Source organism: Anas acuta, chromosome 12, assembly GCF_963932015.1.
Source record: "Anas acuta chromosome 12, bAnaAcu1.1, whole genome shotgun sequence".
In the NCBI taxonomy this organism is placed as follows: domain Eukaryota; kingdom Metazoa; phylum Chordata; class Aves; order Anseriformes; family Anatidae; genus Anas; species Anas acuta.
In genome coordinates, this window is record NC_088990.1 from 5,971,381 (window position 1) to 6,259,738 (window position 288,358).

A 288,358-nucleotide genomic window follows, 5' to 3' on the forward strand; every position below is an offset into this window, starting at 1 on the left:
TGTACTCTATCAACATTGGAAAAGTAAATTAGAAATTAAACAATAAAATTTACCTGCAGATTTACATTGTTATAGAAAAGATGAAAAGTCAGCCTCAGTTTCCCCCTAGGCAGCAGAATGAGGTTGGGTTAAAACACCTGAAAAAGTTTTCCTTTATGGCCGCATATCAAAAATTGAAAGATCAGCAAAATGTCATTCCCTAATGTTTTCCAATACCATTAAATTCTTGCCTGAAGCCACAGATTCTGATAAACTCCTAGAGGAAATATCAGCACCTCATATCCCAGGGAGGTGGTACTATTTCCTTTAACCTTTCTCTTAATATTTTATACCTTTGGAGATTCGGTTTCCACACCATTTCTCCCCTTTCTTCTGAGCAGTTCTCAATCGAAGGTACCTAGCCTGATGATCAGTGGGGCAGGCTGGATGACTTTCTCTCCCAGAAAGAGACTTCACCGAAAACATGGTACTTTGGCAGCAAACACCAGAGTCCAAGTCAGCTGCCAAGGTATCAAGCAAAAAGGGTGGCACAGTAGGTAGAAGAAACTCTGCTCCTCAGTGAGGCTCCAGCTGGGTGAAAGCACAGGTTATTTGTAAAACAGGATAAATTACCAGAGAAAATGCTGAAGGTATAAACTGTTTTAAAGGTTTTAAAATCCAGCCCTTCTCCTGACTCAAGACACCACTAAGAAGTAACTTAGGAATTTGTGGTTTTGAACATGGTTGTGCTTCAGCACAGACCCTGAACCAGCCATGCTGGGCTCCAAAGTGAAAGTACAATTAAACTGAATTAACTCCCAGTTGCATCAGGGTCCCAGCTAGGTGCTGACCTACCCCAAATCCCATGTAAATCAACAGGATCTGGAAGCACTCAGAGCCATTTCTGATCAAATGCTTGGTGTCCAAGTGTGTAACTCCCTAGAGAAGGGTCTGGAGATGGAAAGCAGATCAGAACAACCAAAAGTGCCACGAGCCTCTGCAGCCGCGGATACCATTGTCAAGGCATCCTTTGTGCTACAGGCACATGGCATTTATATGAGGGAGAGATAAAAGAAGGAATTTAAAACAAAGGTTTCATTGCAGATTTCTGGTTTCTCACTGCTTTATTATTTGCTCTTTGCACATGTCAGATAAGTAGACTTGCGAATAGCCTTAATTAGAAATGCAGATTACACAGGGCTAGAACACACTGGACACTGTTTCTCTCCATCAGTCCTGCTGGGAATACACACAGCCGATTTGCTAAGAAACAAAATGAAAGTCAAAGTTAGCTTCATTTTTAGGCTATACAGAGCATGCAGTTGCTGTGTCCAGTTCATAAATCCAGCAGCTGTGAATAATTCCTCATTCTTAAAAAACTCCATGGAAGAAAAGAACTGCTGCATTTCCAGCAGAAAGGCCTGCTAAGAGAGACATGCAGCTTCTGGTAGTTGTTTTATCTGCTGAAATAAGAAAAGCTCAGATACAATTGGTGATGAATTGCAACCAGAACACCAGTGTGCCATCTCAGAGTGGACAACAGGCTTGAAAACATGAATGCATTAACAAAGAGGCTGTAGAAATGGTGTATCTAAAACCAAAGGTTGCTTAGAATGACTGGCTGTGGATGCTGATTTGGGGGTATTTCTCTATTTGATAAATATGTATTAATTGTTGTATTCAAAGAAACATATCCTTAAAGGCAAAAACAAATAGCAAACAGCCAGTTTCAAATAAGATATTAAGCATTTCAAACTGAATAGAATTGTATATGTGCATCCAAAAAGACTGCAAAGGTGGTTGTGAAAATCAAGCCCATTTTCAGAGGCTGATGTTTATACTGGAATCCTCCTCTTTGCTGGTAGTATTTTAGGGGTCCATAAGTGGAAAGGAAAGATCAGCAATCTGCTCAGAAGGATGATTCCAGCACTGACCTGAATGTCTACAGCTCGATCCCCAGACACTGGCTACTTGGATAAACTCACGATACCAGGTTTCATCTAATTTGCGCTTGGGTCTATATAATTTTGCAATCACAAATCAGAGAACTCTTAAATTTTTAGATATAGAGGACTAAATTTCAGACCTAAACCTAGTCAACAACAGTTTGCAAGCACTTCAACTTATACAACATCTGTAAGCAGACCTGGCAAGTTCAGAGAAGATAAGAAGGGCTTTAGTGAATTATTTTAGAAAAAGCAAAAGTACTAACTTTTCAAAGTAGAAAGGAGAGCTGCTCAAGAGAGCTCAGTGGGTCATAACACTCTTCATGCTCCAAAACACATCTCTTTCCATAAGGTTTGGAAGGAGATTTCTGGCTTTGACACTTTCCTCATTTATTTACTTACTACATTTTTGTCCGGGAAAGTCTGTTGAGAGGATGCATATGCTAGAAACGGGCATGAAAAGGAAACGGAGCAGGAGAAGAGAATGCAATGAGCACTGTAGATGCACAGACATGTTATTGAAATTCTGACCTTTCTGACAGCTCCTGGCTTCCCGTCGGCATTGTGTCAGGACCATGACTATCACGTTTCAGGCTGTGCATTGCCTGCAGCAGACTGTAGCAATTTCTTTATAATCACTGGATTTTATTTTTTTTTTATTTATTTTTTACATTGCATCATGATGATGACACCTTGACAGTGATTTTTCAGGGAATTGCAGGAAGAGAATGAAAACTTAAACTGGGTGAACTGGGATCACCTCAGTTTGGGTTAAGTGCAACCGGGCTCATTTGCAACAGCTATGGTTAAGTCCAAAATCCACTAACTATTGAACTGTTCCTCTCTGCTAATGCAAAAATTAAAGGGTTAAACTATGCTTCCCTTTAAGTCAATGATAAAACTCTCTTTGGCAGCAGTGGGAGTAAAATGCCATTAAACATTTCTAATAGGGCTTCTAAGAAAAGGTTTGGGTGGGAAGGATAATTGTTAAGATTTTTTTTTCTGTGATAACTTTGGTTCCCTTATTATCAGAACTATTGCCTTGTTACAAAATATTTTCCCAAGGCTTGTAATGAAACATAGCTGGAAATTTAAATAAAATGTACAAAATGTTATTAGAAGTTTAAACTGTTTGCCACTTTCTATTTTGGAAATGGAAAAAGTCTTGGAGTTTCAGAGCAACATTTACATTTCTATTTGTGGCATAGTACTTACTATCAGGTTATGAACTGATTTACTTCTCAGACATAACTGACTGGACATCTACAAAGCTAACAGTAAAAGAAAAAAAAGGAAAAAAACAAACAGAAGCATTGCTGACAAAACATTAAGCTATATACCTGATATAAAGTTGTGTCCTATAATTATAAAAACTGAAAAAATATTCTGGTGGCATGTACTGGTATGTCACTGCTGTGTTACTAGGAGCTCTTTAAAAGAAACTTCTTACTGAGTAGTAAGATAGGAGATTTCTTCATGATGTTTGTTCTCCATTAAATTTCACAAATTGTTAGACCCAGGTAGGAGTTTTAAATAATGTTTTACAGATATTTAAATAGAATTGTGTTGCTTCACTGGATGCTTATTTTATTTATTTATTTATTTATTTTTGGTAGGTCTAATGTTACAGAGAATTAATTTTATATTAAGTTTATGCGAAGTAAGGAAATTTATTGGAACAGACAATAAGTGAGCATAAGTGCAGACATAAGTGAACCTCAGCATCAGAACCATGACTTCAAAAACATGCTTACCCAGCTCAAGAAGCTGAAAATTTCCGTAGGTGAGTCCACTGGAGATGATGTGATGTGCAGGTGGGACCAGCTATGACCTTCTGCAGAAGGTCGTCATCTTGGAGCCCAGTGCCACAACCTTTGTGCAGGCTGCTAGAGGTCGCTGTGTGGCATCATGCAGAATTTTCAAATGTTCAACAATTTTTCCAAGCTTTACGAACAGAAAACATAAAAGATAAACTAAATTATTTATCATTAGAACTAACCATTTCTATGGACCATGTGAGCAAATCTTCAGCATTCTGTCTCTCTTGACAGTAACACAACCTTTCCCCAAGCTGATGCTCAGCAATTCTATTGTCCTTCCATCTGTGAGCATCCAGTCCCCTCTCCTTTCATGGACCTGTTCATATCTCTGGGGTCTATCTCCGCTGCCATCCTCTGCTCCCAATGTGACCTTGCAAATGAGCACCTAACTACTACTATGTGTGTTACTAGTAATACCTAACTCCTGGGTGTATACTAGTTCTTTAAATGTCACATCATTTTAGACAATCTGTCTCTAACACTTTATTTTCTTCTATTCTGTGATTTTGGTGGTTCAATAGTTCAGGAGAAAACTCGCAGTAAATCTGAAGTTGTATTATTAACTTAATGATCTAAGTAAATATTTCTTTTGAGCTAGACAAACAAACATTTTTCCCCAGGTCTCATCTGCAAAGCAGGAAAGAGTGAGTTTATAATAATGAAGCATTTCTATTTTAGTGGTGTTTTTGTCACTTTTCCAAAACTCCAACCCCTAATATAAGGCACATGGCTATGGACAGCCAAAGGTATTAAAATTTTACTTCTAAAAGATGTCATTAAACTTCAAAGCCACTCAAACAGGCAAGCTTTCTCTATTTTTCAGTTTAATCTTTTAACTCTAGAATTAAGAAGCCAAACTTACATAGATTTGGTCCCTAAACATTAGGACCCCAGCAGGTGTCCAGTTCTCTTTCCAGAAAGGTGGCCTCACTTGGGCAAGTGTGTGTTGAAGCATAATTCCAAACTCATAATTCAAATATCTATGGACTAGCGCTTTGCTGTAAACTGTAGAGGCAAATGAACTTGAAAATTTCATGTTCCTTTATGTTCCCCACCATCACCACCACCACCCCCCGAAAAAGGATAATTAATTAATTAATATATTAATAATATCAGGCTCTGGTGTGGATCAGAAAATATCTTTCTAACCCTTTCACACAAGGCCAGGTATGAATGTATCATGGACTTGACACAAGAAGCACTGGGTTATGACCTGCCTAGGTAGGAAGCTTGAATATTTCCCACTTGCAAAACTAGGGCAGAAAAATGGTTTGGATCTATTTTGGCAGCACCTCAGGACTCTGCCTTCCCAAAGTTTTCACCTGCTTGGAAAGGAGAGGTAAAGCAAGGACCTCGATGCTGTGGGGTCCAGCAAACTGGTGACCATTTCAATGCAATCAGTTTGGTGGCAGTGCGTGTGGGGGGGGAAACCATTGCAGCCCTCCCAAACCAAGTCACCTCCTTTCTCAAGTCCGAACCCTTTGATGCCCCAGCTCCAAAGGACAGAAGCTCTTTTCTCAGCGGTATCACTTGAGACAAAGTTTTGTCCCATGAGCTCAGTCGCAGGATTTCCAGATGCAGACTCCCACTAGGGGCTCAGCTGCTCTTTGCACCGGTGTTTTACCTTATGGAGGGTGGAAAGCTTGCTAGTGGAGAGTTTGTTTTGGACCCACAATACAGGGCCAGTGGCAATCAGCACCCACCAGAAGATCGTTGTTCCAACAATGGAAAACAGAAGGGGGGAAGAGAGACTCAGAGCACCGAAGCCAAAACACACATTGCAGGCATTTCTGCTACAGAGGGAAATGCAGGGTAAGCCAAGTCAACAGTCTGCAAGTCCAAAAACTCACACTTGGGCAAGCAGCAGCCTTCAGCAGACCCCAATAGAGCAAATACTTGCTTCCCTGGCAAAGCAACCAGGTCAGGGAAATCTTGAGGATTTTAACAAGTTGCTCCAAATAGCCCTGAATATTATCTCATTCTCCGGTGTGCTCTATTCCTACAGCGTATTCCTAGAGGATTAAAACAGAACAGGTGTTTTGTTGTTTTGTTTTGCATTTTAGTTTTTTCCTTTTTAGTCTTCTAGGCAAAAAGCATGAGCTGGGGTGGGCAGACAGAAACCCCTTCTCAAACACCGAGGACAGGTTTGTACATGTGCTTTAGTGTAGCATGCCCTGGATTTTATACCACGCCCCCTTCTTTGCTTTTGTGATCACTCCTCTTTCTTCACTGCCTTTGTCCCCCATGCTCTCCCCAAGCCCAATGTGATATCCCAGCTTCAGACAAATCTGAGCTAAAGCATTCGAGCACACCATTTTGGATGCAAACCTGAGCTGGGGAATTTTGCACATGCTGCATGCATTCAGCTTGTACAAACAGCAGTAGATATTTCTGTCCCTTCTACCCAAGCGCACACACGCTCCTGCTGCTCCCAATCCTACAGGCTTTCCCCAAAAGCTATCTAAAGATTATTGTAAATGCAACACTGCATTATGCCTCCTAAAAAATAAAAATAAAATAAAATAGTCAAACCCTGGCGTATCTCCAGAGAGGAAAGCGTCAGATCTCAGCTAGTAAATAAGATGTTACTGTGAAGCTTGTAAAGCCAACGTTATTTCTCCTTTGTAAAGGCTCTACCTGCATAACATGAAAGGGGCTCAGTGACAGACACATTAAAACACCATTAAACTGTGAAATAGAACACAGTGTGAAAATAGATTTAACCTTCACAGCATATTGATCTCTACCCCGCGCCGTGCCTAAGTTCTTGGACAACTGTTTTATAATAGGTTTTACTTATTTTCCTGTTGCTATTCTGACTTCCTCAGAGGAGGGTGTTATTTCTAAAAGCTCCTGACAGCTAAGGGAAAAGTGGGCTTGTTTCTTAGTCATCGCTCAGCGCTCGAGCGGCGCTGCTGCCAGCTGCTCCATAAACAGAAATCAGTTTTGTGCGAGTGAAGGATGGGTCTGGGCAGCAGTGATTGTGGTGGGATGGGAGGAGGAGGAAGGGGAAGCGGAAAGGGAAGAGGAGACGGGCTGTTTGCAAGGACTCTGCTGAACAAAACCACGCAGGATGCAGACAACCAGGCTGAACCCAAAATGCCTTTTGAAAGGGACAGCGCCAAGATTTATTTAAGCGTGCAGGGACACGGACAGTGTTTGGGCAGATAGGTAAAATAATTGTGTGCACATCTGCATATTCAGACAGGAAATCCTTTTGGTGAGGTGACAGCAAAGGATCACACTGCTGCCAGCCAGCTCTGATACTTTCACTGCGAGACCATGACTCCTTGCAGCCGTGACTTATGCCACAGGACCTCTGAACCCCCGTAACCTCTTCCCTGACCGCTCATCCATCTTCCAAAGCCTTATGCTAAGAGTTCAAACCCTTCCAAACAGCCAGGTATTTTTCTTTTTTACATCACTTCAACAACAACCACCAAAAAAAAAAGTTCTACCTACCTCCACACTGGGATTTCCTTTCTGACCACCCCAAAATAAACCCAGGCAGAACACAGGACAGATAAGGTCCAGCCACGTCCTGTAGCCATGAAATAAGATTTTGCAACACCCATGGATGAACGAGATAAATTTTGGGGGATGGGTGGGGTTCTTTTTACAGAAACCTCCCTGATACCTTCCCCACTACAGTCTTCTGGTAGATCCTGGGCTGGTTGGAGGCCTGTAGACATACATGAAGGGGAGGCTAAGCCTTTCCTTCAGATATTGTCTTATGCACTGCATGGAAACTAAACCTCTACACCTAATTCCTAGAAGGAATTAAATTCCTAGAAGGAATTTAACTTTTCCCTGAGCCTTATAGAGAGGAAAAACTCTCTCCCCAGCAGAGCTGAAGAATGTTTCCATTTTTAATGATGCTGGATGAGAAGAAGATGGCATTGGCAAGGATGACAACCTCCACCTTCCCTATACCTCATTCATGGGCAGCACCACTCTGCTTTTAGAAACTTCTGTCTCACTATACAACATCCTACACAGATGGTCCACAGTCTCCATTCACACACCCAGTCAATACTACATAATTTCAAACCTGTACTTCTAGTTTAGCCTGCTACCAGACAAACACTATAATTCATTTTACATCATTTATCTTCTTTTTAAGAACCCTATAAAATAATCCATTACAACCCATCAGGACTTTTACCTGCTCTTACCTCTACAGAAAATGATGGGACTCAAGGGGCTTCCTTGGGGTCGGTGCACACCACTTTCAGCAGAAATCCAGCATGGAGCTTGCTGCTAATCCTGGACTTCCCTGAGGATAGGAGAGGTCAGCAGGCATGGACAAGCAGCAGAAGGTCTTCAAGCTGCATCAATACCCCATGGAAGATGATGAAACCAGTTTGGCACATAAACAGGAGAAAATTTAAAGACAAGGCTAAGGAAAGCAGATAGATGAGGATAGGAAAGCAGGAACCAAAGTAATCCAGTGTACTTGGCTGTTACTATTTTAGATGATGTACACAGTTTAGGCAACAAAACTAGATTTTTTAATATTTGCTTTGCAGGCAAACCATGCACAAGGAGCAGGTATTTTAAGTTGTAAAGGGTAGACAGAACACATTACATTCCAAAACACATCAATCTTCCAAGGTAAAGCTGGTTTCAAATTTGGGGCTCTCTCCATTTCCCAGACACTAAGGATATAAGAATAACACAAAGTTACAGAACTTCCCAATTTTAATACAATTTTGAAGAAAATTACATCATTGCCATCCTTAAGTCAGTTCCAGCACCCTGGAAATCCACAGACTCAAATCTGATCTTTCTCCACAATTCTCACTGGGCTACAACTACCCCTTGACACATACACAGAAGAAAAAAAAAATCAGAATTCATTTTTCTTCCAAAATCAGCTCCCAAATGTCTCAGCACAGTTATTTATCTATCTACACCAAATATATTTCTGTACAAACTCCCAAAAGACATTAAAAGAGCCAGTTCTACCCCAGAAAATAAGCTCCAGAACCATCTGAAAATGGGAGATCTCTGTGCTAGTCCTTTTTCTGCCAGCCATGCTCTGTGACCTTGTGCAAATACTTCCTCAGTAAACGGCCCAAGTCACTCTGCTTGCCCCCTTGTCTTGTCTGATCAAAATGCCAAATCTTCAGGAGAGGGCCTGAAGGTTGCAGATTGCATTTGGTTAAAGTCCACCACTTAATGAACCCATTTAATTGTAATCTCAGGTGCAAAGCCTGAGATGCAAATATCACATTCAGAAATGTATTTTGAAGCAATAGTCACACATGACTATGGAAAGATGATGATAATAGTGAGTGCTTACAGCAAATGGTATTGCCCCAATTGATATCATATCACATATTCAAAAGGTCTGAACAGAAGCATCTGGGCATCATGGTGGAGTTAAAAACAAGCCCATCGAAAATGGATAAACAATTAAAAATGTATTGAAAGAAGAAAGAAAAAGAGAAATCATTCCTAATTAATTCCAGTGCCCTGTACAACCCCAGACTATTTGTAATCCTACAGGGAACATCTTTATTGATCTGGGGGACGCTGCAGCAGACTTCTGATGCTTATCTCAGCATAAAAATAGGCTCTTGTGATGAGCAGTGATTTAATTACATGACAATCACCGCTAACAATGCATGGCGAATACCAAAAATATGCAGAGCAAGAGTGGCAGTGATAAATGCAAGGGAATGGCATTGACTTTCAGTAAAGTCGTCTAATGCCAGAGACAGAGGGAGACTTTTTTCCCCCCTCTTCTTCTTCTAAGGTAGTGGCTGCTGTGCTCTGCAGAGCCCACCACAGGCAGACAGAAGGTGGAGGGAGAAATCAGCCAGCCATGATTAAACTAAAATTTAGCACACAAGTCCATGAAACTAAGTCCTTTTTTTTTTTTTTCTTTTTTCTTTTTTCCTCCTCTGTAGGAACATATGTTCTTTCCACTGCTCAACTCCACCTGGAAATGAAGACAAGATATTTTACTCTACTTTGGGAGGTGGCCGTACTGAGCAAGTCAGCACTAAATGGTTTTGCTGTGCACAGACTTAGGCCTCAGAAGCAGTTGCCCTACAAGACAGGGAACAAAGGTCAGATCCCATCTTCCACATACAAATGCTAGAACAGAGGCAGCAGGAAGGGTTTGCTCAAAAAATAAAACTAATGCATTTTGCTTTGCTTCTTTTCAGATGATCTCCTTAAAGTATCCACAGCAGAAAAAAAGGGGTAGCATCACTAAGACAAAACTCTTTTTATTCACTTGCTGCTGCTGAGAATGCAACTGTAGTACTTACCAGTTAATGTTGAAGTCACCATAGCAATACTGGGGAGCAGACTTTGGACTGAACGCGTTTTGATCCAGCATTATTTTATCTTCATAACCCTTTTGGACTAAAGGGAAATCTAGGCCAACAGTGCATTTTAAAGTATAAGTCCCAAATCTTTAGGTTTTATCATCGCCAGCTCGTACATGACTGTTAAACATTATTTAAAATTCTTCTCGGTGATAGAAGCAACTTACCACAAATGCAGAGATCAAGAGCAGAGCATTTCATTTTTGCCTTCTAGAAATCTGATCGCAACAATCTGGTGTAGATGAGAAATCCCTAACTAAGGTGTCACCAGTGCACAGGTAACCCGCTCATTCCCATCCATCTACCCATTATTTCACTGAAGCCCACTACTTCATTGAAGACCTATCTTTTCCATGGGCTGAAGGCCACTTTGTAAATGTGCCAGCTGAGCAGAGGGCTTCAGATAGTCATTCCAGCAGTCAGTGATCAATGATGTGAAGGACAACTTGTTCACCATCTAATCTGAACATGTTCCACCCTGGAAGACCCAGAATCAGACGTATGTACATGTAATCTAGGAGCTTCCTACCTCTTTGTATAAAGATGTCCTTGAGATCTTAGAAGGCTTGTTGTGCTAGGAAATCAGCTTAAATGAAGTTTAAACCAGCATATCTTCCAGCTTTTACTTTTTTTCATCTATAAGAGGCATATCGTCTTGTTCAGCCAAGAGGGAAATTGCAGGTGTTCAGTCCAACACACAGGAACTGATTGGCAACGTTCCTCCACGTAAAATTTAACAAGAATCACCAGCCCTCAGGTTAGAGCCACGCTGAGAACTTGAACTTGTGCCCGCCCAGGTGCTGCTGCTGTTGCAGACACTGAGACCTGAACACCACCTCCTGCTTCCCTGTGCTCAATTTCATGATTCATGTCAGAAGAGCACATTATTTATTCAAACAAAATAACCTTCTACAGTCTTCTGAAATGCTGCTCTGTTTTAAGTCAAAGAAATACAGAGAAAAGTAGATTAAAAACTGTATAAACTTGAGTGGCTAGGTATTTTCACTCTATCATTGTTTCTACATGCTTGTGAATATTCACACTAAGCTAAACGTCTTATCTTTGCATATACTTTCAAAGTATGTAATTGATGTTGCTGCTGATGGTCTTCCCCACTGATAATTGCCTGGCAGACATTTTGTCCAGAAATGCTGGAATTTCACCTGGCTTAACTTACCCCAATTTGAGAATGATTAAAACACTCCGTCTTCAGTACAGCAGATTAACAATCATTTGCAGTATCTCAGCTTCCTTCTGAGTTGGTAACTTTAAGGATGCTAAACAGCAGATATTCTTATCATGTCCCTGTGTGATTTGAAGGGGTAGATGCACCAGGGCACTGACACATGTAGCTTTACAGATAAAACACAAGTACAGTATTAAGTCAGAAGAGGATTCACTTCTAACACACGCCATAGTCTCTAAAGTCAAAGCTAACATTTCCCAAGTAGCCTATCAGTTTAGTTTAAAGGACGGAGAATCTAAAGGTTAAGGTTTGATTAGTGTGTATTTTGTCACTTTTTTCTTAACATGTCAGAACAACCAAATTCCTTCCTGGTGTGAAGCTACTGGTCTGACGGGAAAATAACTCCTGTTCTACTTGCGGCAACGCCTGCAGGATCAGCCCCTCCAATAAATAAATAAATAAATAAAAATGCAGCCCTATGCAGAGTACAGGAAATTAAATGGCAACTCTGTTTTCTAGTGGGACAACCCAGTTCTGGGAAGCAGAAAAGGTGCTTGTGACATTTCCATCGACTGCTTTATTCAGTTGTTGCTTGCTTTCCATGATGTGTGTTTCAGTGACTGGGTTTTCCTGACTGATCCATAAGGGAGCTGGGTCCTCATTCCTGTTCATGATTAGTCAAGGAACCAACCTTCAGCAACAGCTTATGTTTGAGCAAACACGAGTACATATCGCATCTTCACATATATGTTAAATCCAGTTATTTACACACTATATGGGTAGTAGACACATTTAGTCATATTCTATCAATGAATTTCTGTGATTCCATAATCTACAGTCAGCCAAGAGACCCACAAATTTTCTAAATGCCTTCTGGTCTTAGAGACATTAGAATGCAAATGTACATATTGTTGCACAGAAATGAGTACCTCAAATAAAAAAAAAAAAAAAGAGTTCATAACTTCCATGCTATACACTGAACAGATTAACAATGTAAAAAATAGCAATTTCCATACGTAAACGGACACACAGACACGTATCAGTTGATATTCTTGCTTCAAGAATCAAATGAAAATTCTGAATAAAGAGCTTGATTACTGGGGTGTACAGCAAATCCACATAACCCTCCTTTCCCTTAGGCAGGGGCTAGGAAATCCTGCCAAAGAGTTTAAAGCAGGTGGACTACTACCCCTTTACCTCATTCTCCTACAGCCACACAGCCTCCATTTCAAGTGACCTCCAATGTTAGCTCTAACACTGCACTGTCAAGTGATGTACTTGCTTACCTAGTCAAATACTTATTATAGCGCAGTAAGCATTTTGTAAGGAATGGGAAACATATATCCTAATCCAGATAAATTAAAAGCATCAGCTTAACCTCAAAATTTTATTGCATTTCAAACAGCATTTATCAAAACAAAGAGCTCATTACAACATACGTAACTACTGGACCATCCAAAACCCTTCATTTGGTGTGTCTCCAGCATAAGCATTCATACAAATTATTCTGAAACACACATATCTACATTAAAAAACAACAAAAAAATAAAAGGACTTCACCCTGTCTTCTGAACAGAAATCAGTTCAATGTGGAAAAATCAATAGAAAAAAATAACACTTAAAATATCAGTCTTAACTTCTGAATAAATAAACAACATTTCCGCAGTTGAATGTTTTCACTCAAATCAATGATCAGATCTCACATGCCTGCTTAAATATGTCTGACTTTGGTACTTACAAAATAACAAAGACTACAGGATGATAAACTGGATGATAGTCTAAAGCGAGACAATGAGGCATTGTTTATACAGAAGACTGAGAAACTGGTTTAACCAAAGGGATCCGTGGACATCTATTGTATGTACAAGAAGGAGATTTACTGGAGATTTTATAATTTCTACAAGGCTCTTTCCAACTGACTTCATTAACTTGAAGTAAATCAAATCATGCAGAGATCTGGCTCAGCCAGAGAGACATGCCGGGAAAGAAATAAAATGAAGAAGAACAGATGCAAGATAAGCTTTTGAATCTTTGGCATTTTTCATAAACATTTTCAAGGTTTTAAAATCTGTATATTCACCCAGTTTTCCCCACACACTCACCTATAAATACATTATACATGTACACTTCTTTATATACAACTATGTACATGCATGGGTACACAAGCACAAGCGCACACAAAGAGGCGTTTTTGTAGCATTTTAAATTGGGATAATCTTTTCCCTATCTTTTCACATGCAGCTGCACACAGCTTTACATGATCAAAACATGTTCTTTATCAAAGGGACGCACCGATCTCTTCTCCTTGAGAGCCAATGATAGGACGAGCAGGAACGGCAAAAATCTGCACCAGGGATAGTTCAGACTGGATATTAGAAAAATTTTCTTTACCATGAGGTTAGTCAAACACTGGAACAGGCTTCCTAGAGAAGTGTTTGATGTCCCATGCCTGTCAGTGAGGACTCGTTACTTTGAAAAATAAACTTTTTTAAAACTCACTGAATCTGGTTAATAATCCAGTGGAAGATAATCTGGTGTTAGTTCTCCTCCAGATTCATGCAACAGGCCCACAAGATTGCATTATTGAACAGCATGACTCCATTTGGATCACCAATCCATAAACAAGGCTTTACCCGTTTTACCTTTAATTAGGTAAAGACTTCCAAAGTCTTACTTTGTTAAAATGTAACCTGTCTCCCAGGATTCCCTATTTCTTTGTACTATGAACCACGCCAGTGGATGCTGGTGTAAACACCTTCCTGGGAACCAAGCTCCAGCTCTCGTGCTACCAATGACTCGTGGAGGCAAGTCAATCCCACCATGTCCTACAGCACCTGAAGACCAAGGGCTACATTCTCAATAAAACTGAGCAGGTTTACACATCATTCCGCATCAGTGTCCTCAGTCAAACAATATGAATAATGCTGATTATGTCATTTCTATAAAGCAAAAACACAAGAGCTAAAAGATCAGTAAGCAATAAATCATTCTCCCCGGAAGAGAAAACTCTGTCCTTTTTCCTGTCTCTTCATTGTTCATTTCCCATAGAGTTTCACTTTCTGATCCATTCCTTGTGAATTACCAGGAAGGACTCAAATGAGAATCAGTGGTGGAACAAAGCCTGCCCACTATTGCACAACCACGTCTTCGGGCACCATGCACTTTTTCTGCACAAGCACTTGCTTCTTTAAGGCTATAAAAGTGTTTTTCTCTTGTATCTGTAGTGTTGACCCCTCTGGATTTAGACAGAAAAACAAGAGCTATGCTGAAAATATCTGATGAGATGGAATTATAAAAGGCAAGTCAACAGAGTCTTTTCAGGTCAGTGAGTTAGGATTTTCTGAGGTCTTTTAATCCTTTCACAGCAGAAGGTTATCATGCATCCATTGCCAGCAATGGATCTCCGATGAATCCAGTGTCCAAACAGTTAAGCTTAGGGTTGACTTCTCTTCTTGGAGGAAAAAAAAAATAGAAAAGGAAAAAAAAAAAAAAAAAGGAAAATCCCACAAGTGCCGAATGAAATATTGAGATACTACTGGAGCTCTTCACTCTTTCTGCTAATTATGATAAAAAACTTTTTAAAAATGTACACTGCTTGAACAGAAGATGGGTATCAAAGGCTTGTTAATTCAGAGCTTAAACCTTTCTAGGCACAGTGATTTAACTCAGAAAAGAATAGCTTTCATATCTTAATGTAAATCTGTTGGATATGTTAAAAACTGGTTCAGAGCATCTCCTCACATCAGCTCAGCTGATCTGCAACACTAAGCAGAATTATTTCTTTCTGCATAAAACAGGGAGTGCTACCACATCCAGCTTTGCCTCTGCAATCAAAGACAAAAAAAAAAAAAAAAAAAAATGGAACGCAGTGGCAATATTCCCTCCCATACTCTTCCCCATCCTATGAACTAATTCATACGTTCCATCCTGCACTTTTGGGGCTACATCTCAGTGCCTAAAAGGCAGCCCATAAAGACAACTCAAGATAGGTGTTTATCAAAAGCCATGTCTTCCATGAAAAAAAAGTCTGTGCAGTGATTATAGTGTTGTTCCAAACCAAGAGGAGGAGAAGGGAGGAAGCGCGTGAGCACATGTGGGGGGTACGGAGGGAGATGCCGCATTCCAAAATCTCACTGCATCCTATAGCGCACTTCGTTTCTTCCTAATGGGACTGGAGCTGCTGTATGGTTTCAATTCAGCATGCTGCACCTGTAAAAACAAATAGACATGACGTTTGCAGTTAGGTAACTTTAGCTCACTACAGTGTGTGTTAATGGCTCCCCAAGGACAAACCAAGGGAAACTAAGGAAGGTTCAAAAGTAATGAATCATTTTCTAAACACAGGAACATGGGGGATTAATTGCAGGAAGGATTTGAGAAGTCATGCATCATTTCTTGAAACGAAAATATTAAAAGCAGATTTTTCTAATGAGATACATGGGGTTCTACCTGATTTCAGCAACATAGGATCGATCTTTGGGTTTGTTTTGGTTTGGGAGTTGTTTTTCTTCTTCTGAAATTAACCTATAAGTTTAATAAACTTCTCTCAGGAGTTACAACTCAAATGGATCCCAATATGCAGTAAAATGACAATCGTCAAAATGTACACAGGCCTTGGGATGCTGGAATATTTAATCATTTCAAAAAGGAAAATATTTTCTCAAAGTAACCTGGACAAAGCTGTCTCCAGCTTTCAAAACAATTTCATTTACAATGTAATACTTAAAACATGTGTGATAAACTGATGAGGATCAGGTAATCCCAACAGCAAATTGTCTGTTGTGCTACAGAAAAGTATTCCCACTGGAACCACGGGAACCTTTTGCTGAACATGCCATCTTTTCCACTCCTCCTCTGTCTTTTGTCCAGCACATGTGGGTTGTAAATGGCTAACATACAGAGGTATTTTCCAACTCATTGCAGTACCGCAGTGAAATGATGATGCATCAACAGCACACAGGAGGAAACAGACAGAAGGGATTTGGAGCTGCCATGGATGACTTTTCGCTGGAGGAGTGAGTGGCTGTCACACAGGCTCGCTATTTTTAGCACTAGTGGAAAACTCCTCAGAGGTCTGTCCCATCGTAGGAACTTTTATCAGTCCTCCCTCATAGCAAGTGGTTATCATTTTCTTCAGAGAGCTCAAAGGTTTCCAAAATGATAGAAACCACTCAAGGAAATGTTATAAATGTAAATGTTAAATAAAGCATAAATAGAAAAGCAGCTTATCTTTAAACATAAACATTAAAAGGGCATATGCAAACCATCACTGTAAATCCAGTGCACTCTACAAGAGCAATGACCAAAAAAAATAAAAATACACTCAAGCTTAATGTCTCTGTGATTATTCCTGTTTAGCTTTTTTCCTCCCACCAGTCTACAGAGAGATTTCTCTCAAGTTATTAGTGCTGCCATCAACCAATCTGGTGGCCTCTTGAGATAAATGTCACCACAAGCCTTTCCAACCCTGTTTCTACCAGATGCCTCAACACTGCATGGAGGCAATTATTTTTCAGTCTCCAGCAGAGTAAAATCACTACAGGCGAGATTGTGATCCCCTTATTCACAGTAAGCAGCACCTCACTGTGAAAGTACCACGATTCACAGAGAAAGGTACAATGTCAGTGGGATCCAGGGCATCAGGATCATGGCCTGAGGACACAGATTCCAGTTGATTAAAACAAAAGAAAGAATCCTTTATATCGTGTGCTTCATTACCCAGCAAGACTATTTTCCTTCCTCCAAGAGAAATAAACAGATCTTGACATTCTAAAGGACTTATTGTTCAAATAATTTCCAGGAAGATAGGCAAGATTACTGAAGACAGTGTTGTTGTTTCAAAGAAATATGAAAAGAGACGACTGAAAATGAGGGAGGACAGATTCTGGCTAGATTAAAAGTTATAATTCCATAATGGTAGAAGATTGATCTCATCAACCACAGAGTATTTTATACACATCTCAAGGCTTTCTCTAATGAAACAGATGAGCTGAGCATTGTCCAAGGACAGCCTGGAGTTCAAGGTGGGTGGGGAGGAAGAATTCTGAGGGACGGCTGATGTGAAAAAGCGTAGCAAGCACAAAGTCATGGAAATAATGCTCCCCACACTCCATTTTGAGGAAAGGAAGAATTCAGCAAAGCCTTTTGGATGGTTATCTCTATCAAAGAGACTATTTTTCTCTTCCCTCCGTACAAATATCGGAGCAGAAAGGTGACAGAAACCATAGTTCAGTAACCACGCTGGGTGATTTTTCAGATCATTTTTAAGTAGGTCTTTTCAGGATAATTTTTCTGCAATCATGCTTCTGACAAAGGATTTTGGCTCCCCTCTCTTTTAACATCCCCCTCACCCCCCACCCTTTGTGGATTTTCCCAATTCCTTATCTCACTTATTCAAAAGTGCAGTGGCATTGTATTCCCCAAGCAGAGCACCCAGCCGCTCTCAGTACTGCTTGCTGCCTCTGTTGGTGCTGGCCATTCATTACGTACCTTTTGAACATCAGATGGTACCCTGGAGAGGAAATCTAGTAGCTCATTATTATCGATGGCATAGGGATTTCTAAGCTTCTTAGTAAATTTATTTATGCCTAGAAAAAGAAAAAAAGCAAACAAAATAATGCAACTCCATTCTATTCCTTCCCTTCTAAACTGTTCAGGCAAGGTGAAAAAGGAAAGAAAAATTCACAAGTAAAAATTAGTGTGAAAACAGTGCCTCAGACTTCAAGCCATGCACACGTTGCCTGTCATGTGGAATCATTCACAAATGCTTTCTGGAGAAAATAAGGGGCATTATTTAAAAATACATTTCTCTATTTTGGAGGTGATCCATTGTCAATACTAGAGAAAAAAAAATAAAAATAAAAAAGATTGAAGCATGCATTTATTCCAGAGGATAACATGGGGAGAGTACACCAATTTGCAACTGAGACTACTGTTAAATCTGTTGTCCTACATGAGCAAAGACATTCCCTTCTGCTGATACCCAGGGAGCTAGAAGGTTCTGAAAAGAATTGGACAGGATAAGTTTTCTTTTCTTCTACTTCTAAAAATAAAAGTTTCCTTTGTCACCATGTCTCAGAGCTTATCCTCTCTTTTCAGAACCAAATTTGACAAGCTGACCATATTCTGATGCTGTGACATACTGTGAAAACTTATCACGAGATTTATTTCATTTTAATCTTAAGGTGAATAATTTGGCTTTTTAACTGCAACAGCACTCCCAGTGTTCTCCATGGGGTTGGATATACTTCAGCTGTCAGAGGAGATCACCAGTCTGTAAAGAAGATCCACAGGAGTGTAATGTTCATTTTATTGTGGAGCTCATAAGGTTTTCCCTCTCCTCTCTATGAGGAAAGGGAGGGATGAGCTGCCTCCGGCCAGCATCACCTCCATTGCATGGACCAGGATGAAAAAATGATAAACCTGATCACCCTTCCCAGCACTCCCCCTGCACCAGTGCACACTTTTAACACCCTGCTGCCACCACTTCCCCACTGAGAGACTGCAGCTAGTAATGTGGCTACCTAAAGGTGCAGTAGAAGAACAAAGTATCATGAAACAGAATAAAACAACTAGCCCGCTTTAAAGAAAGAACACACACACGCAAAAAATCATACATCTGTTGCCTCTGAAAATCACAATAGAGCACTCAATCTTATCACACTCCTATCCAAAATCCCATACTAGTTTCCTTGAAAGTAGTTTAAAACGTGATGGCTGCTCCAGCCTTCTCCTCTCTCTGACATATACCTGCTTCACATCTGAGATTCAGCTTTTAAGCCATATGCTTGTAGCAAAATGCCAACACAATTTTCTGTGTACCTGATTTTTAAAAAACAGAAAATACCATAAGGTCTTTTGAGGCCTTGCCACAGGGTAGTTGTTTAACACGTATCATATTTGAAGGCCCTGTCAGTCTAGATGATGTTGAATGGATGTAGAGTTCTCATGTACTCACCATGTCCTCCATACCAGAACAAATATATTTTGCTACTGAACTTTTTTACTCCAAGCAATTTTTCTCCTTTCCTTTTGCTCTTTTTGTTTGATTTAATCCTTTACTTAATCCCCTGCTCTCCCCCGCTCCAGTAGCTTTTCACACTGGCACCTTCTCATTCCCTTTTTCTGCATCCAGGAGAACCAAGACTGCAGCACATGGCTGAGTCCAGGAAGGTGATGGGAGCTCCCTACAGCCCAGCACTGTGCCAGGGCAGAGCTCCGTGGTTCAGTGAGGATTACCTGCACTGTTTCTGCTGTATGACCTCAAGTCTGAGATAAAACATATCACCATAAATGAGACAGAAGGCCATTTGGAGATAAGGAAGGATTTCAGCAGCTGAAATACCATCTTCTTTGTGAAAGACCACCTTACCCTTCTTCAGAATGCTGCTAGGCAATTTTTCATATTTAAAAGCTCCTCTTTTACATCATCCCCAGAAAGTGATGAATTTTCATACAATTCCTTCCTGTCCCCTGCTCCAGATTGATGTTCAGTGCCTCCTGCTGGACCACGGGCACACTGCTCCTCCTGACTGAAGGGGAATTAAGAACCAAAAGGCTGCATGGTCAAGCCTCCATGGTGAAGCTCTTTAAATACACCTTGCCCACTCCCTACCATTTCCTGTATGTGTGCTCCAGCACCAGGAAGCTAATTACTTCCCTGCATAATAGTAATAGCTATATTGCAAATAGCTTATCTACACTAACATGTCTCTTGTGGTGCTGCTGGAAAATTATAAAGAACCCTAAGAAAAGCTTAAAGCTTGCTTGATGTCATTCTGTAGATATATACTGCATTTATTGCATGCATGAGACACAGTGGAGTACTTACCCCAGATTAAAATAATGTACCTCAGTGGTATAAAGTACAAAATAACCGTTGCTGCTGCAAGGACCAAGCAGGCCAGAACAGAAAGGAAAGGCACTGTCCAGTTGAACGTGCTGTAAAGAACAACAATAATCTTACTCAATGTTTCTGCTCTGTACTCTGTTACCCAACAATAAATTAATGATAGTATTTCAGTGCTCGGCATATTCAAATACACTGTACATTGCAGACCCTTCGGAAGGTGGATAAGCTGAGTCCTGCATCTGGGTGCTGTAATAGATTAAAGGTGGTATCTGAGAGGCAGGTATCATGATAAGGAGAGAGGATAGTCTCTGGAGGGCTCAGTGAAGTTGTTAGCCATGTAGCGAGTTGTTTTTCATTTCTTCTTATACATGTTGCACTTGTTACACATCTCTGCTCACCGGTCAGCTCTCCATTATTCATGAGCAGATTATCTGATTTGGAGACAAGGCCATGCCACAGGTGCAAGCTATCTGAGCTGGCTCTGCTGGGCACAGTGGTGATGACATGAGATGTGTGTCGATGCACGACTTGAGTGTGGCAGGTAGTCAGAATCAACCTCACTAATAATTTGAATGGTTTAATTACAACTGACAGTAAACCTTAAAAGAGCAGAGAGTTTGCTTAGCATTGGGAAATAGTGTTCTATATAAATATATCTTAATAGTTATATATTTGCTTCCATTTCCTCATATCTTCATCAATTCCTTACTACACTGTCCAAAGGAGGCTGTCTTAGATTGGTGGTAGTGTGTTAGCATCAGCCAAAGCCTTTACACACCACCATTTCTCCCAACGGGAGCACTTTCCAAAGGCTCAGCCACCATGATCATTCAGACTTCTGAAGCACAAAACAAGATTTCTTTTCACCCAGACCATTCATATATAAGCTCACGACATACTCAGGGTGAGCAGCCATTGCTAATGCCTCTTAGAAGTTATTTTGTCAACTTGTTCCCTTGCAATATGCATCTCCATGGTACCACCAAACATTGAGATACCTGGACTACATGAATGCCAATTAGTTTGTAGGTGGATTTACAGATCTGGGCATCTGTTTCACGCAATCTGCCTGCTAACTTCACATCATGATGACGGGGAGTAGGAAGAAGAGAGAATGAATGTGGACCACTCGTCAGGCTATAAAATAATATGAACTTCCCTTGACAGATAAAATTAATAGGACGGGAAAAAGAATTACTTTTAAGCTTCAATAGATGTATTAAATATTAAGTAAAGATAGGTGGGAGAGGACCCATCATTATCAATCAACGTAGCTTAAGTTAAAAAAAAAAAAAGCAAAACAGCTCAATTCAGTTAAACTATTAAAACTCCCTATGATTGCATAACTAGAGTGACAGACGGAAACTGTAGCACAATTCAGTCTGTCACTTACAGAAAACTTTGGTGGCAATTTTTTAATGGTACATTACTGTTGAGTTACAATGGAATTCTTCTGAAATTACATCGGGCCTCCACATTAATACCCAATGTGTTCTCTAAGACCATTGTTACCAAAATGAATACAAGAATTAATAGTGCTTAAACACTCTGAGTCTTCCTGCCATGCAGCTGGATAGAACAGTGCCCTGTTCATAGACTGGAATACATCTCTGGGCCACTTCCACCCCAGCTGGGGTGCACGGAGTCGAATCACACCACATGGGTTTGCTGTATTTTTAGTCTGAACCCAGCTCCTCATTAAAGTGTCGTTCAATCACAAACCATCACTTTGTGTTCAAAACAGAAAACAATGTGGGTCAATTAAGTGCCAATAAAGATTGGGTTATAAAAGTTTGTGTGTGTTTGTATGCAGAGGTTTTTTTTTTCTTTCTTTCTTTTTTTTCTTTTTTGGCTCTTCACCCTCTTTCCCTTGCAGGGTCAGGAATACCCTATGTGCCTCCCATGGTGACAAGACCCAGAAAACTGCCTTTGGGCTTCCTCATGGCATCAGCAGGAAGTAGGGAGTAGACAAAGTGGTAGAAAAGAATATCGATGTACTAGAAAAGGAAATCAGTGACTAGTAACCCCTGTAACCAGGGCTGGGATGGCGTGGGAAAGGCAACGCCAACCATCAATGCCTACCTACTTTCTTTGGGGGAAATGCAAAGAAAACCTGATACTTTTGAGCCCACACCTTCAAGAAGTATTCTCCTATCATGACTCTGTACCTTATCACAGACAGACAAGATCAAACATCTGGGCAAATGGGTGAAGGTGAGAGCTACACCAGCACAGCACATGGTTTCTTCTCTTTATGTTTTGGAAATGTTTTTGGAGTAACAGACACCCTAAGAAGAAGAAATGTTAGTACTGGCCAGGTTCTCCTGCTCTACCTTAGTCATTTTTGGATCAAGAAATTCCCCCCACCTCAACTGTCCTCTCTCTTCTTCATTGCAAATCATAGTTAAGCAAGTAAAATCCATCACTTACTTTTTAATCCTCTCTCCAAATGATGCAATTTCTTCTAGGATGCTTTGAACAGCTATGATGACCTTTTGAACCATTTGGATTCTTTCAATTAATCCTTTTTTTTCAGATTCCTTTTTAAAAAAGAAAAAAAAAATAGTCAGTATTTGCTAATTTGCTAACATGATCACAAATATGTGGGGAAAGTAAGAGATTCCCAATATCATCGATGTATCCATGAACCCGATCGTGAAGGAGAGAAAACCTACCCTGGATTTGTTACATACAATGAACATAGAGGCATACAGTTCCTCAGTACATGTGCTGAGGTTTCTTCATCTTCTAATACAAATCAAGTGCACGATTTCAAACCAGGCTTTCAAAGAAGAACCCAGTTGCACGTCAAACCAGAAGAGGTGCTGAGCACCCCTGAGTCCAGCCGACCTCTAGGGGGAGTGCTGGGTGCTGACTGGGTGCTTAGTGCTCCTCAAGAAAAGGGATATTCTTATGCAGAACTTTTGAATATCACTTTTCTGAGCTTTGTAGACTCCCAACAGCCATGCTGTTTTCTGTATATAAATTAACAGAAAGATACTGATACAACTTTCTTTTTTTTTCTTTTTCTTTTTTTTTTTTTTGAACATTCTGTATACACAGACATTCTTTTACTGGAAAAAGAAAAGAATCAAAGGAAAAAAATTACATTTTCCTTTTACAGCAACCATCTCACAACTTCATTTCTTACTGCTTATTTTAGGCAACAACATTACAGGACATTACTACACATGTGCAGAAATAAAAAGGAAGCACAGAATGAATTAAAAATCAAAATGACTTAAATCAGCCTTGGAAATCAGTATACAATTATCAGCATTCAGCATTTCTTTGCCAGCAATCTAACACACATACAGGCATGCAAATTGGTGTGGTTGCAGATATTCTAGCAAGAAATCAGCAAAACATTCACTTATTACAAAATGCAGAGCCCTGGACACTGATTTTACATCACTTTTAGACTCTACAAAACCAGCTCAATTTAGAAGAAAAGAAAAAAAGAGAGAGAAAGAAAATTTAAGTTGTGTTTTAACCCCTCAGTGTCCAGGGAGGGGAGATGCTGGTACAATGCAAGTCACACCCATGTTCTCCATGGTCCCCATTGGGCAGGCCAGAGGAAGGGGTGGGTGAGAGTAAAAAGGACCAGAGATGTTCAGATCAACACTGGCTGAAATTTTGCCTTTGCATTGTGAGCCCATGATATTTTGCTGTGCAGGAGAGAGGATCAGAGGCTAGTTACAGTTGCAACAGGCCACAGAGGTGAAGCCTCATAGCTACAGACTTTTTTGCATTACCATGCTGTGAGAGGGTCTGCATACATCTGAGACAGGGCACGGCACTATATCTATGTGTGCTAAAATAACATATGAACCATCCTTGGATGCTAAGAGCCAGACATGACAGCATGGCCCCTGTAACCCTTAAAAGCAAAGGTTTGAATTACTTACTCCACATTTATCTTCACAGTAATTTTTGAGCTTAAAAAGCCAGCCAAAACCACCATGGAGTTATCAAGCTCCAGACATTTGAATATTTGCCTTTAGGTTGTGAGTGCGTGCACAATGAATAGAAGCAAGATTTTTAAATAATCACACATTCGGGTGTGAAAATGAGTATTTTTACATTAATAAAACAACCAACAAAAATGAAACCCTTCGGGTGTGAAATAACCCCAGAACAAAATAAATAAATAAATAGTTAGTTTACGTGAAAATAGCACCAAAAAGTCATTTTCACACAACTCCAGTTATAACCTTGTTAGGCTTAAATGTAAATGACACATTAGGATTATTTTTAACTATTCCTTCACTAGAATGGTGCAACAGTCGCTTAGTCATAGTTGGCTTTTATGCAGCAAACTTGCAAGTAGAAGTTTAGAACAGTTCATGGAGAAGCAGCCAGTGGGAATTTCATTCTATCCAAATTCAGACAGAGGGGTAAAGGAACCATTTCAGACAGTGATATTCCAGGGCAAGCCTACTCTTGCTACCCGGAGCTACAAGGAAGATCATCTAACAACTCTATCTGCATCATGCTGACTTCATTTACACGTCTTTGACTGGATGGAAACATCGTGATAATGCACTTTAATCAATACAACATAACTTCTGCTGCAGCCACCAAGCTGACTAAACAACAAAAAAAAAAAAAACACCATTTCACAGGATACAATGACAATTGTATGCGTATCTTTACCTAGCATGTACAATAAAATTACTTTTTTTTTCTTCAAATTATAATAGAAAATATGCCTAACCAAGGAAAAGGCAGTCTAGGACTAGACAGTCTTATAACTGAAATCAGAGTAATTGGGCAATAAAATGGGCTACCACTGCCCATGCACTAAGCATAGCACTGTCTGTGCAAAACGATTTCAAAACTAGTCAATGTCTTTTCTTTGTTATTTTTGTTTTGTTCTGGAAGCCTGCAGTCTAAACACATCCACATGACGATTAGGTCACCAGTCAAGCAGTAGAGAAGCAGAGAAATGAAGTACGATTAATGGGATTTTCCAAATTATTTAGGTTTTTGGGTTTTTGAGTGCTGCATATGCTTTCTGAAGTCAGTACCTCACACAACACTGTCAGAAGCAGTAAGAGTGTTCATAGTCCACAAAAAAGATAGTCATTGCTCCATTTATTAGCAAATGGGCAACTGCCACGCAGAAGTCTATTTTTGAGCATTACCATACTTGTGGAAGATGTAAAAAATAATCGTAAATTCATCTTCCACTAAAAACACTTTTCCTATCTGTGCAAGGTCCCCCTCAACCCAGACAATTTTTCTCCATCCTCCTGAGAAATCATTCTTTCTTGATTTCATTTGGACTCAAAATATTATGCTGCTTAAAAACAGGGTTTGGATACCCATGGTTCAAAACCACAGCTCAGTATATTTTCCTTGAATTAAAAATAAAATATCCTGCGTGTTTCTGGCATTTTTTTCTACAGCCAGTCATGAAACTTCCTTTCCTTCAAGGCCTTTTTCTTCTTTATTTCTTAGCTGATTACAGCACTGTGGGTGGACCAAAACTAGCCTGGAGCCTCTGGGAAAGAATTAACTCCATCAAAATGAACTTACAACTGAGAATTAATTATATAATCAGTGTGCTACTTCAAATCTTCCTTGCATATCCTGATTTAAGAAACCTTCATTTCTACATTAATTGCCTGAACAAAAACACAAAAGGGGTCTTACAAAAGATTAAGCTTGTCAGGAGAAGAAGGAAAAAAAAAAAAAAAAGCCAAAAAGCAGCAAATTCAGAAATTAAGTCTTTTGTGTCCACTTAATGCACATCAGCTTGAACTTTTACATGAAGACACAAAATTGCTCTGCAAAAACTGCTTCTAGATTTTTCTTTCTGAAATACGTAACAGTTAACAAACAAAACATGTAAATGCACACAAAGAGTTACTACAGTTCTGTGATCTTTTTTCCCTTTCCAACAATGCTGTCCTGCTCCCAGATGTTGCAAAGACAGTTGCAAAGAAAAGTCTCACATGAGTGCAAAATTGATGCACATCCAGTGATGGAGACTTTGAAAGCGTGTGATACGTGGCCAGGAGGGGACACCTCCAGCAATTCACGAATGGTGAGCTACAGACCACGAGACCTACAGAGGAAGAGACTGTATTTTATTAAATTACCAATTATTTGCTCTGCCCTGCAACAGAGACCAAATAATGCTAGTTATTGAATCTACTCTGGGGTGAAGTATTCAGTACTGAATTAAAAACATGGATGGTGGAGCTCTACTACTTCTTGTGAACATTTGTTTCCGTGATTAATAGCTGTCATCTATACAAAAGCTAAAAGCTGTTCCCTATTTTTTTAATTCATCCTCCAGATTTTCATTTTTTTTTTTTTTTATTCTGGATATATCCAGAACAGTAAGCAACAAATGCAAGAGGAAAAAAAAATTAAAATTGTCCTAAGTGCATTTTTGATGTATACTGCAAATATCATATGCACATAACTAACATTTCAGGTTTGAAGTTACGAAGTTACTTAAAACTTCTAAATACTTCACTTGGATTTCATATAAAACACTCTCACAAAAAGAAATCTAGCATGCAATTTTCAAACAAGTGGTATTCATCAGCAAATTTTTGGCATGCCAAGGGAAACTCAATATATAAAGTTGAAAAACACTGGGGGCAAGGACAAGGAATAAGGGGAGGAGAAAGAACAAACAAGGATACAGGGATTATTGTGAAAGGAGGAAGAAGGACATGGACAAACAAATCAGGATTGAAAATTTAGAATATTTTCAGGAATAGGAAGAATTACTCTGCCTAGCTTGGGCTGGCCTAGCTTTCGGGATTAGCTTTTTTACAGTAGCTATTCCACTATGTCACCACTGCTAAAAGCACATTAGGGCAATGTTTTGCCAGGATTTATCCCTTGTACTGCATATGAACTCCTCAGTGTGTTACCAAGGAACAAGACTGACAGAAAGGGGAAAACAAAAAAAACTCAGGCGTGCATGCTTTTTTGCTCCACTATTCCTCTGGGTTTTGAAAACCATGCTGTAGTTATTTAGAGAAAAGGAGACCTAACTGAAATTGGATTTCACTTGCAACTTGCTCTGTGCTCGACTGCAGAACTCCAAACTTGCCGCTGTCTGGCAAAACCCATGCCAAACAACATCTTAAGGCCAAAATACTTGTAGATGAAGAACTTCTGAAACCAGAAAGATTTTATTGGCTATAAACAGCAGACCACTGTCCTCTATTGTCTGCAGGGAACCGTTCACTAACAGCTTCAGTCTAGCAGCAGAACGAAGCTCTTGTGGGAGGTGGCAGCCATGGAGTGACAGACAGTCTCTTGGTAGCTAAAATGAATTCCAGGCAGAGCTTTGAAAATAGACACCACAGCAACCTTGAACTGGATCCTGCCTTCGGTGGGAGCCAAGGGTGGCTGAAACAATCCCAGCAATCTGCCTTGCTGAGTCACTGTCTTGCCCTGTGTTGTGATGTCTGCTGCATGTCAAGGAGGGCTTCTCGGCTCCTACAGGGGGACGGGCACACAGAGAGGATGGCTGCCAAACTCTGAGCGATTGCCTCGTGCAGTCCCAAAACTGTGCATCACAGGATCGTTTTGTTTATTAACACCATACTGCAAATGTGCCTGCCTGGCTGTGGAAATTTAGCGAATCTGAGTGTACTTGAAATAATTACCAAATAGAGGAAATGCAACACATACAGGTCAATTTATGCTCTCAGTTAAAAAGGTGTGAAATCTGGAATAATTCCACCAGAGCTAATAGAATTACTTCAGACTGATATGAAGGAGAGCACCATCAGCCTTAAAAGGACATATTTCAAACTCAGGGCACATCATCCTACAGCTAAGTCTGGGGGGCCACTGGCAAAACAGCCAAAGACAACCATCTCATGCCTTATTAACAAATGCTCATGGAAAACATAGCGCCACACTTCCTTTGCTCACGTTAAACAAATTTCATATATGTGCAAAGGACCAGAGAGTCTCCTAAGCCAAACAGAGTTTAAGATTCTGTGGAGAGGCTTAAATCATGGCTCTGTTGCTTTCCCACAAGACAGACGTGAAATACAGAGGGTTTAAGATGCATTTTCTGTACTCGTACACATTTGCATAGAGATATAAACCCAGAGTCTGGCGATACAAGTCTTAAAGCAATATCAACAGTCACAACAGAATAAAACACCATTTATGTGCACAATGACTAAAGAAAAAACTCATCAGTCACCTTTTATCTAAAAAAAAAAAGAAAGGAAAGAAGAGGAAAAGAAAGAAAAGAGAGGAAAGGAAAACAACTTTAAGAAAAAAGAAAAAAAAGAAGTGCTTTCTCCTGGAAATACACGAGACATAAGAACAATCGCACAGTGGTTAGACAAACTACTGGATCATCATCTATAATCTAGGTAATGATCTTTAGCAATTTGGGGTACAAGAGGAAGATAGACCTATTCATACATCTGCCAATTCAAAAGAAATTTTAAAAACATTTTAACTAGTCAGAATTTTTAAGGGACAAGAACTCCCTAAAGCTTATGAGCTCAGTCCGGAAGCCTGATTGGTGCTATTTAATATTCCTCCAGAGATTTAGAGAAGTTAGAGTGTTAGTTTACCTACCTGCAGGGAAAGCAGAAGAATTTTACACTCCCTAGGGCTGCTAAGGTTTATATATGAGGAGAGCTATGCAACAGTGCCTAGGATATATGGAAATCTCCCTGCCCCCCTCCCTGCCCTGAATTTCTCTATCTTATCACTCCTATACCTATGGATGGTTTGACTGATGGTGGGCCATGATGATGAGACAAGGATATGCCGAGGTATAGGGTGCCTACAGATCACAAACAATGCCACAATGTAAAAGAGAAATAACAGACCATATTTCTCCCAGTTTCTGGTACCTGCACTCTGGCGTAACCAGAAGTTGATTAGGTTAATAAGAAGCTTGGAGAAAGCTCACAGAAGTCATAATTATGTCTTAAGTGATATCTGGAAACTTTAGCTGAGATAGCTGCAAGACAGGACAATTGTGTGTGCTTAGAAGTACATCCTCCAGCATACCTCATGCAAGCTGCAGAATCTGTCCCATAGTATTTGTTATAGCTGATGGAGAAGCCTGACTTATTCATGGTCTGTACAATGCCTTGTTAGGAAGCAGTAAGAGAAGAACCACAAAGATTCCACTGAACAGAAATCAGCAACTTAAGAGAGTCCACACCTACACAAAAACACACCTTGTTTTGTTTTTTAATGATGCCATCTTGGCCACAATTTTGTGAAGAAGGTGGGTCAGCCTTGTTAGTCTGAACGTAACCTTTGTATGATGGGGTATTTTCAAGCCTTTACCATCATTTTTCTTCAGTTATCTCAATGGGAGATGTTGAAATATTATATTGCAATTGTGGTATTGAAGAGAAAAGAAAAAAAAATAATGAAATTATTTATACTTTCAGGGAAGAAAACAATGAGATGATATTGTCTTGTATGACCTTTCCTAAGTATGGGGATATAGCATCTTACACAATAGACTCTTGGTTCATGTTTCAATTACTGACCTTTACTGTGGAGAAAATTAATGCAATTTTCATCGTAATCCACCCGTACAAATAAGATCCATACGGAAGGTTTCCACATGCTGAATCTAACACAAATGGAAAATGTCAGCTGTTTGCTACTGGATGAATTTGACTTTAATTTGTTCAGCTGGAGTCTCTTTGAACTGTGCTGATAAAAGTTGGTACATTTTTTGTACCTATTTTTGACAGAGAATTTCGTATATTAAAAAGACTGAGTTTTTCTTCTTTGGGGACCCCACACGCCAAAAGAATAGCCATGAGGTACTAAAAATTTCTTGTAAGTTGCCAGCTGACTTGGCTTGAAGTCACAGTGTCATCTAATCCTTCCCTATTACACCCCATTAGCCAAGCATGGCTCTTTTGGCTCATCACTGGATGGAGACCCTCCAAAACAAAAAAAGGAAGTGCTGTTGATTTATTTTTGTCTCTGATTTTCTTTTAAGTCGGTTACCAAATCTGGAAATAGTAGTAACTGTTCCACCACACTATCACCTCCTATTTCAGAGGAAATGCAAACTTTTATCCAGACAACTTAAGATCACAAGAAGACTCCAAAACTCTTTACAGTCGGGTGCTATGCTACACTCATTCAACAAGGTGACCATCTGCTCTTGAAACTTTACAGTTGTTGTCAAAAAAAAAAAAACAACAACCAAAAAAAGTAAAATAAATAGAAATGCTCTACAATCAGATGACTCATGATTTAAGCTGCAAGCAACTTGTCTATACCTTTCTACTGGCGGGCAAAAGATATTTCAGTGATGTAATTTTAAAACAATCCTTATTCAGACAGTCTGACAGACCCCAGAGCTGACAGGACACAGCCTGAACTCTACATCCAAGATGGCACAAATCCGAGAAGGCATTCATCTATCCAGCAGTTTATGCCAAAGGGACACATCTCTCTTATCTTTTACAGTCCTCCATGATGGTATTCGGAAAGGACAGAGAGGGAACGAATGGAGGAGTAGGCAATTAAGCCTTGTCATTTAAGACAGATAGTTTAGGTGGAGGGAGTTAATCTGCTCTTGGGTTTTTTGAACTAAGCATCTGTGTATTTATAATTTGTAAACAGTTCGTCTCTTAGAGGGTGTGTTACAATTCCCAGAAGCATGGTCTGTTATGTCTAACTTGCAGCAGAACCCAGAAAGGCTATGTGTGCGACTATTTTCGTACAACACGATGATAGGAAACAGAAACAGTGACCTTGTATACTACAACCCAACTAACAGATTTCAACTTTAGGAGTTCTTGTATTAGGGAGGAAAAAAATACACAGACTTCTTTTTAAAGTATAGTTGTCTGTTTAAACGTTGACATTGCAATGAGATAATGTCATAAAATTACATTTTTCTTACACTCCCTAGAGAGCATTGGCCACCCTCAGACTTGGAAAAGTCACTTAGAGTAACCTAATGTACTTAAAGATGCAAGTCAGAGTGCACACATGGTCTAGCAGCGGTGCAAAGGGAACGTACCCAAGACAGCATGAAGACATTAAGGCAGTGCTACAAAGCGCATGACATGGGATACACATAATGGCTGGCAATTCTCTAATAATTCTATGTCTGAACCTCATAGACACGTAACGCTAGTACACAACAAATACAAGTTATGAATTATATGAATTATTGCTGTCATATTGGGATATAAAATATTATCTTGATCAGAAAGCCTGATGGAGGTGTCCACTGTGAGTTGCTTTAATTAATTCTTTCAGCTCTCCATTTCTAAGGGCCTTTACTGCATGAAAGGGGCAATGTTGATTACAGCAAAACGGCTGAGCCAAATCATTGACAGCTCAACATTGACTCTCAGGATTTTTCCCAGACTACAACACTTGGTCAAAATAAACTAAAAAAAGAAAATGATAGTGGAGTTGTTTAGCAGGGGGCAAAAATGCAAAGTGATTAGATCCACACTTAAGTGTCCCAAATGAATTTATAGAGAGAACCAAAGTCACAAAAGTAATAGCCAGGGTAAATCTGACCTAGAATATTTTGGTTTACAGCAATTAGTCTGTTGCACATCACAGGCAGAGGACTGTGTATGTATTTAATACATTTTCACATGTTTTTCCACCTCAGCACTTGAAAGTAAAAATTCTGGAAAACTAAAAAAGAAAAATGTAAATAGGATTGGTTCCAGAGGATAAAGATACACATTTAAGCATCACACAGAAAATACAGGCTCAATATATACTGACATCTAACATTGAGTACCCACAAAATAGAAATTATCAAGTTTTAGAGGGATAACATTCCTCTGAAAATAATTCAACTTTCATTTACCAACTTCTGCTTAATTTCAGATATTGATCCATTTAGTTGACCAATTTTACAATGCAAAGAATTAAATATAAATAAGAGAATTTAAATCATTATTGTGCATTGCAAGAAATCTGTAATTTAACTGGCTTGTCTAAACTTCAGTTTATAACTTTGATGGGTTTCTGGTTGTTCATCAAAATATAACAACCGCAGAAGAGCAGGTTAAATTTAAATAACTATTTCCATCAATTAGTCTGCTGAGCTTCAATTCAAGCATCTTTGACTGAGAGTTAAGGTGCACTTGCTAACTGTGGTATTGATTTCCTTCTCAATGATCAACAATTTCACTTTAACACTCTTAAAACAGAATATTCAAGAAGATTTTATTAACTTAGTATGCAATTTGAAAGTTTCACATTGCCTTGTGAACATTTTCTTCCTAACAGCTAATGTTTCTTTGCATGCTGTTGCTCGTTAAATAATTCCTCACCTTTTAGCTCTGAAGTATTTATAGATTATCAGATCCTCCTTCACTTACTTACGTTTTTTCAAGCTGTATACATTAAATTCTCTTAATCTTTCTTCATATGTCATGCCCTCTAATCCTTTTATCATTTGTCACTGTGGTTTGATAAGGTTGAAAAAAATCCAATGAATTTTTCATAGTGAGAAGAATGAGTAAGTATGCTCTAATAAAACGAGGAACAGGCCTCGCCAATTCCTATTCTTTCTACATTTCAGCCAACAAACTAAAACCATTTTTTCCCAGGCTTTAACAGAAATATTGAGAAAACTCTAAGCTGTCCTCCAGAAATCACAGCAATTCTGGCCTACGAGAATGGAAATACTAAATAATTTGCGGTAAGCCATCAGTGCAGACTGCATATCCAACATTCGCAATGGAAGCGATGAGGGATTTTATGTATTTACCTTGTCCACCCATAAACATACGGACACATACGTGAACATGTGTTTTATGATTTCAAGCACACAGCAGATTCAAATGCTCAGACTGAAATGAAATTCACAGGTCTCATACAGCTAATGCCATTATTGAATGTTATACAAACCAACCAACCTTCTCAATCTTTAAAGTTTGCTCAGCAGCAAACTGGTAACAATTATTTTCCCAGTTAATACAGACAATGAATGGAGATCTCAAGGAGATAGGGTGATGGGTTTGTGCTCTCCCACTTTCCTTCTGATTCTAGCTAACATACCATCATGAAATATGCTTACCTTATCATCCTCATCGTCATCTTCATCCAAGCCCATAAGATCCTGCAAAAGCAGATGCCCACATTAGAAAACATTACACTTAATTCTCAGTGGCAGGCAACATTCAAAAAGCTCATGATACTCCCACAACGTTTCATTACACAGTTTTCTCCCACTTCTATTACAAGTCATTAACAAACCCACCACTTTCACCTTTCAGAAATAATGTTTTGTATTCAAGGACTTTTTTTGTGATGGCTTGAACAAAGCATGCAATGCCCTATACAAATTTTAAGTCTACATAAAGCATTAGTGGTTGTGTCCAGTAGTTTGAAGGCAACAGGCTTTCAAATTCATTGTCAACTTTAACTATCTGTAAACAGCTTTGTTCTTAGTCTGACAAATGAACCAGTCGGCATGTCAAGGCTGAGGACTCCATACTCAACTTGTTCCATCCTCGCTGCTACAATGACTGCTCCCTCTCTTTAGGGCCATTACTGAAGCATTAGCTGGTAGAAAATACATTAGTATAAACATAATCAATCTCATGAATCACATTTAGATTTCTATGCCGCATTATTTTCTCCCTTTAACTTCTGTGCTGACAGGTAGAGGAGAAAACAAAAGACTTGGCTATGGTTTGAAATTAGGAGCACTTGGCTTTCAATTCAGGTATTTTATAAGCTGAGCCTCCAGGTTCTTCTTAGTTATTTAATAGGTGTATTTGAATCAGTGTATTACAAGTTTAAATACAGATAACTATAAAAGAATGTGAAGAATCAGAATAAAAGATGTTTGGGATTTGGTTTTAATTCTTTTCCAGAAAAAGAGTTTCATCTAGTACACACAAGGTACCGAGAACTCAGATATCCAGACTTACTCCTTGGCTCTCTCCAATACCCAGAGTAGTTGAATTAACAGTGATCATGGTTTACATTTCTATAGAAGCTCCCATCTGTAAATCATAAAGCATTTTTACCAATATTCATGACTTTAGCCTCCTGGCAATTGGATCATGCCTACAAGGTTAATACTGTTATCCCCATTTTATAGCACAGAAATCAGGGAGAGAATATGATGTCCTCTTTTCCAAAAACTCTTGTTCTCTTTCTTCTATATACATAAAACGTGCATGCTGGCACACAGAAAACAAAAGTAGTGCCAAGATCTGAAGAAGCAAAAAATAAATAAATGAATGTGCAAAAAACATTGGTATTTTGAAGAAAACCTCTTGTCATCTGCAGGACAGATGTGACTAGAAGTAGCACCTGATTGTCTATTTTTGACCTACAGATGGTTAGAATCACAGGCACACATAAAAAAGAAATCAGGTAATATTAAAGGCACTTTGACTACTTGTTCCATATGATCCCAATCCTACAAAGCACTTAGGCAGATGTGTAATTTTGCTTATGCAAAATACACCCCTGAATTCCACAGTATCTCATTCCTTGCAGGATGTGTGTGACAGAAAAAGGGCAAACCTGCTGGACCTTTCTTCGGTACTGCTACAATTAACTTGCATTTTCAGACACAAGCTTTTTGTAGCATCCATCCCAATGATATGCTCCTCAATCTTGCTGACTTATGTGAGACAACTCACTTGAATATGCAACAAATTCACCATAGGAAGAATAGTAGGTGCTGAGAGGTAGTGTTTGTGTATTTTTTCCTGGGTAACCTAGCATTATTTTATATTGCCTTTTGTATAAAAAATAAAAAATAAAAAATAAAATAAAATAAAATAAAATAAAACAAAACAAAATAAAACAAAATAAAATAAAATAAAACAAAATAAAACAAAATAAAACAAAATAAAACAAAATAAAACAAAATAAAACAAAATAAAAGATTGGCTGGGATTCTCCCACATGGGAAGTTCTCATTTTCTTGATGAAATAAAGTAGTCACTGGAGATACACAATATCTTTCTGTGTTATTCTGGACTTAGACGGAATTGAAGAAAAGCACTTCTTTTACCATTTATCTTCAAATCAAGTCTACATCCTGGTCCCTATATGGAACACACTTGCCCTGTGTTCCAACAATCTTTCCATATGGGGACTGATCAAAACTGAACTAGAAGCAACTTTTGTTGCTAATGCAATAGCAATTGACCTTTTTTAATCCTAGGATAGTATTCGTCTATTTAAAATCCGTGCAATCAATTTGTGTAAAGGTAGGCTTCAGGGGTACAAATGTCAATCATATTTTTTATCAGAAATTAGAATATTTAGTTCAGCTTATATTTCATTCTTGTACTTGTTACACATTCTAAAATGGAACATTATGGAAATCCCTGAATTTATCCTCTACTTTAACTATAATTACTAGTGTTATGCAAGTAAAGACAGTGGGCAAAAACAGTCTCATATCTCAACAGCTGTAATTTGCAGCATGTAAATATATTGTGTGTGTTATAATCTTTTTTCCTTTTTTTTTTTTCTTTCTTTTTTTTTCCTCCTAGTTCAAGTTAAAGAACTGAAGGTTAACTTTAAAAAAAAAAAAAAAAAACATTTAAAACCGGGGGGACAGGTGGGAGGAGTAAGTTTTTCTTCTTGAAGTCTCAGATAATCCAACAAGGTTTAAAAAACAACTAACTTCACTTTCAGCCTGTATTGACTTTCCTCTTCTGTGAATCATGAATCATCAGCGTGATGCAAAGTGTAAGAGCAGTGGGGGCATGGATCTGGGGGTCTTGTCATTTTGTAAGTCTTTCTTAATTCAACTTGGTTACAAAATCACTGCAAACCTTTTTAAGTGAAATCCCCCTCCTCCTACATACTCTTGTCTTCTTCCCCCTACTACACTGAATGGTTTATTGCCTGAATTGAATCAGAAAAATTGAGAGGGTGGAGGTTTCTTTTCAGTAACTTTGAAATAAAAATGTTTAGCTACACAACTAGCTTGATACCATTAAAATGCATGACAACTTGCTCAAGGGCAAATTCAAGCTGGGTCTGCCAGAAACATTACTGCAATTTTACTTGCCTGGGCATCTTGGGTGTTGTTGACCTTCCCTGTTCTGACGAGGGAGAAGTTGTATGCAAAGAGCACAAGCAGAGCCAGGGGCACCATGTACAGTTCCACGCTCCACACGGTGACCACAAATACCTGGGAGAAATAAAGCAATAGAAGGGAGCATACAAGTATGTAAGTAAAAAGACATACAAGACGGCCTTTCAGTCATTATCCTGATGTGCATTCATCCTTGAATCTCTCTTAACCTCATTCATATTCTCATTTTGGCAAAGAAAATCTGCTTGCAAAGTGTACTCTCTTTCTATTCTGTTTGAATCCATTAGGCTGCTATTTGTTAGCTTCTCCCTCCCTGTTTTTGGTGAAGGCCATAACGTAAGTTTGGTCCAAAGGCATTATTCACTCCTTCCTGGGACTTCCTCAAGCCTGAACAGTCTTTGTCATTAATGCTAGAGCATAATAGACCTGCTGCACTTCATCAAACCCTAATTGCCAGCCTGTCTTTCACAGGCTAGAGGAGTTTCTTCTTCTTGTGTAACAGGAGCCATCCACCTCTCCAGTTGCTCAATGAGGGATGCTTAGCAAATTCATTTTCACAATTAATCCGCCTGTGTTCTTGGCATAGCAACACAGAGGAAAGACCATCACATTCCAGGAGGCAAGGCTCTAGGTTGCATGTGATGCATTATTTTGGGAAGGGATCCAGCAATCCTATTCTCCATTCCCATACATTTGCCATTTTCCAGCAAAGCATATTCTGATTTCAATGGTTTCGTGGGGTCTCATTACCTAGAAAGGGTATGAGTTTGTATCTTCAGAGTGGTATCTGACAAAATCCACTGATTGCAATAGCAGAAACAAAATTTTGAAGTTCTGTTCTGCAATTTGGATCAGCAAAACATGTAACCAATATGATGGGGAATTGAAAAAGCACTTAGTATTTTTCAAAAATATGATACCAAGCCAAACTGCAATTCCATCTTACAAGTACCATTGATACCTGAATAGACTCCATACTTGGAGTGGTTGGAAAAACAAAGTTAATAAACTATATCCAGAACAGCCATAAAATGCATGTTGTGATCCCATTTCCTTTTCTACTCTTACGTAGTGTTTTCAGAAGAGCGACCTAATGCCTGTAGTAACTTTAAGCTATTTTAAACAATCTCCTTTAAAAACTAGACACAAATACACTTATCATATTTTTCTTTCCCCAAAGGAATATCTAAAATGATCAGAAAAAAAAAAAAATCAGAATAATACAGGTAAGTGAAAATAAGTCAGATCCTTCAGTTAATGCATCTCAAACTGCAATTCTGAGAAGAAAACTCCATGTGATTAGAAAGTTAAATCTCTATTTCCATTAATCCTTGGTCTGTCAGACACTATATATGAAGGCAAGTCTGGCTTTTTTAGAATGGGATATTTATGGCAACATATATTGTGTTATGGACCAAAAAGTCTAGCCACAGTGTACCAAAACACTACTTCCCACTGCATTCAGTGGGGTGAGAATTCATACACCTAAAAAACAACAGCTGTTGTAACTTTTAAACAGAAAGGCTTGCCTGACATCAGACAATTGGCCAGTTAATATCTACCAGGGCCAAACATAAACCAAGAAACAATGACTGTATACGTAGCCCTGCCCAAATAGCAGTAGCATTTTCTAGAGCAAACCTGATTTTATGTTAGCTGTTGCTATGCAAGGAATTAGACTGTCATCTTGTTCAAGGCATTTGTAGGCCAGTAAAACAATCTTTGAGATATATGTGTTCATAAAATGGGCTGACATCCAAAAAACATATCCCCATACTATTGATTTGCAGCTTAGGAACTTAGAAGAGGATTAGGTTTTGATTTCTTTTTGATCATGCTTTTCAACATACTAAAATATTAGAAGTGATAATGATTCCAACAGTCAAATTTCATACATAAGCAAGGCAACCAAAACACAAGAACGCTGGCAAGAAGGCATGATACTTGATCTCTCTTACAGGAGGCATCAAAAATTGTGGTATCTCAAGCTAAAAAGAAAAAGTTCCATAAATAAAAAGTTTTAACCCAAACAAATTCTTCTGAAGCTATTCCAACTCTCTTGAATGAATGAATCTTTGTTTGCTTTGTAAGATAAAGTGAAGGTGATACCAGCTCCCATCCCACCTCAAGCACCATTCTAAAGAATGAGGATATGTTATTGCAAATATATATGCATATAACAATCTAGGGTATATATATAAATAGCTAAAAATAGATGCATACACAGATACACACCTGATTCTTATGCAAACTCCTTTATATAAATTCACATTGCTAGGTATGAATTCAAAAAATTGATTTCAGCCTGTTGGAGAAGGTTGCATGTACATAATGTCCCTGGGTTTTATGTGAACTCAGTCTCATCTTAACGCAGCAAAAAGACTCCACTGGCAGTCAGCTATGCAAAGTCCTACAGAAGTCAATGAAGCTCTTGAAGAACCTCTCTTCATTCATTCAGTTGCAGGACTTGAACCAATTTTAGTGCATCTGTCATCATCCTATATGAACATCGCTCCGCTCAGTTGCAAGTATAATACAACCTTGTAATCACAGGTCATTTAGGCAAGATACAAAATCAAGACCTTGGTGATTTTAGATCCAACAGTATATTTTGTGTATTATTAAGTTTCAGACCTTAAATAAAACTTAAAATCTAATTACAAAATCCCAGTGTAGTCTCAACTGATAGCTGAGGCATCCTGTCGCTTCCTTTCTAATGCTGACTGGTTAATCAGCTGCTGAGTTATAGCTCAGACAGCGACACTTTGATAGAGCTCCCACATCTACTTAAGAAGAGTTGCTTTACTGCTACCATCGCAGCAGAGAAGCTTTCATTACTGTGACACAACACAGATACAAGACAAATTGATTTAGCTATTCAGAAATTATTTAGCCTCCGAGGTATGGGAAATGATTGCTGTGAACATACAGTACATCATAAAAGTTCAGAGGGTGTTTATAAACTGAATAGAAATATTTCTGCATTCTAACAGTCTTTTCACTAGCTCTACAGCATCAGCCATCAAAGCAGTTCCCATATAAGCCCATGACCTATTTTTTTTCAGCTCTCATGCAGCACCCGGGCACCAACAACAAAACCAAAAGGCCTGTGGTATAGACACCTACTCCCCAAATGGGCTTTCTGTTATGCATGTTTTTGTTTTCTCCCCAGTGATACCTTATGTTTGGGAGAAGCTCCTGCATTATCCTCCTCAAATTATTTTCTAATGACATCTTTTATCAAAACTTGAGAATGGTTCCACTGCTAACATATATATATATATATGTACATAGACATATATTATATATATATATATATATATACACACAATACCTACTGCAAGCTTCAGTATATTCCCAATTTCTTGTAGTCACTAGTCTGTCTTTTGCCTAATACAGAGGCTGGTAAAGGAAATCACTAACAGGTTCAGATCACTTGCTCAAGATCACAGTAGCCAGGGACAGAATCCAAGAGCACCCCAATTTCAAACGATCTGTTTTTTAACAAACCATACTTTATTTTTTCATGTTTCACTTCATCGTTAGACCAAATTCTGTCAGACATAATCCATTACATCATTGACACCTTTTCTGCTGGGCTTCATACTGTGCATGAGAAAAGTTAAAAGGACAGTAACCAGTTTCTAAAATAAAAGTCAAGCAAGTGAAAACTAGCTTTCTGCATTACATCTCTTAATGCAATTTGAGAGTATAAAAGCACATTATATAACTGAGCAATTTAATTCACAGCATTACAAAACAATGATCAAAATAGAAGCAGAAATGGGATAGACATATCTGGAGGAAGAAAAAGAGCTATTGAAACTAATATTTAGACTATAGTTCTACCTAGAAGAGAACAGCAACAACACTTGGAGAAAGGACCACTTGATTTCAGCTGATTAATGTGTTGCTATTTCAAAGGACCTAATAACTACAAGTTAAAGCTCTGGAGGTTTGGAAGCCGTTTCATCTGAAAATCATTGAAGAGGGGTCCAACTGTTCCTGTCAAGAAACATGGAGTTTGAACAACCATGAGAGTGGCCCTTTTGACAGCAGTACAAAAGATGAGAGAAGGCAGTCTCAACTGAAAGTAAAAACAAACCCTTAGAAACACGTTTCAAATCTGTTTTTTCTGCCCCTCTGGTTCTAATTTAGGATCTGACTATTAAGAACAGATTTTAGACGGGTGTCCACTAAAGTATGCCCATAAAACATTTGTCACCAGCAAACCCACAGTCATGGGATAGAACAGTTTTAAGATGTTTAGAAGCCTAGCATTAGATGGGACTTTCTGGGCAATTTTTCTGCACAGTAATTTTCCCAAATGACTTAGGATTTATTAAAAAAAAAAAAAAAGCTTTTATTGGCCTGGTAAGTCTTTCTGGAGAAGTAAAAGATGCTATGTGCTATGTTGTATAACAGAATAACTCTTGGAAAACAACAGTGATGGGGAAGAGAGGGATACATTCCATCAGATGGAAAAAATAAAAGTGAAAAGAGATTAAATACATGCATGGAACCTATGGTAAAAGGTTATTTTCTCAGCCAACATAGGCTCCAATGCTAATGAAATGCCTCATCAGTGGAGCTGTGAAAAATATTATTTGAAACTTCAGGTTTCAAAACCACACACAATTTGACTGAAGTCTAAATGACTAACAGCTTTGTCAAAAGTTTCCTTGCAATTTATAAACACGGTCTACACAACTCATGAAGTCAGGAGAAAAAAAACAAGCTAATACTACTCCAAGTTATCTGTTTTGAACTAACCCAAAACACTGATTTTGATTTGATGCTCCCCTCCATTTGCAGGGGAGAGGAACTACATGTTTCTAACTTATCTTGAGGTTATGTAGTCTCAAGTTACCATGTACACAAAAATTGACTGTTTAAAAAGAAAAGAAGTTTCTGCAGCTCAGTATTCAGGAACAAACTCTCTAGCATTTTTTTTTATTCTTTTTGAAGCCTTCCGTCCTTCTGCCCCAAACAAAATACAGGACGTTAGCCAATAGTGTAAGACACTGGCTCTCCAAAAGGGCATTTAAATCCCTTGGAGGCAATAAGCTTGTTGACAACAAATTATTTTTGACAGATATTTATTCCTGTCCTTAGAAAGGGAGAGTAAAAGAGTCAGAGGAATAATGGACACACCCACTTAAAACAGGAAACTCATGCGTGTGTATGTACCTGCTTACACAGAAGCATCGCCTTCAGATAACAGGCAATATAGATGCACTAACATGGTGCTGCGATCAGGCTAACAGAAACCAGAGTATATCATGTGGACCCATGTGAACACAGTAGCCATCTTTGCAGTTCTGGGATGGCTTGTGCATTTGATGAGGAAGATATATTTAAAATAAATAAATAAATAAATAAAGCCTGCAACAGAGGCTGCAAACAATTAGTTTAAAATAGCTCCACTACAAGGCAGAGCAAATAAAAGTTGAGACAGTTATAAAGAATGCATTTTCCAGTAACGTCCCCCTTCCAAATAATTTCTTCTTATAGTAAACCTTCTTCCAAAGAGATGCACTTCAGCATTCCTCCTTCCCATATCCATGGGATGCTTCATCACTGTGCCATGCTCAGCTGAGAGCTACCTAAACTCCAGGCACTAAGCTGGAGCTCAAGGAGGGGTCAGCGATGAGCAAAGTCACTCCCTCATTGCAATGCAGTAACCAAGAATGTGGCAGGAAGAGAAATTATACTTAAACAGACCAGCACTGTCAGAAGAAACCTGGATTCAGTCTGCTTTGTGCATCCAGGAAGAGAACACAGAACATCTCAAGAACGGTACGGTGTGTACGTTGTATTGAGTGGGGATGACCAAAATTAAAAATGACCTGAGGGAATGGAAGGTCTTAAATATTTATGCCATGCTATGAATTATCCCTGCATTCTTCCATACATCCATCCCATCTGTGTACAACCTGCTAATTTCATGGATATAAGACAGGAAAAAGTTTAACTCTTCTACATAAGTGCTCTGTTGCAAGGGCAAACACTACTGGAATTTAAAAAGAAAGAGGAAAAAAAAAATCCACCTAAACACTCCAAATCCAAAACAGAACACCAAGCTGTGCCTCAGCGTAGCTCAGTCTGGGCATTAGATGTACGTCATGGAATAGAACTGAGGATTAGGAATAAGGGGGTTGTTTACATAGCACAATTTGCTACCATGTGGATCTCACTCTATTTTGCATATATCACCTTAGGTAACAAAAACTGCATGGTCACGTATGCCCATCTCAGTAGTCTGTGTAAATCAAGCCAAGCAAGACAGCTACAAAGCCTTGTCCTGCTGCCACAGCCACACATCCCAGCTCTACTTGTCCCAGCTGCAGCATTCTGAGAAAGTGGCAGTGGATGAGGTTATCAGGGGAGAGAAACAGGAGGTGTCTGATCTGTGCTTGACAATTTATGTTACATGTGGTGATGCAAGAAAGAAAATGAGCAATGACTTCGAAGTAAGGAGGCAGAATTGGAACTACACTCACCAGGGTCACAATTTTAATGGCAGTTTGAACATTAAAAAAAATAATACTCCTTACTCATAACAAAATAAGACATGAAAACCAACAAACCAGAAAAAAAAATCCCTTAAGAACACACAAGAAATCTCATACTGTTTAAGTCAGTATGTGTTAGGGCCTTTTTTATCACTGTCTGGTTTAGACTCTTCAGGGGGATCTCATTTTCTTTGCTGCTGCAAGGAAGTAGAAACTCATTTGTGTTTTAAATGAAAGCTGTGATTCATGTGCAATCACAGGACTCTAAGAAATGGAGCTGTAAGAAAAGCATGTTATTCTGCAAAAAGTCGCAGTGAAATCAGAAGAGTTGACAATATTACGATCTGTTCTCCACCATCCTCTTGGGATGCTGCTTTTGGCAACTCAATCAAGGAAGGCTGTGGTGCTACATTTAAGGGTACCGGACTGCAAACACTTACAGAACGTCCACACTTGGATACTGGATTACATTACAGAACAAGAACTAAACAAGAAACAAAACCCCTACCCCCCCCCCCACCCCACTCCCCCCCCCAAAAAAAAAGTGGGTTTTCCTTTATTTTGATTATTTTCGTTACATTAATGAGATTAGCCAGCCCAGGAAATTAAAAACAAGATCCTTAGAGATTTTTCTTTAATGAGGGGTCAGGGAAGAGCTGCCTGGTTCAAGTTTATTTCAATGAATGCATCACACCTCTTAAGTTTATATGTAAATTAAAATTTATATATTGCATTGTAGATATTTGAAGACTACCTGTCAAATGTTACCACAAACAATATTCAACACAAAAAGTTTTATCTGGAATAGGGTATCAACTTTTTCCTTTAGGACATACATATTTAAACCTCAAAGAAGAGCAGCCCACCACAAGTCTATTAGGATGCCTCCATACAGTTTTCTTGTGGCTGCACTTCCTTTTTTATCCCTAACCTCAAAATAAGTTAATCAAAACAAAAACAACTACAACACCAGTAGTTTTGGGGTTCTATATTTATATATGCACAACGGTTTTACAATAAAAGACTTCACATCTTTTCAGACTGCAAACACTGAAGAAATAGCTGTTTGCTAGCATGCTGACTGGTCTAATTTTTCCCTTATGTTTTTATCTAATGTATTTTACATTTCCTGAGCCAAGTAAAATACAGTTAAAGACCCTCAAGCAATAAAGCTTAAAAATTAAGGGAAGAAAAATTGCAACAGTTTTCTATCTTTCGGGGTAATCCACTGGGAGTGGGTCAGGGGAATAAATCTGCATGTTATTTCTAAAGGGGTAACTATAACAGACAAAGGCAATGGAGGAAGATCTTACAACAAAGGGGAGGAAGGCATTCCAAACAAAAATATGTTGTTTTATATTGTAGCTAAATTAAATGGTCATTTTTATCTCTAGTGTTTTGGTTATGTTTATCAGTAGGGCCATAGTTTCAGAATTGCTCTCATACAGAAGAAGCTATGATCTATTTTCAGGGAAGACAGGCACTATGCAAGTTAAAAGCCTGATCCTATAGTAAATAATTCTTCCAGTAAGTGTCAGAAAAAATATCTGTGCTATTTAAAAGGAGGAAAAAATGTAGGTTAATTTTATTTATTCTGGATAAGGTGAACACCTTAAAAGGGTCATGAAAAAAATTATCATTAGCTAAGCTGATAAATGTCCACTTAGTTTGGAGACATATTTGTTAACATTGTGAGAAACACTAGCAGTAAGGGTCAGATGATGATGTAACTATACAGCAAATGGAAAGAGTATTTGGTGGAAGTGTTCTTTAACTTTGGACAATCAACATTGGGTTACAATTGGTAGCAAATGGGACATTTAAGCAATATGCTTAAATTACTTTAATGACTTTCCTCCTTCATGTTCATGGATATGAATGAGTAAAGCAAAAAAGACTCTTAATAAAGCAAGCATATTTAATTAGACTTAATTCAGAATACAGTGGCAGGAGAATCACACATTTGTTCCCTGGCAATCTCCAGATATGGCACGGAAAAAAAAAAATTAGGTTGCAGTAAACCCACATATAGAGGTACTTGTACTCAGAAATGTTTCATAACTGTCTGGCATGCGTTTCTCCAAAGCCTCCAGTCTTAGCAATGCTTCCAGACTGAAACAGAGCAGAAGGAGCAAAGCATTGGTTTGGGTTTCTTTGTTGTGTTTTTTACTTGTTTGTTTTTGTTTGGTTTTGGGGGGTGTTAAGTAGTTACCAAAAATATTCAAAAAAATTAAAAATCCCACTAAGCCCATAGTAGAAAAACAGAAATCTAAAAACATCTATGAAGCAATGCAGCAAGATGGCATCCTTTCAGGCAAAGGATTTCAGACAATTCTTGTGTGCATACAGGGTTCCCCACCACAGCCTCCATCAGCCACCCCATGCCAGAGCCCAGAAGTACCCTTCATCTACCCGAAACCAATTCTCCACAGTCAAAAGTAGAGCAAAAATCATAATCGAATCCCAGTCTTCCCCATATCTCACAAGCACACGATGAATGCTCAGAACAGTCAGAGTGATTCAATGCACTTAAATAATTTTAGCAGGTTCATAATCCGCTGAGAGACAAAATTGCTGCATTACAGAACAAATGCATGAAGATGACTGCCATACTCACTGTACTATATCCTAAATATGTTGCTATTGTAAGTTAGCAACAACAGCAAAGATCCAAAAAAAAAATTATCCTAAGTATTGACAACATCACCATGTAATAGAGATTTTCCACTAACAGACCTATAGCATCTTGCTTTCCAAAACACAGAACAATAAAAGAAAAAAAAGTTGCAAGACTCTTGCAATTTCAGGCAGCTGTTCAGGTAAAACTAAAGCCAGAAGATTGTTTATTTTAATAAAGCTATTATATGTGCAGCTTCAAATTAGGAATGGCAGGAGACCAGGGGATGCCTAAACCATCACCACCTGTTTGCCCTGAAAATCAATTAAAGTCACACTATCACAGCAATCCCTTCTTAGCTAATAAAAGTTATACAGCTTCAACGTGTGACTTTAGGTGCTTTGTGGGAATGTGCCTGAAATCTAAAGCCTTAGTCTTGTGTTACTTTGATAGTAAACACAGCTATGAACTAACCACTGTAAAACCTGCCTTTTTGGGGTTAGAGAAGGTGTTAAGGGAAAAGAGATTCTCAACTGTTGTTTTGATGCAGTGGATTGAACTAATATTCAGTAAATTCTAACAATCCAGCCAAGAACATTATATAGAGTTTTAAATAAGAGAAAACTCAAGTCCTTTATGACACATGCCTGTTCAACATATTCTGTGCTGCAGAACAGATCCAACTTTACAAGTTGAAAGCAAGGGCAGTAGAGACATCCCAAGTGTTTTAGTAATTAAACGAATATGCATAATGAACCATATGCCCAAAGGGCCTGTTCTTCATGTGGGCCAGATTTTTGTTTGAATTTTTAATTTTTATATACAGATGAAACATTTCATGTAATATAGCAACAGTGCAAAGGAACATGCTATGCAGAAAAGGAAGGAGGAACTACCCATGTGAGAACGATCAGAATACACTTGATGAATTCTGCTCCTCAATTTCCGATTCAGAGCCAAGAGGGCTTTTTTTAAAAAAAAAAAATAAAATCATTTTCTCCTTTGAACAGCTGTATTAGTCATCTGCTCAGAGTCTAGAAAAGATGCATTAAAAATATATATTTATATAGGTCATATTTATACATTTTTGTGTGTGAAATGGATTATATATATCAACATATTTAGATGCTATAAGACAAGAAAACCACTGACACTGTCAAATTCTAAAGCCTCCAATCCACGAAAAAGAAAGAGGAAAAAAAAAACACCCTACTGGGTGGTTTTCTGTTTGGCAGGTCCTGTGGTGTTATGTGAGCTGCGGTAAAATGGGACGCGCTCACATCTGTCTGTGAAACAGGAATGGACATTTTTTAAAAGATGGGTCAAATTCCCCTCTTGTTACAACAGTGTTACCCTACTGTGAACATCAGGATACCATGGCCCTGTTGCAGAAATATTAAATGCTCCAAGTTCTCTCAGTGTTGAACCATGTTTCTCCTTCCCTAGTAACATTCACCCTTTTCCATCCCTAACTCTTAAAGTGGTTCTCTAAGCAAGAGAACATAAACCACTGCAATAGATCAGTCCTTTAACCAGCAACAAAACTACCTGGTGCTTCCAGCTAATTTTCAAATAACTAGATTGCAGAATAATAAGAACTATAAACTGCCTCTTTTAAGTAGCTTTGATCCATCAGACAAATTTCTATTTTGCTTTGTAAAACCAGTACTGGGGTCTTGTCAGTGTGGACATGCTGGTTAAGGGGCAGAAAAGCTTTTCTGCAGGAACTTTACTGCTTTACTTGTTATTTATTTATTTTATATGTGACTTGGGCTCTCCAGACCGAGGGAAATCAGAACCCTTCTTAGATTTTGTTTGGGAAAGGAAAAGTTTTGGATAAATAGCAATGAGTGGCTCACAGTAGCTCAGATTGTAGCGCTGTACATCATTTAAACAAGCAACATTACAGTGGCAGTTCCATGCACCGACTTGGTAACATAGAGATAGAGTGAGGAAGCATCGACCATGCTGTAAGAAACACAGCCAGCCTGATCTGCTTTGGAATTAAAAGAGTGGCTTTTCAACAAACTCAGCAAGTTAAACTTTTCATGGGACTTAGGAAGTTCCCACCACCAAATGAAAAAGAATAGCCTGTAAAATCAATCCTGACCCTAATGTTAAAAGTATTCAAAAGCTGAAATAACAAAGTTGTAAATTATTTGCATTTGTTGGTCTCAGTCCTAATTCAGGGTTTAAGCTTTTGATACTGCTTGGTTTATGTGATCTAGTGGTCTCCGTGGAAAGACAGATAAACTTCAACGGCTGTCAGAAGACAAAAATTGACATGGAGCATCACCTTTCCCGACTGTTTAAATCCTTTAAGGAAGTGTTGGAGCAATTAGAGAGGGAGTCTAATCTTTGCAGAGTGCATTAACACTCTCCGACCTCCCAGACAATAGATCAGACCTCAGACACATAATGCTTCCCTAAGGCTTTTTAACCAGAGCATTTGATCTCATAGTCACTCCGTATGTGCTACTATAGGTATCGGTGTATAAGACAGTGTGTGTTAGGCACTAACAGACCACTAACTGTACCAGTATTCATACAAATTTTAAAATAGCAGGAAAGACATTGCAGTGCATGCTGTTACAGAGCTATGACTTCCCAGGAAAAGAAAAGAAAATGAAAAAAAAAAATAAAACCCAGAGTAGCTCTGCAAAATGTCTTCATTTTTAATAATCTCATATTTCCTTTCTGTCAACACTGTTTACTTCCCAGTTTTGGAATATAAATCTATTTTTAAAAGGCATAGATTAGTTTGTTATTCATAGAAACATTATCTGATAATAATTTCAAAATACTTTATTTCTTAACCCCTATGGAGGGACGTGAGGGAAAGGGAATTAGGAAGACAGGTCTAGTTTATTAAGGAAATTGAAATACATCATTGCAAATAATTTTCCCAAATGTGCACAAGAAAGTATCTGGGGGAGTTTTCTTAACTGCTAGAATAAGTCACCATCTAATTCCTGATGGACATGTTCTCTGAAAAAAAAATGCTAATATTACTGTATCAATTATATATTTCTCATTTAATATTCTAAACATTGTAAGAAAAGTTGCTCAGTGTATTTTTTTAATGGAATTAGACTTCCTAGCCATTATGCTCTGACAGAGGCCATGTCTAAACACTCACATGGACAATTCATAATGGGATTTTAAGACCAGCTAGCTGGATTCCCACCCACTGCTAAATAACGAGCACTGCAGTCTCACTAAGCATTCCCCCCTACCCCCACATGATATATTTGGGGTACAATGCTAGCTAACACCACTTTATATTAATCTACTAATATTTTGCTTTAGCTGCAGGATTTTGTTTTACTTTTCTAGAAATACAAAAAGTGGCTTTCGTGAAGTACTTGCTTTGCAAATATTTGTTGCTGCTCTTTAAATGTGTATCTCAAATTTGTCAAACCAAGTGCATCAAAAATGACAAAAAGGTCACATATACCTAGTATATTTAAAAACAAACGAGCCTTCAAAGTCAAAGTGTAATGCAGTTATTTCTAATCTGAACAAACAATAGACTGCATCTAATGAAAGTTGACAATTGGCTCTGATACAAAGCTGTGCAGCTCCTCTATTCCATTAAAAGATGAAAGCTGAAGGAAAGTACAGAAGACAGCAACTTCTCTCAAAAAGCAAGTAGAAAGTTCTGAATCTCAACTAGCAGAGCACATGAAGGCTGCTTTGTTATTTTTATATATGTATTTTTTGTGGACACTTCTGCTCACATATCACACTCATCTCTCATTAAACGTGCTAGCTTTCCGTGGGTAAAGTTAAGGCTCAAATAAATCAACAAATTAGACAAGTACAAAACACTACATGTCTTACATATTTATTAACACTTCTCAAAATCACAGTGCTGGCTTTTAAACAAAAAAGCACCTGAAACCAAGCTAAACTTGAATAAAATGTAGGTTGACAATTAAGACTAATATATTTAATTTTAATGAAGCGGTGGAGAAAGAGATCAAATCTCAGGGATGCTACCGGTGCCAGTGTAATCCTTTACTGTGGCAGCAGCCAAATTTATTAACAATCAATAGAACAGACTTTTTAAATCAGATTTCTGGGATTTTTCAGTTAGACCAGTGCTCCAGCTTTATTCCCCAGTGAACGCTAAAAAATAGAAGAATTATTCTGTTGTGGGGTACTTTTATTACTACTGCTATCCTTAAACAACCTTATGTCCAACACTCAAGAACTTCCCAGATGCTTAAGACTAACCTCTGAGTCAAATCAATTATTAGTTGCTAGTGCAGGAAAGTAAAACAAAGAACAGGCTTCTTTAAAAAATAAAAATAAAAAATAAAAATAAGTCTTTGCTCTGTAGTTTCTATACTAATCCTCTTTTATTTCAGATCTTGCAAAGGATCCAACTCTTTCTCATTTAAAAGAAAGAAAAAAAAAAAGTAGTAGAATGCTTTAAGAGAAACCCCTCAAGGTGCATCTGTCTCCATCATAAAAGCCAAAATGTTGTGTTACCTTCAAATATGAAATTTCTTCCAGTTGTCAACATTTCTGCAACTAGTGTTAGATTAGCGCTGAGAGAACTGGTGAATTAAATTAAAAATAAAATAGTTCAAGCAAGAAAAAGAAAACCTGCCAGAAAAATCTGACAAAAGCATGAATGTCAGAGCTGGCTCATTCATGAGAGGCCATCGCCACCTACAGGATTTTTCTTCCTCTTCTGAAAACCTGCTAGTCGTATTCAAGCAGGATTTACTCCACAGAGGATAGAAATTTTTAACCAATGTTAAATAATATAGGTTTCCTGAAGTAAATGGACTTGCAGTGACTCAAACCACCTACAGATATGTCACTACTTATTCCATCACTTCAAAAGAATACGAATTGCCTATTTCCAGAGAATGCACTGTTTTAATTTAACGTCTTATAAATAAAGGATTTGTCTTTTTTTGAAGAAAAAGATGAAGAAAAACCATAAAGTATTGATAGGGATGCTCCACTGATAACAGAGGAGATAATTGTCAATGCCTAAAGTCTTTCTGTAAAACTGAGTGTTTTAAAATGCTTTCTAAGAGATGCCAGCTCAAAGTAATGTGAATGAAACAAAACCAAGCAGATCTGGACTGAAGGAAAATCAGTACACCTAGGTTCTTGGAGGGGGCGGCACATTAAGAAAGAAAAAGAATTTTTACATCTAATGAAGATTTCACTTCCTAATAGGACTTCCTACTTTTTTTTTCTCCTACAATTTTCTGACAAGAAACAAGAACAATACATGCTTGGACTGAACTGGATACTTTTTCCTTGTGCAGTTTTCATAGTGCACATCCCTACCAAACTCTGGGAATTTTAAACAAAACCATCTGAAATTGTTATCTCCAGTAGCAGTGAGCAAGTAGTTTCTCTGTCTCTCTCAGTCCTGTTTAATGTGACTCTTGCACAGATATAGTCCTCAGTAAACTTGAAATACTAATTTCACTTTCATTTAAATAAAGTGAGCTTTCAGGAAAGGCAACAGACAAATTGGGAAAATAAGTGATGGGATCCTGATATGCAATATCATCTCTTTAGGACCAAATAAATTGGCAAATGATAACAAATTCCTGTTTTTTGTTAACCTATTAATTACTTGATAGGAATTAAACATTACTGCTTTCTCACAAATTTGGAAGTTCCTCTAAAGAATTTAAAACAGAAAAAAAAAAAGCCAATTTTTAGGCATTGTGTATTTTAGACTTTGGCAGCTCTTTTGCAGCAAATTCCTAACATTGGGTTGGAGATTTGTAAGACAGCAATAAGAATCAGGACAGAAAAAAAAAAAAAAACTTTGGACATGAAAGTTTTGCAAATCTATTGGGAATAACAGAGCCCATGACACCTTTGTGGATAGCAAATCTGATCTTTATAAAATAGTGTTTTCATTTTTTTTTTTTTTTTTAAGACCAAAAAAAAAAAAAGAAGAGTAAAAGGCTAATCTCTACCTAGCCTCCTAAGCAGGAGAACACAATGTATCTGCTAACGTGAAGTTGAAAACCGGAGTTCAGCAATGCTGAATATACAAATAAAACTAATAACAAGCAAGAGTACAATTTTACCCTGCCAGACAAAGCAAAATAAATACAAGACATACAAAAATACATACTAAACGTACAAAACAATATAAGAGCAACAAAAATCTAACAAAACTTCCAAAGACACACAAAAAAAAAACTTTAAAAGACACAAGACGTTATATATTAAAAAAGAAAAGGCTTCATAAATCAAACAGCTAAAGTACAATACAATATAGCAAACTCCAGCCAGACCACAAAGAGGGTTCTCTCTTCATAAACATCAGATCAGGCTGCTAAAATTATTACCAAAGCTCTCTTGTAACTGTCACCTGTGGTGGGTATAATTACAGGCTACTGCTGCAAGCACGCCCACGTCATATGGCAATAAAAGGACCTACAGCTTGCCAAGACCAGGCAGACAATGGAGAACATACACCACCTGACGAGAGCCCAAAAAGATCAGCCAGGGAGACTAATAAAAATGACAGCTTAGAAACAAATGACAAAGCTTCAGCCACAAAAAAGGCAATATCAAATTAGCTGGAAACGCAAGCGCTGAGCAGAGTTCTCCAACAGGTCACAACTCGAGCAGAAAGCCAGTCAGAATTGTTTTCAGATGCATTTAGTTCAGGTTTTAGCTATAAAGGGCCATTTTTACTTTTTTTTTTTTTTCCTAAAACAAAAATGTTTGCTCATTTGGGGTTGGCTTTGTGAGCTGCCATTAGCCAAACAGATTAAAACTATATATGTATATACACGCTTTTATATACATACACTATATATATGTGTGTATATATATATACACTTCTAACCCAGGTCTAGACAGATAGCTAGATATTTATATGTTAATACAGGCACCTTCTATGTGCCTCTTAAGGATATATCTGTACGCCCCATAACAAAGCTGAATTTCTTACTCATTTCATTAATTCTTTATTGAATGCCTTCATACAGTCTGCACTCCCACTGACCAACCATACAAACGCTCTTCTTCTGGCAGAATTGGGCTTTTACCTGAACACCCTGTAACGTCTAGCACATGCAACTGACATATTCAAAGATTTTATTCATCAAGTAAAAACAATGCAATGCAATTACAAAAAGAGTGAGAGACAGGGGCTTGGGGGTCTCATTACCCAGGCTGAGTGAATTGCTCCTATGTGATGCATGCACAGCACACAAGGCATTGCTATCGAAGCTCCTCAACCCCAAAAGCAAGGGACTCACTTTACAGCATGCCTTGTTAAGCAGGCCCAGAGGAAAAAAAACTATTATTCCTCAGATGCAAAACTGTTGTTGTTTTTGTTTTGTTCTGGAACGTTTCACTGGTAAAAAAGCAAATCCTTGAACTCCTGAGCTAGAAACATTAAGACCACCTAGCCTTTTTAGAGTGCAAAAAGGATCTGGGTATCAGTCACTGCTATGCTCTATCTCACTCTGGCTCCAATGCTTCAAACTTTGTTTTTTTCAGCCTTGTTTATAGTGTTGTCAAGCTTCTAAGTGGTTATTTCCCTATTAACTTTGTCCTTGTTTGTTCTTGCATTTTTTAAAGAGCTGGAAATAACATGTGTTTACTTTGCTGTGTGTCTCTCAGCATCATCAATATTACTGTTGCTATTCCAGGAATTTTAACTGCTGCAGCAAAGCAAAGCCCAGAATCTCAAGCTTAAATCATATTCCCCTCAACCACAAAAGAATAATACTGGAAATGTAAAATTGCCGGGAGAAGGGCAAAACCATCTCCTTTAATTGCCCAGAGAAGCCTGTTTCTCATCCAAGCAGTTACTTGCATGTGTCAGGTAACGTGCTCAGAACGGCTTTGCATGCACAATGTTGAATTTTCACAGGCAGTGGCATGAGCAACGTGGAGGAAGCAGGATGTAAACGTTTCCTCTGTCATTAGAAAAATGCTTTTACAGGGATATAATAGCTTGAAATAAAAACATACCTCTGATCCAGCCTTTTCACAGGAGTTCAAGACAATAATTTTTAAAGATGTGACTTTGCCAGGGATTTACAGAGGCAAAGAGCAGAGGAAATGTTAGGGACTCTGAAGAATTAGTTACTAGGCCAAATTCTCAAAACACTGCCTCTGACTGCTCTTCCAGTGCTAGCTCTAGTCTTAAATATGTTTTTTTTTATTATTATTTTTTCATCAGAGTGCTATTTCTCAGCTTTCCTATTTAAAAAGGGACTGCATTCATCTCTTTTCCGATTGCTTCTTTAAAACTGCAGCAAAGCATAAGCTACAAATGGGCTGAGAAAAGCCCTCAGCAAAAGCTCTACAGTAAAGCGGAAGTGAGGACCATCTCTTTTGCATTAATACTTTTTTTTTTTTTTTAAGCTTTTTCTTTTTCCAAGTTCCCTATTCAGTGTTTGAAGAATACTCATTCTTCTCTCTTTAGGATTACATCTATTCATTTTATTTAGCTTTTTAATGTGGAGGCATTTTAATCTACCATTACTTTAATGCTGTTCCCAACTAGTTTGGGAACAATGATTTATATTTCATCTTCAGCTATGAGGATAAAAAAAGGAGAAATAAAGACTATACCCTTCTCATCAGTTACACATGTAGTAATGGTGGGGCGGTTTGTGCTTTGTATCAGAGAACTGCTTCTTCAAAATTCACAGGGCAAATAAGAAGAAATACAGGAGCTCATGTGAAAGAGCATCTTCCTCCCTCTCCCTGTAGGAGAAATGTTACCATCTACTGGTAATTCAGAAGTAAAGTGTCACTGAAACTTATCTTCTATCCCTCTGTTTGGTTGGCCAGAGGTCCAAGAGATGATTGGCGACTTGGTATCTATCCTAAATTGTTCAGATTTCATTGTTTTCATTTCTCCATAGATTGCACATGTTCCCTGTAAAACTTTTGCCCCAAACACTTCCTTTTATTGATCTAAAACTCCCTTCCCACCAAAAAATAAATAAATAAATAAATAAAAGATTAAATAAATAAATAAAAGATTAAATAAATAAAATACCACTGTGTTTCAAAACAACATGAGTTAAACTGGATGTTTTACCAGCATTTTTTTTTGTCATGGCCAGTGTTGAATTACATTCAGTACAAACAGGGCTGGAACATTTTGCTTTGCTTAGAAAAGTCTAGGCAAAACATGAAGATGGTTGTCCACATGCAGAATGGAAGACTTATTCCATGTTAACTCCAGAAGGCTTAGATTTTGAGTTAAACATCTTTCCAGGGGGGGACGACACAACGACATTTCCCTCTTACTGATGTGTAATTAGTGATTTTAGAGGACATTGTCAACAAGGTAATGGCCTTTTGTCTTTAAATCGTCAGTATTAATATAGCCCAGCTCAACAGGGATTAAAAATTATTCACGTCTAGTGAAATAGTTGGTGTCTCCTCTATGAGATGAGTTCAGCTGGGCTCAGATCCAGCTCTCATATCACAAGCTTAAGTGGCTGCATATTAAATCTTGTAATAAGGAGAGATGCCCAGAAGTTCATGGGCTGCACAGTTCATGGGCTCAACTCTCTCTCCCTGCTATCCTAGATTAGGGCTGAAGCAAACCGGCAAAGAGCAGCTTCACCCACTTCACCCCATGACTCCTCACAACTTCCAGTTCCCATGTTCCAAGAGCCCAGCAACAAAAAAAGGGGGCATTCTCCAGCTCTTTCAGGATTTACAAAAAGCTTTGGAGCTCTGAACCAGAGAAGGGTGCCAAAATCCCACCTCTGCAGCAAGGAGCTCAAAAGCTTAAGTTTGGGTTTGCTGCTGTATCCACAACTCCCAGCAGCTCTGCTGAGTATCCAGAAACCCCAGGGCTTTCCTGCTCTTCCATCAGCTGGCTTTTTGGGAAGCCCAAACAGCTCCAAAATAATCCCACACTTGTTTTCCCTGCTGCCCAGTATTCAATAACTACAGGCATTTTGATCAGAAACTCCACATTTTGACTACATTAAGTTGTGTCATCATGTTTTCCTCCTGGTACTAATCCATCTTAAAAGAATTATCAGCCCCCCTGCAACATCACTGCAAAATAAAATAAATACTGCCCATGCTGCATTCGTTGTCTGGCTGCCAGCTAGGATAGAGCCTGAAAAACTGCTCCCACCTGTACCCACCCTGGCAGCAGCCTTGCTTTGCAGAGACCTGAACCTGATGCAGGGGGACACGCTGCCAGTAAAAATGAGGGATGCTGGCGTGGGTTTGTGTGCAGGGACCCTGAAGCACACCAGCAGCGAGCGCTGCCAGTCACGCTGGAGGTGCGATGGTGGCTGGTTTCCCATCATTTGCCTGATCCTGTCAATGTCTTGTGGCTATCATGCAAACTTTACAAAAAAATACGATAGTAAGAATTCCAGTCGATATATTCTTTTAATTTGCACCAGATTATAGATTTTTTTTAATGCAATTACTGTAATTTCATTAAATGACATAATTACCATTAATGCAGAGGAAAACTGTCAATAGAAGGTGTAATTATGTTGTATAAAATCACAAGCACAATGTGCAATGATGCATAATTCCTCATGAAAATCATTCTGTGACTAAAATTAACTTTTAAAATATTTTTAAAATACATATTGTGCAGTAGGAACGATTCAGTTCTTATTATGGATTTAACTTCCACAACTGATTTGGTGAGAGAGGGAGCAGGGGAGGCAGGGAGAGCATGCATGTGGAAGGGAGAAGTAGAAATTCAGCTTAAAAGCACACTAGAAAGGTAATATAAGTTTTCATATGCACGAGGGGGAAAAACAAACAGCTTATTATCAGATACACAAGACAACTTGTAAGCAGACGTTCCCTTAGGCACATTTCACCACGCAGCTTTCTGGACACCATTAACATAACGTGGAAGCAATGTCTCAATGAAGAAAGGTGTGACAAAAGGAAGGAGTGATGAGGATGAGGCTAAAACCACAATATTTGCTCTGGAAACTGGGAGCAAATTGTTCAGGGTAGGATATGGAAATTGTCAGGCACACAAGAACATCTATAAAGAGATATATTATGGGATGCTTTTGAGGATGTTCAAAATAAAGCCCTTTTCAAGGGGTATGTTCGTAGACTAGAAGGAGAAGAGTACATGGACAAAGACTTAAGATCTCTCCCAGGATAACACTATAAGCAACAATTCCCACACATGCTAATATTCTCAGGTACACACAATGTCTATCAGTGTATTGTGTTTTGTTTTGTTTTCTATTATTATTATTATTTTTGTACCAGAGCAACGATAAAGTCTACAAGATAAATAATCCAGGAAGCCTACATGTGACTTTCCTCTGACCCACCACGTTTACCCTAGCACTTGTGTAACACAACTCACACTAATTCCTTTGTGCACAGGGCAAGCCTCACTGAAAGTGAATTTTAGCTTTTTTCCTCACATCACTCAACCCTATTTCCAACACCTAAAACCTCTAAACCTGAAAATGCCGATGAAAAGTATGATTTCATTTCTATACCAGAGGAAAAAAACAACACATACTCAAGTTCTTTGACTGCCTGCTCTCACAAACTAAAAAAAGCTTGGGATGATGCATCTTGTAAGAAAAACATGGTGACAGCATTTTTCTCATTCACTTGTGTCCTGCCTGCACTGTCCTGTTTCCTCTGTCCTTTTTCTCTTGCGCACCCAGAAGTAGCAGCAAATGTCCTTGTCACACTTGCAAGCTGTCAGCACTAATGGGGAGGGAGGTACACTGTAATAAAGACTAAAACAGGAAGGTGTAAGAGTCTGCGTCCTTGCCTATTGCAATGCTCTGATGATCTCTTAAAAATATTTTCTTCCATCTGGTGGTGTTTTTAGTTTGATAGCTTAAGAAAATAAGGTTCACATGCGTGAGGAGCTTTGTGCATTTTCCCTGCCTCTAGTTTTGAATGTCAGATACAAGTGGGATGTTAGCAAGGACAAATATTGGACAAGTTAAGCTTTTTCAAAGCCAGGTACTGAAGACATATAGATGTTATTTTCTGGGGAAAGATGATTTTAAAACAATACTATTTTATACACCTTTTATTTAAACTGTTAAGAGTGGAGTACAAGTGCAGGGCAGGGCAGTACAGATGCTGCACCTATCACGCTGTGTACATATTTTCACAATTATGAACACACATACTGGAAATAGTGAGAGATAGAGAATTAGCACTTCATTATAAATGCCTGAGTGGAATTATTTCCATGTGGGAAAAATCAAATACACTTCACTTTTGGTTCGTAGAAGAAATCTGCTCTTTTATTCTTAGTCATGTATTTTTATTCCTGTCCCACTACTGACTTTCTGTAGCAAACCGGGAGCATTATGTTACCCAGTAAAGATGTTAACATCTGTAATTTGTAACCTTCTGTCTTTTTGTTCATCTTAGTTTTCACCTGGAAACAATTCCTTTTTCTACGGACTCACTTGCCCACCTTTTTTTTTTTTTTATGCCTCTCTACCACTTACAAACTTTTCCCAAGTTTAGAAAACTGAACTTCAGAGCTATAACTTCACAAGTATTTTGTTTCCTAATTGAGCAAATCTTTTAAGCACGTGCTTAGATTCCTGCTTAATGGTGATGGCAGGATGTTGGCGCTGGGATTTTACTTCCCTGCCTCTTTCCAGCACAGTGTGCACAACCGTACAATTCCCTTGCGCACAACCATACAGCTCCCTTGAACAGCCACATACCTGCTTTAGTGAGGTACCAGGGACTCCGCTCTCCTACATGCCATACAAAGAGGATTTGAGAGCTGCCAATATTGCAAACAAATATGCATGCATAGCAACTCCATGTGTTTCAAGAAAAACATCATCTTAAAGGCCTAAAGGGCAAGGTGAAGTTGATTTAGGTTTTCTTCCTCTTAGCACTTTCAGTATGCATCCTACAGTGTATCAGTTAGCATCTTTAGTGTGCATCCTACAGCGTATCAGTTAGCATCTCTGTTCTTCAGTAGAGAAAACACTTCAAGGTACTAGTCAGCAGCTCTTGAACCATTAATGCTAGATATGATCTAAATAAGCTTTGAACAAAAGCAGGAAAAAAATACACAGAAAAGACCCTCTCATCCTACCTACTCTTACGTGCACATCATCCCTCTAATCTGCAGGGTGAAAGACAGCTTCTCCATCTTTGCTCTGATTTTCTTTCAATCACTTTACTTATCTGTAGCAAATACACTGTGAAGTGTTTTCCTCAAAAGAGCCTTTAAGTGATTTATAATTCACAGACAGTAAAAGGAGGAGAAATCTTGAAGATGTGGCTGCTATTTTGCTTAATCAACACTAAAAAACAAACAAACAAACAAACCAAAAAACACCTTTCTTTTTGCATACTGGACCACCACAAAATGATTTTGCAACCTTTAATGGCATGCCAAACATTTCAAGCATGAAGAAAATGTCACACCGCGGAATAAAAACCAGGCAAAACCTTTTTGTGCTTGAGTGGATTATGAAAAAACTGCAAATGGGGTATTTACTACCAAGAGGAAAAAGGAGAAGACTGAAAAGTGGGACAGGCAGGTGAAGAACTTGGGTTTTTGTTTGCAGAGGGGAGATCACACTGACCAGGCTTTCCTTTTTTTTTTTTTCCTTGCTTTTAAAGGGGAAAAAAAAAAAAAAGTAATGTATTGTGATGGTCAGGGGAATAAATTTGTAACTGGTGACGTCAGCAGAGCTTCTGTGCCACAAGGACATGTAGCGTACTCTGGGGTGGCAGCATGCAAAGCAGACACTGATAACCTGTAGCTAAATACCTCCCCATTGCAAGGGAAGACAGATGGGAAAGCAACCATTAGCTCGGTGCATCATGCAAATCAAAGATATCTCCCTGCAGTTGGTATCCACCCTCTTTGCTACAACCTCCCTCCTTTCCTAACATCCAATTTCCAAGCTCTAAAAAGGTCCAGAACAGTCACATGTTCAAACCTTCACAGGGTGGTGTCACCAAGCACACTGACTCAGGTGTCCTGAGCACAGGTCAGCAAAAGCCTCTGAACCAAGCCAAAAAAAAAAAAAAAAAGACTATTTCTGAAGGTCTAATTTCCATGTCCAGCAGGCCAAACACTGGCCTGGCTGCCATTGAAATCTGTACACCCTGCAGCCATGTAGCTACAAAATACCAATAACAGTAAACGATAAATGGCTTTACGCTGGTGGAAAGGAAGGCACGGTAACACTCGATATCTTATATCACTTAGCCTCATGCAATAAAAGAAGAAATCCACTTACCACAAATGCTATCATGCTCTTTACTGTGGACTCCCAGAGAAAGCAGCTCTGAAGGAATTGTATTGTATTCCATATTGCCATAGTGATTTTTTTCACACGATCAACATTTCTCGATAAGATCTGATAAATATTGAGTGGGAGGAGGGGAGGAGAAGAGGTGTTTAATCAAACACTCTAATATCCTACAATTGCTTCAGAAACAGGGATAATTTAAGCTACAAATGCATGCCAGGGCACATATTACAAATAAAGCTTCTATTTCAGAGACACTCTCCAGCTCCTGTCTGCTTTCTGATTACACCCATACCTTCCAGATTTTCCTTATCCCTCAGGAAAAAAAAAAAAAAAAAAAAAAAAAAAACCACCTCTTGACGCCAAAACTAAATAGAACAGTAACAGAAACCTATCTTTGCTCCCTTTCAATTTTCATAGTACAGCAGTGTCTGAGGAGAAGGGCTCAAAATAATTTAATCCAAACACAGAACCTCTTCTCTATGTGTTTTGGATTAGTCCATAGAAATAAATGTGAATTTTAGCCTTATTATCGATCACCTTTATTTTAAAAAGAATAATAGCTATCATTCTGGAATCCTATGGATATTTTAACTAGCTAACTTAGACCTAAATTCTCGTTTCCAAAGAAAGGAATACAGCTTATGTTTTACTTTAGGTGCTGTGAACTGTGCAACATCTACAACAATCATTTTCCCTATTCTGAAGCACAAAGCAAAACTACTGATGCAAACTAGATCAGAAAGCAATTCTGCGTTAACACAAACAAGCCTTTAAACATACGCAGAAATACACAGAATTTACATGTGTTGTGTTTTATGCTTAAATAGGTTTTGTTCTTGCAACCATACTACAGCAACTCAAAACTTTCCAAAACAAACAAGAGCTTAGCCCAGAGACAATCTTTACCTTCTTAGAAAATTTGCAGTTCTCTTCAGTGAAACGCTTTTCTCGGGGCTTGAATGTTCTAATACTTGCTTTTACCTTAAAAAAAAAATCATACTTTTTAATTCATTATTTCGGGATCTTTCTCTTTTCATCCTGTGCATGATTTATGAGGAGCTGCCAGGTATACACAGTGACACCCTCTGCAACCCTGGCACATATCTGTTGACCTGAAGAGCAGTGACAACACAAACAGTACCCCCAAACTTGTGATGCCCCTTGATCCAGGGGCCCACTCCATCATGCACATGCAATCCTTAATTCACAGGAGTCTGCAAGAGTTAAACTGGGCAAGGCTGAACTCACTTCAGGGGCATTCAGAAGCGCAGTGAAAGAAACCAAGGGGACATCTTACAGAGGAATTGAAATAAATATTTTAAATCCTACACATTCACTGTAGGTGTAAGAACCTTGAACTTCTCTGCCCGACACTTGGCAGCAGCCCTGCTCCCCAGATTTTGGTTGACCAACCTCACCGCACCACAGGGCCAGCAAAAGCAGAGCAGCAGTACAGCCCACAATGGCCTTAATAAATAGGATTCTATTCAGTAAAGGCTGGAGGGCAAAAGCAATTGAGACTGACTCAGCCACCTAAAAAACTAAGTGCAGCATGTATATGCCTCATTAATTTTCCTGTCAACACCCTGGGAAGAGAACATTGTGGGTCAGCTTTTTGGGGAGGAAGTAGGTGTTAAAAGTAACATATAATAATCTAAACATTAAGCCCTTTTTTGGCTGCTGCAAATGAAGCCCTGGTGCACGGTAATTGACACCTCCTTCCTAAGATGCCTGTGGTCACTCTAAGTCCTAACGCGCCTCTGAATTGTCCTATCCACCTAGATGGGCTGTCACAGTATGATGTGCCAATACCTCCTCACCCATGGTATGAAACAGGCCTCCGTGACCCCAATGCAGTTAGGACGGAACTTTACTTGCTTGGCTACTGGTTTTAAAGGATCAATTACCCCCCTCCCATACATTTCCCCCCCATTCCTTACACAAATGATAAGCAAAGAGAAAATATTTTAACTTACAGGATTAAATAGGACATCCAGCTCCAAGTAAATTACTCCTTTTGAAGCACGTTCCAAGTCTTTATTCTTCAGCGTGTAACAACTTTGTTTACCGTTTCTGATCTATAGTTTGGGGGGAGAAAAAGCATCAATATTTTCCCATCTGTAATTCACAATTTTAAAAGACACTACTAAAAAAAAAAAAACACTCAGGCACAAAAATCCTCCCCAAACCCTGATAATATACTCAGAGTCTGAAATACAAAATGACCATTGGATTAGAGACCTATAAAATTGCAGATTAAATCTCTTATGGTCCAACTTTAATTTACAGACCTTGTACTTTATAGTAGAGCAGCGCACGCAATAACCAGTTTGAAAATTCTGCCCTGGAAGCCAGTGAGTTGATGGGAAGTAATCAGCCTCCGTTATTACAGGTTGAAAATGGAATTTTTCTTCCAAAGTTCAGAAAGAGACACAACAACTTGCCTACCTACTGCACGCTCCAGTACATGAACCCACTTCTTAATGCTTAGTTTATTGCAAGGTTGTCAAATTATTACCCAGGAAATGAATATAATCCAAAGAAATTAATCAGCTTAAGTGGAGTGAATGTTTATGTAACAAATGTTCAAAATGAACAAATTCATGTAAAAGACTTCTCCCCCCACCCCACTCCTGAATTTCAATACAATTTCTATGCTCTAATCTGCCGGTTGGCCCTATCACATTAAATGTCTATAAAAACAACAACACCACCAAAAAAACTCCCTAACCATTTTGTAAACTATTTGGCTCAAATCAAAAGCATTCTCTCTTCAAAAAGTGATGGCAGAAATGTATTTATTATACACAGTAGGATATGTATTGATTAAACATTTGGCTTTTTAGGAAGCAGACCAGTTAATTCTAAACAGCAGTAACATAAAAAACTGCAGCTTACCAAAAAGCTACATTCAGGGACTGTAATGATCAAAGATTAAAGATAACGGAGGAAATTTGGGGGCATGAAATTGCAACCATATTTAAAACGGCTATTGCTGCTCTGGCATTTAGAAGAGGTACTCATATAAACCATGGCAGAAATGAGTAAGGGAAAAAAAAAAAAAGCTATAATGGGAACCAAGTGATTTCACATGACAAGGGAAAGGTCACTTTCCTTCCCTATGTTGCTCCACCCTTTCTGTACCAATTAGCTAGTCAAAGCATAGATGGCTTTCCTGGCTAACAGTTGAAAGGGAAGAGGGCTCTCATAAAGACCAAGTTTGCATCCTCAGAGGTGTCCAAACAGGAACTCCAGCTTTTACTGTGTTCTCATCCAAATCTTTGCTTAACTGGATGCTGGGAGTTACCCAGCCATTTGCAAGGTCTATTTAATAATAGCAATAATAACAGGCATTGTATTAAACTGATCGTGAATCTCCTCTGCTTTCACTGCAAGAGAACACAAAGGGTTGGAGGCAAAGGATGCTGCCAAGAAAGTAGCAGGCAAAAAATTATTCAGATAACCTGCAGTCTCAAAGCAGCAAATCTGCTGAAGTGCCTAGCCCCATTTTTAGGATAGACTGACATCAGAGGGTTCTCGGACTAACTACCACATAAAATAGTCTGCCTGTCAGAAAGGATTCTAGTTTTCTACTTCTTCAACAATTCCCCCTACCAAATCCATCCCTACCCCAAGCAAGTGCAAAAATAGTTTTAAAAGAAAAAAAAAAAATGTTTCTAAATTGAAGACTTCATTTAATTTTCCAAACTGAAAATTGCCGTGAGTTATACCCAGCAGTGTTTCTGCAGAGATGCAAGAGTCCAGGCACATATCATAACATCATAATTCTGGATTCTCCACACTTACGAATTTGGTGACTGAATTTCTGCGTATTTTGGTTACAAACATTTCTCACAGGGTTTCATCCTTGTGATGAATTCCTTTGGTGGTAAGAACGTGTTTTAATCTGAATATATTTTTTACCTACATCTTTCAAGAGCACAGCCAACCAGGAAAGACATCTTAGCGATGCTGTCACTACTGAGAAGGTCTAGCAACACAGCATTCGGCATTCAAAAAAATGTTTCTCAATTTGGATATTTTTAATTTGCCCAACTGGACCTGAATCAAACATTTGGGGGTGCCTATAGATGTGTTCATACAGTAACTTTCAAATCAGCAACAAAATTTCCATCTCCAAATTTCCATTTGAAAATGGGCGTTTGCTTGGAAGTTTTTTTAAAATGGTGTTGTTATTGTTGCTGTTATTTTTAAATTGGACAGGGCAGAAAATATAGCAGTGCAGATCCACTTTTGCAGTCAGCTCCATTTGGCATCCTTATTTCAAAATGTTTGACTTGTCTAGTAAAAGATATGCAATTATAACTCAGTCTAAGACTAAACATTCATACAGATCTAGCTTTTGACCTTCAGGATTAAAAAAAAAAAAAAAAAAGCACGAGAAAACATCTCTTTGTTTCTTTCTCATGGCATTTCTCCACTGCATTTTCATTTGGACAAAAAGAAAAGACCTTGAAAAATTGAAACAAAAGTCTCTCTCAGAGTTTTGGCAACGTGCTAAACCAGTGTGGTTCAGCAAGGTGTAGGGCAATACTAACATCCAAGACTGCATGGAGATTAGATCAGTGGCATGTCTCAACTGTGCCCAGAAGAAAATATCCAAAATAGCTTTTCATATACTACATTTTCATTGTATTCTGTTCTTAGTCCAGAGTTCAGATTCTGTTCAACATTTTCCTCTATCTCAAAAGGCAGACAGTCATATTAATTTCATTTTGGATCCATTTCTTTCTCCTCTCTGGGTACTTTTCCCCTGTCTCTGCTATTTGCAAAGACTGCTTAAATGTTCTCTCCAACTGTAGAAAAGGTGAGCAAATGTTGCAGCTTGGGCTAGGGTCCTAGAACGAACCTAAATTCAGAAAGATCAAATTTCTTCTATCACCCAAACATCTTTCACTACATAACTGATCTCACTCAAACTTCACCCAACGAATAGTCCTGATAGTTGTGTCTAAAATAAGTTACCTTTTTACTGTTAATATTTACCTATACTTATCTAAAAAGATAAACTATGGAATGCAAAAGAATATTAAAATTAAAAGTGAAAATACCTACAGGTTAGAACCTTGAAGAAACATTATCAATATAATTCCTTTATTAATGATTGTATATACAAATTCATGGAATACTGATGACTGCATTCTATGAAAGCTTATTAATAGCACACAACATACCGGGGCTCAATCAACAACCAAGACTGTCCATAACCACTTGATTAACATGAGGACACCAGCACCCACCCCACATGCTTCATTGTGCAAGGTTGCTATCAGAAAAAGTCACCATTTTTATCCCATGGGAATTTTTGATATTTGGGGCATTCCCATATTCTGAAGCAACTCAGAAAGACAAAATATCAATCTTTTAACAGAGCAATTCACACTTCCTTCTGTACTACAGTCTATACAGAACCATGTGAAGGAAATCATCAGCTGGAAGAAAAGCTAAATTCTTTGTGCACTTCAGACAGAGGCAACCTCTGGCAGTGCTTCAACTTGCCTTGCCTTCCTTCCAGCTGGAAGGAAACGTTCAGGTGCATGAGACTGCAGCACAGTCAAGGCCCAAAGTGCACCGGGTTCCTTTCAAGTGAATGAATATATTTGCTAAACTCTTCCCACAGATGTCCCCAGTAAAACAAATGTGACTAAACACAGTATTGATGTAGCCAGCCAATGCTAAATCTATTAAGCAACAACCTTCTGACCGCTTGGGAATTTTAATGAAATAGCGAAAGCTGAGATTGATATGACACAAAACACTGAGAAGACAGGACCCTTACGCAGCAAAGGGTGTTTTTTCATTGCTCTTGTCTCAAAGAAATATGGTTTAGTGGCTTTTTTTTTTACATTGATTTTAAGAAAACTTCACTCTGTATCCAGCTTTGATGCAGATTCAGTGTCATATATTGATGACCTGACAGAACAATGCTGGGTTAAACCTCTGTACATCAACACCCATGACGTGCGGAAAGGGTAATGGCTACTCTCCAAGGGTAATTCATCTGAAGCATTTGGGACCCCTGATATTCCTGCTTGAGCTCATTGCTGATGCACAATGTCATACCATTCACCCTGAATAACATAAAGCTGTCTTGTAATAGACACACACCTACTCTTATCAAAGGACATATTTCCCCAAGAAAAGATGAAAGCAAAGCACATATTTGATCCACCTGGACAAGAAGAAAGAGTTTTTTGTTTCTCCTCAGGCTTGTAATGTATGTTGATTAGATTTTTATACGAAAAATCTATTCATTCATCCCAAACTCTTTGCCCCAAACACTTCACTTTTAATAACCTTCTGTAGGATCCAAAGTAAAATGGAAATGTGGAATCTTGGCATAGGGTTGATGTCCAAAGACTAAATGTGTACAGAGCTGATTATTTGAAAGCAGACAGTCACGGGCTTTCAGGCAGCATGAAGAGATGTTGAAAGCCCCAGGAGCACAAGCCACTGAGGCCAGGATCTCAAGTGGTACTCAAAAAAAGACATTCCCCTGTCAATACAATTTTCAATGAGAAATACATGGTCAAAGCAGAATATTTCATTCCAGAAACATGGTGTCCTTTTCTCTGGAAGAGGTGTTTCTTTTCTTTTTGTTTGTGTTTTTTTTTTTTGTTTGTTTGTTTTTGTTTTTTTACCAGCATTCTAAAATTTCTGGTTCATGAGAGGGGTAAAAATCAGAACAGACAACCCCCTCCATAACTACCTGTGTGATAGAAGTGCAGCATTTTCACTGTTCTCTCAAACTCTAAAGCTTTCTCCTGCAAAAGGCCATACACTTATGGTCAAGTGCTAAGTAATCACAATTGGCAGCTGCCTGTTCTCTGAGTCCAGGCCATGTTTTAGATAATTTAGCTTGCAAAAGTCGTGCTAGTTGTTTTCACTGTATCATCGGCTGCCAACCTTGCTTGGCACTTGAAAACATTTCAGAGACCTCTTCCTGTTTTCTGAAAAAAAGGGTTACGGCTGAAGTCTAATCTGAGCTGATAATTCAGCAGATAAAAACATTCCAGTCTGCAATACAACTCTTCACTCAAAGGTCTACATAAAGATATTTGATATACCCTGCTTTCAAAATTATTGAAGCACATAAGCTTCCATGCCTCCACTAACTTGCAGCCTTCTAGGAGATAGGTGTCTCCTGAAGTAAAACAAAAAAGATGGAACCTTAAAAAGGGAAAACATGGTTGCTTTCAGTAAAATCTAGAGCACAAATGAACACAGAGATGGAAAGGACTTATCTGATAATTAGTTCAAGTCCCCTAAAACCTACAAGATCTCTAAACCTACTAAACCCCTTTCGTGAAGCAATGAAGTTTTTGCCTTTCTTCCCCATTTCCCAGTATCATCCTCATTTCTAACACAGAGGGCTGATCTGTTCAGTGGTGTATGCAGTCTTCCCTCTCATCACCCATTTTCTGAGAAAGCAACCTCTCTTGCCCAAAACTTAGGCAAGCCTGACTCTACAGGTCTCCTTTGGCAATACAGTGCTCCATTTTGTTGAAATGAGGTCTCTTATACATGCTTTAGAGGAGTATAGTAGTTTGACAAAGAAAGGCAGAAGAAAAAAATGCAACAGGTTGATTAACATGGAAAAGTAAGATGCAGTCCCTGGATTTGTAATTCATCTTCCTGAAATAGCAAAAGGCAAATCACTACTTCACTCTCTCTCTATCCCCCACCTACCTGCAAATAGAGAAAATTACAAATTCTGTGTAATGCTATCAAAATCAATGTGTCTGCAGCATATATTAGTAGAGCTGTATGAGAAGCAAAGCAAATAATGCAGTCATCCAATATTGTTTCATCATGCCAGTTAAAAGAATGTTAAGTTTTATTCATCACCTGACACTTTAAAGTTTTTCTTGTGTTGCCTAGTCTTTTTACATTTATTACTTGTTGCATACCATAAACCTACATCACAGTCAAGGGTGAATGGAAAGCATGAACCTAATATCACCATCCAAGAATTTTTGTGCATTAATATTATCTATGTCTTAATGTTAAAGTAATGATGAAAGTGTGTGCATGTTTGCAAAATGCCAGTGCAAGACTTCTGGACACATTTAAAGCAAAGTTCTCCATCAAATTAAACTCTTCATATCCCTTCAACATATAATCTACTCAAGGCTATTTTTTATTAAGAAAATGTAGTCATCCATGAACAATTCCTGAAGTAAACTTACTTCATGTGCTGACAGCTTACAACTCAAACTGATGCATTTTTTAGCTATATCAGGAGGACGGGGGAAAATGAACTTCTATTTTCAAAAGAGAATTTAGCCAAATATTTCACCTGACTACCAAAGAGGAATTAAACCTGTATGATTTGTGAGGCTTCTTTGAGTCTTTAACTATTGTTCTCTTTCAGTATATTTATCTAAATGGCTCAAAAGGATACATTCAAATTTATAGTGAAAATCACAACATACATTGAAATACCCATTTCAAGAAAAAGTGCTTAGAAAATTGCAATTCTCTGTCTGAGCAGAGTAAGTTAATAGGTGCAAAATGTTTTTAATCAGAAGCAGAGATATTTACACTAGATTTGACTGAAATAGAAGGCAGAGAAGTTTGGATGGGAAGGAAGAAAATCAGTTGGCAAGGGAAAGCATAAACAATTTTTATTTTTTTTTTGTCTCAAACTTTGGACAAAAAACCTATGCTGAATAGAGTTTGGACATTACCACACACATGCACTCCCCTCCTCTGCCTTGTTACATGCTTCCTAAGGGATACTTGACAAATGCCTATAAAATCAACAGAAAATCCAAATCTAACATCTTCTCACTGTGAGCCCACACAGCCTGCTGCCGATCATGCAGACCATTTGGCAAGCACTGGATCTGCAGGAGAGCAGCTGCTCCAGCCACTCTCTTCCAGTAACATCAGAGATATGAGGACTTTGGGAAAAATTAACAAAGTGATCAAAAATGGAATAAAAGATGTTAAGAGTTTTCCTCCCTGTAAACATCAAATCATCCTTCATGCCAAACTGACTTTAATATTGTTCTAAAACTGGAGATATTGACAACTGAAGCCACTAAAATAGATAAACAGTCTAAAATATCCCCAGCCTCAAAAAAAAAAAAAAAAAACAAAAAAAAGAAAACACACAGTACAAGGCACGGAGAGGAGTACTGCAGAGCACATGGCAGCTTAAACGCAGGTATGTTCACATCAAATGCACACATGTACCACACTGAACTGGCTTCTCCCCCATTGGAGACTCAGGCTGTTTTATAAAGTCCTAAAACAGAGGTTTTATTTTATTTTTAATTATTATTTTTTTTTTTTTTTTAAATTTACAGATTTACAGTGACTCCAGTCAGGCCACCATGCAGGTGTACTGGTGGGGTTAGCAGCTCTGCCTGGGACTGCTTTTCAAGTGCGGCACTGAGGCAACAAAATCTCAGTATTTATCCCACAGCCTCTCCTGCAGTTTACACATATCTTATCCCCAAATCCCAGGGTGCCCACATTCTGGACTCCAGAACAGCTCGGAAAGAGCACATGGTGGATGAAAATAAACACACTTTCCTGAGGAGATTCAGAAGCCACACTGCTTTTAACTTGCATGCACAAGATATATACATATTTAAACAAAATAATAACAAAACTGGAGCACATTACCTTATTTCTTTACCACTATAAAGCATTCTTTAATGTGGTATCATATTCTCTAAAATGGTTTAAGAGCTTTCTGGGCAGTTCATTATTTGTTTGGAAACACCAAATATTTGTAGTTCAACTTCCCTTCTCTGATCTTGATTGGCCTTACCTAAGCTGTGCCCATTTATTTCTCAGCTGACCCTGAGGGGCTTATATGGTCCACTTTGATTTAACGGGACTTTGCTTTCTCTCTAGAAATCTCCCATTTCTCCAGACACTGCAAGGATGGACCCCACTAACCTGTTACCACAATACAGCCTTTGCTGCAGCCGCCCACCTTTAAGACTCAAAAACTCTTGTCTTAAATATGAGATGTATACCAGCCTTTCTGCAGAGGTGAATATGCTTTCACAGGGATGCTTCTAAACAATACTGCAATTTTGTGCTCTATAATTTCAATCAGGATTCACCGGCAGCCTATTCAAGAGAGCTATTACCCACAGCATCACACTGTGCATTACCAAAAGGTTCACACTACTACATGCATCACTCACATCATGTTATACATTGCAAGCGTGAATGTTCGTACAGGGCTCGACACAGTACTCGCTGCATAAATACCTGTCACACCGCCTCCTCCCCATTGCGAACCATCTACAAAACGCTGATTCCTCAAAACTCAAGGGAAACCCCATGCTTGAGGTTAAACATGTGCTTACACAACAACTGGAATGATATGAACACAAGGGTCCCGTGAGGCCTTTCACCCCACCTAATTGATTTAACAAAAGCCAGAGTCTAGAAAGTTATTCCCAAACTTTACTGCAAAATTTACCAGAATCTTCTGTGATACTGCAAATACACACACAGACTTGTTTACATCCTCTTGATCTGGTTTACTTACTCTATTATTACCAGCCTTGTTCCAAATTAAATCAGTCTTACCGAACACAAAGCTGCTTTTCCCCATTTTTCTATTAATGTCTTTTAATGACCCTTTCATGTTCCCTTCTCTTTAGCCTGGCCTTTTTTGGCCATTTCTGAAAAAGCTTTAACTCTCCTTAATCTCCAGAGCAACCACTTTCCCCTGAGCTTGCTTTGTTTCCAGTTTTGATTTTATACTCCCATGGTAGCGTTCACTCTTCACATATTTGTTTACAGAACAAAAGCCACCAGTCTTTAAAAGCACTGTGGAGTAGAAAACACCCCTTTTAGGTAATTTTATTCAGCTGTGCCAATAACAACAGCTATCTCTAGTCAATCCTACTGTGATGTGCAATTACTTTCTTGGAGCAAAAAGAAGCAAGACAGAACAAAGGCATGCATAAAACGTTACCTTCGGAAGATGATGTGGAAACATACAGAACAACTCAATTATGTTTTCAGACCTATACAGCATATAGCACTGATGAAGTACAGACACTTCAGCAATTTTCTTTCCAATCAACCGAATTTCTACTAAAATGGGTTGGCAATGATTGTTACGTTAGGAAGGACTATAAACACTGCCAACTAAGGCACATATAGATCACAAAACCTGTTTATCCCCAAATCTGTGTTGCTTTGTACAGAGGGGAAAAGAAATGCAAGTTGCTCCCAATGTTTGAGTGATATACGTGGCAAAAGTAACTTACAGACAGCAAAGGGATGGCAACTTTTCCAAGAAAATCAGGGGGTTTATCTCCATCTTCATCAAATACTGTCACTTCCAGAACATCATGAATATCTTTAATAGGGCTGTAATGAAAAGCACAGACGAAAAATGATATTCGATATACATGCACAGTCTTCTCCACAAAGATCTGAGAACACTGTTTTACTAATTAAGTTTGTATTACCTTGGAGTATAAAACTAGCATTTAATTAAATTCCAAAAAATTGAATCAAATGATGGGTATTCCCCAAGCTTTCCCCTTGTGTCGTAGTCACATAACTAGGTGAAGAAAATAACAACTACCAGTGACATTTTCTGTGCACTGATGTAGATTTTAAGAGTGTAGAATTCCGCTCTCAAACAGAAAAAACTGGTCACCAAGATTATCCAGGGCTGAATTCAAAACTAGGCTTCAGGACAGTAAGTATACAAGAAAAATAATTCATGAAACAAACCTTATATAATTTCATTTGACTTGAGCTATTATTTTCCTCTTAACATACTAGCAAAACCAATTACTTAAAAAAATCTAACAACCTTAATTAAAGGCCAAACGTACAATATTTGTGTTCCATTCAGTGCAAACGCTTGACCAACGTGGCGGCAGGCACTCAATCCTGACTATTTATCAGATTGTTAATAAATCAGAGCCTCATTTGAGAAAAGTTATATGCATGCCTGAAAAATCCTGGGTAACCAGAGATGACTTATGAGATGCATTCATTATCTCTTTTCCTTTTCCCATGTGCTAGAATTAAAGAAAAAGGCACTTGGTATATAGTGCGTCTGTTATTTAACAGAGTGCAACCACTCTATCCAGAAGGCTATTTCAGAGCAGTTTTGCTCCTGGGCCCTCCGCTTGTGACACCATGTTGTGGGTTCTCGTGAAGCACAGTCAGGACCTAAAAGCCACCTGGTTGTCCCTCCAGCTAGCAGCCACAGCATGGTCTTCAACGTGACCTGCTGGTAGCAGCCAAACTACCATGATATGTGCTATTTACGAGACACTGTCATTAAATTACATCAAAAACCCCTTCCTTCAGCAACTGTCCATATTCCTCTACAAGCCATTACAATTTTCCACACAATATAGCTACCAGTGATATAAAATATTTCTTAAGATGTGCCATATAGGTAAGCGTGTTGCAGAAAATCTGAATACAGTGGGAAGGGCTCTCTGGTAGTACTGAATGCTCAAGCTGAAATGGATTCAGAACAATCCACTCTGCTCCAAAAGAAATCTAGATCATCAACAGCTTTTAAGGTGTTTGATCTCAATTAAAGAAAAGTCAAAAATCTGAACAGAGTTGTGAGCGCCTGACTGGCTCTGTGGATTTAGTGCTTAGAGTAGCTGTGCAACATCAGTAAGAAAGTTAGTGAAAGTCCACAGCTGACATTTCTGGGACCCTCAGGAAATACAGAAACAAAATGTTTCTTAAAAAAATTATTTTGGATTCTTAATAGGTTTATTTTATTGGCTGAACATCCAAAAAGTCTCATCTGTTGGCACAACCTCAGAATAAACAATGATGAGTGGAAGCTTCTTGAGAACAGACAGAGAAAGAAAAGGACTCCAAGAGACATGCATTCAGCTGCATGCATGAATTAAACAGAAATCCAGCAAAGTACTTCTATCAAAGGGATCAGATACTTTTTATTGCGTTCACATTCAGCTAAGTGTTTTGGAATGTTGTTTTTGCAAGAAGTCTGTGATTCTCAAACTGTTCTTCCAACGGACAGGTGTAAATGTCATAAATGTTCAACTGCTAGCCCTCACATTTGCCTTCTTTTCCACAGACTACTATAATCTTGGAGACATTTATCCCACTCAGCTATTCACAAAAATCTTTGTCAGCATAAGAGAAGACAAATTTCACTGCCAATAACTGTCACTTTTTGTTACTAATGAAGTCACCCTAAAAATGCACCCTTTAATTACCTTTAAAATCTAAGCTTCTTATTTGGGTTAAGCAATCTTTGACTAGTTTAAATTCATAAGATATAACAGGAACAACGTGAGCTCTAATTTTCTGCTTGCTTACAAATTAAATGAGGTATTTTACCATGGTTCAATGAAACATTTTATTTTAAATTATGGAAAATGTAGGCGTGAGTATCTGGTCTCCACTTTCTGTTATATTATCTCTTAGATCCAGATATGACTCCATTATGTCTAGTCATGATTCTTCCTATAAATATCACAGTAATTCTTCTTTTAATGACTTCTATTAATAAACTCCATGCAAGAACTAGTAAAAGGCAAATGCTTTAATTGAGTTATATTTGATATTTCTCCAACATCCTCTTCTGACTATGAAAAAATGACATATCTTAAACTTGACCTTTGTATTTTTCCAAAGTCAATAGCTTTTGTAGATAAACTGCTAACTGTTTGGCATTTCAGCATGTTTTCAAAACCAATCTACTTACAATGTGAAAACTTTGTTCCACTCTGGGTTGAGGTTCTTGTAAACAGTGTGTGTTTGAAGACTGTCATTTCCCAGCTCCAATACACAGAAAGGATCACTTTTACCTAAGGAAAGATCACAGTGAAATTAAAAATAAATAAATAAATAAATAAATAAATAAATAAATAAATAAATAATGGACCAGTTACTGTAGTTAGCATGCATACTCTTTCTTTGCAGTACAGCTGTGGAAGTGACTGACCAAATAAGAATAAGACCCATTACTACGATTGGAAACTGTCTCCCACTGTTGGAATGACTTGCTAAACAATATCACCAATGCATCTTCAGTCCTGGAAACAGTAACACTTACCTTATAATTCATTCAGGTGACTTCACTTGAATACTTGAAATATGAAGCTTACAGTGAATAATCTCTAAATCTTTATAGCAAGAAAAATCTGCTCTAGTTGATAACTACTCAGACAACATTATGAAAGCAGCACTGTCATCCTCACCCAGGTAAGTGCCAGGGCTTCAGTTACAGTTGTTTAATCCTCTGCTTAGAGTTTACGGTCTTCTCCAGTTGAACAGAGGATTAAGTACCCACACCATGAAAAAGAAGCACGGCATTGTGTCTGTATCAGCAGCATTTCGCAAGTCAGTTCAACATGAGCAAGTTCTTGAAGCTATGCATACCCTACACAGCATCACAGCTTAAATGAAACCCATCTACTGAAGAACCAACTGGAGAATTCAGGTGTGAACCAGGTAAAGAACTTAAAACAAACAAAAAAACAAAATCAAAACAAACTAGCTCTCAAAAGGAGAATGCTAGCATGGATGGAACCTGTTGTGATGAAGACATGTTTGCTAATTCGTTTTGGTTTTTTTTGATAACTCATTACATGAATTTCTAGCCTTCACAACTTAACACAGCTCAGCAGTTTCCAGCATGAACAGAGTTCCTTTTATCAGTGTGTCTGGCTCAACATCTGACTTAATCTCAACTTCAGTGTTCATGCATAACTCAGACACAGACACTCCAGCCTGACTTTCATGCGTGCAACTAAGTATGCCAGCAATGCAGGGATTTCGACAGCAGACAAAAAACAATATTTAAGCAAAAGCTTTTGTTTTCTTCATCTTTATTTTTGGTATTATTAATGCAGACATTTTAAGGTTCTTATAATAAGAAGAAGTTTATAGAATAAAATGGAATCTTTTCAGTATGTAAACAGTGGATATTAACTAGTCAATATTGGTAAACTTTAAAAACCATGTATATTACTAGAATCTATTTGTCTTCTCCCTTTCAGCTTACATGCCCATTCCCCAATAAGCAGCCCTTCAGAGAAACTGCTTGAAATGCAAACTGGTATATGCCAAAAACAATCCCACTGTATAATTTGGTATTCTGAATGCTATTTTTTGGTCAGTGAGCAAATGCAGTGTTTGAGAAGAACTCTCATGCGTACACAGCAAACATCCAACAAAGCAGAAAAAGTCATTTTCATGTCAACAAAACTATTATCTAGGAATATAAAAGTATGGAAGGCTCAGCCTGGGCTAGCTGTGGCTGAAGAGCTTCTACATATCTGCTATATCTCTGCACGGAATATCACCTAAAATTTACATCAAATGTTAAAGTATGGATTTTCAGAATCACTGTTCAGAATCAAAGCAGAAACTATGATTTTTTCTGATAACTATTATAACAGTAGGATAAGAACTTGCAATTAAAATCTGTAGTGCCAATATGTATTAACTGACAACAGAAACCCTAATCGCACCAAAGTCTAATATTTATTATGGGAGTAAATAACAAGCTATAAAGGTGGAATAACACTTCTCGTGAGATGACTGGTCTGCAGTTTACGTACCCTAGACCTGTGACCGCTGTGGGACAGGACAAGGAGGGAACTCCACCTGCTCAGATGGCTCTCCTGTTAACCCTTGGAAATCTTCACACCCCTTGTCATCTCCACAATTATTCCTTTATCAGATTTTTAGCTGGACTTTGAATTTACTTTTATCAATAACAATAAATCTGAGCAGTCTCCCTGGCAATGCAGGAAATATGGCACTGCTCTAGGAGGGCTCTATTATGGAAACCCGTAATTGCTGCACTAATCATTTATGAATGGCTCAGAACAGATAATTAATCTTTATGTCTCTCATTTCACGATCAGAAATTATGCTATTTTTACCTAAAATGGCTGCATCCTTTTGCAATTTGGTGGGTCTATTACAGCATAATACTAGGATATTTTCAGCACTGCCATTGAAAAACAATTTGTCATTTGCTTCATGAATCAGGCTCAAAGCCTGGGTTATTTTGAATATAATGACAGACTGAGTAACCTTTTACTTAAGCAGAATTTCATTCTCTGCTATGCACAAGGAATGTATGTCACATACTCCATATGAAAAGTCTTCGAATTGCAGAATCAGGAACCTGTGTGTGTCTTCCAATGTTCATTATCCACCCACATGCTCCTGTCGAAGTACTGAGGGAAAGGGGGCCAAATCCATCAACTGCATTGACTGCAACTGCATTAGCATCAGTCAAGTTTTCCAATCGCCCAGGCTCTGTTCTTTCCATCAACAGTGTCTGGATTGAAAATGCACCTATTTCTAGATGTCCCTAGCCTTGTCATTTGACAAAAGTTCTGCTTTGCTGTGATACAACATCTGCACAAACCACCTTTACTTATTGGCAGGGTTTTTTTGTTTTCAAATCAAGTTCTTCAGTTTTTAAAAATACTAGTATCTGCAGTAACCTTTTCTTCACATACAGGGCTAAGCAGTGAATTGAAACTGAAATAGTATCATGGTTAATAGTATCTTTGGTCCTTATTCTAGGAACAATGTTCTCCTATTTTGCATTTTCTCTCTAGCATCTTCCCTGCCTTTTTCAACAAGTTATCTTAAAAAAAAAAAAAAGAAAAAAAAAAGACTATGTCAGCAAATACACAACACACAATGTTGTGTCTGTGAATTATACGCTGCTGCAAAATACAGAGGGGAATTAAAAGGTCTCCAGAATCCTGGAGAAGATGATAAAAATAATAATATCAGGCAGTTGCTGCAGAGAAATAACAATTCTCTATCTCTTCCCCAGAGAAACAATATAAAATTGTATTTTTAAATGGTGTTAGTGTCCATTGCTGTCAGGACTAGGCACAATGTGAGGTAAAGCACAGTGGAAGATCTACCCTTTTCACAGAGTAAAAGCTGTGAAGATCATTCCAAATTGAAGCTTCAAACAAGCTCTAGGAGAAACCATCACACTCTTCCCCATTAATAGGGATCTCTCTGTATTCCCCCCAGCCCCCCAGGTGACAGCCTGCAGTGCCACCCAAACCCACACAGTCAGCATTGCGTCAGATGCCCCCAAAATCCTTCCCCTTATTCACAAACTCACAAGACACCCAACAAAACGTGAGGATGGTCCTGTGCAGGCATCATCACTTTACATAGTCACTTAGTTTACATATTGTCATTTGAAACTACAGAAGTGACCAATGCAACTTTGGCATTTCCCATAGCACAGTTATCATGGATAAAACCACAAAAAAAGTTCATGCTCACGCAAGCACTTTTTCTAGAGCTGGACTTGACAACCTGTATCAAGCTTTCCTTTTCCTGCTGCAAGGACTAAATGTGTTTTTGTTTCATTTGACACCATATTATTCCTACTGCAGTATACACAAGCTGGTGACATGCTGTGCCCACCAGCCACCGAGTCTCCTTGAACAAACAGTAGAAAACAGATGGCAGTATTCGATATACACCTCCTTAGGTGTAAATACAGGCAGCCTGAAACTTGCTGCGCTTCTGCAATGAGGCTTACAGGAAGTAAATCAAATCTCACAGCACCTACAGAGGAACATTTACTTCTGTTCCAACTATCTCATTTTGTATTTCAGAAAGTAGGCACACAGATGAGCCACTGTGTAATACAAATTTGATCAAGACATCCTAAGTTACTGGCCATGTCAATCAGATCCAAAGGGGAACCAGAACACCAACCAGTGGACCTTTCCCACATATTTGGGGAGTTAAAGTCAAAATCATTTGGTATCCCAGTTTCTTGGGGTTTCACATTGCAGAGAAGTGATCAGAAAATTTACTTTTCTACATTCAACTTACAGTACTGTACAAAGTGTAAATAACACTTAGGACATATTATTGCATCATATGCTGAAAAACAGAAATGGAATACCTGCAAAATCTGCTGCCAACAGGTCAACTGCCTTTAACACTTTAACTTGTAAGAAGCCAACATCCTTTATGTCCCGAAAGGAGTTCTTTATACACTGTTAAGAGGAAAGAATTTAGTTTAGGATGTGTATTTTTAATTCAGTAAGAAAAAAATTGATGAACTACTGAGAAACTTATATTTTTGTATTTATTGATATTTCTACATCATTTCTCACTGCAGAGCAACCATGTGTATCATGACAACCTAAGACAGCATCTCCTAAGGAGATTCATAGTTCACTTAAATTACACGTTAATTTTATAATGGAGATGGGAATGAGCCCTGCTTATTTATGGAAGTATTATGGAATTGGATTCGATGATCCTTATGGGTCCCTTCCAACACGGGAAATTCTATGATTCCATGATTCTATTATCTGTACATAAAATAAAAATAATAAAAAAATAGACATAGATCTGAAGAACTAGTAGAGGTTGAGAAGGTAGCACGCTCAATCAGGAGTTCTCAAACGTATTATCAACTTGTTTAAATTCATCATGCTCTTCTCTCTTCATGATATTCAGTCTCTCATTCCCCATGATAATCTCTTAATACAATTCAAGTTTTTACAATTCAAGTTTTCAAAGGAAAGCTTTAGTTTAAAACTCAACAAATACAAGCAGACAAATTGCTTGTCTATCTGCCCTGCCAATCTCCTTGTCATCCTAAACATAACTACTCCATGTAACAGTTTTCTCTGGTAGGAGACATTATTATGACTGGAAAATTCCCCCCCCCCCCCTCTTTTTTTGGCTGCAGTTTTAACTACTTTCAAGTATAAAGGGAAAAAAAAAAAAAGACAAAAAAATGGAAACTCACGTAACGCTGTGAAATCTGTTTTCTTTCACTGGGGTCTTCCAAAGGGCAGACACAGAGATCAGAGATGGACACTCCCGTGCATGGGGCAACAGCAATCAGCATTAGCAGGGACCCCGGATGTTTTTCCAGAGGCAGCTCTAAGCAATTGGTCTGCTTTATTGGCAGGGCAGTAATATCAACTTTGCACCTAGAACAACATTCCCAAAGGTTAATGAGTAAGAAAAGATAGGAAAAAATAAATTTAAATTAAAGATATAAAAAACATTTGATATTGATTTCAGTAGCAAGCAGGCATTAAAATCTTTGTGGTGCTAAGCAGCATTTTAAATATTGATGTGTGTATATAAAATTTGAATTGCTTGTTCAAGATCAAGAGAACTCAAGAAAAATAAAACTCGAAATTAGACATGGGAAACAAATCGGCCAGCTTCCATTGCATTTACTGTCAGTTTTGCTTTCTGGTTCATCTGGTGGTAAACCTGAGGTAAAAGGTTTGGGCTGCAAGCTGTACAGTAGGAAAACTTAACTCTGGCCTGCCTCACTTCCCCTCTAAAATACCCTAGTGCTTTGTGATGAATTCAAAATGCAATTTTATTTCACCTGGGGGAAAAGAAAAGGGGCAAACACAAAACTTAAAACATTAGCCTAAAATAGATTAGTTTCTTTAAAGTCACATACTCCATTTTATGCTACATTATACTGTATGCCCCAATCTCTTTTACAAGCCTTACTAGAGCTACGTATTCAGTGTACTGTTATATTTCCCAAAGGGAAGGATGGTCTTAAAAGTCTTCCCCCACCCCTAGCACACAGCATGCATCATTAGCCTGATACTTAAAAAAAAAAAAAAAAAAAAAATACATTTATGAAGAGACAATAATAAAAGATAAGGATGGGCTAAAGGAGACATCAGCAGACAACCAGTTATATGTGAAGAGAGCAGTTAAATGCCACAAAGTCTAATCACTTTGCTCGGCTAAATGCCTTCTATTTAGAAGTCCAGTAAATGGAGTGGAACTTTTTTGAACCTCTGTGGGGCTTGGCTTTTAAGAACGAGCTGAACAAAAGTTACAGATGAAAAGAAAAAAAAAGAAGGAAGGAGAAGCTTTGTTGCCACAGTGCAAACGGAGTCACATTTCTCAAAGGGACAGCAAGCGGATGATGGAGAGAGAGAGTTTTCGCTCCGCTTAATGCCTGCCGACAAGTTTTTATTTAAACTAAACTTGTTAAGGTGTTGTCTTAATAGGCTAAAATTCCACAGGGTTCCCCCAGGTGGGTTTCTTCTGGGTAAATGGTGCATGTAGTGTTCCTGATTGATCCCATTCCAGTAGTAGAGCTGGAGCAGTTTATACCCATCTGCTATAAATTGCATGCTTTCCGCTTCTTAACAGCCTATTTTCTGTGAATGCTAAGGGGGGTGAAAAAAAAAAATCCCCAAACATTTCAGCCTTAAAACCCAACAAGCTATGTTATGAAGCAAAAGTCATTGCTCTGATGAGTTTGTAAGTCATCCGGGAGCTCTGTGTATTAAAACCCAGTTCTTTGTGTAAGCTGCTTCTGACCAGAATCAACAGGGATGGCTTTGCCTAAAATATGCTCCTGCTCTCTTCGCTGTGCTAAGCGTACAACAGGTTGGAAGTTTACCCTTATTAACTGCTTTCAAGTGCTTTGAAAGAGAAACAAACCAGGGAGAGTACCAACACTGCTCAGCACGTAGGCTGCCTCTCAACACGGTTTCCAAGAATGAGAGGTTGCATTTAAAGCTCATTGCTATGCCTAGACACTTCAGAAAGATATGACAAGAAAAGAACCATCAGAAGACAACAAACAAAAAAGGCAAGCATTTAAGAAAGACCTTATCACTTTCACAACACAGGTCAGCATCACCTTGGCTGCATTAACACTGTTGCTCCTCCGACTGCAGCAGTTTTACTGATACTTGAAGTATCAGTGCAAAAGGGGGAATGCATCATTATCTCATTTTTTTATTTTTATTTTTTACAGATGAAGACACGGAATCAAGGAGAGGGGAAAACTCAGGGTCACCCAGCTGGTCTGTGGTTCAGCTGGCAACACTGGCCACATCTCCCACATCGGCATTTCATACGCCACCCACTCAACAAAGCGTAGAACTGGGAAAAGCTGCATTTGCTTTTTATGTTAAGAACTTTCCATGGGGGAAAGAGAGAGGAAAAGACAGCTCTTTTAAACAACAGTGCATTTCTCACCATAAGATAACCTCAGAAATTTCCCGTATCTCAAAGGCAAAGTTAAATATGATTCTAGTTTGTTTTGGCAAATTGGAATTGTTTCACTTATTCAAAGAATTTCATTAGCCAAAGGTCAAAGAAAAGATTGAGTATAAGGGTGTGGAGGTAGGAGGGATGCACATGTGGAGGGGAAAGCAGCAGGAGATGGAGTATAAGCATTTCTTCCTCAAATCATGTCTGATTTCCGAGCAAACTAACTTCCTTAAAACATCTGTGTTCACTCAAGGTATGTCTCCGTATTTTCTTTTGAGGAACTGAAAAGAAAATCCACATTTGCACTTGCAAATGGCTTAAGAAAAAAGAATCTGTTTCATGTAGGTTAAACAAGGTAATTGATCACACTGTAAAGGATGCATCTTGGTAAAAAAAAAAAATTAGATATTCAATTTGCTATATAAATTCATCACTTTACACACAAGCACTTCTACACTACTAAACAGAGTCTAATGATTTCAAAACTATTTCCCTCATCCTCCTGAAAGATAAACTCTTCCTTTCCCTTTTTCTCAGCTTTATATCTGAAAGACTATGTTTCAGATAACTTTTTCCACAGGAAAACGGCAAGAAATTATGATGATGGGCACAGAATAAAACTAATGGAGACTATCCTTATTTTTTGCTCAGAAGCAGCTTGATCTAAATCCAAGGGGACAAACTATCAGATTATTTGCACCTGAGGTGATGCAAATGATCTCCTGAGTTAAATTCTGAACATAGCAATCCCATCTCAGGATAGGATAGCTCTGCTTGTTGACAACTTTCCCTGAATTACATATTAGATTCAATAATCTTTCAGACACAGCCATATGCATGATCTACAGGGGATACAGGTCTGTAAGCTAAGAGCACGTTGTGAAAACAAATGTACCACCTTTCTTACCACGATTAATTAAATGCTTTCCTCCCTTTTCTTGATCAATATAGAGGTCTAAGCCTCTATTATTGACCTCTAGTCCTGTAGAGGATTACACCACCACTTTAGTTTTCATTTATGATTGTTCTTTAGACTTTCTGACTTACAGCCTTCATCTTTACTGAGAAACCCATTCTCCCCCCACCCACCCCTTTCCCCCTTTTTGGAATCAATTTTGAAGAGATGCAAATTTTACTTCAGAACAGTATGTACTAAATTCAGAGTGAGCTGTTTAACTTTATCAGGGAAGAAAATGTTAAAATTTCACTAAAAGGTGCTGGGCTTAGCCACTTATCAGTAGTCGTGGAGTTACATTTTATTACCCAATCCATAGTTCATCAAATTATGATGAGCACATGTCTTTAAATATATATAAGATATCATTTACAAGTATATATCATAACACCTACACAAAACATTGCCTTTTTTTCCCTCCCGAATTCTTGGAGCCCTTCACAAAAGAGGTCAGCATTACTACCACAATAGACAGTAACTTGTGTCCAAGATTAATATTTGGAAGGGGATTTCAAATGCCACAGGTGTCAGAAAGGCAATTAATATGGTCCCATTCTGACTGATTCTAGACATAAATTTGGTGAAATTTAAATGAAAGGTTTGCGCCCAGCCACCAAAGATTTTCCTGCTTAATCCCAACTGCATGGCCTTCAGAACAGATTTTTTCCAGGTCGCAAAAACACTCTTTACCAGAGGCATACCTCAAAGATACCAGACACACTCCCACCTCATAGCTCATTGTCTTAAGGCTTACGATTTTTGTAAAAGCTCTTTCTTGATGTAAATTTGTGGAGAAAAGAACCACATTCTGTAGTATAATTTTTTTTCAAAACATATTTCTTAATGCAGAAACACTCCCTAACAACTTGGCATAAACAATTTAACTCAGCCTCGACAAATTCTGCACACGTTAACACCTTTGTTTATTAATATACATTAACATCATCTCCTGTTTATAGCTTGCCTCTTATCCCAAAGGACACAAAAAACATTCCGCAACTGTTACTAGCAGATCTGTGCAGACTAAATAGAGGGATTATTTCATCCAGCACCAAAATACAGCCACCCCTCAGTGTCAGACTGGCAGCTGAACCACTCAGTGCTGCAGTATATTAAGTAAGGAAGAAAAATTGGATCCCGTTGGAAACATAGGGAAAAAGTAGGTAGGCTGAATGTAATAATCTAGATTGCATTGCACACTGACAATGAGGGTTCATTTCATGATCGGAGAAGGGTGACATGAAATCGCACTGAATGCTTTCTCACTAATTCAGAAGTAGACAAATGCCCCAGGTGTTGGTGTTTAGTACCAAAGGTCCAATACATTTCTTATTCTATATATTCCATAGGCTTCAGGTTTTATTTCAAGAACAATATTTTACCTTGAAACCAAGTTATGCCTGGGAAAAAAAGACATGTTCCAAAGGGTTTAAAGCATCCATCCTACACAAAATCCCAGGTCTAATGGAACTAACAGGAGTCTTTATTCCACAGAAGTTCAGCAACATGGATCATCAGAAATGACTCCACCTTGTGAATCTATCTCTTCATTTTAATATTAAAATATATATGCTTTTTTATTATTTTATTTTTATTTAAAGAAGGTTTAACCAACAATGTCCTGCCTACACAACCCTGGGAGAGCATAATGAATTTTACTCTATCCATAAGTTAACCACAGAATTATTAGTTAACACACAGCAAATTTTGCCTTTTCCTTAAAAATATGTGAATATTATTTTGGGGCATACTGCTGTATGTAATGACTGAATATAACACTATGAGAAAGATTTTACTAAATCTTTCTCATAGGGAAGTTGTGCAATCCAGAAATTTCAAAACTCAACTTGGAAGTCATGGAGACAAACACGGCACCTCAATTCTGTTTTTCCTACAGAATCATTTTCCAGATTACTGCATCTGAACCACTCATAAAAACATCATTTATTGGGTATCAAAAGTTTCTGCATTGTGCAAACATGGCTGGTTATGATGCATTTCTTACTTGTATTCGCAATTGCTCTTTAAAATCTAGTAAACTTTTTTCCTGATGTGATGCTACAGTGAAGTCTGCTGTGCTTAAGGCAGCAACAGCAATATTTTCTCTCTGCTGACAGTAAAAATAACTTAAAGATAGATCTAATACACGGAGGGTTTCCCATTGCTGAAACCTTTAATAACACCACTGTTCATAGCATAAGGAGTTCGCTGATCATTTTTTGCCACCCTGAACATCACCTGCCTGAAACTAGTAGGAAAAAAGGAGGAAAAAAAATAAGGAAATTACTCCACTGTCAGGGAGACAAAACTGAGGCAAGCCACAAATGTTGCTATGTTTCTTAACTCCAAACAGAAAATATCAGAAGTAATACAAGTAACTGTGAGAATGGAAGGAACAGATTCATCTCCAGCCACTTCTCCATGTGATGAACAACAGCATTCAGCCAGAAAGCATTTCCTGCTCTGCAAAACCACAAACATTTGTAGAGCCAAAGGGCATTGTTCTTTTCAGTGAATAGTTTCAAACTATTTGAATACTTAAAGCAAGAGAGTGTTCTTATTAGTTGCTGCTATTTGGTCAACAAGTTGTGAAATACTCACCAGGTGAGAATGCAAACAACTGCAGACAGCATCCTGCTGCTAAGAATTTAGAGGTTGGGGCAGTGATCCTGCAAGTGCATAAAGCACAAACAGACCCAAGCAGGGCTCTAGTAAATTAAATGGCCCTCAGTGCTGTTGTATGTAGCCAGCAGCGCAGTTTGGGGAGATTGGTCTAGATGCCTACATTGCAAGCCAAAAGAAGGGAGGACAGCAATAGGAGGAAAGATAGAGTTACTCTAGAAAACCAAGACTGTATTTCTACTGTACAAATAGGATATAGTCAGCGGACAAGAATAATCAGGATTTAACAGTAGGAACCATATTCTATTCCCATTAAAAAATTAAAATAAAAGGTTTAACTATAAGCTGCTGATGTGACATAATATATAGAATTTGAAATTACAAGGTAATAATTCAGTGGGACAAAATCAGGTATAAATTATGAGAGAGAGATCATCTGTGAGGTCACCCCTGAGAACGATGCTTTAAAACAGCAGGAGCTTGTGCAACAGTGCAAGGCACCAGCCCCACACAGAGGTCACATTTTGTGGTTCGGGCAAGAGATTACCCAAACAAAGCAGACCTAAGTAATAGGATCCATATGCAAATAAGGCTACACCGCCAAGGTGCAGAGAAAAGGCACACCAGCTCGACTTAACAGGAGCACAAAGGTCCCTAAACCGGCACCAATCTGAAGCAGCAAAGCAGCCCTGCAGAGAGCAACAGTGGCTGGAGCAATATCACACATGTACAGATGAACACTGCCTCCTCGATGCCACCAGCTCTCCCAGAAACAACTGCCACTGTGCTCCCACAGTATTTTGGAGTTTACTGTCTGCATGTGCAAAGTCAGCTTGGGTGTCTATGCATTCAGGTCATGGCTAATCAGTTAGCCAGTAGCAGGTTTTAATAAACATACCTTTACAGACGAATACACACATGGCCAGAATAAAGAGAGAAAAATAAAATTTGATGCTGGTAATGAAAATAAATTGATCAATTTAAAATAATAAAAATCACATTGCCTTTTACATTTAACCCTCCCTCAGAGAAGAAAAAAAAAAAAAAGGAAAGAAAAACAACTTACGTTCCCAAAAGCTCCTCATGCTTTTTGTTATCCTTTCTCCAGACCTCAATGTCCAACATATCCTTCCTGTCAGAGAAGTAGTGAAAATCAAACTGTTCCCTCCACTGAGGATTTGCACTCTTACACAGTGTCTAGAAAACATGCAGTTATAATATTTACTTTTCTTAAATGGTACTTTTTTCAACAGTAAAGCACATATCAATTCTTCTACAACAAGGTCAGATATTAGGGCATCAAATACTAAAAAGGCCATTCAAACCAAAGCTCCATAGCCCACCACACAAAGCCTCATATTTCCTACAAGCTCTTTCCCCTCCTCCAATAATGATAAATATTCAAATGTGATCTCAGTGAATGGCTGGAGAAATGTTGAAATGCAAGATGGATCCATCAGTTCCACTTTCAGTGGACCACAGTCATCATTCGATATCACCCATGTTGGAAGAAATCAAGAATAAACCTTTTGAAGACAATCATCTTAAAACTGGTTTAAGTGAATTCAAGAAATCAAACAAGTACTTTTCCTGTTTGGTGTTAAGATATAGGCAAAGTAGCAACAGCTGTGAAAAATTTTAACATCCAGTGAATTCAGTATCTGTAAATTGTCCTTCTGAGTTCAGTGAGACCTTTCACATGTTCAGGTTACTCTGAGAACACAAGTATTTACCAGACTAGGACTTAAATCACTTGCAATCACTTGTATCACACTCACCATGATCAGCATGGCCACTAAGGGAATGGGCAACAGGATTAGCTGGACTATGACAGATTCACCCCACCTTGTCTGCTTTTCTTGACCATGAGATTGTACTTCATAAGTTAAACTCCAGGAAAGAACGTGAAGTACTGCCAATTTGAAATCTTACTACAGTGTTAAAGCTGCAGTCCCCAACTTTTTCTGGACTCCAGACAAAAATGCTAAGCAACTAGATCACTGCAGGCAACGTTGTCCTGGACTCCCCCTCTTAAACTATTTAATTTTTTGTGACTGCAAACATTGCAGAGTCTTGCAAATTCATGACATGGTCCATGGACCATAAGGAGAAACATAAAAAGGAATCTTTACTGGAGTAACATATATTTATTCTAAAATAACTAATCCATTTGTTATTTTTGAAAGTTGCTTTTCTGAATAAAAAACATTATATCATGACCTTGGTTTGAGGTCTTTTGTGGGGGACAGAGTACAGGTTTCAGATGAGTCTACATCTGAATGTTATGTTCCGTGAACTTGCTCTGGACGTTTTGTACAGAAGGGGTTTTGTTTGTTTCCTCCTCCTCCCTCCACACTTCCAGTTCATGACACGCAGAGCTTTTGCTTTCTCAACAGAATATTTTTTATTATTATTTTTTTAAACTATAGCTTCTCTCCTTATTAGACTTCGAAGATGAAATGCAGAGCTTCGGAAACACCACGCAATGGGCTTCCTTCCCCCCCCCCCCCTTTTTTTTTTTAAAAAAGGTAACATTTTTCAAGAAAAACACTTTAAAAAATGCACTAGAAGCCACTTCAGGTCTGCTTTCCCAGCATACCTAACATTGCAAACCTGACTTCTGTATTGGCAAAGAACAAAAAACACGTGTGATGCATGTTGCCTTGTTTCATTTCATATTAACATCAAACATCCATCAATATGAGTATGTTAAATGCACAAAAACAGATACGCACACAATTCCCAACTTCCTATTTCTATATTGCCATGTATAACATTAGTAAAATGTTAGTGTCCCTGGCATGGTCTCCTGGTTTTGATCTCACAAAAAAGATTCAAGAATAGTTCCAAACTTAAGGAAATCCTTAGTACTTACCTTACTCTTATATCTTTGATCTCCCAGTTTCAGGAGAATAAAAACCTCTGCCAAGCCCCCACCGGGGATGTTCTTCCCTTCCAAGAGTGTGATGGTGACCAACCCATTCCACAACTGGTTCTTCCGCAAAGAGTCAGAGAGTCGCATACTCCTCATGAAACTCGACTGAAAAGCAAATCAGGGACACAAAATATTTACATACAAACCAATTTTTATGCACACATAAATAGTGTGATATGAAAAAGTGATATGAAATCATCAGAACTGAGAGAGGTATAACCATTCCCTAGTAGTAAAGAACTGAGGGCACAAAAATGCTAAGAATTTTCTGCCCGTTCCATGCTATACTTGGCCCTGTGAAGGGGCTGCATTCAGCATCAGAGCCATATCAGCACATTGGCTTAAACCAGCAGAGAAGTCAACCTCACCTGAGCTGTCTGAACTTCGATGAGAGCAGAGCTTGAGCATTTTGAGCAAACTCTTACCTTGGCTCAGGGCAAGACACAGGAGAGTGCTAGGGAGGAGAGGGAAGAAACAAAAGGGGGAAGAGGGGAGAAACAAAAGTAAACTTAAACGTCTCCAGCTACATCCACAAAACTTGGACCTGTCCTTTCCTGTGAGACAGCCCAGATGTACAAAAGTCTATAGCCAGGTGAAAAACTGAAGTCACGTCTTCCACCACTCAACTGTCTGTCCTCTGCATTAGCTCTTTCCCTGCAGACCTCTGGAGCTGCCACTTCCAGAAACTGAGCTCACGAATCAAAAGTCCTGATGCTTGCTGAAAAAACTGACACGACTGGGATCTTTATCAGGAGTTATGGTTAACTGGTAGCCACATTTGTTACCTTCATGATTTCCTCCAACACAGGATGGCTGTGCTAACAGTTTGCTAACTGGCAATATTTTATTGGACAGAGGATGATTAAATAGGCCTTTATTTGGGGGGAGTAAGAGCTGGAAACATTAAAACTCAAGGCTATACTTTTCTTCTCGCAGTAAAAACCCTGCCATATTTTACTCTTGTGAAGCAACTTTTAACTCGCCACACTTCAGAGCTTCAATCATGTCATATACAGGTGGGAGCAAGACGGAGGAGAAGATTTCACAAGTCACTTTAAAACAGGACGTGTTAGCTTTAAAAGCAAGTAAGAAATGTTGTTGCTAAATAAAATGATTGCAAAAGCACCTGATGTCTGAAGATTACTTTTTATGGATCAATTACCCAGCAACAAAATTCTTAAATCATGGGTGGTGAACTCACAAATTTTTTACTCGCTTTTTACTGGTTAAAATACCCAACTCTTTGAATCCCACAAGCATATTAATATACTTCTATTTAAACACCCCGTTTGGCTTTCCTGGCACACTGGAGAAAAATTCCTACCTTTAAAAAGAAAATGAGATTTTGATTCATAAATCCAGCTGCAATGTAATTTTTTTTTTTTTTTAAAGTTCGTCTTTTAGGCCAAAAAGCTAAAGCATGACTGTTCCCATGGACATACTTCAAAGTCCCGGCAGATATATTCCTCCCTAAACACTGCAACTATTTCAAAATCCTTTTTATAAAAAAGGGAGTAATGTCCACATGGGATCAAAGGGCATTCTGCAGTCTGGCAATCGCCTTAGAAAAATGGCAGTGCTTCCATGAAATATGCCCTAAAATAATTTTGCAGCTTGGTATGTCCTAATTTCGAATTGGATGTTTATCTTGGAAAGGCTTCTATCTAACTTGTCCATAAAACAGCTCCACTTAGCTCTATGAGCCCTGTGAAAATGGAATCCAAAGCTGGCTATTAAAGGGGCCTGGAGATTGCTTCCATATGGCATAACAGCATGGGAGTGGAGGGCTAAGGCCTACAGCAGGCGCTGCTTGGCTTGAGCTCCCGATCTATCCATGGACACTCGTTGCATTACACCGTAACATCTGGATTATTGCTTGTAATGTCCCTGGGAAATATCCACTTCCCATCAAAGCCTTTATCTATCTCAGTTGTACTTTGAACATTTTAGTATTTAACATAGTCATGTTTGATGTGATGTACTTGCTGCTTTAGGACCAAGGATTTTCCCTCCCCCCGCCCTTCCTCAGAGGAGGAAGAGGTATTTGATGTTAGTTCACAAAAAAACAGACAAAGTTTATAATCTGTGTTACAATTTCTTTTAAAAACAAAACATCCAGTTCTCTTCAAAGCTTCCAGGCTGAACACAAAAGAGAGTTCTTATCACTCGGTTTTCAAATCAAGTTTGGATTCCTTTCATTTTATACCAAGTCCAGTATTGTAAGGAGTCACGCAGTGGTGGTGGTGTCTTCCTATACAAATTTTGTCCGATACATAACCCTACCCTATTAGCCAAAAACTTGACAGTTCAAAGGAGTGTTGAGAGGTACCCAAACCATTCCCGGGAAACATCAGCACCTGCAGCTCGGTATTACTAGAGCACATTGCAATGCATCAACTCTGACCTCCCAAAACAGGTGGCCCGGAGCAAACAGCTTTGTGCACACACACACACACCTCTTCTGGATGGCTGCACATCTGCAAAAGCACTCTGTGCTGGGGTGCTGAGTCCATCTCAGAAGAGGAGCGTGTTGGCCTCCAGCTATGTTAACAGGACCTGGCTACTCCATGGATAATATCTAGCATCGCTTTAGAGCATCACAACGGGTAAAGGAGCCAAAATGTTTTCAACTGGTTTAGGGCATGGTGTTCATCTATACCACCTCCGCACAGGCTCAATGATGCAGCCTGCTCCCAACCTTCCCCAGCCCAGCTCTCCCACCTCCTCAACCCTCTCTCTAAATGGAGCAGCATGAAGCCCCAGGAAAGCTGTTTCACTTGAGTCCCTGCAAGACAGCCCATCAGATTAAGAATGCTTTGGATTTCCTCAATGTGCCCAGGTCATTCATGCTCAGCAAGTCTGACACATCTCCTGCGCCTCATATTGTCTACGTGCACACCAAAGACCTGATCTGTGTGTGCTCTGCAGCCACCTCCCCAGCATTCCCACATATTTTGCAGGCTATTCCTCTGACCACCCTGATGGAAACCCCAGCCAAACAGGCACTGTCTCAGTTTCCACTCAGTTTCTGGAAGGAAATATGTCTGGGGAAACCCAGATGTGTGGTAGGCCCATGGACCTGGACCCTCAATGAGTCAACTTTAGTGTTGCCTGGGGAAGGCTTTACTACAGAAAATGCCTCCCAGGTGAAAAGAAATTAATAGCACGTTATTTATTTCAGAAGTCTCAACTCCTCTCTGATATCCTGCACCTACTTATTTCAAACAGATTTACACAGAGTTAATTGATTAAACTTCACTGCCTCCCTCTGAGTTTGCAAAACTATTAGAGAGCAGAGCACACAGTAGTGCAGTCATTAGTCTGACAAAGTCAGTCCGTGGTAAAACAAGCACTAAAAAAATTCCTAAATTCCTCCAGCCATCACTATACTAATCTGCCTTTACACCAGAAAAGTCAAAACCCCTCTCTATGCCAGAGAGAAAAGGAAGATGTTACCGCTTAATCAGCAATAATTTTAAAATATTTTTATCTATTCAGCTCTTCCCTTCCCCTGTTACCACCCAAGCTACAGACTGCTCTGTGCTTGGGTACTTCAGCTTCTCCCGTCTCTGAACCCTAGCTCTTTCCAGCTGTGCTCCCAAACTAGATGCCAGGTCCCTCAGGCCTCTCTTGCTGTATTTTTCTGCAAACCCTCTGCAGTCAGCCAGCTCACACTCTGGCTGCATCCCAGATAAAGGTGCCTTGCAGAGGTACAGAAAAGTTGGCTGAAGCTCGGATCAGGCTATAGGGCTGGAAATTAGGAAACACATGCTTCATGATGGAAGTTGGCATATGTCCTGAGCACAAGACATTGGACAAGTTTACTTATTCCCCACCACCATCCATCACTTCTGAAATTAAGCTTCTGGCCCTGAGACCAGAATTTGAGGGGTTGTTTCCAGACAGAGCTCTGACTTCAGGGCTCTGCGTGCACTGAAGAATTTTCACACATGCATCTGGTGTGGGTGTTACTCTGCAAATAACCAGCAATACCATAAAGGTCATCCTTATGAGCAGTTCAATGCTGTAAAATGGATAACAACTTGAACAAAAAGCATCCCTCGCACAAGCCAGACAGAAAGAAAATAGTGAGCACAAGAATATACAGAAAGCTTTATTCTGAAAAACAACTAAATGCTTTGAAAGTTTAAGAGATCATGTTTACTGCAGATTTATGGATAGCAAAACATCAGGTAAGAAGTGAAATATCTTTTCTGAAGCAAAAGAATAGTGCTTTCATGAAGCAGGACCCTGTCACAAGAGGAATAGAAGTTTTTTTTTTGTTTTGTTTCCTCTGCATAATACTTAGAAAGGACATTTCCCTGGAAAATAGCACACATCTCTGAAGCGAAAAAAAAAAAATCGGTGCTGACAATATAATTTTCAGAATCTAGTTTCTGGTTTCAGAAATGAATATAAAAGCTTCTCACATGAATTTTCCATTTTCCACTACTTTCTGGTTTTGGTTTAAAGAAGAAAGCTGGACAAAAATGAGCAGGTGGGCCATATTCCACCTTCACAGAGACAAATACAAGAGATGAGCAAGAACGTTTGAGCTTTGGAGGAGAAAGAACCGGCTCATTGACCCAGCTTCACAAAATCCTTTAGGAGCTCAAGTCTCCCTGATAGCACCATTTGGATATAATCTCCCTCTGTAGGCACCCTGTGAATGCCCTCTGGTGCATCAGTACTGCTTTCAAATCTGTCTCTTTTCCTGATGCACACATACATGCCCCAAGTTCAAACTTGTTTTTGAAGCAATAAAGAGATGCAGAAAAATTGTACATTTAAATGACACAGTGAGGTGGCCAAGTGTGAAGTGAGCCCATCTCTCACATCTTTCATTTAAAAGGATGAGACAGGACATCAGAAAGCCTGCTGCAATCCCTGTGAAGAGGTCAAACACAGAAACTGGGCCACGTAATTTGCCGTTTGAGAAAACAACAACACGCAAATATGAAGACTCTTTGGACCTCTCCTCATTAGGCAGGGAAACCATTTTGCAGAGGCAGTCTCCCCCTGGGAAAGAGGAGAGGGCAGCGAGAAAGGCAAGTGAACCAACACGAGATTGCCGCCACGATGCGTGACCCCGTGGCAACCGAGTCCCTACGCTCTGCGAAACGCTCCAAGCACACCGCTGCCCACGGGGTATTGTGGGAGAAAGCCAAATACAAAGAGGCAGGCAAAAATGAAACAGAACAGCCCACGCAGAAAAAGGAGAGTGAGGGATTTTCCCCTGTGAGGAGATGCCAAAGAGCACTTGGGTCCGGTCAGCCTTTCAGCCAATTTATTCAATCAGCTTAGGCTATCAAGGTGGCAATTGTGTCGCTTTTGTTTCAGGACTGAACTGCTACAGGTCAATCCACCCCAAGCAAACCTGCTTATTTGCTTCATAGATGTTCAACACTTAAAGGTTACTCAGCTGTACAAATGCTGGAAATAGCATGACGGGCACTCAGGGCGAGATTCAAGCCACCCGGGACAAACAAGGCTACTGAGCATCAGGACACTGGGTTCCAGCAGATATAGTTACCAACTCCTTCTGTGCCCCAGATAGCTCCAGAAAAAAAAATATTAAAAAAAAAAAAAATAGAAAAGAGGGGAGAGCTGGCAAATACACAGATATCAGCTCACATATTAATACTACTTAACAGTATCCTCCTCCCTTTTCTCATGGAGAGCGGCATTACAAAGAAGAAAGCTGTGCTCTTGGAGACAGCTCCTGCAGAGGACAATGCGGCTCTCAGCTCCCATGAAAAATGAGGGCTCTGGATGTGCTGCCCATGTCTTGGGATACAGCCCAAATGTGAGATGATTCCCTTCTAGCAGCAACGAAAGATATATACTGTGTAATCAACAGATAGCTAAATCATCCCGTTTAACAGCTCAAACCAAAATGATTTAAAAGACAATATTCGGCGGCTGAAATTCTTCCTGCATAATATTTGTAACGACTGAGACAGACATAGCTAGACTGGATATCTTGTACTGCTGCTGTTCTCATTGTTGTCTTAAACAAAGCTTTTCCTTCAAAAAGCAAAGGAGCTTGGAGAAAACACGTGAAAAGTACATGGTATCCACCACAGCCCATGTGAATCCCTTCAGCAATCTGACATATGGTTGCATCAGGCATTAATACCAGCAGAGGTACTAACCATTTGAGGAGAATTTCAGAATCCAGAAAAAATCCTGTGACTAACATGACAGGACTCATTTAGGATACTGATATTCCAAATCTGCCAACCGCAGATAACATGGTCAAATTAGAGTATAACAGATTTCTTTTACAGAGGTAAGAAAGAAAAAAAAAAATGTAAAAAACAAGTTTATTTTGTCCATCCTTAGAGTAAGTCATTTCCCCTATATTTTTTTTAGGAAAAAAAAAAAAAAAGCTAAATATTATAATATAGGTCAGCTACAGTTCAGTGGAAAAAGAAAAATATCAGGGAAACCATTCCTAATAGAATATTTTTATTTATTTAAACCTAAAGCTAAAGAGAGGAAATTTAGATCTGTCTCAGTTCAGCTGCTCAAATGGAAAGTATATGGCCTTTTTTTCCTGCAACAACCAACCACTGTCAGCTCAGGAGCCAAAAAGGATATGAGTTTGTGCATCTATTACAAAGCTCTTCCCATTTCCCCTGCCTCCCTTATTCCTATATCTTTATCTCGTCCAGCAACATTGTTTTCTACCCCATCATACTCTCTGGCCATTCTTCCATAACCTCTTGTGCCTTCCCTAGACACCTATATTCCCCATGCACACAATTTTTCTTTCTAGCCTTTATGTTCTGCCACAAACTGCTAGTACTGCTTCCACAGACCAGAGTTTCCTAACTAAAGATGGTTATTGATGTACAGTACTAGTGTTTTAGTGCAGTAGCAGAATCAATAAACTAGGAAATACTGCTTTGTCAGATTTTTCCGGCGCATGCTGGGAAATACTTTTACTGCCTTTGGATGGTCACAGTGCTTTTCTTTAGAGATCACACTGGAGCATGAACTGTGTCTTCCCTGGGAAGAACTGAAGCTCTCCTACCCTCTAGTGACTGTAACAGAATAGAGCACAGGGTTGCAGCTCTGTTTGTCTCTTTCCCCCCCCCCCCTCCCTCCTCTTTTAAACAATACTTTAATTTCTCCTAATTCAGTACCGTGCCTTAGCATCTCAATTTTATTTAAAGATGCGAAGGCACAAACCAGAGTCTTGAGAACTGAGAGACCTGCCAATATGGCTTATAGCTAAAAGTCTAAAAACTGCATATATAAAAATTTATTTAAAATGCAATGAGATATAGTGTACAGCTGAAAAAAAAAAAAATCAAATGACAGCAACTAAGACAGAAGTTTGGCTATTCTGGACAAAAAGGACCAGAGTTTAAAAACCTGGCTCCCTTTTCTGGAACCCAAAGCCAACCAGCATCAAGAGACAGCTGTGTGTGCTTGCGTGAGAAAGAGGGGGATCAAGCTACACTGATTGAGTGAGGGCATAGTAATTTCCAGAGCTTTAGTTAAAAACTAAAGCACTGAGCTCTTCAATTATTCCATCACTTTCTGTCATACTGCATTCAGGGATGTCTGGCGGCTCTTTGCAAGCGCAGCGGTAAAGGGTCTGTGTTATCTCCCTGGAACCAGGGCTCGCCAAGCAGCCAGCCAGCTCCAAGAGCTGTTCTTTGCACTTCTTCTATTTACAAAAATATACTTGCTGGCAGAATACCTGCGAGGGTTGGCTCCTCTACTTACCACACCAGAGTTATGAGGAATAAAACAAGAGGAGGTTAATTATTTAATTTATTTAGGCACAAACCATAGTTATATAGGGAAAATATCAAGATGCATATGTGTTCTCATAAGAGCCAAATTTTGCTTTTCAGAAAGTTAGACTGTATGGCTCTCAAGCTGGGTACTAGGCCTTGCAGTTTCTATATCATTGTTATTTACTCAATAGCAAATTAAAGCTTTACAGAACAAATAAAAAGCCACAGTCTGTTTCCCAAACAAGTTTAAAAACTAATGCAAAAATGGGACAATGCAATAATATAAAAGTAATGGCAGTCTGCAGGGCTACTACAGAAGACCAAGGAAAGCAAATTCTGTAGATATGTAGCAACACAAATCCTTGAAATCATGTTACATTGCTCATAATGAAAACTGCCTACTCGTTCTCCATCCCAAGAACAAAAGGGATTTCAAAACCCACAGGAACAACTAGAAAAAATGCTGTCTCACAAATTTCTCCAGTGGCAAGAGACAGCCTAAACAATTCAACTAAGAATCAGAAGACCCATTGTCAACACCAATATCTACCTATCCATAAAGCAATTTACAGTTTTTGTTATTGCTGAATTTATACGGATGTTTTCTTAGTACAGACTGTGTCTTTCTACAACTCTTTACTGAATGAGGTCTCACTCTTGATCAATGATAGATGCTACCACAGGACATATGATAAGAAAGCAGTGGCAATTTCTCAACACATTCAAAAATCAAAAATCTAAAGATAATCACATGTCCTGCACTTAGGTAGAATCTACACTTAAATTTTTTATACTTTTGCAGCTTTTTTCAGAGGAGGACACAAAGACTTGGGAGTGGACTTTTTGAAGAGAAAAAATTATGAATTACCTTGGACGAAGATCGTTTCTTCCGATTTGACCATCTCTGTTCAGGAGTCCCCACCATTGTAACAAAGAGAACCCACAAAGGGAAAAGCAGAGGAGGAATAAAATGGGGAAAGTTGTTTAGCAAAATAATTCAAACATTAGCTTATAAAATGAGTTAGAAAAGCTTAGAAGGGAGTTGGATCTACTACTGCATTCATTTACCTCCCTCCCTCATGGCACATAATCAACAAACTTAAAGTACCTGCATTGCACCAAAAATAATAGGAAGTAAAAAAAAAAAAAAAAAAAAAAGAAGAATTAGAGGGACCCAGAACCATTAGGAAGAAACATGGATTATAGTTCTGGTGCCATCTGGTTCTACAGTAAGCTAGTTTAAAAAAATCATCTTGCTGTTAAGTGCTAATATGGACAGAGACATTTCACTATTCTGATTCCACTGGAAATGGCTGAGCAATTTGCATTTAAAATACAAGGGCTTAAAACATCATCTTTAAAAAAATTACAGTGTGCACCAACTCTTCTATCAACTGCATTCTGAATGTTAAGCAAGCACCCAAGAGTAACAAAAGCCACTACTTTAAACCCATTTATTTTCTGTCTCATTGGTTAAGTCCACTTTAGCCCATGCCTTCCTAAAAATCCCAGAAGAATTCCTGAGGTTCTTTTGGCTAACATAAAGATACCATCTTTGCTTCACCCCTTCCTGCAATCTGATAGCATTTGCCAACAGCATTGTCCTGTAAAAGTTAGCTGGTGAATTCATATCCAAGATTGAAGCCATCTCATAACATAGTTATATAACAACTGTGTTTTGATGTCTTTAAGTTTTTTAATAATCACAGACTAAGGTAGAAGTAACTTTACAATTATCTTTAAATTAATGCAGTGGATAATTTTACAGTTTCCAGAAAAGACAATTTGAAAAATAAATACTGAACAGCAGACATCCCATGTTAACTTTACCACCTTTAAACATTTACATTTCTAGAAATAAACCTATTCAGACAAATTCCATACCTATAATTCAATAATGTGTTGTAAACAGCAACTTTCACAGTAGACTATACAGAAGACTGCAGAAAGATTTTCTCTTTACATATTTATGTCACATATTTAAAATTGGTCTGGCTTGAAAAACAGATCTAAGAAAATGCCTACTCTTGGCTTTTCCCCATGCCTTGCAAAGCTGCTGCATGGACAGTAGCAGGGTGGGCTGACCAGGCTTGCTCCACACTGTGTAGAACACTAGTAGCAATCTTAGAAAATTATAACAAAAACAAATAAACAAAACTAACAAAAACAACACATGCACAACTTAATTTAAAAACTATCAGCCTCATGTCGTTCAGAGTCTCCAACCAAGTGTTGTTGTTTGTTTTTTTTTTGGTGTTTCTAGCATCACTAAAAGTTGCACCGTGTTTCTGCATCAGGAGTGAAGTTCAGCTGAACTCAGTAGCAAAATTCAGGTTTTTAAAAGAAATCTCTTCCTCAGCCAGTGTGCTTCTCTGCAGGACTGTTAGAGTTTAAATCTTAACATTAAATCCCTGTTTTAAGATTTCACAAAAATGTATGTTTCATCAGCATGATAAAAAAAATAAGAATCACATTCAAATTATTGGGTTCTTTGTAGGTTGTAAAATCTAAGTGTCTGGGTGAAAATCAGAAAACAGTATGCCCTGAAATGGCAATTAAAGCAGGTACAGTTCACACATTCACTTTAGCAACTTGCCTATTGCAGTGGAAGTTAACATGTACACGATACATGGAAAGCATTGCCACAGAGCACTTTGCAACTACAAGACAAAAGCATTCAGCTACAGATGTCTAAGCACCTTTTACCCAGTTAAATATGTGTTTTTAAGAGAAAAAAAAAAAAAAAAAGCTATGATCTATCTCGATTTCAGTATAGAGTCTCTGAAGATGAAAATAAAGGTGGCATTTCCCAGTAAATCAGATTATTCCAGCTCTTTTTTTTTTCACCTCAACACATTTCAGCTATAAATTTGATTTCCTAAGCCACTTACATTATTTCTCTTGAAGTCTCCTTGCTTTACTGCTAGACTCAAGTTTAATACAATCACTCCCATGTCATCTTCTAAACTGTTGGGATCTTCCAATTTTAAAACCTGTTCAGTAGTTCTGCAAGAAAAAAAAAAAAAAAAAGAGAGAAAAAGCATTTGTTGACTTCAGTTAACTCGAGTTCATTACTAAAGGTCACACTGAGCTGTGCAAATTTCAGCCTCTTGTCTGAAATTCCCAACACTGAGTTTAAATATTAAAGGGAGAAGTCTGGAGGGTTTCCCCCTTAGTTCTGATAAAATACACAACCTTTTAAATAACACAGCCTATCATGTTATTATGTTATTATCTGCATTTCTCCAGATGTGGATACATGCTGAATTAAGTTACTGCTGCCTCTACTTCACGGGGAAGAAGAATGACAGGGAAACTCATCCAAGTGAATTTTCTAGCATTAATGGCTGGGATTTGACTCACAAGATCTGTATTCTGCTTTACTGCCACGTGCATTTCGTCTCCCTCCGTGACTCAGTTCCCTCACTGAAAAGAGGCTGGTATTTACCTGGTGGCACTGTCTCACAGACAAATTCATTAATGTTTCTGGAAACTCGGATACAACAGCCGTGGGAGCTATAATATATCCGCACAGGGAGAACTCATTTTCCCCCCCAAAAAAAGTCACACAGTGAGTGAGTATAAAAGAGAGAAATAAAACTTGAATTCCTGGCTTCCAGCTCCACATTCAGACCAAGCAGCAGTAGACAAAAGGCGAAGGGTTTGCCTCTGCACTAAATCAGGGCCAGATGCCGCTGCAGCAGGGATGAATGGGGGGGTGTTGGAAATGGGGGAGCTCACAGGCAGCAAGGCAAACCATTCCCCTGTTGAATTATCTGCAGAAAAAACACACCCCACTCTACATGGGGCTAATAGGGGGTCTCAACTTTCTTCTCTTCTTCTGCCATAAATCCACCTCTGTAGATAATTCTAGTGCAGCTTTCCATAAACAATACTGTATATACAAACACTTGTCCTTATTACTAGATACAAAAAGAAAAGTGTGCCTTCTTCTGAGCTGGGCTCCATCCAGTTTGGGTTGGATTCCGTACATAATGCCGGATAAAAGCATGCCTATGTGGGATTTATCTTAAGCTATTTCTCATGTTTTAAATGTGCTCCCCACCCTTCAATCAGAATAAGTTTTCATGAATAGATGAATTCCAAGCTATAGCAAAAGCATTTCATTACTTTGTTATGCTTCTCAATTAAGCTGCAATAACATTTAACTAAATAAACATATTACCTATTGAGTTCAAGTTCAGTGAGTGCTACGAATGCCGAACCCATGAAGTCAGAAGATGTTAAGTCTCGATCATACACCTGGTGGCAAAATAAAATATTTATAATTTTCACATCATAAGCCAGTTTTAGCCTGGATGATAAAAGAACAGATATTTTAAGGCCTTTATGATCAAAGCTTAAATATAATTCAGGGATAATTTTCCATCTCCCTGCTTTAATTTGTATTTTTAACTAAATATTTAAACAGTGTTTTGAAAGTGTCTTCTTAATATTATGTAAACAGAGACGTGTGCTGCTACAGATTGTGCCTGTTCCTTTATGCTCTCTGCAACAGAATGATGAAATGCTGCACAAAATCAGGTACTTCTTGCTACAGATGTTTTAGCAATTAGTGCTCACAACTGGTAGCTTGCAGTTCTGGTAACTGTAACGTTACTCATAATGAGAAAAGGCTTTGCTACTTGTCACGGCTGCATCCCAGGTAATAATTCTGTTCAACCCTGCCAAATTACACTCCTAAAACGTGCTTATGAAACCACTATTGATTTCACTAAGCTCGCACAAGCACAGTAAGTTAGAGCAGAATTTAGCTCTATAGTCTTAAACATATCCAGGCAAGGAATTTTATTTCAACTTGGGTTTTCATAGAATGAAAGCAAAACATGCAAGTAAAATCTGGAAAAGACATATGTGCATTTTAATTTGAAATTGCTCAAACTCTTCAACTGGATCGTGTTTTATGTTATCCTACTACAGTGGATAAAAAATCATTATGGTTTTAAAGTAGAAAACAATTGCTTAAAAGAGTACTTACCTATCTTTCAAAAATTTAAAACCCAAACTTACCTTGATCCAGAGTTTTTGATCAAGGGTCTGTACAGGCAGCACTACAGTCTCATCCCAAACTGGGTTTAGGTTCTTGTAGACTACCTTACTTTTGTATAGAGTTTTCCCATTTAATTTAAATTTCACATATGGGTCACTTGTACCTGTGATAATTAATAAGAAATAGATTAGCACTGCCCCCATGTAAACCCATAATCGTAAAATGTATATTAATAAAACCATAAACAACAATAAATTAAAATGAGTTTTTAATATACATGTGTATGCATAATTGCCTATATAAAAATTTCTAATTCAATTGAACATAACCAAAAGGCTGTTTGAGAGTGGGCAACAAAATCTTCAGTTTGCTTGATCTATGCTGTGTTACTCTTAAAGAACGTTAATTATTCTTTAGTAACTTAGTTAACATTTTAATTTGGGTACAAAACAAACAAGGATGAAGAAATATTTACAGGGCAACTAGCAGAAGAGTGAAAGAGAAAATGTGATCCTGTGACTACAAACATATGAATAGACCAACACTAAAAAGCATTGTAACTTTGGATAGGAGCTCCAAGGAAATCAGCAACAATAGCTAAAATGCTCATCAGGATTTCATCACTGGTGTCATTTGCCAATTTGCTTAAATCTGAATTGGAAGCTTCACTGAAAAAATACTGGCATTGTTCACCAGCTTAGGATAAAACCATACACAGAGCAGACTTCGCAAAGAAAACAAATAACATTCAGGTAACATTTAAAAATCCAAACAGCACATTTTGCCATGGCAATAGCATTCAATATTTTTATGGAACAGATGCCCACAGACAGACCATGGGGCTCAAGCCACTCTGCAGCAATAGACAGACTTGCAGCTGTCAAAGGAAAACAGAAGAGGGAATCAACTTTTTATTATTATTATTATACCAATGGCATCTGCACTAACACCAATCACTGCGTAAGATACAAAAAAAAAAAAAAAAGGAGGGAATGAGGTACACGAAGCATTTAACTAGATAGTTGATTTAGACTTCACAGAAGTCTCAGACTGCCACTAACTGAAAAAGTAAAATTGAGGTCTAGCAGCACATACAATTAACTGATCCCAGGTGCTTCTTATCTGTCACATTCAGTATTGCCGGTACTGTACCTTACATTCAAAATTCCACTTCCCTGTTAACAGTTCAATTTCATTAGAAGAATCACAGCTAACACAACAGACACATCCAGACCAGGCACTGCATGCTTTCAACACGGCCATCACTGCAAGCAGCACATTTTAAGGTGCTTATGGCAGAAGAAAAACTCCTCCACCAGACTTCACGAGTTCAGAAATTAACTGATTGTGTCCCCCCACAGGTACCCATGGAGCTACTGGTGACAAATGGGCAGCAGTTCGGAATGACCCAGTGCAAGACTAATACTCAGTCTTGTCGGTAATTTGGTGAAACAGTGAAAACACAAAAACTCCACATTCAAATATTCAAGGCTCTGATTAGTGCTATGTAAAGAAAAACTTGAGAAAAAATAGCTATGTGTTAGCATCTATTTGGAATTGAATAGTACTGTGAAGAATTATGTGCCTGGGACATATGGAGTTATTTTTAAGAATTGCAGAAAGTTTTATTCTACTTTCTTTTCAGAAGTGTTTCATTCACAGAAGGAAAATATTGATTGGATTTCAATTACTAACTACATCTGATCCTTTTTTAAATAGTTATTGCCAAAATCAACCTCTTTATTAATGTGAAAAATGATGCAAACTTTAAAGAAATTTCTTTCCCGTCTTCTCTTAAAGATGAAAACAATAAATCCAAGGAAGTCAGAGATCGGTTTCTTAATGTTTTTTTAATGGGTTAGGACTAGACCTTTCAGCAGAATACTTATCCAAACTATGATTACGCTTTTGCATAAAACACACCGCTTGAAAACAGCACTTTTTACACAATGAATGGGAACAGAAAGGTAAGACATATCCCCACGATAGAGGCAGTAGCCCTCAGAGGATGCAGAAGCTGAGAAATGACAGCATTGAGATCTTTGATGTTCTTCCAGCTCCAAAGATCCCAGCTCCCTTCTCCTTTAAAAAGGAAAGAGGACTGACTATTATTTACAGGACAAGCAGGAGCAAACTGAATGTTCAAAAATAACAACAGCAATAATAATGTCCAGAATCTATTCTGTGCATGAAATGGTAACCAGCCCATATATGGAAAGCAGGTGTAGGAACTAAAAAATGAAGACGGTGCTGGAGGCAGGCAGTCTGTGGCCATAACAGACTGTGTTTTGGCACAGAAAACCCATAAGCAAGGACAAAACCTGAAAAGATAGAGAGAGAAAGAGGAGATGGCGAAAGCAAACAACCAACAAGTTCACTATTTGCAAGTACAAAACTCTGAGCCCTTTCTCTGAGGATGGGAAGCAAGAGGACCATATCTAAGTAAGCATCCCAATCGCATTATTGCCCTGAAAGCTATCCAGGTTGTTAATAAAGGGAAAAATAAGAAGAGGGGGAAAGGCTCCCTAGCACTGTTTGCGTGAATCAGGCTTTAGCAATTTTCCTTTTTTTTTTTTTTTTTTTATAAATACATACAGATATATATATATATATATAAAGCAAAATAATATATATGTCTATATAACAGTGGGGAAAAAGCTATAATAAAAAGAGGCCTTTAATTAAATAAGATTGCCACTGTGGGATCAGGCCTTCATGCTTGTCAGCTTACTCTCAAAATAAACATCTCAAAGCCAGGCCTCAGTGGTGTCACTTACTCGGGCAAGGCACGCCGGGTAATCCCTCGCGATCTTGACAGCTACATAATGTTCAAACTCCTTCACGGGTGAACGGCGGCACTCGCGCGAAAGAAAATATTAATGCCGGGAATTAATAGAAAAAGGGATGATGGTTTACAAAAGCCAAACAAGGAAGAAGTGTCAAGTTAGTACCACGTTAATTGTTAGGGAAAATAATTGCGAGCGGGCGCGGGTTGCGGCGGTGCTCGGCTGTCGGGCTGTCAGAGGGGTAACATCTCAACTAGGCAGGCAGGGGAACGGGGCCGGCGGCACGGGAGTGCAGCTCCGACATCCTACAAATGATGGGCTGACACCTCCGCACTGGCAGACAGATGGACTTTAACCTCTGAGGCGGCAGCTGGGAGCAAACCAGGGCTCAGCAGCGTTTGCTCAGGTGGACCCGGGTGGTAAGGAGAGAAAAAGCGAGCTGGGCGATGGGGCTGGATAGAGAAGGGACACAGCACTGAAGCCCCTTTTCAGGATTTCAAGGGTTCTCCCACACTGCATTGATAAAGCTCCTGTACCTCCTGGTGTTGCTGCACCCATCTCTTAGATGCCCCAGATTGCTTTCAGGTGATCAGAGTAGGTTAAAAGGAGACAGGGAATGAGAAATAAGGCAGGTGGACCAGCCACACCTGGCAGGATGAACAGCACAGATTGCAAATTATTATGAACAGTATTTGAGTTCAAGGCTTAAAGCTATTAGATGGTTTAAATGCTATTTATTAGGGACAATCTACAGTGTAACCAAAACAGAATAGCTTTTCCAAAGTGACTAGAGATTTTAGATATTAATTAGTCTGAAAGAGGACGTGTTTCATTTTCTTTTAGACACAACAGGTGCTTGAGAATTTTCTGAAGCCAGACCGTTAGGAAAAAACTTCAGCAGCACCCTCCTAGCAAAAGCAACCAAGTCAACAACTTGTAAGCACTTGCACCCAGGGGTGCGCTGCAATGTAGGTTATGAACCTGCCCATCTCAACCACCTCAGCTGCAGTAACACGTCAGGGGGGTAACATGAGAACAATCCTGCTTGGAAGCAGTTAACAATTTAGACCCAGACAAACATTCTTCTGGTGCATAAAGCAAGGTGAGATGTTTTGAGGTGAACTCAAATATTATGCAATGACAAGAAGGTTGTTAAACAGTTAACTATATATGCATGTGTTAGATGATCTGCTTTTTAATCTAAAATCCAGTAAGAGTAAAAAAAAAAAAAAAAAAGGATGATTTCTAAAAAATCAATCAGTTAATCAGTTTTCTCATTGGAGAAACATGCGTCTCAACTGTGATACTCCCCTGAGTTAATTTCCATAATATCTATTTTGCCTCTTTTTTTCTCCCACTAACACTTACAAGCTATGAGTGCAGGCAGACCAAGCCTCAGCTAAAATCTGAGCAAGCTTCAGTGACCAAAAGTTGCTGAGACACAGCATCAGGACAGGGCTTAGTAGCCCAACTGTTAATGGTGTTTTTAAATGGATACTGCTGCCCTCTAGCAGCAACCAAGAGATGTACCACTTCAGCCGTGTTTAATAATACTACACACTTGCTTCGTAATTACAAGAAAAACACCAGACCCGATATGATTTCAAACCACACTCCATTTTATAGGAGTAAACTTACTGGAAATACAGCATATGAAACAAGTCTTGTTACATAAATAAAAAAATTACCACCTAGTCGCCTTAAAATCCTGAAAGCTCAAAGCAAGAGCAGTATGAAACATAACCTAGACCATCTTAAGTTTCAGTTAAAATCCCGTATTTGAATCTGAAAAAGGAAATGAAGGATTTATTTTATATGCACATAAAGAATGTATTTCTTAAAATCTTCCTAGAAATAGAATTACTGGAGTTATTTACAATAAGAAGTAAAAGACATTTTATAATGGAACACACACTTTTCTTCTTAAGTGGAAAACCACTATCCTTGCAGAGATCAAGGCTTAAAGAGGAAACCAGAAAAAAAGTAATCTGATGGCAGGAAATCCAGGTAATTTTGGAAAGTTTTGTGCACAGCAAGATTACGCGACCAGATGGAAATGAAACATTTCTTGGAAACAAGCATCACCAATAGGCTCCTAGGGAAAATAAACCAAAAAAACTTGACCAAAGACATATGAGGAACACACGCAAACCCTCAGCTGAGGAGAAAAAAATAAGGAAAAGTACCAGACATTTCAGAAATGGTGACTGAAATTAAACCAACAAAACAAACAAGATCCTAACAAAACGACATTTGGGACACAATGACAGCAAGAATAGATAGCTTATGACAAAGAGCAGATCAAACATGGAGCACAGGAGGGTGCAAGGACACAGCAGAAGCCACTTTTACATTACTAGTGAGCACCAAGGGCCTTTGGCATAAGTAGTTGCATCTTCTTGTATTTGTATTCTATGGCTTTTTAAAACCTCCTTGTAGGAGCCCCAAGACCCAGCGTGAGCTGTCAGGGAAGGCAGCTGCCCCTGAGAGTCAGCTTTCATGACAGAGAGATTGAACCATTTAAGAAATCTGTTATCTAAATTAGATACCTACCAAATAAAAGACCTGGTCTCTGGGCCCTACCTATTCTTTACCAGTGCTACCATCCTTATATTTCTTAATCTAATGTTTATGTTACCAAAGGTGAGGGGCGCATTTTGGAATCATTGCTTTTGTTCTAACTTAATCCATTTTCTTGAGGTTCCCCCCATCTTTGTGCTTTCCTTTCCCAAGGCCAGTTGAGGAGGGAGGCTTGCAAGGATTGCCGTGCAGAGGCAAAGTTTCAGCCACCTGCTGTATTCGAAGAAACTGAATATGGAGCAGAGCAACAACTGCAGCACAAGCTGTTGTACACAGAGCTATACAGAATCCAGAAAACATCAAAATAAGTACCCCAAACCATCCAAATTCTTCACATTTGTAAATTAGTCATGATTATGCCTTTCAAAAAGAAGTGTGAAAAGTTGCCTAATACATCTGAATAATTAATAAATCTGAAGAGCTAATGATCTAATTGCAGATACCCTGAAAACAGAGAAAGTCTAAATTAATCAGCATGTTTGCAGGGAGCGATTCAGCCTAATTGCTCTGAGCATTTGCTTTCCAAACAATGGATTTATTCTGTGCAAGCTGACAAACGCCCAGCCCAGCGCAAACCCTTCCTCGCCTCCGGCACTTTGCTACCACTGTGGACCCAGGCAGGAGACAGTCCGGAGATACAGTGGGTGCAGGTCTACTGCAGGTTGTTGGTGCTTGCTGTTCTGTCCCCTTTCTTTCCATTTAATTTCCCCTAGGGAGACTGCATTTTTGCACAGTTCCCAGTGGTGGTAAAAGCTGCCGATGTGGCAGAGCATCACGGCCTCTGCTGGCTTGGGGAGTCCTATAGAACCCACTGACTATCAAGTGGTTGGTATTAAAAGTGAGAGCAGCTGCTGACATGCTCTGACTGGGGGTGATGGGATGCACCCAGCCAAGAGACAGCTCCTTCTGAGCTTCTGCAACTCACCCTGCTCCTCACATGCATGTTTTCCGTGTTCTGCTGCCTGTATCATGAGAGAAAGAAATAAGAGCAAAACCCAAGTGCAGCAGCAGGAGGCGACAAGGGAAACCTGATAGGAAGAAATAGAAAAGGACAGAGACAGGGTACAAAGAACTTGTAAAAAAAAGAAAAAAGAAAAAAATCTAGGAAATGCAAGTGTATGAATATATATATATATATCAGGTTGGAGCAATACAGCCGAAGAAAAAAAAAATTAAGAACCACAAACACTCACAAGCTGACATCACATCCAAGAAATCTATTTCTCATAACCACAGTGGCTGACAGAGCAAAACATGCACTCAATACTTCAGAGGAGCAGGATTTAGAAACATGAGGAGCTTCTCACCCTTAAAGGCCCTCAGAACAGTTTGTTTTCTTATACCAGCAGTATAATATATATATATACATATATACCAGGGTTTGCCAACTGAAGGAAGGTAACACCTCCGTGCGACTGTGGCATCACACTCCTGCTCAGTGTCACTGTCACTGTTCTGGAAAGGTGATTCTTACAGGCAGCAGCAGGCACAGTCAGAGCATCTTGTGGCCATAAGGGACCAGGACATTTCAGGTTTCATTAGACTGACTCATACAAACTGACATCACTGTGTCCAAGGAAAGTGAACCAGCAAGTAGAAATGTGCTCCATCCACTCCCAGTTCAAAGCACATAGAGCTGGAAGTTGTGAGCTTCATTAAGAAGACTCAAAAATGCCAGGAAACCACAAAGAGCATAACAAAATGGCAACACTTAAAACTGGTGACTGTGAATGTTTCACATTTCCTTGAGGCCAAATAAGATACACAATTTTTCTCTCTCCTGCAGAACTACCAGTGTTCCACAGATGCACGTTTCTAAAAAACATTTCTGCTTTCTATCCATGGTATTAAAACTGCAGAGGTCAAAAACTCCTCAACAACCATGTTGTTCCGTGTTATCTAATAACAGTAATACTATACAAAGTATACAGAAAGCTAAATGTTGGGTTTGGGTTGGTACACACAGACAGAACCACAACCTTCAGTGTTTTGTTCATCAGTTATAAATACGGGAGGACCCACACACCACCTAACATTAGGCACCCAATGTACATGCAGGTGATGTGACTGCCACTTGCTAAGTGTCTGCTTTGGCAGTTTTAACGTATGAACTGTATCCCAAAAAGGACCAGAAAGAAGCAAATAAACCAGACTCCAAGCAAGCTAATGACCCATGGGTAACACCACCTCTGCCACCCTGCATCCCCAAGAGGGGGCACTGCAGTGTTGACCTGGAGAGGGATTTTTATTTTTTTTTTTTGGAGCCTCTCCCATGTCAGTAGAACAGAGATGCTGTTCTACAGCACTATGCTTCCTTGGCTTGGGTACAGAGAGACAGACAGAAAAAAAAAAAAATAGAAAAGACAAAAGGTGAAGAAAAAAAAAAGTAGTAAAAATTAGGTTAACAGATAAAGGTAAAGAGTAAGAATAATCTGGTAAAGCAAAGGAGAAATTTGAACTATACCAAAAGGAAGACGTCCCAGAAAGAGCAGTACATAGTGGGTGACAATTCAGAAGAATACCTGGAAGGCCTGGGAAAAATGAAATCACCTGCTAGGCTTGCAGTCTGGGGTTATCAGAACTACCCACCTTTACAGAGAAATGTAATGAAAGCCTGTTTAATAACTTAAGTGTATAACGAGTAAATTTAGCCATGTGGATTTGCTAAGTAGAACGAAGACGACTTTCCAGCAACAATACTGGTGGCAGAAATATTTCCCCTCTGTTAAACACCACAGATTGATAGATACATACACGCACATACGTATATAAACACACATGCAACTGAAGCTGGAAATTGCCACCAGAGGGCAGCAAGGACCCGCTGTGCTGGGCTTTTCTTCCCTTAGAGCTCTCCAGCATTCCCCAACAGCCCTCAGCCAGGGAGATTGAAAGGAACTGGCAGTAAATTAAAATTAAGGGGAAAAGTGCATGCATGAGAAATGGGTAGGGCACCACATAAGTGGTATTTTATTTTATTTTTTATTTTGAGTAAATACAGAGCTTCCCCAGAATGCAAACTGATGGTTCTGATGACTTCTTTGAGACATCTTTTTTTGGAGAAAATGCTGTTAATAGTTAATAAATAGTAAAATTTAGGAAATTTATAAAACTTATGGTAAGTCTTATTTAAACCAGCAATGCTGGTATACACTCTTCACCTAGGCTCTGTAGTTTAAATGTGATCTTTTTGTTATTTAGGGTGTAACATACTCCACAGAGACAGAAGATAGAACAGAAGATTTGAAGTTAGCGTCCATCACTGACCAGACAAGCAGTTACCACTGGTATGACGACTATGTGGATAACAGCAGCACAGTGCTACTGTATTCCTATATACGAATGTTGAGACTCTACTGCCACTGCTACCTTCCAAAGCATCTTTGCAGTTACTCACACAGGGCTAACCAGTGGATGCTTACCCCTCCAACACGCACAATAAAACACAGGACCAGGAACTCAGCATTTACCCCCTGCAGAATTCCAGAGCAGCTCATTACACAAAATAAATAAATAAATAAATAAATAAATAAATAAATAAATAAATAAATAAATAAATAAATAAATAAATAAATAAATGGGGAAGAGGGTTTGAAGCCCACTCCCATCTGTGTCAGACAGCATTGCCTTGTTAGCTCTGGGGGTTTCCTGTTCCCACAACATGAATGAGCACGACTTGGCCCCTGGCCCTAGCCACAGCCAGAATCCTAGGATATGCTGGCTGCAGGCAATATGTTCCTGTATTCAAATTATTTGGAGTAGGCTAGTACACTCCAGAGCAGCGGCTGTATCTGGTGTCACAGCGGGTGAGAGGAGGGAAGTTGCATTTGCCTGACCCACAAGCTTTCTCTGAGGTTCTCATACTGGCTTTGCTCATCTCTCCAACTTCCCACTTCTAAAAGCATGATGCAAAAACCACAGTGGCTGCAGTTCAGGCTTAAGCGTCTCACAAAGACCTTATGTAACCAGCAGGACAAAGACCTATAAGGATGCCATCAGGGTATCACCACCATGCTTTTCTGAAGGTACCACCACCACAACACAACTGTGCCTGAAGAATTATCATTTAAAAAAAAAAACTATTTTCCCACTTCACCACAAAGTCTGTGAAAAAAAGCAGGAATTTTATTGAATGATTTACCACCTCACATACTCAGTCTTCTAAATGAACAGTCATTTGCCACAGAAAGTGACAGACCCATCAAACTGATTTTTTCCCCTTATGCTGTTTCACTTTGTTACACAATGCTTCATTAAGACAAGCATTTGCTTTCTTATGCAAGAAAACACAGCCCAGAGCAAACTATGTGTTCTGTCCTCTATAGAAATACTGCTCTGCTGGAATCACTCATTTATAACATCTCTTCCATAGAAGCAGCTGGATATGTCCTGGCTTGTGCAGCTTGCTAGGATATCTGATGAACTGCTACGCTGTCAGGAAGTACATGCTTCTGTTTAAAGAGTGATGATCTTAATCTAAGTATTCATTCACTACTTCCAAAAGCTAGGAAGAAAAAGCAGCATATGCTTGGCCAAGAGTTACTGTTTGGTGAAGACATGAAAAACCAACATGGAAAAAGTTAACTGAGATAATAAAAGATGGAAATCCCCAAAACAAGCACCGCATGTGAAGGCTTATAAATCCATACAGGTCCCTCCAAATGCAAACCTTGAATGCAACACTAATTCAAGCTGAATTTCTTTAAACTATGGTTATTTTTTTTTTTTGTATGGCTTTATTCTCTTATTCTCTTCTTTTTTGATACACTTTTTTTTTTTCCTTTTGAATTCTGTCCTCTTAAGTTTTATTAAGTTGTGTTTCAAATTCATGAAAGGGGCCTTGACTTACACCCACTCTTCCCACAGTTTCCCTTTTATTAATTTTTTTACCGATAACCTAAAGCTCTCCTAGAACAGCTATTTTATTTATCACATTTCAAATTATTCCTTTAAAAAAAAAAAAAGATTAGAATCTCTGAAGATTAATGACTGCAGTTCTTGAATAGATACAGATGCTAAGTACAATAAAGGAGGGGTTTTGCAGCTGTGCAATCAGGAAGGAGCAGCAAACACAGGGCAGCTCCCTCCCCTGTGTATCTAAGGTGGATAAACCCAGGTGTTGAGTGCTCTGACCTGGACACAAGTCAATGACTTATTGCATCAGAGATAAGAAAAGATGCCGATGGCACAAAGTGCTGCCAAACTCCCGTCAGTGAAAGCAGAGTCCTGCAACCCAAAGGGAAGCAGCTGAAAGGTGTGGCTTACCACAACGATCTCTGATAACCAGGTTCCGGCCTTCTTTCAGGTGAATGGTCAGGAGGTAAGCAAAGGGGCTAGGCAAGTCATTCAAACAATCACTTCCTTCTTCTACAGCCTAAGGAGAACAAAGAAATCAGTCACCACTACGGGTCTCCCCAAGCAGACATGTGAACAGAGTAGGTGTTTTATTGGTGCTGCAGAGGTGAAGTTCACAGGCCTTTTTTCTTTGGGCAATCTTTTACAGTGCACTTGTCAGAAAAAGGAAAAGAAGATGTCTGAGACTGCTTCCTTACATAAATAACTAATCATCATTGTCAGATAAACTCACAAAACCAAGGGTAACAAAAGGAGAGCTACAACTGAAAATCAGTTATAACAGTAAACGTCATAAATGCACAGACAGGCTTTCTAAATCCTAGCATTTTTTTTTTTTTTTCTAGCTGCTTGTTCCTTGTGCATTCACATTTATCTGCTGAAATCATGAAAAATACAAATTTCATAAAATTACTGAGTGGAATATTTCTTTATACAGGTTTAGAAGACATGAAAGCATTAGTGGACAAAGCATTCTTGTTCAGAGTTGCTGCCAGGGTTACATCCCACATCACTACCATCCAGATGGCATATTTGGTGAGGGCAAAGGTAGTGAAGTTTGCCTAGAATAAGCAAATACACTTTACATGAGGACTGCATGTCAATAACTGCCAATGCCTTTTTGCACTGTTGTAAAACTGGATTGTTGTCATGTTAGTTAAACCCTACATTCATAGTAAGGTAGTTGCAGTCTCTATTTTAATTCAATTTAATTCCTGAGATACTGAGTATTTATGCTGATGCTTTCATCAGTTACCACTGCCAACAGAAATTATAGAATACTTTATAAAAGCAGGACATGCCAATCTATTTAAAATATTCAAAACTGCCTTGCATGACCACCAAAAAAAAATGCCCCAAAAATACCATGCCGGAAAAATCTATAGGAAGCTTTACACGTCTTTTTTATTTATTTATTTATTTATTTAACCTGTAAGGAGCAAATCAGCAAAGAACACAAACCTAAAATTAATTGTGCTTCCCCTAAACGGTCTGACAAAGTTTCAAAATACTTTAAAGTAATAGGACGTACCATCTGATCATCGAAAAATTGAGACGATATGGAAGAGTCTAAATCTATTCCTCCACAAGAGTCCTATCAAAAAAAATAGAAAGAGTTAGACAATAGTAATAAAGGTAACATAGTAATAGGTAATAGCAATAATATAGTAATAGATAACAGTAACACAGTAATGCACAGTGCCTTCATTGCTGAAGGTCCTTTCCAAAACTCCCCTGATGCCCAATGGTGACTCCACCTGGTGACTTATCAGTTGCAATGCTGACCCTTACTCCTGGGCAGAATTACATTTGTTGAATCTCCAAGTTTCCTCGCTACAATAGAGTTAAAATAAATAAATAAATAAATAAAAATCCAGAAGTGGTGGCAGCAGCAGCAACAACCTGAGGTTGGAGAGTGGGTGGCACTCGCACATCACTGTAATTTCTCCTTCGTTGCCCGAAAGTTAAGGCCCAAGAGAAGGTTGTGTTTTTTGTTGTTGTTGTTTTTGCAAAACCTTGTTTTGTGTTTTAATTCAGATCTCTTAAACCTTCAGTGGGGAGAGGAGGTTTCATGCTAATATTTTAGTGTAAGTTATGCCACAGTAACTCATACAAATGTACACACAATGTGTGTAATTCTACGGGGCACATTTGCAAAGTTCAGGGTTAAAAAAAAAATTAGAACCAAATGTCAAAGGAAAAAAGGAGGGAAAAAAAGGATAGTGGACCTTTACTTCCCTACATTCTGTAGTAACTGGAAAGCCCAAAAATTGTTATCAAGTCCCTAGCACATCAGAGGAAGTCAAACATTTCTTCCTAAAGACTAACTCATTCAAAAACTTGAGGCTATAGTGACGCAGTGTCTAGACTGTCTGGACACACAGAAGGGATTCATTCAGTGGCCAGGACACTGCTGCTGACGCTATTTTGACTGCCAGGACAGTCTATGATGATCACTTACACTGAAGAGGACCTATGTGCACGTGCAACTCTTTGGTCTAATGCAGGACAATCACAGCCCATTCAAATACCAAGATTTATTCTAATAACAACCTCACTCTACAGAAATGCACACAAGGTGGAATTTGATCCTCATGTGAAAATGTTATTTCGTGCAGCGTGGTAACATCCAAATCTCTTAGATGAGAGCTGCATTGTGTTGAGCACTATACAGAAAAAAAAAAAAAAGAACCAGCTCCTGCATCACAGATCATAAATCTTAGAGATATTGATATGCTGAAATAAATATAAATAAGCTTCTGTGTAATTATTCTTCCCCTCCTTTTCCCATATACATATATTACATATCAGGAAATACAGTAATCCAGCACTGCAAGTAAAATTTTACTTGCATGACAGACAAAATTTAACATTATGGTTCCCACAGTAATCGTAACTTGGCCACCTTGCAAAAACACATTAAAAGTAGAAATATTATTATCATAAAGAGCAGCAGAAGAGTTTCCTTGCACAACAGAACTGAGTTATAGCTGCTAGGGGAACCCTAACTTTGAATTTCCTGACTAGCATGCATAAAATCTCACTTGTGTGCATTAAACCTAGCATTTCTACAGTAGTCTCTGGCTTCACAGGTATGTCTTTCAGGCACCATTATTGGTACTGATAATAGTTTCTCTTGTTCTGCATGGCAAAACATGGAATCAAAGAACTGTATTGAAAAGCACAATTAGAATAATAAGAAGTACTAAACTACCCTAATATCATTTACAATAAAAAATCCATCCTCAAAGTTATGCTTTAGTATTTCTTGTTTGCTCTTTCTTTACTTGTATTATATGAATAGAAATTGAATAAAAACAGCTTGTTTTTTCATGTTATCTCCATGTAAAGTGAAGCACTATTACTCTATGTAGCTGATTGCAATGAGATCACTGAATATAGATAAAAGTCTATCCAAAAATACTGTCCTGAAATCTTGATTTTATCTAACTACAGTAATATTTCTGAACTTAATATAAGCAAACAGCACCACATTCATCAACAGGGTCATAGCTGCAAATCTGTGTACAAAAGAATAAAACATTCGCATATGCATGAATATATACAAATGAATCAAACTTTCCTCCTGGCAGGGTTTACAACCTCTACCTCCTCTTCTTATCTGTTCAAGGCCAAGAATGATTCAAAATACAAGTGCACTGAGTGTATCATCAACCAGACGGGCCTTTGCGTTGCTACTGACTCACAGCAAGGTGTTAGATGAAGAAATGGTGTTAGTGCACTTCAGTAATGACGCGTGACCACGGACAAAAAGCAACAGCAAAAAGTGACATCAACAGTGTCCTCTGCAATCTGAACAAATCAGGCAGGGGCTCAACACAACTTCAGTTACTCCTCCGCTCTTTCAATCTGCGTACCGCGACTACAGAGGACAAAAAAGTTAATCTCTTGGCAAATGGAAATGCAATGTGAGTAGTGAGAACTTCTACTGAAGATGGAATGCTCCCAGCACCAACGGCTCTGTGTTGAGCATTCAGAAAGGTGTAAAAACCACAACCCCACACTGAGCTTAGGTATGAGGCTCAGAACGTATCTCATGGTACTGGGTGACCAAAGAAAACCAGGAAATGAGTAGGTGGCATGTGACAAGCAATTCAGGGGGAAAAAAGCTCAACCTACATCTTTTCTTTTTTTAGTTTATTTTGTTCCATGGATCTGCCTGCCTTCCTTCTGATTTACCTCACTAATCAGTGAATGATGCTCACAAAAGAATGATGCAAGTAATTGTCGTGCTGTGCTCTCTGCAGCAACCCCACCTAGTATTAGAACACCAATAACATGCACAACAAGCCGTCCCTATCAGAGGGGCTCAGAATAAAGATTTCATGGCTGTTCAATGAAGTATAAGAACCAAACTTTGAAAATAATTGAGTTTAATATTCCTTATCTATTTCTACTTTCATTTGCTTCATTCTGCTGCAAGATCTTTAGAAAAATCTTTCTGCATTTAAAAGTTATTGGAGGCAGATTACAGGAATGTAGGTAAGATCTTCACACAGAGATAGGGTTTGGCATTAAAGTAAATATTAAATGATTTAGATGCACAAACACATTTTGGGAACGATATAAATGCTACAGAGAATAAGGCAGACAGATTTCTATGCATCTGGAGGAAACTTGAAATTAATCTATTCCATCGCTATACAGTTACCACTTTCTGCTGAAGTGCTTAGCTTGCCCAAAAGTCAAGCAGAATTTGGGATTAATTTTGGTGCTGCTGCAAATACAGTTGCTAAATTTTAGGTTAGAATTTGTTGGTCTACAACAGCAGAAAAGAACTGCTGATATCATTAAAACAACCTGGAAGCAAGCTCCTAAAATGATAAGTATCCAAACTACTTTATGCTGATTAACCTAAGTTGATATAAATTTTAAGTTAATGTGTTTAAAATTTAGCAACAGAAATGATGTTCACTAGCTAACACTGTGATCTGTTGCATCACAGGGGAGATAACACTGCTTTGATAAGAATGCACAGAGATGGAGAACAAGTTTTATATCATAAAAAATCATTTTCCTTATAGTAGCATTGATCATAATTTTGTTAAAGATGTTAATTCACCTGTGAAAGCCACTTCCAAAGGAGAGCTTTAAACTTAAGTGTCTGTTTTCCATTTTTACATCTTGGATGACTCAGAAAATCAGCTGCCATACCTGTTAACACTTAATTTATGGGAAAACAACCTCAAAATTTAGCTCAAAATCTAACTTTCCTAGTGAAAATTCAACTCAGAAGGAAATAGATTTCCACAAACAAAACAAATTTTGCTTAAAACGTTTCAGACAGCCACAACCTTCACCTTCACCTGCTTGTATTATAAAGCTACCATGTGACTCTATAGATTTGCCACTTTGCTCTGGCCAAGCAGGATTTACTGTTTCATGTCAAATTCAAAGCATGTTGGACTTGGATCCTCCTGTTCCTGGGACATTATGTCCAACCACAGAAGCACTGACCACAAAAGTGGTAAGAAAGAAGGGGAACAAGATGGGCAATTCAGATGAAGTATTTTGATTTTACACCTCCTCTAATTAATCACTACAAACCAAACCCAAAGGACAGCCCTGAGCACGTTGCACACACCCACTGCATTCCACCACACACTCATTTTGACTAATTCCAGGTGTTGGCAGAGTTCGCTTCACCCTTCATCTTTCACCTCTTGCCTTCAGCTGGACCTTGAGTGGGCAGTAAGTTGGTTTAGCTACAGCAGTCCTAGTAAGTTATATTAATTAAAAGGAATTCTACAAGTGCATCAGACAGCAGTATGTTTCAGAGCTCAGAAAGCTACAGCTACTTTTGACCTAAGCAAGCAATTCCAACATCTCTGAACAATATGAAGTATCATAGATTTGCCAAAAAAAAAAAAAAAATCGAAGTGTGGTTAATTTTGCAGCTCCACAATGACAGAAAGGATATCTGAATTTGGCCTCAAAAATATATATAACACATTAGGTTTATGCTATTTTTTTCCCCTTATACCTCGCATGTGGTCCCTCTTCTCCACCCCTTCATAACCCAATCTGGCCCAAGAGGGCCACTCAGCATGGCCATCACCCAAGCCCCTCACCTCCATCATCTCATCTGCCAGGTCATTGCTCAGCCGGGCTCTCTGCAGCAGCTCAAGGAGGTCGTCACTGGACGGCCGTTTCCCCTCAGGTGTGGGGCCTCCTGCAACACGTGCATCCGAGCAGACCACATCCCCCTCCATGCGTGCAGTCGACTGCCTTGGCCATGGCCAGTCCCCTCCCGCAGGCCTCACCGATGCATTTCTGCTTTTCAGAGACACCACAGGCCTGGGGAGGTTGCTGGGGGAGTCTCCTGACAGGACCTGAGTGCTCGAATACGTCGTTTCTTCTTCTGTGATAGTCTCCACCTCCAGCATGTCAGGCACTGACACACTGAGGCGTCGGTCCAGCGAGCGGACCTTGCTCACCACCATCTTGCTGGATCTCTTCTTTGTCTTCCTCGTGCTTAAGTTTTGCAGGAACGGCCTCGTTCTCTGCTTCAGGGATCCCCAGACGGATGGCTTATCCAAGTCCATTGCTGCACACGGGACCTCAGCAATGCCTCTGGTACAAAACAGCATCAGTGATTCCCGGGGTGACTAAAAGGAACGTAGGAAGAAAGCAAGTCAGTCAGGAAAACTAACAACTGCTGAAGGTTATGATTCACATTGCCTCATCTTAAAACTTTCAGTCATTTTTCTAAACAGTAAAAGCAAAGCATTAGTAAGTGCTTCCCAATACAATCTGGTAGGTAGGTTTGATTGTTTACAAGAAAAACAGCCAGAACAAGTATTTAATCCTACACTAAAATGCAATGTCTGTCCACTGCTTTATGATTGCTATGAGAACACTTTATATCACTTCTGCCAAGTTCCGATTTGAAAAAAAAAAAAAAAAAAATTATCTCGTTTGAAACTGCTTCTGAACAAAACTTACTGATGGAATTTAAATCATAATTCTAGCACACAAAAAAAATGCTGGCAAAGCTGTCACTGTGATTTCTGATGATGATTTTTCAATCTATGTACATTTTCTTTGTTCTTTCTTAGACTGTGAGGATTTTTCCATGATTTACCAGAGGACAAGCACACAAAAATCAGCTCCACAAACTAAATGAAGAAGGCAGAAGAGATCACCTATAGCATTAGAAATCCCAACTAAGACACCCCAAAATACACCCTCATGTTACCCACTATCAGCAGCAGTCACCTCTGAAGAATTAATTTCCCTCATAAAGAAGGCAGTTCAGAGAAAATGAGGACAAAAATGACAGAAGGAATCACAGATTTCGAAAACCTGGCTGGTGGAGTTTTATCTTTAAATTGATTCATGCTGAACACTTCTACAATAGTGAAGGGCATGAAGAAAAGTTCCAAAATCACCTACTGAATCTGCATTGTAAGACAATGGTTGAATGGACGCATCTGTGCACAGGAATATCCTCACAGACTGTGTTTTTTGGAGTTAGCATCTGAGCAACCATCCTTATTCTGTAAAGCAAAGACAGTCAAACCATCATCCACAGTCATTAAGAAAAAAAAAATTATGAAACTTGCAGATTTACTCTTACAGTCAACAAAGACACAGAGCTTATAGCATATACCTGTAACATTAGCAATGGATACCTGTTAACTTCTATATTTCTGCTTCCAAAACTCAGAGCGCATTTAAATGCACACAGTTGACCAAATTGCTTAGCTGACCAAAAATAACTCATCCCCTTATTACCCTATATTGATGGAAAATACCAGAGCAGACAATAGAAATACAACTGATGCATAAACCCAGATAGAGAAATCACTGTCTGCTCTCAAAGACATCTACTCTTACATTTCATTAGTTTGAATGACGTTGCCCAGGCAGTTTTCTTAACAACTTATTTAAATTTATGACTATCCCCACCACATTTGCAGTGTTCAGGCATCTACAAAAGTCTTTAACTGTATTATTGCATAACTAAAGCTACACAATCCCTCCAACCCTCATTTATATTGCAATATAAATGCTTGCTATCATAACAGTTACAGTCAATGCAAAAAATAATAAGCTATTGTGGCACTACATGCATTCAACAAAGCAATATCAAATTTTGCCCACATAGGAATGTGTGCTAGTATAGACACATCAGCTAACCACAGGATTTTCACCCCTAGCTCCTGTAGACAGACCTAATATCAAAGTGCACATGGACAACTAGAATTATTTTTTCTTCACATCACGAAGAAGCAAAAACATTTCTGAACCAAATTTACCAGGGAGAGAAGAAAGAAATGCAAACCTGAACACATTTGACCAGATATACAGGGATGCCCATGGTGAAGAAGCACCTGACGCCCTGTGCAAGCCATGCTCACCTTGGCTGATAGCCTTCACCTAGGCTCTTCGTTCTTTAAATAAAAATTTGACAAGGAAGCTGCAGGCCTTCTTGGTAGCATTGTACCTCAAGAGAAATTACTAGGGTAAACACAGTTGCACAAAACGTTATGAAATACCACTGTTGGCACTCGTTGAAACAACTGTCTCTTGCCAGTGGCCTCCACTCCGCCTGCCCAGAAGCCTTCCAAAGCAAAGCCATCATGGATAAAGGCAGGAACCAGCTCACAACATTCTCCTCCCAAGGCTGTTACTGCTTCCCATTCCTTTCCTGTTATTCTCCACCCCTCTCGTTTTGATGGCCCACTGCTGTCGTTCTTACTTTGTTTGCTTTGAGATTTTGTTTCCTAGCAGCAGGCTAGTTCCTGTAGGTTTTGTAGTTACATTCCTCCAGTTGTTTTTTCATAGAAATGCCCATTCAGCAAGGATGGTCCGAAAGCCATAGGGTATTTCTGAGCCCCACTGGCACTTGACTCATCATGAGCAGGTTTCCTCAAGCCAGACAGAATCACAGTGGAGGAAAAAAAATAAAATAAAAAAATCAGGGGAAAAGTTTCTGGGTTTTGGTTGGTCAGGACAGCAGGGATAGCTCGAGCAGCTCCTATGCTGGGTTAACAGTGGCAATATTTGCTGTGTGAAGGAGCACAAGGCTGCTTGAACTGAGGCCAGAGGAGAAGCTGTTCAATCCAGCCCTGGATTGCCGAAGGGTTTGGCCATACTCCACCTCCGAACCTATACACCCACACGCCTGCTGCAACTGTAACTTTCATTTTATAAATATTGTAATGACAAGCAAATTAATCCAAACGACTGTTGTAATACACAAAAATACAAACGTTACTGCAAGTGTTGTGATTTTATACAAAAAGGGTAAATACAGTCTGAAGGGCAAATGAACTTTGACATCTGCCAGCCAGCCTGGCACTTTTTTCACTTCCCCAGTTTATAAAGAAAAACAACACAAAACCACCCCCGTGAGCAGAAATTTATGCCCTGGAGACATCAGTGGAAGACGAGGGATGGGGACCACCACCCTGGCGCAGTGCTGGAGATACGTGTGCCAAGCTTTTGGGGGTACACCCACCCCAAAAACACACATTCACATGTTCAGATGTTACCCCGAATGAGCACACGAGCTCTTGTGAACATTAAACCACACCACTAATAAAGCCAGTCTGTTCTTTCTTACTCCATGAGTTTTCCTCCACTTTCCTTTTCCATACTGAGCAACATCAACAGAGGCACATCATTTTAAAGAGACAGAAATTCCCTGTTTCTTGTAAAAAACCTGTTCTCTGTGTCAACATGTTGCTCACGTACTCCTTATCCGCCACAGGCCAGCAGCTTTTCCTTTTCCTTCCACTGTCTCAGAAGTTTGGTGCCAAGCCTATCACCTGACATTCCCCGAGCAGACATGGTGAAAGTCATACTTTGCCAAATTGCTGGTCTGAGCGTGGCCTCTTTATTCTTTCCTTGCATCAATGGCACATTGTCCCATAGAGCTGCAAACAATATTCTGAGAAACATTTCCTGTTATCAATTTTAACTTGGTTGTTTTTAATTGAATGGCTCCTTGTTACGTAATAAGATATAAATTAAAAAAAAAAATAATCAGTCTATCTTCTTCAGCTTACTCTGTAATATGCTGCTAAAGCTCAGAGCAATCCCTATAGCTTAATCTCTTCCTTCAGAGAGACACTTTTGGATTGCACCTGTCATTTTTATTACAGCCTGTTCTTTTGCTGTGTCTCCTCCTCTTTTGGGGGCAGTAGGAGCAAGAAAGAAAAGATTCATGACAGAAAAACTGGTCACAGCTCACCATCTGACTGATGTTACTAATTTCTAGTATTTTATTCTCCCTTAAGTATCTTCTAACTACAGTCTTCAGGATTACTTTTTTTTTTTTTTAAAATAACGTTTTGGTCTCTCTCACTGTAACACACTCTACTTACTCCCTTAAGTGGTTATAATACTCAGAGTTATATGATTTTTTAGGTGTTCTAACAGGTGGCTGTGAGAGATTTCAGAAGTCATTGAAAGCCTAGAGAAATCATCCTGCAATTTCACTTCACATACTGTCTTGTCAGGAAGCCAGAAGAGACACAAGTGAGAAATACTACATGACAAAAAAATACTATAAAAGTGAACAATACCCCAAATAAGTGGGGAAACAAAACCAAATTGATTTAAATATTGGAAATTACAGAACACGTTTGTCTTTCTTCACTTTAAGTAATCATTCTCTGCACACCCAAAGTGCTTAATGCTCACTGAAGCAGCCCTGAAATGCTCCCTGCTAAAGCCTTTCAGAGGCGTCCTCACAGCCAGCAAAAAGATAAAAACACAACTGAGCACACCGCCACTGCTATTACAACCTTCATAAATCCGGTAATCACTGTGCTCAATTTACTTCTCCAGTTAAAGTGTGAATGTTGGGTCAGTCAGCGTGCCAACAATGTTCATAATCTGTAATTCAGTCAGTATGCTCTCAGCTCCAACCAAATGCTGGCCAACATTTCAATCCAGTGTAGCTGGAAAGGGTAACGTGTTAGAGGATGTTAGGAAGATATTCTTCAGTTGTATGCATCTTAACATAGGTTCCTGCTGGACAACAAACTAACAGAACTCCCTCGCTATAAAACCTCCATTGATTCTGGCTGTTCTGGTGTAAAATGCTCCCCCTAATCTCTGCCTGCACAGCAGGCACTGGCATAAAACCTACATTACACAACTTTCAAGCAAAGCTAATTACACTTTTCCTACAAATCCCAGCCATCTGCACTAGCAGCCACAAATTAAACCATTCCTCCCTGGGAGAAATAAGGAAAATATAAGGAAAAAAAAAAACTCTCTGCTGGCTAAACAACTGCATGTACAGGCTGGTTACTTCTGTAGCATTGTATAAAGTGTCCCAGGTTTTTCCTCAGCACTGCATATGGAACCTCAGTCGAGTATGAAGCTTTACAACTGAGAGCAGAATTACTTCAGAAAAATAAACCTATGCTTCCTTCTTTGCAGTAGCTTATTTCAGTCATTTATCTGGCAATGCAATACTTAGTCATAAGCATCATCAACCACAGAGATAAGAAAATATCTATACATCTCCACAAAGCCCCGCTTTGCTCAGAGCTACCAGTTTCTCCTGGAATACTCCAAATGCAGCACGAGCTACACTCATATACGATACTTAAAACATTAAAAAGAAAACTGCATACTTCACCATGGGCAGGATGTCCCTTAGGTTATCAACCCCTTCAACCACTTCCTTGGCAGGTAAAACAAATCCGAAACAAAAGGTTGACCTGTGGATGCTCCTCTGACCGTGATCACACAAGCTACCAAGGGCCAATGAATTAGAGAGCTACATCATGACACAGAACAAGTGAGACAGACTTTTCTTCCTGCATCTCTGTCCGACAGCACAGGGTAAATACCTGAGCTAAAATTTGCTACAGCACCAGAAAAAGTCTAATCTCAGTCTGACTCTGCACAGGCTAATTACCCCAGGGAAATCAGTGTTAGAATTATTTTTAGTACTAACAAGCATCAAAGGGAGCACACTGCTGAAGTGTAGCTAACGTCTTCATTGCACAGGCGGCTTGCTGCAAAAGCAGGGTCATGCCTTGGCCAGCTTCCAAATCTCACCACTGCAGCTGGGCTTAAGCTTCCCTTGCTGGGCTTCAAATAATGTGAGTCCATTGAGGCAGATTCTGCTCTTCTATTTCTACAGATTCCTTTGCAAAGCATACTGCAAGGGTAAATTTTAAAAATAAAAATGTGACTTGATGCTGTCAAACAAGTTAGTGCAAGTGTTTCATAAAAGACAATTTTGCATGCTTCAATGCTTGAATAGAACTAAGAAGTCCAAAAGAAACCTAACTTATTTTCTTGATGTAAGCTGGAAGAAATCTAGTCTTTGCTGGAGAAAGGCATAAATAATATTAAAGGTAAATGTGAATCTTACAAAAAGCTTGTTTATCCCATGCAGATAATAGAAGTATCTTGAATAACGCTCTTCTTAGCTATGTTTATTGTCGTACCTAAATCCTCCACAGGTCCCTGGGTTTTCCAGCTGTGGGTGTTTGGATTCCATGCTTGCCTTTTCATTTTTTAATTGGTTCAAACACGATGACCTCCATCTTTCACAAAAACAAGAAATGAGCACACATCTTCCTCCACTTTTCACACAAGAGAGGAACACGGGGATGCTCCAACTCCTCAGAGACTCTTTTGCACAATCTAAAGAGCTTTCTTCTCAACATTTATCAGCAGACAGTAACTACAAGAAGTAACAGAACTACCAGCTGCTACAAGCATATTAAAATAGCATCTGATAGTGAAAGTTACTGAAAAAAGAAAAAAAAAAAACTGCACCTGACTCCAGCTTGTAAAAGTATTGCTTTCGGTTTGTTTCTGTGTATTCTAAAACAGAAGAAAAAATGAGTATTCATGGAGGAAATGAAGGAGGAAGTGTTTGGGTGCATTTTTCTAAAAATATTTCGCAAGGTCCCTTCAACTCCTTCAGCTTCCTTCAAAATATTGTCACTTGTAATTGTACCCATGCAAGCCAGAGGCCCCTCTCAATCTAACTCATAGGATTGTAACGAGCTGGTATAATTGCATATGTTCTTTACAGTGCCATCACCTGACAAGTACCAGACCTTCCCAGTCACGTGAAGATCTGTCTCCTGCAGCCCTGTATCTCGGTAGGGGATATGCACATCAATCCAGACTCCGAGAAAAATCCTGGAGCAACAGATGCTGCCATCGGAAGGCACTGTGCCATGTGCAGAGACCAAGCCAGCAGGCAGGTTGTTTCTTTGCCATTGGATATATTTTCTAACTTGCCTCATTGCTCCCAACCATACCAGGTGATCCCTGGAAAGGTGGTACATGGAGCAGAGCACCTCAAAGAGCAGGTGAAGAGGGAAAGCTGATGAGCAGAAAGGTGAAAGAGTGATGGGGGATGTCAGTCGTTATTGACTAAAAGTGAGATAAGTGGCCTTATAAAATAAAGAGAAAAATAGTGGGTTTATCGGGTCTTAAGTGAGGAGCAACTCAAGATGAGGAACAAGGCAGGGAGCCACATGCTGGAGTCAGTGCCTGTCTGGAGAAGCTCCTGCAGGAATCCAGCCCTGCAGCCTCCTCACAGCTCACTCTCTCCTTCAAACCTCTCTCATAACAAAAGGTATATTTTTATAACAAGAGGTGCACAGAAATAGATCATGCCTCTTCATAACTTTCAGGGAAAACAAACCTAGGAAGGAAACTGGAGACTCATTTCCACTGGAGGCCAAGTGAGCCAGTGCCTTTTACTAGCACTGAAGTCACATTTAAAAAAAAAAAAAAAAAAAGAGGTTTTGTTTATATGCAAATTACTTGTGCATGTTCCTGCATTGCTCCCTAAATAAATACCGTAATTGTCAAATTACTCATCAAAACTCATTGGCCATAGAGGAAAAAGCTCTGCATGATTCTTTAAGGACTATTTGCCAGAGAGCCATAAAGTGAACACCTTCAATCAGAAAAAATGTCCTGACGCTAACTGGAACTGAGCAGGACAAAAGGCAGCAGTAAGGCAGCTGTTACAGTATGCCACCTTCTGTACCACAACGTGTCCCTCTTCCCAGCAGCAACACGGCACGTGCCAGGGCCAGAGCTCACGGTGAATGCCAGGTACACAGGAGAGGTCACGTTACTCTGGATCTGTACTGACCTGTATGATTAAATGTCCTTTCACATTTAACATCTCCGCATGGCTTGGGTATATCTGTAGATAAAAATTACAGAGTGTTTTTACAATGTCTTAATTCACAAAGGCAGGAAGCCAAAGGCAACTCAAGAAAATAGAGGTTTATGTGTTATAGTGCCGCTGAATGAGGAAATTCATCACTAAAAGTCCTCAATTTCTGTGAAAACCTCCAGACTCCTTACAGCGAATCATTGCATTTAGGTATCTGAAGCTGTGCATTGCCATTGGGAAAGCTGAGAGATTGGAAAAGCCCTACAGAAAAAAAAAAATCCCTAGGAAGCCTTTGGTGAAACCAAATGTTTGAGCATTTCAGTGCCATCTCTCATGCTGTCACACAACCCAAAGTGCATCCTGTGACTAGCTGACAGCACAGAGACGTGTGATGGCTGACACCATGACCACAAGTGAAACAGAGAGCCTGAGAGAAGCACAAAGAAGCCCAAATGAAGAATAAAATAAATCTTCAGCATTCAACAAAGCAGTCATCAGATCCTCCACTCAGAGGGCATTTATTCATAGCCACGATAAGTAAGCTTCTGACCTCCAGATTATAAATTTCATAAAAAAGTATTTATCCGAAGGGAGACAAAAAAAAAAAACACCTCTCATGAACACATTTTTCTAGGGCAGGATTACCGGAAGACGCAGTGTTTCCCAAATACCCAAGAAATCAGCTACAGCTATGACTGTGCAGAACACACTTATGCCCATGTTACAGTCATCGTAATTTAAGCATATAGCCAATACGTGAACATTTTAGTAGGCTTCATAGTTTGGCTCAGATATCCTAACATTTAATTACAAAAGAGATAAGAAATTAAGGAAAATACCAAGGCAAGTGCAGAAAGTTGCTAGGGAACAACTACTGAAAATAAAAATCTTTGAAATCCATGCTTTTGCATTCATTGGGTACATGGCAGTAAGGATCAGTAACGCTAGGTAGAAAAATGGCTGTTTTAGGAGAAGTTTTTAACAATCAGCAATAAGTTATGCTTTTAAAAATTACAGTAATTTAGAGGAGACTAAAACATATGTTATATTGTTAACTTTATGAAGATAAGCAGCAAAATATCTACTCCGGTTACAAACAACATAGAAAAGAGATGCAAATAAACTAATCACTAATGCCAAGAAAATTTCTCTTGCTTACACCAACCTGGCTTCTGGGTAAGAAGCAAGGCTGTTGTATGATGGAAAAGCGAACACGTGCATCAGTATACCTTTAGCCTGAGCTAAAGGAGCTCAATGCTACTTATACATAGAAGTCACTCTGGAGAATGGATTTCATCCCAGACAGACAATAACTCAGTACTTTAAACACGAAGGAGCCAAAGCATGCAACTAAAAATACATGTACAAAGTCACATTGTTCCCCTAAAGTCAGTAAAATGACAGTACACAAATGTCAGCATAAACCCAATGACCCCTTTAAACATTTTTTTTTTTAAATTATACCAACTAAATGTATGCCAGCACAGGTCTCTCTAAACACATTTCTCACAGAAGTGAAACAGCTTTGAGGTTTATCTTTCCATACACCATTTGAGTTTACAGCCTCCTGGCACAAGAAACGTAACTTGTCTCTGGGTTCTGTTACAGCCTGATTTTCCCATTAAGAAGATCAGATAAAGTTGGTAAATTTAACTCATATTTGTTCGCAAATTACACACTGACACTTCCCAAGTCTTCAAAGTCTTCACACTGGGACTTCACTTTCCTAAAGCTGAAGCTTGTAAATGGTAACATCATTCAAAAAAAAAAAAAACACACTCTGTAATCCAGTAACTATTAGAAGTTTGAATAAAAAGGTCAAAATCAAAATAGAAGAGTTTGCTGCCAACCCATGCGAGGATGAAGCAACCCATTCAGGACTTTAGCTGCAGAAGTTCAGAGAGCCTTGACACTACAGTACAGCCATTTAAAATTTTAATTTTGCAGCTCTTCTGAGGTATTTGGCTCATATGACAAACCCTCTCTGGAGTTTTGATTTTGCACATCTTTTCCATCACTGGCAGCTTTTCTGCTGCCATACATCACATACAGGCAGCTTTTCTGTAGGAATTAGGCTCACCGACATTGTACCAGCATTCTTGTCATTCAATCTGATGTCACGGGCAACTTTCTTCAGTGTTTTCTGGTTTAAACTCAGAATTTAGCAAAATATTCAGTCCTCTCTAGGGAGCCAGTAAGGGCTTCTCTGATTTTACACTGCATGCCTTGCTGGTGTCTGCCAGAGAACCAGCTGCTAGGGCCATCCCAAAATTACGGCTAAGGTAGGTATCACACAGAAGTGTTCAATATCCCAATGCCTGCCTCACTTCAGCATCCTCAGTGCAATGCAGTCCTCATTTATACCTCCCTTAAGTGCTTTTTGGGATAGAAGGATGAAGGTAACACCCCGTGCTTTGAGGAAAGCTGATATGGACCAGTGATTCATGGCAAAACTGGAGAGCATCTTTAAAAGCATTATTCATTCTCGCCGTACACCATCAAGGGAAAGGGTGATTACCTCTTCTGTTGGCACAAGACACCTAAACATCAACATAAAAAAATATTTAAAATACTATTATTCGAGAGATGGTCTATTCAGAGCCAGAGTTTGCAGGATTTCATTCCATTTCGATTAAACAAGACTGACTAAAGAACACAAATCCTAGATCCAAACAGAGAGCACCTGGCAGCCACATGCTGTATCCACGTGGTGGGCCCATGAAGACGTTCCAAATCGAACTACTCTGTATCATGAAAAAACACAAACACATTACACAGCCCTTAAAAACATCTCAGCCTCCATTCATCTGGGGTAAGTTTGTCATGGGCAGGAAGGTGATGTTTAAATTTTGCTAAACTTTAAATGTCTTCCCTTCAGCCTACCTGCAGCACCTTTGTCATGCTGCCCAACTGCTCATTTGTAAATTGTGTCACCACTGTGGGGCTTTCTTAACTCTCCTGTCACGTATACATGGCTCCAGGCAGGACGATTTTGTGCAGATCAAACTGACCAGTCCACTTGTCATCACCCTGTCCCCTTCAGATATTCTCAAACTAAATTTTAAGCGCATAAATTATGATAACTTTGCCTATAATTAACAAACAAAAAGCAGAGTTGATGAATCGTCGTTTAGTTCTGGTGAATACTAACTAAAAGGCATTTTAATTTGGCTATTATAATCATACAATTTCCTGTATTTGCTCATGGAGTAAAACAAATTAGAGCTCATAAACAAAACTTTTGCAACAGCTGTGAAAAAAAGAAAAAAAAAAAACAAAAAACTCCCAAGATGCAGTAACGCTTTTAATGGATTTAAGAGCTATTCAGATTCCCTTTATATGCATCTAGCAGATATGGGCAAGAGTCACTAATTTGACATTTGACAAGCGTCCTGAAATGGGAACTGCCCACAGTTAGCTAAATAGATTAGGAGGTTTCTGGTTCAAATTTTGCACCTAAGTAGATGAAAGCTCAATCTTCCTCAACTTTCATTACATTATTATCAAAGGCTAGATAGATTTTTTTTTGCTAGATGTTACTACAATGCATCATTTGGTAGGCGTTAGAAATCCGAATCTTTCCTGAAGTTGAAGAAAGGCTCCAATTCAAAACTCATATGTTCGCCTACCTCGTAATGAGCTTTACATCTTAAATGATAGCTTTACAAAGTTGAACATAATGCTGCCGCTTACACACAAAAAATAATCACACTCCAACCATGGAGACACTATCACAATTTCTTGATTGAATTATCAAATTTGAGTGTGGAGATTGTTTTAAAACAAAGTACAATAAATGCAAAGCAGCAAGATTTCTAAGAAATCCACTAGAATATATAACAAATCAAATATTTGTATTTTTTAAAAAGACAAAACAAAACCCTACAGTTAATTGTTTCCAAGTACAATAAACCTGGAACAAAGCCTGCTATTGAATGAACATTAATGATTTGCCATTTGCTTCTGCAGATGTTTCCCATGAGGGAAGAGGCCAGAAAACATTCTACTTGAAACCCAGGAAAGCAGTTACGTTGCTTCATTCATTTGGATATTTTAATTTGAAATTGTCAAAAACACCAGGTTCAATAGGATTTTACATTGAAGGGAAGGCGTAAGCAATAAAATTTCAAAGACCAGAGCATGATAAACCCTTCCCACTTAAAAACAAATGATCCAGGTTTATAAAAAAATTTCACAGCCATGATATGAGCTCAGAGCATCTGCTTCTGTCCTTGTTGACAGCTCCTGATCATCACCACCTCCACATCAATGACATTAGAGACAAATGGCTGCTTAAATAAGTTAGCATGGCCATCACATTTTCATTTGTCTCTATTAAGAGATTACCAAACAACCCAGATTATATATCACATCCCAGCCAAAATTTATTTCTAGATTAGCTCTAATCTGTTAGAGAGCAAAGAGGAATAAAAGCATTTACTAGTAAATATTGGAGGGAGCACAGAGATGCTTCTGTGTCTTAATTTACGGTGTTATATGGAGCTAGAGCTCTTATTTCCAAATTAGATTTTTATCTCTGATTTTAATGCAGCAAAGCTATACAATTCCAAGTATTTCCAAAAATAATGAATTCCGTACTAACCTAAAGTTTCCACTGAAGCATAATTTACTTTGCAAACAACAAATGGAGTTCGTAGGAGTGGGCAACAGGAAGAATAGTCAAGGGTACAAGTACTTCCCAGAAAGGAAGGATATAAATAAGATATTCCTTTTCTTTTTTTTTTTTTTTTTTTTTTTTTTCCCTGGCCCAGAAGGCAAACAAAGCAACAATAAAAGATTTCTAAACGTATTTTACTGGTATTTACTGGTTACTATTTTACTGGTATTTTAGCAACTTGTTCTTGTGGGAAAGTGAAAACAAACTAACCAAGGGGCATCTGTGTAAATACAAAGGAAACAACCACTCACCACAGGAGGCAGAAAAGTCATCCTCCCTGTCAATTAACTCCAATTCTCACCACACTCTAACCAAGAAGAAAGCCTTCAAGCTAACTAGTTTTAGTTAAGGACCATCAGAAAATATTACCAAGGGGCAGCCCTGTAATACAAAAGGTGGTCACACCATGCATCCCACCTACCCACGTGAGGTTCTCTCTGGCGACAGGGAGGCTGGAAACGTGCATGACCAAGCTGGAAATGTTCCAGCACGAATTCCACATGCAGCCTTGAAGACTCCCAGCTCAAGGGTCTGTTTTCCTTAGGCAGACAGCAGCTGAAGTCAATGGGAAAGCACAGGCACAACTTGTCACTATCAGCCCTGATGCTGGGCTTAGTGGAGGTGGCATAAGATTCAGAAAGAAAGGCAAAAAAATAAATAAATATAAAAGCTTACAGGTCAACATACTGAATATGTGAAGATTAAAAAAAAATAGCCTCTTTCAAGGAAAAAGAAAATTAGTATGCATTTAAGGGAAACATATCAAAAACAAAATCACAACATTCTTCTCATTTTCACAAGATAATCCAATTGTTTCTTGAGTGATAAAACAATGGAGATTTGCAGCTACCATATAGCCTTTCAAAACATCAAATCAATTCACATTCTCAACAGAATGTTATGAACAGCCAATTGATCAAAATGTAAAGAAACAGCATTAAGCACAGTACCGTCGTTTTTTCCCTAAGCTTGAAAATTGAAGTTATATCTGACATTCACTTGCCTGGAAATGTTCTGGACAAAGTAGTGGTGACCTGCGAATAACCTATCCAAATTTTTATCCCATATAGCATGCAAGTGGACTACATCGCTCCAAATATTGATTTAAACCAATAAGCTGCCTCTAATTCTGACCAAAAGCAGATGCTCAGTGAAAAGAATATAAGGTCAGCAAATTATACAGTGATTCTGCCTGCAAAATAATCTCCTGATTTCCAGGAATCTGTGGTTTAGGGGCTGCTTCAGCCAGAAATCATACCTGCATCTTTGTGACTAATAGTTCTAGCATTTTTTTTTCTCTCTATGAATTTGCTTTAAAACTTTTAAAATTCATTTAGAAGTTAAGCAACAGGAATGCCTTACGGCGATAGGTTCCATATATAAATTATGCTTGTACAAACCAGCATCTCCTTTTATTGAAAAGGAACTCAAAAGAAATCACTGAATTTTGCTCATCAGTCTCACTTAAGATCTTGGGTTATGTGAAATTATATGCAATCATTCTCTATTTATCCCATATCACTCAGATTTTGTCCACTTCTACCATATCCTCCCCAAACAGTCCTCTTAATTGAAAAGCACAGATCATCACGGTGGCTAGTTAATGATATGCCATCAGGACAGCTTAACTAGCATGCACAGTAGGCATACAAAATATGATTCTTTTCTTTTTTTTTTTTTTTTTTTTGAGGTAATTGATTTGTCTGAATTTATAATGTAGTTCAAGACAATTAAAGCCCAAAAACATTCTAGGAATGTTTCCAGAAAAGTTAATTATTTAACATCTTCTTTTCCACAACCTTTCATTAGGTCTAATCAAACAAGTAATTTTTAAGTTGAAAAAAAAAAAAAAAAAAAAAAAAAAAATTCAAGATTCAAGTGTTTTAAACTTGATTGGTTGTATGAGATTGTGTTGTAAGGACTGCAGTTTTGATAAACAGTAAAAAAAAAATGGTAATTCCCAAATACTTCTAAAAATTAGACTAGGAACTAGGAACAACATCAATGCTGAGTGGCTACATGATGAGTCAGAGCAAATAAAATTACACACGTGCAGGTATTTTCCCCAGCACTGAGAGGTGAGCTGTAATGCACATGGTGACAGCTGAGTATGCTTTGTGAAGTGGTGTCCTCAGCACTTTTGGGGCAGGACAGACAGACTTGAGCCTTCATAGGGCCTTACCACTTGCATGCTACACAAGATCCAGGGAAGATGGAGCACATCTAACAAAGCATCCATTAACAAGGTTTCTTTATTATTGCTGCCTAAATTAGACCAAAACTGCCCACGCAGCAATCACTCCACTCTGTGGCAATGCTGGTAAACCTGTAGTTACACCCAACCTAATTTCCTCAAGTGAGAAGTTGCCAAGCATTTAATAAGGCGATCAATCATTTGACCAACCACAAGACTCAGCCCAGTTTCTCTTAGCATTTTGCACGTGATCCTGCAGTCTTCGTTCAGAAGCATCATTTACATGGAATACCAAAACAAAATCTAGATTGAGACATAAATTGTCCAAAACCACAAATATCCTCTCAGCTTCTAACATTTGATTTTTATAGCATCAACAGGCATGCTGAGGTGCAGCTGTTACACTGGTACTCAATTTGAAACCAGTGTTCAAGGCATTTGTGCTTCTGACAGCCTCATAATCCTGCAAAGAACAATTTCATTTTGAAAAACAGTCTCCCGGGACCCAGGGAACATTTAACTGCTTAACTCAGGTAGGAATAGATTTGGGAAAAGCGTTCCTGTCACTCAAAAGCAGGCTTCTATCACAAGTATGCTGTCTAATAAATACAACTGGAAGCAAAATGGGAATGTGGGAAGGATGCCAACATAAATCCTCTGAATCTGAGGAAATCAGTAGCAATTTTCCACTCAAGGATGGAACCAGTGCAGAGGAAATGCAGGGCATATTTGGAGTGCTTGAGCCTCCTCTCCCAAGGTGAAACCGCTTTTTTGCCCATGACAGCAGGCCCTACCCCAGCAGCACAGAGCTGAGACCCCATATTTCCAAAAACATCCCAAAAAACAAAATTCAAAGCCCTCCCTCTGACTAAAATTAGTTCAGAGTATAGGGGCAAATAACCAACACTGATAAAACCTGAGGTTCTCCAGTCACAACAGCAGCTCGAGTTGCTACATACATCCTGTGTTACATTTCACCACAGCTAGCAAAGGCCTCAAAACAACCCTCAGCTATCAAGAAGAAATTATCTTTAGAGATGAGAGGGTGGGCAAATCGCTTTTATTTAGACTAAACCAGCCAAAGCAGAAGTACATTATTGCCTGGAAATCTTCAGGGGGGAACCAAGAGATCCCAGGACAAGGCTCATTCCCCAGACATGCTCAGGCCCAAAGCAGCTTCACCAGAGTCCCCAAGCGCTGGTGAGCTCCAGCATCCAAAATGCAGCCTCCTCAGGAGCATTTCTGGCCTGAGCAGGTATTTTGAACAACTATCTGTTCAAGTAAAAGGCATTTCATCAGCACAGCTGGAAACCAGCTGCTTACATTACTAAATGCAAAAGCCCTTGGAAAAAAAAAAAAAAGAAAGAAAAAAAAAAGCTTGCAGCGAAGTTGATCTAGTCGTGAAAGCAATTAACTCACACAACACAACAAGCATCACTTCTAGCCCTCTGAGACCATGTTGTGCTCCAGCCAAAGGGGACAATTGCAGGAAAACATATTATTTAGATGCCCACACTCTATTCAAGTGCCCACCTCCACTGGCTGTGACAGTACGCAGGTGCCCCTGTAGATGTCTTGTGTCATAATGAATACCTTAAATGCACACAAATTCAAACAGTTTGATAGCTTCTCTAAAGTAATCAAAGTTAAGCATACTTTTGACACTACTATTCCTATTAATGATGAAGTGTGCCAAAAAACATTTTAAGAAACAAAATAAAAATTTCCCTTCCGCACCATATTCTTTAAATTCTTCTTCCTACAGTTATTGCAAAGTGGAACTACACATGTCAATTCCACCCTCAGACTCCATCATATGAAAGCTTATTTGCCTGATAAGCTATTTTACAATTGGTATTGAACAACAGCAAGAAATGAAACAAATAGGATTATTACTCAAACACTCCCATTCATCCTGACAGCTAAATCTACCCACTCAATAGCATCATTCTGAGAATGAGCCAAAATCACCACAACATATTCACAAATTTTACAACTTAATAACCAAAAACATAATGCAAAAACATCCAGGTGATAATTTCTATTTTCTTAAAGCCACATTGCAGTAATTCAGCTTCCAGCACACTTTGAGTAACTCTCATATCATTAAGTGCACCAACTAGCCAGCTCCTTACTAGTTGCCATAGCTGTGCAAACATCACCGAAAAATTATTTTTTTCTCATTACAAGTACACGAACAGGTTGCTGAAGTTTTAAAAACAAACAAATGCAATAGCTTACTTCCTAAAACTCCCTTAAAAGTGCTTTTAAAACAACTTTGCTATGTCGACATACTTCTGTATTTTTTCCTTTTTGTTTTCAGTTGTCATGTTTGTTTGTTTGTTTAATTAAGTAGCTTATATCTTTAACTAAAGTCAATAGTCAACTCCATTCCAATAAACAAATATACACAGGCATGAATCAGTTCACTGAAAAGGAACTGGGAAAGAGGAATTTTGATTTCTTCAACATAACTTTCTCACAGGAAAAAAACACACAAGTCTGAACGTTTAAGTCTGAGTATCATGCACAGCAGCACTTACAGTCACGCATTGCAAAGCAAAAGCAGCGAGCAGAGTTAATCCCGAGCCTCCCAGTACAAACTTACTTCTCTTGTATACCCAGGGCAATAAGAACAACGCCTGAAAACAACGTGGCCGCCACAATAAAATAAATAAATAAATAGCAAAACCACATAAACCCCGAACTCCTACGAGCAGTTCAATTTTATTATTTTTTTTCTTTCAAAGAGAAGTCGCTCCGTGCTTAAACCAAGGCGAGAAGAAGGTGCAAAGAACCAAAGCGGCCGGGCACAAGCAGCATCTTGCAGCCTCCCTAAAGCCAAGGCAGGGGCTCGGGGGGACACCGGGGGAGCCGGGCTACCTGCCGCCGGGTTACCTGCCAGCCGGGCACGGCCATCTCTCTCCGCTCCGTCCCCCCGCGGCGGCACGTGTGGCTGTCCCAGTCCCTGTCGCCTCCCTGCCGCGCTGCCCCCGCCCCGGTGCCGGTCCCCCCGCCCCGCCGGGCGGTGCCACCACCGCCTCCGCCGCGGCCCCGGGGGGGCCCTGCCCGGAACGCGCTGGGTTTACCGCAAGCGCCCCCTTCGCAGCATCCCCGTGCCAGCCCGGAGCTCCTTCCCCTGAGCATCCTCCTCCACCCCCAGAGCTCTTCCCGCCAGCCCCACGGCAGCATCCCCCCCTCCAGCACGTTCCCCCTAGAGCATCTTTCTCGACCCCAGCGTGGATCCCGCCAGGAGCATCCCCTCCCAGACCTCCATCCTTCCCATCATCAGGCTGTGGAGCATCGTTTCCAGATGCCACCAGTCACCCACGCTGTTTCCCCCATGGGAAACGGCCTTTGTCCCAAAGGCTGAGAAACAGAGGGGAAGGGGGTGGGTGAGTGCAGGGGGCTGGTAACAGCCACCCTGGGTAAGGGTGGAGCTGGAAAGGAAATTGCGTGCATGACTACAGGCAAGGGGAAAAGAAAACCAACAGCAGCACTGCCACGTAACACATTTTCTTGGCTTCATCTTCAGGTGCCTAAGGAGGGAGCCAAGTCTCACAGCTGTGTGCTTTAGTCAAGGCAATCAAGGCAGGGATAGGTACAGCGACCTGCTCACCTGGCATGCCCACAGCTGAGGCAAGAGCCCCCATGGATTTCCCCATGAGCATGGCACAGCATGGAAAAGGCAAATGCTACCTTGCCACCTCTGAAACATCAGCTTGTTTGTGGGGGCAGTTTGTGGATCTCACCCTCCACCACAACCCCTTCTGAAAGGCTGCATGCAAGTCAAGCGTCACCACTCTTGTCTGTGGTGCTTAACCTCCATTGACTGGGGTATCACTAAGTGACCTGAAAAGCAATAAGGGAAAAAAAAAAAAAAGAAAAAAGAATAATAATAAAAAAAAGCTTTGTAATGGAATTTACTTCCCCTATCTTCTGCTCAACTGGAATTACACATTATCTGAGAGCATAGCTGACATACTGACATATCATCAAGTGAAAACCAGTGATGCAATCAAGTTATACTATTGCGAAATAGACATAGTCATACACACGTGGTAAGGGTTTGGCGTAGTGCAAAGAATTATCCCACTAACCACTGAAGGAAAACACGGGAAAGACATTGTGAATACTATTACCCTGATGCTTGCAACCAAATCTAGAGGGGAGGAATTCACATTCACCAGTCCCCCCAATCTCAAAGGTGAGGAGCAGGGAGCTACACAACAGTAGGACAGTTGCTCACCGTGCAAGATATTTATAGGACTAGGACAAAAGTCAGTATTGATAAAGCTTCATTTTTGCCCTGTGACAGTCTTTGTATTTGAGTGGCCAAATCCTCATGTTCCAGCACTACTTCAATGAGAATGTCTGTTACTACCATTGTCTTTATCTAAAGTATGCAGCTATTCCTAGAGTGTACATGGTTTTCCAAAGCTTTGCTAAATGCTGAGTAGGCCAATTTTACTGACTGTGCAATTGAAAATAAATTAAGGTGAAGTCGGCTGAGAATAAAGAAGAAAAAAAACACTTAAGCTGAAAACAGAAGAATTGTCATTAATATTTGTTATCCTTTCATCAAATCAAAAAAGCATCAGATTCAGATAAAGGAGTGAGTTTTGGAACAAGAACAATACAGTCTTTTTAAAATACTTTTGTCAATTCTATAATCCCACAAAACGCTTATCATAAAAATAATTCCATGAATGTTTTGTCAAATACTATAGCCAAGACAGCAGAACTGTAAATTCGCCCAGGGGCAATCTAATAGAAAAGACTGCTGATGTTTTGAGTAGCCAAGAAAAAACTAGTTTGCCAAAATAAAATGCAAGCATTCTTTAGATGAAACAGGAGGAAAACATACAAAAATTAAGCTCTTGTGTCCATCAAAATGAGAAAAGATCATCATGGATTAGTGATTAAAAAAAAAAATCAACTGTTACAGGACCATCCAGGTACAGACTCTTATAATGATTAGATGATAAATTCTTCTTGTACATCAAATAACTTATAACCACTACATCTATCTTGGAACACACAGCTATGGGGGCTGTTCACAATATGTAATCTCATCAGGATCATCACTACTTATGTTTGTTTTGTTGTTGTTTTCTTCCCTGACAGTGCATATGCAACACTTAAAAAAAACAGTACATATTCATTGTGCGCCTTGTTGGAAGAATAGAATGATGGAAGTGGAGTAAAAAATTATTAATCACATGATGACAAAAAAATCATCCCACAGAAGTAATGGTTTTGCTTGTTTACTGAAGACGTCTCACTGAAAAACATCGAGCATGAAGCCTTATCTGCTTTCTAGTCCCTGTAAATGCTAGTGGACATGGTGACTCATTATTCCTCTTTGGCCCCTATAGACACTTTCCATCTTTGAACTCTTCATATTTCTCTTTCCTCTATTTGATATGGTCATAGTAATGAAATTTCCTAGAAAACCCTGTTATTACAAAAAGGCAAGAAACCTCTACCCTGAGAACTTATCCTGTCTCTCTGTCTCTTATACTTGTAACTATATGTCTATTTATTAGTATTCATTTTAACAAAAGCTAGTGCTTATCTTATTAAAAAAAAAAAAAAAAGTAGCTTTAACAACTCCTGTAGCATAGTTTCACAGGACACATCTCACCACTTTACCATTTTTAAGGTATCAACATGGAGCTGAAGTGCAAGTGGAAGGGAATTGACAGGAGAAATCGTCCCAGATTTGTGAGCCACTGCAAGGACTGCAGTGGGATGTTATCTGATGCTGGTCATTACAGCACACTGAACGCCAAGGATCTTTGCAGGGTACTGGAATTGTCAAGGCTTTGGCTGTTTCGCTGCTAACCAAGAAAAGAAAGAGAGGGTGACACTGGGAAATAGATTTCCATTGTTGGTGGGCTGGGTCAAGGGAGGATGGGACTTGATACTTTGGAATTATCACCAAAGACTAGTGAAGTAGATGAAATATCAAGATAAAACATAAGGGGAGCCAAGCTGAGGATCTCTTATGAATGTATCCAATGGCCTTTGAAGCCATCAAGAGCTAAGATGTCAGTTGTTATAACATTAACTCAGTTTGGTTTGGATTTTGAGAAGCACTAGTTAAATCCCACTGTAAAAAATCCCACATTACAGATGAATGCACAGCTAAAAATATAGCCAACAATCATTTCAATTGGGGAAAAAAAATGAAAGCGTGTATATCTAAACAAGATTTTTCGTTACCTTTTCAGGCAGCTATATAGAATACTTGCAGGGAGCCACTGTACACCTTCCCCTTCACGCACACAAATGATTTTCTTCTAGATGTTATTAAGGATGGCATTAACAATTCCTTTGGGGGAAAAAAAGAGAAAATATATAATTGAAACCTACAGTTGGCATTATCAAACCCTACTTGTCTTTTGTAAGAATGTCTCATTTTCTCATAAAGAAAAGCTCTCTTCTCAGAAAAGATTGCAACTTTTCTCCTTTGCCCTGCTTTTTTCCTTGTAATCTGACTGCTGGGAAAAAATGACTTACTCAGTCTTTATCAAAACTCGGCCACAGTGGATATACATGAGGCTGCTTAAGATAAGTTTTTGCTGCATTCCTAATCACAAGTTCAGAGTTACAACAAGAGAAGCGTTAATACCCTAGCCAGTTCTCTATGTGGGCTGCTTCCAGCAGCGCATCTTCCAGGGTTATGAGGTAGGGAAGTTGAGGCTTGAGTGTACAGAGGCACAAGGAGATCTAGTCAAAAGAAAAAACAAAAACAAAAAAGTCCTTCATTTGCATTAGAACACCCTTTCCCTGACCTCACAGGTAGCATATATAGTAACACAAGTATTTGGAGTTCAAACAAAAAGCATTTGGTCAGTTACTCCTGTCTCCTATTCCACCTACAGGTAGGCGTTCACTATCACAACCCCTGGGAACACCACCAAAAGCCTCAAAGATCTCCTTGGCCTTATTCTAAGCACCCAGCTATTCAGCGCTGACTTCACTGACTTGTTTACAGAGGCTTAACAATTACTTTGACATTTGTTAGCCTAGGGCAAAAACCCTCAGGTACACAACTAATAAAGGCCTTTATATATATATATATATTATTAAAAAGCAACATTTATGCAAGAGTAAATACTGGATTTTTTTTCACAGTTGAACAACTGGGTCCAAGAAGTCCTGATGACCCCAACACAGAACTGCAGATCTCTAACATGCAGCTCACTCCCTGTGCAGCTGAGCACCTGGCTTACAGGCAGAATTTGGAGCAGGACCAAGGGTGTGCTAGCTCTCCATATTCATAAGCATTAAGCCATTCCCAGAATGCAAACCAAGCAGGCTGCAAGGTTTAAGTCACTCTGTGTAACTACAGAAGTGTACCCAAGACTTCAGGACACTTAAACATGTCAGTAGTTCAGGGTTCAGATATGAATAATGACAATCATTTATGATTTGACTACTCGTTTTCAACTCTGGAAAATTACCATATCAACACATTTCTTCCACTCGTCCTTGTGATTCTCAGACAAAAAACACTTTATGGCTAGATTCTCTTCTCATTGTCTGAAACGTCACTGACCATTTTTCTGTCTGAGCAGCGGAAATGCCACATGGTGAAACCTGAGCTCAAACTTCAAAGAAACGAAACCATCACAACCTCAAGTTTCCCCTCTTTTACAGTCATGTGCCCATATTTGTGTGCAACTCAACTGTGTCAAGCCATTCAGTGCTGACTACATTTTGATCAGCTGTCTCTGGTGAGAAAGAACAGAGACAGTTGTTTCAACTCAGAATTTATTAATAGCTTTTAAAAATTATTTAAGCATGCTGCATTTTGTGACAGATCTTATAATTTAGTATCTGTGGAGTCATTTTCCTGACAGTTCATTAGGCAGCAATGCAGAAGACTTTCTTGTGCAAACAATGAACTTCAAGAACATTTGAAAATTCATCTTTTGATTCATTTCAGAAGTGGTGCAGAGCTGTGCAGTGCATCCATGTGCTCCTGAGAGCTGTTAGAAAACATGCTCAGGAACAGAATAAGGAATTGCATCCACAAATCTCCAAGCAATTTAACATCAATTCAACATCAATTCATCCTCATACATCTTAGAAGTAGTCATAAGCATGACTAACAAGATAAGTTTTTGTTCTGTGGTTGGTTTAAGGTTATATAGGAATATATATAGATATGAAATCAGTGACAGTCAGGAACAGAATATAACATTTTGATTCTTCCAGTAACACCAAAGCATCTGGTAGGAAATGAAGAGTTAGGCAGTTTATTTTGGTTTAGCTATTCTGATGGCACTTCTCACACTAGGAAAGTTAGGTACCTGAATTTTCCACCTTCCAGTTTTGTGCTCTTATTGTAGTTGCAGTGAGTCATTTGAAATCAGTGAGATTGGTGACCTCATCGCTTCCCTGCCCTTTTTTATTATTCAATAGGTGCTTCAGACAATGAGATCTTGCCCTGGGGAGATAAAGGATATCCCAGACCTTGCTGAGCTCTGAATGAAACAGGAGTCCCCATCCAGAAGTTTGCTTGCATCTTCCATATTTGACCTGCTTTTGCTTTGACCCCTACTAAGCTGAGTTTACCATATTTTCTTGTTCCTTTGGTCAGCTTCAAACACTAAAACAAAAGGTAACTGCAAATCTTACTACTGACACACCACAAATTGTACTGTGACAGCTAGAGAACACCAAGGGCTCTGGTCAGTGACGTATTGAGGCTGTTTTTACCTCACAGCAATCTTTTGCCTAGATACACTCTAAATTACCAAATTGACTTCTGCTATAACCTTTAGCACTGAGAAACATCACCAGCACAGTGGTTTGAACACATCTACTGAAGCCAGGCAATCTTTGCTCTTTAACTGTGATTTTCTTCATATTTATCCCTTTGGTCTTCATCTTCAGACACAAAAAGAACACAGTCACAAAAGGCACAGGTAGGAGATGTGAACAATGTGAATAAGTTAAAGAGGGCTGGAAAAAATGAAGAACGACCATTCAATATTTTGTAATATTCCTCCTGAAGAGCCTCTCCCCCTCCCTTCATCTGCAGAGTTTTATAAATCAGTATTAAAAAGCAGATTATTGGTGTACACAATTCTTCCATTTCAATTGATCCTCATGGGAAGAACATGCAAACAAACTAGAAGAGTAATAGTGTGTTATAGACACGTCCTGGATCTAGAGAACAGGGAAACGAATTTAAATCTGTATTCCATTGCAGACTCTACCAAGTGAAGTGTTTTTCCTTTAGGCCTACTATCAGAGAAGCGCTCATTCAGTACAGGATTCTCCTGCCTTGCACTGCCTCTGTGGGAACAGGCATGTGCTCAGAAAGGTGAGTTGGGATAGCTGAAGGAGGAAACTTAGAGACAGTAAAAGTTTAAACATGTGAGTCTTCAACTGTGTTTAATGTTTTAGAGCTAGGAAGCAATATCTTCATTTCTCAAAACTGACTTGGATACCTCCTATTACAGCATTTATCACTGTTTCGTTACAGTACTACAAAATCTCATTAAGCTTAAATTCCAAATCTAAGACTAAAAGCATGACAGATTCCATCCCTGTTGATTAAACAATCTTCTGGACATGTCTTAGCAGACTCACTAGAATTGTTGACTGGGGGATATTAGTCTTGTATGTGCCTCTAGATGAGGAGTGAGCTACACAGTATTAATGGTCCTGGATGAGAACAAGTGTTTCCATGCAGACATAGCCACAAGTCTACTTAGAGTACTACTGAGTGAGACTCTCCAGCATTTTCACATGACCATACACAGAAGTTACTTTTGAAAGGATCAGACCACAGACTCTTCAGTCTTTTCAATTTTATTTTAATATCTAAAAATACAGAAATTACTGAAGGTGAGCTGAGCACTGCTATAGCTAAGTTTTACGAGGTTTAATGATGACAAGCTAAAGGTGACCAGTTTGCAAAGTCAGACCAACTGTCATATTCACCTTTAGAGCCATTAGTACATAGATACCTAAAGGTCTTTGTGGTAGAATTAAAGGTTATCATGCTTCCTACACCAAGGACAGCTGTACTGTCCAAAGAGAAAGACAGCTCCATCTGCTCACCACCAGCCCATGCCAAACGTTATCACTCTCAGAGATGGAGAGCAAGAGATCACTAAAAGAGGTATGATAAAACTCATCAAGCAAAAAAAAATGTTTTCTATCATTTACTACAATAGGATCAGAAGTATTAAAAAAAAAAAAAGTAATGCCCACCCCAGGAATTAGTTAGATACATGTCAAATGTGATCAAAGGCTGTTAACACCAGCTCAGCTTCTTGCCCTGCTCCCAGTCATTGTTCTTCAACACAGTCATGATAAATTATTATTCAACACATACTTTATTTTTCAGAGGGGTATAACCATCTTCAAAGCAGATCAGTCATCCAGGCAATCTTCAGAACAGTGTAGCAGGAGGGCAGGAAATTGAGTCAGAATGAAAAAAGTAAGAATAACTTGCTATTTTTGCAACTATGGATTTGTTGGTATTGGATCATTCCACTGATCCACCAATTTCCCTTCCCTGCCTCCGACAGAGACCAGTATTTGCCTAAGCTGAGGAAAGTGGAAGCCCCAGAGAAAGCATACGGTCAATTGCACAATACCGGAAGTTCAGGGAAACTGTCCTGAGCAGCTTCAGGAGTGGTTAAGTTTGCATCTACAAGCACAATACCCAGGAGCAATTATTCTAGCTGTGTTTTTCCTACTTCGTCATTCTACGGTCTTCAGAATATAAACAGCAATGCTGAATTACTGTAACCGGTAAATGAATGCCTGTTTCCAGCAAACCTAGCGGGCTTTCATTCTCTTTGAGTATTGTAAAGCATATTTGACTATTTCCCAACCTAGGAAAACCTGCCAGTGATGCAGAGTAGGGAGTTTTCTCTGGAAAGATGAAGATCTGAGCTTATGGCAGAGCGTGTTGGTAGAAGAGGCACAGGGCGGAGCATGAAGTGCTAGGGTAAGGCCTCAGCTGCTATGATTTAAAACAGCCCCTGAGGCTTCTCTAATTTACTTTGGAGCCTTTCCTAGAACAAGGTTCAACATTTTGTACACAGGACATGAAACAAAAGCCTCTTGCACGGGCAAAAGTAAATGAAACAATCCCTGAACACAAGGATGCTAATCCCACCCCTAGAAAAGCCTGGGTGTTTTGGGAGTCTAAACCCTCATGTAAGCAAAGCCAGGTGAGAAACCTACCTCTGTGTACCCAGCTATGGTCCCCTTCCTCTGGGTTTGAGGGAATCCAACTTAAGTGTAGATAATCAGAAAACATACAGATCAGCCTCCAATATAACAAAATAAAACAGTGAATTTGAGGTGCAGAAGTGAGAGGTAGCACTTAGCTTTGAGAACACTCATTAAAATTCATCTTCCAGATGTCTGAATTGTTTATGGAAGATCATCACAGCCACTCAGCCCTTATAAACCACAAATGCCAGACTAGAGATTTATGGTACTGCAGCCTTAAAAAAAAAAATGCCTAATCCTTGTGTCAACAGTTTGAGGCTGATATAAAATAAGCATACATTAAAGCATTTCATGCTGACTCCCACCCACACCCCCAGTAAATCCAACAGGTTACTGTTAAGACCTTTAATGTAAACAATTTACCTAAGGACTAGGTGGGTAAGAGGGGAGAAAGCACTAGAAGTTGAGAGATGTTTCCAGGTAACAGCCGGAGATGACAGCGAGGTGCTTTGTATGTCCTTCTGCACTTCCGATAAGAGATACACAAGCATCAGCAAGTTCACGATGAAATGCTACTCTCCTTCACATAGGAATACAAGTCAAATGTTATAGTACAAAAATCAAAGGAGATTATGTTTGTTAATTTACCATCCTGGATGTCTCAAGCATAGAAAAATACAGCAAAAGAAAACAGAAAAAGGAAAGCAGCCTGTTGTGTGGGTGTTTTAAAGGGCTTTCTAATACTTAGCACAATACATACATTTTTATGGCATTTCTGTAAATCACATGACAAGATGTTCCAAGGTTATGTATCATTTAAGCATTTGGTTCACTTTCTTTATGAATTTTAAGTTGATGGAAAACATTTAGTATCCAGGAATGAATAGACAGCCAAATCCAAAGAGACTTGGTTCTTCAAAAACAAGATTTCTCACTGTAGAAAAACACTCAACTCCTCTGAACATTTGTAGGTACCTAAGCATTTCCCAAATTTGATAAGAGAAATTTGTAAGTAATGCCTTCACAAAAGCTGTGCTGCTGGTTGAGCAAGTGTAAGCTCTCAACCCACTCCACAACCATAATAGAGGCTAAACTACAGAAGTTTCAACACAGTACTACAAGTGTACAGTAGTACTGTTTGCTTTACCAAGTGAATTAACTCTGCAATGCAGACCATCGTAAACTGAATAAAAATAACACCCTTAGAGGCTAAATCCTGGAGACAACTGAAGATAAATCTTTTGCCTGTCCTGTTCTGTGGAAACCAGGTCTCCAGTTATCCCACACTTCTGGGGAAAAACATTCACCCATGTTAACTTATAAAAACTTCTTCAGTGCAGCCAGCATTTTCATGTTGCAAACCGATCTAGTGACTTGTGAAGGAAGTTGTGACATAACCCCTCTTACAACAGGAGGATTAGACCAAAGCTTACTGTTAACCCCCAGTATACAATTTTTAAGCTGTTTGTTAGGTGATGGAGGGAGGACAGACGATATAAATAGGAGGGTGAATTGTCCGGTAGTAATAAGATCTTAAGTGCTGACAACATGTAGGCAAATCATGCAATATGTCCTTGCTAGGATCACAGTACTGTGAAGGAATTTCTGAGAGCCAGCTGCTGTCATATCTCCATTTATGCTTTGCAAGAACAGGACAGTTCTGTGAGATCCAGAAAGGGAGAAACCAACCCAGACCATTTGCTGATAAAAGAAATTAAGTATCTAGAGAAAACAAAAAGGTTCATTGCAGCTTACTTTTTCATCAAGAGAGAAGCTGCATTAGTGCATATCTGAATACATATCCTAGAAAGGGTCAAATGGTGTCAGTCAAACATGTGAATACCAATCAAGTACTATTCTCAATATCCTTGAACTTCAAACAGAGTAATTCATCAGGCACCAGCTGGTAAGTGCTTTTATTTGTTTTCCTATGCATATCCCTTTCCAAGAGATGATACACCCTATTCTGCTGAAGGCCAAGTGTGAAATTATAATTACAATAGTATCTAAATGAAGCAAACTGGGAATCCTTCCAGAGTCATCCTGAAAACACATGAGTAACCTGGAAAGTTAGGTAGGGACCTGTGAGGAAAATGGGTCTATGTATGGGGGAAAGGAAACAGTTTCCTGAATAAGTTGTTCTCTCCAGGCCAAATAAACACCTTTAAATTAAATTTTGGAAAGTAGGTGGATCATCATGTCACATCTTTGCTGTTACAGGTAACAATACCACAATTGATGACTCTGAATATATCTGCAACTTGTACTATTTCAGAAGCCACAAACCATTTTTCTAATAGTTTAGGATCAATCCACATCTATTTCATAAGAGACTATGAACTATGGAATATCGTGCCTCAGAAAAGTAACAGATAAGAGTATAAATATTCTCTCCTCTTCAAGATCCCTCTAATAAGGAGGTATTGGCTTTGTGGAAAAGGCAAATACTCCCTAGAAGCAGACCTGTGCACCACACAAGAGTAAATAAGAGACTATATATCCTTTCCAAATTCACACCAAACCTAGTAATCCCACAAAGTGAGCAACGTTCTCCCGTTACTACTAGCACGGTTTTCTATGCCTTGCCAGGCTCACTTGATGCCATTTCTCTGCATTCACTAACTATACAGAGAAGGAAATCCAGGACAAATACATTGAGAGGAAACAGACAAATATAAACCTCTAGTAAAAACCTCTGCATGTTCCCATCTCCCCTTTCCCAAAGTTGCCAGTTATGAAGCTGTAAATTATTAGCATCTAAATAAATCTAAATTTGTAAATTAATAGCATCTAAATAAATCACCTCTTAGAACAACCCTATAGCATTTTTGTTTTGTTTTGTTTGGCTTTTCTTCTAATCAAGGTGATATCCCAGAAAAAAAAAGACACACTGAACAGCAGAGCCAACATCAGCAGGGGATTCAACATCAACACTTATCTGCTCCACCTGGAACAGGGGATAGGACACTCCTACCATCCAACGCCCTAGCCCATGGCCATTGTCACAGGGACACAGGAACAGACAACTCTGCTGCTAGGTGTCCTAGGACAACACAAGGTGAGTTTCTGCAACACATAACGGTTCCTTCTCATGTTAATGCAGCTCAATTTAGTTAATTTTAAAAGATGTGTTAATTTAAAAGATGCCTTCAGGTTACCCTCCCACCCCCTCTAATCCTGTGCTGAAGGAGCCAACATGCCTCTCACACCACCACTGCACACACCCTGTCTTCTTTAGCAGTAATGTTGTTACACAATTGCTTTCTAAAGAAGAGAAAATTTCCAGAGTATTTGCTTCTCTCAGCATTCATACAAAGCAGTCTAGCCTTTGAGTTCAGGTGTGGAAACCCTGCCAGCGAGGCTGCCCTGCTTTGCCTGGTTTTGCATTCCTTGGGAAAACCTCAACTGGCTGCATAAATTTGAGTAGCAATTTTGACTGATGCAAGCTGAGAATCAGATTTGTCTGAACCTAATTTATCTGTAGCTACAAAATAGAAACTGAGGTTTGACGGCCTTTTAAACACTGGTACCAGCAGAAGGTGACTGCCTCTTCCCTCAGCCCTTCAGATGTCCCCTGCCTCTCCCCGAGCTCACCCAGCTCAGCACACCTGGGGATCACCCTACCAGGGCCTCCAAAGAGGTCACCTACACGCTACTACTGCTGGCTGTGACGGATAATCTGGGGAGCAGCAATATTTTCCAGCAGCTTAGCTATATGCAGAGGACCCCACTGATTATACCTTAAGTCCCACAGGGTCATTATGGTCTCTCTGAATTACACCTTCTCACTACAATTAGTGCTCTTGTCCTGGCTCCTAAAAACAAGGTAGCAGCAACTAGGTCAGTTGGGGAATCTTACACAGCAAGTTGCTTCCCACCTAAAGTGAGTGTCCTTTCTGAAGATCATACATAAATATTTTGTTTAGTCTGAAAAAGGTGCAAGTGTAAAATATTTCCCCGCTTTGGTTCGTAGAGCATGAGAAAAAAGAACAGAAGTGTGGACCACTACTTCATTTGCCTTTTTGAATATTTCACACTGCTGTAGTTTACATAGATTTCTTTTAAGTCTTAGTGTGAAGGAGTGGTAATGCTGAGAAAGTCTGATATAACTTATCCCCTGTACTCGGCTCTGGTGAGGCCGCACCTCGAGTACTGTGTTCAGTTTTGGGCCCCTCGCTACAAGAAGGACATCGAGGTGCTTGAGCGGGTCCAAAGAAGGGCGACGAAGCTGGTGAGGGGCTTGGAGAGCAAGTCCTATGAGGAGCGGCTGAAGGAGCTGGGCTTGTTCAGCCTAGAGAAGAGGAGGCTCAGGGGTGACCTTATTGCTCTGTATAAGTACATTAAAGGAGGCTGTAGCGAGGTGGGGGTTGGCCTGTTCTCCCATGTGCCTGGTGACAGGACGAGGGGGAATGGGCTAAAGTTATGCCAGGGGAGTTTTAGGTTAGATGTTAGGAAGAATTTCTTTACTGAAAGGGTTGTGAGGCACTGGAACGGGCTGCCCAGGGAGGTGGTGGAGTCACCATCCCTGGAAGTCTTCAAAAGACGTTTAGATATAGAGCTTAGGGATATGGTTTAGTGGGGACTGTTAGTGTTAGGTCAGAGGTTGGACTCGATGATCTTGAGGTCTCTTCCAACCTAGAAATTCTGTGATTCTGTGATTCTGTGAACTTAAGTATTCCTAATGCTTTCAAACTAACACATGGCCTATCCAAATACTAACTTTTTCCTCTTTCCCTCAACACTCTCCCCACCTTGCTTTGTACTTTTCTAAAGTACAAATTTTGGTGGATGTTAAATATAGTACTACATTTTTTTTTATTTTTTTTTCCTACAAAGAAATGAAGTCTAGGACTACATTTACTTTAATTAGGAAAAAACAATCAAAATGTTAAATTTCCTGAAGGAAACACTCATTCCTTTTGAAGTCTGGAACATCACCAAATAGGAAAAACCACAAACAAGCAATGAAGTCTAATCTAAAAGTGAAGATGATCATCACATTGATTTTTCACAAACATTGAGAAGGAATATGCTGTTTCTTATTCAAGTCTATCTCCTCTAACAGCTGATGTAGTAACATACATGGAGGATCTTGTTTACAGCACAGGTAGTTAAGTAGATAGCATCTTCAGGAATCTGCCAAATTTCATTACACAAATCCAAAATTATCTTTAAGACAACTAATTGAAACTGGGAAAGTTATTTTTATACCACCAGAAACATTACAAACATCCTGTTCAGACTACAATATTTATTTCCTCTGATAGCTCTAAGTGAGTCAGGGACTTCAAGGATAAACCTTAAAAGCTGGGAAAACAGCTTCAGAAATAGTATGTGCACAGAGCTATACCATACTTTCAGTAAGACAGATCACCCTTTGAGTCATTCTTTTCCTCCATATTATTCTTTATTCAGTCTGATGTTCCCATATGATTTAGTAAAGTCATAAAAAATCATGAAATATTTCTCTTCAATGTTGGCAATACAAGACAGGCTTAATGGCAGTGTCTCCTTCTCCTCCCTCTGAAATGAATATTTTCCCCTCTTCCTTTCCTTCTCACTGACAGGAAAACACCACATCTTCGTCTTATTATAGTTTTATTTTTTTTCTGGTTGTAGGAGACCATGGATTATTTTGTATGTATGAGTGACAAGTGACATCTCAAATATTTCCACTATTAATTGGTTTGCCATTTTAGTGATCACAGCATCTGAACTCTGCAGAAAGATTGCTGCTGTCATTGAAGGGAAAGCTCAGATTCTTCTCTTGCCTCAAATAGGAATTGCTTTATACCTAATTAAGATCAGAAAAGTTCATTAGTCAATGCTAATTAACACTACCTAGTTGCTTTTGCTGTCTCTACCACTAATGTTCATGCCCATGGTACTCAAAAAAACAACACCGCTCTTATGCAATGAATCTAAATAGAAACAGATCTGGAGCATCATCTGGCACAAGGGCCTAAAACCACTGGCACAGGCTGTTTTCCAGGTGCCTCTGCATTTTTGGCAGGGGATTGTAGTTTGCCATTCAAGCTGAAACAGACATTTCTGTGGGAATCTTATATTTGCATAAGTTCCAAGTGCAGCAGTATTTGGGATGGGGAATAGGACAAAAAGAAACCTAAATCAAGTCACAAGCAGTTTATGTGGGACTAGTGGCTAAACCCAGGGGAGGCTCTGCAAAACAAATGAAGCAGAAGTCTACAGCTCTGAGTACCAGCTCACCCCCATCCAGGACTACAGCTAACAAACAAATCCCAGGGCTGCATGCCAGCCAGGAAATATGCTTCTGGTTATGCAAACAGCCAAAGGTTCAGAAAACATGTGCAAGCAGGAATGAGACCGAACAACAGGATCTGGGCACATTTGGGGGAAAAAGCCATACAGAGCAGACTGAACAGGACCCCAGGAAAAGGAGGTGCATTGCCAGCTCACCTGAAGCACTGCTACTGCAAACTCAGCTTTGTGATGAGGAGAGGGCTGGGAGTCTGGCCTCCTAGGGGAGGAGGGAAATAGGAGGTGTAACAAAAGTTAGAAGTACACATAAGGTGAAGAAAATCATTGAGACTCACAAGAATGTATTATAAGATCCAGAGTATTTGCACCATCCACTGTACACATTTATACAAGAACAGCAAGAGGCTGGTCGGAGGATTCATCGAGCTTGCTTAGAAATAGAATTGTAAGGCTTCTCTTTCTCCAGAATCACAGTGTCATGAGCAAGCTGGTGGATAAAAATGCAAACAAAGATGTCTGAAAATGCAAATTGAATGAAGAGAAAGGTGCCATCACCTCTGCTGCAGCGAACATTGTTAAAGCTCAGGTCACCTGTCTGATGTCTAAAAAATGAGCAAGTGCTGTATGGGGAGGGAAGGGTGAGCATGGGGAACCTGCCACTGCTCATTATCCTGAAAGGAAAAGAACATCACCAGAAAGTCTGACTTACCTTCAGCATACAAGTTCAGTGTCCACTGATGGCCAGCTTGCCCATTTCCTCCTGCCAGCTGTCTCCGGGGAATGCTGGGATCAGCAGACAAGCGTGCACATGAGTCAGGTGAGTACATCTGCACCCAGCAGCCTGAAAATGAGTTCAAACCTTGTGTAATAGATTCATTAAAAACACCTAAGGCTACAGGATCATGTTCAGAGCCAGTCTAACACTCCAAGAGCTACCTGCAGTGAAATAGCGAATTTCATGCTAGAACATGTCATTTGTGAATTATATTGGAAATTCAGAAGGACTAAGCCAAGCCTTTGCCAATGTTCAGGTGTTGTTCAGCATAGGACACAAGCATTAATCTTGATTTCTGTACCACCTCACAAAGAAATCCTCATCCTTCTAGACAAGGAGAGGAGTGAAGATTTATGGACCAAGAGGTAAAAAATTATTTTGGGCTGCACTATTTTTCTTTTATTATAAATGACTAGTGAGAAATAGAAAAAAATTAAACTGGCAACAAGCTCTATATTTCATCTAACTGCTATCTCCAAGATAAATATATCTCAGCTGTAATACATAATTTCTGACAAACTTGGAAAGACAAAAGAATAAAAGAACTCACTGGGCCTGTGATGATATTCAAGAGGCACAACCAGAAGATGCACTGTGTACTACAGGGTTATAGCATAGCTTTATGACTATAGTTCCAGATACCCTTTCTTACAGGACAGGCAAAGCAGTGGGCTGAATCTGTCTTGCTCCACATGAGTTGTTTAAATAAGTTTTACTATATTATTTCCTATTTAAACTAGTGAATTACTCCATTTATGGGTAATGTTGATAATTAAGGAAGATATTCAGATTCTATCTCCTTTAATCTCCTTACAAGGAAGGCAAAAGAAGTTACTTCAGAGTTCACACACCCTGTGATGCTTTGCCCTGCTTTCCTGTATGACCACATTCCTTCGTGCAAATGCTCTGCCCCTGTTGCTCCTCTCTGCTCCCAGAGCCTCCTGTCTCACTTGACTACTGCTTTGTGAACAGCTCCTTCTGTAACTACGATGCCCTAAACTATGGCTGCATGTAACACAGACCTGCTGAGCTGGACCCACTTAACCAATTTTTATTATTTTTGGTTGCCTTTCAGCCTTGTTTTCATTTACTTTTTATGGCTCAGGCCACAAGGCACTAAACAGGTCTTGGCACCAGGGATGACATGGTGCCAGAGGGCTGAGATTGTTCTCCATTCCCCACCTGAGGTATTTCCCATGCAGTTTTAGGGAAGAAACACTCACGTGCTTAAAAACACCAAGTGATTTAGTAATATAAAGCTCTCTTCCCCCCCCCCCCCCCCCCGAAAAGTCAGTTCCTTACTTGTCTCCAGATAAATCTTTCTCCATGAAAAGGAAGCCCTCACCTCCATGCTTTGGTTCCTCATCTATGTTGAGGGTATCCTTTCTTTTTGTTTAGGCTTCAAGGGATAGTTACAGGATGGCTTTATTCTTGTAAAGTACACAGCCAGATAGAACTCTGAAGCCTTAAGAGATAAAATGACCGACTAAAGTATACATGCTCTCAAACCAGAGGAGCACTCATCCCCATAGAGATGCTAAATTCATGCATAATCAGTTCCTTGAAAGCCTAATACAACTCCACCAAAAGTTACTGAAATACCTAGGAAAAGATTATAAATGCCTTATTCAAGAGCAGCCCAGCTGCTCTGATTCTGCCAGGAACAGAGTACAAGAAGATAAACCCATCAGGCTTCCCCTGCAGAAGATTCTTCTAGGTCAAGAATTAAACTTGAGCAGTGCGGGCTCAAGTTCTCCCCTCGAGTCCTGTGCTCCTGTGGACTTTTTTTTTTCCTTTTAAACTTCAGTGCATCTTTCCTTACCCTATCAGCATGAACTTAATCCTCGTCCCAGCACAAGTACTAAGGATGGGGTAACCTATTTGGGATTTGCTGCCACTGTGTGGCCGTTGAGAGCAAAGAGATTCAAGTAAAATGCCGTAATACGTTAAAGCTCTCAGCCAGCCTCTGGCACTGAATTTTCCTGTTAAAGAAAAAAGTGATTTATGTAGCTCGTTCACAGGCTGAATGAGAAAATACCCCCCCCAAAAAAAAGTTTGCTTAGATGAGAAATGAGTGCCTGAGTATGAGTTTCCTGGTGAGAATAAAGCAAAGTGACATTCAGGAAAGCTCTCAGCACCCCCAAGGAGCACCATCTCCTGCAGCTCTCAGTTCAACAGGTGGAATTGGTGTTTGAAGGACTTGAAATGAACACACCAAGAAAATCAGGTCTGCCTGATGCAGGATAGTTGGTAAATAAGGGTTCTCACAATCTTCTTGTAAAGCTTCCTATTGTGTACCCATGTGTTCAGGATTTTTGCGGATGAAAGAAACTCTCTCCCACCATCGAGTACAACCAGCCCTGGGGTAAACCACATGAAAATTCTGAACCCCCAAACCAAATTAGCTGGCTACAAAGCAATACAGGAACATGAAGTGAAACTGTCATATCTATTTCCAGTGAATATTAACATCAATGCATGGAAGCATAAAAACTTCCAGATGTGTCTTTGGTGTTGAGGCTTGTTCCACAGGAACTAGAAGACTCAGTGTAACCAAACCTCCACAAAGCATCTAAAGAGCACTCATCAGTTCACAGTAACTGACTACAATCAGCCCCAAACCCCTCAAAATCATCTACTTCCCAGTACTGTAATTTACCCTTACAGGTAAACCTTACAATTATAATCAGGCGGCTCCAGCTAAACTTTGTTTTGCATGAAATCCAGCAGCAAGTCTTTGAGAAAGAAGAATGAAAATCTTGATCTGCAGAGACCACCTAAGTCTTAAAGCAGCAATACCGTGGAATCTCCCATCCAGCCACAGCATTAAACCTTCAGAATAAATGTGCTTGAAATATTACAAAAAACAAAATGCTTCATTATTACTTTACTATTGGCTCAACTTCAAAACTCAAGCAGTATGTCAATTATTGCTGTGTTTTTACGCAGTATAATTGGAAAAAAATTAGTTTACTTTGTAGAAAGTAAACACCTGCAATTCTGCTATGAATTTATTCACTTTCTTTCATCCTACAGGATGGAAAAATACCTCAGACTCCTGTTCCCAGTAAAAGCATTCATACTACCTTAAACAAGGATGGGATAGCACTATTTTGCGTGCAGACATCTGCTTCATGTCAGTAAAATATACATCCTGTCTGTTATGGTCTATGACCATTACTCTTTGCTGATAAACATTCTATATTCATGTTTTTTAAAGGGGGTGCAACTGAAAACAAGCACAATTACCTATTTCCCCTATCACAAAATCAAATGTTGGAATTCAGAAAAGTTAGTTTATGCATGCAAAAGATAGAAAATGCCTCTCAGATTCAGCCACTTAGAGGCTAACAAGAGAAAAAAAACCTGGTGTCACCTCACAGACACTTCTAGCAGTATGCTTCTGCTTTGGAATTACCTGCACCAGCAGTGGTCTAAAGATAGACTATTTCTTTACAATATTGCCCCCTGTTATGAGCAGGAAGCCTCAAAGATCCATCCAGCAGTATTACCAGACTCATTTGTTAAAACGACCTCACGGATCCTCACAGACATCCTCCTTCCCTTTAAAGCTCATGTGAAGAGGGAGGCATAAGACCTGAAACATTAAGCCTGAATGTAGCTGGAAAACAGACTAGGAGGCTTTATTACATTTCCCATCAAGTTACCCTGTTTTATTGCATTGCAGTCCTTGAAAATTTGATTAGTGATTTCTCCTCTTCATTCATTCTCCTGACATCTGGATTTCAAACCTCTGATCCATATCTGCAAATATGCTAATACAAATTCCAGCTAGGTTTTGCCACTACCCACTCCTGACCTACTAAAGTTAAGTGTCAGGAACTCTAAATTTTTTATTATTTGTACTTTATTATTGCAAATTTCCTGAAGGCAGCACTAAAGGAAGGCCTGGACAAACCTAGATTCAGGTCAAAGCAAGGTACGTGAATTGTAACAAGTATTGTCACAGCAGAGAGTCTGAAGTCTTTATGCAGTGTTTTTTCAAAGTGAAAGAAAACCTCTTGAAAATATAAGACTTAAAAAATGAATTTCATTACTTTTTCTACTCAGCTTTTTCTTTGACAGAGGTCCTGCCCACTAAACTCATGCAGTGCACATGAGTACAGCCAGGTCGTCAGCACATGTCAAGTAGAGCTTACAAGCAGCTGAGCTTTGGCTGCTTGGACGCAGAGGAAGCTCCAGGGATCAGCTCTCCTGCAGTACCCATCATCCCAGAGCAGCTGCTGTGCTGCGTAGGCTCTACCTGCATATTGAGAGTGATAATACCTGTAAAAGTCAAGGATTGCAATCAACAGATGCTCTTATCATAATCAGCTTTACTTAATAGGAAGCACTTCTGCAGAACTACAAGACAAGAATGGGACAAGTTTCTTCACGTCCTCTACCCTCCAAATACTCACTTTTTTTTTTCCAGCGCATTTCAGGGATTTATACAAAAACTTTCATTGCTCCCAAAGCTTTCCAGCAGTATCATTACAATTTTGCCCTAGTACAGTATTACTGGTAGCATTACTGCAACAGAAACCCACTCCCTCAAAATCAGATGGATTTGGGTTTTTAGCCTGGTAGGCCACAGGAGAGATCCAGCTGCAGCTCCCCTTGAATCTGGGTCTGCTCCCATGGAGCATGTAGCATTACAGCATGCAAAGAGGGAGGTGTGGATAGCCTTCAGGCACCCAGCTAAAGACCAGCCCCAGCAGGGATCACAACCAGAGTGGTTTTACAGGTGCTTGGCTGCAGGGAACATTTGATTTGCAAAGCTCAAAAAAGCAACGAGAGGTGATGGTTTGGGGTTATACCACCTGCAAAGACGTGGGGAGCTGCAGTGTCTGCTTATGAGAGAGGGAAGCTGGAGGGCTCGGCAGCTCAGTGCACAAGTAAGGTGCATGCCAGCAGATGGCATCGGAAAACCATAAATCCATCGGCCCTGCTGCCTCCAGCTCTTCAGCAATCCTTCACTCCTCTAGACAGCATCGCCTTAGATGCAATACGCCATAAGTGCAATCATTGTGTTAGCTTGTGCAGTTTCCTGCTGCAGCATGAAAACACTTCAGCTCCATTTATTTACATCCTACTTCCCTGCTGTGGGAAGGATGCTAATAGCTACTTATAGAAGGGAAAAATAATGAAGTGGGGATTTGATGGGTTGCCTGTTGATACATAGAAAAAGTGTTATGCCAAGAGCAAATACAATTCTCCTCAGCCAGCTCAGCACTCTGATCCCTCTCTCAGCTCCGTGGCACTCATGTGAATTTTGGCCTCCGCATACCTGCATATATGTGAGAAGGTGGAGAGGCTTGTAAATATTGTGGTTGAATTTTAATCCCTCTTTTTTTTTTTTTTTTTGCACTGTATTTATGCAGTCCCTTGTGAAATTCCTCTCCAGTTTATCATATCATAGAGCACCTGAATTTCAGCTCACATTTCCATGACCTTCTCAGAAAAATGACACCAGTAACTGGCAGAAGATGGGAGGGAATCAGTTTGCTAACTAGAAAGAATATTTTATTTTTTTTATCTAGCTGTTGTCCCACAGCAAGAGGCCAGCATAGTCTGGCCAGCAAAGTCCCTATAAAAACAGTTCCCAGGAACTGCTTACAAGTCTAAGGTATTAGAAAATGCTGCCTTGATGATGGCAAAGGGCAACACTGGTGAACAGCAGAGCACCTGTAATTGCAGGGCCAAAACTTAGCCAAGTCATATTTTAAATATCACTGAATTTCACTCATTCCAGGTACTGTTCTGCAGTCTTCACCTCCAAATCTAATAAAGTCTTTTCTTTACATTACTATTCCCTTCTATAGATTAATAAGAGAGCTTCCAGTTTTTAAGGACAACAATATTTACATTTGCTGCCGCATACCTCCTTCCAGAGCCATGTCTTGGGGCTTTTAGGAGTATGCCTGAGCAAACATGACTCTTTATATAGACTTCAAGCAGAGGTAACTCGAGTAAACACTGACTTAAAACCTTGAAAGCTAATATTTAGCAAGCTCTTGTGTTCACAACTTTGGAAAGGTTTGCCTCTGGAAATAAAGCAAGAATATCTTCCCCTCAAAAAAAAAAAAAAAAGCCAGTGGCAAATCCACACCCAGTGCTAACACTGGAATTCCTGACTTTGTACGTTATCCTATACTGGAAACAGGCATACCCAAATGCTAGTTTTATAGAGCCAGGTTTTACAGATGCAGACCCCCAGGACAAGACTTTCAAGGGTAGTCTTTGTACCTGCCTGAGCTGTATGGGCAAGTTGCCCCATGGCTTGTAAAAGAGCTGAGTCTCAGTACAGCAAATACAAGAGGGCTACAGGCAGCCAGGGACAGATGGAAGGAAACTGAGCACTAGAAGTGGCAGACTAGCTGTAAATATACTGTGGGCCATATAGGGTGCTCCAGTGCTAACACCCTTTTTTCCCCCTCCGGTGTCCCCCTCCACAGGTCCCCCACAGCTTTAGCAGATGCTCTGTGAAAGGCTGCATTTGTACAAGTAACTCTGAGCTTTTTGCAGACAAAATCCTATGGATTTCATCCCTTCATATGATAGACCAATACTGCAGCAAATCTTTCAATTTTGTACAGTGGTGATAAGGAGTTGGAAATAAGAGGGAATAGGTCCCATCACCTAAGCAATACCTAAACAGTATCTTCCTTTTCCAGCCACCTACTTATCAGTAGCTCAAAGTAATTCAAGGACCAGTAGCATCATCCCACTTCTCAAACACGAAAGCTAAGGCACAGAGAAAGGGCTGGGCTGTGCCCAGCAGGCTGGCTGACTGCCTGGACTAAAGCAGATCTTGCCAGATTATGGTAGGGGTTCATTTGCTCAACCCTACTTTCTCTTTCAGAAGGAGCAGAGCCCAGTTCTCTCTTCTGCCTTTGCTCCCAAATCCCTCTACAGATCAAAAGTGGAACAGAAATACTGTTTTCCCAGAAGGATACTGAAAAGAACACAAACTCTCCTGAGGCATCTGGCTCAATATACAAACCTAAGGGGTCATATTTTGCAGAGCAGCTGCACTCAGCTCTGTAGAACTCAGGAATTAATTTCTCACATGCTGGAGTGCACATTCATTTGTATTTCCTCTGAACTTCAGGGGACTTTGGATTCAGCTCCAAATTTCCCAGTGTCCATTTAGGAACTGTTTTCAGATTGCAGGTGGTCCTTATCCACAGCAAATGTCACCCCCACAGGGACACCGGCTGTGGGCTGCCATAGCCAAGAGCATGGAGCACACTCTTGAGGTCTGTACTGGAGCAGCAAACTATTGCAATGTCACATTCCCAGCAGGCTCTCCAGGGAACTTTGCAGATGTTTTAGAAGCTATTTTGCAGAAATAGCTTCATTAGGAGAACTCAGCAGGAATTCGGTGCTCTCATCTCCTCACAAACTCTTCCTGCCACTTTATAGCAACAATAATTATTAATTTTGTTCATTGATTGCATGACAGGAAGAGATGAAGAGCTGATCATATTGAGGCATTGCTAAAAAGCTTATGTAGATAACTTTACATAGCACTCCCTTTCATTTTCATATGCTAGTAGGTCTGGGGAACGAGAAGTGCTCTTCAACATTATAGGCAGACCCACGCCATTTCCATTCAGACATTGGAGACAGTGGCAGCCAACCCGTGCTCTCAAGCAAAGCTTTTAATCTTTCTGACACGCAACAAGGGAGCTCCAGCAGCAATGAGAAAAATCTCCATGCATGCAGGTATTTGGATAAGCACAAAAGGCTCCTGGCACCTCTCCAACCCAAATTGCTCCCCTTTGATGTTGGATTCCATCTACCTTGTGTAACGGCCCACTGGTTTGGATGTCAGCAGGAACTGGACCTGAGGCACATACCTGTGGAGGTAGATGACTAATCCAATTAAGTGGAAGCAACTGAAAGTTGAGATGCTTCTTGTGTTCTGGACTTGAGGGAAAAAAGTCATGAACTAAGGGAATTCTATTTACTGGGAAAAAATAAGTTATTTCAAGATTCTAGTTTGGGAAACTTGCCACAGATGATCATGGAAATTATTTTACTAGTGCAATTAATTTTGCATCAGCTTATCTCCACATGCTTTCTTGGTAGCTGGTATCAATGCTTTGATTTTAGGGAAAAATCAAAGACAGATGGAATATCTTCTCCAAATATCTGCTTTCTTCCAGGCCAGTAGCAGAGTCTGGAGCAAAACACAGCTCTAGTAATATATGTGTGTTTAGATCATACAAGGCCCAACCTTCTGATCCACTTTGAAGCTTGTGTTCAGACAAGCTCTTCAGAAGCTGCTAAATAAACCCAAAAGATAATTTCTAGATTACTTCACTTACCTACACCTGTTCTGACAATTGCTTTTTGCCACTGGTACCCTTTTTTCCCCCAGATCCTTTTCTGTAAGTATTGCAAAGGCACCCACACCATGACTCTTTCAGGGTGAATTAGATATTTTTTTTTTTTTTTTACATGGTCCCAATGCTTTGCTAGGGGAAGGCAGCCTAGCTGCTAAATATAAACCTGAGCTCTGATAAAAATCCTGCAAACTTTTTTTTGCTCTTTGCCTTCCTTGAATGACTGGTGTTCATAGCATCACAAACCTGATCTTTGGATGCCTTCTCAAAAGGCAAGACTGTTTCTCTTTGCTAACGACCACCAAGACTGGACAGACTGACAAGAGTAGAGTCCTTGGCATAGCTGCAAGGTTCCCTCCATGAACACAGGACACAAACAGCAAAGAGAACTGCACTGTTCAAATATCATGGTACCAAGAGACAGGCAACAGCCCATGCACTTGCATCAGGAGTTCAATAGCTGTTCAGAGCAGTGATTGTTTAGCTCTCAAGAAACATATAAGGAAGGAACAACACTGAAATCAGCTTTAACTGAAAATCTTACATTCAAATATGAATATATATATCAAAATGCTCTCATTTTTGCCTGCCCAGGCCTTCTGGCAATTCTAGATCTGATTTCCCTCCTCCTGGCACTGGGAAGGATAAGAAACTGCTTGAACACCAGAGCAAGATGAGTTTCTTAGGAGTCCAGACCAAGTCCTCTTGCAAACTGCAGTGATGGTTGACCTCAGCTTCACATGCTAATGCAAAATGCTACTGGCACCAGGAAACACAAAAACCATCTTTTAGTTGCCACACCCTGAAGACATTATGGGCCCACAGGAAGTCAATGTCCTAATACACCATACAGCCTTCTTGTCCCCTTGGAGGTGATACAATTTCTATAAGTAGTTATTTCACCTCAAATGTCATCACTCATCTTAGCTACCTCCCTGTCACAACCTTCCTCAAATCAGCTTCCCATATCAGCTTTCACTGTCATCACTGCTCAACAATGGAAATTTTTTACCTGTCAAAAAGGACACCCCTACCTCTTTAGGACCTGACAATTCCCACACTCAATAGGACAGCTAGCACAGCTACTGCGTACTTGCAGGCTCCGGCAGAAGACCTATCAAGCTTCAAGTGGAACATTATCAGAGAAAAAACTTTGTAGCAACTTCGTATCAGATAAAGAAACGGCAATGTGTAGCCTGCACAGGAAGCTGCTTTCAATAGACTTTTAATAAGTAACCCAGGTTCTCATGAATCACTCTGCATTTTTATGCCCACACACTCCTGACTCTGCCAGTGGAATCCATAGCCATCACTGTAAATATTAGCCTTTACCAATCAGCTCCAATGGATGTGAAGATAAACGGCAACCACAACCATCTGCTAGCAAATATAGGTAAACTGAGAGCTAAGCTGCCAGCTGCACCTGCAAATCAAGCTTTTACTTTTTCCCCCATGGCCTACATTTTGAGTTACCTCCCAGAAGCTTTTGGAGGATTCTGCCAGAATGTTTCTGCCAAAAAGATAATTAAACTGACTAATCAATCAGACCTGGTCAGAATCTCACCATTTCCGCTCAGAGCTCATGCACATGTAAAACGTGCCTTGGGGACAGCTCTTCTAAGCTCACACTTCAGACCCTGAGACAAAACATTTCCAGGAGCTGCACCAAGATTTGCACACCACCAACCTTTCTCTCAAAACCCATAACAGCAAAAAAGTTGGGCAAATGGACAGGAATAGGAAGTGATTCCCATGACTTTGTCCTGTACTTGCACTTCCAAGTACAGCCACACAACATCTCAGAGCAATTACAAATATAAGCCTCAGCTTTCTATGCTTTTGTCTTGCTTTGATTTGGATAAAGTTTCTGGTGTCCAAAGTCGCCCCCCAAGTGAAGGTCTTCCAGTACATAGGGTATTCATCATATTTGTGCAAGAATGTTCAGGTGCAACCTCATACTGAAGTCACCCTTTCACAGAGCAGTAGGCATCTTGGGCAACTCACTGACTTTTCAGAATATGTTCAATATTCACTAAAAGTTATATCAGATAATCCCAAATGAAAGGCCAGTCATTCTCATGGACCTAGGGTTTCTAAAGGACACAGTTTCCAAAGTGTGAAAAGTGAGGTGGGAGGTATGGTTCGGAGATTATCTGCTCAACCAAAATAGCTATTTTGTGCAAATTATTTTGGAGATATGTTCCTTGAGGAATTTGTTTAAAAGATGAGGAATAATCTCCCTTTCCTTTATTTTTAAATAGATCAAATACACAGTAACCCCAACTTCTTTCTGTGGCTAAAACCAGTAAGCACAGGTAGCCAAGATATGCTGGCAGGCAGTTCACACATTGCTCGCCTCATGGCAACCAAGCAACCCAACTCTTCACTTCAACTCTCAAAGCATAAGCAATGAGAGAGCATGAAAGAAATCTAATAATCTTTCCATAAATTGTCACATATTTATAGGCAGAGAAACAAGGAAAGTTTGTATAGAGCCAGGCAAATGCAGTTCCCACTCCACACCCAGGTTTCTGCTTTGACTCCCACCAATCTGCTTCTATTTCATTTTTATCACCACCATGTGTTTATACCAGAAATGGTCAGGTGGGAAACAAAGGTCAAAGACAGTAATAAATATTAACAACAGGAACAGACCACAAAACTATCATAACTGGATCAGTCTCCAGTTTCTAGCTACACCCTTTGATACTTTCCCACGATGTGGTGTTCAGACTCAGAGGTGCACCCGTTCAGTGCTGCATTCATAAAACCTATGCCTGGACCTGATAACATTTATTTTATTTTATTTTTTTTTTTTTTACAAGTTGGCCAGCATCAGAAACTCAACTACCTGAAAACACCTAGTCCTTTGTGGGGTTTCATTTTTTTGCATCCCCACATTTGGGCTCAGGTTCCACATTTCAGAGTTGCCATCATAGTTCCCTCTTGTGCCAAAGTTAAAATACTCTCTATTCACCTTCCTTTTTTTCATAGCAAATGCCCATATGTGACAAAGTCAGGAGTAAAGGAGCCAAAAGTTTCACAACTGAGGGAACTGCAATCATTATGCTCAGGACATGGGAAAAAAGTTTCAGAAAATACCTTCTGCTTTTATCTTATTATTAACATCACTGTTGGGAATGCTGTACAGAACTAAACAAAGGACAAAGAGGAACACCAAATGGGAAGACATTTCAGCAAATAGAGAGATTAAATCACTGAGTTATTCACATGACAAGGATAAAAATGTAATACCCATCCTTCAAAACAAATTACTCTTTTACCCAAATTTCTTAAATAGAAACTGGTCTGAATTTAGCCCAATCACTTTGTTGTTGTTGTTTTCTGGCACATATTGGTAGATTCTTGCCTCAAATATTGGCATGGATGCTGCTAAAGGATGCTCAGTCTCATGCATCAGATGAAGGAGCAGCAGCTTGAAGGGAGTTTCCTGGGACCAGCTAAAAGGCAGCCCTACCACCAGGGTTTATTGCTGAACCCTGGCCAGCATCACCAGTGAATGACAACTGCTAGTCTCAGGACTTCAGAGCCAAGCCATGAACCAAGAAATGTGATACAAACGGGAAAATCCACACCATGGATCCCCTCTTTGGGTGAGCCAATATGGTGCCTTTGTTTGTTCCCCCTACACAGCCTGAAGAGGGAAAGTCATTACAAATCCAAGCGGTAAGAAAAATCAGCTCTGGCTTTACCTTTCCCACAAACAGCTCTGCCAACAGACCGGAGCCTGGCCCCGTTCTCAGCAGCCAGGAGCCTGCAGCCAACAAATCCCCTCCGCACTGGCACATCGGCAGCCCCACCAGGACCAGCAGCCTGAAGGCTGCAACAAGCTGTCCTGATTAAACTGCTCCCACCCCTGGAGAGCTCTTTCAGCAGGCAGGAAAACGGGCTCCAACCCCACTGGCAGAAAAGCTGACATCTTTGCCACGAATAAGCAGACAGCCTTTTTTTTTTTTTTTAATCAGCATGTGCCAGCCTTGCCCCCACATCGACAAAATTCAGCTTTTTGCTTTTATTTTGTCAGCACAACTCACTGCCAGTAGCGCATTTTCATCCCATTTTATGGCTCACATGTGCAGCATTGTCTTGTTCAAATTATGAAAGCATAAATACCACCTGCCACTGGTTTGTGGCTTTTTAATCTGCCTTCTGTGTGTTCAGGTAATTTATGCTGCTGTTTTCCAGGCATCAATTCTACAATTCCTGCCTGTTTCACCCAAAGCTTCAGCTCTTGAAGTCTTGTGGCTAGAAAAAACTTAATTTTGATTTAAAAGAAGAGTAACATAGGCGACCCTGTGCCAAAACCAAGAATAATTGGAGAGAAGCAAGAGGGAAAAGGAGGAGACAAGGAGAACAAACAGTGTCACTAGGATATATAATGCAGTCAAGACAAAGGCAAAAATAAAAAGCCCAGAGAAAAGACTTCAACATAAACTTCAATCCCTAGAAGTTTTCAAACACTGAAGTGTGCATCTGCCTCTTAACTACATAAGACTCAGCAATGCCACTCATACCAGCACAAATCATATACTTAGTAGAGGCCCTAAAATCAGGCCCTATCGAAAAATAGTATTTAATTGGTTACTACTCCACTTTCTCCTCTGCCTGAGTCTCCTATGGCATTTATCTGGGATTAGGGATACGTTCTGACTTCCAGAAGTACTTATTGGATGTGTATAGCACCAATAAGTGCATTTTCTTCAAGAACACATTAATAGCAGCAGCCTTGCCAGAAGTGCAGTCAGCTAGAAAGCTTTGGGCCCAAACCTTCACCTTTAGAAGCATCCCCACCCATGCTGCTCTCCCACCCCCTGCATGCACTCCACTAAGCATGCCTGCAGGATATTCAGATAACTTTACAGGACCCCATCCTACAGCTGAACACATTCCCAAAAAGGAACAAAGACACATTTACCCAAGCCAAAGAAATATTTGAAAATTCAGATGATTAAATGCAGCCTGCTGTTCGTTTTTACCTCTGTGGTCTCCAGTAAGTACCATAAATCCTGGTTTCGCTCCGAGACAAATTGTCACATTATAGCCCTGCTATACAGGCATACACACATTCCTTGCTATAAAGAGAAGGCGAGAAATCCATGCCAGATTAGGACATATGGAATCTCTGTTTATGGATAAATCACTTTTAAAACCTCTCTCTCTCTCCATGAGTCATATGTGAATCACTGAAAGTGTCCTGTCAACAATAGTTTATTTACATACAGAACTAATTAGCATTATGATGGCAGACTGTAGAAGCAGGATTATAGCTAGGAGACATCATAAAACCAGCGATGCCATTTTAGGAAGGTTGGGGAGAAGAGGTTTGCAGATCTCCAACCCAGAAGTATATAAATTGGCCACTTCCCAAGGGTGTCAGGATGAAACTCATTTTTAACGTGTCTTCCATTACCAATAAGATTACTTCAAAATTAAAATCCAAAATCATAATTTGTGTTAGTTTGATGTTCGTTTGCAACATACATTTCTGAGTAGAGCCTGGTCAGCTTTTTACTTACAGCCCACTTTTTCAGTTTGATATGTCAGCACTGTGATGCTACGTTTAGCTTTGCAGTACTACATATCAATCAATGATTTTGAAAAGTTTTAAATGCCCCAAAACGTTTACATTCCTTGTTTGAAGATTATTTTAAGTCAGCAACCAAATTTGAGACTAAATTAAATTTACACAGCCTCTTTAAATTACTCAGCCTAGTACATACAACTGCTCTGGGACTTGCATAGACCTTTCATCATTAATAAGCGGAACAAGATAATTACATGCTCCAGTAGCTCATAGGGGTCTAGAAGTTATCACCACATAACCTGCTTTATAATGGAAGAAGAAATCATCTCTGCTAGAGCTGGGAGTATAATTCAAAGACATTTCCATAAATATATAAACACTGTGAAATGAATTTATGTGATGTGAAGGCATTTCATTTCAGAGCCGCTAATGTGTTTGCTCATTAATTTGTCAGGAATGTTCACTTTGATTTGCTCCATTTACCTTAGGAGGGTGTTCAACAGCAAAACAGTCAAAACTGCAAAAACCAGACCTCATAAAGTAAGGGTGTCTTAGATAAGCATTGCTAACGTAGCTCTAAATGGTCCTTGCATGGATGTCTTCCTACCCAGAATAGCCAAACACAGAAAGACCAAGGACCAGAAATGGTTCAAATGTTGTAGGAGATCCCCACACACTTGGCCGATGGAGATGCCGCCTCCTCCTCCTTTGCAGCACAGCCTTTGCTGCACGGAGGGATGATCCTACTGTTGTATAATGTGTTTTTGGGGCAGGATCACTCCCTAAGCAGACACCCTGCTCCTGCTGACACCGCTTACTGCCCATCTCCCGGGGCTGAGCCTCTTCAAAACGTCTCAGAGTCTTTGCAAGGTTAGTTAATTAATGCTTTCGGGCAGGTTCCGGATCTCCTTGAAATTATTTCCAGCAATTTCAGACTGTAACGGGCAAGTTTTCCGAGCAGAGCTTCCCAAGCCTCCCATTTCCCTCCGAGGTCCCCCTTTAGAGGGCACTGTGTCCCCAGCATCGCCGCCCGCACCGTGCCCCCTGGGGCAGGAGAGAGCCCTTTGCCGGGAAGGGGAAAGGCACCTTATGCTCGCTGCTCTGCTCGGCAGCCCTGCAAGGGATAAAAGGCTGATGTCTCAAGCTTCCCACACCCTTTGAGAAGGACGGAGCCAGCCAAAAGACACTTTCCACCTCCACAGATGTAAGGCAGCAACAGTCCCAACACAAGGTTTTGCTTTCTGCGACCCTATAGCCACCTGCTACAAGTGAAAGCTCGCACAGCCTCAGGTGTCTAGAAATGGTCAGAAGGGGTTTTAGATAAGCACAGAGCTTGCTGTATATGGTTTGGGTTATGGTGTTTTTTGTTTTATTTTTTCTTTGCAAGGCTTTTGGTCCCATCCCCTCCCCACCACATCCTCATTCATAAGCAAATCTGAAAATTTACCAGAAAATAAGTGCACCCTTTCCTTACCTCCCATGTCAAATGGCAGTACAGACTGAAGGAAGAGACTGAAGGATGCACTGGCACATTACAGACATCACTTTTACATTAACAACACAACTATGGAGTAGGGAAACCTCTCCCCTTCACCTCTGCCACAGCATCCTCCATTTACATTGATGAGCAGGTCTACAATAGGTCTTGGAGTGGCTGGCTGCTAGCAGCATGTTTTGCACTTGATAACAGGCAGGATTTACTTCTCTCAATCAAACCCAAGCGTCCTTATAATTTAGCATGTTCCTAACATTTCCCCTTGTCTGGAGTTTTCCAGCTTCTGACCAGTTTTAACAGTCAACAGCAGCTGAGCAATAAAAGGATTTGGAGCTGGAGAAGTTACATTGCTCAGAAGCCAAAGACTGAAGGTTTACCCTTGCTAAGAACTGAATTTGACAGAAGTGAGGGGGCAGAGCCAGCACCAGGAGCCTTTCCATGGGCATTACAAGAACACATTGCTTTTCTCCCCCCTCCGTGAAAGGGGATCAACATGCAAAGCCCACATGTCCTGGGCTGGAGGCAAGAGGAACAGATGCTGGCAAAAGCAACCGCTGGCATCCCTTGCTCACCAGCTCTGAGATCTAGAGAGCAATCCTGCCACTGGGGACAGGCGGGAGGAGAACAAACACTGGGAACCTCAAGAAAGTGTTTATATTTCCTACACGAAGCTTGGCAGAGCCTGCCAGGTCAGATAAGCATTTCCACACAAGCAGTCAGATGATGCTGAGGCCCTCCCCTGCCAGCTCTGCAGACCCATGCAGGATGGCAGCTGCCCCAAATACCCATGCCAAGAGGAGGTGCTAGCAGCCCTGCAGCACTGCCCTGGACTGAGATTTGCTCTGCAGGTACACAGCACGTGCACTAAGCTTCCAGCAAGCACCAACACTCTTTGCCTCTCACTCTCCCTAAAGGGATATTTGGAACTCCAGCTTCCACTTATTCATATCCTTGTAGATTTTTGCTCCTTTCCTCTTGGCATTTTGATCTCTAAACACTTGAATAAGTAGCATTTTGATTGTGTTATGATGGGCAGCAGGGATATTCTTCTGTCACTACAGCACATGCACTTAATACACAAGAGGCTCTCAGTGAGTCAGGTTTCACTGCCAACATTGGGTTTCCTGTGTGAACCATTCATTTTGCTGAGTTGGCATTTATACATTCCCCCTCCCCCTCTCACCATTTGAAATCTGAGGCAAATATAGGCTTGAAGTCGTAACATTTTTTTTTTTTTTTTTTTTGCCCAGAAGGCTGAGCTCGTGGTGTTTACATGTGGCCACCCAAATTCCAGACCAAGCTGCTGAAACCTTGTTTTGCCATTCACGAAGCGTGTAAGGCCTGCCTGGTGCTGGTTCCCACATTCCTGATCTGGGCAAGCCAGATTGCAGCTCCTCACTCCCAGCCCACTGCTCTCCCCCATGCATCTAAACTTACAGGGATGAAGCAACACAAAGGAAAGCCCAAACAAGTGCAAACTAATTTTTCCACAAATTTAAGCACAGTATAGCCTCCCCCTTCCTGCCTTCTCTCACCATCGTCCAGCTGTGCCCATAAACCAGAGCCTGACAAACCAACGCGGGAGTGGAAGGCAGCTATTAAATCCGCTCCCTGGAGCTTTAACACTTGCAGCAATTTGTAGTGGAATTATTCTCCCCGCTTTCTTTGCGGCCTGCCTCCAGCCCTCTGCGCAGGGTACAGGGCTGGGGCCAAGCAGCTCCATGTCTGCAAATATCCCCACTGCAACTGGGGCCAGGGAGAGGAACCGTGTATGGCTCAGATGGGCACAGGTCCCTGTGCTGGCACCCCAGCTGGGGAGCAGAGGCCAAGCTCAGCCTCTTCTTCTTGAAGCACATTGTTGTTAGTGTTAGCTAATCTGCAAGATATGCCAACTGTCTGGCAAGCGATTCCAGGCAGCACTGTTTATTTAGGATAGGACTGGGCTGCACAAGTCCAAATTAGACTTTTTTTTTTTTATATCTACCTCAGCCAGGAATTTTTGAAGGTGTGCTGGGCTTTCAGAGGCAGAGAAACAGCAAAATGTAACACAAGCCTGGAGCTCTGTAAGAGTTTGTGTTGCTTTGTTTTCATTTTTTTTTTCTTGCCTGTTCTTCAGGCTCCTTGGAAGCCAGAAACCAGCATGCATTTATGTACTAAATACTCTTTATCTCCACAGAACAGATGTACTGATTTGTTTTTCAGTAAAATACTACAGAAACAGCTTCGTATCTTTATCCTGGGTGTACCATCAATCACTTGGCTGGTACACACTGGAAAAGTATGATGAGGACCTCCTTGTGTTACCCCAGCCCCCCTTTGCTGCCACCACTGTTCCAGATAAAAAGCAGACCATGAAACCTCAGCTCTGATCACAAGATGACAAGATGAGCTAACTGGCCCCTCAGCAGAGCATCAAGATCTTCTAGAGCCCTGGACCCCTCAAAACTACTACCCATACAGCTTTTAGATTTTCACATGTCAACTCTTACATTAAGCATACCAACTACATATGGAAGTTCACAAAAAAAAAAAAAAAAAAAAAAAAAAAAAAAAAAACCAACAAAAAAAAACAGCTAAAGACCTAGCTGATACTATTTCTTCCCTGTTCCAATATTGCCAACGAAGGAAAATAAGATAGGAGCACCTGGAACATCTGTTGGCCCCCACCATGCATGGAATCCAGTCAAGGAATTCCCAAACATGCAAGTAAACACAGACCAGGCCTCAACTCAAGGACAACAAAGCAGCTCCTTCACCACTACAGAGACAAATATGGAGCTTAACTCCCAAAATTACTCACTTTTAGAAGAACAACTGCCCTCAGGACTGATCAGGACAACTGCTGGTGGTGGTCCCAGCCCAGGAGCCCTCCAAGCCTCCCCCAGGGGACTCAACCTCCAAGCAAACCGAAGCTGAGTCTTGCCACTGCCTTTATGGCCTAATTAATCTGGCTAATTATACCTCTCAGCTGCTTGATTGCAGATTGATTGCTGCTCTTTCAGCCTTTCCAGCTCAGCTGCATGGAGGTCATCTTCACATTTCTCCTGCCCACAGGTGGGCAGATTCAACCGTTCTCAGACAGAATCCTGTGTCCTTCCCTGCATACCAGTAAAATGGTTTAATCACTTAATGGATATCTTTTCCATCTTGGCTAATTGAGCTTCAGACTGTTTGTATTCATGTTATTCCCAGGCATGTGCCAACACAGTAGAGACACCTCCACAGCTTCCTTCACAGTCCACAAGAAACACCATGAGTCTACCTCTAACTTAAAGAAGTCTCTTTACAAAAAAAAGTGAGGAATTGTTACAAAGAGCTTTGCTCACCACAGCATAGTAGCATCAAGTACAAAACACTGAATGCTCTCTGAATGGGCTGATGCTGAAGCAACTGAAGCAAAACCACTCATAAACCTGGAACCAATACTCACCAGAGAAAACTGCCCTGAAATTGCTCTCTAAGACATGCCTGTTGAGACAGGGTAAAGGTTTTGTGAATGACAAACCTGCATTTATTTGGAAATACGCATCAAATAGTGCCATTTATCTTTTATTCTCGTGTTGATGCTCAAACCCAGGGGTTATTATCCATCCAATGGTTTAAAGATGAAGTGACCTCTTCATCTGGACAGGATCTCCTTCCCTTGGGGGATATCTTTCAGCAGCTCATTAAGCTTTTTTACCTATAACTTTGACCCCAGCCTCAGTTTTCAAACAATGGTTTGAAGTGTCTGCCATTTTATCTCCAGAACTGATTTTGCCTGAAAGTTCACTACGCAGCTCTGGGATGGTGAGGGCTCCTGTGAAACCCTCCTTGACAAACAATGTCCACAACAGAAGGATTAACTCCATAAACACGAGTTGTAGCACAGGCAAAGCACGAAGTAAAGAGGCAGTCCAGGTTGTGATCATTTCTGCACTACCTTTTCTAGCCACTAGCAGCTATTCAAGGGAAGTCCCTGTTGACCCTCCCTCAGAGAATCTCAAAGGGAAAATGGCAGAAAGGAAAGGAAACACACAAAAAACATGAAAATGTGATTTTATCATTTTGTGTATTATCAGTGGTATCTGCTATGGAGTTTTCATTTCCTTTTTGTAAAATCTAGGTGTCCCACATGACTGGGGGAAGAGCAGAGAATGAAGCTTCCTTAAGAGATAATTTATGTGAAATACTGAGATTTCAAGTAAAGAGGATACCTTTGGAGAAAGAAATGTTGGTGAATAAAAATTCCAGGTTCCTATCAGCAAGAATATTTTCAAAGAACACAAGTTCATGTTTTTCTCCTCGTTTCCTCTATAGCAAATGTGGTTTTATGTATTTTTCTATTTCCTCCTCCTTCTCTTTCTGTTATCTACTCCAGCTGTTCCTTTTCTCCCTCCCCTCTTGCATCCATTTTTTGCTTATAATTAATTGCCTCTGAAGTAGACTGTTACTAAAAAATTTGAGACCACTTTCAAACCTTTGACCCTAAACAACAAATATTACATATCAGTGGAACAATTAATATTCTTATTTCTAAAAATTCTGCTCTCATGTTTAAATCAAAAGGTTAAGACATTGATCGGTCTGCTTTTTAATAATGCATTCACAGCTTTATTTTCCAGTGAAGAGCAATAGATTTCCATGTGCAAGCTGGGAAAGAAGAAAGGCTGCTCCCTGGAAGGAGCTCTTTTTTGCGGCATTATTTGTTTTCCTTCTATTCATTGCCCTTGCCATTAGCCCAAAAATTCATCCTTTTATCTGAAAAGTAGCTGTGCTGCTTATGGATTTTTTTAAATGTGCTAATTATTCCCAATCCTCAGCCTCTGAAGTAGCTTTCTGTGGAGCTCTAGATTCATGTAACTCCAAGTGAAGGATGGGTTTCTTCTCAGCCCAGTTTCCCACAAGCATTTCTCCACTGCTGGACCTCCCACACCCCTGCACCTGATTTATCCCAGAGCCAGCAAGAGGAAAATCACGGCTGCAGCTTCAGGCGTGGCAGAGAAAGATGTGAGAGGTACTAATAAGCTCAGCTCCTCCAGCTTTCATTCTGACAGAAACAACCCTTGTGATGAAAAAAAAAAAAAAAAAAAAAGACACAAAACATGCTGAATCATCCAAAATGTTGCAGATAATGATTCGGACCTTGCTGAAATGAGATACTCATTTCTCTGTGTCATTTTCATTCTTTCCTACAGATTGCCTTAACCTTGGGCACAGACGGAAGAAATTTCTTTCCTTTACTGCAGTTTCTCTTCTGTCAGAAAAGGCGGCATAAAACAGTGAATGCTCTGTGTTAGAGCAATCAGAATAAATGGACAAGACATTTATAGCAGTTCTGGTTTAATATATGTGGCTGCCTGCTAAGAGCTTTGCTCTACCCAGAAAATACCCTCGCACACTGGCACTTTGATGTTTTATTTTCTTTTCTCTCCTTTTTTTTTTTTTTTTTTTTTGCCCCAAAGAAAGGGCTAAGATACACAGAAAAATGGTTGAATATACAGCTTCCAACAAAATTCCATGATAGATAAACCTTTCCTGAGTGGCTCTTGTCAAAAAGGGACAGGCATTGCAATAAATATAAAAGCAATGTATATTTTGTTTTGGGAAATATGTTACTTTTTTTTTTTTTAATAAAAATAACCACAAGCTCTAGAATCTGCTGTTTTCTTCCATTTAGAGTCCTCAGCTTTTGTTTTCTTTCTTTCTTTCTTTCTTTTTTTTTTTTTTTTTTTCTTTCTGTTGAGAAAGCAAAGCACATGGAGTCAAGGAACCCTGGAGGGAAAAAAAATAAAAATAAAATATGGATTAAGAAAACTTTAAAAATTACAGCTGGAATGAGTAATTTTTCTGAAGATTGATTTTGATTTTCACGGGGCTTTTTCAATGAAATATCAAAATATATGGGGAAAGAAAGTTAATAATATTTGGACTATAATGGAATATTGACATATTTTACCTCTGAGAGAGGAATAAATCTAGGAGGTCTAACAGATAGCTCATCCTGTTACAGTCAGTTCTTTTCCAGAAGAAAATGGGGGGGAACCAGTTGCCACAATTATTATCCTCCTTCTCCTCATTATTCTTATACTTAGAAACACTAATTGTACTTATAGTGCTTGCCAGAGGGAGCTGTGAAATGCATTTTATTTCTCACAAAATATCCCGGAGATGTAAATTAGACAAAAACAAGGCTCATGCCTCTTTTGACTATTTCCATGCTGATTTTAGATATATTTTCATTTAGCATTTAGAAGAAAAAAATTACAAATAAAAAAATAAGTGAAAGTGAGAAACATTTGCCACCCAGAATAATTTTTGAAATGACATCACTTATGTGCATGCCTTTCCCACTGGATCTAAAGGATGTTTTAGCTGCTGCAGGACTCTGGACTGGAGGTGTGCAGGCTGAGCTTTGTGCTATGAGATACAAGAATTTAACTAAGATAAACCAATTCTTTTATGAACAAACACGTCTGTTAATTGTTTTCTGTGATATAAGGGTAATGGATGTATTAGCAAACTCCAGATGAATAAAGGAGAAGAGATAAGCTCCTCTTGTTGATAACAGTTTAATTCATCCACTTGGAGAATACATGAAACAACGTGTGATTTAAATAACTGGTACCAAAGACCATTTAGGAAAGTATGTGAGTGAGGGAAAGAAATAAACTACTGGAGTGAAAATGGAAACAGACTGCGGGCAGGAAGTCACATCAGGTTGCTGCTTGCAAAGAACTGCTATCAGAAATCATCCTCCTTAACCACTATATTTAATTAGGAGCTTATTCATGGCATGTGCTCATCTGTGCCACAGAAGGGTGCCTTGCACTACCAGGTGGTCACTGACAGACACCCAGAAAGGCAGGACTGATGCACAGACAAGGAGAAATGCAGTTGCCCTGCCAGAGGCCCTGAGCCTTGCTGGCACCACTCCGCTGGCAGGGCCGGAAGATGAAAGGCAGAAGATACAGCAACAGCTCTACGGATCTCCCTTCACCTTGCTCATTTTCAGGAAGATGTTTTGGTGGTCAGTTGGTTAGGATACGTAGAACTCCTAAACAAGACCTTTCACCTTCTGGGAGAGGCCAGCACATGAGTTATCCTGTGCTTCTCATCTGCTGCAAACAGAGGCCTTGCCAACCTGCCAGGAGTCAAACCATGGGCAGCAGGGAAGATTTCAGAACATGAGGAGACACAGTTACACCTTGCCATTCTGTATTGTCAGGAAATCTCTTTCCCTTCGTCTTTTCTTTGTCTCCTCTCTGATCTTGTTTCCCAGACCTACTTGGCATTAGTTTTTCTTTGCTGAAACTTTGGCTTCAAACCTGGGGTGGTTCACACCACATCTTGGCCTGAATGTTTAATCTAGTGTCATCAAATTATAGGTTTTCTTGTACACTGGAGTGTTTGTAATAATCAAATGAACTTAACCTCAGTCAGTTTTGATTTCTTGTCAGAAAAGGACTCAGCGGGCCTTCTTGATTCAGGCTTCTATTTTTTCTTCTTCTCCACTTTTTTTCAAAGTCCTTTCTGACAAAACCAAGGACCCTTGGGCAATATTTCTTATTTATTTCACTGTCTGAAGCTAATTTGAACAGATGCACTGAGAATGACAAAAGTTAAACAGCCTGAAAAATAGGTTTCCAGCCCTTGAGGCAAACATTTAAACTTCCCTCCCCCCCCCCCCCCCCCCCTCAAAACAGCCTGAGAAAACCCTGCTGCTGAGCTAAGGGTTAATTTAGAAACAGCTACATCCTCTTGTTTTACTCTTTAACCAGGCTTAAAGTGAAAACTTCATGTCTCAGGTACAACAGAATAACTAGGACAAGAAGTAATTGCACATCACTGTTGGGTATCACAAGTCAAATAAGATGAAACCATTTGTGAAATGCTTTTGTTTTCCAGGGCTGATGTAGCTTGTAAGCCACTTTATTCTTTCATTACTGCTGTCCTTAAAGCTCACATGCAGTTCAGACAATTCACATGCAATGAGCTCCGATTCCTCTGCTTTCTTGAAGATCTCATGATACTTTCTGAAGAGTTCGCTCCCAAGTCAAAGTCTTTTCCATCCAGTTCTTTCCTGGTTTTGCTTCTTTGTCTAAGGCCTAGATCTTTTTTGCTTCTGCAGTTGAGTTAAATAGTAGTGCTTCTCCCCAGAGATAGACACATTTCAGCAAGAGGTTACTTTGTCCCTATGCAAATCAACAGAACGAGAAATGAGGAAAGGTAAAGTATCTTTCAACACTCAGTACATCATCAAATGTGAGCTAAAACATTACATTTTTAAAAATAATAAAAAAGAAAAAAAAAGAAAAAACAAACATTTATGAGGGAGTAAAAACACACATTCCTTCTCAATAAAATAACACTAAGTCATGCTGTCCCCCCACTCTCACATCTTTGTGACACCATAGGCAAATGCCTATGTGATCACCTAAAAGTCTCTGAATTTTCATCGTGTTTTATGATGTTTTCATCTATCTACGTATAAGCATATACAGTTTATATAAAGCACATGATTTACAAGACCTACTGAATGTCACACAAATACCACTAACAGCCCCGCATACAGCTAAGAATTACTTTACTACCAGCCAGTGTGCTGGAACATGTTTATACAAACTATGTATCAAAAAAAAAAAAAAAATAAAAAAAATAATAATAATCAAAGAATATAAACATATACAAAAAATAAAACCTGTTTTCAGGATGCTGAGAAAAGTTAGAAAGGTCTCAGATGATGAGATATTTGCCGTGACTAGTTCACCCAGTTCTGCTCCTAACCACCAGCAAATCCATAGCAAGATTCCAGCAACCGCTCTGGTTGTTTTCTTTTGGTTGTTTTCTTTGGATTTTATTCTAATTAAAGACATCCAGAAAGGTTCAGGGGTTTATTGGTCTTCAGAATATAATTAGAGATCAGATCTAACAGTGTTATTCATTTGTGGAGATAAAGGACTAGTACTATTAAAAAACCACAGTCATTCAGGAAATGCACCAATTAACTCACAGATTTGTACTATCCATGTGGTGCATCCACACGCATGTACATGTATACATATGTGAACATAGGAATATTTGAATCTTTGATATTGGAATTAATATTTCTCATTTAGCTTTGTAAAATGTGGTTACAGTGCTTCAGAGCTGAGCCAAAAGCAAAGAAACAGCACAGCACCCCTCCCCATGCCCACTGTGAGCAGTCCCTGGGGACGCTCAGTCTCTCTGAAATATTGGCCAATAAAGACCATGACACATGCCTTATTTCAGGTCTCAGTGACTGGTGAGGTACCCAGAGAGCACCAATGCAATTATTCCTGTACCTGGTCCTTTACAGCCACCCAGGGCTGGTTCACATGCCTTACTCAAACTCTTTGGAGATACAAAGCACCCGGGTGCAACTTTTTTGTTCCCAGAGGTAGACCTTACCCCACGGACACCGAACTCCCACTGCTGGCATCATCAGTGATGGTGATGTTGAGCAGCTTGGTTTGGCTCCTGCACTGAACAAGACTTTGAAGTCTAACTTCTCTTCACTGACAACACAGCATTCATTTTCAATCCTCCTCCATTCATGGGGCTCTGTAATGCCCTGATCAAGGAGGTGTAGCAATGTAAGTCTACCGAGAATAGACTTGTTTTTCTTAGTTACCTTTTATGTTCCTTGTTTGAGTAGCTCCTGGATTCTCAGTCATAAGCAATGTGAAAATCAGTGCCGTGGAAACTCAGGTTAAGCTCCTAAATCTTCCTCTGGAGAACAGGCACTGTGTCTCACTGCTGAATCAGCAACTGTCAACTCAAAAGGTTGATTAGACCTGACAAGAGATCCTGTATTATTCCCTTAGTAAATGCTAGAGACAAGCCCATACAGCCTTCACACAGTTTTCTCTGTTTCTTGTTTTCTTCAACCCTTACATTGCTCTGCTCTCAGCTCATTCTTATTGTGGCTGCACTCCTCTTTCACTGCAAGTGAAGGAAACATATGTTCAGTAGGAAAAAGATCTGTTCTGCTAGTTAGATGTTATCTGTGATGGGATAGCTTCATTCCCCCCTCATGCCTGATATGGTGCTTGTGTAGCTAAATATCTGACAACAGAATCACAGCAGAAAGACTCAGGCCACGAAGCTTCAAGTCACTTCTGCTGCTTCGGGAAAAAGCTGTGCCTAAGCCGCATGGCTGGAGCTGGTGAAGTAAATTTTGGGGCCTCAGAACAAGTCCAAAAGCTTAATCTCATCTGAACACAGCACATCTGGTAGTCCTGATGCCTTTCAAGTGAAAGCAACACAGCAAATTTGAACACTTCACTTCTTTGATAGGAAATCAATGCCTACTTTTAGTATTCATCTTCCAAACTAGATTCTCCTTTCCGCACACCAAGTTCCTGTCCTTAAGGCAGCTGCCTTCTGCTTTCCAGAGGCATTCAAGATGGGGCTGGAACGGAGGGGAGGAAGGGAAATGATCATCAATGTTTTGGTCACAGGGAGCAGATGCAGGGTAACGACAGATCTGCGGCAGCCTTCGCACGCTGGGTTTCTGCCCGCACTATTTACTTGTAGCATATGAAAGAGATGCTGTTTATGGCACTTGCAGACCAGTCTTGATATTTAAAACACTTTGCCATACTGTTTTCAAAATCTTTGCTACACCCTTGGTGCCAAGTGAAAAGCAAGCAGGGAATCAAACTTTAAACGTCTGCGAGGCTCATGACAGCAACGTCTGCGCCAAAGAAATCTGGCATGTCTGAACTCCTCATCCTGCGAAGGATTTTTTTTCCCTTTCTCCCCCACTCTCTATCTTTCTTTTCTTCTCAGCTTCCCACCACATCCTGAGGTTTGAGTCACTGTGGGTTGCATTTTTATCAACAATGAAACACAGAGACACCTTTCACAGCTGCTGAGCTGGTTACTTGCTTGGAATTTGGCTTTATAAAGGCTAGTTGTTTGCTTTTAGAGAGTTCACACACATGTATATGCAGCCTCAGACTTGCACACAAAGAATTCTCCGTTTGCTTATGCTGCAGCAAAACAGCACAGCCATAGACCACTGAATATGTCATCAGGGACAAGCTCTGCTGTCCTGTCACCCAGAAGCAGTGAGGCAATGCTGCCTAGGCAAGCAGGTAGCCCAGTGTTTAATTAGGACCCTGTAAAAGAAAAATAAATAAATAAAAATCAACAGATGATGAGCCTTTCCAGGATGCCAGATACACTGAGGAGCGACAACAGCATCAAGATTAATGTTACTGATTTAGGATCGTTATGAGGAGAATTGGTTTTAGAGCTGTATAGTGCTTTGCAGCTTCTCATTTCAACATAGCTCCTCATCCCTCTATGCTCCTTAATGATGGGGAAACATTATTGCCCAGCCTGCTTCCATATGTGCTGGTGCTTCTCCAAAGTGGCCTGTTCCGGTGGCATCAGCAAACCTGGTTAATTTTTCCCCTTGATATCCCTTCTCCCCTGCCCCCGAGCCCGGCACGCTGTTTTTCATTTTTGCGCTGCCTCTGCACTTCCTGATTCCCGCTCATACTGCACATGATGAACTACAGCAAGAAAGGCTCTTCTGATGGTATTTCCTGCCTGTCAAACAGCAGGAAGCATCAGAAACCTTGTGAGAAAACCATTTCACATGACACTACTAAGTTAATAATACAGGCCCAGATGGCCGGGATGGGTTTGGACAGCATTCAGGTTAGTATCTGAGTGTTAGGATGTTTACCTGAACTTTTGATCCTGTGGAGGTTTGGCTATCTCTTTCAGGTTCCACATAAGCTTTTATGCTGTCTACTGTGCTTTTTTTCTAGCCAAAGGAGTTTCATGAGGAGAAATTTATTATTTATGCTTCCTGATCAGCTCAAGGTGTGCATGGAGCAATAAGTGGCTCTCGTTGCATAAGGATGTTCTCTAATGGTATGGCTTCTTGCAGTTTCTTCCGACTTGTGGGGTTTTAGCACACACACATTCTGACAAACTTGGATCTGTTGATCGTATGTTCGTAAATCCCTTTGCTAAACCCTTTGAGACATGAGCAACCCTTCATTCAAAGATTTTGCAAGCAAACAAAGTGAAAAATTTCTCTGTCATTGTGTTTCAGTCATTGAATACAGAGAAAGGAAAGTATATTGTGTGATTTAGATCACCCATCATGTAAAATGAATAGGAATTGAATCAAAGAGTGTACACTGTCTGAACTTGTTAACAAATATTGGAAGAAAATGCTTGAAAGAAATTAGGTTCACTTCCCAAATGATTCACGAGTCAGAAGAGGAGTTATGGTCCTGCTTGGAAAGGACGGAGTTCCTCTTGAACTTAGCATCTACCCTTAACAGCAAACACATGCTTAAATCCATGTAAGATGAGCGAGACTAAAGAGTGCTGAGCTGGGACACTAACATGGAACATTTTCAGCTGTTTTCAACACTGGAATTTTTTCCCCAGCATCCTGCAGATGGTGCCGGAAATCCCTGAGGCAGCCTAGGGCACTTGGGTATTCATTCTGCATGTCAAAATTCCCCTGAAGGCTTTGCAAAATGTGAACCAGCTCTGCTTTGTATGCGTCTGCATGACAATGTTAGCTACTGATTTCTCTCGGAGACAGTATAGTTCCAAAAAATCAAAGGTTCAATTTTGCTGTAGTGGTAAATGGAAATAAAAGCCAGGCAAACTACCAATTTCCTGCCTGAAATGAAAGTAACTACCGAGATGCAATAAAAAAGTCAAAGATTCAAACTCTGTGATTCAGCAGAGCTTTGCAGGACGTACCTGAAAGTGTCTCTTCCCTTTATTTTTCTCATCTATTCACAGGTCAACCAGACTTTCCTTACTGTGATGTGCTGGCAGCAAATCACATTTCATGAGACAGCTACAGTCTGCAACATCGTGTCTGCTGTTCTTATTAACAATTTTTCCCCTCATCTATGTCTGCTCCATCTGAAACAAACAGTCTACGTCAGACGTTCATTATATTGATGATGTCCCAATGACAACCAATTTATTTTCCTGCCTGCACCTCCATGAATTGTATTAGTAATGATGTCTATCTGCTGTAGAGATGCTTTGTAAAAACTGATGGTCTGCCATGAGGATACTTAATTACATCTTCTTAAAGGAATACAATTAAGTTTGCAGGTAAAAGATTGCTCTGGGGTTAAAAATGTATCTTCAAATTAGTTTTCCTGGTGGGTAGGATGTTTAATTTTCATTTCAGTAACCAAACTAGAGAATTGATCTGAGAGGTCTAGTAAGATGAATGCTCCCAAAGGCAGTGATGACACCCATCTGAGCTGTCATTCAGCCTTCAGCCAATATGATATCTGGTGGTAAAACCAGGAAAACAGCATACATATTTGACAGTGCATCTAGCCATGTGGGACCTCCTGCAGTACAAATACCATATGCTGATAGGGCCAGGACTCTCAGCCAGTTACACAGGGTGGTGATGAAATTGCAGCTCTTGGTTTGCATTTTCACAAAATGCTCACCTTGGATAAGATTGTGTGTTTGCCAACAAAACTACAAGAACGTGGCATTCCCAGTTTATACAAGCATCTGTGGGACAGTCTGCCACCTTCTGATGGGGCTGCAAGACTTGGGGCACCACTGCCATATGGGTCCTCAGCCCAGAAATGGGCAGTGTGAGGATATGTTGTCCAGGCAGCAACCAACTCATTCCCTCAAGCCACAGAAAGCATCTGGGTTCTCCTGAAGCCTACACAGGAAGCAGGGATCTTTCATCTGTGGTTTCCAAGCTGTCCTGACTCTGGTAAAATTTGGATTTTCTGCAGTGGCTTCATTTGACTCCTTGAGATCATTTATCCTTTCAGCTCAGTCTGCTCTGATGTTTTCCACATCACCTCTGACATATTTAGTTTCCACATTAGCTGTAACATATTTATTATTTTTAGCTGAGCAATTCCTTTCTGAAAGCAAATCACTTTTTCATAACATTTTGGAAGTGAACCCAAGAAGATGCCTGAAAGGAATTTCATGAAAATACATGTAGCAATACTTCTCTGCAAAGCAAATCGTAACTCATTTAACATGCAGATCTCTTCAAGTGCTGGAAACCACCTGCTCCCCAAAGCACACAATTCTGAAGTCCAAACCAGAAAATAAATAAATAAAAGTGGCTACATACACACACACACAAATCCTTATCCGAGTCTATTTTAGCACGTCAGAAACCAGAAACTGTCGATGTGAAAAAGAACATAAAGAAAAAAATCCTTTGTGTACTATTACTTTAAAAATAGTCTATCATAGTTATTTCCAGAATATGTCAGCATATAATTTAAAGCAAATGTTTTGGATGAAAACAGAGGTTTTCAAATTACTTGTGGCAAATAATATTTATAATAATATTGATTTTATTTGTGGTCTTTTCTCTCCTGTTTCCTGCTAAACCACTCATTACTGGAACATATTTACTAAACAGTTTGGACAAATGTTTGCCAAGCTGTTGTTTTCTGCAAATTGTACATTATGATATTTTTGTTAGTTGATTTTAATAATAACGATTATACTAGTTGGCTCAACCACACAATAAAAATTTGGTTTCTTGACTGGAGAGACTGAAGATCTTCAAACTAAAACCAACAAATAGTAAAATTGTTTTCACTTCTAGGTGCAACATCTGGTTGAAAACAAAAGCTAGGAGAGTTCATAGCATTTGCAACTCATAAAAATAATAACTAAAAAAAATCATTAATCACAATTTAACCAAACTCATTAATCACAATTTGACCAAAACCTTTCGCTGAATAAAGTTTCCAGCCAATTCATGGGAGCATTCGTGAATCACTTTAAGTACTATACCTGCTCCAGATGACCGAACAACCAAAAAGGGAGACTATTCTGGAAAAAAGCTAGAGGAGACATTTGAGCTGAGCCGTGTTTGGGAGCGCTGGGAATATCCTTTGCCTTGCTGGTTCCTATGGCTGGAGACCCCTCCACTCCCCAGCAGATGCTGCTGAGGCCATCCTCTCCCCAGGCTTCTGACCAAGCTGGTCACCCCAGACCCAACGTCCATATCTTACCCATTGAGGAAAAGCCCCACTCCAGCCCTACAGATTTTTCCATGCACGTACTAAAGATTAAATCAAACCTCCAGATACAAAAATCCCCTGTTCTTCGGCAACATTTGGATTGGGGTTGAGATCCAAACTCCATGGCTCAGGACTGTTGCCAGTTCTGTCGTGTCTTTCCATCCCTCTTTCTGGACACGATCGATAGCAGCCGTGCCAGTAGAAATGAGAGTTAGAAGCTGTTTTTAGAACTCTGCTCCTTTTGCTTTCATACAAATTAGCAAGAATATTTGAACTGAAGCTCCATGAAATTTCCATCTTCTTTCTGCAGACCTGGGGTTTGGATCGGGTCCAGCTTGAAGGTGCTTAGCACACCGCAGGCCAAGACCTGGTCCTGCTCCCTTTCAGGGCAGTTGAAACTTAGCACTGAAATCCACGGTGAACTCAGGATTATAACACAGTGACATGCATGCACACACACACACACACACACACAAAAAAAAAAAAAAAAAAAAAAAAAAACACCACTAAAGAACCTAGGAATTTGCTCCTTTTGCTCAGTTTTGAATGATTTAGTTTAATTCCTTCCTACATCATATTGACCCTGGCACTAAACCTCTTGAAATCGACGGATGGGCCTATTTTGGTGAGCTTTGCCTTCAGCCTATTCTGACAAAAGCATCAATTCTTCACATTACAAGAGGAATGAATGCGTGTGGATAGGTATGCCTTTAGAAAAATGTTTAGAATTATCCTTGTTCTCTTATTAAATTCAAGCATTAACTGCAGGATTCATTTGCTCTTTATAAGCAAACTGTCTATGAGACTTTCATATGCATGAGCCATAAATATTGCATTTAGTCAGCTCCGTGCCACATTATTAATAGGCATTCTGTTTACACCCATCAGATTTGATAGAAAACATTGCCTGTTCTGTCAGTAATACACAAGAAGTAGTTAGCACCCATGAAATAAATGCTGCTTGATGTAAATTGCTTCAGAGCTAGACTTAGAAAATGTTTATTTAAGGCCTCGCAACAATCTGTTTGGATACACCGCAGCTAGGGAACATGTCACCTATAATGCTGCCGAGCGGAGGTTCCAGTTAAATCATTTTAATGGTAATACAAGCCATGCTAGCAAAAAATCCCTTGCAGAGACTGTAAGTCGTGCCTCTCTGTGTTTAAGAAAAGTTGATTTGTTATTGTTCTTCTTTAGGATAGGGTGATTGACTGAGGGAATTGTCTGGAAACCCTCAGAAGAACCACACGGAGCCTTTTGGTGACAGCGTTCCTTGGGGCGAATAGCTGGGTGCAAATGACCAAAGACACACATTCACCCTCCACCATGCCTCTACTTGCAGTCAGCACATTACCAGTTCACCTACAATTTGTTCTTTTAAAGGGCTTTTGGTATTAAAGGGAGGGGGAAAAAAAATCACTATGTGATACTAAATGTTCTGCTTATCAATTTTAGATTAATATTATCATCTAGGCTGGAAAAGGCCTTCAAGACCATCAAGTCCAAGCATAGACCAATCACTAAACCATGTCCTTTCCTTGTAGGAAACCAAGACTGAAAAATCACTTTCCCGTATACAAACCAGCAAGCAGCTTTGCCAACTGGGCATCATACAAAGACTGCCAGAGCTGAATGGCAGCCTCTAGGTAAGCTTTCCATGTTCACCATAGCAGGAACACCTGGAGCACAGCCTTAGTATTGCCATTACTTTATTTGACTTGAGGCAGTCTCCCAAGGAGGAGCTAATCCAACAGCCCATCGGAGAGCCTGCACATGCTGAAGAGATCCCTATCCCAGAAACCTGCAGTCAGTTGCTGCTTGGGAGGTGACCAGGTGATGAAAAGCAGTGGTGACAGGAACTGGATGCTGCCATCGGCCTGTGATGAGCGGTGTAATTGGCGTACGACTGGTGTCCTGGCACACCAGTTGGCGGTGCAGTGAGAAAAAGCACTCGTCCCTAATGAGCCTGACTACTCTGCAGGAGAAAGAAATGTTTTTTCTTTGTTTCCCAGCTTGACTCAGCAAGGAGCAGGTGCAGAGCTGGCAGCAAAACCTAGGAAGTGGTGAGCTGAGCAAGGAGAAAATTATGGTGACCCAGCATGTAATTGTTCCGTGGACAGTTTTTCCTCCCCTAAGACCCTGTAGTGCTGTCTGCAGGTAAGCCGTCCCCTCAGGCATTCACAGACTGAATTCATAGGATTGGAGAGGCTCATGGAAAGCACTTGGGTCTCCAAGTTTTATATAAAGGTGTTACCTACGATGAGCCTGCTACAGGCTGCATGGGTATCAGATAAATGGGGTTAGATGAAGCCATATCTATCTCCTCGCATGTTTTTGTCCTGATTTCCTGATTTATCTGTCCTCACTGCCTTTAACTCGTTGTCTCTTATTAAAGTGATGGATAAGCTTGGCAACCATGCCCTCTTTAAAAATGAGGGGAAAAAAAGAAGAAAAAGAGTGATGTCCTGCCAGACAGATTTTTCAAGATGATTCTCCATGCATCTGGAATGCAGCAAACCATGAAACGCCTGTACGCCCTTAGAGCTCCACTTTAACCAGCCTGAGGGTGCATTAAAGATAGTGCTGCGAAGGACCAACCCAACTGGCCTGTAGGTAATGTACCAACGTTGAAGGAAGAACATTTTTAAAAAGCTACATCACTCTGCTCCTTAAGCGCCCTTGTATTCTCCCTGTAAATCTGGCCACACTCACCATGACTGATCTAAAATATTCCATTTTTAATTAGTTCCAGGCTTGTGAATGTGATTGCTACATCTACACGACACAGCAGTGCCAAATCAAAGTCTGAAGCTGATGAACGAGTACTGCACAATTTAAAGACCTGTTGAAGGAGAAAATAGGGCTACTCCACTCTTGGAAATCCCTTTTTGTTAAGCTTGGAGCGACCAGGTCCTCACCTTGATCTCACAGCCCCATTAAAAATGAGCAACTGGGGGATATTATTCAACTTTGCCCAGATTCAAAAACACAGCTCTCAGAAACAATCCAAACCCATAAATGCTGTGCTGTCCCAAAGACGCCTCTCTGCAGAGGTACTACTAGTAATTGCACCGGGGAGCTGGGGAGTACCGTGGCTCAGTGAAGTCCTATTCTGAGACTGTCACTGACTCTGAGTCAGGATCTGAGTTACTTTCTCATGGTGGAAATTCACAGCACAGAGATAGAACAATTGTCCCATTTAGTCCCAGCTGACACACCAAATTTCCTCCTCTCGTCATTCTGGCACAGTAAATCTCTTCCTTCAGTATCTTCTTTTGGTAGTATCTAATTCAATGTTGTTTCCTGTTTTTTTTGTCAGAGGCATGAACTCTTAATAAGGATGAGACCTAAATGCTGATTGAAGGCACCTTGTCGTGATAGTTGGGTGCAATCTTTTCTCCATCAATACCAGTTCCTTTACCACGGAGCTCTGCAATGCAGCCACATTAAATGTAAGTCACTTCAGGGGAAAGTTAAAGAATCCCTTGAGAAATTATCTTATAAGGAAGACAATAACATGAGCAGGAATGCACCACTTATAATAAAGCATACAGGCACAACTGATAGACAGAGAGACAGATGGACTGAGAGATAGTCACAAGCATTACTCGGTGGAATTTTACGCCAGCTGGAACTAACATTTTTGTAGTTCACAGAAATCATTGCTCTCTCTGCTTAGATGTCATGACCAAAGCCATCATAAGTCTGTGCATATGCTATTCTTCTCTTTTTACTTTTGCAAATGTTCTGTTACCCTCTATCTCTCTCAACAGCAAGGCTGAAACTCTCTCACAAGGACTAGGAGGTAAAATCTAAACCATCACAAACTGTGGCTTAAATCAATCTAACCATACGCACTTTTGTAATGGCTCATATTTTAAACTACAGGTCTGTGTGTAACTGTTCTTCCTTTCAAGCCTCAAATAAATAAACAACAACACAACTCTGTGTGTCTGTGCTCCAACAAGCTCTCTCATGCAAGGCTACTAGCACTGATTACTCCTTGCATAAGAGTTGATAACAAAAACATTTTATTGCAACAGCTGTCAGCACGTGGCCATGGGCTGCTTACAAATAGGCAGTGAGGCAGGTCATGAAGGTGGATGCTGGGTTCCTAAGGGTGAGTTATCTAGAAGCAAAGTGCCATTGCTTTCCCAAAAACAGAGTCTCTAGCTAGCTGGAAAGCAAGCCTGCTGTTTCTGCCCTGCCTTGTCAGGATTAGCAGTACCTACCTGGGATCTGCAGTGTTGACCATGGCTGTCAATTAAAACTAAACACATTTCAGCGTGGCTGCCAGCCAAAAACACAGAACCTGCCAAATAGTAAACACAGAAGATCTGCCTAGTTTCAAAACAATTGTGCCACCTCTGCGAGAAGGGTGTGCTTATAATTCCTTGTAAGCCAAGGACTGCCTGTGCCAATTCCTAGCTCACAGATGAGGCCTTCAGAAGGAGCCATCCAGAGCTGTCTGCCTGCTATCAGATCTTTTTTCTCTAATTTTAGGATCTCCAGATTTTTTGCTTTATCTTTTTGTCTTTTTTTTTTTTTTTCCTCCACCTCAGTAACCTTTCCCTGAACAAGCCTGATTCATGACAGAGTCTTTGCTCTGTCAGCATGGAGGGCACTAAAATGCACCAGACACAAATGAAACCAAAGGGATCAGCCAAAGACCACAACAAGTGGATTTCTAGTCAGGGCATCTGGTTTTGAGATCTCTCTTGAGGAAGGAATCAATTAATCTTCTGAAATTAATTAATAATTGAATTTATTTTCCATTCCAGTCATGTGGTGGTTCAAACTAACAAAGAGAAGTATTGACTAAAAAAATAATTGCCCTCTGTTTGCAATTTTGAAACTGGAAATGGATATGTACTGAGAGAAATACATCTGAAATAACTGGTGATGGAAAAAGATCTCAAAAGGTGGAAATAGATTTGTTTTGTTTTTCCCGAAAGTTTTGGGACATTTCAGCCTTCCAAACAGTACAGCTCAAACCTATTTGTGCTTGTGGCAAGGGGAGGCTCAAAGGAAAGCCTCTCAGCCTGCTCCAATCCAAAACTTGGTTGCAATGGAAATAGTTTTGATTCCCTGAGCTCTTCGAGCATGATAGGAAATACATACGAAGGGATCACAGGTGCAATGAGGAATGGTGACGACTGTACAAACAGCCCATAACGTATGTAAGCAGGCAAGCACAAATAGTTGCAGCGATGATATTAAGGTGAGAGGAGACTTATTTCCTGGCATCACAAGGGCCAGACCTTGGAGGCCTGGCAAGTTCTATTTTTGGTTTGCAAATCATACTTAAAACATACATCAGAAAAAAATATGTTTTTAATTTTATGTTTTAAACAGAAACCAAACATAGATGCCAGAGTGCATTCTTCTGTGTTACACTGAACTTGGTAAAGCCTATGAGAGCCATGTTTTATTTTGCTAGAGATATCCACTTGCCTTTTCAATTAGGCTTAGATTCAGTCCAGAAATATGACGGTTTGGGGCCTAAACAGCAATCACATGTTCCAGATTTCACCATTATTGCCTTAAATCTGGACTGTGAAGATCTGACAACACAGCAGGACAGGTAGATCAAGGGAAAGAAATATTGAGACCCTCAAAACTAAACACACTGCATCAATCCCTGGTTTTCATTCTGAAAGCTCCTAAAGCACATTACAAATTGGGTTCTTTATCTCCCCAAATCATTTCATTTACCCACCAAGTAAAACCATGTTAGGAGGAAGGTGAGGGAGGAGAGCAAGAAAGAGGCAGATTTTTAACATCAGCCCAACAAAATCATTTTAAATCAGGAAAAAGATAATTAGCGAACCTAATTACTTATTTTAAACCTAATTACTTATTTCTTTAATCATCATATATGAGGACTCTCACCTCCTTACTTTGACTTTTCTGTGATGCAGGTAACAGTTCCGAGATTCATAACTTACACTGTTTTCAAACTGTTTTGGCAGCCCGCAGGGAGCGAAGTATCACATAGGACTGGCAGGTCTTCTCCAAACACTCTTCTGCTCATCCAGAAAAGCTCAAAGCTGTCTTGCTGCAATAGCTTTTCTTCAGGGGGTAACCCTAATATAAACTCTCAATTTGGGCCTCATCAGGGTATAGCAGAACGTCACTCTGATTCCTCTAAATCTCGGAGTGGAAATTGCATCATGAAGGAAGAAATAGCAGCAGAATCAGTAGCGTAAAATATTTTTCTATCTGTAAATATCCATATAGCAGCAAATTATTTATGATGAAGGTGCTTACCATCTTTCCCTCCATTTGAACATGACGGGCAGTGCAGCATGGTATGTTTGGAAACAAGCAGAAAAAACAGGTTGGCTGTCTGTGGACTTGCCCACCTTCTCTCAGCAGCAGCCTCAAACACTGTTTTGTTTTGACACGTGTTTCCAATAAAAACACAAGGTTCGTATTGACAAGAGGAATGCTGGACCAGACCACTGGCATTTCAGAGCAGCCACAAATCCTGCTTTCTTCAAGTCCCCAAGGGTCAATTCCATGTGGCAAGAATCCCCACTCTCTAATTACTCATGTTCTTCCACAACCAGCCTCGTTATCTTGTGAGCTACTGTCAGCTGAAGGAGATTTTTCAATTATTTAAAGAGGCATTGTCAAGTTGACTATGCTCTATTTAAATACATAAAATCAATAATATCTTTCCCATTACCTCTGCTATGCCTGCTTTAAACACTACTCTGAAGTTTGGATATGGGCAGTGGAGGTTTCCCTCTTTACAGTCAATACCGCGGGGAGATGGTCTGGTGACCCATGTAAAGGCTGGACTGCTGAGGAGTGTGAATGAAGATGAAGTGTTGCCACTGGGATACATTGCTGGAGTAATCTTAATTTCATGACTTGACTAGAAGGCCAACATTTTTTTTTTCCTCTGATCTACCACGTAATAATATGTGATCTAGAAAATGCCTTGTTCCTGATTCGGAAATTGGCTCTTCCTGTGGCCTAGCAAGGGACAAAAGCCAGTCCAGTTGGGGCCAGTCACACTGGACCACACTTGGCCATCTCTCCCAAGAACCACAGCTCCTGTCTCCTCATTATAAATGCCAAGTAATCAGGGTGTAAAAGAATAAAAGTTCTAGTCAGTGTTTCTCTCCCACCTTCCCTGAGGGACCCTTGCTGGTCCTCATGTGGAGGAGGTGTGTGCAAGGCCTACATGGGCTGAGGAGACGTCGTGGCCCTTTGCATGCTCAGGACAGGTACAGGGGAGTCCCAGCCTGCTCCATCTGTTTATCTATTCAGGTACATGGAATGCGCCTGCAAACTCTCCACCATGAACGATGAGGTCAAGAGCTCAATTTTCTTCCCCATCTACACAAACCATCAAGGAAGATGTTAGGAGGAAATGCAGCCTACACTAGATGAATATCTCTAAGAATGCCCAAAAATCCTAATACAATAACCAGGAAAAGGACACTGGCTCCTACCCATTTCCTGCAGGGGCAAGAAAGGTATTTGTTTGTAGCTTGACTCTTTTATTTATTGATCTCCAAGAAATGATACATGTGTTAGGAATCATATCTACATAAAGAACAAAGAATATAGCCCAAAAGACTGATACCATGGGCCTTTTCCTCCCTCCTTCCAAACAAGTAAAATACGTATTTTGTTGAATTCATTCTTAAAAATAAATTCCACTCAGATTCCCCAAAACTACAAGAAGAAAACAATCATAAAGAACACAGGGAAAAAAAAAAAAAAAAAAAGGCACTCCTGAGACACATTGTTGTTACATGTCATGAATTTCCATGTCTTCACATTTCATCTCACACTGGCATGCTGATAGTAGAAGGCCGAACAAATTTTTTGAACCAACAAGCCAGGCTCTCAGGAGAACAATTTATTTCATTTGTTATCCTTCTGCTTTGATGTACTCCACAATCTCACATGAAATCAGGCTTCAGTGGGAACGGCCAGGCTCAACGGACAAAAGGCAACGGGCTCCCCTCCTAGGACACTAATCAAAACCATCCAATGTCAGCAGAGGGAAGGCAAAAGCAAAGAGCCAGCAAATAACTGAATAAATACAATTGCTATCCCTTAAATAACCCTGTCATTGAAACACAGAAATACACAGATAACTTGATCCTCCTTCTGAGCAAACAGTGTGCATATTTAACTTGACAGGTTTTTCAAGACTCATATTCCATAGCTTTCCATATTGTCCTCAGCAGGACACAGCCAACAGTCTGGAAAATAATATCTTCCCTAACTTCACTACTCCCTCCCCCACTTTTTTTTTTTTTTTTTTTGTAATCATCCATATTATTAATAGGAGGCAGCTGGTTCCCATTAATGTTGGGAAAAGTGGTCTATCTCAGGAATTATGGTTTAAATTGGCTTGTAGTCTGAGGGAATTAGCCATCTGCACCTGGCCTAACATGGATATTTTCAGGCATACTAATCATAAACAGGGCTTTGTTCTAGTTGTGTCCACTTAGGTCTCTCATTCTGTCTTTTCATTTTCCCCTTAAAGAATGAAAAAAAAAAAATCAGAAGTAAAAAGGAAGAATCCTATTTACTCTTTCACAGAGGAGTTAATCAAAACCTAACTGCTTTGTTAGTGACCTGCATTTTATTTTGTGTTTGTAACTGAGAACATCATTTAAGTTTGAACGGGGCCCAGCAAAAGTCCTGTAGTTTTTCAGAGGCTGAACAAAATTGGCGCAAGGAAGAGCCAGTTGTTTGGCAAGACAGCTGTGATTTAGCAATATTTTTATGACGTCCACAAGAAGCGTAATACCATGTGGGCAGGAAGGGCTGCACACCAGACCGTAGCTGGAGAGAAGTAGCGTTGCAGTATTTAAAGTAAAAACACCAGAATACTGTGAATTGCTCTCAAGAATGTGCTACAATGCAACACGAACGTTGGGTTCTGTGTGTGTGTGTTTTTTCTTTTTCCCCTCCCATTTAACATCTCTTTTTGGCAAAACAATTATATTTATCTTATGGCTGACATAAGAAAAACACATTTAAAGGTGGGTGAAAATAAATTACATCATCAGGTCAGACGCCTGCTCTCTTTGTCTCCCAGACTTGGCAGTGCAGGTATAAGCTATATCCCATTGCCATGCTTTGCAGGGAATCCATCCACAACTGCAGTTACAGGAACAAGTGGTTTATACTACAGAAGAACATACCCAAATCTTTGGCTTCTTTTTTGTTTGTTTGTATTAATAGACAAGTCTCTATAGAGATTTGTAAAAGAGTAGACCTCTCTCCCTCTGACCATACATCAGTCTTCCTGCCTTAATAATTATGAATAACCAGTGTTAATATGTTTAAAAAAGATCTAGACAAATTCTGGGAGAATAGGTTCATCGGTGCCTATTAAATACGATGATCTGGACATGATTTTTGGCTTGGAAGTCACTGAACTACTGCGTGCTGGAGCCCAGGAGGCTCTGCCAAGGGACAGCTCACATCCAGCTCTCCTTCTCTCCCTCTGCTCCCCCCACAAACTTTTGCTGCAGACAGGATATTGCGTTAGCCATGATTCTACAGCTGTTCGTACACACATAGTTACGAGGGGTTGGCTTGCAAGCAAAAATCTGGTTCAATCCTAAATTCACAGCTTCATCTGGTTTGGTTTGTTGTTTTTGTGTTTGATTTTGAACAAAGCAAGCTCCATTGGCCATATTTTGTCGTGTAGCATCACTGCTCCACCTAGTCTTACCCCTCAACAAGTGCCAAAGCAGTTTGTGTGCCAAAAGACATCCTCTCCAGTCCCCTTCTCTATGTAATGTTAGCTTACAGGTCGTGGCAATACATGTCATAGGCACAGGCATCCAGAGAGCTCCTCACAGCCCTCTCGTGCTCCCTCCTGGCTGAATAACTGGGTCTAATAAGCTTGTTTGCTTGCTCACGCATTTTGCAGGCTCCAGCTGAAACAAGAAGCAGAAATGCTGACCTCTCGTGCGAGAGCACGTTGCCATGCTATTTGCAACTTCTCTGGGATCAGGAAGTGCCAAAATCTCAGAAAGAAGCTTGGATCTTCCAGGCCAATTTAGAGTCTCGAGAGGCCCATATAGTTTGGATAACCTACAGTCAAGCGTTACAATTTATGGGAGCTTATCCAAACCAAACTCTGACTCAAATCGCTTACCCATCAGGAACCGAAACACCTCTGAGAACAAGGTGTGCTGCCAAGCACAAGGAACCAGCTATGAGGTGGGGCCAGGCAGCATGGAGATGGGGCAGGCTCAGCTGGGGGTGGGCTTCTGGTGGCAGGGCCTGGGGAGGAAAAACGGAGCATAACAGAGGCAGTTTTTAATAAGCAACTCTGAATCCAGTTTAGCTTCCCCCCAGCTGATATAATATCAGAATAAACTTGCTCAGGACAGCAAGACAGAGTGTTGAGGCCACCAAGGGGAAGGATGAAAACAACATCCCCGATGAAGGTCAGTGCAGGTCCCATGAGGCTGAGGCTGAGTGCCTGTGGCCCATTTTATGCCGAATGGCTCTGCGTGAGCAACTCACGTGCTTGAGTGTTGGGTTTACTGACAGGGAGGAGGTGGGGGCAGAAAGTCACCCTTAATCTTGGTGAGCTCTTAAGAATTCACCAAGACAGGCACAAATTCCCGGAAATGAGATTTCCCACCTCTTCAGGGAACGGGATTTAGGTATGAAAGCCAGAATAATGAATGTTGCATGAGAAAGGTATATTAAAAGCAAAAGAATAGAAACGACACGGCTTCAATAACTGAGAGGAAAGGCACCTGTAATCCCCAGACATGTCTGTAATGGAGCTGTGTACAGCCTCTGCAACTCAGACACAGTATCTCAGGGCAAATACAAAATGAAGACAAAGGCTCCCTGCCTGTAAAATGTGACTCACTCCTTTGCTGACTCCCCCCTGTTCTTCCTAACTGAGCTCCTCACAGCTAATCTTCGGTCATTAGTGCTGTGCCCTGTACACCTCAAACCTCCTCCCATCTACACGCTGGGCGGACATTTACACTCCTCGTGACAGTGCAGATCACAAAGTCCAGCATAAAGAGAGCATAAGCCAGAGACAAAGTCTCCCAGCTGAAGAGATCCAGCTGTGGGACAAACTTGCAGCGGAAATGAGACAAATCCATTTAGAGCACCTTTGGGAAAAACTGAAAAACCCTGCCCCTTTTCCATCAAAAGCAGGATGACATTCACAGCATCACCAACTCTCCACATCTGAAAGAGAGAGATCTTTTTAGCCATAAAGAAGACAAGAACCAGAGACATCCCAACCTTGTTTTTGCCGACAGATTTTTTTTTATTTTTTTTCCTGTGAGGAACACAAAGATATTATATCACTGTGATAACCAGAAGGATAAGCCATCAGGAAGATCAGTATAAGAGCAAGGAAAGCTCTGACGGGAAGTATTTCAGGAGGTTGTGGAGCTGCAGAGTTCCTTAAACCTTCACGGGAGATCAAGTGAGACTGGGGAGTGTACAGACAAGGGACTCTTTGCAAAGATTAATTTCTGTATCCTAGCTGTGTAAAGAGCCCTTGGGTTTAATGCAGTGCATGAGGCTTTGCAGAAAGGCAGAATGGTAACCGCTCTAAGAGCAGCACTAACAGACTGGGATCTGGAGTGTATCACAGGTCCTTCTCACGGGTCTTTGGATCAGAAGACGGCTGCTTCTGATCTCAGCGCTGTGCTCCAGGGCTTTTCCAAGCATATCTCCTCTCTGGGCCCAAAAGGAGCTCAAACCTGGCCCTGTAGGCTTGTTTTTCCTTGAGAGTAAAAGCCTTAAGACTCATGTTGGTAACTCTCTTCCCCTTCTTATCTTTCCCAATTCACAGTGTGCACATCTTTCTAGATATCTCAGAAATCACCACTGCTTTAGCCATTCTTTTCCCTAAAGCTTTACTGTCTCTCTTGGCAGTGGTTGTGATTGTACAGCTGGGACCAAGCTAAAATCCCATTGCTTTTAGTAATCCTGTCTAGCTCCCTACATACCCCTTCTTCTATGATGCTAGGGGTGCTTTCCTTCTTGCCCCCTGTGAAATTTCCTCTCAGGAACACACTCACCAAACAAGGTTTCCAGTTGGCAGGCACTAAAGTCAAAGAGATGTCAGGCTTGCAGGGATCCACTGAGCCAGGGTTCCCATGTAAGGCTAATTTGACTGTGGGACATGGATTTATTTCTATTTTTCCTTCTTCACCCTTGCTCTCTTTACAGGAAAGCTGAGCAGATAACTTCAGTCTTCGTCCGGGTTCCATAGCTAGCTGAAGAAGAGCTTTCTCTGTAAGAATGAAAGCAGAAAAGACGGGTAAGAGTTGAGAAGTCTGTGATATTTTTTAACTGCATATATATAGGGTCAGGAAATGTGTGCAAACCCCAGGAAAGTCATTCCTGAGCTTATAGGAGCAAACCACAAATCCTTAAATGTCAGGCTGGTAAGAGGGAGATAAAATGTGGCAGGGATTGACTGGGGCAAGTGCTCTAAGGAAATAGGAAATAAATGACTGACCTTGAGATTGAGTGTGTATGGTATAGCCCAGATGATGAAGCAGAGATTTTAAATGAGTTTTAGTGGAGATGGAGAAAGGATGAAAGAGAGATGAAAGAAAGGAAATCCGCATACAGCTGGGCTAGCAGGGTTTTTACTTTTGTTTCGGCTAGGATTTTTCATTTTGCTCCCTCTGTTGAGGAAAAGCTTGAAACAAGTGGGTAGTAAGTTGATGAATTCATGAAGCCTAACATTTATTCTCTGTTGTGACAAGAATATCTCAGCTTCAAAGCAAAAGACAGATGGACCACAGCTTAGCAGCAATGTGAGACTGTCCCAGAAGAAATTAACCCACTGAACTTACACTGGAAAAATCAGGAGCCCAGAGGGCCAATGACTCCTTAAAAAATGTGGAAGGCCTGCTAAAACATATTTTTCTGCATAGTGATCAACAAATACAATGGCAAAAGCTCTTATGTGCACATTTAATTACAGATAGGAAGAGAAAGGCTATGGGGGGGTGGTAACACAATATTTTTGGGGTGCTACATCTCCTTCCACTTTTGCCTACATTTTGGTCTCAAGCAGTCACTGTCTCTGGGTAGCTGTTTAATGATTTACCCATTAAAAAAAATTATTTGTCCTATTCCCAAATTGCTGTGCACATCCCCATCACATATACATGTAGCCCTTAATGGTAAATATCAAAATTAATGTCTTTGAGCACCCTGGATCTTGGAGACTGAATGTGCCCTGTGTTTATAGTTAGTGCTGCAAGAAGTGGCCTTCACATCACCAGCTCCATCACTCAAGGGCCTCAGAAAATCAGAATTTTCACATGCCATTTGGTTCCAGTAAAAATGCAATCTTGTAGCAAAATAAACAGAAGAAAAAGCTCCTAATAGCACAAAGACCTAATTCAGAGAGTAGATTTCATTATGGGAATAGCATGTTTCTCGCAGCCTTAAAGTATCTCACAGGCTTTGGCTACTTCAGAACCTGATTCCATGAAACGAAACATAGCAGGATAATCATATTTATTTGTTTGGTTTTCCACTTTGTTCAGTTATCCCAGTTTAAATCTAAGCCAAATGTTACATTAAAAAAAAAAAAAAAAAAAAAAAAAAAAAAAAGATATACATGTTTTTTGATTTACTAACAGGAGTAAGAAAATAGGTTACAACAGCCAAGACCAGAGGTCCTCATTTGTAACCATTTATCCTCATGTAGTTAAAGGTCACCCACAAATTATAGACTGTGGGTTCTAGCACCGTTTTATACATATATAAATATATATGCCTGTATTTACAACTGCTACATACTTATTTTCCACAGTGTGGTGCCCAATGTTCCTGCTGCAGCCTGAAAAGGACCTGCCACACAGGAAGGCTGGCTGCTATATTTAACACAGGGAAACTTTTTTCCTTGGGTGGAACTGGAACAGGCGGACGAGAGGTGACATGGCAAAATCAGTTGTGCCTGAGACAGCCAAAGGTAACTGTTGTGGTTTGTGAGCTAAATGGTTGCTTGTGTCCCAGATGAAATAGAGAAATAAACCTAGAAACTGGCCCATTAAGAAATCAGTCAGCAAAAGAGGAAAATCTTGCAACCATTCTCGCCCATTTATAAACAAAGGCGAAATTGGAATAACAAGAACAAGCTCCAAGCATCATCAGCATGTCTAAATAATAATGAGATTTTTTTGAGAATTATAAGTCTGAGGGGGTTTATTTACATTCTGATTTCTGATGCTTGTTTTTCTGTTTGTTTGATTGTTTTTCCCACTATTTCTCAGTAGCTCTTGACATTTGAAAAGCTTAAAACTTGCATTCCCAGTAAAAGACAACTGCAAATACTGTAAGACTAGCCCTAGGAAAGTGAGAAATAAACCTGTACAAAATTCTTACCCAGCAAGTTTATATGGTAGATGAAATTATTAAGGAGCAATTTGTAGTCACCTGAAAAAAAAAAAAAAAAAAGAAAAAAAAAAAAAAAGAGATCAGGTTAATCAGGTAGTGTGTTACCATGCAGTGAAAATTTATGCAAGTGAGAGGTAGCCTCTAGATTATTTATAACTTGCTGTTTGAAATTACACTTCAAAGCTGTCCATGCTTTGAGTGAAGGCTGGTCTAGATGACCTCTAGAGGTCTCTTTCAACCTGAAGTATTCTGTGATTTTCGGATTTTGGCATATATCTCTCTTCAGTTGGAGAAAAAATAAGAAATAAAATAAAAATAACACATGTTTTTCAAATGGACAAAGGAGGCAATCCAGGTTGAAAAGTGAGAGGTGAGAAAAATGAGTTTTTATGTTTGGAGTTTAAATGGCATTCTGCCTGCAGAATATTTTCTGAAGTTTTGACATTTTCTAAGCAGTTCTTCACTGAAATTGTACAGCTCCTTCAGGTCTGTGCTGCTAGGTGAAGTTTATTACAGGGTTGCTTGCTCTTAAAAGGGACTGCACGTACTCTGCTCTATCAGAGCCTGTTACATTAGGTACAGACTACTGTTGTCTCCCTTTGAAACAAAGGCATGAGGAACTCCTCCAGTTTCTTCTCAGCTGCTGGGTTAATTTCTGATCAGACCTTTCAAGAAAAGTCACAACAAACTACCCTAGTCTCAAAGGGTAATTTAGGTTTTCTTGCAACCCCAATTTCCCTGCATCCTCTCCTCAGGAAAAATAAATGGAGAAAATACCAAACCTTGCAGTTCTTATGAAAGGAGCAGATTTGTCTCATTTAAAAATCATCTTTCACATCCCAGCTTTAAATGGCTATTTCTCTCTTCTCACTTCGCTTTTTCATTGCTTTTGCTCTCTGTGGCTGTGCAAGCACAGCAGCCCCAAGAGATCCAAGATGCAAAGGTCAAAGAGCAGCTCAGCAGGTCGATGGGACCACCGATAATCCCATGCTGCTACAAACTGTGATGCCTGTGGACAGATCTGGCATCCTAGAGCAGCCTTGAGCAGGCAGCTGGAGTGCTGTGTGGTTCCAGAAGGTAAGGAGGTAAATATATGGCAGTCCGCCTCAAAAGTGGCAAATCAAAGCACGACATGCATGGGGCAAATAGAGAAGAAAGCAAGCCCTGCTTCCCCTAGCTTTTTGCTCCCTTAGAGAATCACACAAGTACAAAACCATGAAAACAATAACCCCAGCTGCAGAGGCAATGAAGCAATTTGTTAGGGAGATGACATTTTTAATGAGAAACACTTGCTGGAGGAGAACAAAAGGCCCTGTTTGGTCAGAGAGATGCTCTTGATACTCTTCTGAAGTGCATGAAAAAGTAATTTCATTTAAGCGTCATACACAGAGCAGCTGAATTTCCTGAGGCTCCAGATGTTGTCCTGTGCAGATGCTGAACAAATGGAACTCTGTCCTGATGAAATGAAAAGAAAAAAGCAAGCCTTCCTAAACCAAAACCCATGCACCAAAGTATTTCACATCTTAAAAGAAAAAAAAAAAAAAAAAAAGAGAGAGAGGAGAGAAAGAAAACCATGCAAATTGGGGAGAAAGGAAGTTCTTGAAAGCGACAATGTTTTATTGGACATAGGGCTAACTGTTCTTAATTGCACTATAGATAATTGAAGGAGCTGAGAATCTGGATTTGCAAAATACCAAGTTCTGGCTCTGTCGCCTCTTTTTCTTGGCTTTGTGCTGCTTCTCTTTGACAGTTATCTGGCTGCTATTCCACTGATTTTGTTTCCTAGGAAGGGGCAGATCCTGTGAGCTTTTATTGGGCCAGAAGTTACTGGAACTTTCCTGGGTGAGTGTCAGGTTCAGAATCAACTGAAAAATTATAATCAATACTTCACTAAATGGGTCTCATAGCAAAAGCGCAAATGTGCTTCCTAACTTGAGATTACACTAACTTGCTTCCTGAGTTTTGGGGAGGATAAGGAGCTTAGTGCCTCTGTGGTAACAGCTTTTGAAATAAGAGATCAGACCAAGATCAGCTCTCACGTTAATGAAGACTAATGAAACATAACGACCTTGATACTCAAATACTTCATTCCTGAGCCTTGGGATGAGTGACAAAAGTAGATTCAGATGATTACTAGTCTTTATCCTTCTACATGGCCTATGCAGATTCTGATGTAAATGAGAATAGCCTTAGGCCTGCTGGCTTACGTTCTATTTTTTCCTGCCCTTTTAGGCTCTGAGAAATGGAGACTATTCACTCTTTCTTCCAAAGCCCAAGTTTCCTTCTGATACAGCATTATCCTTCTGCTAAGTGGTAGCAGATGAGCGAGTCTCCAGCGCTGCACAAACACGAGAGCATTCCTACCTCTTACATAGGCCCCTTCCTAAGGAGCAAGGCTGTCACAGACAACTCAGCCTTTGACAAAGCAATAATAAAAGCCAGGTTTGTGATGCTGGTCCATCAGCAGGTGGTACTGTGTAGTCAGTTTATAATGAACAAAGTGAGAACGATCTCATTTTGAAGGGGAATTTGGAAGAGGAGGTTACCATCACATCTGACAAGAGCCCAGTGGGCAAAGCTAACTCCTGACACACCAGAATACACATGGAAAGAGGGAAGTCAATGAGTGTGTTAAGATCTGAATAAGAATAGAGCTAAAACTTTCAAAAAGAAAACAACTTAATACATGCAAGATATGAGAAACCAGGGACTGAGCTTTTGTTTCCGAGAGAAGTAGACACAAGACAGGGCTCAGAGCAGCTGCTTTCCAGCACAGAGGGAAGAAGATGCTTCCAGCATGGTCACCTTGTCTCACCAGTCACAGAGGGGTGCTTTCAGAGTTTAGACAAGAATGCAGATCAGAGGACTGAAAACAAGCATTCCTTGACTTGCTTCTTTTAAAAGAAATCCGACAGGTCAAATGAGCTAGTTTTGTCCAAGCTCAGTCAAACCTCATTTTTGATGACCTAATATAAGTATCAGCAAGCCAGCTAAGAGTCGTGGTGCTGGTGGCTGGTGGCTCACAGAGGAGCATTGTGCTTTGTAGGAACCTGCTTGAAGCAATTCCATAAAAGTGATTTGACCTTATGATGGAAAAATCAATTTTTACAGAGTTATTGGGTGTGATCTAATGGCTGGACTGAATAGCCCAAATTCCAACAATAGGTAATGCTTTTAAGCATGTGACCAGGTTTTGTTTCATGCATATATTGCCAAAATAATCCCTTTGCATACATAGAGAGTAGTCAGTGAAACTTCTAGTAAGTACTTATGAAAGACTTCAGGCAAGCAATGTTCTACTTTTTATTCTAAAGAGGTTTGCATTAGGGCCTGCCCCTACCAGCACTAATCAGTATGCAAGTCTTGATGGCTAATGAGGAAGAAAAATCACTTGTGTAGAGAGAAACTAAGCATAAATCAGATTTTTTCACATTCATTTCCTCTAAGAACACACTACAGCAGAGTGTGCTCAAGCCACATGGGATACGGGAGGCTTCATCCCATGTAACTTTTGCAGTAAGGCTTTTGGCAGAGAAAGCGTTTTGTAAGACCACGCTAACAGCCAATGCTGTGGCAAGAGCCACCACAAAGAAGACAAGCAGGGAGCAGTGCTGGAGGCCTGAGGACTTCAGGCAGCATATTTTTAAGGATGAGCAATGATAACGCCAGCCGAGAGCAGCACAGTTCATGAAGTCCTGCTCCCAGGAGGAAGTAATGCAAAGATTCACTGCAGCCCCATGTTGTCTCTCTCCTGCGTCATTTCCCTCAGCAATCCAAGGATCATCTGCATGGCAGATGCTATGTTGTCTTCAGCCAGCAGAGAAGCCCACGGAGGTGGGCTATGTTGATGCGCACCAATTACTGAGAGCCATTTGGTGCCTACGCAGCAGCTGTAAGGGGAAGCTGTCTTAGGGTATGGGGAGGTCAGGAGCCCTCTTGTGCATCTCCATGCAAGGTGGAGCAAAATAAACCTTTGCCGTGGTGGTGTAGCAGTACCCAGGATATCATTAGAAACAACCTGTGTCCAAACTCCCAAGTGTCTGTATCTTTTTCAGGGACTATGTGGCCTGCTCAGTATTTGATCTGATATTTCAGAACAATTAAAAAAATATATCTCCTGAGCGTAAATATAAAGTAATTCCTGACAAGTATCTGGAATAACTAGCTTCCTCATGGATTGCTAAGTGAACACACTTATACCCTTTTAAACACCAGGGGATGATGATTTCCTCATTCAGGAATCATATGTGCATTTTCATGGGTCATTAGAGATGGATAGCTCTAAAGGTAGTCTAAATCTTTAAGCTCCCCTGTCTTTTAGCATGGGGGTGGAAAACCAGAAGAAAGACAAAGAGAAAAGAAATAATGAACATTTGCAAGGCCACTAATAAGCTATCGCAGGTCATTACTTTTATTTCCAATATGAATGTAAATTACAAACTGTTTTGAGAATCAGTTGCATTAGGCATTTACTTCATAATGAGTGTGACTGCAATTTTAAAAAGCTAGTGTAGAGAATGGTAGAGAGTCTATAAAAAACCCAAGTTACATATTGGATTGTGTGTACACATAATGACTGTATTATTCCTAGGGAATTAACTTCTCCCTGCCCCCTCCCCCTGTAACTTTCCAGACTCTGAATCATTTTCTAATAGGATCTCAACAGGCAATAGTATTAAAAATGTGTTAGATGTTAGCATCTGGGCCAGGAAAACCATGACAATCTAATATAGAGAATCTAACCGGGGCATTCATCCAAGCCTGCCATCCGTCTTTCCATTCTCTGCAGTCTCTCTCCCACTTCAGGATACAAAGATTGAGCAAGTCCTTAGAATAATGGCATTTAAATGAGGTGAAGCCTACCTGATGACATGTCTTTGCCAGACAGGTTGCAGGTCCCAGGGAACTGATACCCAAACTAAATCATCTTTCTCACAGTAATGGTAGTTTGAATTGAGAGTCAGTCCAGTACACGGAGGCAGACTAAAACCAGCAATCTCATTCCATTAAGGGGAAAAAAGAGGAACCCCAAAGCCCCAGATGTCAAGATTTTGATGATTTTCATTCCACAGCAGAACAAAAATGAAACCTTTAAATGATTATCAAGAAAACTTTGAGGGAAAAAAGACAAGCTGGAGTAGTGAACTTGCTGGGTGGGTAAGATGAGCAAACTGGAACACCAACATTGGGAGAATTTGAAACAGGACCTGACTCCATGTCTTCATATTTGATAGAGGATTAAGTGTCAAGATCCTCCTCTAAATTAAACAAATCTCATAGCCTCAATCTAAACAGCAAAACTTAACAGCAAAAACCTCTTCCAGTTTCTGTTAAAATTACTTAATAGAAACATTTTCAGCTTTCATCATTATTATTATTATTATTTTATTTTTCTCCTCCAATTCTAATCCTTGGGACTGTGGGGAAAATAAAAAATCTTGCTTTGGCCTGCATGAAATTTACTGTCTAGATTTAAGATGCCCATTTACCCTTTTCCTATTTATCACAGTACAACAGTAGAACATGAAAAATACCTGTGTATTTCCAGTTTGCCTACTTTTCCTGAGATATGAGGGTGGTTAAAAATTAATCAGTCAGGCAGCATAGGATATCATATTTGGATGCCAGTGTGCTCAAAGTCTTACTTCAGTAGTGCAGACTGTCAGGAAAACTGTTAAGAAACTGCAGCTGTCTCTAAAGGTTTAAAAATGCCAAAGGCAATATAAAGAGAGAAGTAAGGAAGAAAAGAGATTTTAAAGAAACTATCCTATTCACTTGTTATAGCTTACCAAGGGAATCTTTGTCTGCAGAGAATGAAAGGAAACAAATTACACTACTATAGTACAGTACGTAGTGGGTTCAGTATGCAACAGTTAAAAATGTTCTTTCTCTGTTTGTGGTCATTTTGAATAAATGAGCTGAATTCAAGTTTTGACCCAAACTTAAACTGGAGCTTTAATGCTTACAAATATCATTTTTCCTACTCAAATATGCAGAATGGGGTAGGAACAATGGATAGGGTGGGACTTCTTTGGACACTGTGCCCAGTTTCCTTATACTGCAGGTCCATATCACATCATTTTACCAGTCTGCCAAAACTTTACCTTAAAAGGAGGCTGTGTGCTTCAGTGAATCCTAGGAAGAGCAGCTCATCTCACTGCTCTCTCATTTCAATCCCTGCAGTGCTCACAGGCAGGTTCTGACTTCACTAGAAGTGGCATTTCATAAGGCAGACTCCAACAGGGCTGGCAGCAAGTTGGCTAACAGCCAGCCTGGATGATAACTTCATCTGATGCTTGCTGATGTTCTCCCCAGCCTAACATCTTCCCTTTCATTTTCAATCTCTTCTTGCCATAACATGGACCAAATGTTGCTTTACTTTATTTGCATTGCAGTGGTCCTCAGAATTTCCATCAAACCAGAAAACATGTAAGACACTTCCTGCTGAGAAAGACTTGTGGTCAAAATAGAGAAAAGAGGGGGAGAGGAAAAGAGAGGCAGAAAATAATGAAAGTATTGAACAAACAGAAAACATATCTTCCACCTTTCCAGTCCAACCTCAAGTCTCCATATTTATCACTATCCCTACCAGTCAAAGGCCATTGTCCCATTTTCTAATAAAGTCCAAAACGCTGGTTCAGGACTTGCCTGTCTTCACCAAATATTTATAGGATACAGTGGTTATTCTACTGTTTAAAACTTTCTTATAATACATAGACTAAAACAGAACATCTCAAAAAGTGCTGCTACTGCAGCCCAGTAAAGCTACTCTATTAAAAGGGCCAAAATTATCCAACTTTGGTTTCCTGCTTATCCCTATAGATTTGTGCAGAACTGTTTGTGTCAGCCAAGTGTTCTACAGAAATACTTGTTTGTTTTTTCTTCTGAAAAGTCGCTTAAGAAGTCAATGTAACATCAAGACTTTGTTTCTTTATCTAATGTGGACATACCACTCACACTCATCAATTCACCCTACATCCTTTGGGGCCAGGAAATCCCTTGCAGTCTTACACCTGTAGGGAAATATTATGGAATGTTTGAACTTGGAAGACATATTTCTTCCAGGTGCTCAATTATTACTTATTATAAGTAATACTTATTACTTATAATTTGAGTGCATCTGTTTGGATGACCCCATAAATACACTGGTACTTCTGGCAACCTTGCAGCCACTGCACTTCAGCACCCTGCTTCTAGCTCAAAGTGACAAAGAAAGCAGTTCGACCTGCAATGAAATCTTGCTGTAGTTCTAATGTTTGCAACAAAGTACAGTTCCAGCTATCTCAATCTCTGACCATGCAATCTGAACAAGGACATCAGGATAAGGAATGCTAGTGTTCAAAATTAATAAAAATGTGAGTAGCTAAGTTCTTGTACAATATTGTCTAAAGTCTCTATGGACACCCAGTGGAGAACAAAGTCAGGCTTGTAAAAGGTGAGGGTACCCTGAGATCAGCTCTTAGCCCAGCAGAAGATATAGAAGCTCCTGTACTGCCTGGCCCACACAGAACCATCCGCTGACAACATTAATATAGCACTTGCTTCCTGTAAGCCGTGCGACCGTCAAAGCCTAGATGGTCTTTGAATTACCCTGCTGAATGAACCTGCCATGATTTGGGAATCTGATACAGAAGTGCAGTCATGGTCTTACCACCGATTGAATTATAAACATCTCTCCAAAGTCCTTTCCAGTGCATGTGCTTCCAGTCAGGCGGGGAGTGCTCTAAAGACAATATGCATTTAACTACAGACATTCAGCACCTAGTGTAAAGGCACCTCTATGTTTCTCGTAGCTCTGCCCACAGAAACTCATTGCTGTGTTTCATTTAGCACTGATTCAGGAAATGCCTGAGATAACATTTTTTTTTATTATTGTTGCTTTAACCAAGAGACAAAACAAGAGGGAACAAAAGTTAAAGCTGCTGTGACTGAATGGTGTTTATTTTAAAACTAAAGGAAAAAGAAAGATTTTCTTCCAAGGTTTGAGTACTTGTAAAGTTCTTATTAAAGTGTATAAAAACACAAGTGAGTGGAAACAGCATCTGCAATGGGTATGTGGGGCTACCCAGATGTTACGGGACTTTCACAGAATTGCTATCTGAAAGTGATTATTAAAGCCATGAAGGTATGAGGCAGAGCAGTGCTCATTTTTATTACAAGGGAGCCTATGTGTAAGCATGTCCATGTATTATGCTATTGCATATTGCATCCATTATTCACTGCTGGTTTTGACCTATGACTTTGCTTTTGGCCATAAATGTTTACCTCAAACTAATTTGTGAAGAAACTGTTATATAAATTACTTAAATTACTGAGAATCACAGGAAATATCAAACATTTGAGTCTACACTTTGTTTAGAATATTTTCAGGGAAACTAATTTTGGCTTGGAATTCTCATCTGAAATCATTCAGTCTCATAATATTTCATAAGAACATTTACAGAATTGCTTTGAGAAAAAGAAGCCTGAAAAAGAGCAATAGAAATTTCTATTCGACTTTAATTAAGCATGCTTTGCAGACCCAGGGTTATTAAAATTGTCCACTGCAGATAGACTTGTGCTTATATATTGAATCACAGGCCCCCTCAAAGTGAAATATGTCATTGGTAACTTGCTCATAACTACTTATTGCTATACCATGGGGGAAGCCAGTCAGCAAGACAAAATCTACTAAAACCACTTTCTAAAGTTTCCACACTGGGAGCAAATACCTTTTTTATTTTCTAGTATTTATTTTTATTTAATGTTTATTCTGCATAAATACAAAGACTGGGATCTTCTCCCCAGGAGAGTCTCAAGGCAAGGGTTGAGGCTCTTTGCAGAACCTCTTAGAAATGTGGTGCCACCTTCTCACAATTGTCAGGGCGGGCAGGAAAGAGGACTTTGAACAACTCTTGGTACCCTCCTGAATACTGTCCAGGACTTCCATTTAAAAATAAAAAATAAAAAAATTGACACTTCAGCTTAGAAAAGCAGAACAAAATTCTATGATAGATTTGTAAAGATGATCTTGCTGTGATCTTTCTGCTATCTATTTGGGGAAGAAAATATTCATTCTCATGGGTTCTGGTATACTTATTTTTGGGGTTTATCTCCCATCTGAGAAATCATAGCACAAGAAAGAATTGCTTGATCACGAGTGGTAGATCTGTCTCTCAGACCACACCTCCAGTTTTTAACTTTCATTGCCTGAAGATAATTGAAGGTGACAACCATGGGCCTTGTTTGCAGATCCTTCTGTAATTATCTCCTTCACAAAGAGAAGTCCTTCGCGGTAAACACTTGTGTAAAGGCATGGATGAGCAATAGAAACAACTGCCACACCTCTGCTCCTGGAAAATTTATTTTAAATTTTCCCTTAAAAAGCTGTATGACCTGCACAAATGCGACAAATACTTGTTACTGCCAGGTTGCATAAAGGAGTAAATAAGAATAAGCAGGTAAGACTAAGATAAGAGCATGGATTAAACAGGCCAAGGCATATACGGTGTTAAAAGAAAAAATAAAATGCTGTCATTGAGGATCGCTCCACAGGAAGGGTCCAAAGGCAGGGCCAGAACAAGAAGTCTGGTCAGTTATTTTAGCAACAGCAGTTTCAGCAGATTGTAGTAGCCAAGCAGTCCTTCAGCCAGGAGAAAGGGTTGGGCAGAGCAGTAATTGCAGATTCATAAGAAAAAAAAGGGGGAGGGAGGGTGGTTGTAAGAAAATAGCAAATAGCCCATAATAAAGGATTTGTAAGAAAAAAGTTCTCTCTCCTTCTGTAACTGGCCTGCTAGTGTGATTTTGGATGTTCATTGTTATGCCCAAGTACATGTGGAGTGCAATCAGAGGTGAAAAGGAGGAGAGAGAAGGAGTGGGAAGCTGAACAAATGTCCTGTGAAAGGAAAGTCTGGAATAAAAATAGCATGAAAGCCCCATTTGGCCAGCATGGAGCCAGATGTGGCAATGCAGCATGTCTAGAAACAGTACGTGTCTCAGCTGGTGTGTGTCCATCTCTGTTTATATTGATGCTATATTAACATTAATACCGCATACTAATGCATTCCCAGCACGTGCAGAGGGGATCTCTCCAAGATAAAGTGTGTAGCTGAGTAATTACATTAATTTATCACACACCTTTGGCCGCTTCACCACCTCCTCCCTCCTGAATACTTTTTAGCTTTCCAAGCAACCCTTTATGGAAGAAAATCTTAGCGTTTAAGAGGGAGGAAACCAGTAGGGTTCTATAAAAACTGAATAAGGTATTACTGAAAATATCCTGAAGCTGTGTTGGCCCCATTCTTCTTTTCCAGCAGTACAAATCAGTAGAGTCACACTGCTGTTCTACTAAAAGACAACAACATAGATCATATCCAAGATCTGTACCGTGAAATTGTCTCCAACACTAATCAGGCTTAAACTCTCTTGTAAAGCTATTAATTCTAATTAAGATCTCTAGAGATCCTTAGCACTGGTATCTCACTCATTTATTGATCAAAGTCTTAAAAGCAGTTCAGATGTTGTCATCACTAGTCATGTTAAGGGGTTATTCTGCAACTTCTCTTCTCTGTTGGTGACTCTCTTATTTTTCCAACCTAAATGAACCCTTGGTTGATCTGTTCCCTACAATGAGATGAGGTGAAAAAGCTAACAAGCACATACACCCCTTACAAAAAGATCCCATCCCAAGCAGAGCCGCCCTTAGGCATGACATCTCAGGGCAGACCCCAGTGCTCTCCATCGCCAAAGCCATCCTACCAGGTTGGAAGAAACTGAGGAAGAAGCAGGAGGTGAAGCTGAGGCTGCTTCCCCTGGTGACGAGGATTATAATAACCCTCTCATCACAGACACTCACACACATCATTTTGTGCCATGGCTCTAACTAACAAACCAAACCAACTCTTTCTAAGAATTGAAGGATTCTATAAGCCAACATGCTGGAATTGTTTGAAAAACGAAAACCAAAACAGAATAACAATAGATAGCAGTGCTGTGCTTTTACTTTGATGGGGTTGAGGCAATGGGATCCACAAATAATTACCACGTTCCACCAGGACAGATAGATGACGTTTGTGATTTTCAAGAGTCTCTCCTCCCCGGCCCCCTGCTAGCTCTTTTGTGTGGTTGCTGATACTCACAGCTACTTCATGGGACAGGACCTCGAAATAGGTTTTGCTGTTGCTGTCACATCTGCACCACAGAGACTTCCTGGCTATTAACAACAAAAAGGCAGCTTGTTTCTGGTTGGGTGTCCTCATATCCCATAGCTTCCCTTCCACATCCATCATGTGGATGAAATTTGAAAATTGCCCTCCATCTCCTCCAGACACAGGCATACCTGCAATGAATAAACAGTTATGTCCATTTATTACCTTCATAAATAACTGATTGCTGCTGAAGGCTTCAGGTTGTTCACAGAATGATTCCATGAATAAGTAGCATTGAGTGAATACATCTATACACACACACGGAGACCCACAATTTTTTTTTTTTTCAGAGTGGGCAGGGCTTAAAATCCACTCAATTGACCTAGTTCTTGCCCACTAGCAAAATTACATACAGACTGGTAGATCAGCTTTAGGCAGTCCATACGGGTACTTCATACATTTGATTTTCTTCTGGCTCAATTCCACCAGAATCCACAGTTTTGCCTGTCCCATTCCCTCACTGACCAATTCAATACTTTGCACTTAATAAAAAAAAAATAAAATAAAATGAAAAAGAACCGTCTTAAGATATCGTTATCACCTGCATCTTCTTCATGTGGCATCTTTCCTTTATCCCTTTTTGAAAGATTCCTTTTATCTGCTTTTAATGGATATAAATACAAAGACAGAGAAAGTATGATTCAGCAGACTGTATTCATGCCAGTCTGACTCATGCCAGTTTTAAAAGAAGTTTAACTCCACCATTTGTTATTTGCTTCAAGGTTGCAGAGCTGAAATCCTATGATCAGAACCAGTCCTCAGAGTAGCTTACTCAGCAAAGCAAGCAAACAAAAGCCCTGGGCTGCTGAAATTCATGATGCTCAATTATTCTTCTTTTATATCAGCATATGGACATCTATGCATCTCCACTGATTTAATTTACAAATGCATATAGCAACAGTAGCACAGAGCTAAGCCTATTTTAATCAAAAGCAAATCTAACAGAGAATGTGATGAGGTATTGAGTGTTGTGTCATGCAGCAAGAAAGGAGAATGAACGGTAAGCATTTTGCATCTGAAATATATTGGTAATATAAAAGTCTTTGCACCTTGATGGCTCACTCAATTTGTGTATCACTCACCTCAGTTTGGTAGTTTCAGTATCCTTTGGGTACCACACGAAAATACAAATACAACATGAAAACAGGAGGGTTGTTTCAATAGTTGCAGGACAGAATGGCTCCGAGCACTAACCATAATAAATCTTTTAAAAAGATAAGCTTTGAACACCTGAAAATTCTAAATATTAAACAGTAAGTTTCAAAGCTGATCAAACAGAACCAAGAATGTGTTTGATGCTTGAAAAATCTTGAAAAAAAAAAATCAGTACATCCGCACTTTGGCATTGGTTATTTAAAATATTTCTTCTCATTTCTGACTCTGTTTAGACATTGAGGCAGTGAAATTCCCTTCAGTGATGTGATCCTACAGCTAAACCATGCTACTCACCTGCAGTATCATGTGAATAAGACCTGGGTTCAGAAGTTCTAATAAATCAATTTCATACAGTTGAATCCTGTCCCTGATACTTTTGATATGCAGAATTTGTACATAGCAAAGGGGAAAGCTGGCAGTGAATTTCTATTGCTCAAGGTGCGATCTTAATGCACAAAGCAAAGTCCTGAGACTAGAAAAATGCATTTGCTTCTGGGAAATATTCTACATGCGTGAACACGTTAGGAAGACAGCTTCTTCTGGCTCTAGGTTGTGATCTCTATCTGTGGCCCTTTGTTCAGGAGCAGAAAAAGGGGGGAGTTAGGAAGTAGGGTCTGGAGATGGCTAGGGTAAGAGGCCCAGGACCTTCTGATACAATTGCAAAGCAAAGAGGACTAAACTCTGCCTGTTTCCTCAAGCTTTGTAAAGCCTGGCACAACAAGCTGAAGAGTCAAAAGCAAAAATGAGCTCAAGCTTTAGGCAAAAAGAAACCTGGGGTACCAGATAACTCAGGTGCTGATGCTTTTGCTTATGTAGCGGAGAACTACGCTGGGGAGCAGGAGAATAATCTGTGTTTTACAGGAGTTGGAGTTGTTGCTACACTTGCCAAGCTTTCAGAGTGACTGTGTCAGCTTAGTTTGACTGTTATGGAAACCTGAAGCCTTGTCTGGTTTATGGGCAAAGCTGGCTGGCTCTGCTGTCACCCCTTGGCCTGAAGCAAGGAACATCAGCCAGCTCTCATCTCTTGCTCTGGTGACTGGCACCTCTGCGCTACTTTCCCCTTCTTCCCTTGCCCCCAGGCTGGCCACAGAGAGCCACCCTGAGGCCCCTACCAGCCCAAACCTCTCACCATCTCCTACTTATATAACCTGATCCCACTTCTGCAGAAGCATAGGAAATCCACTGAAGCCATGCCCCAGATAATCCCCCAGGAATCGCTTAATCATCTAATAAACTCTTATGACCCATTTAAGTGAAGGAGACCAGATGACAGAGCACTGCTGTCTGCTTGTTTTAAGGTCTAATTGAAACTGGAGAAGAAAACAGTTGAAACGAAGGTTTTCAAGTACCAGTTTATACCAGGATCCTCCCTGATGATTCCTAAAAGTTGATTTAATCAGGGCTGACAACCTTCTAAGGAGCGATTCAACTCTTTTTAAGTGATGCAAAATAAACAGGGGCAAAACTTTCACCATTAATTTGAAACTGAACCCACAGGATTTATAAGTGTTGACACCTGCCTATGAGAAAATTACACATGGGTGATCGAAATTTCCCCCTGAGAGGCTCTACCTCCACCCGGATGAATTTGGGGATTTCACATTTGCTGGCAGACACACATACCTGCTCAATAGGCTTCTTGAAGGTCATCCTCAAAACACGCTCCACAACCTCTGGGTATCTCCAGCCCTTGTGTGAATTGGGAAGCAGGATTTGCTAAGGGGACCTCTCACAGCTGCTCCAAGACAGCATCCCTTAAAGTGTCCCTAAGGATCAAAAACACAAGCTAAAACTGCTGCCTGCAGGGCTTTATACTCACCCATCAGTGGCTAACAACCTGTAATTGCTGTCAGGCTCCTGGTGCCAATGATGATATCTAAGTGACTAAACCTTGCAGCCAGGAGTCGTAGCTGATTTCCCTACCCTGCAGACAATTAACAGCCATTAACTCCGGAGGATCTCAGGGAAACAGGCATGCTGAAAGGGAGGTTAAGAAAGGTTGTCCTGTGATGTTGGGACTCACCTGTTTCTTATAGGACATGATGCCCCACCAGTGAGATACAGACTTCAGTTCTTTGAGAGGCAGAAATATATATATGAAGGAGCATCTAGGATATCATTTCTGCTAGGACAAAAAAACCTGTCACTGCTCCTGCATGAAGAGGAACCATCCTGAAATCATAGGGTTTTTCTTAAATGAGCGATGACAACAACCCCTCTCCAGAGCTGACTGAACCAAGCCATTGCTCTGACTCTAAGCATCCTCTAAAAAAAAAAAAAAAAAAAAAAAAAAACAAACAAAAAAAACACCTCTGGTACTAAAATCCAGGAAAACATCTGTACCCATCCAGCTCCTCCTGGGTAAAAATCATGCATCCTACTGACATCTTGACCCTATGTTCTGCAAAGCCCTACAAGGCATACAAAATATCAGAGCTCTCCCAACGCCCAGCCAGCCACAAGCCCAGGATGGAAGCAGCTCTATGAACCACACTGAAGCTGCTCTTTCCAAAAGGTTTACAAGCACAGATGTCTTGATAAATATGTGCTGTGACTGGCAAAGTTGTTTCATCTGCCTTTAGCATCACCAGATCCAGAATTACTTCCATATTATTTGTCTTACTTGTTAAACCAAGACCTTGAGGGAGGAATAGAAGGGGAGAAGTGGGGGGTGCATAAGAGCCTCTCATGTTAAATTCACCTCATGTGCACGCACATAAAGCCAGAGAAGTTTGCTGCCTCATGCTGTGAGTCTACGTCTCAGCTTTTGGCAGTGGAACAAAACCCTGGAAGCAGTCTGGAGGCTTTCATATGTTTTGCTGCTTGCTTTGGCTACTGTCGGAGCATCCTAAGCCCCACGCTGGCTTTATAGAAACATGTTTTGCAAGGCATTTTTCAGAAAACGTTCACAATGAAAATATCTACAATGTAGATTCTCCCACCCCCTCCTTAAAAATAAATAAATAAATGAAAATATTTAACAAGCTGATTTTCAAATTGTTCAGATAAAAACCGCAACCTTATCTATAAGAAAATCAGAACAAGCTGCTCAAATAGATCCTGTAGACTATCCTCGGTATGCCTCATATTTTATTCATAGCAGCACAGATTCTTTGTGTGATCTTGCTAGGATATAAAATGCATTCGGGCTCTGACTCCTACCTAAGGAGGGCCAGAAGCCCTCTCAGAGAGCTCCTGTGGTGGTGCGTCGCATGCTGCGGTCTCCAGGAGCGTGGTGCAGCACCTGAGCAGGCCGGGAGCGGGCAGCTCTCCTTGCAGAGCTCACGAGGCAGCAGCAGATGATGATGATGGGGCCATGACCCACCGCTCGCTCCGCTCCTGAGGTTAATTTAGCAGCCTGTATTGATTTCTCTGCTGCCTTGGCTAAGCCGCTTCCGGTGTGTTTTGAAGTTATGCAAGCTGAAAAGTTTTATGTTGCTTTCTGGTGCTGCACAGAATACATTTGCTTCCTGCTTGCTTAAGTGCATGTAGTGCAAATGGAGCTGTGCTCAACAATCCTCAATACCTGACACAGCAATGCTCCTTTTCTCTCCTGCAATTCAGGGTTAGGAACTCTCTCCAATTCTCTGTATTACATTCCCATTGCAAAGAATGCTAAGGACAGTGAGACCATGCAGAGCCAGCAGAGAGGGAGGACTTCAATCATGAACCCAACCACAACCAGCCGCGAGCCCGTTGTCCTTGCTTAGCTTTCCTGAGGACAGAAGTGAGGATGCAAACCACAAGTATGCTCACTTTGGAGGCTTCCATCATCGCTAAAATCACTTTACACCTGGAGTGACAGGAATTAAATTATCTTGATGATATTTTTCTGGTAGATGGATCAGAAAGAGCTGTTGAAATCTGCCCATGATTCTAAGCCTGGTTATTCTCAGTCTTGCTCATTACTTTAACTCTGCTACATGACTCCATTTTCCCTTGGCTCAAACACTCTCCTAGTGCTGTACGAAGACATAAAGCATGGCATGGAGGGCAAAAGAGCTCAGTTTGATCGTTCAGGGTCTTTGCTCGTGGTCTGATTGAAATATGGGGTATTATCTACTTCTTACTTCAGAACAGCCTCAAACCACTGGCTCCCAAATGATCCTCCTTTGAGGTTCCCTGATAGCGCGCTTCAGTAAGTATTTTGCAATCAAAATGAATCTTGGTATTTCTGAAAGACGCCAGATTCATGCCAGCACATCTGTTTAGGCTGAAAGACTGACTCATTTGGGCAAGTCATTGTGCCTCTGTTTCCCCCTTCCTAATAAAATAAGGATAAAATTAAACCCTCAGTAGGCTGAAGTTCTCATCCCAGTTCCAATTTTTTCCTCTTTTTTTTTTTTTATGTCCTTCAACATGGGAGAAAGAGAATGTTTGATGTTGTGTGTTTTTTTCCACTGTCATTCTCATCTGTTGTTCATCACAATGCAGACTGTAGATTTTTTTTGATATTGATATATGTTTTATCTTTCGATGTCAAAAAACAAGCAGAGAAATACTTTGGAACGTGATAAATATGGAAAATATAAGGAGGGAGTGGAATGGAAAAGAGAAAAAAAAGCTAAACAAAGGACATACTATTAAGAAAAGTGCTAAGAGAACTTATTCTGGATAATGATATGTATTAAATAAAAAGACTTCTGCATGTGGAATACAGTAGGAAAAGCTCCAGAACCTTTTATAATGTATCAGTTATTTAGGACAAGGCCTGGAAGATATCACTGAATGAAACAGGTAGGAGACTATTAAAGGGACAAATAAATGACAGAGTTTTAATTTAATTAGGTCATGGGTTGATGATGGCCACTGAAACTTCAGTTTTAACCCTCTCTGGAAGGCAGACAGCAAGGGAGAACAGACCAGGTGAATGGCCTCTAAGTCATCCAGTAGAATGAGTGAGCAATGGCACGTGTAAAAAACATCATGAGGGCAACAACTGCAGGACTGTCTTTTTTTTCCCTAAACCTATGGAAGCTGTGGTATGTTATACGCATTAACCCCTCCATACAGTGAACAGCACTGGGCCAGACAATACTGAGGTGATAGGTCACCGAAGCAATAAAGCAGTCCTTTATTAATGTCTCTGCTCCTAAAAATGCAACCCCAAATTCCTTCCAGATATTCAACTGGTTGGTGGAAGTTTTATTTGTAGCTTAAACCATAGAGCAAACTGCAGCCCTTATGTCCTCTTAAATCATGCAGCCTCCTTGGAATAACTAAAATTCCCTCTGAGTTGCATTACCCAGAGTTTGTAAATGTCTGGAAGGCATAAACCACTAATGCATGTAATTTTTCTTTTCCCTCTCGCCATTTCTCCAGCTTTCCCACACAGATCGCTGCTTTCTCCCAACCACTTCAAGAATGGGATATATTTCTGTCTTGAAAACCATGCACTATCTCTCCTGATCCGGGGAGTCAGATTACACTGAGATTTAAAACATACTTCCTCACTGAACAAATCAGACATTCATTTTACCCCTACAAGAAGATATCTACTCGCAAACCAGGTGTGACTCAGAGTGGTCACCTCCAGGTTTTCCTGCAGGGAGAATTTGAAGGCCTCGGACACAAGTTATTGATCATTGCAGCCTGAGCATAGCTGAGAGCTCACACCACCGCGATGCACACACAGAGCAGGGCAGTGAGCTGGAGGTAGAGCTGGGTTATCATGTCTCCTTGGATCACATCCTTGGGTGAGTTCTACAGGCCCCTGACTGCCCAGCACTGAAGGTTTCCTGCTCCAGTAGATATGTACACATCCCAAACCTGCTCGGTAGTTGTGTTCTGCTCCATATCATTTCTGACAGATTCACTTGGCGTGACATCTTAGCATTGGTTCCCAAGGATATGTTCCACAAGCAGCAGGCTTTTCTTACTTTCAGATACTCTGCATATTCAGCATATCCAGAAAACACTCATTTCTGTAGCTTCTTTATAAAGCAAGGCACTCCAAAACCCAAAGCCAAAGTGATCTGGGCCACTTCATCTTTAATTTTCTGTCTCTCCAGCTCACTAATATTGTGTGCTCTGTATCAAAAGGTAGATTACTTAGTTCTGGGTACTTGGATGAATTTTTTTAATAAGCTGCACCTGAAGCTCTCTCTAAACCATTTTTACAGTCATATTGCTGAGAGGCTTAGCATGAGCTCAGGCAGAGCATCTTATCCTTGCTTAATGCAAACACCCATACGCCTCAGAGGTGTGTGCATCCAGGACCTCCTCTATTGGTCACCGCAGCCATGCTTCCATGAAAGAGGTTTTCACCACCACACTAATGCTACCCTTATCTTTGAATAGCACAGCTATTAATTCTGGTATGAAATACCTGCTGGAAGGATCAAAGGCAGAAAAGGGCACTCAACTTCATTATATATTCAGAGTGATGGCAATAATAAACTAACAGTTTTCATATACATTTGTATAACACTACAGCTGCCTCAGATACTTATTTTTGCAATTTAAAACACCATGTATGCTCTGTTCCAGGTTTAACCTCCAGAAAGCGTTGTAACAAAAAATGGACTTGATTTTCCATAGTGTTTACCACTGCAAGACAGATGGCTAAAAGGCTGACAGCCTTTTCAAAGTTAAAAACAAAATAATCATCTATCTCTCATGGGTTGAATTCAGGTAAGGATATAAAAAGCAAAGTGCTCTTCAAAACTTTTTGACTATCCATAACTTCTTTCATCTACAAAACTGACTCAGAAACGTAAAGGGGTTGTTCAGACTGATGCTTTCTGGGACAGACATAAACCATTTTTGTCACCATCTTTAGAAGAAAACAAAGGTGTTATTGAAGGTAGATCAGGGAGGAAAGCAAATGTTACCCAAGATTTCTGATGTCAAATAGTTTGACATAAATGTGGCTCTGTGGATCTTGCAGGAGGCTATGTCAAGTGTGTTTCTTTGTTCCTCAATCTTTTTACCATCTTCCTAGGGCCAGTGACTTATAACCACACACTACAGCTTTGTCTTTTGAACCCTTACATATCCTTCTGTAGTATTTTGATGTTGCTTACCCTAAAGGCAGGCACCACGTACAGCAGTGCAGCTTCTACCCAGAATTTCACATATCTCTGCTGCCCGATAATGAGTGCCCATGTGCCAGCAAGTTTCTGTGCCTGTTTGTTTTCTTACCTGGGACTCGTTGCAGTGGATAAACACTGAAGTGGCACAACTTGTTCTGCATGAAACAACGAATAGGCCTGGACTGGTGTTTGCTAACAAATCCCTGCTCCTTTCATTTCCTGCTTCCTCCTTCTGTTACAAGGGTTCCTCTCTCCTTAGGCTCTATGTCTCACTCTTCACTATTTTACCTACTCTTGAAAACAACTTAGAATATTTCTCAATGCACCATACTTCTCCAAACGGCTGATCATCACAACTAATCACTTAATTATGGGGAGCTGAAGCTTCCAAATGAGCTTTTCCAGGTACCCAGCCATCAGCCTCTGCCAGGTTTCCCAGCTGCACTCAGCTCAGTGGAGCGAATCCAACTGGGTTTGGCAAGTCAGCTGCTCCCACCACCTACACACACACACCTACCAGTACGTTATTCGCTGAGCAACTCTTTCTTTTCCCTCCTCGTCCCACCTGCCATGGTTGCTTGGCCAGGAGGGGAATTTGTAGTTCAGCAGTTCAAAGGAAAGCTCATCCATCCTGCGCTGCAAACCGTGGCTGGGGCATGGCTGCCCTGCCCTGACTTGTCTGGGGTGATCGAGGTGCTGCGGCGCTGAGCTTCCATCTGAAAAGGCATGGGGAAGTCCTCCTGCTGTCCCACCGAGCAGCAATGAGCTTTGCAAGAATGAGCAGGTCTTTCTGTGGCCATCTGAAGGAGCTTCTTGCTGCCAGCCAGCTGGGAGTCGGTGCTTGGAAAAATCAAGCAACACAATAATATCGTGCAAGCTCCATGGTGCAGATAGCTAAATAAAGCTCCTGTGAATGAGATATATAAGAAACTAAACAAAAGCAAAGCTCTTCAGCATTATAAGCACCTAAAAGTGCTTATAATGAAAGTGCTTATAACAAAAGTTATAATGCTTAAAAGTAAGGACTTATTTTTTCATTTTATTGCTTCTATCACTGCTTTTCTTCTCCTTATAGAATGCTTAGCATTCAGGCAACATTAAAAGCACCTGAACAGTAAGCTTTCAAAAGGACACACAATGATCAATGCTTTTCCCCCCCCTTAATTTACACTGAGGAAGAAAACTGAATGAAAACACAAGTGAGCATTTCTGGAGAACCAACAAACCAGCCTCCCAGACACCTTTCTGCGGGAACCAGCTATGGAAATGAGCTCCTTGAGGTCCTGCTGACACTGTCTGTTGATCATGGTGCCCAGGGATGATGTGACCTAATAAAAAGCTGCACTGACTCTTTTATAACTAACAGCACATTTACCATTTCAGGAGGAAAATGGTGTTTTTCAAGAGAATTTTGTTCTTCTTTCTTATCTACCCCTTACAAAGCTTGAACCACGTGAGGCAAATTCACCATTTTGGTTGGTAGGAAGCCAAAACAACACCACTCAAGGAAAAAGTGATGTCCTAGTCCCCAAATCCCTTGTACCATTCTCCCCAGGAAGCTCAGGTGTTATTCTAAGATCAGGCATGTCCTGACTGAAACAAAGAGAAGAATGTCAGAGCCCTGCATTCAGCCACCTCACTCACCCCGGCTTTCAGATTGAAAATAAGGGAAGGTGCTAAATAAACTTTGTTATGAGGCTGTGATATCTGTTTATATTCCAGTGCTACACTGAAATGTTGATGCTCTATACCCACTACTTCCTTACAAGCCAGTAGGATAAAAAGAGGCCCAGAGACAGCGACAAATCCGACTGAAGCAAGCTTGGGTTTTTTACAGCCTCATCTTACCTCCTGCCTTATCTGTAATTAATATCTTTCAAATACTTTGAGCTTGCCTTTTCTCTTATCTGAACTGAAACACTTGTGGTGCAGCCACTGGATACAAGGGGTTGAAATGGTTGCCTGGAAGGATTGAGGGTGGCAAACGGGAGGAATCTAAACCTGCTTATCATTTGGCTTTGGCTGTATTAAGCATGTTTGTAGTCGAGCACTTCTTGCAGACTTTAATAATTTAGTTTATTTTGGTCAACAGGCTAAATCTTTTGGTTCAGCTCAAGCTGTGATTTTCTAAGTTTCTTCTCAATGGTTTGCTTCAGCAATGACTTGGGTGATAAGTATGTCTGTGTAACACAAGAAACTTCTGGGAGCTGTAAGGGAGGGTTTATGGACCAGACCAGGCTGAGGCAACAGGGTTTTTAGTGGTGTCAAAATATAACCTGTTTGGCTGGTTTGAGTCCTTTGCATGGCCACAAATTTCCTTCCATGAAGAGTATCAAGGACAAACTGAGATTTTAATTTGTGACAAATAGTTGCATGAAGTAATTTGCTATGGAAAGATCCAAAACAATTCAGCACCAGCCCACTTCTTCAATTTTTTTATTACGACTATCTCTAATTACAGGCATGAAACCCAGGTAATGAGTGGGTTACATTTTCTGCTAAGAAAATGATGTGCATAATTATAGGCACATGTTCAACTGAGATATTGTGGCATCCAGTGCTTCCACAAAGATGATAATTGTCAACCTTTGCACTGTAATTAAGTCTAAATGGGAATCCTAATCGCTTTCCAAATGAGCAAACAGTAAGCCTATCTTGATTGGCTCTGTTGTGGCAATGAATGAAACGGATTTACTCTATGGGTTAATTAAGTTTTATGAAAGCCCATGCCCCCCTCTCCTCAAAACCCACATTGTCAGCAAATATTTGAGCTAATTAGTCCTGTATTGTTTCAGTGCTGCGTGATAGTATTACCTGCATTATCCCATTAAGAGTCCTGTTTTTCTGCAACCTTGATTTCAAATTTCCCCCTTGAAGCAACTACATTGCCTTTGATTCACCTGTTCCTTGGGTTCATGGCCTTCTGTTCCCTTTGAGGCTTATGATTTCAGCAAGACTCATGAACAAAAGAGGACGCTATGCAGTTTGGTGCTCAGCTTTCCTTACAAATGCTCTTTATGCCTAACCGTGACCTAACAGGCTCAGTGTAAGTGATCTCGTCTCACAGGCTTTCTTTTCACTGCTATTCATGTGGGATACTTTTTCCTACAAAATGCCAGTGCAGCCAGCCCAGCAGGACTCTGCTGAGCATGGACCACACGGAGAGGTCCTGAGGGTTGCTGGATTTCGAGTTTCATCCTGGGTAAATTTTCAAACTGCACAAGCCAACCAGAACCAATGCGACTCGCTTTTACCTTCTGTTCCCACATTCAGTACAACATAATCATCCCATAAAGCTAAAGAGATCATTTGAACTCTCCGCTTGATTTGCTCTGTTCCTACAAAGACAATTGCACTTAACTATGCAGGAGAAGAGTCAGGAAACTCTACCACATCACTTGGCAGTCTGGTCTCCCAAGGAAGACACATGTGTGTCCAGGAGACCATAACATGGCTTTAGGTAGTGGATACCAGGAGCTAGCACAGTGGAGAAAGGGGAAAATTTTGGATATATTCATCACCCAACACCAATCAGCACAGATACACCCAGTCAGTGCACGTACTGAGACTTACTATAGGTGAAGATGCGGTTTGTTTCCCCTCTGCTCTCCCTCCTCTTTCTCACCTCCGTTGTTTGCCTCCCAGAACATATTTGTTCTTCCTTTCATGAAGGACTTGAGCTGCAAAATAAATGCAGAGTAAAATGTTTCCAATGCACTTGCCCAAACATAATGATTTGTGCAATTTAGTGGAAAAAATCACAGAGCTGAAAAAATATATGTGCTTCCTGTGGCGAGAGCACCTGAAAGGCAATGAAATTCCATTACCTGAAACAAGCCCATAAACAGCATTACAGAGCAGCCACTTGTCAGTGCTAGATGCTATTTGTGGGAAGCCACTAATTGCAGCTTTCATAAAACGGTTTGACTCCCTTCCAGGCTGATGCACAGTGCATTCCAAGTGGGTGATTTAGAAGCTGCAAAAAGCCAAATGCCCCAGCCACAGGGGAAAGCTGCCACTTTTGGACTCCCCAAGGAAGGCTTCTCAGCTGAGCAAGATGCTGGTCACTTCTTGTCAACCGCCTTCTGTGCTATGGATGTCTCCTCCTCCATCACAACAACCACAACAATCAAAGCCCCATGGCAGCAGAAATGGTAGCAGACATCATAAGGGGAATCCTCTGTCTTTAGCAAATTCCTAAGATTTACTGTCCTAGGAAAATGAGGACAATGAAGACTGTAATCCATTCGTCTAAAGTCAAATGCCACTCCAGATGCACTCCCCAAGGCTTCATGGTACTACCAGATGTTACGGGGTCCCTACAGGAGACCTCTTCCATCCTGGAAGAGTATCTGGGGGCCAGGCAGGGCATCAAGAGCATCCCAAATAGTTTGTGAAGTCTACAGTTAGGCGACAGTCATGGCACAAATGACTTGCTCATGGCCATGCAATGAGCCTACAGCAGAAGAATTTTCCAGTCTAATGTTTTAACTAAAGACCTTTCTTCCTATTTACCTTTCTTCCTACATAACATGGTCTTCCTTATATAAAAAATAAGGAAAACAAAATGTAAGTCAAACTTCTCATCTTCATTCTGAGTATAAAAAACACACATGCTTCGCTTCTGACCCTAGCATTGCTTCATATTTTGCCCTGTGAGTCTATTCAGATGTCACAATAGGACATGCTTGATTGGCAGGTGGGAAAACTGGCATGCAGCAGTGTGATTCATCAGTCTTTTCAAAGCACACAGAGAAGACAATCTGCTGATGTTTGGATAGTTTGCATGTTCTTATCTCAATGGAACTTGTTCACACAAGCCAGGTTTGATTTTATGTTATCCTAAGCCTTGCCCTATACTTGTCCTAGTAGCTGAAAACAAGTTATTTTAGCCAAAGGCTCCAAAATCCTCACTCTTTTTAAATAAAAATAAACTGATCAGTAAATGTTAAAAAAAAAAAAAAAAAAAAAAAAAAGAGGGAGAGGAAGAAAAAAAACAGAACAGTATTTTCAGTGGCTCATGAGCTGGAAAATCAACATTTTTTAATGAGGAAAAAAAAAAGATTAAGGCCATGCAGCAGCTGAAAAAGCAAGCACTTATTAAAACAAAATATTTAATGTTCGCAACCATTCAATGGTTGGAAAAGCATGTTCTAATGACCACGTTTAATAATGTTTAGAGCCACCCAGGGCCTTGAAAAGCAACTTCTTACCTAACCGTATAGAGCTGCTGATTTCAATAAATAGCATTCATGTTGAACCCATATGTAGAGAACTAGATTCCCTACCACATCTGGAGAAAAAAAGGGTTAAAAAAAAAAACTTTTACTGTGAACTGAGGGAAGTTTGAAACAGGTACTCGATAGAAGAGGGAACTTAGTTCCCAGTGCGAACTACCCGGTACCAACATTGTCCCACTAAGAGCAACTAGAGAACAAACACAGGTTTTCTATTGTCCGGAAAAGAGGCAAGATTGTACCACTGCTGGCACCACCTACATCTTCACAAACTGAACGCTCTGGAGATGATCACTGGGAAAAACAGGCCAGGGGCAGACAAAGATGCATCTCCAAGTCTGCTGTAATGTAAGGTTGAAAATAACTGTTTGTCCTGAGGCAGCACCACAGATTTATTCCTAAATTTATCATACTAGCACAGAAGATATTTGTTGAAAAATGGTCCTATTTTAGCTGTTTTCTGTTCAGAAATAGGCCATGCATATTGAAAAATGGTCTTAATTTTTCTGCATTTAAACCAAAAAGAACAGAAGGTCTAATCCTAGGAGAGCCAAGGTGCTGTAAACCAGCCCTCTGTGCTCTTCAATAGCGTGACCACCTTGAATTTGAAACAGTGCTGCGATTTGTTGGCAATATTTCACACTCCTCTAATTTTTGTATGTGTAAAATTAGCACTCAGGGTCACCTCTCCTTCTTGACTGGGGTTCAGGGAGTCGCTCTGAATCCCTCACTGCATCTGGAGCCTTTCCAGAAGCTCAGCACAGTACCTGCAGAGCAATTTGTCTTTGCAAAAATATTTTGCCATTTAAAGCCACTAAGTGGCAGGGAAAAGCAAGTCCTGAAAATATACGTTGTGCTTAGGGCACATTCAAAGCTGTATGTGCTTAGGCCTTTAAATGCAGTGCAGTAACCCCTCCTATGGAAAGCACTTCCCAGGCTGCTGCTAAGAGTACCCTTTCCACTGAGCAGAAAGAGGAGAAATCAATGTACGTTAATCAAGGTATCGGATATAAGAGAGATCTATCAACAAATAGAAATAGGACCAGTCTGCCGGCATGGTGCCAGGCATCTGGCCAGAACTTTGTGCAAATAAAGGCACAGTGAGTTACAGCAAAAGCTCAGCAAAGGCTCCCCACACAGTGACAAGACAACAATCAACTGCAGCGCTTCAGCTCATGCCTGCAGATGTCTGTTGTGTTCATCTACTCCTTCCTTGGCATTCAGGTTTGCAGTTTTGACCATCTTCTGACATGGGTTACCTCATCCTTGCAGCCAGACCAAAATCTGAAGTCATTAAAATAAAATTCCAATTGCTGACATCACTTATGAGCAACTTCTCCAATTTTTCTGGATACCATGACATCAATAAACTGTAGTTTCTTCCCCCCTACCCCTATCCCCCCCCCCCTTTTTTTTTTTTTTTTTAGTTAGAGCTGCAATTTAGCTGATTCTAAAAGACTGGGATGGGAGGGTTGTAAATGATGCACATGGGGAAGGTTTTGATGAGTGTTGATCAACCCCCCCCAAAAAAAGTATTCTCAGGGGAGGGAGGGTGTTTGTGTGTGGAAACAACACAAGCTGGAAGGATTAGAGGTAGCAATTCAACAGGACATGTCTGTTGCTGCTCCCAGCAGCATCCGAGCATTCTGTAAGAAACTAGAGGTCACTTCTCATGGGACTTTTTCCCATTTTCTGCAAACATCCTGACAAAATCCTACAGCTTAGTGTCCCCAGCAGCTCCCACCACCTGCTCCTCCTAGCCTCCAGCCCTGGGTTTGTCCAAGCTCTCACAGATACTGTGCAGATGAGAGCAGCCTACAAGAATCCTGGGGAGGAAGCACATGTCTTTCTGTATATCTAAATGAAAAATGCCCCGGATCCAGTTTCCTCTTCTTAAGACCGTACCAAGTACTCAGAAATGCGTGTGCTTTTTTCTCCCGAGGAGCTGCAAGGAACCACCTTAAAGCCCTGTGACAGGTTTGACAACAGCTGCAGCAAGATTAATGTTTTAACTGCATTAGTATCATTATTGGTACTAAGTAGTTTTTCATATATTTGCTCTTCCACAGTGGTACTACAGGATATTTACCCACTGGGAATGCTATACTTTAAACAGTAAAAGGATGTAATTCTCCTCATTCCTATACACTTTTTTTTTCACTCATGATTCCCAATTAATTTATTGGGATTGCTTGTGATTTAAAATAATGCAAACAAAGCAAAACAGAAATTAAACCCCAGACCTGAAGAGTAAGAATGTTAAGTTTCAGCAATTGGGAGTGCAGATAACAAGGAATACACAGCTCCAAAAGACACTCCAGCATGCTCTAAACTTCTCCTGCTCCAAGAAGTTTTAGGGGATGATAGCTGACGAGTAAACACTATAAAACAATTTGAGAAATGTAGACCTGATGTCAGGAGAAGGTAAATACTATAAAGTGAAGCTTGCATAGTTAAGAGAATTGGAAAGAATTGAAGATGGAGAGATGTGGCTGCCAGTGTGAAACCTGTACTTGTCCTGCGCTTTCCTGGAGCTCCAGCAATAGTTGAAAAGGGAGAAAGGGAAATGAATTGTGATCCTAGTGGGACATGGCTGGAAACAAGCAGGATTCACCTTGTCCTGAGGAACAAGCAAATAACCAAAATGAAGTCAGTAATTAATCAACTTGTATCTTTAGCATGGGCTCAAATGCTATTTTTAGCATTTGCAGGTTTTGTTTCATCAAATCTTTGTTTAATAATTTCTCTAAGAGAAAGAAAGAAAAGCTCTATCTGGAAAGCTATGTTGAAATGTTCTTATTATTGGTTAGCTTTTGCCAGCTGAGCTAAGATGACGAGATAGAGCTTTTCCTGATGATGCTTTGCTACAAAAAGAATAACAGAGGGACTGAAACTTGTCAGGAGATGCTCATGACAATGGCTTTGTCCTCAAACTGTCTAAAGATATTTAGCTCCCAGGGGCATTCACCATCTAAACTTTTGGGGGGAGAGAAAGGGAAATAGGAGAAGGGAATCTTTCAGGAATTTGGCCACAGCTGCTGCTCCAAATTTACTGCCTCACATCTGAAAAAGTCCATGTAAGGCAAGGCAGAACAATTGCTCCTTAAAAAATATTCACCGGGAGTATCTTGCAGGGCAGCTGTTGGATTGGACACATTTATAACCACATCTCCACAGTCCAAACACAATGCGACTGCAGCTTCTGCATCTTCAGCCCAGTGTCTAACATGATGAATACAAATTGTCTGCAGTTTTGCTATAGATGCATTTTCTATCATTCTCATTAAAATTGGGTTACCAGTGCAAAGGTCGACAAGCTGGAATGTTACGGTGCTAGCTTCTGGTTGCAACCCATTTGGAGCATATTTGGGTTTGTGTTCTGATAGTTGACAACTACTCAGTAAAATTAATTAGGCCTTTTAGTATTGGTTTGCTGTCAGCTGAAGACATTAAGGTAGCTCTAGTGAGAATTATTCTTGATTTCAGAAAACTGTTGTTCCTTAAAAAAAATTAATAGACTTCAGGTTGTTGAAAGTTAACCTCAAACAAAAACTTTAAAGCCTGGGTTTGGAAGGTGAAGTGGGAAAACAGTGAGATATTACATAAACATAAGGTGAAAGGCTTGCAAATGTATGAAAATGGTGCTTTGCTTTGCTGATAAGTGCCAAACCATTTGCAGTGATGGGACCAGGCCTTGTGCTGGACAAGGGAGGCCCCCAGATCTGCAAGCATCATTACAGAGCAGCAGAGGTTCACAAGAACATGAGGAGTTAAATCTTCCTTTCTGATGACAGGACTGTTTTTTTCTCCTGCTCTGGGAAATAACCTGGTTTAGACTCCTTGGAACAGCTGTTTTCTACCATCCTTGTCATCTGTTTTTCAAATTACCTAGATATTAAGTGATTATTTCTGATGATTTCAGCCTGAGAACATCTGGAATCCTTGAAAACTCCCATCACTTCAGGTTTCCTTTCCACCTCCTTTATATCCTGTCTTCCTCTCGTTGGTCTCAAAATGAATTTTTCCCCCAAAATTCTGATGTTCTTGGACTTAGGATATCTGGCAGCTTCTCAGTTTAGAGGGCACAAGGAGGAAAGGGTATAGAATACTCTTCCAAAAGCCAGAATACTTTCAAAATCCTATTCTTCTAGTAATAATCCCAAGGGAAAGGACCATCTAAATTACTCATACAATGGCTGCTGTTGTAAGATAATTCCTTAGGGAACACAAACCCCGTGTAACCACCGATCAGCCTCTTCTGAAATGAGGGAATTGCTCTCCTCCTCATATCTCTTTCACAGTGGTCAAACTCCAGAACCTTGCTTCACAAGGCTATTTTCACTACTGCTGAAGCTGAGGTGTATTCTGAAGGTGAATCGGTGTCTAAGCAACATGTAGGCCATAGGCCTGAAGAGCTCAGTGATGGAACATTAACCGATAAATGTGCGACCTGAAAGATAACATCAAACAGCAGGATGGGGAGCATGAGTGTGGCTATAAGAGTTGGAGAGAATGACTGAATACATTAAAGAAATGAAACATGATGTCCCAGTTCACAGTATGATGCACTTTGCTGATCTGGGGCAATGTGGAACCTCAAGGCTTTAAGTACAGTAAATGTATTTTGCTGGTTTTGTAATAAGATATTGCATATTCTTTAAATTACCACCTGCTGCCTGCGTTATGCAATATGCATCCTAATTCAGGTATCCCTCACTATAATTGCACTTGGTTTATCCCTCTCCAAATCATCAAACACGCCTCTGCTCCTCTTGCACCAATCTAAACTGATTCATCGGGGGTTAGCGCTGCGTTCTCATCTGCAGCATGGCAATAAAACAGCACTTGTGATTTCTCATTTGGTTTTCCTATACAGATTCCTCAATGGAGTACAGCAGGGACTCAAAATGAGTTTTATTTGTCTGCCTTCGGGTCATCTGTGGTGATTGCTTACTCTGTAAAGGTTACATCTGTCAGCACCATGCTGCTTTGATGTATGAAGACTGTCAATGAGAACAGCACAAGTGGGCAGCACATAGATGTCCACTGCCTCTCCTGTTGTCACAACATCACATCCTCATGATATCACTAAGGTTGAAATAGACCTTACGTTGCAAGTCTATCTCCCTGTGAATAAACAATGATGGATTTTGTGGCCCGGGTTGTCACCCGCAACGTGAAGGAGCAGAGGGATGTGTGGTCCCTGCCTGATCATGTCCTACAACAGCCTCAGTATTACAGGGTTGGGTCCAACCCATACGCATGTGGGTGACAAATTGTGGGTTTGCTGAGAAATGTGTTGTTTTTCAAAAAGTCTGAGCATGAGTGAGAGGGGACGATGTGGGAGAAATGCAAGGCCCTGTCTCACCATGCTGTGGCCAAGGAAGCTGACCCTACCTGGAGTCATCACTAGCAGATAACAGGGACAAAAAGCTGCAATGGTTTTGGGGGTCTGAGATGAGATCTCTATGTATCTATGTACTAACTTGCTTGAAATGAGATTTAGCACCTGTAGCACATTGTTGCACCATAGTTTGCCAAACTCATTAATGAAAATACCCCTGGTTAGCAGTCTGAGGATGACCTTTTACCTGGGATCACTGTGGCCTATTGGCTCATAATCAACTAAAACGAAATAGCAGCAGAGTTCAGCAAGAAACATAGACTGGAGAAGGACTTTTAGAGGCGGTTCATCTACCTGATTGATCTAGATTGCACTAGATTGCTGAGCTTGGGAAACAAATCTAGGACTGAAGTTGTGCTGATTTCAAAAACTACCTAACACCAATGCTGCTGAATTGGCACCACTGAGGTCATTGAATGATGGGTTGAATTTTTGTCCCACCTGGATTTTGAACACTCAGCAGCTCCCAGGCACCACCGCCCTTCCTCACAAGTACATCCATCATGACTGGCACTGACTGATTAGCCAAGGAGTGACTGGACATGAACTAATGAGCAGCATTCAGCTAAGGCAGGCGCATGCTAAAAGGGCAGCATAATGGGAGCTTTCATACCACAGGATGCATCTGTGCAGGAGACTTTGTCCGGACACAGCTTTGCAAACTCACAAACCTCTAATCTCTTTGGTATGCACAGCATTGTACAGAAACTAAAGGAGTGCAGGCAATATCCTTGCTCTGCTGTGTGATCCTCCCCATGGCCCACCAAACCAAAACTACTGCAGCAGCCAAACTAATGCAGAGGTGTCCAACCCCCTCACACCTATGAAGGGGAAGCACAAGGGCATACAGTGAATGGTAGGAAAATATCTAGGCAGAATCTTTTCCCAAACGCAGTCTAAGATGAAGAGACAAGTACACAGAGACAGCCTTCAGGCTCACAGGGGGAAACAAGACCTACAGGACACCCAACAGCCTCTCGAGACCAAGACCAGACCTCCAGCATGCCTGTGTGTGTCTGGAAAGGCAGGTCCTTCCTGCAGCCTAGGGCAGCTGATACCTGATGAGCCCAACACTGTTTCCTTGCAGCTATGCCCCAGGCAGGACCCAGCTCTCAGTCACTGTTCTCAGATTTATTCCAGCCTTGCCTCTCTCCTCCTTCTCTGTTGTCATCTTTCCTCTCTTCCAGGTCTTTGGACCTTCATCCAGTCTTCTGCCAGTGCTTCTTGTTTAGACCTTCACGTCTGAAAAAGCCTTGGTTTCTTCTGTTCCTGGCTTCAATACCTTCTCCCCATCTCAAGTCTATATCCCAAGCTGGCTGTATTAGCATATCATCTGTTTCCCCTATACGAGGTTCCCAAACCCAGAATTTTCCACCAGCATTAACTTGCATACTCCTTAGAAGCTTCCGCACCATTCTCCATATGCCTACATTCATGGTTCAACAGTCTCCACACGCTATGGTAGAAATCTCCCTGTTAAAAAGTTTCACTAAACTAGAGACATCCAGAAACCTCAGTAGTGGTCAGCTTTATCTGTGAAAGGCAAAATTTGCCGTCTTCACAAGACACTCTGCAGAATATTTTAACACCCTGGAGTCTGCAGCAACTGTTTCCCATTTGCAGCATCTTCTTTTCCATATGACACGTGTGACCAAAACCCTGATGTAAATACTGTGGTATTGCATATCTTCGTGCGTACACACTGTCACATTCTCTTTTGAAGATAACTGACAGCATACTGGATGCAAAGAACAGCTGGAAGTGGGGAAGCAAGAGCGAGATCAGATGAAACTGTGAATAAATACCAAAGGGATTGGGTAGTGTGGGTATTAGCTGAGAGTTTCCTAGAAAACAACACTAAAATTACAGCCACTGTGCTTTAAAAATTACTCACTTGCCCATCTAGACTCAATTATCATTTGGTAAATAACTGCTTGGGCAAACAAGGATATCGTGAAGGCAGGTTTGAGAGTTATTTTTTTCTTGGAAAGGTGCAATTCACACCCATCAAATACTTAATTAATTCTCTGCTGCCCTTAGGAATCCACCACAGGGTTTCTCTTCCCAGAGTTTCAGCCTGGGAGAGGCAGCCCCACGGAGTGGGTTGCAACCCAGATCTTCTGCAGTGCAACATCTGGCAACAGAATGGTAATTGATGTTGTATAAAAAATAGATCATCTGTATGCTATTTTCCACCCTCCTCAGGAGGGAACCTTTTAATTGGCTGATAATATCCCCCCCTTTAGTCTGTCCTTTGAGAGATTATATAAATCAGGCATCTAAAAGGTCAAGGGATTCCCAAAGGAGGTTCCATAAAGAACAGAAAGTTTATGCCGCAACCATCCTACCACCTCCCCCCAAGACATGCAGAGAAAACAGAGTCCCAAATCCACCCCTCGCTATGCTGTGAAGTCCCCATTGAGAAAAACTCCCACTAATGAGCAGTTGCTCCTGTCTCACCAGGAAAACCCCATTGAGTGGCACCAGCCAGCCACCAGTTTCCGCTGTGGGTTTGCAGAGGAGGAGAGCATGGTGACCTCTCCTGTTCCTGCAGTGAGAGCTGATGGGGTTTGTGCACAGTGGGTTTGGAGGGAGACTGTTTGGACGCCCCATATGCTGCTGGAGCAGTTGTGGGGTGCCAACCAGCCACCCAAAGGCACATTTGCTTTAGGTGATGGCTAGGCAATAGGAAGGATAAGGTGGATGGAAGAGAGAAAGGGGAGAAGGGAAAAAACATTTGTAACCGGGATGCTGCAGCATAACCACACCCCCTGCCATGCCACTCCAGCCTCAGGGCAGAAAGCAAGCTGATATCCAGCCCCAGAGACCAGATTATCTCACTAACTCAAATTAGCATGAGGATGGGTTGCAGATTAAAATTTACCAAACTACACACACTCAAGGCTTGGACAGAATCAGTTTGCAACCATCTGCACCATCCCGTGTGACTAGATCATAGTGGGTTAATGACAGAACCCAGAAGTCAGATCAATTCACAGTCTTTGGCTTCAAAAGGGAAATCAAACAAGAAAGAAAGAAAGAAAAAGAGCATCTATTTTGCCTTCATTTCCTGCATTGATGAAGTTGCCTCCAATACTTGCAATTACTCTCTTCTTGAGAAAGGAATTAATTAGCATCATAATATAGCTTCAAAGTTCCAAGAAGAATAAAGGGATCTGGCACAATGCGGGATTCCTGGCATGGAAATCAGGCCCTCATCTAAACAGCAGGGGTGATTGTACAGGCATATTAGCGTGAAACAGGGGGATGCACTTCTATTTGTTGCTGGAAGAATTCTGATGAATAAATCAAAAACGCTATCATGTCTGGAGGCACAAGGAAGGCAGCTAATATTCAAGGAGGATCAGTGAGTGCTGCGTGTTAGGGGCTAGGTCCAGCTCCATGGAAAGCAACGGGAATTTTATCACCAGGTATGGAGGGAACACAGATCAGCCACCGAGCCTGTACTGCAGCTGGGAATATCCCGCATTCTCCTGAGCACTAATTCGGTAGCTTCCATCCAAGAGGGGAATCACTGCAAAGGCCAACATGCATCAAATACATCTTGTTTCTGAGCCACAGAACAAAGTCCAGCACATTTCAAGTTAGGCAGAGATTGTTCATTTGTATCCTCACACAATTCTAGCTACCAGCACTGCCACTAAAACAGTGGTCTTTATACAGCATTTACTGAAGCGTCTTGATAACATATCTACACTCTGGAGACACACAACAAAAATGAAAAAGGCATCTCCGTATCAGACAACATAGGCAGGAGAAATGAAAGGTGATGTAACAACAGTTGAAGGCACTCCATCACAGATCTGCTGCTTGCAAAATCTGGAAGAGTAATAAAGTGACCGGCAGCAGGAGTCACAATGTGCCACACATCTAAATGCCACCATAGCAGGAGGAGCGTGTTGTAAATCATGGCAAAAGATGACTCGGGGTGGTATCTGAACGACAAATGGCCATTGCTTCATCGGCCACTGACACGCAGGCAAGCTATGGCTATGGTGGGCTGTGTCACCCAGAAAATGATGAGCCAGATAATGTCAAACCTGAAACATAAAGCCTCACAGTCCTGCTTGACATGAATGCAAAAGTGTAAAATAAAAGCAGGTGTTGGTAACAAAGAATGGTTTTATGCATTCTCTAAAAACAGTGACTGGCATATGTCAGTGCCTCTCACGCTCTTCCTTGAAAGCTGCTGCTGACATTAAACAAGAGTGTCGATGATTCTTGTCTCGTACTCGATAGCAAGGAGGATGAAAACAAAAGAGGTGACTTGAAATGCAATTACGTTTTGCATTTGAGGGTGAGTGGGCAAGTGCAAGCAGTTCCTGAGCTTCAGACGGAGATGGCTGAACTTGTTATCTTCAATCTGTTTACAGAGGAGTAATTGAAAGTAGCGATGTCTATCAGGCCAAGCATAACAGTTTGTTCATGCTTTCCTGCCCTTTCAGCACAGATGAAAGGATGGCAGGAGCGATAAAGGACGGGGAACCACAAGGTGTGAAACCTACCTGATCGGTACCAGGGCACGTGGTGGTGGCCACCATGGTGATGCTATTTTTACAGCTCGTGAGCTATTTTGGTTTGTGTAACCATTAGAAAGCTGCTCCTGGCCACAGGAGCATGTGCTCAACCAGTGTGGGATATGGGCTGGATTTTGGGTAGGTCACTGCAGCCCTGTCTTGAAAACAGCTGTGGGAGCACAGCTCCCAAACCCACCTGCCCTGCTTACGTCATCTGCTCCATTTTGCAGTTTCGTACATTGCTTTCTTAGTGCTATAGCAGAAAATATTAGGCACTTTCAAACAAAAATTGGTAGTGGATGAAACAAGCACATTTTTTCCCCCCTTTTCAGAGAAGGACCTGCCCACTGGACAGACTTCCTCTGCTGCAGATTTCCAGAGTTAGCCCTGGGATGCTTAGTCCTGAAAAAATATGCATTGAAACAGCAAATGTAATAGACACTTGTAAAAACATAGCTTGAAAAAGAATATTTCTGGGATATGATTGTTTTCCCAGGGTCAGAAACTTTCCTCAGAAGATCCCTTGCAACCAGTACAGATACAGTGTAAAGTATAAGGCGTACAGTGGAAGAAAGTGAGCTGCATGTACTGCAGGAAAGAAAAAAATATTCCTATTCTTATGGTCTTTCCTTCTGCCTTTGGTCTGAGCAATTTATGCTCAGACCAAAACTTATCACTGAGAAGTAATGGGTTAAAAAAGTAAATAAATACTTAGTATTCTCCTAGCTTAGCAGTTCTATGCAAGTCAAGGGCAACATTTTGGGTGATGAAATTAGCTTGAAAGTCACGGCAAGGCTGTGTGTTAAGTCAGAGCTGTTGTGTGTACATGGGAACAGTACAGTGCTTGCAGGGCAGCGACAGCAGCAGCCAAGTAGAAAAATGAAATCATGCCTTCTAACCTAATGCAAAGTGCCAGCCGTGTAATAGGGAAGCAGGTGAACATTAAGAAAGAGTTGGCAAGGAGAGGGTAAAATTATTGCTGTAGGTGCAGGCTGTTGAATATCACAGCAGGCATTTGCTCGGTGCTATGATTACTTGGGAACATCACTCAGAAAAGCAAATCTAGAAAGTAGCATGGAATATTGGAAGAAATAAGGGAAATTAGGCAATTCTATACACCCACCATATTTAGAAGATCAAAGTCAGGCATGGGAAACTGCAGACCAGATTGCCACTCACTGCACTGTTCAATCCATTGCTAAGAGTATTTCTAAGGTTATTTATTACTTGGAAGAAACAAACAACTGGCACGTGAGGAGAAGAGCTCACAGTGGTCCTTGTTCTAAAGAAATAAACCCAACAGTTGATAAGAAAAAATAGAGGTGTATGAAATTCTGAGTGAGCTCCAAACATTCCCTGCTCTTTGGGATGATCTTAGTATCAGATTTGATTCTGAGCTGTGCTTGGCAGAAAAAGAGAAAAAAAAAAAAAAAGATTTACAGTAAAAAAATGCAACAGAGCAGAAAACACCACCCTCTTCTCAAGCCATGTAAGTAAAGTTTGCTAGAGATTGCTTAACAATTCAGACATTCCCTACGTGCACATATGTAAAACAAACCCCACCAGCCATGCTCCCCCTAAATCCCATTTATTCATTTTCATGCTCTTTTGTCCTTGGCGCTCCAGCTGGCACCAGCACAGCCGGGGGATGCAGTGGAGAGAATTCCCTGTGCCTCAGCAGCTCTGGAGCAAGGGCAACAAGAAATCTCAGTAGGAAGCCTGCACAGCAGAGATTTTTTTCAGCCCTTTTAGAAGGCACAGTGTGACCAAAGAATGAAGATAAATCTCCAAATGTCCTTTGGAGTGTGTTCTTGCAGCCAGAGCTTGTTGTACACACCGAAGCTGAAGATTTCTACTGTCACAAATAAAAACTTGCACACATACCCTTTTCCCTCCTCTCCTTTCCATGACCAAGAAACAGTTCCAGCTATTGGGTTGCATTCCCTGCTCAGTTACTGGCACGGATGATTGTGCTGCACTGGACTGCCCCGCGGTTTGGAGAAGTGGTAGTGAATTGAACCCCTGGAGTTTTAACCGATTTAAAATAAAACATCTAAAAAATGCACGGATGAATGTGACTCCTTGTGCCCTAATAAACAAACAATACAAAATGCTGCCAAATGCACTACAGGCTTGAATCTGGGGCTGAGATTTGTGGGCAGTGAGAAACCAAATTCAAGCCCCTTCCTGGCTCCCTCCCAGGCAAGCCCAACTTTCACACCCTGCGCTTTGCTGCTGCTTATACAGGGCCTGAAGCTAAGAAACATCCTCACAGTAAGTTTGGTTTCCCTCTTGCTCTGACAGCCAGGGAATGGCAGAGCAGAGCACAGAGAGCTGTTTGTCTTTTGCGACCTGTCCTCAGGTCCACAGATCAATCTATAAAATTAAATTCAAGGCGTGAATGGCCCCGCTGCCCAACCTCTCCAGGATCGATTTAGCCCACGCTGTCTGTGCCCCTCACAATATTTATGCCAAAGAGCATTTAAAAAAAGAAGAAGAAAGGGAAAAAAAAAAAAGAAAAAAAAGCTATTTCTTCTGTTTCTTCAATATGCTCTGACATTCATCAAGGAAGAACTGAAGGCAAGGAGGGGAGGGGGAAGGCAGGGGGAGAGCAGTCAGTTCCCAGAACGAAAAGCACAGACATGCGTGTCGAACGGTTTTGTCTGGAGCAGTGGGACCAGGTGGTGGGAGGACGCTGCAGTTAGGAAAATCCTCAGCTTTCCTGCCTAGCAGAAGTGCCTGCATAATTGCAATTTCATTGTGCCATGCCGGTCCCGCCGCAAGCTTTGCCAAAGCAAACCTCCTTCAGAGGTTAAATTATTTAGCACGGCAGGAACAAAGAGCAGAAAATCTGGTTCAAAGGTACCTCCTGGAGGATATTTTGATGTAGAAGAGTCAATCAGTAGGGAAATCGGCATAAAGAAAGCCTTTGCCCAAATTTGTGTTGCGGTTTAGATGCTAATCTCACACGGGAGGGATTACGCGGATAATCTGAGCAGGCAGGTCCCCAGTGGTTGTGGGGCTCTGACCCACAGGAGCCACTGGAAGCTGCACACAAACTTGGGGTGAGGTTTTGTGTTAACATCCAGAAACCAAAACAGCTGTTCCTAAAATAAAGACAGGTTATCAATTTTTGCAGGACTTGCTCTAAACTCGCACCTCTGAGCCAGAATTCACCACGACACCCAACAGACCGGGCACCTACTCTCTCATTGCTCACCTACCCACCCACCACTCATCCACTGGTTTTACTAGGGAGAAGAAATGTCAAAAGCAGCTTTTTTTCCCAGCCCAGGCGTAGAGCAGATTCACTCATTAGCTTGGTGGCACTGTTATCTGTCTTTTCTCTCTTGCCCTCCATTTGCTGTCTGGGATATTACAATTCACTCTGCTCTTTCAGCCACTTCCCCTTTGTTCACCTCGCTTTTGTATTTCCCTTTCTGCAAATACTCCAGCAAATGAGCTCACTGGCAGGAACAAAGGCATTTAAGGCTAATGGTGCTACCCCTGCAGGAAAATGTTTTTCGAATTTATCATTGTGTAGCGAGCTAGTAAATATTTCACAGCCTAATTTTATTTTATTTTATTTGCTGATACAAGTCATCCAAAACATTTCAGAAGTTTGAGAAGATTACTGTGAAATTGTCTCGGTAGAAAAATGGTTAGTGGCAGGGGCAATAACAATGTTTGTCTTTCACAATTAGAGAATGAAATGCTCTTGGCTTTCAACAGCAGTCAATTTTATATTTTCTTCAGTTTTATACATCAGGTCTTTTAAAGCCTCAGAAATTAAACAAACATTAGTTTGGTGTAAAATAATCTCCCCCCTCCCTTTTTATTATATGATTTTCATTTTTCTTAAATAATGCAAAAATTATTTCCAGTTGAAAGGAGTTATTCTTCCTATTCTCATAACAGTTTTATGCCATTAATGGTTTATAACAGCTACATGTAGCCAATGAGCTAACAGAAATAAACCATGTGATTGGCAAAGACAACTCTAATTAGAAAGACTTCCAACAAATTGACCACAGATGAAGATAAAGGACAGGATAAGTAAAAGTGCTATATAAATTACTTGCCATGAATTATCTGCCAGCTCAAGCAAACTGACAATAATAGACCCAGGCAGCATATTCTGTCACCTTTCATTTCAGTTCCTGATTTTCCAGTGAAATCAGCAGCAAAAATCCTGCTCTGTTCCCTGCAGGAAGGCATGAGGAATTTAACTTCTGGAGGGACACATTGTGACAGAGACAACTTTTGTTTGTCCATGTGCAATTGCCCTCTCCTTGCCTTGTACCTGCACTCCTGAGTATTTCTGTGTGACCCACAAAGTGGTTGGCTTCAAGTCCTGAGCACAAAGGACAGCAGCAGGTACATTGTCAGGGCTGCATGTGGGAGAGGTGAGAGGACCATCTCCAGAGTCACTGGCAGGAGAGCAAGGAAAGGGGAATATTTCACCACAGACCTACCTAGAATGCAGCTGGGGCAATTTCTCCAAAATAATCCACTGGCTGGAAACACCTCACCCATCAAACCTAGACCGTGTGGTGTGGGTTTTACTTCTGGCTCCCTATGGGCAGCTCCATCCAAGAAGAGAGATGTGCAGGTGGGGAGCTTGTGCCTGGGCTGGGAAGGGGCAGCACCCCATGGGTCCCCATAGATACCCCTGCATTTGGCCTCCCACCACCAGCTACTACCATCTGCTAATGGCATGGGGATTTTGGAAAGTACTTCATCAATTTCCAATAAAGAACATTAAAAAAATAAAAATGAAATAAAAAATAATCTTAAAACCATCAGAAGCCAATATTCAGGATGACTGGTATTGATGTGTCCATCCAGGGAAACAAAGACCTCACAGACTGCTCTCAGCTGAAAGCAAGGCTGATGTGCAGGAAAAGAGAGAAAAAGAGCCTTACGGATAGCTTCCAAGTCTTGGGTTTTCACGATGCCAAGAACATTTTCTGCACTGGACAGGGGTGTGTACAGCATGTTAAACAAGGCCTCATAACAGCTATTTGCAGGGATTGTATCAGACGGCATGATAAATCATTTCAAATAAAGGTACGGGATGATATCCAGAGCCTTCAAGCTTCAATCTAATTATGCGTCTGGGAGCTGCGCTGAGCTGCTGGAGGAGCAAGAGCTGTGTACAGATCCAGAGTGCTGTGCCCAGCACCTACATTTGGGGTACATCCAGGCCTGGGGGCAGGATGGAGGTGGGCAGCAGAACTGGTGGTGGTCTCAGTGGAGGGGGAAGACTGGGGTAAGCACGCTACCTACCATTGAATCAGCTTACAGGGGAACAAAAATCACCTTGTAATAAGGTTACAGCACCAGGAAGCTTGTATTTCTTCTGGTGACACGTCAAGGCCCATGACATCATGCCTTGGTGTCGTGGCCCCGCATCATTTCACCGTGAGGTAATGGGGTCAGCCCCAGAGTAAGGGCCCTCTCAATCACACGGCGGGTGTCAGGGGCTGTTTCTGATGGGATGACAGCCACCACAAGAAGGTGCCATTCACAGCCTCCAGGATCCGGCTGTCATGTAGCTGCAGATCTCGGGGAAGGGGGGGGATAAAAAAAAAATATCGACATCCAGGTGTTTGTAGTTTGTCCTTGCTTGGAGGCAACCAGATGCTTTAGCATTTCAGAAGGAGAAGAGGAGGGGGGGAGGGGAATAGAAAGAAATACCCTCTGGTTTCCACAAGGAGACAGACAGAAACTAGAGAGTCCATTAGATGTTAATAAATTATCCTTCAATATGCTGGGCAGGCGAGGCCAGCTCCTTACTCCACAGTTGGCAGCCCCAGGTAGAGATGCTGGTTTATGCACATCTGGCACACAAACTGCAATGTTCTGCAATAACATGCCAGACTACCTGGTGCTCTCCCCAGCTGCACCAAATGTTCCCTAAAGGTCCACCACCAACAGCACTATGATTTAAGACCAGGATGAATACGTGACCTTCAAGGCTAGTTAAAGCACCAAAATAATTTGCCTGAGGAGGCTATGGAACCAACATCACTGGCAGTTTGTAACAGCAGCTTTGACATCTTTCTTGCAACTAGAGAGATGGAGAAATTAACCTTGCAAAGTCCTTCCCAAGGTGGATTTTAATGTTTTGTTGTTCAGGGAAGCAGCATTGACAGCTCTGGGCCCTGCTCCGCATGTTTGCTACTACCTGACCAGGAAAAAAACAGAAGAAGGTGAAACATCAGAATGCCCTTTACCCTTGGTTTATTTCTCAGAACCTTGCTCTATTAAAAGGCCTTAAAGTCCCATTTTTAGAGATAGCTGTTACTCATGATCAGAACATCTCCCCAGGCTTCTAAGCCAGAAGACAAAGTGCAAGCCAACCCATGCGTTATTTTTTAGCCATCTCAGAACTTTTAAGCCAATCTCCTGAGCTTCACAGGGTGGATGTATGAGGTTTGCAAGCCTGGCAGAAATTAAATTGTGCTGACTCAGAGCCTGATTGTTGAGGCACAAAATAAGTCCCTGAAGGGTGCTGAGCATCCTCACCCCTGGTCTACCTCACTCAGTTCTGGGGCATGCTTTGTGCCTAGATGTGCCCAGAGCCTCACAGGATTGTGTTAGTAGTGCACAGGTTACACCATTTACCCAAATGAAGATAATGACATGACAAGCAAAATCAATTTTCATATGGTCTCTAAGCTGAGATTTGTTTCCAGAGGTTAAAGATACAGGGTAATACCCTTCAATGAAGCTAAACAATTTATAGCAGCTGAGGATCTATCCTTCAGAGCTTAACTTCTAAGAGCAGGGAGAAATTAATTTCTGATTCCACTGCATGTTCAGCCAGGCTTAAAGTAAATGGGGATTATTATTCTTTTCAGGTGAAAGCAGATTATAACAATAAATATACAATGTAGGTTTAAAAGAAAGACTCCAGGGAGACAGCTGGATTCAGAAAGAAATTAGTCAGAAAGCAACTTCTGAGAGCATTGAATATTCTTTGCCATTTCCCAATCGATTCTTAACTCAGAAAGCAAGAAAACAGCCGACACATCTAATAGCTGCTTTTGGTAGCACAGTCTGCCCAGCAGCATGATTTGTTAGGCCTGCTTGAGTTCCTGGCAGCCACTGCAGATGAATCAGTGGTTTCTTTTTTAACATCTTCCGTGATAATAGCAGGGAGGAAAAGTGCCACTTTCCTGAAATTCAGCTTTTCAGGATTATGTTCTCTTTGGTCAAACAAACATTAAGATTCAAGATCTGAGAAGGCTCTAATGTAGAGAGCATGTCCTAAAAATACCTGCACAGCAGATCAATTTTCCACCTTGCCAACAATTTTTTTCCCCCATTACTATTTTCAGCTGAGATCAGTGCCACGTTCTCAAGCACTTGGGCAGATGAATAATGCGAAGGTCCCTGCAGTTATAAGTCCCAGGTCTTGTTTCTCAAAGCATGTGCAGCACAGCTGCATAGGCTGACCCCAGGGATGGAGAGGACCTGGATCACGCTGGGAAGTGCACCCCTTCAGCTTCATCGGGCTATTTTCAGCCCAAGCTCTGATTTCTCCCCCACCTAAAATGGGTGGGCTTTGCTATTCAAAAGTGCTATCACTCCATGAAAATAAGTAAATAAATAAAAGACTTTGCGTGACATTGCTGCTCACAGGCAGTCCTTATATCAACCAACCTTCCTGGCACAATGCTCTTGTTAATTAAAAGCTGCACAGTTCGGTTCATTAAGGCAAATCACAGGGTAGCACCCAAAATCTTGGCCTGGGCCCACTCCTAGTGAACACTCCCACCCATCTCTTGGGCAGGGGCTCAGATCAATCTGAACAATCCATTCTCAATGCCTAACAAAGTCCGGCAGAGAAAAAGATGAATGGATAAAAAAAAAAAAAAAGAAACAAAACCCTTGCCAATGAACAGAGGAGTTTTTCTCAGTCTCCACATTAGGAGACAAAAGGCTCTCACATGCCTGGCTCAGCTTGATGCTATTGACAGCCTAAGCTTTGCAGCAGATTTCTCTCAGCAGGAATTCCCATCCCTGAAGTGTGCTTTATCCCCTCTAAACAGCAAACAACAACACAAGTTAGTGGAGGAGCCACTCCAGCTCCTGAAAATACAAACGGTGACTACAGGCTTTACCTTCAGCCTCCACATCAACACCAGCCAATTCCTGAACAAACAAGCCATCTGATTGGGAAGAAAAAAAGGCAAAAAGAAAAGCAAAACACTAAACACAGCTTTCTTTTCACTCTTTCAGCACTCAGCCAGGCACAGGAATGGATGTTTCCCTTGGGCAGGGTAAGGAGGGTTGAATTAGTGCTTTACAAACAGGTGAAGCACATATCCAAGCCTGTAGTTTCTCAGGTTAAGGGTAAAAAGGTTGTTAATTTAATATTATATATCCCCAGCATTGCTCATGGGTAAGCAGAACTGACTGAGCATCTGCATAAAAGCAGAAGATAACTTGCTTTTCCCTTTGAAATACCTCCACGTTTAGCACTTTCTTCACGGCTTACTAGAACAAAGAATCAATAATATTTTCTTGTCTTGATGTTTTATTTATTTTACTACTGAAAAATAATGGCACAGGCCATTTTGAAATTCAAGGGATGGACAAGTCTCTTCTGATTCTTTCTTCAGACACTGAATCTCACCCACTTTTGAGGTCTCTCAAACGTTATGATGGACTTTCCTGGCTGTCATCATAAAGACATGCTAGGTGCTGCCTCTCTGACCCTCATCAGTCCTTCATGGAGACAAAGCCCCACACACAATGTCTTCCCAGACATTATCTCTACCTTCAAAACTGAAAATAGAAACCATGGATTTTGAGGCATTTGTCCCCCAAGATAATTAAACTTCCCCTTCCTTCCTGCTTTACAGCTGAGGATGAAAGCCTTTGGCACGCTGAACCCAGCCTGATGCCACTGACAGCTGAGCCCTTGATTAGCCCCAACATGAGACAAATTTTGGCTTCTCTGTACAGTCATTCCAGCCTTCCTTTACATTTCACCTGGGATCCTGACATTATTTAGTATTCCTGACAACGATGTATTTATATGGGTCACTAAGACAAGGACTCAGGATAAAAACACCATCCCGTTCCCTGGGTGGGGTTACACAGACCCAGGGCCACAGGGATCAGGGCAATCCATATAGTCACTCACTTCACAGCCCCATTCATCTCAGACGTTCACACATCTTCCAACAGTCCCTTGTCCTCCAACAATACATTGTGTTCAAAATGCTTTGGTAGATGCAGTTTCTGAGCCCTTTCACATAAATAAGAGCACAAATCAAAGGAAAGAAGGTTCAGAGGGGGAAAATGTACAGGAGGAAGCACGACCTGCATCTCAAGCAACAAGTCCACTCTCCATTCCCCTGCCAGAAAAAGCTGCAGTGAAGTCAATAACACTCACTCAGCCAAGACCTACACTTCCAGAGCAGAGAACAAAACAATCATTTGTTAAACCACGTCTTTCCCTCACCTTTTCCAACAGCAAAACAGATCGTGCGCATTAATGACATGACTTGAACTCGAATGTCCCCCTTTTCCAGAAGTATCGGGTGTTTCAGCTGACACCTGGACAGGATTCCTGCAGGCAGGCCTCTCCCTGCAAAGCCAGTGCCAAGTACAGGTGTGAAGAAGTGAGACTTTTTTTCTGCACTTTCTGGTACATAAAAGCAGGTAAAGACTGAGTCCCAGTCTTGATCCTGGAGTCACTCTACTGCTGCTCCTACTTGGGAGCCTCCAGTTTCTTCAACAAAGATTAGAAAACTGTTATGAGTACTAGAAAATCCAGGCCCCAATGTGCCAGCTCAAAGATTTCTCCCTTAGCCAGGCTAACTAGTAAAGATGAGAGATTAAACAGAACCAAGAACAACTGTTGAGTCATCTGCTTTGGATTTTTACAGTGCCTTATTAGGAGCTGATTGACAAAGAAAAGAAATAAAAGGGATAATGAATCCATAGCCTGACTAGCAGGGAGAAGGCAATAACACAACAATTTTACAGTACTGATAAATTGAAATGAACACAAACTTCACAGCCGTGACCTTTTAAAGTGTCACATATACTGGGAGCATTGGCATGGAACCGTGTTTTTGATTTGTGCTGTGATCAGAAACACTGAGAAAATCCAAGCTGCACTTTGTCATCAGCTGAGGCCAACCAGCCGTTGCCACTGTAATTTAGAAATGAACTGGATTTGCTCTGCCATAGGGTAAGAGTGCACGCCTACTCTCCCTCCCCTTCAATACCCACTGGATCCACACCACATAACATGGATGTGCCTTCTCCAGCCAGTCCCCAGCCTCATGCCAATATCCACTGTTGAACTGGAAGAGCTTGCCAATGCTGCCCAAGGTCTGATTGTTTTAGATTAGACCACTTTCCTCCAAAACTATTCAAAGCTATTTCCTGGACAGCCAGGGCTTGAATAGCCATGGGTATATATTCTTGCCCAAGTCTGACCTTCTGCAACTAGATGGTGCCCACAATATAAGGTCAGTGATCTCACAGATCTACCAAATTGATCTACCACACAGTGATGCATGGATGGATAACAGGGAGGACGACATTATTATAAAGGTGCTAAAAGTAGTACAAAGGAGTTACCATTATGCACAGAGTCCTTGAAGAGCCTGCCTGCATCATCCATGGTCTAGCTAAAAGGGAAAACACTTCTTACATCACATTTTACAAGGATTCAGCAAGAATATAGATAATTCAAACAACACAAGGTACAAAGTCTGTCACAGAAAGTCATCTGTTCATATATTTTTTTCCTAGCTATGGCTAACAAGAGATGGGATTCTTCCAGAAATGAACATTTAACCTATTAGTTTATTCTAGCCTGGTGTGACTGGTTTCAGCCGAAAATATTTTCTATTACTCCCTTGTGTAAGCCCAGAAGCATAATCTGTATAAAATAGCAGGGAAAGCTAGTATTTCTGACCATGCAAACAATCAGCATGCCTTGGAAACACACAATGAGTGCAGATCTGTGGCCTGATTTTGCCAGCCCGTGAACTATGACTCGTTTACTCAAGTCTTGGCTCATTTGGGAAAACTTTTATAGGCTGAATACCTTTTGAAGTCAAAGCACTGATAGTGAAGAAATAGAAAACTAAATAGTATAAGTCTCTGCGTAGATTAAGTAACACGATTGCTTTCTATTAATATAATATAGGAGAGAGGGGAGCAGGGGAGAAGTACTGGCAAGAAAAAGGGCTATTAAGCTACAGACAAAGCTGGTACAAGAATACAGGAGACACAGCTGGCCATAAAATGGAAAGTAAAAATTAGATTACAAAATTCCTCATCTTTAGAGAGCAAGGCTCTGGAAGGGCCATTTCGTCAGACTATGTAGGACCTTTCGGCTCTGAATTCCCAAAACATTAAAGCACTTTGGCCTTCTAGAAGATTAAACGACAGCTATGCCAGGGATAAGTTTGGCTCCATGGCGTGAGGCTATCAGCTGGGAAGGGCAAGAAGAGAGCCCACTGCACTGGGGATTATTTTAGCAAGACATGTCAAAAACGGCTTGCCCTCTTCCCCCTGCCAACTTCATCTCAGCACTAACCTTCCCCTCTCATCTCCGTTAAGATGTTGCCAGGATTGTAAAGGATGAATTGATTTCTCTAAGGACTTTTCACACTTATCAGTCTGGAAGATTAAGATTAATTCAACACCAAATTAAAGCAAAGGGACTGATGGTGCCTGAAGAGCACTAGAAACGCATCTTTCAGAATCCTGTTTCATCTCTTCACAGACTCAGCGAAGCTGCATATCATTTCCACAGGCCTGAAAGACTGTATTTTTTTTTTTTTTCAGATGCCAGACAGTGGTCTTTATCCTACAGAATTTCACTGCCCTCTTCCATATCATCTATAAAATGAAATAAAATTACAGTATTACAGCCTGCCACGGCTTCAAGACCTCATCCTCCAAACCCCAGCATTGAGTCCAGATGACTTTGCCCACAGCACTACAAGTAATTCCTTTCTAAATTGAAAGGCAGGTGTGATACAATTTTTCCCCCTTTTTTGTCCTCCTTAAGTATGAATAAAGAGAAAATTCCTGAGCATAAGTAGATAATTCATGAATAATTCATCAGCCCCATGTTCTCTTCCAGATGTAGGGACCCATGTGCTGATTCCTGCACCTCTGAGTCTCCTGGGGACCTAGGATATGACTGAGAGACAGACTCTTCTTATGTCAAATCTTACTTCAGCTTTAGACCTGTGCTAACAGCTTTCTCAGGCTGCAAGCAGTCTCCCTGATGAATTCCTTCATCTCCTCTTTGTTTGTTCTTCCTTTCATTTGCTTTGTCCGCTTACATAGAATCACCCCTTACTTAACAACTCCTACAAAAAAGAATGAAACATGGAGAGATGTTTTACATTTCCCACAGAATTGTGTCTCTCTTATCACAGTTGTGTGTTGCCAGGTTTAACAGTGTGGACGTACATCCCATTGAACAAAGGAGCATCACCAGGTTCTGCTTTGCATCAGACAGGTCAGAAAGAGTCCAGAGCCCTTTCCTGGCCAATTTACTTTTCCATTTTATGCAGAGATGTTGGTTTGCATTAAGGGAATGGCAGAACAATACTGACAAAATGTGCCTTCAGATTTTAAGCTGCCTAATATAACAAAGAATATTAATCAAAGCACAAAAGAGACTCATACACTTCCCCAATCACAAATGTCATCAGGATCACTTTCCAACTTTAGAAAGCTCCTTCCAAGTTGTATCTTGAATGTTAGTTACTAAATTAGGCTGACAGTTTTCCATCTATTCTATTTTCTCCCCAGAAATTACAGTATTTTAAATTTAACCCAGAATATTACTTATTTATTGAGCGGGGAGATGTCTTCATAGTGATAAATACAGTGCCACAGATCTCACTTCACCAAGAGAGCTTCACAACCAGGATGAGTGACTGTCACCAGACACTGTCCAGTGAAAAAAAAAAAAAAAAACCAAAAACATAACAAAAAAAAACACACAACCCAATATGGATGACTTTGCTCAACACTTCTCCAAAGTGTAGCCTAGTATTTTAGAGTCAGTCAAGGGTCAAACCTGAATGTACAATAGTTTCAGATGGACCAGGATTACTAGAATTTGGTTCCATCTTTTTCTATATTTCTATCATATCGACTGATATGATGCTGCCCTGGGTCACAGCATCATGCAAACACATTTGTGAGAGTAAGCGCCTCACTGCTTAAACTTTTTCATGTTTCTTACTCAGGGATTTATATAAAAAATCCTCACGCAGCCATCCGAGAGAGCAGCAGGACTGTAGAGACAGAAACCAGAACAACAGGCCACGCACAAGGGCTGTCAACTGCAGCAAGAGAAATTGAGAACAGATACAGAAAAAAAAATTTCTTCTTATTCATTTATAGACTTCTTTAGACAGTACCAGGCAAGCTGGCACACACACAAAAAGTCAGTCGCATGTGTGACTTTCCCACTGACTGTCTTGCTAATAACAGCAGTCACACCACACTGGATAGCTGGAAGGTTTTACCACCCTCCTCACTGTGTGGAGGGCTTGTGAGGTCATCAGCTTTTACACACAAAAAAGTCTGAATTCATCACGAGGGAATTTTACGATCAACTTCGTTTGGGAGCATGCCAGTGAAGGGAAGGAAGATGGATCTTTTTTTAAGATGTGTTTATTTGCAATTCTTACACCTACACACACATGCAGATATTAACGCAGGTATCATAAACAGGGCTCTGTCCATGCCTGTTTTCATGGGAAGAAGCTGAGGCGAAAGGAAATGACAAAACATATTTGAAAGTCTCTACTATGCTTATAAAATGACTAATCCAACTGTGAAATAATCCTCCAACTACTCCTGGGTACCACAGATAAAAATTGTGGTCTAAAAGCACCACCAGAAAGTGTTTGGGCGTTAATTTCTGTACGGCATTAACACCAGCCATTTCCCTCCTACTCACACTCGAACCAGACCCTGTGAGTCTGCATCACCAGGCCACCACCACCTCCACACGTAGTCCTCAGCGCGGCCGTCCCATCACCCTGAGAGCCAGTGCAGCCGCTAGCACTTGGCACCTGGGTATTAACGTTTATTAGCGGAAATATTTTGCACTGCATGAGTCAGCCTGACTGCGAGCATGAGTATATTTAGGTGTATTACAGCACAGCTCAGCATGCTTGATCAGGACTGGTTATCCACTGCTTATCCAGCCGGAGTATCATCAGCCTGCAAAAGCAGAGGTGATTTGAGGCTGGTGATAGCGGCTGTTCGGGTGACCCTTAGGAACAATACATAGGGGTGCTCGTAGCCTGGCTAACACCTCATTTAACACACTGCAAGTTTTACGTGGCATAAGGAGAATTGTAATTTAAGAAAATCATCAGGGTATCAACAGGTACTCAGGGTCTTATATCCCTGTGCACTTCTGAAACCCCTGAGAGAGCCCCAAATGCAATTTTAGGTGCCTAATCACTGTAGACACTCCTGCATGACTATGGGAACCATGTAAAGCTATATTTTCCTTTCCTCCCTGGACTGGAAATTAAGCTAAATCAGAAGAGAACAATAACATGAAACCCTTTCCAAGGGCCCATATTCAAACTCCCTAAACCTTCCAATAAATAAAGAGTATTTTGTGCCTTGCGGTTTTTTTATTTCTGCATGATACTTTGATAATCAAATTATCAGAATTTTACATGTGATTTAAAGCAAGAAAATGAGAAAGAAAAGAAGGAGGGAAAGGAAAAAGTTGGAACGCGCTAGTACTTCAACAGGAATGACACCCCAGAGGAAGAATCTGAGATATCCATCTATATTTCACCATCAAACTAGCGATACATCATTTTGCAATTAATTCTGAGAACTAAAAACATTAAGTATCGATTCCAATTAGCTCTGAGGTTTAATTAATTGTTTTCTTTCCTTCAGATCTCCAAGATAAAACCTAGAGGATAAAATAGCAGTTTTACAAGGCTGTGTCATGCAAAAGCACAACAGCTGGGGAGAGCAGAGCAGCTTTGGATGCTAAAGAACAATCCAGCATGTTTAGCCTGGTTGGGAACTTTTCTCTGCTTGCTATTTAATTATGTACAAAACAAATTTGCATTTTATCTGATTTCTAGTGGTATTAAATCTGCGTTCTCAGAGAAGAACCAAGTGAAGCAAATAAACAATTCTGAGTTTTCTGATGAGCACATTGACACAGACAGAAGGTGTGTTTTTATAGCCATATGCCCAGAGGTCTTGCCCAGTGGATGGGGTGTTAGCCCTGGTCTCAGGACCTCCATGGGGGACTCTTTGCACTGCTGAAGACCTCCTGAGCAGAGAGGTCCTAATCTGATTTTCAACCTTCAGCTATTCCTCAAAGGCAAAGCATTCACGTGTGCTTTCCCTTCAGAGGAGGGCAGGGAAGTAAAGCAGGTGAAGAAACCCAGCACAAGTTTCCACATTAGTGGCTCAAGTGTTCGAGTGCTTTGCCTCCTGGTTGCAGTTTTCCCAAGACCGTTGTTCTCATTATAAACAGTTGACTCAGAAACATTGCAAAAGATTTCACATAAAGCATTCCCACCCCATCCCCTGCTGCTCTCTTCCCAATACACAGAGATGCTTAAAACGAACCAGATGTGCCGCACAAGGCCATTCTGTGATAAAATCCTCAGAAAGCTCTTGCTCTCCCAGCCTGTCCTTGAGTATTAGAAGTGGCCAGTTCATTTCCGTAAGTTATTATGCAAAATAGCCTGACAGGCCAGGGTGCTGGGGAGATTATTTCCCTTCTCTAATGTGACTTTCACACTCTCCTGATGATATACAACTTTAATAAAAAGCATAAGAAGAAAGTTCAGCTGAGTTGGGCATGTGGCGCACAACTCAATCCCATTCCCCCCTCGGGCACTAATTTAAAACATTTCCCAGGACGCTGATAGTCATCCTGAGTGCTGAGAGCCTGGCAAAAATGCACACGAGTTCATGTGCTGGAAGGTCATAAACAGGCAATGCCGTTTTGCATAAGGATTCCCAGGTGAGCTTCATTTCCAGCACAAAGGTAGGATGCGTTTGACTCAGTGGGTAAAAAGACACGAGATCATGCTAATGCGCTCTGTAGCAGCACTTTTAATTCTTTAAACTTCTACCTAAGCATTTTTCCACCTGTATGTTATAACTGGGGGGAGGAGATTTTATAATCTCCTCAGATGCATGAGGAGAAACTGGGTACAGGAGAGAGAAGCTGACATAAAAGGAGAGGGAAAGGAGAGAAGGGACTAGAATAAATAAGTACAATAACTTTCTGTAGTTGTTCAAGTTACCTAAGCAACCCTCTGATTAAAGCTGCTGTTCCTGCACCATTCCCCTCCATCACTCCACCATCCAGCCTTAATATTACTAAATTTTTCATGGCTGTGCCTGCTCAGGTATAAAGGCCTTCAGGACAAAACACGGGCCAGGCACCATCCCTGCAAGGTCTCTCATCCCCGTCTCTAAAAGCAGCCATGCAGAAGGCTCCCATTTGTCAGAGTGATTCAAATCCCTCATCAAAATTCAACCAAATGGTGTTTACAAAGTGACAACCCTCCTTTGGGTCATTACTATGTAAAGAAATAAATTGGAAAGAAAGAATGAAAAGAGCCAGGTGTTTCTCAGGTAATAAAAGCAACCTCAATTTTAATACATAGACTCTTTAATGGAGCACAGTGGGTGAAGATGTTCCAGATGAGGAGTGCGAAGAGTTAAGATCACAGAGGAATCTCATGCTGTTCCTAGTGACAGCATTTGTCTTTGCTTCACATCACATTAGACTGAGCAGTGAAATAGGGAACTAAAATAATTTCCAATAAATTAATTTAAATTTATTTTTTAAATTAGAACATGCTCAGTTTTGAATTAGAGTCTGGGAAAAAAAAAAAAATAAATCAAGTTCAGCTAGAGTTCACTCATCTCCCTCCAAAACGAATTTGTTCTCCTGAGTCCCTTTGAAAGGGCATCTTGACATTTGTAAGGGAAGGTATTTAGGGACGTGAATGCCATCGCTTGCTGTCTCCAAAACTAAGAGCTTCCAGTTGTGCAGAGCAGCAGGAGGTGCAGCACAAAACACCAAAACAGAAAAGAGCCAGCCTCCAGCCCAGGGCTGTAGCAGAGGTCCGAGAGAAGAGAACAAATGAGAACCAGACAAAGAGATTGAGGAGAAGAAACAAGGGATGAGTGAGTACATGCACCACGGACACATGTCAGCTCACCAGCAGCTGCCCAGCCCATGCTCAAAAACCTCAGGCCTTACAAAGTGGAAATCATGACATTATCTTTGGTATTTGAAAGAGCCAGGGAGCTAAATAAGGATGAAAAATTCACAAGGAGGGGAGGAAAAAAAAAAAAAAAAGTAAAGAGCCAACTGGTTTTAATTATTCTATATATCTTGGTCTTTCCCCTGGCATGTAGGGCACAGAAGAGAACCAGCTAGTTGAGGGACCTGTGCTTCACACCTTGGATCTGCTTCCCCACAAAGGAGGGGAGAGGAAAGGAGAAACTGGGCTGTTGGTGAAGCCACCTTATCACTCTCTCTTTCTTGTCACTCCTCTCTCCCTTTTCTCCCCCTGTCCTGAGGCTATATGGGGACATTCATATCCAAAAATACACAGGCGCATTAAAAAAAAAAAAGTCCTGAGGATCCAATATCATTCATCAAAGAGACAGCCCTCACTCGTTTTGATGACAATGGTGCTAATCTTATCCCCTGGCTGCTGCCCAGAAGTGACATAATGCTTAGAAATGTGTGTTTGCTTTAGAGGCTATTTACCGCAGGAGGGGAGAGGGGGAGAGATGTGAAGCCAGGAAACTAACGGGGTCTGTGCACACCACAGACCGGATCCTCAGTCTATCACAGTCCATTTACACAGCACTTTTAAGATTCATCAGAGCAGATGGAGACGAGTAAACTGATCTTCATGCAAAGGATGTTTTGGATCCCAAAGTATATGGGAGGTGAATATGCATTCACGAGCAAGAGAGAATATCAGCAGGCTACGATTCCCTCTTCGATACCTGGACTGATGTGACCCCATCTAGCAGAATAAGATCACCTCCTTTGGTTGTCTTTTATTTCAAGAGTGATTTTCTGTCTTCAGCATGAGCTCTGGAATGGTTTAAAGGCAACAGGACTCACTCTTTCAAGCATTTCTATGGTAAAAATAAGCGGTTAACTAGAGAGACATTGATCCGCATGAACTTCAGTCTAAATTAAGAACACTCCCATCAGAAATCCCAAATGCAGACATGCTGTACTCAAGCAAAGCAAAGCCAGATTCCTAATAGGAAAATTACTTCAGCATCTTACCAGGTTAATCTATGCCACTATAAAGTCTTGCTGCCAAATGTAGGCCCCTCATCCAGATCTGTGTTGGAGACGATGTTGTCGAGCCAGTTGTTAAAATCACAGCCAGCTCCCAAACCGCTTGTCAAAGCCTTATTTCAGAGCACCCAGGTCCCAGCTGAGGCCAACATTGGGGTTTTCCAAAAAACCCATCCCAGAGGGATTAACCAAGTCTCCACTGACCCACCACCCTGCCCCACGGATAGGGGACACAGGGGACACTGCCCACCCATACGGTCCATAATAACACAACCACAGCACAGTTTGTCCAGAGACAATGAGAACACTTCATCCCTTTAAAAATGGATCTGAATTACACAAACACACACACACACATATATAATATTGGTTGTGCTACTTTCCAACACAGAATGATGGGTAGTCTGTAGTTTCAGAGCCCATCAAACAAGAAATGAGATTTGCACTATTTATTCTGAAATGGATATATAGGGTCTACAGAAGAAAGGAAGCCATTTAAAATCATGGTTCTAAATACAAATTTCATGTATATTGTACCAATCCGCTGCTTCCTAATTAGTACCATGTGAGAACAAAGAACTCTCTTTTGAAACTTAGCATTATAACAAATTAATCACTATTACATAACAATTTAAGCTTAAATATGTTTGTAATCAATAAATGTTCAAAAATCATAAAATAATAGCCAGATTGGATCTAAAGTAAACACATATTTAAGAGCCCTAGCTAATGGCATTAATGGTAATATTGCCTCTCCTCTGTAACCCATCCTACAGCGCAGGATTAGAGAACAAGAAATCTGTTTTTTTGTTTGTTTGTTTGTGTTGTGTGTGTGTGTTTTTTCTGATGTTATCCTAACTTTCTTCTCATCTTGAGAATTTCATTTAGTGCTTCACTTCCTTGCCATAAGCAAAAAAAGCCCCCATGCACGTTGGCTTTCAAGGTTAATATGCTCACCACCTGCTCTCCCTGATTCTTGCACCCCCTTCTCACTGCTCAGAGAAACAGCTATCAGGACACAATGTATTGGGCCTCTTCCTTCTTTGAGGGGATGCTGGAGGTGGTAGTCCTGTATCAAGACATACATGGCTTGCAAACCTTTCCACTGGGCAGGCCTGAGACTAAATTCAATAAGTGACGAAGTGATGGAAGACCCTTCATAGTATCTTCGAGCTGCTGTGGCAAACCCTGTGGTGTACAGCCCCTGCCCTAGCGATCCTAGAGTGAGCCAGAAAGGAAAATGATGAGAGGCAAAGGTAAGGAGAGCAGGACACAGCAGTACCAAACAGAGAATCCATCCCATGACTCCCAGGCTTGCTCCTTTGCAGCATCCCCATCAGTATGGGACACATCAGAACAAAGCTGAGAACAAAATGTTAACCGTGACACTTCCTGACTTCTAATCAAAGAGGGGCAACGTGCTGGGGTTTATTCTTTAAGGAGGGATGTTTCTATTTAGGAAGAGTGTTTTCCACCATGGATTGCACTGGAAAAGAAGGATGAAAAGATGGAAGTGAGTGAGCCAACTTCTTCAGTTACAGCCCAGCAAGATTAATAGCTAGGCTCATTGTCCTAGGCTCCACAAAGAGAAATGGGCTGGATAAACTCTGACTTATTGCCTTATCCTCCCATTGCCTTTCAGAACAGTTTTGCCTTGTTTGTTCCAAATAGACTGATATGACATGTAAAAATTACTTTTTTTTTTTTTCCTTGAATGCTTTGTGCAAGACTCTTCAAATCTGGCTTAAAAGTAGGGCAGAGGAAAATAAAATCCATCTTTCAAAGAATACAAGTCAATCCCTGAACAACAGCCTGTTTTGGGCAAAGAGGCTATAGAAGGTTACAGAAGGCCAGTGTAACATACAAAATCTCCCTAGAACACTAATCTGTGCCTAGCAATTCAATGAGATAAAAATTTGATAACACATTGGCTGGCTGTGATTGCCCAGGGAAAAACATCTCCTTCATAATAATCTTATTATAGGCTAGTAGAGCTATTTTTGTGCCTATTCTTTGTGCGGAGCAATTTATTTTTATGGCTAGTAAAAGGAAATAAATTTCTCGGAAATGGCTCCTCAGTGAATTGGGGTCTGTGTAGCTCATTTTACGTTTATAGATAAGCAAAAGGTCAATTGAATGTTATGTCTTTTATTGCATGGCCTGCTAAGTCCTCACATAACAGGAAGAAATAATACAACCGTTCTACCGTTCCCCTCCAGGAGCCTTGTTTGAGGGTAGCCTTCTGTTTTGTGAGGTCGCTGCAAGGCACAGAAGATCAATCACTTGTCATGGGGCATTTGTCTTGCTTGTGAGATTTAATAGAGTGCATGAGATTAGATGTAGTAGATACTGCTGTTGTGGAGAACACCTGGTAAGAAATGTGCTGGGATCCTCTAGTATTTCCATCACTTCTCATCACGCACAGATACATCCAGTAACAATCACTTACTAGATAGTGCTCAGTGTCTTCTGGGGAGCTGCTTTCAGCAGCCTGGCCAGAAGAAGCTGCAACACATGGGAGCATGTTCCCTCTCATGTACGTTAGGTGCAAAGCTTGGATCTTTATAGCACTGCCTTGCTCCAGATTTATCTGCTAAGAGCTTCCCTATTGAATTACACCTCGCTCTTGCCACTTTGCCTTTTCTCGTGCTGCACTTGGCATAGCAGGGGCCATGATCTCAACTGACCTTTAAGAGAAAGGATTAACATGAGAACAGTTAATGCAGCAAGTGTGGCTGCAAACCCTCACAGCATGAGGTTGCATGTGCTGGGAAAAAAAAAAAAAAAAAGAGTTCTGGAAAGAGCAGCTCCTGAGAGCAGCAAACATCACACTTGTGAGATTGTGAGTGGGGTCACTCACACAGAAGGAAGAGAGTGCAAGAACCTTGTATTTCTAAGCTATTCCATGCTTTCTTTGTGGACATAAAACGAAAATACATGCTAAACAGACCCAAACCACTGTTCATTACACCTGCACAGCTCTCTCATGCCACTTGCATCCTATCTTTATTCCAGGAGTCCTTGCTATGAGCCCTCTCCTCTGCCATCAGGCTCTCTTGCGTTGCATCAGCACCCATATAGGCATGCAGGAGCTAGGCAGAGCCTTTTGGTGTTCACTGAATCCTCTGATCAGCTTTTGTCTAAGCCTAGCTGGAGAAACAGCACAGACCTAAAATGGTCTGGGGTATTTTTGGAGAGCTAACAAACCCATCAGTGCATGTGCGCTTTCTTTATGATCCCGTGGCAGGGATGAAGGAGCAAGATGCAAGCATCTCTTTCAGATTTTCTGCCAGTTTGATAAACACACTGATCCTCCTGCTAATAAAACTGTTTGAAGAAGACAGGCTTTGTGCTCCCACCTTTGAACCGATAGATTTGACCTGCATGCTCCCAGGTCTATAGAGACACAGAGAAAGCAAATGAACTATGACTGAGCCCCCCCCGCTCCTGAACAAATCACACCCTAACCTCGCTTTAAATGCAGTTAAATATCACTACTGGGTATTTAAACCTAATGAGAGAGATCATAACTCAAATAGCTTCTGAGCACCAATTCTGCCCTAGAACTTCCCATGCATGTGTGTATATTGTCCACATGGCTCAGTATCTGCACCCTTCCTGTTCTCCTTTCTCATTTAGCATTTGATATCTGAATTATGTGCCAGTTATGCTGGTAGAATGAGCTCTTAGAAATAACCTTTTCCTCATCCACTGAAGCAGTTACAATTCCCCGACATAACTCATCTAATCACCACCTCAATGAGCAGGGCTTAATCTAAATGCATGTACTGAGCACCTGCCACATGTACTCTTCATTTATCTTACACGGCTTTACATTAAAACCGAGCATGGACCTTTGATACATTATAGATGAGTATATCAGCCTGTACATGGCTTAAATTAGGACCAGCCACTCAAAGGACATTACAATTATCTTCTTACCAATACATAGCTTTAATTAAGCTACTGCCACCTTGAGGGATTTACAATCAGATCCTAGGCCATACACAGCAAGAACATGAAATGCAAAAGCTCTGATTATTTTGGCACCCTTGAGCTCTAAAACTTAAAATGCCTTGGAAGGAAGAGCTCGCTGTAGCTGAGAGATTACATTACCTGCCAATGCAACTGACTGCATATTCACTGCAGTCAAGAAAGAGAGCTGAGACAAGCCTGAATATTTTAGCAGGGGGAGAGCAGACAGAGTTCATCGCTGCCTTGGCTCAGTGGCGTGTGTTTCACACAAGAGGTAACCAGAAGTTCAGACTTTTTTTTCCCCTCTTGTCTCTTTGTTTTAAAGATAGCCTGTGAGTGACAGAGTTTAGCTTGCCTAATCTCTTCAGGCTTTTTCTGTAGATAGTACGTTCTGCTGTTGATTTATCAAAAAATGTTCTTTTCCTTGGGGAACAAAATGGCTGAGGTCTAGTAGGCTTGGTTCCCCACCTCTCACCACAGAGAGAAGCCTGTCTGCAGTCCCGCTCTATCTGTGATAGGACAGCAGAGTGCACTCCAATTTTCCAGTTCTGCCTGAAAATAATCGTCACAACTTATTGCAACAGGCTTCCACGATGCACATGTTTGGGCCTTTCTTGGACACTTAAACTCCAGCTGAAAAACAAGCCTGCAAAAGCCTCTGAGGGGACTTAAAAAGGCAGCGCCCGAGCTGAAGTCTCTTCACCTGACTCTTGTCACTGCTGCTACAGCAGCACCAAGGGATGGGATGCAGAAAGAGGTCAGGGGGGCTTTTGGGCTTCGTGTTTTCACACAGTTATGCACCACCTTGAATGGCAGAAGCAAATATCTTGGTTCCTTTTCCAGCTCCAAAAAAAGTCCAGAGGATCTCTTATAACAAAGACAGAGAAGTGCACGCACACTCAGAATATTGTTCAAGGCTGGCTGTAGTTAGAGCTTTTTGGTTCCTTCAGTATAACACAGGAAATATAAGGAAATATTATTATTATTATTTAGTGATAGAATGAGGTCAGTAGCAATTCAGAAGAGCATGTAAGCAGGGGGAAAAAAAAAAAAAAAACAACACTCATTTCTTAGCTATGAATTTCCATGGCCAGCAGGGCTATGTAAACACTACCGTCCTGATGATCAGCTGGTCTCTGCAGCTTTGCTGGAAATTAAACTTAACTCTACTGATGTTAATGAAGTTCTGTTAATTTACAGTAGCACCACAAGATTTAAAACCTTTCTCACTTCAGTGACTACATGTACCTCTCATCACTATGAAAACTGAGCATGGACTCCTCCCTAAATAAACAGAGCAAAGAAAACACAGGCTTCAAAATGGGCAACTCTGCATTTTCCAATATACACATTAATTCATAAAGGCAATAAACTGGATATCTTTTCTTATTATTTTCATTTCTAATAAATGTTATAAAATAATATTTCTTGCCTTACACAATATTTTTAATTCCATCAAAGAAAGAATATTAAGAAGGAAAGGAAACTGAAGACAAAACAATGTTATTTCAACAAAACTAGCTATTACACAGATTGCCAGAATAGCAGTCAGCAAATACTGTACGTAAACAAGCTGAACACACTTCCACCTTCTCTAAGTAGACATCTGGACACACACCGCAGAGACATGAGCATCACCAGATGTGCAGCGTTCTCTAAACTCAGTGCAAGTTCGGGTGGGGTTTTTGTGCGTCTTTTTTTGTTGTTGTTGTGTTTTGTTTTAAAGTTAATTTAGCTTTCTTAAAAAGTAGACAAGAAGGTTCTGAAAGGTTTCTGAACTGACTGGCTGTCAAATGCCCAGCATAAATCAAACTTGACAGGGCAACATGGAATGCTGATTTTACTCTCTCCACCCGCACCAGCTTCTACTCAGATCAATATAAATTTCCAAACATTTAGAGCAAATGCAAGCAAAATTGTTCCAGTACCATAAACATTCCTTTCATTGTTTTTTTCTCCCTTCTTTCCCCCCCAGATGCTGTTTGGATGGGGCTCTGCAAGCCCTCCTCCATTTGACAGCCTGCTTCCCCAAGCAGGCTGTCAGCATTTGATTAATGGTTCAGATCATGCACACCACATTTGCCAAAGACATGAAATACTCTGTTCAGCCCTGACTTTGCAAGGCACATTCTCTCTCTGATAAGCTGCTTGCAATCCCACAGTATATTTTCATGCCTCACTTTCCACGAGACCTGTGAAATTTCTCCCCAGCAGTCCAGCCACAAGCTGAGGTTTTTCATGGCAGGTGGCCCAACTTTGTCGTCGTTTAAACTGCACGATGATGTGGATGGAGCCACATTGGTCACGTATCATACATGAGTGTTATATACATTAGGAAAAAAAAAAAAAAAGATAGTGCTCCCATGGTGATGGAGTTCCTCTTGAAACTGAAAATGGAAAATTAATGTGTCTGTGGAACCACATCTATACACAGAAAAACATAAACAGTTATTGTAGGAGAAATATCTGGGCTGAATATGTATTTTTGTGACTGCTCAAGCTCCAGGGATTTTCCTCTAAGGCTTTCCCTTTAGGCAGCAGTCTAGTAAGTGAAGTTAATCGTAGTTTCTGAAAACAATGTTTCAGAAGGCAAACGGAGAAGAACTGTGCATGCCTGCTGAGCTGAGTCTGAGCAGGTTTTCATGAGATACTTTCCCTTCTCAGTCAGGTGAGAAGCACGGAATGTGAGAATGGAGGGTTTGGTTTGGTTTTGTTTGTTTTTCTTTTAGGACGCTACAATGATTTTTATTTCTGAGCATATGTACATATGTAAGGCTTCTTCTGTTGCAGAAGCTCTGACAATTTAGTACTAGGTCTAGCTAGAATAAGCTTTAGAGACCACATAGGTATCATCTGGCTTGATATAACAGGGATTGAATAAGGAACTCCACAATTAAAGTTGCAAACATGGATTTTTATTTTTAATTTTTTAAAAACATTAAAACTACTTTAACTAGGACTCTTCACTATCGCTACTTCTAGAATGGATACAAAAGGAAGGCCCATAATATACTGAGAACCGTTTAACAGCTGCAGAGAAGACGATTATAGGACAGAAAAGAGAAACAAGTCGTGGATTTCCCTTTTTTTCCTTGCTGTTGTCCCTCATGACTTTAACAGAAACAAAAATCTAAAGGCCTAATCTTCTATGCCATGAAACCAGTTCCAGTGTGAGTATTTAAAGACAGCACAGTCACAAACATTTAAAACTGATAAAACTGAGCAGAGCCACATCCTCACATTGCTCAAAACAGACCAGTTGTATCCCGTCCCATGATGGGAACATTTTCAGTCCTTTCTGTTCTTTGATTTTCACTAATTCTTAAGTTTCCTTGGAGCGATTCAGGACAAGCAGGAGCAGGACTTGATGTCTCCAAGCCAGAAAATCAAGCAGTAGCCACAGAAAACATGTGCATACTCTTGTTGTTTACTTCTTTATGTACAAAGAAGGCTTAGAAGTTCATGAGCATGTTTTACTCACTGTTGTAGTTGTAAAAGCCTAACTACAGCTTTGAAAACTGTTCTATTGGAAAATATGAATGGTCACTCACCATTCACTCACCATTTCTCAACAAATGACAGTAAAGAGCATAAATTTATCAAAAAGCAGATTTGGCATACAAAAAAAAAAAAAAGACGATTTTTCTAGAAACATCTTCCTTAACTTGTCGAATTCATTGCCACAGGATATTTTACACAGCATAGGAGTGAAGATTGCAACTTTTGGTGCTTCATTATGAAATTCAAACACTGTTTATTTTCTGAATCTACCTGTAGTTTTCATCAGCCTTTTGGTAGCCTGAGCCAGTTCACCCACCTCAGAAAACAACAGGAATGCTGTTGTTTTCCAGCTCTTCCTTGCAATCTTTTCCACCCTCCAGTTCCAGAAACTCACCTAGACTAAATGCTTACAGGGCAGAAGAGTTGTCAGACCTAACCAAAGACCTAACCAAAGTTATCCTTTGACATATGGCGCTAATTTTCACCCTCCAAAATAATATTTTTTTTTTAGGAGTTCAAACACAAAGTTCAAAGGAAAACCTAGGAATAAACAACATATTTCACCTGGTCTTGAAACCCCATGAGAATTTCAGCATTACCTGATTTCATCTTGAAACCATAAATCTCCCCTGGTTTGCACCAAGTTTCGGAACTTTGCTGGGACAAACTGAGACTTTTGACGGATTTTTCACACCAGCTTCACATGATCCTCATCAGCAGCACTGATGAGTTTTTCAGAAGGAGCAAACAGATCTGAAAATCCTACTTTTGAGAAGACATACAGTTTAAATCTCAGTCTACATTTGAACTGCTTCTATTCACCTTCCTGTCCATAGCAAGCTAAGACGATTCGGTGCTTGCTCAAGAGCACAGCATAGTATAAATCCAGATAAAGACATATCTTCAGAAGCAGACTCCAACTCTGCGCAACTCAGAATGGGAATATAAACGTTACACTAGATAACAAATTTCAAATGATTAAAGTTAATTATTTGAAAAAGAAATATTTTAAAAATAAAGCTCTCACAAGACAACCCAAGTAGCCCAAAACCTGAAATCCTGGCCTCAGAAAACTCTCCTGTGTGTGCCATTTTATTTTTCAATGGCATCTACAATTCTAAGGGCCTTCTGGAGTGCTATAGGATTTTGAGATGGGGTCTTTCTTACTTGGTTGAATGGCTAGTGTTAGGAGCATGAGAGTCCTCATAGATGTTTAAAGATTTATTTTGAAAACTGAAATCTGAAGTTTATAGTCTTTTTTTTTTTTTTTAAAGCAAACTGCTGCTTTGTTATTTACATATCACTCCCAGCTATTAGAATTTACACATTTACTACCACAGAAAGGCAATGTGTGGACAAAAAGACTCTTCAAGTAAAGGTTTATTAATATTCACATCACTTGACATTTGCGCAGAAATGTTGTCCTAAGCTAATAGAACATGATCAAGCCTAACCTTGTGATTTTAAGTTTTTAGCAAGTGAACATTGTTAATACTTTTAAACCCTTATCAACTGCTCTTCAGTCGATGCCTTTAGAGCACAATCTCCATCAAATGCTGCTGCAAATGTCCTCCAAGTGACTTTGGAAGCAATCAGAATATGCAGAGAGGCCATTTTGAAGAGCATAACTTGTTTTGTAGATTCAAATGAAAGCAGACGTCAAAAACCAAAGAGGATTATCTAGGGGTGCCTGGGGAGGGTGATGGCTCAGTCAAATACTAACCAATTTATTTGAGACCATGACACAGTGCGGATTTACCAATGAAATAAGCGCCCTGTCCTACATATTTTGAAGGGGAAAGAGCAGTCAGCTGTGTCATATGTATCAGATGAAGAATTTGAAGGTGTTTTTCAGGAAACAGGAGCCTCAGGGGATTAGAAAAAGAAATGAAGTATTTCCCATATGGGTTCCCAACCTGCTTATTGAGCAGATCCATATCAACAAAACCTGTTTTCCAAGCTCTGGCAACTTAAAATAAGTTGTATAAGCTTAGTTTCTAAAGCCCCAGTAATTAGGTATATAAGCACAATTAGCATCTGCTCATTGATATTCTCAGCAAAAGCAGCAGCAGCAGAATTATTTTGGAGTACTTGTAGAAAAGTTGTCCTACCAGCCTTCCCCTTCTTCCACCTCAATTTCTTGGAAGGAGGAAAAGTAAGTTAAAGAATGTATGTATTTATTTTAATGCAGTTGTCAAACCCCTTTCTGTTGCAGCAGAGCCATCAAGAAATCAAAACATAGGTAGTGTTGGTCCTGATGGACACAAAAAAAAATTTCATCGACTCTCCAATACACTCTCTATGCAATGAGATACTGTTTCAGTAATATTGTGCCCCAACATTCCCTCTTAATGAATGGATGGGCGGATGACACATCACAGCCTGAAATTGACATACAAAAAGTATACAAAGAACATTCTCTATTTTCTAGGAAAGGTAGAAAGCATTAGGACAAATGAACACAGATAACTTAGGACCATGCTCATCTTTCTAATTGATTTTAACATATAGTAGTAAATTCTGTTTGTTGTTCTTTAGACAGTAAATATCATCACATCATAACTTCTCCCTCCTATTTCATTACTGCAAACATGAAAGATGGATAGGTGTGGGGTTTCTCCCAACTTTCACAGATTTTCAGGCCAGAAGGAACAGTCCCAGCTGTGTTGTTCTCTTGCAGCACAGAAGCCAGCAAACCATACCCAGCAATTTCTCTGTCAGCCACAGCTCTTATTCAAGTCAGCGTGTTTTAAGTAGAGGAGAGAAAATACACAGCACATCTGGGTGAGTGAGTGGTCGGTTACCCTCACCATTAAAAATAGCAGTGTCTGACTTCAGCCAGCTTTACCTTCCAACCACTGGATCTCATTACATGCTTTACTTTCCATCTCTAGATTAATGGAGCTGTCTACTATCTATTAGTGGATCAAATCACCTCTTAACCTCCTCTTCAATAAACTTAATAGATTGAAGGAACAGGACATTTAGCTTTCTCAAAAGGGTGTGGAAGAATACAAGTCCTTCCACATCCCCGGAGCAGTGTTTATACAGGAGATGTGATCGGTGGAAGGCTTTGTACCAGTCCCCAGAGGCAATGTATTCAATCCAAATTAGTTGGGAAGTTGAGGAAAATATGTAGTTAAAAGGAAAATTTAAGGTGACCTAACAAAGATTCATTCCTTTCTTAGATGTTCAGCTCCTGAGACAACATTGCTTTTGATATTTTCCAGTTTGAAAAATATTTTTGAAAATAAAAATATTTTGAAGAGTTCTTCCAGAAATGGCAGAAGAAATGTGCTTTTTAGGTTCTTATGCATTTTTCAAAAAAGCAAAAAAGAAAACACACAAGCACCACAAAAGCAGAAAAAGATAGAAGTCTACCTTCTCAGTCTGTTCTAGTAAACCATAGAACTAGAGCAAGCCATAGGCAATTACACCACGCACACCATAATAGAGATTCACTGTTTATGATCCAAAGAGCCTGGAGCAACAGCATCACTTTAGACTTGAGGGAACCAATCTCCGCTCACTCACTTGCTAGAATTCCAAGTAGTTGGCTGGACTAGAAGCCACCTGCAGCTCAGTTATGCACAAATCTAAGAGCTGCTGCTGTATTGTCAGGCAAATACATTCACAAGACTTTGACTATCTAATGTGAAATCCCCTTTCAAAGGAAATAAAAAAAAAAAAAAAAAAGGCTATAAAATTATTACTATTTAGGAGAGCCTACATTTTTCATGGTTCTTTTGAATACTGGTGAATCCAAGAGAATAGGCTGCTATCCAAGTACTTTCTCAGTGTTCTTCTATTATTGGCATGAATAAGACCAATTGCCAACTTCAGAACTAACCTCACAATTTACTTATAAGATTTTGCCACATTTGTGTAAACACAGCTGAGAACCAATTATCAGAATTAATAATAAAGTTCCTGGTGTATGAATATGTATATGATTTTCATTGCTTTAATATTCTAGCCTTTTTTATCGTTCTGAGTCCCAGAATATTTCTGCCAATAAACATGTTCATTCAAGTACTTACAGAAAGCCAGCATGCAAGGGGCATGAGAACCGGGGATGCAAATTCATTCAGAAAGAAGAACAAAAGGCAAAGAAAACCAAACTACTTGCTCAGTGCTCATCTCACCATTTACTCTTCCTTCCACTTCTGCCAGAATATTTATCATGGCCTTTGACTTTCTTGTGACAACAGAAACCAGGAGCATCATCAAGAGTAGCATGATGGGGGGAGAAAAAAGCATGAGGTGGAAAAAGCCCCAACACTGTACCACGTCCTGCTCAAAGATGAGACTCATCAGGATTGTTACCTTTAATAACCCCATTTCCTTAGAAGAGCCCTCAGCACTGAGGATGAGACTGTGAGCCGGCAGCTTGAATTATTCATGAGGGCTGGTGGAAAACAATCATCCGCTCTGGCATTAATGGTCTGTAAAGAGTTGCTTTTGACAAAACCATTTAACACCAGCAATAAAATAAATAAATTAATAATGGGGAAGTATGGGGAGGGAAAGCAAACATAATAATGATGTACTGATGTAACACAGCCTGAAAAATATTGACTTCTTGGATTGCAGATCACAGGCTCTTCCATCAAGTCCCTCTCACCAGGAAAAATAAATAAATAAATAAATAAATAAATAAATAAAATATAACTAACTAAATAAATAAACCAGAGCAGGGGAAAAAAATGCAATATTCTGGCTCTAAAATGGTGAAATTCTCAGAGGTGACTCTGGTTTGACAAACAGCAGATCTTGTGGAGGAAAACGCAATAGAGGCCAAAGGAAAAGATTCTAGGTAACTGCACCTCTATTCTGAGCACAGAAGCAAGCATGGAACTGCTGAAAGTGTTATCTTAGGTCTATCTTTCTACAGCAGGAAAAAGATTCAGAAGGGAAATGACAGCAGATCATCTGGCTCCAATTGCATCTGTTTTCATAGGTTTCCATGGTTGTTTTCTACACAAAAAAAAATTACATTTGTTTTCTGCTACCTAAAATATTGGATAACTCTACTTGTGTACCACTACAGGAACTTGAGAATTTAAAGCCCAGATAAGAGTCTGAGCTTTTTAAGTAAAGGTTCTTTCATTACACACTTAGCTAGACTAGACAGTTGAATTACATATGTCAGATCCACTGCATGGCAACTCAGCTTTGCATAGGGTAGTGTTTTGAAGAGTTTTGTTCTATTCAACAAACTCCAACCCATTTGGGAAATATTTTGTATTTCAGGAAAAAAAGTGTTTTGCAATGCTATTGCTGCCTCTGTTTCTCAGCTCTTGTTAAGAATTAATGTCAGATTTAATTTCCATTTTAATCTGCATAAAACATTCTGCAGTTAGTAGGTAAGTTTCCAACAAGAAAGTAAATATTAAGCATTTGCTTGGCTAAAAAACAAGACTCCACTTAACATAATGTTCATGTCATACTTCATTTATTTCCATGAAGACTATTTAAAAAAAAATAATGAAAAAAAAAAAAGTATTTTTGCTATTTGTTTAATGATAAAACCACTGGCAAAATGAACTGTTCAGATATTTATCAGCAAAACATTGGCCAGACCCCTGCAGAGATCATTCACCCTCTTCAACCCCAGCCCAGAGCAGGGATGATCCTACCTGTCATCCACAAGGACACTGTCCTGCTCTTAGAGACCTACAATGGCTCTAGCATTTCTTCAGTTTATCTTTTCCCAGATATTCCATATTTATCAATTTTGTTGCTGTTCTCCAGATTCTCTCCATTTGGTCCCATTTGCCAGAGTACAGTAATCCAGAACCCAGTATTTCAGCTGGGGCTGTACCCGAGCAGAAGGGAAATACTTCAGTGTCCCACAGGTTTATCCGCTGCTTTTTTATGTCTGCCTTTTTCTAAGTCAACCAATCCATGAGCAAAAACATCACTGAATATTACAAATACCATGACAACTAACACCAAGAATAAACTAGAGCATGTGTGTACAACAGACCAAATTATAAATGTGTGGTGCTCAATCTTACTCCAGCTGACCTGGATCCAGTAGAGGGTTCCAGCATCTAGTTAATTTACGAGGCTATTTTTCATCACCATCCAGGAAAAGCAATTGAACACATGCTTAATTTCAAGCACACACCTAAAGCTTACTACTCATAGTGAGACTAAAGTGTTTATTGTGTTTTGATGAACCAAGCTGTTATGCACAGGTCTAACCATAAGCATATGAGCCAGCAGGATTATTCATATTCTAAAGTCATACACCTGTTAAGTGCTTTATTGGACTGAGGGCATAATTAGTGCAAACTGTAGCTATATATATTTAATTACAAGCAGGACTAATGACTAAAAATTATTTTTAAAATAGCAGGATATTTCCAGAGGCCAACTGCGAAACTAGTCATGCTCCCAAGGTCTAATTCTGCATCCTCTTTGAATCTGAAGAGAGACAAAACAATTGCTGTGTTTTTCTCAGTCCTACAGAAATCATACTTGAATCAAATTATCTTTTGTATTTATCAGCTAAATAATTCTGTCAACTGTCCAACAACTGCAGCAGCCCCAGGAGCTTTTGTAAACTAGCTGATGAATGATTGGTTAAATAAATCTGCTACAATTATTCTGGTAATGAAAAACAAAAACGACAGCATGTCTTCTCCAACACAAATGAAATCCTATTTGCTGCTTTTTGGTAATGGGAGATATTGTATTTCTTTAATAGTGAGGATTTATTTGTGTGGGTAATTGCAGAGCTCAAAATAGCTAAAGATATTTTTTTTTTCCCCTAGATAGGATCTTAAAAAGCTAACATTCATACTGCCGGGTCTTATCATAATGTAACATTTCACTTAATGAAACACAAGAATGAGTCAAGCATCCCTGAATTTATAGACTCTTTGTGCGTTAAGAAACAGACATGAGCTCAGACTTTGACCATAATGAATAGGAGAAAGAGCAGGAACAAACAGCTATTTATATGAGGGCAGTGTCTCCACAAAAAGCTACGAGGTCTTTGGGTCAAACTCTCAGCTGATGTAAATGCCTTTTTGCATTTTATTAGAAATAGTTTTTAATAAAAAACACAGCAAGGTGTCAAAACAGAGCCATCAAACCCCTCTCTTCCATAATCTTTATAACCTCGGTTGTGTGTTCAGAAGAGACAGAAAAAAATAAGATGCCTTTATTTCAACTGGAAGAAGTTTTTTGTAAGACCTAAGCTTAGCCATTAGCTAGTAACCATACACAACTTAAGGACTGTTACACTTCTGCAATTCCAGTTTTGTAAAATCTGTTCTTGATCATCAGGACAAAGAGGTTCACCCTCAGAGAAAGTTGTTTCTCCATCCTCTGGCCTGGGTAGCTTGATCTGGATCTTTTTTTCCTTGTTTAAAAAAAAATAGCATGGAAGAAAGAAACCCTTTGGACTTTTACATGGATGTGGGCTTTCTCAAGAAAAGATACACATGAATGCCCATCCTTTTTGGAGAAAGTAATTAATGTGTTGAATTTTTTTGTTTGTTTTGTTTTGGAACTTCATCAGGCCTCATCCAGACACCGTAGTTTCTGTGGATCTCTGAACCCAGAATGCAATATATCTTGGAACACTTCAATTCGTACTGAATACATTTTGATTCCTCTCTCATACCTTTTGCATTTGTGTTTTGCAAATGTACCTAACAAGGTTCACTGTATTTAAACAAACAGCAGAAAATAAGATTGGTGGGCTATATGGGTCTCATTGTAAACTGAAATTATTTTTGTCAGGAGATGAAAGTTCTCCTGCAATTTATAAACTTACGCACTTAAGAACACAAAGATAAAACATAAACGATGAGTGAGAATAACTAGTGAAGGGATAAGGGAATTTCAAACTTGCTACATGAATAAGTAGCTGTGGCAAACTTTTTGCAAGCAGAACAGACCACCCCAAGAAAAAAGCAAATAAAAAAAGGGGGAGAGGAGAGAGGAGGAGGAAATGCATTTGTCTGGCAATTTCGGTTTAGCAGCAACCCATAAAACCCATGATCTGATCATGGGTAATTCACAGAGCAAGAAACCTCTGGATGGATACCAGCACCGTCTCAGACGTAGTTAGTTCATGAGAAAGCAATGTTACTTGGTCAGTACATTGTTTAGGAATATTTTAGTTTGCAATCTTAGAGTCCTTGATGAATACATTTCTTTATTTATTTTCATTAGTGGATGGTTACATTTACTTGCAATACCATGGACAGAGCACTTATATTTGGGAAGATGGGGCGGGGGAGGAGGGAAGGGGGAGTGTGAGGAATGGTTACCACAGTCTGAATGACCTGGCTGTCCTTCTAATGCCATCTGGTCTCTGGAAATGTTACAACTATGGGTAAATTCTGAAGCTGTGGTATTTTACCGTCACCAGTAAAATCCTGGCCTCATAAAAGCAAACAAAAAATTGCCATTGATTTCACTAGGGCTAGAACCAGAGGAGGTTTTCTAAGCCATGGGCACAAAAATACCAAGGCAAAAAGAAGAGCTGACCGTGTTCACAGCAGAGTCATAGGTGAAATGGACCGAAGAATTCAAGCCTTGACAATTTAATGCAACAGAAAGGCAAAGGTTCTGGCTGGAGCACAGGATCAGAAGAGAGCACTTTATAACACCAGCTACTCAAGTGCGTTTACATTAAAACATGGGGACTTTTTGTCTTCTTCAAGAAATAAAAAAGAGCTTAAATTTGAATATGGATAGAGTTTGTATTTTTTTTCTTTTCTTTTTTTTTCCCCTTCCAAGGATGATCAAGGTCAGTCTACAAGGTCCAAGGAGCTAAATCAAATGCAAATTAAAACATGAACACACAGAAGATCATAATATTCAATAAGGCAACTTTGGAAATAGTGTAAGTGAATTAGAGGGTTGAAGACATAATTCATTTTCAATAGATAATGTAAAGCTATGTGGGAAGGAAATGCTAGCGCATTTGCAAAGCACAGAGTAGGCTCAGAATAAAAAATTAGATAGATGGATTTAGCAGCTAATACAACGCATCCCTGAGGTGACTAAATTTCCCTGAGAAACAAACCAATCTTTACACCTGTGCAACATGTTTATGAAACCCTAGGGAATGAAGTACCCTGTCCAGAAGTTTAAATGTTATTACATATTCAAGACTTAATTCATGAACATTTGAGTAAAGAGAGCTATTTCCCATAAAACTGCAACTATCTTTCAAGAATAGCATCCCAAAGAAATGGAGAACGAACTCCAGCAATTCAGGGAGAATAACATCCCCTCTCATGGCCTCACACTGACAGAGACCATACTAGAGCATAAAAAATCCAGGCACATCTGTCCCCACAGCAAGGAACAGGGCAAACAGGGCAAGAGGCAAAATGACAGTGGTATATGGTATAAGCTGAAGTCCAAAATGTTGCTTGGTATGGAATTTCCCCAATATTTGTATGCAAAGACAAAGACCAAGTAGAAAACGGTTTGAAGTAGTAGCCTTGGAGCAATATTTAATTTAAACCCACTGGAAAACAGGTAGAAAATGTTTGTTTGTTTTTCTGAGATGTTTTATTATTAAAATAATCTGATTTCAATCAGTTTGCAGGCTCAGTCCTTTCACTCACAGGTTTGCCATGCATAAAACAGACACACAATACCTTACCAACCCCATATGATACAGGCTGAGGGGTAACATAGAACAAATAATGGGTTGGTTGTTTTCTCTCTGTTTTTTTTTTGTTGTTGTTTTTTGTGGTTTTTGTTTTGTTTTGTTGCTGATGATGATTTTTATTCTTATTCTTATTTACTTTGAGAGCATCAAAGGCTCTCAGTGGTTCAAAAAGCCATGAGCTCATACCTCTGGCCCATGCATTTCTCAAAGACCTGAGCTGAAATAACTGCTATGCCCAGGTAGCCACACACATTGCCATGTTGAGGATGCTATTAATGCCTCGAGACAGCACAGAGGACAAGTTGCCAAATCGGGTAGCAGCATATACAGCCTCCAAAACAAGTGAAATTCAGTTCAGTCCCAGGTGGCAGCAAGCCTTAAGCAGACAATGGTTGTGTTGCTCAGGTGCACGGTAAATTTGGTCCTCGTTAAAATGGGTGATTACATAATCTCGTGCTAATTCTTCAGTAATTCCCTCACACAACAGCCTTCATATTTCTGGATAATTAGGAGAAAATATAATCCATTCCTAGAGACACATTGCTCTTAATGTTTCCTTTTTTTTTAAATAAAGATTTTGCAATTAAAACTTCCTTGGCAAGCAGCCCAGCTCAGTGACCTTGCTTCTTTTACATGTAGGATAATAAGCAAGAGGAAAGGAGCACAAACAGCTATTGGTATTATGTCTTGTATTTAAATATTTGGAGGATATTGGGGCTTGCTAGAGCAAGTCTGGCCTTTGTGAAGACCTCACCACGGCAATCCCCAGCTATTTAACACCTACCATTAACAACAACAGTTCTTCTCCCCTATGCCACTCAGCCACAATTAAATTGCCCACATCAGAGTGCATTAAGCACTACAAGTTTCCCCAATTTGCAAATAATCTTATTTCAGGAGTGTCAGCTTTCCCATTTAACAGACTCGCTCACTCTGCTGAACCCACTGTCAGCACCAAACCATTTCCATTTCCCTTATAAACTTCCATGAAGGGAAAAAAAAAAAAAAAAAAAAAAAGGCTCTAGAGCACTTAGGAAAATAACACCATATGCAAGCCCCAGTGTCAGTGATACCCTGATCTACCTTCCCTCCCCTGCTCTCCTATTAGCTTTTTCTGCTATGCTGAGATAAATAATCTCCTTGCAGCCTGGACTCTAGGAAAAGAAAGAAAGAAAAAAAGAAAAAAAAAACTTTAATTTTAAGTATATTACTTTTATAAATAAAATGTGATGGTAATATTAAAAAAAAAACTGGGACATCCAGTGGCTACTACAAGTACATTTGATGCAGCAATATATCTGTACCAATCCAAATATATGCGCTGCACATCCACAGGGCATCCGGGGAGATTACTGCAAGAGAGCTGATCAGAACCTCAGCACAGAAGCCTTTTGCCTCTCAGCTTGTGACAGAAAGAGAGAACTTTTCATCTGTGAATCCAGAAGCGCTTCACAGATATTAATCAACCTTTGCATCACCCCTGAATGGTGGGTCAATATTGTTTCCCTGACTTGAGTCTCAAAAAACGGAGCTACAATAGTTGACTACTAAACACCATGTGGTGTTTGAGTGTTGGGAAGACAATAAAACAAAGGCAGGAGAGCTACTGCAGCCCTCCTGTCCAATAAATGTGCATTAGAGATGCACATATTGGGGAACAGTTCAGCCACAGCATTAAAGCAAACATATCCTGGTGAAACTGAGAATTTTGGTGTAACAGGGAGGAAGGGAGCGTGACTAATGTCCATTGTTTCTTATTATCTAACCTTGTTCTTCAAAGGCACCAAGAAGGTATATTGCTGGGCCATCCTGAGAGATGTGCAAGCCCTGACTGCAGCAATCAGTCACAGCTCTGCCATGCAAAGCCCTAAAACTCTTCTGAAGCATCAAACCAACATGTAAATATGTAGAGAACCACCTGGGGGTGGGAAAAGGAAGAAAAAAAAAGAAAAAAACAAAGCCAACCACTAGCTTATCCATTCCCTTTACCACTCAAAATTGACCTGGGCTCAACAAAAGTTTTTTTTCCACTTTACTTTGTAGATGGAAGTGACCTCCAAACTTCCCACTTCTCCCTGGATCAAGAGAGGATTTTTTATTAATATTGAGATAACATCTCGTGTACTAAATCAAGGCTCAGACACCGAACGCACTCAGGCAAGGGTTCAGGAGAGAACTCGCAAGGTTAACAGCTGACAGCAGGCTGGAATGGCATGAAAGTTAATTCCTATTTGCAAAGCACATTAGGGTCTCTTCAGATAAAAGGTTTTCTGTCTCCATTAAGAAACTTGGAAGCAAAGTACAACTGGTGAGTATTCAGTGTCCAGAGTGTAAAAATGCTTGAAACAACCTGTTCCTAATGCTGTCAGATCAGAAATATTTTAGAAGTAACAAGGCAACTGAGACTGTATCATGGCTATCTGAGGGCCAAAATGGGACCAAGAAATCCTGCATGCTGATTCTTGATCAGAAAGCCTCGGTATAGTCAATAAGTCTCTTTAGGCTTTACCCATGTAAAAGCTCTCCAAATAAGAAGTCATGCACTAATCTAACTAGCACTGGGGTTTCCTCCCTTATTCATCAGTATAAAGGGCAATGCTAGGGAAAGAAAACAGTATGAGGGTGGGAAAAAAGCTCTGCAATTCTGACAGTTTCCTAAATCCCACTCCTTATCTCCCTTGTAGATTTACTATAACTAGTGAAGCAGAGAGGTGAATGTGGCTTATGATTTTATTCATTTAATTATTCAAAGGAGACCAGTAAATTATTTTAAAAGCATTTAGGGCCCCAGTCATTTCATCTCAAGGAGGGATTAATATTGAAGAGCCAGGTAGTATATTCAACACCTGCAAAGGCAGAACTTTTGATTTCCATTTGTACTTTGATTGCACTCCAAAACATCCTCCCATGCCCACTTCATGTAGAACATGTGGGACTTGCCACACTGGATGAATTCAGCAACTCATCTAAACCCCAGATATTTGTCACTTCTGGAGCTAAGGAATAACAGCTCCAGAGGAAAGCACAAGAAATGGGCAATTACCTAAGAAAAGCTTCTAATTAACATCCATTAATTAGATATTAGTTAGTGGCTGGTATAACATACCTTTAGACAGTCCTGTGCAGGACCCCACGTGCAGGGTTTTTGAACTCTGCTAAGCTTTGCTAATGCCCTCCAGCAGCAAGTTCTTTGAACTGATTCATTATTGCTAAGGATAAGGTTTAGGACATGCACGTGCTGGGATTGCCCACCCCAAAATACATCCTAGGAGAGTCCTGAGGAGGTCGTGTCTGGCATTTTGAAAGACAAAATTAAGGCAGAAAACGGAGATGATCAAAGGTGATATCAGTTAATACTAACAACAGAGCAAGAGAGCCCAGCTCTCCCCAGCCACAGTCACTGGAACATGTTACAATAAGAGGAGGATTCTTGTAATACAAATTTCCAGCAGAGTGATGACACCAAAAACAAAATGCGAAGAAAAATCAGATGCCAGCCCTATTTAAGCCATCTTTTAGGAAGGGATTTTTCATTTTATTTTAAAGTGAGCAGTTGTAACTGCACAAGGAAAGGGAAGAAAAACTTCTGCTTCCAGTTATTTAATCAGACTGCAAAATCATCCAGAACATTAATATAGATGTTCATACAGGGATAGTTTAACCATACCTAGACAAATGCAAAATTCTGGAGTGAAGTCCCAAAAATTTTGGCTTAGTATTCATTCATCTTTAAATACAATTTATTATACTGCCTTCTGGAGGAGACCTTGACAATCAGAAGTGCTGTTCTTCAGCTACAGAACACACACATCTTTTTTTAATATAAACATTATATAATGTAGTCATGAGAAATCAGAGGAATTTCAGCCCCCTCTTCTCCTGTACCCACAGTCAGGGATACGCCATCCCCAAACAGATGGAGCCTTGTGGCCCCACAGCCATACCCATATGGTTGCTCCAGGGTGACTTCCAGCTCATATGGTGGATGGATGTGTCCTGCTTGGGCAGCAGGAACCAGGAATGTTAAGTAAAGCCATCTCTGTGTCTGAGCTCCCTGTGAAACCTGCTGTTAGTTCAGCTGTGTTGCAACGGAATGGTTTCAGAGAGTGGCAGAGAAACCAGCCTGTAGTCTGGATGGTGGAAGTGACTAGAGAGACAAGAGGAAGAAGAGAAATTAAAACTGTAAGAAGCCAAACCACCTTTTCCCAGGGCAGAGCTGCTCCACAGCTAGGATTACACAGGATCAGGGAACATTGTTCAATCTAGACCAGAGTCAGTAATAAAATGGAAACCCCTTTAGCTGCAAAAGGTTATCATCTGTTCTGTTTGTGCATTCCAAGGAGAAGCAGCCACAGATCAAGACAATCTCCTTTCTCGCTTTTGTTTTCAGTCTGTTCTTCTTCCCAGTGTCAGCAAGTTCTGTGTCGTTTGTAAGCCAAAAAGTGACAGCAGTTTGCAGTTTGATCTTGGTTCACCAATATGTGCTTGCACTTGCACGCAGGGCCTCCACACACTAATTCATCCCATCAAAGAGCAGAACCTGAATCTGAGACAGTCCTGTCAGCACACCTCGAGAGGTCTGGGATTGTTAACAAGCCCGAGAGGCATTAAAAATAAATAAAAATGAAAAGGCACAGGCTGGTTTGGGGACCAAATAGTTATGGTAAAAAACACTGCTTAATAACATTTGTGCAAGTATTTTCCTTGAATCAGAGCTTGGGAGAAAAGCTCTATTTATTGGTGCATGAGGGAAGCCAGATAAAATTAAATGCACACCCAGGGATGGGATTGTGAAAAGTCTGTATTCTCCCTAATATAATGAAAAGCTGAGAAGTGTGACATGTTTGCAGATTATTTATTAACAGTAGGACAGAAGCTATTTTAGGCGCATGTCTTTAGACACCATTAACAGTAATTTACTCTCCAGAGTGCCCTTTCAGGAAACAGTAGGAACTAAGTAAACCCCATATATCATTCAGAGGCAGGAACAATTCTCATTGTTTCTTTCCTAAATCTATTTCCTTTCTCAGAACTTTGCCACCATATGGTCAACAAGGAAGCTGTGTAACAGGATCTGATAAGATTGAATTATATATTTTAGCAAGCTTCAGGAGCTGGGCCAAGGCATTTAAATACATCAGTTACTGAATTAGGACAAACCATTTGCCATCTTGTCAAATGGGAAAATGAAAAGGAAAGACTTCACATCTGATCTAATGTATGCAGGGCCTCACAGACATGACAGCAACAAAGGGGCAGAAGACAGGCATCCAGTTGTTCCTCATGCTTGTTTTTAAACAATTGATTCCTTCTTGGTTAACTTTTTAAACTTATTTTATTATTAATTATTTTTTAATCTTTATAAATTATTGTATTTTTTTATTTTTATTGGGCTAACATGATGTAACATATAAGCAGGACTGTGAGAAGACGGGATGCTTTACTGCAGTCCATTACAGCACATTTTCCCTTTCTACTGCTCAAACAGCTGTATTCTCTCTGTCTATACATCTTGTGTTGGATTAAAGAAAAATCAAAAGGAGAAATAACAAAAATAAAATCGCTCCCCACACCCCCGAACTTACGCACTGACATTTGGGGCGTGGGTGTGCATGACTGTGAAGAGGCACAGATGTTCTGAGTGCCACAGATTTTGATCTGGCAGCAAAATGGCTTCTGTCTCCAACCAGGCAGACAACTTGAATAGTGAACATGAAGCCCAGAGAAAAGCAGACTACTAGAACCTGCTGGGAAGTATTCTGTTCAGCAGGGCTAATAATGAGCAAAGACAGAATTCATGTTCTGGCCTTCTGTTCAGAGAGGACTCATTTGATTTCTCAAAATAGAACCTTAGTAGGATTTTGGTGGGCTTCCTGGCCTCTAGGGGTGAATTTCACCCAAGGAAAATGAACATCAGTTCCTACATACCACAGGATATGAAATAGTTTATTTCATTTCTTTCTATCCCAGCTTCATATTCACACTATCCCTGTTTTGACCAGAGCCATTTGTATATTTTTTCCAATACTATTGTCTAAATACACATGAAAACACATAGCAGAAATTCAAGGCCATCTTAAAGCAGTAGAAAGGCATACAAGAATCCCGTCCAACTGCTCCTTTGTATCACCTACAATTTAGCTGCAAAGTGATTTCTAATTTTGTCAGGAGATTAGGAAAATATTACAGACACTGCTGAGGTTTTGTAATGGGGAGCACTCCCACCCCGCACTACAGCACTCCAAAAGCCACTGCAAGTTTTCTTGGAGTCAGCAGGAAAAATCACTGGAGAGGCATGAAACCCCTAAACACCCAGGAGATCACAGCAGTAAATTAAAGGATAACTAGATTATGTCAAACTGATGGCATTTGCCCAGGAATAGCAGCCCACACTGTTAGAAATTAAAACTGAAATCCTGTAAGCTACCTAACTGCTAATTGGTCTTGTCCTCACTTTGTCTCTGCTGGTCTCCCAAATTGTGTTTTTCCATTTCCATTTATCTGATGCTGATCTTTCCAGCTTCTAGTATCTTTTTTGCATAACCTGCAAAGCCAAACCATTTTGTTCCTGCCCTCAGCTCACTGGGAGAAGCTAAATTATAAAGGAAGATATCAGCTTTTCTAGCTGCAGCACTTCATATCTGCACAAACAATCTCCCATAAAACCAGGACCTGCAAGGTGGTGCAGAAGCTGCTGGAGCTTCTTGCAGCTCCAGATCCAGGGCTGCTTTACACTTGCAGCCCATTTATTTTCCCCTGCAGAAGGACTTGTTTGGACACCCTACATAACAGGAAAACAGTGGCAGAGCCAATACGTAAGAAACATCCTGCACAGCTAGCCTGCAGTGAGCTGCTCCTGTAAGCAAACCCCAGTAACTTTACAAGGCGCTGCACATCTTGAAGACGTTCTCCTAATGTTGATTCACTTTATATAAGCAACGAGTATTCATTTAGACAAGAGCTGTTCAGGAGCCACACTCCTACTACCAATAAACTCAGGAGGTTAATTTACTTTTGCAGTGATTTTTAAGAAATTCAACTTCCTTTATTTAAAGTAAAAGGGAGAAAATAAATAAAACCACAGTCCAGATGGAAACAAAGTCTGTTCCTTCTTCATTAGCCAACCCACAGACAAGTTATAATTCACATCTCCCTTGAGTCTCATCATTATCTGCATTTGGGAAGCAAGAATAAGGGCTAGGGAGTAATTGTGGGGTGGAGGGTGCAGCTGGCCAACAAATTATGTGCTTAATTTTTTGTGTGTCTGAAATTGTATCTGAAATAAATGAAAAACTTCTTGTGGTCCAAGTCATGGGATTCCTTAATCAACAGGATAGAGCTGGGCTTGCGAAACTGAAGTCCCTGGGGAAATGGCTTCACTACTGAAGGAAACAAGTGACTCAGAGCCCCGTCTGCAGGCACAGATCTTAAACATTTTCATTGAAAGCAGTGATTGCCTATGCCCAGGAGCAGGAGCCCAGCCCACTGGTCTCAAAATCTCCTCTTATGCCATTCCAATAGCATCCGTGGGGTCATCAGCCATAGGCTTCAAGCTGACATTTGTGAAGCCTTGCATTTCTTCCTGGTCATATTAATCACTCTAGTCCACACATTTCTGGTAGAGAAAGCACCAGAGTTCAAAGATAGAGCATTATATTCTGCTCTTATGAATTGAGCTGCGCTCTAAAGTACAATCAAAGGATGGGTCCCTTTAACAATTGAGCCAACCTTCTTAACAATTAGAACTGTTAAGGGCAGAATTGCATCTGATTTGCCTGATGAGTCTCATTTTTAATGCAATTAGGCAGCCAAGGTTTGACAGACTAGACTATCAGAGAGCCAAAGAGCCAAAGGGAATTTGCATATATTATAAAATAATTGAAATGGCAGGGTAAGGAAAGAACCAACCTGACCTAAGCCTTCACTCAAATAGAATTGTGTGAATAATTGATTTTCTACATTCCTGGCTGAACAGAGGAGGTAGAAATAAAAATAATCTGCAAGAATAGGTTTTCTTTTTCTAATCTGTAGGAAAAAAAAATATATATATATACAATTTTAAATAAAAGGTCAATTTAAAACATCACACTTAAGCATTCCATTTAGACTCTATAAAGGCATAGCATTTGCAGCCAAAATAAGCCCACAAAATGAACATTATTAGGAGGGAAAACTTTGTGCTGAAAAATTTCACACATCTTTACTTTCAAGGAAAAAATAAAATCTTAAATGCTGTCAGTTTTTCATCAGCAGAAAAAGAACATCTGTTAAGACTATTGTTTTTCAGCATGTAGTAGTTTTAATGACACTCCTGTCAAGGAAGCATTATCAAGTGCAAGATTCCTAATTAATTCCAGAGAATTAGGAAACATTTGGAAGTGCATCTTGTATAGCCAACAGCAGATATTAAAAACTTTTATCTCCCACGTTAGGTGAAAGAATCTCCCAGCTCTTGGCCACTCCTTCTGTGGAACTCCCTCTTTCATTCAGAAAGTTTGGAATTTGGAAATTCCTTCTGGAATGATAAATGTTGCAATTTTCAAACGTTACTAGTTGGAGGGGATAAAATCATTTTCCTCCGTGTGTTCATGCACATCTTTCAACTTTCCAAACTGCATCTTTCCTACTTAAATCTATAACACAGGTCGCAAAAATATAAGCATGGATTCTGGCAATATTCCAACTCTAGTGAGAGCCAAAAAAAAAAAAAAAACTACCAGAAGGGTTGGTTTTGCCTTTTCCCCCCCTCCCACAGAAAACCTGTTCTTGTACCTTTTTCAGAGCTGATGTCAACCAAATGTACAGAAGGGAAGCACCTGATCTTATGTGCAACACTTTGCTGGACCTGAGATTTTACATTTCACCTGCTCACTCACTGTTCCAGGACATAAATAGTAGGCAAACCCAACTTCACCAGGCTGTTTCTACTTTAACCCTTGACTGGCTTATGAAGCATATTTTATTTTGCCTATGCAATTTAACTCTTTGCAGAGGTCAAAGTAGCTCATACTATTAAATAATGCAGGCTAGACAATGCTGACTTCATAAAACTCACATGTCATTTTGTGTTGGAATTGATTTTCTTACTTGAGGGCCACTTTAGCTTGCAAATCAAGTGTTTTGTGTTGGTTCTTTCAAAAGGATGCTGCCATTGCCTGGGCTTCCTTCAGAAACAGAGATTGATGGGACCAGGCTTGAGTTGGGTCAGTGTCTAATGGCCTCCTCTCAGTGGCCTGAATTATTCATAAATGCTAGAGCACCTCATGTTTTTTGATTAACGTGTACAATAGAGGTTATGTCATAGCTGTAGTATCAAAGTACTACTTTCTTGCATTTTGCAGACTGGTTCTCTTTTTCTCCATCTTTCCCTTCCCAATTCCAAGATCGTAACTTACTTTGATGGTAGATAGAGCCTTTCTTAACATTAAGTCATCCCTAGGACAAGGAGAACCATCTAACTCATGTCACTTGGACTCCATTAACATTTATGTCTTCCCATTTTCTAACATATTTCATCCCAGGCTTCTTAAATAATGTCTCACATGCATCTACCTGAACTATAATCTTTCTAAGATCACCAGAATCTTTAAATAACAGGTACACAAGCAAGATAAAGAATCCTTCCTCAGAGAAAAGATCCATAGGGTAGAGCTCCTTGTCTTTCTGCCCAGCTTTGCTACAGACTTCAGCATTGTAAGTGTGGAAAAACTTTGAATTTCTGCATAAATGGGCTTCTGGGCTACAGTACATCCCATCATAGATGAAGAGCTATCCTGCAGTCAGCAAGAGTCAGTCTTGTTACAGCTGATGCTTAAACGCCATGTTCTGTTCCACCCAGGTCTTTCTCACTGCTATACTAACTGCAAACCTCATTTAAAAAATAATAATAATAAAGAGAGACAGGGAGAATAGTAACGACTAAAACAAAATCAATGTTTAATCCTATTAATTATAACAATGACATTCTTTAATTGGAAAAGGCAAATTACAGTACACAGAGGGAGGATTTATGATGCATTTTGATGATCAACACTGAACTCTTAGTTGATAGATCAATTAGGTATATAACTGCAGCCACTTAAATAGGTTTCTGCAGAGCTGATTCTTCTCAGCTAGTCTAAATTACCTAAGAAAATTTGACCAATTAAAAGGAATATACAATATACTACGCTCCAATAACAATGAAATACACACTTGAGGGCTTTGCAGTTGTAAGGCCATTAGCAATCTCTGAGCATTATAGAAGAATAACAATTTAACAAAACCCAGAAGGTTTGGATCAGGGCTTTGTTCACTAGCCACTAGTATTAATGTGGAAAATACTATTTTGGTCACTGCAGCCATCTTAGAAATTAATGAGATGAAAGCTAACCTAATGAAAAGGAACTAATATTTTAGTGTTTGACATCCTTGTAATTATACATACTAGCTATAAATTGTCTTTATTTTACAAATCAGATTCAGGGTTTTAAATTAAAAAAAAAAAAAAAAAAAAGAACAAGGAAAAAGCACAGTGGGTAATTCTTTTCTAAAATGACAATTTATCTTCAGAGACAAAGTTTGACTTCTTAATAAAGTGTCCAGCTCAGTTAATAAAGTAGTAGTACGATGCTTTTGGACAACAACAGAGAAATAAAAGAACAGAATACCGAGATTAGACCTAAAATTAGAGTCTTTTCCCACCCTCTCCATTCTCTATGATCATTGAATGAAAACTTCCCTTCCCCGCTGTGTTAAAGCAACCATCCTGAGCTGAGCTGTGATGTCCTAATCCCTCTTCCCTGTCTGAGAGGAGAACGTTTCAGTTCCCTTACAGGTAGTATCTCCATTTCATTCACAAATCCAGAAAGATGGTCAACTGCCCACAGCTGGGGCTGCCCCAGAGCGTGGCAACAGAAAAGCCAGGAACATCTGTAAGCAGAGTTGCAAAGTCCTTTGGAAAGATGCAGAGTAGTGCTCTCAGCAGGAAAACGTGAACAAAGGTTGGGGTACAGTTAGAAAGAGGAAAATAGTCATTCAGAGAGGATGCCGAGAGCAGGCAAATTAAACTTTTCTGTAGGCTGAAATGTAGCACCACTTTGAATGGCTGCAAACAAACCTCAAGCTAATTTTTATCTCTGCCAAGAGAAATCTTTTGAAATGCCTTCACCAACCCACCAGCCAGGTAAGCAAGGAGACTCCTTCACAAGCCCCAGGTTGAAGAACTTCATTAGCAATTCATATTTCAGCATTTCTAAGTTTCTGTTTACCATCCCTAGAGTTCACTCTCGATGCACTACACTAGCCCCATGAATTCATGAATAGATACAAAAGACTTATGGCCATCATTAGGATGCATTTCCCTCTACACAGACGCTTCTTAAATGTCACTAATCTTTCTCTCACAGGTTTGCTGCAAAGAGCATCTAATTTCCTTTGGAAGTTTGGGAGCACAAAGTCCAATCAGAAATAGCATATTAAGTGTACATGCTTAAATTTCATGACATCCAAACATTTCTAGTGTCATTTATATTCCATTCCATCCTTGCAACCTTCTGGACTAACAAGGAAGAAGTCTGACCTAACCAAGAGGGATGGAAAATACTGATTTCATTAACACATTCCTTCTATAGAAGAAAGCTTTTTAAAAAAATGTATTAGTAAATTTATTTTACAGGTTGACCTATTTGGTATTTCAGTTCTAGAGATAAGTTCCTATTTTCATGTTAAATTTTCTTTAGCAATTTCACCTACATTCAATTTTCTGCTTAAGGGTTTATATGCGATGGGCTCAAGATATTGCCAAGCTAAGTACATTAAAGTTGATTTAAAATGTAAAGTGATGGATATATATTTTTGGAATTAGAAATGGTGTAATAAATTTATAAAAAATAGAGGTGATCTCTATCTAGGAAAAGATAAAAGCATGAAAGAGATATTCACAGAGTCAACACGAATAGTTTGCATAATGAAGTAAAGATGCCAAAGGAGGGAAAGACACAAAATAAAATGAAAATGCAGAAAGATAGATGGTTAGGTCACAGAACACCCTGAGGGAAAGCAAAGCATTAAAAAATAAATAAATAAATAAATAAATGTCAGTGTGAAAAGAGTAAAAAGAAAAAAAAAAATCTTGAGGAAGATCAGAAGAAATGCTCATAGATTGACAGAAAGGGGTCTCCCACCAGGCAAGGATGAGCTCATATATTAAAGGCTAAAAAAAAATATTCAGAAAGGTTCTGAAATTACCAGACACACCATAATAGTTAATGCAGCAAAATCTGGGAAATAGCAGGGGAAGATCATCACGAACGTGCAAAGGCGAGGGCAGAGCAGGCTCTGCTCAACACAGAGACTGCGTGTGGTGGAGGGGCAATAAGCTGAGTCTGGGAACAGTCATAAAAATCTGAACTGTGTCCTCAGAGATCAAGCTGTACACTGCAAACAGGTTTTTTGGGTGCTCGAGGGGAATAGGAAAGGCGTGGATGTAAAATTGAGGCTTTAGGTTTCTGTGCAATACAGGGCGGGGGGGAAAGGAAGTCATCTTAAGGTTTATTGTCAGAATTGAAAGATTGCATGCAACTGTCTCCAGCTAGAGGACAGTGAGGTCCAGGAGCTTTTATTTCTTCTTATCAGGCTCTTTTATGAATTGCAGATCACTGCTTGTATGCTTTCAGCACACAGCCAGTGTCTCGGTGCAAGAGGAAAACTGCACCACACTGCACCCTCCCTCCGCTGGGCAGGGATTTCCATGTCATCTATTATTCACATCACAGCTTGCTGCAGCTATTCCTGGAAGATCTCAAAAGAAAGAAATGTCCTACTGTCATGAAAAGGAAGGCAAGATGATTTCCCCATGTGAGGGGACAGGAAACTGGGAAGCCAGAGAGAGCCTCCTCCTCCTGCACACACCCTGTGTCTATCAGCAGCATAATCCAGGGGACCGTGATACTCATATAAGTGACCCAGACTACAATAAGCATTTTAAAAGCTCAGTATGGCATCAGATAGGAAGAATCATATAATTTCAAAGTATTAATCAAGTAGGACAAGAGACGAGATATTTTCTTTCCTTTTAGACAGGCGTTTAGGTACAAGAAGACTCCTGTAGACATCTCTCCATAGAGATGACACATCAGCAATAAAACCACTGCCAGCCTTGTTCAGAAAGAAAAGCAAGTGCTGATGGCACTCATCAATCGGTGCTGACAGCAGTTTGCTTTAATTGATGTGGCGATGCAGTGATGTGATCACGGCTGCCCCCTCACCTCCCACTGCTGGTTGCTTCTGACCCTTTCTTCCCAGTTATGGCATATATCATGTGGAATTTAAAAAAGAAAAAAGAAACACGCATGAACACACACAGGCTGCATTTGTGTTTTGGATACACTTGAAAGCTCCCAAGGAATCCAGGCTCTGTGCTGCGAGGCACAGGCAAATTTAAAGAGGGAAAAAAAAAAAAAAGAAAAAAAAAAAAGCACTCTCTTTGGCTTACTTAGCTATGGGCTTTGTAAACTGCTAACAGGGCTATGTTCAGGTTCAGTAATTTGCCTGGCTTGAAAAAGGAAATGGAGCAGGGGCAGAAACTAAATCCAGGTGAGTCCTCGAGTTCTAATTTCATTTTACCTTTCAAAGGTGATTTCACACTTTGCTCTCCCTAGCACTGCCTGCACTCACCTTTGTCTGCATTCCCATTCTGCACTTGGATTGACTCCATTTCTACTGAAGCAAAATTCCCTTTGGCTTTGACCTGAAGCAGGCATAAGCCTCTGCTTCTGACTTCAGAAGGAGGATTGCTTTAAATGCTGCTTTTGCATTTAAAAAGGCAAACGTGCAAGTACACAGAGACGAGACAAGAGCATCACAGCACCACTGTACAAAAGTACTGCTGTCCCTGGGTTAGGGCTCTACACTGATCTACCACACAAGCCCTACACTGATCACACTTCAAATAGAAAAGAGGTGAAAGAGCACTGGGGGGAGGGAAAAAAATAAATAAAAGCAACACAGGGAAATAACAACTCAGCTCCAGTGCAGGGCTTCCCACACCTGAGCTGCCACCAGCTGGGAAGCTCAGCCCTGGGCCATGCAGCTTCCCAGGTGCGAGCTATATATGATGCCTTAATTGCCACTGCCAGAATCTCCCTCCTGCCATTGATTTGCAAGGCACGATTGACTGGTTCAGCAAAATAGCACCAACCTGCCTCAGCTCTCGCGTGCTCAGCTCCAGATTTAAGGAAGTAAATACTAAGTAGGTTCCTGGGGCTCTCCCCTTTTCTCTAATAAAACTTTTATGAAGGTAGAAATTGCCTGAGCTCTCATCCGTGGGATCCAGGTGGACTGATATGGGGGTTTCCGTAGGATGGGGAGAGCAAAGTCCTCCTGAGGTCAGACATAGCCTGACCTGAAGACAGAAGCAAACTTTGCCCCAGGCACCAAAATTGAGCCCCTTTCCAAAAAATAGAATGGGGGCTCCTGAGCCGTACTGTGAGGTTCTTGCACAATTAAAAATAACAATCCAAGGCATCTACAAAACCTGATAGAGGACACAATACTTAGTCCCCCACAAAATAAATGCTTCCCCCCACATACAATATTTTCATTATCTCAGGAATCACTCACAGCACAGGATCTGATATTTGAAATCAGGAACACGACACAAGTTCACCGACTCATTCACACAATTACTACTCATTCAATCTTGATGACTGTAGTGGGGACTTGTGATTAAGCCAGCCTGCCCTGCAATTTCCATGGACTTTCTTCCGTGCTTTGAATATCAGAGGGCAAATATCCCAAACTCAGCACTGCCACTTTTCTCAGTCCAGTTCCTTTGCTTGGTGTGCAGCAGCCTCAGCAATCCCAATTAGCCCATTACTGGAAGCAGCTTCATTTCATTCCCCATGAACTGCACGTTTATTAACATCCACCAGGTTAACTAGGTAAATCACATCTCTGGTCAGTCCGTAACCTACTGGATGCTTTCAATGTCTTTCTCCATGCATCTCACAACACATATGCGTTCAGTTTAATTAACAGGGAAGAACTGCATGTTTCAGTTAATTTTCACTTTTCTTGCCTGTTTCACCCCCTTCCAATCTCAGGAGAAAGTGGCTTAAGAAAGAAGTAAAAGGAAAGTCTTCCCTCTGAATACTACCAAACATCTCCTGGTTTGTAGCCCACACTACGCATATTTTCCACAGAATTAGGATAGAAAGAAAACAATCAATACTTTTATGCCAGATATCACACAGCTGGTAATGAATCACCCCTATTTCATATACTTCACAAGCAGCTATTTCACACCCGAGGCTTTACAGCAGAGTTCGCAATGCCTTCTGCTCCCTGAAAACTTAATATGGATCTGTGCTCAACAATGCAGAAAACACACAGAGCTGAAAAAGCTTAATGCTGAAATCCCAGACAAATGGGGGTGTGATGCTTCAAGAGAAATAAAAACTTGGTCTTGTGTTTTTCTCAGCTCCTTACTGTTCTTCCCCTCCCTACACCCATGCTCTGGGTGCATGGCATCCTGCAGCCTCTGCACTTCAAACCAGAGCAGTTGAAGACAAGGACAGAGGAGACGTCTCCTGACAGTGCCCTGGAGCATCTCTAATGAGAAGAGCAGCATTAGCATGGGCAGGCTGTGCCGAGCAGGACACCGGGCATTTGCTGATGTCCTTGAGCAGCCGATCTCGGCTGTGCTCAATCAAAAGGCTCCACAGGATTGTTACATGGTGCTTTAATGACATTTATTATGACAGCTGAGCAAAAGCTATGTTTCTATGAAGTAATTACTCATTGCCAGAGGAGTCAGCTTATTGAGCCTATCTGCAATTAAGTTCAGATGCACGTGACAAATGTTGTAGTTTCTTATCCCCAGCCTCTTCCCAAATGGGCCCTTGCTACCACCAAAGCTGTGCTTCAGCTGAAAGCCCAGAAAGCTTCAACAGGATAATCTCTTTAAAAGTACAAAGCAAACACATTATGAAATAACTAAATGAACTGAAAATTATCTTCCTGGCCACGTGTATTTGGTACTTAAACTAGTCATAACTTTCCTGCAGCAAATCCTGTAGTTATTGTTTTATTGTGACCCAGAGAAAAATTAAGCTTGAGTTTTACAGCTGGAGATGTTCCCTCTTCACTACGTACGAGGTAGCTCTTCGGTTGGTCTTTTCAATTCCCTGCTCTGCGTTAGTATCAGGTCAAACCCCACAGCTGACCTCCCACCACTCTCCCTAAAATCACACCTGCGTTTGATTCCAAGGTCTTCACAGGCCAGTCATTTCATTTAGCACTAGTTTGAAAGAACAAAATGCCCTCAAGGTGGACCAGCTCCTATCACCAGCCATGGCACCAGGGCCATCTATGCCATTTCTATTTCAAAGAAAAAGCTTGCAGGATTATTTTCCCTATCAGCTTTCCCTTCTACCAGGTAAATCATGTATCCTATCAAAGCCATTTCTGTGATCTCTCTTAACAAAGCATTTGAAGGCGATATCAAAGAATTGCTGCTGGTGTTACACATATTACAGTAAGCCCCTGATAGCAGATGTTAATGCATTTTATGATTGGGAATGTTGTCTCAAGATAAAAACAGGCAGTCTGCAGGAATCAGCAAAAACCCACTTAATTTCACACATGTATAGCCACTGACGTGTGTGCAATGAGATTAGGCGATGCCCTTGTCGGCAAACTTATCATAACTTTCTCCAAATAGCAAATCCGTAATTAGTTTATACTGTGGCTTTGCAGAGGGTAAGCATGGCTGAGGAAGAGCAAACAGTAGCTGATTTCACAGGAACATGCTTGCTTAGCGCGGGCTTAGCCATTATAAGAAAATAAATACTGCGTAAAAAAGCACTCAGATGGAAAGCCTTGTATGTTCTGTTTCAGCAAAGTTTGCAGATTTACCCAGAAACTTCTCAAAGCCACAGCATCTTAACGAACTGGGGATAAACTACAATGTTATAGGGGCCTTCTCTTAATCTAGATGCTATTCTGTTCACAAATCTGTTGAATTTACCGCTTGCTGGTCAGTTTACAACTCCAGTGGTGTGTTTCCTCAAGCAAGCTCACATTGCACAGCTGGATGAACAACAGAAAAATAGGTACAGCATCCTACATCTGAGGAAGCTATGTCAAGGGGCTGAGGAATAGTGCAGAAAAGAAAGGCTGAGCCTATTTCTGGAGACAGTAAAGTGTCCAAATTAATGGGAAAAAAGCATGTTCTGGTACCTTCTAGATGCCAACAAGCCTGGGGAGGGAACTTGAAGACAGATGGATGCTTACGATGCATTCAAGTGCTTTGATTGTGTTTTCCTCAAGGAGAACTCCCCGGAGAGAAGAGATGAAGGGGATGGGACTCTTCTGAGCCAACAAGGTCAGGGAGCTCTGCTGGCCAACATGGGACAGAGGGATCAGAGCAGGGCCAAGACCCCCAGTAACCAGAAGGCAAACGAGGGCAGTGGGGAGATCGTACATTTGTTTACACTGGTTAAGTCCTACATAACGCTCACGCCACTAGCTGTGTTAGGAGAAAAATATGTTTTGCCTTTGATGCAGAAAGAAAGGGATGAAACTTCAGTTATGCATATTCATTTAAATAGTGAATATCATTGTGAGTAATTTGCCACACATTCAAGTGTGGCAAATTTGTCCTTCAAGTTCAAAAAAGCCAGTCACCTTCATTCTGCCACTTTCAGTAGCTTTGGTTCATATAAATCAGATAAGTAGCTTATAAATTCCTTATCGATTCCCTGGATTTTCATCTTGAATCTCATTCCCTTTTGTCTTCCGCTGTTTAAAGGCACACAGGGCACTATTAATAACAGACAGAAAAAGGAAAGTGGAAGCTGTAGCTGGACCATTTACAATTTTACACAGAGTAGCAAGGAGAAGATACATCAGGAGGGTTTGCAAAAATAAAAATAAAATTCTGTTCTAACTGAAACCAGGACAATCTGAGATTCAATATCCCCTTCCAAATCCAGTGTTTTTTTTTCCATAATGTGCTACAAAGAGCATGAGAAAGTGCACTAGCAATACAGTACCCAGGATGAAGAATTAGGCCTAGATGGCAGCAAGTGGCAGTTTTTGTGAAGAATGATAAATTTTGAAAGCATACTCCTATGGATGTAGCCAGAAACAAACTGAAGGTGACTATACACAAACAGTGGGAAAGTACAGGATAATGCTGCCACAAACTCATTGGGTAAATCCCAGACTTATCCACCCAGGAGTTCATAGTAAATATAATAAATTTGGTTATCAAAAGAAAATTATCTTTTTTGTTTGTTGGTTGTGAAAAAAAGTGCACTATGTCTTTGCATAAAGGCTTTCTATCTTTTTTAGAACCAAACACTATTTGGGCCAAAACTGCTGCTCAAGATCATGAGCAAAACCTTCAGCTGATTCCAATGAGAAGTTTGTTTAGAAACCAGTCAGACTGGGATTCATGACATGTTTTTAGTAGTTCTGGAGATTAGTTATGTGACAGTTTTAGCGTAGTGTTTGAGAGGACTTTACATCTGTCATTTTTATCCTCTAAAAATAATTTTTTTTAAGAACAATAACATGTTCCTGCACATCCACAGAATTTAAAAGACAGCAAGCCTAGTGAAAGAAAAAAAAGTGGCATGCACACTTACACTTTTGATCATATTTTAAGTACTATGGTAATAAACCGAGCTCAACTGCAAGATACTGACTAGGATAATCTTAACATATTGTCTATACACACATCTCTCAAGTAATGAATCTCTGGAGTGACTTAACTTTTTTATTATTACTATTGCAAGCTATACTGCTAAGCACCACGGGAAAAAATATGTAAATCAGAAGCAAATGTGCCAGTTAAAAGCTGCTAGGCTGAACTAATGAGTGTGATACAGCAACTGTACAGCTAAGTCTTGAGTTTTTCAAAGAGCTAATTAAGACTACCTAATTATCCCAATGAGTAAGAGTATTACCCCCTTGGATGGCTAGGAGTAATTAAGTTAAGGCAATTTTCAAAAGAAATATAAGCTTTGAATGGGGCATTTTGAGATATATTGAAGATTGTTTTGCCATTCAGATTTCAGGAGAGGTTAAAAAAAAAAATGCAACTAGTGACAGAAAAAGTCCCAAAGCATTTCTTTCAAAATACCTGACATGCAAAGAAGATGCTCCAGCTGGGGGAATTTCAGGAATAAAAGGACACAGAGAGATGGTGATGGAGGTTTCATAAATACCACCTCAGCAGGTATCCAAACACTGCAACTGGAGCGTTCAAAACAGTCATGAAGGAGCAGGAAATGCCACGGGGTGTTTGAATAAAGGTGTAGTCTAAAAGAACAGTTCTACTCTGGGAATTAAAGTCAGCGTTTGTACGGACCTCACTTAAAGCAACTGGGTCCCACCTCTATCATGGGCAGGGAAGGAAGCATCACAGATTCAAAGCACACAAGTTATCATAGGTTAAACATTCATAATTATAATCCAGAGCCCATTCTCTCTCCTATGACATGTGCAGAGGGACTTTGAAGTCCTTCAGGACGAGTAAAAGATTTGAAATATACAGAGAATATCTTAAGATAACAAGTTCTTACAAAAGCTGCAAAACCCACAAAAAGACTCACCCTAGGTCACACTGTAGCACAGAGCTGAGCAGGGAATCCAGCATGCCAAGCTGCCACTGTCACCAAGCAATGCTCGCTTGGTGACAGTCTTCCTCGCTGCCCTACAAACTCCTCTTCCTCACTCAGAGTTGCTCTTTTACTTCATTCCTCACCCTGCTGCTAGCCCAGTCCATTGCCATTTGTATGGCAGGGAGTAACACAAGCCAAAAAGCCTCATCATGCCAAAAGAGGCCTTTAGGAGAGGGGGTGACTCCTTCCCTAAAGCAGAGAACTTCAAAGATGAGCGTGGCAGAGGTAAATGGCAGCTCCTCCCCTTGACCCCATAAATAGCCTCTCAGTCTGTAACCCTCGCCCCTGCCCTGATCCCAGCTCTCCTGAGCCATCAGGCTGATTCTCCAGGTGCTCTGAGCTGCTCTAAGGGGAGGTTTTGCTTAGCCTTGGACATCACTGTGAACGCTTCAGAGAACTTTTTCCATACTTGCCAGCTCCCTCTATGCCCAACCCAAGGGCTGGTGCAGGAGGTTGCCACGTTGCCATAACACAGATCGAGCATTTTCTAAAGGTGATTAGGTCAATGGGGGGGCCAGTAACTACTTATTGGGTATTTCAGGCTTACTTGGTATAGGGAAAAGATATAGTAGGGCAATTCTCACAGGGGGAAAAGGGTTAAAATAGAAGATAGAGCTTGGGAGACACTCTGAAAAAATAAAATAAAAAATAAAGATAAAACACAAACAGACCCTTCCCCTGATTTTAGCCACGGGCTGTGGGGAGCCCAGCATAGCTGCTGATGGCAGCATGAACACTTGGACCTCCTCAAGCGACTTCTATTTGATCTTCTTACAGGCCATACACGTTCCTTCCCAGGACCTTCTCATTTTGGCGTGTTACCCCACATCTCTGTTGAAATCTGACAGCAAGGGAAGTTCCATGCCACATATCCAGCTCTGTCACAAGCACTGGGTGCACACCCATCCTTCATGCCGAAACCCAGAGCTGGTTGCAGCACACCAGCTTCGTACCCTGGTGCTAAGGCAGAGATTGTCACAGCAACCAACAGCATGAAAATCCTAGGTCCTGCCATGGAAAGCAAAAACACACACGTGCTTGCTGTGTAAGCTGGCCAAAGATCCATGGCCAGCAATTGCTTTTATTTTTGCATGCTGCAGCAGACTCCAGAAAGTCTGTTTTTAGGGCAAGCCCAGGATATTAAAAATAAAAGAATCAACTGGCCAGAAGGAATGAAATCCAATGATACCCCCTTCTTATCACTTGCCTTTATCCACAACAAACAAATGAGTCTGTCTGAGAGGAAAGAAACTCAATCAGCAGCCCTGCACCAACAAGCATGGCTTGCATATTTTATTCTTCCAGTCATCTTATCAGCAAAGCCTGGGTGTCCAGCCAGTGCAATGCTCATAATTGTTTTCATCCCCTTGAAAACAAGCTAGAAGCAGAATTAAATTGATTTGTGAGCCATGTTTACCCTTTTTCTCTCCACCAAGCAGACAACCAATTAATGGCATTAAAGATTAATTAACATGGAGGCCTGCATGCTACCTGCCGGGCTGACGATTACATTTGGTGTTGTACATTCTTTGCTCGGAAGGGCAAGTACCTGCAGTGTCACCTCAAGCTCCTGCTGTGAATGTCTAGAGTACAGCAAAACACAAAATCACAGAATACAGTTTAAAAGAGACAGAGAGAAAGAAAAAAAGTGGGGTTACTGGGATTTTTACAGCTATTTGTTAGCGCCTCGTTTGCAGGGAACAGTGCAGGATGCTCCATTTGGCCTAAAATGGAGTGGAAACGTAGCCAGAAGAGTTGGGTGTGTTTGTGTAAGTTGGAAGGAGGGAGAAAGTATATATTAGGCATTTCTCACACACACATACCCCACACCTGCTCTTGACAGCTTGTTCCATGTTTTGTATCAAATGTATAAATAACATATATACATTTTACATATAAACGGAGCAACTCACGTCCTGCCAACTCTCCCCTCTCTCTCCTTAGACACAGGCACAAAAACACAGACAGAGCTGCAAATCCATGTGCACATGGACATATAGGCACCTACTTAGCATTTAAATCCTTCCCAACCTACAAAACAAACCTTTCTTCTCCCCTGAGGTAATAAGTCTGTTAATTATATTTTTTGCCCTATTTTTTTATTTATTTTTATCCTTTCCCCCCCGCCCAGCACTCACAAAAAGCTTTTTTTTTTTTTTATTGCCACTTTTTGCAATTGAGAGGCATTAAGGACATCTTGCTCAATTTCTTGTAAAGTATCAAAGGGACTGCAAACAAAATAGGATCACATCCCGTGCTCCAGATTTTGTACGCTGGCCTTATTCATTCTAATAGGTTGCAATGGGAATCTTCTTTCTCACTTCCTCCCTGCTGTAACCCAGTCCACACTTGCCCAGAGCTGTTCCCCTGTGCAAAGTAATCTCAAAATACTTCTTTTTAAGAGGGTGACCAGTCTTTGGCTCACAGTTGGGCCCACTGCAGCTGTTTGGCAGAGCCACCACAGAGAGGGGAGCAGGAGCGATTAGGAAACAACGAGGAGGGGCACAGGAATTTGGGACAGGATATGAAAGGGCTGAGCAGCACAGCCAAGGGCCTGGTGACTCACTGCGAGTCAGCAGCAGGTGATTTGGAAGCTGGGAACTGAGAAAACCAGCTCGATCTGCTGCTGCAGATGATCCTACTGCAGGGACTCAGCATCCCCACAGCATCCTACGGAGCTCTGACTCTGGGCCCACATCTTCATTCCTGCCTTCTCTTTCCCCACTCTCCTGCTTGTCTTTTGCTTCCCCCTGAAGCCTGCCTTACCCCAGGTTCTGCCCGGAGATGTGCCACCCTTACAATTTCAGTCTCCCCTGCTATAGGGCACATCCCATTTCCTTCCCCTCCCTCCTTCAGCAAAGCCCGGAGTTTGCTGCAAACTCCAGAGCACACTTTGTATGCCCCAAAAGTCAGGGTGAGGAATTAGCAATATATTGCTCTTCTGGAGCAGAAGCAGCTCTGGGAGGTGCTCACTCAGAGGGTTATGACCCACATAGCCAGAGAAGCACCCCCACCCCAAAAAACCTCCAAGTCCTTGTGCTTCCCTCACTGCCCACAGGACATAGGCACTGGCACAGCTGCATGCCATCACCACCACCTCCCCCCGTTCTCTGGCTGTAACATGGAGGAGCCGTGCACGCTTCCTATCCTCTCTTTGCATTCATGAGACAGAGAATGATTGCTATTAATTATCACCAACTTTGTGTTCGTTTCTGAGGCCTCTTTCAGTTTTGATAAGAATCTCCCGCTGCCGAGCTGAATAGTGAGGGTCACCCAGGCCAGAGGAACCTTTATCACTTTCTCTCCCTTCTCCAGGGAGATAATAACAGCCAAGATTCTAGTTTAAGCTTATTAAAGTGCCCAGTTATCTGTTTCAGCATGGATAATTTAATCAGACGAGTTAAATATTTATGAGGCTGCATTTTATTGTCGACAAAAGATAAAAACGTGCTTTAAGTGCTATTCAGAATAAGAATTATAATGATGATTAAAAAAGCCATTGGTAATGACATTCGATATTATTATTGTTAGCTCCTAGGATTACTGAACCATCACAGAGGGCTGCAAATAAGAGACCAGAAATTGGAACTGAACCATGCTTTCTACCTCTGTAGATCTAATGAAGATTCAAGGTTCAGCAGATCATCTAGGCTGCATCCAGCCCAAAATTATCTCATACACACACAGAGGATGGAGTCAGACCAACAGAGGGAGATTCATTTCAGTCCCTCTTACCATCTTTTACAGACAAAAAAAAAAAAAAAAAAAAAAAAAGCATGTGGCTCTGTAAATAAAAAAGGAGCTGCACACAGGTGACCAGCATGCTTGCGGTTTGCAAGTCCCTGGTGCTGAAGTGCAAATCTGAAAGGAGGATTCAGCCACACTTGCAACACCTCATGCACCTTGCAAAGCAGCCAGCCAGCAAAAGGCCAGTTATGCATACTTCTGAACAAGGAATCAGTTCATTTTCCCCCTGGATCAGCACGAAGGTATATTTAGCACAAGGTTCTCTGTTACAGATGAAGCCTGTGCCTTTCCTAAAGCGAACAGCTTTGCTCCTGGAGGTGTGGGGACTTGGGAGTTTCTGCCAGAAGAGGCCTTGATTCAGCAAGGTGTTTACATACAGGGCTAACATTTAGCACATGGAGTATAATCCTGGATTTACAGTTAGGACAGTGCTAAAATACATTATTTATCCAAAGTCAGAATTTCTAAACTCAACATTCTTCTTAGAGCAGAGAAAAAAAAAGCAGGGGGGAACGTGCTTTATACTTCACCAGATTTTAATTTTTCCTAATCTTTATGGGCATTAAAGCTCAAACAAAGACATATAAACCATGCATGCAGCAACAGTAAGGCTGTAAGAATTACTGCAAGTAATACAGCATATCAATTACATTTGTTCTGCCTCAGGTAACTTAAACATTTTAAAAATATATTCATTTCCTTCCCCATGTTCAAATGCTACTGTGTCAGTATTTTATTTATGAGTGCCAGCTATATATGTAGGCAACAAAATACATATTTTATTT

General features: G+C 40.3%; 1 protein-coding gene and 2 long non-coding RNA genes across 22 annotated transcripts; 1 reads left to right on the plus strand and 2 right to left on the minus strand.

Annotated features, from left to right (window-relative positions):
- Positions 1-12,645: 12,645 nt before the first annotated feature.
- MCTP2 (multiple C2 and transmembrane domain containing 2) lies at positions 12,646-167,654 on the minus strand. 17 transcript variants are annotated; one of them, XM_068695705.1, is made up of 26 exons: positions 167,506-167,654; positions 149,246-149,377; positions 137,311-137,419; positions 117,481-117,584; positions 116,157-116,693; positions 111,596-111,658; positions 110,476-110,584; positions 99,865-100,007; positions 99,020-99,096; positions 97,725-97,839; positions 95,702-95,737; positions 87,020-87,184; positions 85,211-85,341; positions 78,325-78,511; positions 77,467-77,560; positions 73,261-73,363; positions 70,811-70,913; positions 61,517-61,618; positions 60,447-60,521; positions 59,526-59,645; positions 36,136-36,258; positions 33,166-33,207; positions 22,554-22,663; positions 20,103-20,212; positions 17,762-17,859; positions 12,646-15,481 (listed from the first exon to the last, which is right to left on the minus strand). In XM_068695705.1, the coding sequence occupies exons 5-26, from the start codon at positions 116,673-116,675 to the stop codon at positions 15,413-15,415; spliced, it is 2,694 nt and encodes an 897-aa protein (XP_068551806.1). In that variant the 5' UTR covers positions 116,676-116,693; positions 117,481-117,584; positions 137,311-137,419; positions 149,246-149,377; positions 167,506-167,654; the 3' UTR covers positions 12,646-15,412. The 17 variants fall into 17 exon arrangements, with proteins under 17 accessions (XP_068551806.1, XP_068551808.1, XP_068551807.1 ...); XM_068695707.1 differs by having other exon boundaries at positions 117,477-117,584; XM_068695706.1 differs by lacking the exon at positions 137,311-137,419.
- A 3,786-nt stretch (positions 167,655-171,440) lies between these two features.
- LOC137863298 (uncharacterized) lies at positions 171,441-186,437 on the minus strand. Of its 4 annotated transcripts, none has more exons than XR_011100850.1 (5): positions 186,002-186,437; positions 185,680-185,884; positions 177,450-177,617; positions 174,340-175,831; positions 171,441-172,879 (listed from the first exon to the last, which is right to left on the minus strand). It is a non-coding gene; the product is annotated as an uncharacterized lncRNA (long non-coding RNA). The 4 variants fall into 4 exon arrangements; XR_011100848.1 differs by having other exon boundaries at positions 185,624-185,884; XR_011100849.1 differs by lacking the exon at positions 177,450-177,617 and having other exon boundaries at positions 185,624-185,884; positions 186,002-186,434.
- A 7,129-nt stretch (positions 186,438-193,566) lies between these two features.
- On the plus strand, positions 193,567-196,583 carry LOC137863299 (uncharacterized). The gene is made up of 3 exons (XR_011100852.1): positions 193,567-193,700; positions 195,042-195,967; positions 196,358-196,583. It is a non-coding gene; the product is annotated as an uncharacterized lncRNA (long non-coding RNA).
- The last annotated feature ends 91,775 nt before the right edge of the window (positions 196,584-288,358 follow it).

Excerpts from the sequence above, each read along its gene's own strand:
- MCTP2 (XM_068695704.1), bottom strand. The coding sequence starts at position 134,001 with ATGGCCGTGCCCGGCTGGCAG. Across the intron at positions 111,659-116,156 it reads TGGCAGATGAGATGATGGAG|GACTCTTGTGGAGGAATAGA; the intron begins GTGAGGGGCTTG and ends TTTTTTTGATAG. Across the intron at positions 61,619-70,810 it reads TTGCCATCCCTTTGCTGTCT|ATCAGAAACGGTAAACAAAG; the intron begins GTAAGTTACTTT and ends CCCAAACTATAG.